The sequence below is a fragment of the Mustelus asterias genome, chromosome 25 (genome assembly GCF_964213995.1).
Source record: "Mustelus asterias chromosome 25, sMusAst1.hap1.1, whole genome shotgun sequence".
Lineage (NCBI taxonomy): Eukaryota > Metazoa > Chordata > Chondrichthyes > Carcharhiniformes > Triakidae > Mustelus > Mustelus asterias.
In genome coordinates this window covers 19,942,709-20,204,706 of record NC_135825.1, presented here as the reverse complement: position 1 = coordinate 20,204,706, position 261,998 = coordinate 19,942,709, and the positions used below count along the sequence as shown (strand labels likewise).

Genomic DNA, 261,998 nt, shown 5'->3' with positions numbered 1-261,998 from the left:
AAAAGACTCTGACCATCTATTCTATCCATGACTCTCATAATTCTGTAAACTTCTGTCAGGTCGCCCCTCAGCCTCCGACATTCATGTGAAAATAAACCAGGTTTATCCAATCTCTCCTCAAAGCTAATACTCTCCAAACCAACCAACATCCTGGTAAATCTTTTCTGTATCCTCTCCAAAGCCTCCGCATTCTTCTGGTAGTGTGGCAACCAGAACTGTACAAAATATTCTAAATGTGGTCTAACCGAAGTTCTATACAACTGCAACATGACTTGCCAATTTTTATACTCTATGCCCCAACCGATGAAGGTTAGCATGCCATATGCCTTCTTGACCACCTTATTCACTAGTATTGCCACTTTCAGGAAACTGTGGACCTGTACGCCTAGATCCCTCTGTATGTTAATGCTTCTAAGTGTTCTGCCAATTACTGTATACTTCCCTCCTGCATTGGACCTTCCAAAATGCTTCAACTCGCACTTGTCCACAATAAATTCCATCTGCCATTTCTCTCTCCAGCCTATCTATATCCTGCTATATCCTTTGGCAATCCTCCTCACTATCCGCAACTCCCTCAAACTTGTGTCATCTGCAAACTTACTAATCAGACCACCCTACGTTCTCCTCCAATTCATTTATATATACTACAAACAATGGGTCCCAGCCCTGATCCCTGTGGAACACCACTGGTCACAGATCTCCAGTCAGAAAAACATCTTCCCTCCGCTACTCTCTGTCCTCTATGCCCAAGCTAGTTCTGTATATATCTTAACAGCTCACTGTGAATTCCATGTAACTTCACCTTCTGTATCAGCCTGCCATGAGGGACATTGTCAAAGGCCTTGCTAAAGTCCGTGTAGACAACATTCACTGCCCTGCCTTCATCAATCATCTTGGTCACTTCCTCAAAAAGCTCAATCAAGTTTATGAGACATGACCTCCCCCACACAAAGCCATGTTGCCTATCACGAATAGGTCCATATTTTTCCAAATGTGAGTAATTCCTGTCCCTAAGAATATTCTCCAATAATTTTCCTACCACTAATGTAAGGCTCATTGGCTATAATTTCCTGAATTATCCCTGTTGCCCTTCTTAAACAAAGGAACAACACTGGCTATTCTCCAGGCCTCTGAGATCTCTCCTGTGATTAAAGAGGATACAAAGATATTGTCCAAGGTCCAGCAATTTCCTCCCTCACCTCCCTCAGTATTCTAGGATAGATCCATCAGGTCCTGGGGATTTGTCTACCTTAATGCTTTTCAAAACACTTAACACCTTTTTTATATTGACATGCCCTAGAATGTCAGCATACCCTTCTCTAGACTAACCATCCACCATGTCCTTCTCCTTTGATTGTCGAGTCCAATGATTCCCAATCATTGTCCAGGTGGAATTTGCATTGAAGTCTTGTTTGGGAGGCTTTATCCAGATGGGCCTTCCTGATGGGAGTTGGGGTGGGCTAAATCGATCAACATGAGTTGGCAGAGGGCATTGCAACCTTTTTTTAAATCATTTAGTGGGTTGTTGCAAGTCAGTGGATATGTGGAGGAGTGACGTTTGCCAGGACACAGAGCGAAGGGAGCGGTGTTGGGCATTGTGTTCCAGTAGCGCTATGCATATTAGCATTCAGCTGGGTGTCAACTCTGTGTGTGCGCATGTGTGATTATCTTGACCAAACCAGGGTGCAGTATTCTGCTACTGAATATGAGAGTGCTGAGATCTGGAGGGTGGTGTTAGCAGCACCCCATGTTGAGTCGGCTAGTTTAGCAATCAAGTTGTTTCTGGACTTTACTTCGGCTGCAGTTGTTTTTAGCTGTTTCCGGATGGGCAATAAATGCTGGCCAGCCAGTGACACCCATGTCCCACCAATGAATTTTTGGGTCACTGCGAGGTACGTTGGAGTTGGGTGGTGCTTAACTTGTAGCCATTCATTTGGATGTTGAGCTCTTCATTGGCTTTTGCATTGTAAAGATGGAATAAGCTGGATAATGTTTTTGCAGGGCTTGGCTTGTGTCACCACATGTTACAGTATTGTTCAAGGTTTGACAAGTCTTCATTTAGGCTCTGGTCCAAGATGTCAAAGTTGGGGGCTTGAGCTGCAAGGCAGATGTGGTTGGTATATATGAATCTTCGGGAGGTAGGTTTTGGAAGATCATGTTGTATAATTTGAACAGGGTTAGAGCCAGGACTGAGACTTGGCAGAGTCCATTGGTTTGTCTTTTCCATGTACTTTTTGCCTGTCCAAGGTGAACTCTGAACCTTCAATTGTTCAACAATGTTCTGATGCACTTGTGCCCATGTGTTGCGGTTCTTGTGGAAACAAGTTTAATTGTGCTAGTGACTTCTCCTATGGTTGGCGATATGCACTGAATGATGAAGTGTTCAAGGATTTTGTATGGGACTGACAAGAGAGAGTGGATGGTAGCTCACTGCAAGTATGAGGTCTTTTCTGCAATTTGGTATGGTGATAATTTTTGCTGTCCGCTATTCCTTTAGAATGGTGTTGGAATTTATGACCATAGTTAATTGAATACTTTTGAATGGTTATAAAATAGAAATCACAGCAACCAATTTGCACACAGAAAGGTAACGCAACATGAGCAATGAGATAATTGGGAAGGCGATGGCTTCGTGGTATTATCACTGGACTATTAATCCAGAAACTCAGCCAATGTTCTGGGGACCCGGGTTCAAATCCCACCACAGCAGGTGGTAGAATTTGAATTCAATAAAAAATATCTGGAATTAAGAATCTACTGATGACTATGAAACCATTATTGACTGTTGGAAAAACCCATCTGGTTCACTAATGTCCTTTAGGGAAGGAAATCTGCTGTCCTTACCTGGTCTGGCCCACATGTGACTCCAGAGCCACAGCAATGTGTTTGACTCGTAACTGTCCTTGGGCAACTAGGGATGGGCAATAAATGCTGGCCAGCCAGTGACACCCATGTCCCACAAATGAATTTTTAAAAATGTTTCAATGATGCAGAGGGATAACTATTGGCAGGGGGGAGCTTCCCCCACATTTCTCCAAAGTAATGCCATAGGATCTTTTACATCCACTTACGAGAACAGACATCTCATTTGGAAAAGCAAACATTTTGTGCTCAAGGCCCTGGAATGAGATTTGAAGGCACAAACAAGACTAACCATATGTTCCTACAAGAAGCTGAGAACAGGTGTAAAGCCAATTTTCTTTAATGGCCACAGTTGTAGGGCCTGCAATTTTCCTTATTTTATAATTGGACAGTGAGCCCACACCCTGGCCAATAATTGGTCTGCTTGTCAAGAGCTTCACTGGGCATCAGGTGCTTTGTGATGTGGGGTCAGGACTCCAGTGCAGGTGAATTTCTGGGTTCCACTCATCAACTATTCAGCCCCATAATTCAGGAGTGAGGATTTAGCATTAAGAAGTGAGTGAGCCACATGTTCCATAATTATCTTATATCAATATTACAATGTTCACTTCAGTTATAAACATACGGTAAAATATTGTAAGAAATCTCCAGTACCTGTCTGTCTTCTTTTCCATTGAGATATCATAAGAAGTTATGAAGGAATGGGCCTAAAATGTATGGATAAGGACCCGTGTGTCTGACTAAAGAAGGTGGTATTTTACTGAGGTAGTGTGCCCCACAACAGATAAGTGAGCTAAGTGACATGGAAGGGGGAGGGACTGATGTGCCACGGAGGAAATTATACGCATTGACAATCAGTCCCAGAAGAAGTGCAATGACCTGACCACAACACTCAAGGTAACCATTCTCTGCAGTTGAGCTCAGCTTTGTATTAAAAGTAATTTAAAAGCATCATATGTTATTTGGAACAGATTTTTTAAGTCTCTCTGAGGCTGAGCACGCTGTTCTCAACAAAGGCCTCAGCTTTGTACCCTTTGTCCCCACCTCAATGAATTCCGGGCTCGACATGATGTTGAACTCTTCTTCCATCGCCTTAGTCTCCGTGCTCACTTCGTTGGGCAAGAGTACTCCCCTCGTTCCACAGATCCTTTCACGTGCCTCCAACATTCTGCCTCCAATTGGACACTCCCATTGGGACAATTACCTGCCCTTGATCTTTTCATTGGGAATTGTTGACGGGACATTGGCTGTCTTAGTTTTTCTGCCCCCTTCACCCATTCAACCTCTCTGTCCTTCCCAACTTTCCGCTCTTTGTTCCCTCAAGTCCAACCCCGACTTTGACATCAAACCTGCCGACAAAGCGGGTGCTGTTCTCATCTGGCGTACTGACCTCTACCTCGCAGAGGCTGAGCGCCAACCTCCTACCTCCCCCTGGACCATGACTACACCACTGAACATCAAGCCATTATCTCCAACATTGTTACCGACCTCCTTTCCTCTGGATGCCTTCCCCCCCACCCCTCCCCGCCCCCCCACAGTTTCCAACCTCACAGTCTCCCAACCCCAGACAGCCCGCTTCTACCTACTTCCCAAAATCCATAAAAAGGACTATCCTGGTACACCCATTGTTTCAGCATGCTCCACTGAACTTATTTCCTCTTATCCTGATTCCATCCTCACTCCTCTGATCCATTCCCTCCCCACCTACATTTGGAATTTCTCTGATGCCCTGCGTCATATTGGCAGCTTCCAGTTTGTAGGCTCTAACTGCCTCCTATTCACCATGGATGTGCAATCTCTCTACACCTCCATCCCACACCAGGATGGCCTGAGAGTTCTTTGGTTCTTTCTTGAAAAGAGGCCTGAATAATTCCCATCCACCACCACTCTCCTCCGCCTGGCTAACTCGTTCTATCTCTCAACAACTTCTCCTTTAACTCATCCCATTTTCTCCAAATCAAAGGAGTAGCAATGGGTACCCGCATGAGTCCTAGCTACGCTTGTCCTTTTATGGAGTATGTGGAACATTCCTTGTTCCAGGCCTATCCAGGTCCCCTCCCACAATTCCTTTATCGGCACATCGATGACTATTTTAGTGCAGCTTCATGCTCTCATCCTGACCTGGAAAAATTTGTCAACTTTACTTCCAGTTCCCACCTTTCCATCGCCTTCACCTGATCCATCTCAGACACTTCCTTTCCCTTCTTTGACCTTTCTGTCTCCATTTCCGGCAATAGACTATCTACCAATATCCATTACAAGCCCACTTGACTCTCACAGCTATCGGGACCACAACTCTTCGCACCCTACATCCTGCAAGGACTGAGCTTTGGCAAATGGTCATCTGGACTTGAAACATGAGCTCTTTTCTCTCCTCACAGATGCTGCCAGGCCTGCTGAGATTTTCCAGCATTTTCTCTTTTGGTTTCAGATTCCAGCATCCGCAGTAATTTGTGTTTATCCAGATATTTTAAGACAATGATTTGAGGTGTTAAGGGTTGCCTGTTTTAATGCAGTTAAGAAGGGTAGATGATTAGGTGACTTCAGGCTGAGGTGGGTTTTTGTTTATTTAACAAAGAACCAAAAAGCCATTTAAAGTCTGAAAAGTTAATTGCTGTGGAAAACCATCTTTTCAAAGTGTCAAATATCACTGTCAGATTCTGGCCTGTGTGGAGTTTGCACGTTCTCCCAGTGTCTGCATGGGTTTCGTCTGGATGCTCCAGTTTCCTCCCACACTCTAAAGATGTGTAGGTTAGGTGGATAGCCATGGTAAATACATGGGGGGGGGGGGGGGGGGGGGGGGGGGGCGCTGATGAGAGTCAGCGCAGACATGATGGGCCATATGGCCTAAATCTGAACTGTAGGGATTCTATGGTTTCAGAGCTGTGGTTTTGCCAGTAGCACCAACATTCCAAAATTACAAAAAACAAATTGACTGACAAAAAAACTAGCTTTTAAAAAAAATCTATGGCTTTCTCTAACTGCAAGCTTGTCTTGAGTTGAATTTGTGTTATCCGTCCAATTATTTACAAGTGCATTGGTTCAGTATTCAAATGGCTGGTTTAAATTGAGGACAGAATAGTGTACGCAACATAGCCAGGTTTTATGTGGATGAGGTGGAGGGCTGTTGTAGGCTGCAAAGAGACATTGATAGAATGCAGAGCTGGGCCGAAAAGTGGCAGATGGAGTTTAACCCTGATAAGTGTGAGGTGATTCATTTTGGTAGGACAAATTTGAATGCGGATTACAGGGTCAAAGGTAGGGTTCTGAGGAATGTGGAGGAACAGAGAGATCTTGGGGTTCATATCCACAAATCTCCGAAGGTTGCCACTCAAGTGGATAGAGCCGTGAAGGCCTAGAGTGTGTTAGCGTTTATTAACAGGGGGTTTGAGTTTAAGAGCCGTGGGGTTATGCTGCAACTGTACAGGACCTTGGTGAGACCACATTTGGAATATTGTGTGCAGTTCTGGTCACCTCACTGTAAGAAGGATGTGGAAGCACTGGAAAGAGTGCAAAGGAGATTTACCAGGATGTTGCCTGGTTTGGAGGGTAGGTCTTATGAGGAAAGGTTGAGGGAGTTCGGGCTTTTCTCTTTAGAGCGGAGGAGGTTGAGAGGCGACTTAATAGAGGTTTATAAGATGATAAGGGGGATAGATAGAGTGGACGTTCAGAGACTATTTCCTCGGGTGGATGTAGCTGTTACTAGGGGGCATAACTATGAGGTTCATGGTGGAAGATATAGGAGGGATGTATGAGGTAGGTTCTTTACTCAGAGTGGTTGGGGTGTGGAATGGACTGCCTGCTGTGATAGTGGAGTCAGACACTTTAGGAACTTTCAAGCGGTTATTGGATAGGCACATGGAGCACACTAGAATGATAGGGAGTGGGATAACTTGATCTTGGTTTCGGAAAAGGTTCGGCCCAACATCTATGTTCTATGTTCTATTGTTTCTACACTAGAGGTTGCTGTGGTCAGATCATCTATTGTTCTCAAACTGGAGCGGAACCCTTATCTTAAAGAATTTTGATTTTGATTTATTATTGTCACATGTATTGGGATACAGTGAAAAGTATTGTTTCTTATGCACAGCCCTTTGTAGTTTCTTGGTAGCGGTCTTGGGCAGAGCAGGAGCCATACCAAGGTGTGATACATCCAGAGAGGATGTTTTCTATGGTGCATTTGTAATAATTGATGAGAGTGAAAGTATTCAGTATTCATGAAAAAGTACTGAATCATCAGAATTTAGGATGATCTGCACACATGGGGGTGGGGAATGTCTATGTCTGAACAGTTTCTCCTGTGTGGTGTCTCGATGCATTAGTCGGAACAAAGATGAATAAACTCTATCCTTATAACATTCAATATTGGATCGCTGGAGCGAGATCGGAAATTCCCGCCCAAGATTAACAGACATTTCTGTTGTCCCCCCCTCACCCACTCAGATTCCATGGCGAGCGAGACGGTAGAATTCCGGCAAATGTCTCATTTCAACTGTATTGGTGACTAACTTTATATCAGTAAACAGAATTGATTTTCCCACATGTCAACATTTTTTTTTTTATTTCAAAAATATACTTTATTCACACAAAAAAAAACTCTCCAATAAAACATTGCCAAATTACAGATCCAGAAGTCATAAACAGTGTAAAAAAGAATCATTTTTACAGTCCAATACCGTGCTCATTTACAAAAACATTACATTCCGTTACATTTCATTTCTTAAAACTATATACATGCGTCAGAGTTTACTGTGTGCCGTTATTTTTCAGGTTGGCACACAGTTACGCAGGCCGAGGGTATTCTGCAGTTACCCGGCCCTCAGTCTGCCTCGGTTGAGACGCTTGAAATAAATTGGGAATGCATTCCTCCTTTGGGAGATATAGACAATGCGTTTAAAATTCCGCCTCCCTGATATTCCTCGAATGTGAAGGCTGTCTTAATTGATACACGTTTCCCAGGGAAATGTGGAAGTTTGGGATTAGAAATTAAATCCTCCAGTCCTCCACCCCCCCTTGTTTCATGGGAGTAAAATGTTGACATGTGGGATTTTCCCACATGTCAACATTTTACTCCCATGAAACAAGGTGGAGGACTGGAGGATTTAATTTCTAATCCCAAACTTCCACATTTCCCTGGGAAACGTGTATCAATTAAGACAGCCTTCACATTCGAGGAATATCAGGGAGGCGGAATTTTAAACGCATTGTCTATATCTCCCAAAGGAGGAATGCATTCCTAATTTATTTCAAATAATTATACTCTTCCCGTTCACACAATATAACCAGTAAGGTTTCAATTGTATTCAAAATAGTGCTATAACCACTCTGGTTAGAGGCGTTCCTGGAAGTTTTATCATGTGACATTCTGACCAGGATCTCATGTGACATTTTTATCCCACGCCATTTGATAAAATGATTGGTTGCAAATGTTGCATTTACTTCCTAATGTTTGGGTTGTGGATGTGAGCACTCCCAAAAGGAGAGCACCCGGATTTCCATATTTCAAATTTAACACATTTGAACTGAGTGACACCATGACAAAGACTTGCATTTATGTAGCGCCTTTCATTGTCACAGCACCTCCCACAGCCAGGAGTGCGGTGATGTGGAGAAACATACCGAAAGTTATAGGGATAGCGTTGTTGCTATCAAAGCACAAAAAAACTCTGGCACCTGTGCAGGTTTAATTTATTTTTTCCCCTTTCGTTTAACCTTTGAATGAGAGTAATCTAAATGAGTTTAGATTATTGGGATTCTGCTGTTCCCCATGAAGGGGGAGTGACCTGCAGGGACACTAGGGGTGAAGTAGGTAGAATCCGCAGGGTCAAACAGCAAGAGATAATCATATTTGTGTCTGATTTACATTTCACACACAACCCGGTCAATGTTTGTGTCCGCATCTAAAGCTGACAATTGCTTGCTTCAGGGCAGACTGATGTCTGAATTTCAGTGGTTTAATGCAGACATAACAAACGCTCGCCGGGATTCCTAAGCCCCCCTTTCCATACTTCCAGTCAGCCCCTTTCCTGACTGCATTCCCAATATTCCCCCTATTCTGGAGAAACTCCCTGTTGTCCAGGATGTGACAATGTACTGAGTTGAAAACTTTCCCCCGCCCCACAATCGCAATAATGTTCCTCCGTCCGTTCCATTTTCAGCTAACACTTCTCACTTTTCTTTAACTCTGACGCTAACGAGTCCCAAATCGCCTTAGCAGTTATTCAGACTGTAATCGGTGTTTACTGATGACTAATATCTTCCTCCGTGACCTAGATCAACACAGGCCCACTCTGTTACGACTTCCTGCAGTAATATATTGCAGTAAATTAGCAACTGTGTTCCACATATGCATCTTATCTGATGGTGCAACAACATTCCATCTTAAATTCTCCCCCATGCTTGAAGCCTTTGGAAACCAACTCTTGGAGTAGAATCGACTTTCCTACCCCCCATAAACTCAAGGTGACTACATTTGCCATCACGTGGTGCTTAAATCAGCATAACTGGTCAGAATTTCTGCTTGTTGTTTGCCTGGAATGTGTTTTGCAGGGCACTATGGCATCATATTGACCAAGTTACTATGGTGATCTTCAACATCACAAGGCAACTTCATTGCAGTGTTAATGTAAGCCTACTTGTGACACAAATAAAGAAACTTCTGTAAAAGTGTAATGTGATTCTAATATGTAGGAGTGGCACAGTGGTTAGCACTTCTGGCTCACAGCGCCAGGGACCTGGGTTGGGTCACTGTGTGTGTGGAGTTTGCACATTCTCCCCACGTCTGTGTGGGTTTCCTCCGGGTGCTCCGATTTCCTCCCACAGTCCAAAGATGTGCAGGTTAGGTGGATTGGCCATGCTAAATTGCCCCTTAGTGTCAGGGGGGCTAGCTAGAGTAAATGCATGGGGTTATGGGGATAGGGGCTGGGTGGGATTATGGTCGGTGCAGACTCATAAACATAATTTCCTGAGTTACCTGAGCTTGTCTAAGTGTCCAGCTATAACTTCTTTAATGATTGATTTTAACATCATCCCCATGACAGACGTCAAGCTAACTGGCCTATAATGTTTACTGCCTCTCTCCCTTCTTTAATAGAGGGGTTATATTTACCACTTTTCAGTCTGATGGAACCCTTCCAGAAGCTAATGAATTTTGGAAAATTAACACCAATGCATCTATCTCATTAGCCATCTCTTTAAAGACATTGGATGAAGTCCATCAGGACCTGGAGACTTGTCAGCCCACAGTTCCATCAGTTTACTCAGTACTGCTTCCCTAGTGATTGTAAATTCACCAAGTTCCTTTCTCCCCTCCACCTCCCAATTTGCATCTAGTATTGGAATGTTTCTTGAATCCCCTATAATGCATACAGAAGCAAAATATCTGTCTATTTTATCCACCATTTCCTTATTATCTACTACTAATCAACTATTACCTTGCTATTAACCAACACTCACTCACCCTTTTCTTTTTTAAATGCCTGTAGAAACTCTCACTTTCTGCTTTTACATTCCTTGCTAGCTTCCTGTTGTACACTAATTCCTTTCTCCTAATTAACCTTTTAGTCATTCTTTGCTGTTCTTTATGTTCTGACCAATCATCTGACCTCCCACTCATCTTTGCGCAGCTAGATGTTTTTTCCTTAAGTTTGATGCTTCCCTTAACTTCTTTAGTTATCCATGGACGGTGGCTCCTCCTTTTAGAATTTTCCTTTAGAACAGGAATATACTTACTCTGAGTATTCTGAAATATATATCCCTTTAAATGTCTGCCACTGCTTCTCTATTGATCTGTCCTCATAGCCTGTTCATCCCAGTTCATTTCAGCTAGCTCAGCTTTCATGCTCACCTCGTTGCCCTTATTTAAGTTTAAAATACTAGTCTTAGATCCACTCCTCTCCCTTTCAAACCTGATGTAAAATTCTCCTGCTGTTCCAGTAATCCTGGAATCCTGCATTCTCCAAAACGCTTGTTCAACTGTGGCTCAATGTGTTAACATGTGTTGCATGCCAGGAATATTCAAAGCCATCTTTAACCAAAGCCAATTATTTCCTGGTCATAACTTCATCAGCTTTTTCCCAGATGTATTACCACAGGCTAAAGCAACAGGGCTGGAGCTGCTGTTACTAAATGCAGCTTCCTTCTCCATACCTCATCTCTGACAAAGTCCTTTTAATTCCATGTCTGAAACATCATATAGCTTTGCCTTTATCTCTTCCCTCTCGTGCCTCTAGGTTACAGATCTCTTGAATGTATATTTATCAACCAAAGGTTTAATTTCTCCTTCAGCCACTCTGTTTGCACCCTCCATAAATTATAACTCATTCAGAATGTCAATACCCATGTTGCCACCAAGATTAAGCTTCAAAATCCCATTACCTTGTTCTTGCCCATCCTTATAGTCTCCCCATGCCCCAACAAATTAATTTGAGTATCTTCAATGTCCCCATCTACTTTAGTCTCTTTCTTTCCTTTCATCCTCCCACTTGCAGACCTGCTCTAATATCAGAACGCACCTTGTTTTCAAATTCACCATCCTTCCTGTTGTTATTCAAATGCTGTCTAGAAATTCTCCCCAAACACTTATGTTTTCAAAAGTCTATCTGTTCCCTCTATCCAACTGTTTCCATTTTTATTCTGTGATCTGTATAATGTTTTGAAAGTTCCTGTGCCAGAAGGACTCTTGTTGTGAGAAAAAGTGACCTACCCAAATCTATTGTTGGAAAAGGTAGGATAAGGGGTTGTTATATCTAATCTCCAGCCAATTAATTCTGAAGCATGTTATACAATACAAATATGAATAACAATGTAGCCCATGTGCCTTTCTGTAATTATTGTTAATATATATCATCAGCAGGGCATTTCGTTTATTTATCAGTAAAATAATGTTTATACCTGAACTGTTAACTGTTATGTGTTTGGCCACATTCCAGTTTCATTTTGCCACCTTTCTATTTATAATGACCGACTTAGTAACATAAAGCGCATAAGAAGAACATGCTGTTGAAGATTGTAATAATTATAATTACACTGTAAGCGTTAATATGTTCTTTCCTTATAACGATCAGCAATTAAGCTATCCCATTGGGAAACACTTTAATGATCAATGTATTCAAGTTCCTATGTTTCATAGTAAGAGTTATTTCAACTACTTGACTGTGCTTATTCATCACTTAAAAGAATTGCAATGTGTCCACGAGTATTTTCTGTAACAGGACCATTGCAAATTCAATATTTAAAAGGTTCTATTAAGTTGGACATTTGACAGACCAATACTGTTAGGTTTTAGTTTCCTGCCTTTCCAAATTGAATAACTATTCATGCAATTGCTAAAGCACTTTTGTTTTGATTTATGATTTTTTCCATTGCTCCATTTTTGTAATATAATTATCTAAAAGATAATGGGGAATTGAATTATGAAGAAGACCTGGACTGATCCTTCAAGTGCCTGTTTTCATATTTGTCAAATCTTATTATTTGTTTTGGGGGGAAAAAAATATTTTTTAAAAATCAGGTGTAGTTATTTCTAGCACAACCATCACCAGCTGCTTCATCAATGGCCTTCCTTCCATTATAAGGTCAGAAGTGAGGATGTTGGCTGATGATTGCACAATGTTCAGCACCATTCCTCAGAAGCTGAAGCAGTCCGTGCCCATATGCAGTAAAACGTGGACAATGTTCAGGCTTGGGACGATAGGGGAAAGTAACATTCACCTCACACAAGTTTCAGACATTGACTATCCCAGCAAATGAGAATCCAATCATCTCTCCTTGATGTTCAATGGCATTACTGTCACTATCAAAATCCTGGGAGTTACCATTGACCAGAAAATGAACTGGAATAGCCATATAAAGAGTGTGGCTACAAGAGCAGTCAGAGGCTGGGAATTATGCAGAGAGTAACTCACCTCCTGATGCCACAAAGTCTCTCCACCATCTACAATGCACAAGTTAGGGGTTTGATGGAATACTCTACTTGTCTGCAGTTCCAACATCACTCAAGAAGCTTGACACCATCCAGGACAAAGCAGCCTGTTTGATTGGCACCCCATCCACAAACATCCATTGACACACAGTGGCAGTAGTGTGTACCATCTACAAGGTGCCCTGCGGCAACCGAAGACTCCTGCGACAGCACCTTTCAAATCCCCGACCTCTACCACCTAGGAGGACAAGGACAATGGGAACACCACTACTTGCAAGTTCCCCTACAAGTCACACACCATCCTGATTTGGAATCATATTGTCATTCCTTCACTGTCACTGGCTCAAAAACCTGGAACCCCTTTGCTATTGGCATTGTGGGTGTACCTACACCACATGGACTATAGTGGTCCAAGAAGGAAGCTCACCACCACCTTCTCAAGGGCAACTAGAGATGAGCAATAAATACTGGCCTAGCCAGCGACACCCACATACCCTGAAGGAATAAAAAATGCACTCAATAATGTATAGTTAGAAGATAAAGTTCCTCCACGTAGTATAAATGTATCAATCTTTTCCAGTCATTTTTTAAAAAACACACCCCAGAGCTCAATATTTTTTGTGATTAACTGTTCTGTTAAAACTATTACAGTTGTTATCCTATTTCATTTATTCAAACAGCATCATCTCTACATTCTACCCTGCTATTGACCCATTCAGTCGAGTAAGGATTTTGCACTAACTTTAAACAGAAATTGCCTCCATCTAATCAATAGATCTAGCCATTGAAGCATGTAACTTTCCCTTCATAAAAACATTGAACCACATTGCAGGAATTCCCTTTATAAAGCCAAGGTAAATAATCCCGGGTTGTCCAATTCTTAATTTTCATTATTAGAAGAATTAATGTGACCAGTGCAATCTCATGGGAAACTTTCCTACTTTATCACTCAGTTGGATCTTAAATTAGCAACTGCCTGAGAAAGACTCCATAAATGTGTTGGGCTGACCCTGGTTTTGGTTCTAAGGTGAATGAAGGTCACTAAATCTTAAAGAATGCACACTGGAAAGCTCATAATAAACTTAGCGCTCTTTAAGTAGGTATTGCCCTGCTTGTATTAATAAGAAAAATAGCTTTCATTTCCAATAATAGCACAACACTGGAGAAGTAACGAGAGGTGGCAGGACAAAGCAGACCTCCCAGACAGTTTCTAGTGAAGTTTGACATTGTTTAGGAAGGTGTCTCTACTCCAGAAGACCAAAGTTGCTGTTGAAGTGAGGTTTGATAAAGATTCTGTGCTCTAGGATACTGGCTAATTCCTTATTTTAAAGGTTGAAGTGACCGTGGTGACATGAACCCAACTGTAGAAGAGTAATTGGCCCTCGTTGATAATCAAGGAATTTATCGAACACAACTTGACTTTAGAGGGCAAAGAAGCCCTTGTTTGTGCACTTGAGGTTTGACTGAGAACAGAAGTTTGGGATTTGAGAAGATTGTTCACTCTCTGTTAAGGTGACCAGGGTCTGAGGGTTCTCACCCTGGGAGGCAGATCAATTCTGCTGAGGTCTTTGGCAGATTATTCCAGTTCTGCAGTTATGGGGCAAGCGGCGAGTGAAGAAAATAAAAGTGAAATCGGTGTTGCTGAGCTCCAAGACTTGTACAAGAAGTTTGTGACTGAATGTCCTAGTGGAACCCTTTTTTTTCACGAATTTAAGCGCTTTTTTGGAGTTTTGGACAATGAAGAAGCAGCTGAATACATAGAGAACATGTTTCGGGCATTTGATAAGAATGGGGTGAGTGTGAGCTTGCTTTTGTTTCCCTTTATTCCCAACTGCAACCGATTAGTAATACATAATTTCAAACCTGGCTTATGGTGAGACATTAAATCGAGGTCTTTTCCATTTGCTCATAGAATTATAGAATGGTTATAGCACAGAAGGAGGCTGTTCAGCCCATCGTGTCTGTTCCATCCTGTAGATGTTAAATCTGTAATGTAAAGGTGAAGTAGTTAGAAAGATGAGATTAATGGGCACAGCGATTTTGTTTCTCAAACTAATCTTGTCTTTGATATAATGTCCCCTCACTTCTAGTTGAATCAGCTGAGAGGGCGAATTGAGGGTGGGGGCAGAGGGAGGTTGTAGAATCACAGAGTTGTTACATTGAAGAAGGAGACCATTTGGCCCATTTTCTCTGTACTGGCTCTCCGAGTGAGCAGTTCAATTAGTGCCATTCCCCCGCCTTATTCCCGTAACCCTACACATTCTTCTTTTTCAGATAACAGTCTAATTCCCTATTAAATGCTTCAATTGAAACTGCCCGCACCACACTCCTCAGGCAGTGCATTCCAGACCTTAACCCTAACCACTCGCTGCGCGTCAAAGGTTTTTCTCAAATCGTTTTTGCTTCTTTTGCCAATTACTTTCAATCTGTGCCTTCTCGATCTCGATCCTCAAATGAGTAGGAACAGTTTCTCCCTATCCACTCTGTCCAGCTCCCTCATGATTTTGAATATCCCTATCAAACCTCCTCTCAGCCGTCTTTTGGGTGACATGGTGGTGCAGTGGTTAGCGCTCCTGCCTCACAGTGCCAGGGACCTGGGTTTGATTCCCGGGTTGGATCACCGTGCGGAGTCTGTACGTTCTCCCCGTGTCTGCATGGGTTTCCTCCAGTTGCTCTGGTTTCTTCCCACAGTCTGAAAGAGGTGCTGGTTAGGTGCACTGGCACCTAACTGAGAAATTCTTCCTCAGTGTAGCCAAACAGGCGCTGGAGTTTGACGGCTAGGGGATTTTCACAGTAACTTCATTGCAATGTTAATGTAAGCCTACTTGTGACACTAATAAATAAATTTAAAACTTTCTTCAAGGAAACCAGTTCCACCTTCTTCATTTTTTCTTCATAATTGGATCCAGAGATGAGGAATTTAATTCTCATGAATCTTTCCGGCCCTATCTCCAATGCCTTCACATCCTTCCTAAAGTGCAGGGGGTCAGGGACAGCAGTTAAACATCTCTTATTGAAAGTGCACTTTCAATCACAACATTGGCTTTTAGTGGATATTTGGTCACTCCTAAAATGGGACTTTCTTGCTCACACTACCTGAATTTAACCCAAAATACTGTATATCATTCTATTAGGAGTTGAAAGAAATTCAGAACTGAAGAAATTAACGAGAAGAGATTGCAAATTTAGAATCAATTCACGTTTCAATTTTGTTTTAAAAAATGGCCAGTTGGATAATAGACAAATGCAATAAGAATTCCTCTGATTTGCATTCCATTCTAATTGTTCCCCTGTGGGAAATATTTGGTCCTCGCGACAGAAATGTAGTCAGTGGTCAAGGATGCAACATATGAAACCGGATTCATTGTAATCTTATTGCAGGATTAAATGAGGGACGGGCAAGAGATGCTGGCCTAGCCAGCGATGCCCACAACACATGAATTAATCAAAGAGTGATGATATTTAATTTAGTCAGTAACAGGCAGCAGTTTGTTTCTCTTCCAGGATAACACCATCGATTTCTTGGAATATGTTGCAGCACTCAATCTGGTTCTGAGGGGCAATCTGGAGCACAAACTGAAATGGACTTTCAAAGTTTATGATAAAGATGGAAACGGGTGTATTGATAAAACAGAGCTGCTGGAGATCGTGGAGGTCAGTGACTATTTTATCTCTTTTCTTTGAGTCGGCATGTTCCTTATACCAGGATTTTAACATTTTCTCTCGCTTTACAGTCTATTTACAGATTAAAGAAGGCTTGCCATCAAGAATCAGAAGATGGAGTTCCCCTCTTGACTCCAGAAGAAGTTGTAGATAGAATATTTCAGTTAGTGGATGAAAATGGAGATGGTAAGTGTAACATTTGCCAGGATTCTGCCATTGAATTTACATCCATCCCTAGTCACTGTCTCGGGCTGAACCAGACTGGAGCATAGGAGTGGTTGGATAGATAAAGATTAAGGTCAATCTATACAAGAACGTAATAAACAGAAGCAGGAATAGGCCCACAGAGCTCGCTCTGCCGTTTGATTAGATCATAGCTGAATGACATCAGCTCCACTTTCCAAATCTTCCATATCACTTGCTTCCCTTAATGGCCCAAAATCTAGATCTCAATCTTGAATAGCAAAGTTTATTTATTAGTCACAGCTCGGCTTACGTCAACACTGCAATGAAGTTACTGTGAAAATCCCCAAGCCGCCACACTCCAATGCCAGTTGGGTACACTGAGGGAGAACTTAGCATGGCCAATGCACCTAAGCAGCACATCTTTGGACTGTGGGAGGAAACCAGACCACTCGGAGGAAACCCACACAGGCACGGGGAGAACGTGCAGACTCCACACAGACAGTAACCCAAGGCGAGAATTGAACCCGGGTCCCTGGTGCTATGAGCCAGCGGTGCTAACCACTGTGCCACCGTGCGCCTGAATAAAATCACTGGCTTAGTATTCACAGAGTTCCACAGCTTCACTTCTATCTGACGGAATAAATTTTTCCTCAACTCAGTCCTCAATATTCAATCTTTACCCTGAGGCTGGCTTCTTGTCCTCAACTCTTCAACCGGGGAAACAGCTGCTTAGCATCAACCCTGTCATGTCAAGAGATAGTTATATAATTTCGATTAGACTTGTCTCATTCTTCTAAATTCCATAGAATATAAATACACTTGACTCAATCTCTCCTCATTGGGCAACACACTCATCCGAGGAATCAGCTTTGTGAACCTTTGTTGCATTCCCTTAAAGGCAATTTAGAAACATAGAACATAGAAACATAGAAAAACTACAGCAGAAAACAGGCCCTTCGGCCCCACAAGTTGTGCCAAACATATCCCTACCTTTTAGGCCTACCTATAACCCTCCATCCTATTAAGTCCCATGTACTCATCCAGGAGTCTTTTAAAAGACCCTATTGAGTTTGCCTCCACCACCACTGACGGCAGCCGATTCCACTCGCCCACCACCCTCTGTGTGAAAAACTTCCCCCGAACATTTCCCCTGTACCTACCCCCCAGCACCTTAAACCTGTGTCCTCTCATAGCAGCCATTTCCACCCTGGGAAAAAGCCTCTGAGAGTCCACCCGATCTATGCCTCTCAACATCTTATATACCTCTATTAGGTCCCCTCTCATCCTACGTCTCTCCAAGGAGAAAAGACCGAGCTCCCTCAGCCTATCCTCATAAGGCATGCCACTCAATCCAGGCAACGTCCTTGCAAATCTCCTCTGCACCCTTTCAATCTTTTCCACATCCTTCCTGTAATGAGGCGACCAGAACTGAGCACAGTACTCCAAGTGGGGTCTGACGATAATAAGAAGACTAAAACTGTATAACAGTACTCCAAATGTGGTTCTCCAACCCCCTCTACAATAAAGAATAACACCACATGCCTTCCTAATTACTTGCTATACCTGCATGTTAAATGTTCTATGAAACGTGCCTGAGGATCTCAAATCCCCACATTAGACTCTATTTGTCTCATTATTTAACCAGTCTATATCCCTTCATAAAATCTTGCAGTTTAATTTCCCACTTGTATCATCAACAAACCTGAATTTGTCACATTTGGACCCCTCATCAAACACATTGGGCCTAATTTTACCAAAACGGGCGCAAAATCGTGGTAAAGTTGGGCGTCGGGCCTTTAACGCGATCTGCACCCGAATCCGAGCAGATCGCGCCTTTACCGACACCCGATTCGGACCGCGCCTAAATCGGGTGGCCCAACGATTTAAATGCATTTTCATGCATTTAAATCGACTTAATGAACCGCACGCCCAACTCTACCGCCAAATCCCACTTTACCGTCTTCTGGCCCGATCTGCGTCTGCGCTGTAACCGACCTGCAAAATAAAAGTCTGAAGTCGCCGCTGCAGCCTCCGAAGAGCGGGGTCAGAGACTGCAACGGCTCTCTGACCCAGGTCATCCTCTGGTCGGGGCGGGAGGGGGGTGGGAGGAGGAGGGGGGGTGTGACGTCTCATCCCCTTGGGGGGGGGGGTGGTGGGAAGTGGGAGGGGAGGGGGTGTGATGTCTCATCCCCTGGGGGGGGGGGGGTGGCGGGAGGAGAGGGGGTGAGACGTCTCATCCTCTGGTCGGGGGGGGGGGTCGGCTGCCAGTCTGTGGCCGATGCCTCCTGGCACCTCCTGGTACACTACCAGCCACAGATCACTCTTCCCTGCAGGGGCAAGAGAGCGGGAGAGATGACTGTGGCTGGTAGTGTACCAGTGATGGTGTATCTGGAATCGGCCGGTTCTGCTTCATCTTCTTAGCGAGGAATCGCTTCATCCTGAAGGTTTCGTGGGATGGCATGGCCGCACGTCCACTCCGGCAGGAGAGATCGGCCGCAGACTGGCAGCCGACCCCCCCCACCCCCAACCAGAGGGTGAGACGTCAGACCCCCTCCCACCCCCTCAAGGGGATGATCGGTCACACCCCCTCCCTCCCACCTCCCCAACGACCAGAGGATGAACGTCAGAGAGCCGCTCTCTCCGCGTTCAGCTTTTTCTTTCGCGCCCGGGCGCACTCTGTCAGATTTTTTTCGAACTGCGCATGCGCAGTTCAGAGATCCGATCGGTCCGCCAGCGCTAAGCCCCGGCCACAGCGCGGATCGGGCAAAACGTGTATGGGCGCGCTGCAAAGAGGATTCCAGGCACGGATCTATTTGACGCCCAAATCCGGCATTTAGGCTCAAAATGGTAAAATTCCCCCCATTGATATGGATTGCAAGTAACTGAAGACCAATTACTGATACTGGCGATTCTCCACTATCTATCATTCTGAAAATGATCCATTTATTCCTACACTCTAATTTCTCTTCGTTAACCAATCCTCAATCCGCGCCAATATATCAACCCCATTCCCATGAGCCCTAATCTGGATGACTATTTATTGTCTGGATGACTATTTATCGAATGCTTTCTGAAAAGCCAAATATACTGCATCCACTGGTTCCCCTTCCCTGCCTTGTTAGTTACATGCTCAAGAACTTGAAAAGGTTTGTCAAAGAAAGTTTTGCTTTCACAAAATCATGTTGACTTTGTCGGATCATACTGTGATTCCCAAGCACCCTGTTACCATGGCCCCTAACTTCCCAGCTCCTCAACATCGGATTTGGTAGGCGTGGTACCCAAAGATCCCGCTCAGGTGTTCCCAGGAAGGATTTAGGTGGCAATTATCTAGAAGCGCTAACTTCCCCTGGGCAATTGCGCTGCACTGGGGACCATCCGACAAAGCAATTTAAATTGCTAACTTCCAATGGTTCTGTCAGTTTTACACTGTTACTTACTCTGAAAGAGTTAGAAGAAAAAAAATCTACTTCTAATTTCAGCGTAACTATTTTAAACACCCAAACTGAGCCCTGCATGGGACACCTTTCCCCCTCCATACCCCAAGTAAACAAACCCAGTGAATTCCTAACCCCACTGCCCCCAAACACCTCCATGAGATCCCTTTAAATTCCAGGTTGCATTGGACTATAACCCATTGTCCACCTGCCTGACACCTCTGACCCCGACCTAAATCCCCCCCCAATGTGACTCCACACCCCCTGCCGACCCAACCCAACCCCCCACCCTGAATCACCTCCCATGCAGGCCTGACCACCCCGCCCCGACACCCACAAAAGCAGAGACCTAAGAGACTCCATCCGCATATCCCACCAGAGACCAGAGCAAACCTCTTGGAGCAGACCCAAGCTGACACCTCTTGCACCATTCTTCTGAGGACCGGTCGCACAGTGGTTAGCACTGCTGCTTCACAGCTCCAGGGACTTGCGTTCGATCCCCGGCTTGGGTCACTGTCTGTGTGGAGTTTGCACATTTTCCTCGTGTCTGCATGGGTTTCCTCCGGGTGCTCCGGTTTCCTCCCACAGTCCAAAGACGTGCGGGTTAGGTTGATTGGCCATGCTAACAATTGCCCGTAGTGTCCGGAGATGTGTAGGTTAAAGGGATTAGTGGGTAAATATGTCGGGATATGGGGTAGGGCCTGGGTGGGATTGTGGTCGGTGCAGACTCGATGGGCCGAATGGCCTCTTTCTGTACTGTAGGGTTTCTATGCTTCTATGACCCTACCCAAACTGCCCCCCCCCCCCCCACCCCACACCCCAGCAGGAGGAATGAACCTGACAAACCCCCGCACCCTCCTAGAGAAGAACAAACCCAACATTCACACCTCCCCCCCCCCCCCCCCCCGCCCCCAGAGTGGAACAAACCCCACCCACCCCCTCTGTATAACCCATAGACTGGAACAAACCCAACAAACCCCACCCGCCCGCTCTGTATACCCCATAGACTGGAACAAGCCGAACATCCCCCCTGCATCACTGGAAAGGAATGAACCCGACACCCACCCTCCCTGGAGAGGAACAAACCCATCCCCACCCGTTTCACCCCTTTTCCCTCCATTCCCCCCTCCTCTGGAGAGGAATGAACCAGGCACACACCCTCCCTGGAGAGGAACAAACCCAATCCCCTTTCCCCTTTCCCTTTCCCCTCCAAAGCCCCCTCCCGGGAGAGGAACAAACCTGACACCCCCTCCCGCATCCTCTGGAGAGAAACGAACCCTACACCACCCTCCCTGCTCCCCACCCTTGGAGCTAACCAGAGCTCCCCAACGTCCCGCACCTCCCCAGAATAGACCCAGCTCAACCCTGGAGCCGACCTGACCTGAACCCCACCCTGCACCTCTCTGACAGACCCCGCCCAACACTTGCCCAGGTACACCCCCGTCTCCCCAGACAGCCCACCCTGAAGCGGACCCAACCCAACCCCAACCCCGCCATCCCCAGGTGGACCCAACCTGAAAACCCTGCCCCATACCTCCCCCAACAGACCCAGCTCAACACCTCCCTCCACATTGGAGTGAACCCAATCCAGCGTCCTCCGCCCCCCAGAGCGGACCCAACCTGACCCCCCTGTCCTTTGCAGGGTCAGTTTGCCCCCCCTTGGGTTCAGCATCTTTCTTACTCGACTAAATATCTTGGTGTGTTTTCTATGTTAAAGTTCTGTATAAAGGTTTTTCCAAAGCATGCACGTACCAAATTATTTTATCAATGTCATCAATACCAAGTAGATGTTGACATCCACAGCCCACTAGAATTCATTGGCACCCTTCAATAACCAAAGAATATCAGAAAGCAATATTGGTAGAAAATGGTTAAGATCGTAAGAAATAGGAGCAGCAGGCCATTTGGCCCCTCTAGCCTGCTTCTCCATACAATAAAATGAAGCTTGATCTGATTGTGGCTTTAATTCCACTTTCCTGCCTGTCCCTCATAATTCTTGACACTCTTGTAGATCAAAAATTGAGGGCGGCATGTGGCACAGTGGTTAGCAATCAACAATCTTTATGTGGTCACTATTACTGAGGCTAGTTTTTACTTCCAGATGTTATTAACTGAATTTAAATTCCACCAGCTATCATGGTGGATTCACATCCGTGTCCCTGAGCATTAGCCTGGGCCTCTGGGTTACTAGTCCAGTGACATTAGCATTGTGCCAGTGCCTCCCTGGAGGGTTGGATTTGCTGAAGGGGTAGTCAAGGAGTGGGTTTGTCAGGGTGGAAGGTTAGTTGGGGACGTGGGGGTTGACAGATAGAAGATGGGGACAATGTCGGCATTGGGGTCTAGTCAGAAGGGGCGGAATCCAGTGGGGGATTGGGGAGAATCAGTACCATGGTTAGAAGTGGTTTTAATCCTTCTGGATAACTCATTTGCTAAGAGAGGCAGAGCCATCCAAACTCTCCTATTATAACAGGCTCTTACCACCTGTTTTTATAATTCTTGCTAGTTTACTCTCGTATTCCAATTTCTCCCTTTTTTTGATAGTCGTCCTTTGCTGGTTTCTAAAGTTATACCAATCTTCTTGTCTACCACTTGCACTGTATGCATTTTCTTTCAATTTGATACCATCCGTAACTTCCTTAGTTAGCCATGGATGCTCTATCCTTCTGGTAGCGTCATTCTTTCTCAAGGAATATATATTAGTTGAGAGTTATTAAATAGTTCCTTAAATGTCTGCTGCTGTCTATCTGCCTTCTCATCTTTTAACCTATTTTCCCAGTCCACTGTAACCAACTCTGTCGTAATAACTTTGTAATTATCTTTATTTAAGTTTGAAACAGTTTCAAATCCAAGGTTTTCTCTTCAAACTGAATGTGAATTCTACCATGTTATGATCATTCTTGCCTAGAGGATCCGTTGCAATGAGATCATTCAATAATCCTGTCTGATCACACATTATCAGGTCGAAAATAGCCTGTTTCCTTGTTGTTTCTACAACTTACTCTTTTTAGAAACTTTCCCAAATCTTCGAAACCAAAGGGGTGGGATGAGAATGGCTGGAAGACAAATATTTTTAAATATTATACAATTAAGAATATGAATATGGAAAAGCGATATCTTGACATCTCAGGTGAAGAGGAGGCTGCCTGAAGGAAGTAGAGGACGGATTGTATTTTGAATGTTAGAGGGGGAAGGAGGTCTAAAGATGACAAATCTTAAAAATGAGGGAAAAAAATAAAATTAGTGTAAAGAGAAAAGTAAATGTTGGAGCTAACTTATCTTAAAATAGTACACGGTTACTAAAAGAATTCCCAAAATCTGCAGAACTGAAGCTTTTTGAAGCTCTATCTAGTGGACGAAGTGTGTCGCTGCAGTGTGATTGTGTGAGAGATGACAGGGAAATTCTTGTATGGTGCAAGTTTAAGGACTGTAAGAATACTGGTGCCAAAATAAGGGATGGACATGCATAGAAAAAATAAGATGATATAGATAAATAGTCACTTGATAGTACAGAGTTTGAATATTGCTGATAAAAGAGACATTTGCCAGAATTTTACCACCTCGCCCACCCGAGGCTTGTGAGATCTCGCCCGAGGCCAAAGGAGAATTCCGTTCTGTGAGTCTCGCCCGCCCAGGAATCGGGGCAGGCGTGTCAGTAAAATTCCAAGTTTTCCATCTTACAATCATCAGAACATTTGCAAGAATACAATGTAAGGGATATCGGCATATTTATACTGTGTGAGAAAAGAGTACTGATTGGTTGGCAAGTGGACTCTGATTGGTTGACAATCAATAATCTTTTCTCATTCAGTATAAATTTATTGATTTCTCTCACATTGCATTCTTGCAAATTTTCTGATGAGTGCAAGATGAAAAACTTCAACGAAAAATCTTTTTTTCCAGCTATGATAGAGGGTTGGTGCAGACTCGATGGACCGAATGGCCTCCTTCTGCACTGTAAGGGCTCTTTGATAGGTAAATAAATGTGACAGCGCATAATCCACAAATCAATATCACTTTTTAAAATGTAATCATTTAAGTATCTTCTGTGTTTGCCTGTATTGTTTGTCGATTCAATGATACTTTTCATTTTTACAGGGCACTTGTCCTTGGATGAATTTATTGATGGAGCACGAAGGGACAAGTGGGTGATGAAAATGCTGCAGATGGATGTGAATCCAGGCAGCTGGATGACTGACCAGAGACGCAAAAGCGCTTTATTTTAAACGTGCGATACAATCTCCATAATTGAATACATTTGTAAATAATAACATGCAAGAGACTAAAAGGTACAGACAAATGTATAACATTACATCCTCATATCTACTGTACTCTTAAAACACAAAAAATATATCATTACCATTTCCCCATAGAAAATGTTGTGATTAGGAGGGCCAAGCCAAAAAAAGTTAACAAGTTTTATTCTGCAAACACTTCCAGTTCGTTTGTATATCTTTCATGTATGTGGCCTTTTTACAAGGATTTGGTCCCTTAACTCTATCACATATGTTCAGTCATCCAAATTTGGTCCAGTTAACTGCTGATTATTATCTTCATACCATACTGATTGGTTTTATTTGACTTTTTGGGAGTTTAAAAAAATTTAGTATCTTAAAACTTGAAAAATCCTGAACTGAACCAAGATACTGGAACGGTTAAAGGAAAGAGGCTTCTGATCAATCCCTTGATGTACTTTTGAAGAGTATATTTTGCATCTGAAATGGAAATGAAGAGAAATTAACCTATATTCAATATGAATGGTAAGGAAATAAATTAACATTCTTTTTCAACCTTCCTGAGAGACTACATCAGTTGCAGTTGTGGTTCCACAATATTGAATTGGATGGAGTTGTGAAGGTTTTGTGAATAAGTATGTACATTTGTTTACAAAATAAATACATATAACACTTTGTATTGATAAATGAACAATATCTTTAGTACAATATTAGAATTTACAGTTGATGTGTGTGACTTCAGGAGCACATAGGGACAGGAGAAGTCAGTCAGCCTATTCCAGCATTCAAATCTTAAAATCAGTATCTTAACTCCAAGACCTTTTGTTCCATATCCCTTGATATCCTTACCTAACAAAAATTTATCAACCATCTCAACAGATTCAATTGACCCAGTACCCACAGTTTTTTGGGAAAGTTGGTTCTTAATTTCTGTTATTCATTTGTGTGAAAAAAACTATTTTCTGATTTCTCTCCTAAATGGCCTGGCTATAAAATTATGATACCTTCTTGTTTTGGCTTGTACCACCAGAAGAAATAGTTTATCCATACAACCATATTGAATTCCTTTACCATCTTAAACACCTTATTCTTCAAAACTCAAGGGAATACAAAGGAAGATTATGCAACCTGACCTCATAATTTGATCCTCGTTCTTTTTAAAGTTTATTTCTTAATGTCACAAGTAGGTTTACATTAACACTGCAATGAAGTTACTGTGAAAATCCCCTCGTCGCCACACTCCGGCGCCTGTTCGGGGACACTGAGGGAGAATTTAGCATGGCCTATGCGCCTAACCAGCCCGTCTTTCAGACTGTTGGAGGAAACCTGAGCACCTGGAGGAAACGCATGCAGACATGAGGAGAATGTGTGGACTCTGCACAGGCAGTGACCCAAGCTGGGAATCGAATCTGGTCTCTGACTCTGTGCTGTATTTCTCGCAAAGCCTATATATATTTCCTGGTGGAGATGATTAAAATTGATTGACTGCAGTTCTCTAGGTGGGGGCTGTCCAAGGCTTTGTCTACCTGAAGTGTCCCTTCTCACTTTTGAATTCGGCTTGAGATGGTATTGTGTAACTTTTCCTGATTATGTTTCATACATATGCACACTCATGAGCTCAAATCTCTTTGCCCTTCCATTTCGCAAGTCAATGCCTGCTCATCTTTTTTCTTTGTCCTTTTCTTGAGATGTGGGCATTGCTGGCGAGGCCAGCATTTGTTGCCCATCCCCAACCATCCTTGAGAAGGTGGTGATGAGCCCATTCACAACTGAATGACAAGGCCATTTCAGAGGGGAACTCATTGCTGTGGGTCTGGGTTTACATGTAGGCCAGACCAGGCAAGGATGGCAGATTTCCTTTGTGTTTTTATGACAGTTTCCTGGTTACCATCACTGAGACTGGTTTTTGTTTCCAGATTTATTAATTGAACTTAAATTCCACCAGCTGCTGTAATGGGATTTGAATCTGTGTTCCCCAGTGCATTAGCCTGGGCCTTTGGATCGCTAGTTTAGTAACATTGATACAGCATCACCATCTCCTCCCATATTGATCATTGTTCATTGTTGGGAGTTTTTTTCAGAGACTGAGTACTGCCAAAACTCAGCTAATACAAAGACTCATGAGGACAGTATCCTTGTTAAAGACATATCTTTATTTGACCAATGATTACTGGGAGAGATCGCATTGGGCAGTCCAACACCTCTCTGAAGAGAAGGCTCTGAGCATTCCAATACCACTCAAGTTACAATACATCAGACAGGACAATTGTACATTTTCCTATTTGCTTTTCCCGTCTTCCCGTTAGTTATGAACCAGTCATCATTAGTACAAATCAATCACTGTTAACAGTTGTCATATACCTTAGCCAATTACATTCTACTGTCTGGCATCATGGGACTTCATTGGTCCATAGAATCCAAATGCTTCTTCCCCCTGTCGCTTAGCAACACCTGACACTTAGCTATAGAGTTCAAAGGTAGTATTCTCACCAAATCTCAATTACGTCAATGGTTGAGCCAGACAATTGATATTTTCATGTCTGAGATGTACTGTCTTATCAGTACAAATTGAACAGCTCTATTCATACTATGGCTTTGGGCACCCATACTGTCCATAAATTATGCTGATAAGAATATACACATTCTGTGGTTTCATTGTTCCAAAGAATGTGGCTTGTCCCATCATGCTCTGGAGCAGCCTGCCTTTGGCTCAAGTGTACAGATTACTTAAAAATACCTCTTAAAATCCAAAATATATGTTTAAATCAGAACTTTTTGTTCAAATCTCTTACCTGTTTAAATATCTTACTGTGATTATATGTGTCTCTATGCAGACAATACCCCTGTTGATCTGTAAGTCTGATCTGGAGTCATTTCGTTCCACGTGAATAGTTTTATCAGTGTCTTAAATCCCTGATTATTTGAAATTTCTCTAACATTCATCCATCCACTTTGTTGTATCCCATGGAAATTAAGACTAAATTGGAGTCACAAATCACTTATTCTGGATTAAAATAAGTACCAAGAAGTTCAAGGTACAAGCAAAACATTTTATATACCTGATTTTACAATCACAATGGATTTACACTTCATTCGGTGTCAAGCACAGATGATGTTAGACTCCATCCATCAGCTTTTGGAGGCAAGGCAATAGTGGGTGTACATCAATGTAGAAACAGCAGAATAATTGCTAAATTATATAAATAATACTAAATTGGCCCTTAGTGTCAGGGGACTGGCTAGGGTAAATGCATGGGTTTATGGGGATAGGGCCTGGGTGGGATTGTGGTCGATGCAGACTTGATGGGCTGTATAGCCTCCTTCTGCACTGTAGGATTCTATGAATTCCAGGCTCAGATCTCTACTTGACTCTGAAGCAGAGTGAAGCAGAGGGTAAGTAAGCACTGTGAAACTACTTCCCCAGACAGCTGTCCCACTTGAGCTTCACACTGAGAGGGCCATGTGGAGCTGGAATCTTTGGGCACTTTATAAACTTAACGTCCAGTCTTCTTAATGTTATGAGCAAATGGACACTCACATTAACATTTTAAAAAAATTGGCAAGGGAGCGAAGGTTTGTGGAAAAGCAAGCACGGTATTTGAATGTATAACTCGCTGGGACAATACAATACAAGATATGAACAACATAAGGAATGAATATCAATTCTGGCAGGGGCAATAAAATGGCTGGTAGAAATGGGCCACCCATTTTTCTTTCCACTATCACTTGTCATATGGCCCCCACTGACATTGAATTTTATCCTCATACAAGACCTCAGTTAGTGTTATGAGACCCATTCATTCTGTGTACTATGTAAGTTCACCATCTGTCGAAATTGTTAGAATTTAAGGTACAGCATTGGGAAATGCTGGCACTGTGCTTCCTGCCGAGTGGCAAGGGATTGACCTGCTGTGAGTGCGTTGATTAGTTCCCCAGTTCAGTTCCGGCTCAATGACGAGCAGTTTAGGAGGCAATCAGTTTTAATCTGAAGAGGGGGAACAGGTAAAGGTCCCAGGGTAAGGGACAAAGATGGGGACAGAAACAAGTTTCAGCTAAGTTAAGAAAAAATGATTCAGAGATAATTCCAAGAAGCAAGTGTACTGTGAGCTGGCTCTGTAACTAGGACTCAGGAGAAGGCCCAAAAATTGTTTGGTGGTTCCTTGTTGTGGAAAAGGTTAGGGTTAGAAGAAACCCTGAGAGCCACGAACAGTTCGCGTCCACATACCAGAAAATGGAGGGAGAAGGTCTGATCTTCCAAATAAGAAATCTTTTGAAAACTTGATGAGGAATTGAGTTTAAGGAACATTCATTGTATCCCAATACATATGACAATACTAAATCAGATCAAATCATATACTTGTTCTGCAGATAAAGCAATGGTGCGCTTAGATTTCAGATTTTTGGATGTCTCAGGGAGATCCCAGCTGAATGTAATATCTATTGAATGCTCAAGAGCTTGCCAGGTGAAAACTGTTTGAATCTGTTTGAATGGGGCGGCATGATGTGGAGACTGGGGTTGGACTGGGGTGAACACGGTAAGAAGTCTCACAACACCAGGTTAAAGTCCAACAGGTTTATTTGGTAGCAAATACCATAAGCTTTCGGGGCCGGCACAGTGGTTAGTTAGCACTGCTACCTCACAGCACCAGGGACCTAGGTTCAAATCCGGTCTTGAGTTGCTGTCTGTGTGGAGTTTGCACATTCTCCCCGTGTCTGTGGGGGTTTTCTCCAGGTGCTTTGGTTTCCTCCCACAGTCCAAAGATGTGCGGGTTATGTTGATTGGCCATGCTAAATTGCCCCTTATTGTCAGGGGATTAGCAGGGTAAATATGTGCGGTTACGGGAATAGGAGTAACGTGGGATTGTGGTCAGTGCAGACTTGATGGGCTGAATGCCTCCTTCTGCACTGTACGGATGCTATGAATCTGAGTTAACCCAAGGTGTTGTTAAATTGGTAAATCTTCACCGGGGTTTAGTGTCTGTAAGGATTACTGGGATAAAAGCAATAGTTTCAGTTTGAATAATGTATTGCTATTTTTAATGATATCTTTCCAACCTTTTTGTTTACTGTAAGCAGTCCATTTTGTTTAATAAATCATAGAATCCCTACAGTGCAGAAGGAGGCCATTCAGCCCATCAAGCTGCACAGATAGCATTCCCACTCAGGCCCTATTCTCTTAACCCATATATTTATCCTGCTAGTCCCCTGACACTAGAGGGCAATTTAGCATAGCCAATTCACCTAACCCACACATCTTTGGACTGCAGGAGGTAACCAGAGTACCCAGGGAAACCCACACAGACATGGGGAGAATGTGCAAACTCCACAAATACAGTGACCAGAGGCCAGAATCGAACCCGGGTCCCTGGCACTGTGAGGCAGCAGTGCTAACCACTGCACCATGTGCAGCCCACATAAATGTTTAATTCTTCTGTTAACAGTTCTTTAGCAGACTCCCGTGAATCAGTGCAGTAACTTCTCTCCACAGTTTAAAAAAATGATCTACCAAATCAGGTTCAACTTTGCGATCTGACTTGTCCAGTATTAACATCAGCTGGGATTAGGCCTCCTTCTAGAACGCCATGTCCAATTCTGGTCCCCTCACACAGAGGTGATGTAGTGACCCTGGAAAGGTTTCAGGGCAAGTCACTAAATAAATGGGTGTCGAAAAACCCATGGCTCTCAGGATGGGTTCAGGGGCTGAATCTCGAAACCTAGAAAAGCATAAAAGTTCCTAAAATGATGAAGGAAGTAGATGGAGTAGATGTGGATAGTTTATTTGAATTGCACAAATTAGGGGAAAACAGGAATGCAAGTGGCATCAACAAAGAACAAGGTTAGATGTCGAGGGACCTCTCTTTGTGCAGGTAATTATTGACCGTACAAATGGATATAGATAGGTTAGGAAAGTGGACCAAAATGTGGCAGATGGAGTTTAACATGAATAAGTGTGAGGTCATGCATTTGGTTGGAAAAATAGGAAAATGAGACGGCAACTTATTATCTAAATGAGGAGAGACTTCGGGGTGCTCCAGTGCAGAGGGATCTGGGTATCCTCACTCATGAGTCACAGAAAACTAGCATGAAAGTACAGCAGATAATAAAGAAAGTGAATGGAATGTTGGCATTTATAGCTAAAGGAATAGAATATAAAGGTGGTGGAGGCAAACTCAATAGGGTCTTTTAAGAGACTCCTGGATGAGTACATGGGACTTAATAGGATGGCGGGTTATAGGTAGGCCTAAAAGGTAGGGATATGTTCGGCACAACTTGTGGGGCCGAAGGGCCTGTTTTGTGCTGTAGTTTTCTATGTTTCTATGTTTCTAAGTATTGTTGCAACTATACAAGGCATTGGTGAGGCCACACCTGGAGTATTGCGCACAGTTTTGGTCCCCTTATTTGTGGAAAGATGTAGTGGCATTGGAAGCAGGAGGTTCACTAGATTGATTCCAGAGATGAGGGGTTTGTCGTATGAAGGGAGACTGAACAGTTTAGGCTGATACTCTCTGGATTTTAGAAGAATGAGGGGAGATCAAATTGAGGTGTACAAGATGTTAAAAGGTATGGATAAAGTAGATGTGGAGCGGATGCTTCCGCTGGTGGGACATTATCGGACGAGAGGTCATAGCCTTAGGATAAGGGATAGCAAGTTTAAAACAGAGTTGAGGAGAAACTACTCCCCAAGGGTTGTGAATCTGTGGAATTTGCTACCCCAAAGTGCGGTGGATGCTGAGTAAATTTAAGGAGGAGTTAGACAGATTTTTAATTGGTAATGGGTTGAAGGGTTATGGGGAGAAGGCAGGAAAATGGGGATGAGGAACATATCAGCCATGATTGAATGGCTGAGTGCACTCGATGGGCTGAATGGCCTAATTCTGCTCCTATGTCTTATGAACTTATGACCTTCACAATTGGTTGCTGGTTTGTGCAATTGGTGCAGCTTTATTGGAAACATTCTAAAGACATTTTGACGATAAGACACTGATGTCACTATGTATGAAAACTGGTGGGATTTTGAGTAATATTTCTCCGAGTCGTTATTATCGTCTAGAACTTAATTTGATTGTTTACCCATGGGTAGAAATTTCCAAAATTCTTTGCTCCAATTAGCTACAGATTCTTTGCCTTTTGTTTGGTCTGGTTCAGAAAATTACCTGGCTGTTTGTGGATGGGGAATGCGTTGCTAAGCTGCCACAAAGTTAAATGGGTCGGACTCAATGCATCAGCGTATTTCTTTTATCTGTCTTTTTGTATGTATTTTGGTATTTTTAGCACAGTGAACAAAGTGAAATAAAATCTTGTACAAAGGCCTTTCATAGTTTACCGGAGCTTTCTCAACTCCAGGCTTCTTCACTTGAGAATACACTGATCCCATTGTGTGACTTTTGAACCTTCTTCAATCTTATTCAGATGAATTATTTATGGGACAATATTCAATATACAGTTACCAAAAATACACTGAAATTTGTCTTTTATAGTGTCGATTCAGAGACACTTGTCTGCCTTAGCCAACTGGTAACAGATTCTAAATTTGAAACTCTATGCATTCAAAGCCACTGTAATCATTATTTAAGGAATGATTGTCACCACAAATTTCTATTCAGTAAATCCCACCATTAGTCATTGAGTTTATGCTATTAACTGCATAATGGCAGTATCAATGCAGGAAATGAAACACTTTCTAAATTTGATGCCATTGTGTTTAGCATTTGTCACTTACATGTAAAATGTTGGCGCAATTGTGTATGTGGTGCCTGTCTCTTTAAGACAGTACAGCAATAGAGGGTCACCTTGCTTGAGGGATCAATGGAAGCTGAGAGTGAGTGCTCACACCAAGAGGGTGGAGTCCTGTCTCAGCAGAATCTTCTGGAAGCATGGAGTAAGCATGTAGAACTGTGGCTCTGCCCCAGAGCAGCCTTCATGCTGCATAAATCTGTACCTAAGTTTTTCAATTCGATAAAATACTTTCCTTGCTCCAACAAGGTCTGAAGTCTCTCTTAACAATTGGAGACACCGATCACACAAAATGTATAATAGGTGCAGTCAGATCAAAAACAGGATTCATCCTACACCCAAATTCATAGAGAATCATTGCACTAAGGTAGGAGTTTGCTGCTCCTTATTGGTTTCATGTTGAATACATTGAACATTTGCTCATCATTCTTGTTCACTTGGAGGCCTCAACTGTCTTAGCCCAATGATATAAATTCATAAACAATGGAAGACGGTGAACCTGACATAAACCTTATGTATGGACATACACATTAGAACAAAGAACAAAGAACAGTACAGCACAGGAAACAGACCCTTCGGCCCTCCAAGCCTTGGTCCAACTAGACCAATCATTTGTATCCCTCCATTCCCAGGCTGCTCATGTGACTATCCAGGTAAGTCTTAAACGATGTCAGCGTGTCTGCCTCCACCACCCTACTTGGCAGCGCATTCCAGGCCCCCACCACCCTCTGTGTAAAAAACATCCCTCTAATATCTGAGTTATACTTCGCCCCTCTCACCTTGAGCCCGTGACCCCTCGTGATCGTCACTTCTGATCTGGGAAAAAGCTTCCCACCGTTCACCTTATCTGTCCCCTTTATAATCTTGCACACCTCTATTAGGTCTCCCTCATTCTCCATCTTTCCCGGCAGAACAAGCCCAGTTTACCCAATCTCTCCTCATAGCTAAGACCCTCCATACCAGCCAACATCCTGGTAAACCTTCTCTGCACTCTCTCTAACGCGTCCACGTCCTTCTGGTAGTGCGGCGACCAGAACTGGACGCAGTACTCCAAATGTGGCCTAACCAGCGTTCTATACAGCTGCATCATCAGACTCCAGCTTTTATGCTCTATACCCCGTCCTATAAAGGCAAGCGTACCATATGCCTTCTTCACCACCATTAGGAATAGGAATGTACAAGAATTGTACATTATTATGTACAATAAATTATGGATATAATAAATTACGTACAAAAATTATTGCTTGACTTAATCTTGAGTGTTCCTACTCCGCACTACGAGCCTGATTCCCCCATCCAATAAGATCATGGCTAATCTGATTGTAACCTCAATCCTGCCTCCCCCGGTAACCTCTCACCCTCTTGTTAATCAATAATCTATCTAGCTCCACCTTAAAAATGTGCAAAGATTCTGCTTCTACTACCTTTTGAGGAAAAGAGTTCCAAAGATTCTTGACTCACTGAGAGAAAAAAAATTCTCAACTCTGTCTTAATTGAGCAACTCCTTATTTTAAACAGTGATCCCTAGTTCTAGGTTCTCCCACAAGAGGAAACATCCACATCAATGCTGTCAAGACTCCTCAGGATTTTAAAGGTTTCAATCCAGTCGCCTCTTACTCTTCTGTCCAACCTTTCCTCATAAGACAATCCACCCATTCCTGGTATTAGTCCAGTAAAGCTTCCCTGAACTACTTGAAATGCATTTTCATCTTTCCTTAAATAACATGACCAATACAGTACACAGCAGTTCAGATGTGATCCTACCAATGTTAAGCTGCCAGATCATGAAGCCAGACTAGGCCCCAACAATTATTCCATTTTGGCCTAAACATGAGGAAAGGCTGCTTTACTCCAGGAGTAATTCCACTGACAAATTTGGGATTTTATTAACAAATCAAGCTTTATTCATAACACAGTTTAAGTATAATTCGAACAAAATGAAACAGTTTAATTCTTAACCATTGAACAATCTTTAAATGTGAAACAAAACAACTCTTCTAACATATTAATACTCAGTTCCAATTAGCAATATTTCTCTCATAGACTCAAACCCCACTTTAAAAATAGTTAGCAAATCCATGCATACTTATTTTAACATTTATTAACAGCTTTGGAGTTTCCAGGGAGATTTTGTAGAGCGACAGCCCTCTCAAGCACAAAGCTGTTGTTCTCAACTACAAACCTAGTTCCTCCCATTTCAAGTATCACATGACTATCTGATCCTGTTTACCTAACTCATCTTTCCATTACTTTAATCAAGAAAACACCCCAAGGGTCCTTTTCTTTGAGTAAACAAAAGCTCATTAAGCCTTCTAGTAAATAAACACTTACACGGCAAAAATGAATACTTATTTTGTTTTCCAGCATCTGCTGATTTCCTTCAAGATAAACTGACTGTTGGTAACAAAACACTGAATCTTAAAGCAATCCCCCTTAAACGTAAAATATATTAATAGCACAGTATCTGCGCACAAGTAATTGAAGCATAGCCTTTCTATTTTTTAATTCAATTCACCTCGCGATAAACAATAACATTCTATTAGCTTTCTTAATTACTTGCTGCACCAACATACAAGACTTTTGTGATTCATGCACTAGGACACCCAGATCTTTCTGATTCTCAGAGCACTGCTAATTCTCACCATTTTGATAATAGCTTACTTTTTTATTCTTTCTGCCAAAATGGACCATTTCACATTTTCCCACATTACACTCCATTTGCCAGATCTTTGCCCACTCACTTAATCTATCCATGTTCCTCTATAGCCTCCTTATGTCCTCTTCACAATTTACTTTCCTGATTATCTTTGTGTCATCAGCAAATTTCACAACCAATCCTTTGGTCCCTTCATCAAAGTCATTTATATAGATTGTAAGAAGTTGCGTCCCCAGCACTGATCCCTGAGGCACACCATTGTCACATCCTGCCAACCAGGAAAAGGCCTATTTATGCCAACTCTCTATTTCCTATTAGCTAACCAATCTTCTATCCATGCCAATACATTATCCCCTACACCATGAGCTTTTATTTTCCACAATAACCTTTGATGTGGCACCTTATCAAATGCCTTCTGGAAATCCAAGTCCAGTACATCCAGTGGTCCCCCTTTATTCACAGAACATGTAACTCCTTCAAGAACTCTAATAAATTGGTTAAACATAATTTCCCTTTCACAAAACCACGTTGACTCTTCCTGACTGCATTGATTTTTTTCTAGGTGCTCTGTTCATCCTTAATGATGACTTCTAATATTTTCCCTCCAACAGGTGTTAGGCTAACAGGCCTGTAGTTTCTTGCTTGTTATCTACCCTCCTTTTTGAATAAATGAGTTACATTTGCTATCTTCCAATCTAATAATATAATTGATTTTACATTCAGTTTGAGGCAAAGAAAAGTGCGTCGAAGATGAATGTTTTAAACTTAAATAAATGCAATTATGAGAGTAGAGCGAGCTAAAGTGAACTGGGAAATGAAGTTAAGGAATAGGTTAGCAGAGAGGCAGTGGCAGACATTTAAAGGGATATTTCAGAATATACAGTATCGATGCATTCCAATGAGGGAGAAGGCCCACCATCTGTAGCTAAATAAAAAAGTTAAGGACAATATTAAACTTAAGGAAAAAACATTTTCCTTTCCTGAAATGGCATGCCTCTTCCAGGTCACCTAGCCCTCTTTTTGCACTGTTTCATTTTCTGGTTTTATTTCAGGTCATGTGCAAAGGGCCAGCTCCCAGCCTAAATGAATGAATTGCACCAACTGCACATTTTCAGCCATTCCCCAGCCAGTGCACGCATAGGTATTTCTGAGGCACCGGTCTCCGATTTGAAGTTTTTTAAAAAACTTTTCTGTGGGGTAACAGTATAAATTGTTGTTCCTCTATTACGGTTGAAAAATTCTTGTCAGCTATCTTGATGGGTGCAAGACAAAAAGCTTTGATAGCATGTCCCTTTTTTTTGGCAAAGAAGCTCTGAAGCTCTGTATTATCAAACGACTATTTGTCTAATACTATTTGTACCTTTTTCTAATACTATCACTGAAATCTTGCTGCTGTTAAAGTCAGCAGGATCTTACAGTCCCGCTGACAGCGCATCTCTGCCACGGGATTTCCCGACAGTGAGGGGTGCGTTTAACGGGAAACCTATTGAGAACAGCAGGACCATAAGTTCTTTCCACCAGCGAGTTGTGCGCTGCCATGAAACATGCCATGGAGAGGGAGGAATATCCCGCCCGATGTATATTATTTGTAACAGTAGCCTGAAAGCAAGGAGAAATTCCTGAGGAATGAATCCATGGAAGTTTATTTTACACAGACAGGAAGAAAGATAAACAAATAATACAGATCAGGACAAAGTGGAATTATTATTAAGTAAAGAGATTTGCTGCTGTATTAACAAATGAGTTAACAAATAGCAAAGCTCCAACTGGAATTAGTTAGCTCTTGACTTTAACTTTATTATAAAAAAGATCACAAATTATTAATGTCAAAACTGCAAAATGGATTGAGTTCACCTGAGCCCCAAGTTTCCAGCCTAGTGCCAGTTTGCAGCACAACATGTGCCTGAAAATACCTTAACGTTTTTTAATACGCAAGTATTGTTGGCTGATGGAGGAATTAGTGACCAGGGCGTATGGAGAACTCCCTTTTCTTCTCCGAGCAGCGCAGTGGAATCTTTAATGTATAATTGGATAGTCCGACTTTGGGCTAACTTGTTTAAAAACCAGTGTCTTCATGAAAATGTGTTTAACAAAAGCGTCTTTAATTTGTTGAGAAGCGCACAGTACAACAACCACTAATAGCGTTTCAAAATACAACCCTCTCTCGAAATGATGTTAACATGGTATCTGTTTATCTGTGTGACCCAGTAACAGTGCGATTCCACCCTGCACGTTTTCATTCTTGTCACATATAATTCACTCCACCTTCACCAGACAACAGCAGTACCGAGTTCCTGATTTCGGAATGAGTATAAAGATTGGTGTGATAGGCTCAGACAGCTGCATGATGGACTATGTTCATGTTCTCCAGGTGGCAATTGGATTGAATATCTAGGTTTTCTACAATTTCAAGGTGAGTGCAACATGAGACAGGGACACCTGTGTTGTTGTCCTTACAACCCTGAGTTTTATTACTGCAGTGAGCTGAAACACACAATATTTACAGGAGGTCTGCTCACACTTTCTGCCTTGTGAGCTGTACTCTGAAAGGGACTAGTCCTGCGGTCATATTTTCTTTATGTTTTTAATGGAAACATATTGGAAATGTTCATTCTTCCACGCTTCCGACTGGGTAAAACCATTGAATGAGATACCATTTTTCTTTTATATGTTTGTTTTGGTGAAAAGTACTGTGAGAGGGTAGGATTTCTTTTCAATAATGGCGGCAATAATGTTGGGGATTTTTTGAAAGAACTGGTTCAGTGGTTAATGGTGATACTATTCAGATTTTTGTCCTCTATTGAGTTGGTGTAAGTCGCCCTTGGGTGAGGAGTAGCCATCTGAAAATGATCAGAAATAATTTTTTAAAACATTGCCAATTAAACAACTATCTCACAACATTCTTTCTATTTTTCATCATATAACATCTGGTTCCCTGTGACAGGATTGATACCCTTTAGAGTCATAGAGTCATAGAGGTTTACAGCACGGAAACAGGCCCTTTGGCCCAACTTGTCCATGCCCCCCTTTTTTTTAAAACCCTAAGCTAATCCCAATTGCCCGCATTTGGCCCATATCCCTCTATACCCATCGTACCCATGTAATTGTCTAAATGCTTTTTAAAAGATAAAATTGTACCCGCCTCTACCACTACCTCTGGCAGCTTGTTCCAGACACTCACCACCCTCTGTGTGAAAAAAATTGCCCCTCTGGACACTTTTGTATCTCTCCCCTCTCACCTTAAACCTATGCCCTCTAGTTTTAGACTCCCCTCCCTTTGGGAAAAGATATTGACTATCTACCTTGTCTATGCCCCTCATTATTTTATAGACCTCTATAAGTTCACCCCTCAGCCTCCTACGCTCCAGAGAAAAAAGTCCCAGTCTATCCAGCCTCTCCTTATAACTCAATCCATCAAGTCCTGGTAGCATCCTAGTAAATCTTTTCTGCACTCTTTCTAGTTTAATATTATCCTTTCTATAATAGGGTTTCTTCTTTGCTGATTTTCCCTCCACCAGTTTCTTCCTTGGTTCCTCTTAAGAGCCTGTTGTCTCCTGTGTTGGTATGGTTCACTCTCCACTATGTCATCCAAGTAGCCATTATTCATGTGTCAGTACAGGCAGTAACTGTTACCATGCTATTCCACATTATCACCCAGCCTGAGTCTGCCATTCATTGATGCGTGGAACTGGGGTCATTGGATATTTGACAGGAGTGATAAATCTGGCTGATTTCCCTCTCCCTAATTCAGGAACACTGAGGCCAATTAGAACCCACTACTGCTTTCCTGCTTGACATTAATTACTTAAGGCCTCATGTGGGATGAAACGGCAATAAAGGGCAGCATGGTGGCACAGTGGTTAGCACTGCTGCCTCACAGCGCCAGGGACCCGGGTTCGATTCCCAGGTTGGGTCACTGTCTGTGTGGAGTTTGCACATTCTCCCCGTGTTTGCGTGGGTTTCCCCTGGGTGCTCCGGTTTCCTCCCACAGTCCAAAGATGTGCAGTTAGGTGGATTGGCCATGTTAAATTGCCCTTTAGTGTCAGGGGAACTGACTAGGGTAAATGCATGGGATTTTGGGGATAGGGCCTGGGTGGTCAGTGCAGACTCGATGGGCTGAGTGGCCTCCTTCTGCACTGTAGGATTCTATGATTCTATGTTCTTTCCCAATCTGCACAGCTCAGCAACTCACCAAATATATTTGGTGAACTACTGGAGGAGATATTTTGAATCAAAATACTGAATGGCACTTAATGCTGTTTAGTAAATACTGCTTTGTAATTGATACTTTTTCTTATCTATAAGAATTGTTTTTTTTTGGTTTTGAAATACCAGTATTAGTAAAGCAATTATTCATCAATTTTATCCTATGATTTTTTTGTAGATTATAAGGTTTCTATCCAATCAGCATTTCAATAATAATGAATTAATACAAATAACATTAAATCATTTATTGTTTCCTTTGGAGGACAATTATGTGATCATCTCTGTCAAAGGTTGCAGTAAAGTAGAAGTGTGACGGTACTGTGCCTTTAAGAAATGTATTTGTGTCATGTTTCTTGTGCAGAATTTTTGAGCAGCCAGTTCTATTCACTGGGTGCTGCTTTGTTTGTAACCGGCAGGCCCTGTTGATACTACGGCAGTATCATTGATCTTAATTGTTGAGGCGTTTGTTTTGATCTGGACTAATGCAATTCTGTATTTTTGTGTTTCCCATGGGGGTTTTCAGAGTAGGGCTTGATTAGGATGATTGACAGGCGAAATCATGCGACTAGGTAGGATCCGGCTTATACAGAGAAATCAAGTCAGTTGCTGCTTGGGATCTTTAGAGGAAAATAGCTCTCCCTGTACCTCTGTCTCTTTCTGGATTTGGAGACTGGGATCTGCCAGGAAATAAGTCTCTTTCTCTGAGGTTTTGTTGTTTGGGGATGGATTTTTCTCTGGAGGCTGCTGTCTGAGAGTCAGGAATCCAGTGTCTTTCTGCATCTGTCCAGATGGGATAAAAGGCTGAAAACATAGCACCCACGTGAGCATATCTGTTTTGTGCTAACTGAGTCTGAAGAAAGATGAATGTTTTGGGGGGTATTGCGTACATTGGAACTATAGAGATAGCTAGCTGTTAAGAATTATACCTTGTCATGTCTGAGTATTCCAAAGTTATGCTCATTCTTTCTGTTTTATTTTGATTGTGTTGTCAAATAAAGTTTGTTTGAATAAAAGCTTCCTAGTGGGTCAATTGAACCACATCTGGAGCGAAACACTTATGCTCACCCTAATGCCAAACGCAAAAATGTTGGGGTCTAGGCTAACTTCATAATGTACCTTGGAGTTTCTGATCTGGTCCCTAACAGAGGAGAACAATGGGATAGTACAAGAAGGGCAGAGTCACAGACAGTATCATTTGTGGATTTGGTTCAGGTTCTCCCATCTTTGAAAGAGAGAAATTAAATAGTCTTTTAAATAAACCACAGTGTTAATACATAGCAAATACACTTTTAAGAAGTAAAATGGCAAAAAGGGGCAGTAAGGTGGCACAGTGGTTAGCCCTGCTGCCCCACAGCGCCAGGGACCTGGTTTCAATTCCGGTCTTGGGTAACTGTCTGTGCAGAGTTTGCACATTCTCCCTGTGTCTGAGTGGGTTTCCTCCAAGTGCTCCAGTTTCCTACAAAGATGTGCAGGTTAGGTGGATTGGCCATAGTAAAAAAATTGCCCCTTAGTGTCCCAAGATGTGTAAGTCAGATGGACTAGCCATGGTAAATGTGTGGGGTTACGGGGATAGGGTGGGGGAGAGGACATGGGTAGGATATTCTGTCAGGGACTTGGTACGGACTCAATGGGCTGAATGGCCTCCCTCTGCACTGGAGAGATTTTATGATTCAATGAAGGAATTATGAGGAATCAATTTGAAAGAAATACTGTGCAGAGTCATGACAGAGAAAGCTATGCAGTTCATTTAAATGTTGCTGATAAATATATTTTCACTTGTCAAAAAGGTTTTGATCACAATCCAATTTCTGGATTTCCCTCCACAACCTATTACTACTTCCCATGTAGTACAACCTCCCCCTTTTCATTCATGTTCCTTCTCAAATAATGGAATTTTGGCCCTTTTGTATTAGGTTCACTGGTATATTACAGCACATAGAATATAACACTGACACAGCTCATGCTCCAAATGACCGCATTATAATGAAGCAATGGAAATAACACCTTAGGGCAGAATTTGCGATTGTTGTACAGCTCGCCACCCCTGCCAGCGAGAATGGAGAATTTGGCATTCACCCAAACCTCCATTCACTGCAGCGGGACTGGAGAATCCCAGCCATGGGTGAGGTCGGAGAATTTTGGCTTTAATACAATGTCATGGTACACACAGCAATTTAAATTATAAAGCCGTTGGAACATAAAAATAGTCAACTGACAGCTCATTGTTAAGATAGTAATAGGTATGAAGTTAATAAATACTTGTTTCTATTTTAGTATGTAATTTTACAAGGTGCTGAATTTTATTTAAAAGGAATTTCCTGTACGTTTTCTCCGACTGGACTTGTGTAGGCTTAACTCAGCCATTGCACAAATTCCAGCTCTCTGCTTTGTTTTCTCCAGGTGGTGTTACACCAGTGCAATTTGTCGTCATGCCACATGCTTCAAGAATGCTATTAATAGAGTTTGATGGAATGCAATGCAACAGGTAAGCCAGTTAGACTAGTTTCAGGTGGGTCCAACAGTATGCACACCCCAAATCAACTAAGCAATAGTCTCCAGATCGTACATCTCAAAATATTCCCTTACTTCCATAAGAAACTACACAATCAGTTGGTACAAACAATACCAATTTTGAATAGAGATCATGGAACATATTTCTAAAATATGGAACTTTGATGTAAAGGTGGCTTTAAGATGATGGATGTATTCTTCCTGTTGCCAGAGGCATATTTTTCTCACTAGTTCATACCATGAACAGTTGACATCAGTCTCACTTCTTTGGTCTGCCCGAAACTTGTTGATCTTCCAGCACAAAGAATTGTCCTCGACCAAGCGTTACAGACTAGCACATTCCAATGTCTAGGACGGCATGCTGAGGGACGTACTAAACCTTGGGGAAGCCGCCGCAGAGGCATAGGGGAGAAGGTCGCTGTCACTATGGGCAGCACGGTGGCACAGTGGTTAGCACTGCTGCCTCACAGCACCAGGGCCAGGGCTCAATTCCGGCCTTGGGTGACTGTGCGGAGTCTGCACATTCTCCCTGTATCTGCGTGGGTTTCCTCCGGGTGCTCTGGTTTCCTTCCACAATCCAAAGATGTGCAGGTTGGGTGGATTGGCCATGCTAATTGCCCCTTGGTGTTCCAAGATGTGTAGGTTAGATGGATGGTGAATGTGTGGGGTTACAGGAATAAGGCGGGGGGGAGGGGGGAAAGGGCCAGGGTAAGATACTCTGTCAGAGAGTTGGTGCAGACTTGAAAGGCTGAATCCCTCTTATGCGCTGTCGGGATTCTATGATGATTATAAACATTTTCAGCTATAATAAACTGAAGGGAGGGGAATCGTAAAGAACCCCCTCGGGATGTATGACTCACATTGAATTAATACAGTGAATATTACATGTATCACAACTGCATGGAAGCATCTCATAGTGCAACCTGCTCTAGTTCGGCAACTTAAACACCTTTGCACCATTTGTAATGACCATTTTCAAATATCTAACATTCCTTTGACTGTACTTTTGTACTCAAAAATGCAACATGATGTATATAGAGAACCTGAATCTTAGTGCAGTGTGTGATGACCATGATGAAATGTTTGCAATATTCCCTCAAATATTTTATAACTAAAGTATATTTTTACAAAATAAAATAAGTCTTGCTTTTTGGCCTTTTGGCTAAGATCAAGCGTCAGATCAAGCCCAAGATGAGGTGCAATGTCTTTTCTTGTCAGCTTGGATCTTGTATGTCTCTCTTGTGGGAACCATGAATTGGATCCAATTTGAATTGGTTTTTGGAGCAAGCAAGGAGATGGATTAAGGGTTTGCCTTGTCCACCCTTGCTACAGAACCATATTATCAGTTTGATATGCACAAAATGCAGCTTGCAAGACTCTAATTTCTAACTGAACAGTATCTCAAATGTTGATTGCTGAGAGAAAGTTAAATATGTCAGTTGTTGTCAAATATATTAATTCTGATCCCTTTAAAAGTTAAGAGGAGAAGAGTTAAGAATGGAAATACAAATAAAAGTGCTGGGAATATTCAGCAGGGCAGCATGCATGGAGATAGAAAGACCAGATTTGTCCCAAAAAATTCTAAGTCCCCAATTTGTGGGAAAATAGGATTACATCCCACTGGTTTTTTCAGCGTGATTTCCAGAATGAATCTCCGACACACTGTGCATCACAGAATGCCCTAGTGAGAGTCACTCTGAAAATCAGGGGCGGGGGTTTTCCCACCCACGAGGCCAGCAGCATTGCGCTGAGCAGGCCACTGCGCATATGCCAATCTGACAGATGGGCACATGCGCAATGACCCTGCATTGTCAACCTCCAGATCGCTGGCCAGCTCTGCAACCCCCATCACTGGCCTTCCGCCCCCCCCCCCCTCCCCCCGATCGCTGGCCTCCCGGACCTCCCTGGGCCAGCCCCGATATACCCCCCCCCCATGGATCAGCCCAATCTCACCAGCCCCCCACCTAGCCAACCCCAATCTCCTGATCCTCCTCCAACCCGGCAATCATGACCCCCCCGACAGTCACGACTCCACATGCCCAGACAGCCCCGACACCCCCCGGTAGCCTCGACCCTCCCCCCCATGCCCCTCTCCCACCTGGGTGCCCAGCCCCGATCACCTCTTCCCTCCCTCTGCCTGTGATCCCAATTGCAGAGTGGCAGCAGGGCACCTCCCACCTCCACTGATCGTCCCACCCAATAGGCCCCACCCCCCAATAGGCCCTGCACCCTCTGGCCCCACCCCCTTGGCTTGCATGATGCCTGGTGGGCAGTGCCAAGTGCCCCTTGGGCATTGCCAGTTTGCCCTTTGGGCAGTGCCAGGGGCCAGGCTGGCATTGTCCAAGGCCTTCCAGACTCCCCATCTGCTGTGGACAGTGCAAAGGTGTCCGGTGGACAATGCCAGTTTGCCCCTCGGACAATGCCAGAGTGCCAGGCTGGCACTGCCCAAGTGGCACCCCCCCTGTTCCTGCTCTTCTGAGGGGGCCTCAATGGCCTTTGTCCCAACAAGCGGGGTCAGGACGTCTGTTTTGGGGTGGGGGGGGAGATGTTAGCGGGCCTGGAGAATACCATCCCAGGCCCATTAATCATATGGAAATGAGTTGAAGAACAATCGAGATCAAATGCTGAGAATTATTTGTAATTCAAAATAGTGTAGATTTCAGAATGATCATAGATTCATAGAATTATACAGTGCAGAAGAGGCCCTTCGACCCATTGAGCAGCGCAGCGGGCCAGGAGACATCAGCGGGAGGCATTTCACAAGGTTCACAACCAGTGTTATGCTGATTGCGAGTCTCCCAAGTGCTTCTTTTAGCGCAATCAGCTCTGCACCGAGCTGGTTATCATATGGAAATTAACATTTCCATATGATAACCAGCTCGGTGCAGAGCTGATTGCGCTAAAAGAAGCACTTGGGAGACTCGCAATCAGCATAACACTGGTTGTGAACCTTGTGAAATGCCTCCCGCTGATGTCTCCTGGCCCGCTGCGCTGCTCAATGGGTCGAAGGGCCTCTTCTGCACTGTATAATTCTATGAATCTATGATCATTCTGAAATCTACACTATTTTGAATTACAAATAATTCTCAGCATTTGATCTCGATTGTTCTTCAACTCATGGCTGAATTGAAATCAGGATGTACTTCAAACTAAAACTAAGAATATTTTATTTACATCAGTGGTTGCTGACATGGACTGAGTGTTGGGGAGAGTTCTAGAACAAAGAGATCTTGGGGTACAAGTTCATAACTCCTTGAAAGTGGAGTCACAGGTGTAAGGAGTATTCCATGGGCCTGAATTACCAGTGGGGCACCCACCTCAGTGATGAGAACTGTCTACAATTTTGGAACCCTGTTTTTGTACTAATGTGATGTGAGAAAAAACCTTTTCACACTGGTGGGTTGGGTCTGGAATGCCTGGAACTGTTCAATCGAGATTCAATTGAGGCACTCGAGGGCATGGGATGATTATTTGAATAGAAATCATGTGCAGGGATACCAGGAAAAGGCAGAAGAGTGGCACTCAGCCATAAAGCTCATTTGGAAGGCAAGTGCAGACATAATGGACCAAATAGTCTCCTTATGAACCACAACAATACTGTGATTATGTGATGATGCTTCTACCAGCGCGACTTTCAAATAAATAAAGGTAAGTGTTGGCTGGTCCACCAGATGGCTCTGCTATAAGACTATACAACTTGTCCAAAACATTCCTTGTGGCCATATAGAATCATAGATAAAACCATATAATCTACAGCACGGAGACAGGTCCTTCGGCCAAACTGGTCCATGCCGACCAAAATACCCATCGAAGCTAACCCCATTTGGCCCATATCCCTCTAATTCTTTCCCATCCATGTATCTGTCCAAACGCCTTTTAAATGTTGTAAATGTCTCTGCCTCAACCACTTCCTCCGGCAGCTCATTCCACGTACCTCCCTCTGTGCAAAGAAGCTGCTCCTCAGATTCTTATTAATTCTTTCCCCTCTTAACTTAAACCTATGCCCTCTAGTTCCCGATTCCCAACCCTGTAAAAGGGACTGAGTGCATTCCCCCTATCCATGTCAAGCTCAAGTACTTATTCTTTAATCCGTCATTTTAGCAGAACCATTAGATAATTTCAAAAGCTTGGTGCAAGAAACTTGGACTAAGATAAAGACAGAGGGGGGAATGTTACCATTTTGAGTCTAAGTGCCGAATCCGGGCGTCAAATAGATCCGTGCCTGGAATCCTCTTTCCAGCGCGCCCATACGCGTTTTGCCAGCTCCAGTCCGATTCGCACTGTGGGCGGGGCTTAGCGCTGCCGGAACGATCGGAGCTCTGAACTGCGCATTTGAAAAAAATCTGACAGAGCGCGCCCGGGCGCGAAAGAAAAAAAAAGCAGAAAGTGGAGAGAGCGGCTCTCTGACGGTCATCCTCTGGTCTGGAGGAGGAGGGGGGGGGTTGGGAGGAGGAGAGAGGGTGTGACGTATCATCCTCTGGGAGGGGTAGGAGAAGGGGGGTGGTGTAACGTATCATCCCCTGGGCGGGGAGGGGGGGGAGGGGGGGTTCTGCTGCCAGTCTGCGGCCGATCTCTCCTCCCCACCGGAGGAACGATTCCCTCCGCCGGAGTGGCCGCATACTTCAAACACCAACACTGTCATCATTCACCTCAGCGTTCCGCTGGTCAACTGAGTGAACTTGAACAAGCAGTGGGAATTATCAATGTAAAGCTGCTTCAGCAGTGCAAAAAAAACACACCATCCTCGCCGGGGTACCAAGAGACAACTCAGATCCAAATGAATAACTCAAGATTATTTATCCTTCTATTTACTCCTTTGGGACGAGCATGGCTCATATCACAAATCTCCTTGGTCTTTGGCATTTACCTTGGTCGTTTCATTCTGCATCAGTGCCCTGAACAGATGGTGCAAAGAAAGTGTGGCACTGTTGCGTTGCGGTGGGGAGGAGGGATCGGCCGCAGACTGGCAGCGGAACCCCCCCCCCCAGAGGATGAAACGTCACAGCCCCCCTTTCTCCCACCCCTCCCGAGAGGATGATACGTCACACCCCCCCCTTCTCCCATCCCCCACCAGAGGATGATATGTCACACCCCCCCCCCCCCCTTCTCCCACCCTCCCCAGAGGATGATACATCACACCCCCCCTTCTCCCTCCCCCCCCAGAGGATGAAACGTCACACCCCCCCTCTCCTTCCCCCCCCCCCCCCCCCCCCCCCCCCGCAACCAGAGGATGATCTGGGCCGTTGCAGGCTCTGAGCCCGCTCTTCGGAAGCTGCAGCGACGAGTTCAGACTTTTATTTACCGGGTCATTAAAAGTGAGGATCCGGATCGGGCCAGAAGACGGTAAAGTAGGATTTGGCGGTAGAGTTGGGCGCACGGTTCATTAAGTCGATTTAAATGCATGCTAATGCATTTAAATCGTCGGGCCGCCCGATTCAGGCGTGAGCCGGACCCGCGCCCGAATCGGGTGTTGGTAAAGCCGTGATCTGCTTGGAATCGGGTGCAGATCACGTTAAAGGCCCGACCCCCAACTTTACCGCGATTTCGCACCCGAAAACGGGCGCGAAGTTTTGGTAAAATCGGGCCCAGAGAGATAACAGTACATTAAATGCTCCTTCACTCACAGTAATTTCAAGGCTCAACACTAAGCATGCTGACTCCAGCAGAACAATTGCTTCCTTCAGTTTATTTCTGCTGTAGGCTCGTCCAGATCTGCACATGGCTACTGATGTCAATTGTCCAAACGCATACATCAACAGCAATACGATATAATGAAGCTCACCTTGCATTGCAATCTGTGATGAAGTATACGCTTGTCCATTTGGGTTAGTCTACAGGGAGGTTTACTCTACAGAATGGCGAAGGGTTCAATGCGTCCTTATTGTGGAGATAAGCCTGAAACAAAATGATAACAGGTGGTGATACAGAAAAACAGAACTCCAAATGTGTGGATCCAGACCCATACAAATTTAACATCCATGGCAGATAACGGTCAGATTAAACATGGTCCTGGCATTTTCCTCTGCTCCAGCAGCAGTTGGTAACGTCATTACTAATTGGATCTTAGAGAACAGGACAACAGAAGGTTCTTTTTATTCATTCGTGGGACATGACTGTCGCTGGCTGGCCAGCATTTATAACCCATCCCTCATTGCTCGAGGGCAGTTGAGAGTCAACCACATTACTGTGGATCTGGAGTCATTTGTAGGCCAGACCAGGTAAGGGCAGCAGATTTCCTTCCCTTAAGGACATTAGTGAACCAAATGGGTTTTACTGACAATCGACAATGGTTTCACAGTCATCAGTGGATTCTTAATTCCAGATTTTTTTTTACTGAATTCAAATTCCACCATCTGCCATGGTAGGATTTGAACCCAGGTCCCCAGAACATTAGCTGAGTTTCTGGATTAATAGTCTAGTGATAATACCACTAGGCCATCACCTCCCCTGGTACTTGCTCCCCCATACAATTGCAGATTAATTGTCCATTTATAGGAGAAGTTTAGCAGTGGTCCATTGCTTTTTGGCTTCTAGTTCAGGCTAAATTTGCACAATCTGAGTGGGACAAGAGAAGCTGACCTCTTCTTAAAATGTTACAGAGGAATTCCATCTTCTCTTCTGCAAATCTTGGTTGTTTACCCTGCTGTTTACTTACACGGATGCACCTGCTGTTTTCTTATACCGTCTAAAATTTCTGTTAATAACTATTTTCTAAAATAGTGAAGCCACTATTTTCCTGTAAATTTGTTTACTAATGTCTTATAGTCAATTTGCCTTATAGTGTAGAGTAATAGTTTAAAACAATCTGTAGCACAGGAACTCACCAAGGTTCCATAGTCAACACCTTCCAAACCCACCTCGGAGGACAAGCCCTTCACCATCCTGACTTGGAAATATATTGCCGTTCCCTCACTGTCACCGGATCAAAATCCTGGAATTCACTCCCAAATAGCATTGTTGGCGTACCTAAACTACATGGGCGGCTCACCGCCAACTTCTCAAGGGCAACTAGGCATGGGCAATGAATGCTGGCCTGGCCAGTGATGCCCACATCCTGTAAATGAATTTTAAAAATGTATAATGTGAGTTTACAGGCACCTGCCATATAATGAGGAAAATTAGGAATTTGGAGATAACAGGCAGGATTTTCCCAGCTCTCTGCGCTGCTCAAGTTGTGATGTGGAGATGCCGGCGTTGGACTGGGGTAAACACAGTAAGGAGTCTAACAACACCAGGTTAAAGTCCAACAGGTTTATTCGGTAGCAAATGCCACTAGCTTTCGGAGCGCTGCTCCTTCGTCAGGTGAGTTGGAGATCTGCTCAGAACACACATTGTCTGTACCTTTAAGACTTGATTAGCTGTAAAGACTCGCATTCCAATCATTATTCATTATTCTGTAAATTGAGTTTGTGCCTTTATATGCCCTGTTTGCTGTTTATGAGCAGATCTCCCACTCACCTGACGAAGGAGCAGCGCTCCGAAAACTAGTGGCGTTTGCTACCAAATAAACCTGTTGGACTTTAACCTGGTGTTGTTAGACTCCTTACTCTGCTCAAGTTGCGCAGCGGGCTAGGAAATGTCAGCGGGGCAGCGGGGGCGGAGGGGTTGTGGGGGGATTCGCGACCAGTGTCCAGCCGATCGTGACTTTTCTAGGCCATTTTTTGTGGGGTAATCAGCCTCGTGCTGGAAATCAGTGTGAGGGTGATTACCATATTCGAATTTCCATTTCAATATCATTAGTGAGCCCAGGATGGTATTTTCCGAGCTTGCTAATGTTCCCCCCCGTCCCACCCACTGGGAAAGGTTCCCACCAGTGGATGGGAGGGGGTGTCTGGGAAGACATCGGGAGGGCAGCGATCGTGGCGGGGGGGGGGGGGGGGGGAGCGGTGTGAGTTGATCTAATTGAAACATATAAGATCCTGAGCATTTGCGGAGAGAGAATAGAGCCAATGTTTCGAATCAGGATGATCCTTCTCCACAGATAGGGGATTCACTAGTTAGAAGCACAGACAGACGTTTCTGTGGCCGCAATCGAGACTTCAGAATGGTGTGTTGCCTCCCTGGTGCCAGGGTCAAGGACATCTCTGAGCGATTGCAGGATATTCTTAAGGGGAAGGGTGAGCAGCCAGAGGTCGTTGTACATATTGGTACCAACGACGTAGCGAGGAAAAGGGATGAGGTCCTGAAGTGTGAATATAGAGAGTTAGGCAGAAGGCTAAATTGCAGGATCTCGAAGGTAGTAATTTCAGGACTACTACCAGTGCCACGTGCTAGTGAAAGTAGGAATAGGAAGATTAGGCAGATGAATGCGTGGCTTGAGAGCTGGTGCAGGGGGCAGGGATTTAGATTTTTGGATCATTGGGATCTTTTCTGGGGAAGGGGTGATCTGTTCAAGAGGGACAAGTTACACCTGAACTGGAGGGGGATTAATATCCTGGCAGGGAGATTTGCTAGAGCCACTCAGGAGGGTTTAAACTAGTTTGGCAGGAGAGTGGGACCCAAAGCAATAGGGAGACAGAAGAGAAGTTGGAGGACAGCACAGAAGTTAAAAAGAGCACTTTGAGTAGTAAAGGTAGTGTCAGTAATCCTAGTACTAGACAGATCAGGCAAAAGCAAGACATAGAGCAAGAGAGGTCCAGATTAAACTGCATTTATTTCAATGCAAGAGGCCTGACGGGCAAGGCAGATGAACTCAGGGCATGGATGGGTACGTGGGACTGGGATATTATAGCAATGACTGAAACATGGCTAAGCGAGGGACAGGACTGGCAGCTCAATGTTCCAGGGTATAGATGCTATAGGAAGGATAGAACAAGAGGTAAGAGAGGAGGGGGAATTGCACTTTTGATTAGGGAAAACATCACGGCCGTACTGAGAGGGGATATATCTGAGGGTTCGGCCACTGAGTCTATATGGGTAGAACTGAGAAATAAGAAAGGGGAAATCAGTTTGATAGGGTTGTACTATAGGCCCCCAAATAGTCGGCGGGAAATTGAGGAGCAAATATGTAAGGAGATTACAGATAGCTCCAAGAAAAATAGGGTGGTAATAGTCGGAGATTTTAACTTTCCCAACATTGACTGGGACAGCCATAGTATTAGAGGGTTGGATGGAGAGAAATTTGTTGAGTGTATTCAGGAGGAATTTCTCATTCAGTATGTGGATGGCCCGACTAGAGAGAGGGCAAAACTTGACCTCTTCTTGGGAAATAAGGAAGGGCAGGTGACAGAAGTGTTAGTGAGGGACCATTTTGGGACCAGTGGCCATAATTCTATTAGTTTTAAGATAGCTATGGAGAATGATAGGTCTGGCCCAAAAGTTAAAATTCTAAATTGGGGCAAGGCCAATTTCGATGATATCAGGCAGGAACTTTCAAAAGTTAATTGGGGGAGTCTATGGGAAGGCAAAGGGATGTCTGGTAAGTGGCAGGCTTTCAAAAGTATGTGAACCAGAGTTCAGGGTAAGCACATTCCTCTGAGAGTGAAAGGCAAGGCTGGTAGAAGTAGGGAACCCTGGATGACTCGGGATATTGAGGCTCTGGTCAAGAAGAAGAAAGAGGCACAAGATGCATAGGCAGCTGGGATCAAGTGAATCCCTTGAAGAGTATAGGGGGTGTAGGAGTAGATTAAGGAGGGCAAAAAGGGGACACGAGATTGTTTTGGCAGATAAGACAAAGGAGAATCCAAAGAGCTTCTACAAACTGTCTGTGTGGAGTTTGCACATTCTCATCGTGTCTGCATGGGTTTCCTCCGGGTGCTCCGGTTTCCTCCCACAGTCCAAAGATGTGCGGGTTAGGTTGATTGGCCAGGTTAAAAAAAAATTGCCCCTTAGAGTCCTGGGATGCGTAGGTTAGAGGGATTAGCGGGTAAAATATGTGGGGGTAGGGCCTGGGTGGGATTGTGGTCGGTGCAGACTCGATGGGCCGAATGGCCTCCTTCTGCATTGTAGGGTTTCTATGATTCTATGAACACATAAAGGGCAAAAGAGTAACAAGAGAGTAGGGCCTCTTAAGGATCAACAAGGGATGTGTGAGATCCTAAATGAACATTTCTCATCCGTATTTACTGTTGAGAAAAGCATGGATGTTAGGGAACTTGGGGAAATAGATAGTGATGTCTTGAGGAGTATACATATTTCAGAGAAAGAGGTGCTGGAAGTCTTAAAGTGCATCAAAGTAGATAAATCCCCGGGACCTGATGAAGTGTATCCCAGGACATTGTGGGAGGCTAGGGAGGAAATTGCAGGTCCCCTAGCCGAGATATTTGAATCATCGATAGTCATGGGTGAGGTGCCTGAAGATTGGAGAGTGGCAAATGTTGTGCTTTTGTTTAAAAAGGGCTGCAGGGAAAAGCCTGGGAACTGCAGGCCAGTGAGCCTCATATCTGTGGTGGGTAAGTTGTTGGAAGGTATTTTGAGAGACAGGATCTACAAGCATTTAGAGATGCAAGGACTGATTAGGGACAGTCAGCATGGCTTTGTGAGTGGAAAATCATGTCTCACAAATTTGATTGAGTTTTTTGAAGGGGTAACCAAGAAGGTAGATGAGGGCAGTGCAGTGATGTTGTCTACCTGGATTTTAGCAAGGCCTTTGACAAGGTACCGCATGGTAGGTTGTTACATAAGATTAAATCTCACGAGATCTAGGATGAGGTATCCAAATGGATACAAAATTGGCTTCTTGCCAGAAGCCAGAGGGTGGTTGTAGAGGGTTGTTTTTCAAACTGGAGGCCTGTGACCAGTGGTATGTCTCAGGGATCGGTGCTGGGTCCACTGTTATTTGTCATTTATATTAATGATTTGGACGAGAATATAGGAGGCATGGTTAGTAAGTTTGCAGATGATACCAAGATTGGTGGCATAGTGGACAGTGAAGAAGGTTATCTCCGATTGCAACAGGATCTTGATCAATTGGGCCAGTGGGCTGACGAATGACAGATGGAGTTTAATTTAGATAAATGCGAGGTGATGCTTTTTGGTAGATTGAACCAGGGCAGAACTTACTCAGTTAATGGTAGGGCATTGGGGAAAGTTACAGAACAAAAAGATCTAAGGCTACACGTTCATAACTCCTTGAAAGTGGAGTCACAGGTGGACAGAGTGGTGAAGAAGGCATTCAGCATGCTTGGTTTCATCAGTCAGAACATTGAATACAGGAGTTGGGATGTCTTGTTGAAGTTGTATAAGACATTGGTAAGGCCACACTTGGAATACTGTGTACAGTTCTGGTCACCCTATTATAGAAAGGATATTATTAAACTAGAAAGAGTGCAGAAAAGATTCACTAGGATGCTACCGGGACTTGATGGTTTGAGTTATAAGGAGAGGCTGGATAGACTGGGACTTTTTTCTCTGGAGCGTAGAAGGCTGAGGGGTGATCTTATAGAGGTCTATAAAATAATGAGGGGCACAGATCAGCTTGATAGTCAATATATTTTCCCAAAGGCAGGGGAGTCTAAAACTAGAGGGCATAGATTTAAGGTGAGAGGGGAGAGATACAAAAGTGTCTGGAAGTGCAATTTTTTCATATAGAGGATGGTGAGTGTCTGGAACAAGCTGCCAGAGGTAGTAGTAGAGGCGGGTACAATTTTGTCTTTTAAAAAGCATTTAGACAGTTACATGGGTAAGATGGTATAGAGGGATATGGGCCAAATGCGGGCAATTGGGATTAGTTTAGGGGTTTAAAAAAAAAGGCGGCATGGACAAATTGGGCCGAAGGGCCTGTTTCCATGCTGTAAACCTCTATGACTTTATGATTCTATGAGATGCTGCTGAGGTTTTCCAGCATTTTTTGTTTTTGTTTCAGATTCCAACATCCACAGTATTTTGCTTTTATTTAAGATCCTGGGGGGATTTGTCAGGGTGGACCCTCCTGAGAAGTGTTTCCTCTTGTGGGACAGAACAGAACTCGAAGGCACTGTTTAAAAATAAGGGGACTCCCATTGAAGAGAGAGATGAGGAGTCTTTTTGTTCTCACAGAGGGTTGTTAGTCTGTGGGATTATCTTCCCCAGGGAGAAGTGGAGGCTGGATCATTGAATATTGTAAGGCCAATTTTGATATATTCTTGAGGTGGTTAGCACTGCTGCCTCATAGCATCAGGGACCCAGGTTCAATTCCAGCCTTGGGTGACTGTGTGGAGCTTGCATGTTCTCCCTGTGTCTGCGTGGCTTTCCTTCAGATTCTCCAATTTCCTCCCACAGTCCAAAGGTGTTCAGATTAGGTGGATTGGCCATGCTAAATTGCCCCAAAGATGTGTAGGTTAGATGGATTAGCCATGGGAAATGTGTGGGGTTACGGGGATAGGGGAGGGGAGATGGCCTGGGTAAGATGCTCTGTCAGAGAGTCAGTGCAAACCCGATGGGCTGAATGGCCTCTTCTGCACTGTAGGGATTCTATGATTCTATGAAATGGGATGCCGGATGCTTCAACACTGAGACAGAAGGAAGTACAAAGTGGGTAAAGGCCTCCTTCATCCATAAACCAGTATAGCAGGTTCCATGTAACCTAATCACCAGACAGCAGAAGATTGACAAGCAAATTAAAGGGTGTAGGTGGATAGATTGAAAAGTAGAGTTGAAACCACAATCAGATCAGCCATGGTCTTATCAAATAGAGGAGCAGGCTCCAAGAGCTGAATGGCCTACTCTTGCATTTAATTTGCATTTGGTATTTATGTATATGGTGTGCTTATCAATATAACCTGCTCTAATTTTCACTCTAACTCATCTATTATACAATAAATACATACAATAAGATATAATAGCTAATCTGCTGATTTATGCAGGTTTAATTCAGTGTGCAATAACGAAAACAGGGCATCCTACTCACCTCTACTTCATGACTTAATGTACTGGCATATTCTGCATAATTAATTAATCAATTAAAAATTTGTGAAAATTGGAAAGTTTCTGAGCGCCTCCTGCAGCCCCGGAATCCGCAGCGATACCCTGGCCTTCAGTACTCGGATTGGGCTGGGTAGAGAGGCAAGTTGCGGTCATAGCAAAGGGCTCTCCCAAGAGATTGTCTCCGGTGACCCTGTTGGTCATCAGTCAGACTCCCAGCTTCACTTCCAAACTATCCCAGCTGCTTCCCGAACTTGCCATACGCTTCCCACCAACGAAAGAATAGATTCCGTGATGCCGAAGCTCAAAGAGATATTAGTTTCCGGGCAGAACAAAAAATCAGAAATTGCTTGCTCTGCTGATTGCAGTTAATACACAGACTATGAAGTCAACATGACGTGGGCAAATGTTCCCGCCTGGCGGTAAAAAGGGGCGATTTTAACCGGGGCTCATCTCAAAATACATCCAAGTGTGCGAAGAATAAAAATCTGAGTAAGAAATCCCCAAACTAACAGGAATGGAAAACAGCAGCAGGTAAGTTGACCCCGTGGGCGATTATTTGAGATTGAGAATGTGATATTGGGAATTTAATATTGAGAATGTAATATTTAATATTGAGAATTCAGACAGGTTTGTCAGCGAGCTAATTTCTATCTAGATTATCACATCTTTTTAAAAATACCTGGAAGAAAATTCCTGAGGACCCTGGTTCAGGTTTTTAATTATTCCCAATTCCTAATTCTTGCTCACCTTGTATGGAGTTCTAAGTCAGCACATTTTAATCCGAATACCAATACTGTATGTTTCTCTAAATGGCCAGACACTTTTTAAAATGTCCAAGATGTTTTTACATAGAAACACAGAAGACAGGAGCAGGAGGAGGCCATTTGGCCCTTCCAGTCTGCTCCGCCATTCATTACGATCATGGCTGATCGTCCAACTCAATAGCCGAATCCTGCTTTCTCCCCATAACCTTTGATCCCATTCGCCCCAAGTGCTATATCTAGCCGCCTCTTGAATACATTCAATGTTTTGGCATCAACTACTTTGGGTGGTAATGAATTCCACAGGCTCACCACTCTTTGGGTGAAGAAATGTCTCCTCATCTCCATCCTAAATGGCCTACCCTGTATCCTCAGACTGTGACCCTGGTTCTGGACTCCCCCACCATTGGGAACATCCTTCCTGCATCTACCCTGTCTCGTCCCTGTTAGAATTTTATAAGTCTCTATGAGATCCCACCTTATTCATCTGAACTCCAGTGAAAACATTCTGTTCTAAGTATATACATTAGGAACGCATTAATCTGATTTCCACAATGCTGCCATTTTAAAATCACATCTACCTTGGAACATTGACAATGAGTTTGAACAGAATGGTCTTTACTTCCAGCAATTTAAATGTCAGTTCAATGTTTAATCCCTGTTCCCTGATAAATTTTGCATTTGCATTTTAATTGCAGAATTAAGGTAAACTGAAATGGCCTCCTTCTGCACTGTAGAGACTCTATGATTCTATGAAATGGGCTGCCGGATGCTTCAACACTGAGACAGGAGGAAGTACAAAGTGGGTAACGGCCTCATTCATCCATAAACCAGTACAGCAGGTTCCATGTAACCTAATCATCAGACAGCACATACTAATCTATTTATCTACTTTTGTGCCATCAGAGTTTTCCATTATGGCTTTTAAAATAACTGAAATGTATTTCTTTTCACTGGTAGAATGGATTTAGTGTATGTGATCGTACAAATGCATTGCATGAAGAGTTTAACTGCTATATGTCTGGAAATAATTGATTTATGTGCGAGGCAGAAAGGGGAAATACTTTGTCAGCAATGGCAAAGTGATGTTAACCTGTTTTTCGTGATGATTTCTAATTACAGTGCCCCACCCTTTTTACGAACAATGGGATTGACATTAACCTGTTAAAATTGGCATTAAGCAGGATGTACAAGTCTCAGGGTTGATTTGTCTGGAGCTCAGAAACAAATGAAGTTCGATTGCATTGCTCATTGTAGCCTACTGACCACTAACTATTGGGAAGGATGTAGAGGAACAAATTTGCAAGGAAATTACAGGGAGGAACAAAAATTATAGAGTGGTTATGGTGGGGGACAATAATTGTCTGAGCACTGATTGGGATAGTAGTAGTGTAAAAGGAAGAGCGAGGCAAGGTTTCCTAGGGTGTGTTCAGGAAACTTTTCTATGTTTCAAGTCCAACAAGAAAGCAGGCATTCTTGGGAATCAGGCGGGCCAAGTGGATCAAGTGTCAGGCAGAGAATATTTAGGGCAGTGTCAGTGCCGGATTTAGGCATAAGCTAAACAAGCTACAGCTTAGGGCCTCACAATTCGCAGGGGCCTCACAAAATTTCAGAAGGTTTACAATGAAGAGAACGTTTAAGAGCGGGTACCAGAAAAGAAAAAGAAAGCACCAGCTTGAAGAGCAACTCAAAAAATTACCAAACGTTGACAGTTACTTTACTCCAGAAACAAATCAGGACCCACAAACCCAAGGTGATCAGCAAAGTCCAAAACAACCATAGCCTAGTGCCTCTGCTACTGAGACAACAGAGTCTGGAATCTCAGCTGAGGAAAACACTGGAACAGATGCAAATAGGAGTGTTGCAGACCCGACATCCACAGTTGAAACAACAAAATTCAAAAATTTAAAAAATTACATTTAAATATTGTTTCCAGGGTATACTATATTATAATCTATGAGAGAGATCAAACCAGCCAAATGATAAATATGTAATCAGTAAATGCATTCATTTGAAAATAAGTTGTATTTTTCACTTTAAATACCTTGCTATTAAATAATTAAAAGGCATAATTATGTTTTCAATTTTTTTGTGGCGACCCAAGGTCCTGTTTTGGTACGCACCTTTGTGAGACCTTTTGGTGTAACTTTTTAACAAGGGGCCTCCAAGCTTTGTATAGCTTAGGGCCTCACCAAGTCTGAATCCGGCACTGGCAATGATCATTGTATCATGATGTTTAAGTTGGCTATGGAAAAGGACAAGAACAATCCAGAGAAAAAATAATTAACCGGGGTGGCCTGGCTAGTGATGTCTACGTACTGTAAGGACATTTTAAAAAGCTATCTCCCATTTCTCGCCCTATCACCAACCTCCCCTGTTGTTTTTTGTTACATACTCCCCCATTTCACCTCCTTAAAACCAACTATTATGTTTATAACTTTTCCCAGTTTGAGGAAAGATCACAACCTAAAGCATTAACCCTGCCTCTCTCTCCTCAGCTAGTGACCGACTTGCTGAGTATTTCCAAAACGTTCTGTTTTTATTTCAGTTTTTTTATTCGAGTATCTATTTGATAGACAGTTTACAGGACTTTTGTGCACATACCTGAGTTTGCCTGAAGTTAAGGGTGTGGAGATGAAGGCGTTGGACTGGGGTGAAGTTAAGGGCCAGAGCAAAGGGGCGGAAGACAGCTGAAGTTTCAATGACACCAAGTAACTAATAACTTTTATTTTGTCTCAACTGGCAAGCAGATTTTGCAGACAGATATTTCAGTTACTCATTTTGAAGGGCAGAAGCGAGGAGCAGTACTGTAACTCTCAGTTTGGTGTTAGTTTTAACCGCCATCTTCGCAATTGTCTCTAAAACAATAGAAGAAAGAAGGACACTGGTAGCATGTTACTGCTGGAGCGCAAGCCTTGAGTGTCGGTCAGTGCGGCACCAACTGGGCGGGGGGTGGTGAGCAATATGCTGTCCATCTCCCATAAAATTCAGCCCACATAATTTTAGCTTTGAAAGATATTTGAAAGTACTTCATGGGGAATTATGAAATAAAAACACTGAGGCGCCATCCGCCTTATATGGATGGAAAAGATTCTATGGCACTGTTTGAACAAGTGCAGGGACGTTCACCCTGGGGTCCTGGCCAATATTTATGCCTCACCCAACATCACCGTAGCTAATTATGTAGTCATTATTCCAGAGCTGTGTGTAAACAAACTGCTGTATTTCCTTCATTACAACATTGAGTCCATTTCAAAGGATCATTGACTCGGAAGTGCTTTGGGACATCCTGCGTTTGTGAAAGGTATTATAGAAATGGACACTCTTGCTTTGTTTTCTTCCTTCCTTTATGTTCTTGAGTTATATTCCTGTAAAATGTTTTTTTTTTATTGAGACAATAGACCCCTGTCTAAGTTTGAAGCTCCGATGCGGAAACACCCATTACTTTATTATACCTGTTAGGGAACATACCATTCTCCTTTCTCAAGTAGATCACAATAACCTCTTCATTCGTGCAGTCACCTCACCCTGACATATCTAAAAATGTTCATACCAGCAAGGAGAGAACAAGGTTGTGTTCCAGAAGTACCAGTTGAACAATAAATGAATTATAGAAGTACAGGGGGTCCTTTATAGAATTTGGGGCTTGAATTTGTCAGAATACGCAACAGTTAGTGGTGTTGTGGTGTTGCTCAGTGACAGCACTCTCTCCTCTGTGTCAGAAGGTTGTGTATGCAAGTTCCAATCAATAAAACTGAGCACATAATAAGGCTAATACTGGAGTGCAGTACCAAAGGAACATTGCACTGGAGGAGGTGCAGTTTTTCAGATGACATACTAAACCAAGACTCAGTCTACCTCCTAGGTGGATAGAAAAGGTTCAACAGAAAGATTCTGAAGAAAAACGGGAGTTCTTCCAGGCCACTATTTAACCCCCAAATCACATCACTAAAATAGATCATCCCATTGTTGTTTAAATTGATTTTGATTTATTATTGTCACGTGTATTACGCCCTGCCTGCAGCAGTAATGGACTCGCCAACATTAAGGGCATTTAAATGGTCATTGGATAAACATATGGATGATACTAGAATAGTGTAAGTTAGATGGGCTTTAGTTTGGTTTCACTGGTCGGCACAACATCGAGGGCCGAAGGGCCTGTACTGCGCTGTAGTGTTCTATGTTCTATGTTCTATTAGTATACAGTGAAAAGTATTGTTTCTTGCGCGCTATAAAGACAAAACATACCGTTCATAGAGAAGGAAAGGAGAAAGTACAGGCCCTTCGGCCCTCGATGTTGTGCCGACCAGTGAAACCAAACTAAAGCCCATCTAACTTACACTATTCTAGTATCATCCATATGTTTATCCAATGACCATTTAAATGCCCTTAATGTTGGCGAGTCCATTACTGCTGCAGGCAGGGCGTAATGGTGGGATCCAGAGTTTTACAGTCATAGCTAGGGTGTAGAGAAAGATCAACTTAGTGCGAGGTAGGTCCATTCAAAAGTCTGATGGCAGCAGAGAAGAAGCTGTTCTTGAGTCGATTGGTACATGTCCTCAGACTTTTGTATCTTATTCCCGACAGAAGAAGGTGGAAGAGAGAATGTCCGGGGTGCATGGGGTCGTTAATTATGCTGGCTGCTTTTCCGAGGCAGCGGGAAGTGTAGACAGAGTCAATGGGTGGGAGGCTGGTTGCGTGATGGATTGGGCTACATTCATGACCTTTCGTAGTTTCTTGTGGCCTTGGGCAGAGCAGGAGCCATACCAAGCTGTGATACAACCAGAAAGAATGCTTTCTATGGTGCATCTGTAAACGTTGGTGAGAGCCGTAGCTGACATGCCAAACTTCCTTAGTCTTCTGAGAAAGTAGAAGTGTTGGTGGGCTTTCTTAACTATAGTGTCGGCATGGGGGGACCAGGACAGATTGTTGGTGATCTGGACACCTAAAAACCTGAAGCTCTCGTCATTGCTGTGTGCAATATTGGTTGCTGTGGTTTGGTTCTACATTCAGGTGACTTTGCTAAGTGCTCAGAGGAAGCAAGTGTAATGACAGCAGCTAGTCACTGAGTGCAGCTCGTTACAGAGTGTGAACCTGGAAACTTGGTGAGTGAGGAAGTTCAGTGAGGGAGGAAGGAAGCAGGTAAGGGATTGGTTAGTGCTCATTCATCTTTCAAAACTCCTGTAATTTATTAGTAACGGTAAGGTTTTATTAATGTTAATAAGGCTCGCTAGCAGCAGTAAGGCTCATTGGGAGTAGTAGGGTTTGTTAATTATTAATCAGTTTTAAAATGATAAATTAATTAACATACAAAAATGATAGCAGGGTAGGAGATGTGCTGCAACTGCAGAACGAGGGTGTTCCTGGACATCTGTATGATCCAGGGCAAACAAGTCTGCATTACGAGCAACTTGAGAAGCTTCAACTCAGTCATTGAGTTGGAGACAGAGCTGGTGACAGTGCGATGTAACAAGGAGGCAAAAGTTACTTAAACACTTAGTTTCAGGAGACAGGTCAAAGGCCTTAGGTTAGGATTTTCTGGTTTGGTCAGTGCTCATGGACAGAGGGGTTTGATGGCGAGTGAAGCAGGGAAGGGGACCGAGAAGGTAGAAGTGAAAGGAGCTTCAGCCCATGCAATTGTTCAATAGGTTTGATGTTCCTGCCGCTCGGGTGGACAAAAACAGGGGCTGCAATGTGGGAGAGAAATAGTCTATGATTGGAGGAGCAGAGAGCAGTGGAAAGGAAGTAGTGGCACTCAGCCTGAGCCCTGAGGACTGGGGCAGCAATGGTGAGAGCAGCTACAGAAGGGCAGGAGGTGGCAGTGGAGTGGCCACAGTGGGGCTGCAGGTGACAATGGAGGAATCACAGTGGGGCAGGAGGTGGCAATGAAGTGGTCATAGTGGGACATAAGTGGCAATGGAGTGGCCATAGTGGGACAGGAAGCAGCAATGGAGTGGCCATAGTGGGACAGAAAATGGCAATGGAGTGGTCATAGTGGGACAGGAAGTGGCAATGGAGTGGCCATAGTGGGACAGGAAGTGGCAATGGAGTGGCCATAGTGGGACAGGAAGTGGCAATGGGTGGCCATAGTGGGACAGGAAATGTCAATGGAGTGGTCATAGTGGGACAGGAAGTGGCAATGGAGTGGCCATAGTGGGACGGGAAGTGGTAATGGAGTGGCTACAGTGTGAAAAAGAGAGTTGTATCGCTTGTGACTTTGTCAGTTAAACAATTTCCTTCAATTACAAATTAATCATTTAATTCAGTAATTTCTGTTCCATGTGTAACATCTTGGGTTATATTGCTGAATTAAAGTTTAACAAAGCTTCAGTGGAAACAGTTTAATCTGATTTATAGAGTACTGTTCAAGGAGACTAGCAACATTTGATTGGATAATGTAGGTTGCAAATATATAATTGCAAATTTTTTGAAAGGGTTTGATGGGGTAGGGAAGCTATTTTCTCTGGTGGTGGGATCCAGAGAATGGGGGCATGGTTTTAAAATTAGCGCTAGGCTGTTCAGGAGTGAGATCAGAAAGCACAAAGGGGAGTGAGACTCTGGAACTCACTTCCTCAAAAGTTTGTGAATGTTTTGGGGATCAGTGGGAGTTTTCAAGACCGAGATTATGTCATTTTTTTCTTATTAGGGAGGTGCATTGTGGTTACAGATCTGCGAACAGAATCTAATCCAATAGAATGATAGAACAGGTTTGAGAGGCTGAATGACCAACTGGTGTTCCTTGTAGTGCTAAATTTCTAATGTCTTCTTTCTGAAATTTGCTCACTGCCCCTTTGAATGAGAAAAGTAAATAAATGCCACCTTTACCAGAAAGGGCTGGGCATCCCTTTTGTAGGTTAACTAGGTTTTAAGTTGTGGAAGAAATAATTTTTTGAAGTTACAATGATGACTCAGGTACTTTAACAAGTCAAGTAGTATTAGGCAGTGGCTTCACACTCTGGGAGTGGCAGCCATAACAGAGGGTGACACGATGAATTGTAACGCTGTGAGGGAGGAAAAGGGTGAGAAGTGTGGGAAATGGTGCAGACACAGCCAAGGCCTGTATTAACCTTGGTGAAAGGGAATTCTTTGTTGAAGAACAAGGAAGATATATTGAAACCACTGTTGTAGCAGGTGTCATAATCAGAATGGAAGCAAAGAAACCGAGAGAATGGAACAGAATCCTGACAGGATGTGATGTGATGAAGGTAGCTATGTGTGTTGGCTTTATGGTAGATATTAGTTGGCTTCCTTTCCCAGAAATGGAGATAAGAAAACCAAGGAAGTAAAGATAAACCTCGGAAATGGATCAAGTGTAAAGGAAGGAAGGGTGGATCGTCCCACTCCATTTCTTGTCTATTCTATTTGTCCACCAAACACATCTTACCCTCTTCTCCACTTTCAGCATTCTGCAGGGACCCTGGCTTTCCATCACCCCACAACAATTGCCACCTCCCTTCCCAGGGTACCTTCACACACATGCACAAGAGATGCAGCATCTGCCCTTTTACCTGCTCCCTTCCAACTCATCAGGATCCCAAACGTTCCTCAGTGAGACAGTGATTTACTTTCTTTCTGTTTAATACTCTGTATTTGCATATAATGGGCCCTATTTTACCATTTTGATTCTAAGTGCTGGGCAGACCTGAAACTGGGAGTGTTTCAGATCTGACTTTTAGACCCGTTCTCAGGCACCCCCCATACACACTCTGCCTGCAGAAATATCAGCGATTCCGAATCGTGCTGCACAAGCCTGTGGGTGGGGCTTAGTGCACCCGAAAACCCTGCAGCTCTGATCGGCGCCTCCAACTGTGCAAGCGCAGGAAAAAATTGATAAAATGCTGCTCCCCTGCCACATCCTTCCCGGGCCGGATAATGCCTCCCCTTGGCCCCCACAGACATTGCCCCACCCCCACAACATTACTGACCCCTTAAATGCATGCAAATGCATTTAAATGGCCTTCGCGCCCGTTTTGGGCACGATCCCAATTGTGGCCATTTTCAGGCCTTGGTAAAGGGGGAGACAGGCGCAGATTATGCTACTCGCCTCATACCCGACTTTACCAAGTTTTCGTGCCCAAAAACGGGTGCAACACGATGGCAAAATCAGGCCCAATGTGTCCTTTTCTACACCAGGGTGATGAAATGCAGAATGGGTGATTGCTCTGCTGAACACCTCCATTCATTCTGTGAACCCTATGATTTGAGTCATTTGCCATTTTTACTCCCCAACCTGAACTCTCTGTTCTTGACTGCCTACACCCTTCCAATTAAGCACTTACTCTTTCAGTAGGGACTTTATACCTTCTGAACTGAACATTGATTTCAATAACTTCAAACCATAACCATTTTTCCCAGGTGTGAAGAAGAAAATATTATTTTCTTAATATTTCTGTGGTATTCTGTGAAGCAGGATTGTTTGCGTGTGTGTGCGTGTGTGTGCATGTGTGTGCGCATGTGATCTAATTAAACTGAAAACAGTTGGGTTGCAAAATTTAAAACATCAAAGGGGATCGGTGTAAAAGCAAGTATTTGAAGTGAAGATGACCAAGCTAAGATGTGCGACAAATGGGTAGAAATTTGCATAAGGGAATAAGGAAGGTTTGTTTGTGTTTCGCTGTTAACTTTCAAAGAGAACAAAAACGTTTTACAACTTAAGGAAAGCATAAATAAACTTGGGAATAGTTATTAAACTCTATTTGACCAATGAGTGGAGACCATAGAACAATAGAACATTACAGCCCAGAAACAGGCCTTTTGGCCCTTCTTGCCTGTGCTGAACCATTTTTGTGCCTAGTCCCACTGACCTGCACCTGGACCATATCCCTCCACACCCCTCTCATCCATGTACCTGTCCAAGTTTTTCTTAAATGTTAAAAGTGAGCCCGCATTCACCACCTCATCTGGCAGCTCATTCCAAACTCCCACCACTCTCTGTGTGAAGAAGCCCCCCCTAATATTCCCTTTAAACTTTTCCCCCCTCACCCTTAACCCATGTCCTCTCGTTATTTTCTCCCCTAGCCTCAGTGGAAAAAGCCTGCTTGCATTCACTCTATCTATACCCATCATAATTTTATACATTTCTATCAAATCTCCCCTCATTCTTCTACGCTCCAGGGAATAAAGTCCTAACCTATTTCAACCTTTCTCTGTAACTCAGTTTCTCAAGTCCCGGCAACATCCTTGTGAACCTTCTCTGCACTCTTTCAACCTTATTAATATCCTTCCTGTAATTAGGTGACCAAAACTGCACACAATACTCTAAATTCGGCCTCACCAATGTCTTATACAACCTCACCATAACATTCCAACTCCTGTACTCAATACTTTGATTTATAAAGACCAATGTACCAAAAGCACTCTTTGCGACCCTATCTACCTGTGATGCCACTTTTAGGGAATTATGTATCTGTATTCCCAGATCCCTCTGTTCTACTGCACTCTTCAGTGTCCTACCATTTACCTTGTATGTTCTACCTTGGTTTGGCCTTCCAAAGTGCAATACCTTACACTTGTCTGCATTAAACTCCATCTGCCATTTTTCAGCCCATTTTTCTAGCTGGTCCAAATTCCTCTGCAAGCTTTGAAAACCTTCCTCACTGTCCACTACACCTCCAATCTTTGTATCATCAGCAAACTTGCTGATCCAATTTACCACATTATCATCCAGATCATTGATATAGATGACAAACAACAATGGACCCAGCACTGATCCCTGTGGCACACCACTAGTCACAGGCCTCCACTCAGAGAAGCAATCCTCTACTACCACTCTCTGGCTTCTTCCATTGAGCCAATGTCTAATCCAATTTACTACCTCTCCATGTATATCTAGCGACTGAACCTTCCTGACTAACCTCCCATGCGGGACCTTGCCTTACTGAAGTCCATGTAGACAACATCCACTGCCTTCTCTTCATCCACTTTCCTGGTAACCTCCTCGAAAAACTCTAATAGATTAGTTAAACATGACCTACCACACACAAAGCCATGTTGACTCTCCCTAATAATTCCCTGTCTATTCAAATATTTGTAGATCCTATCTCTTAATACTCCTTCCAATAATTTACCTACTACTGACGTCAAACTTACTGGCCTATAATTTCCCGTATTACTTTTTGAGCCTTTTTTAAACAACGGAACAACATGAGCTATCCTCCAATCATCCGGTACCTCACCCGTGGATACTGCCATTTTAAATGTATCTGCCAGGGCCCCTGCAATTTCAACACTAGTCTCCTTCAAGGTCCGAGGGAATACCCTGTCCGGTCCTGGGGATTTATCTACTCTGATTTGCCTCAAGACAGCAAGCACCTCCTCCCCTTTAATCTGTATAGGTTCCATGACCTCCCTACTTGTTTGCCTTATTTCCATAGACTCCATGCCAGTTTCCTTAATAAATACGGATGCTAAAAACCCATTTAATATCTCCCCCAGTTCTTTTGGTTCCATACATAGCCGACCTCTCTGATCTTCAAGAGGACCAATTTTATTCCTTACTATCCTTTTGCTCTTAATATACCTGTAGAAGCACTTAGGATTATCTTTCACCTTGACTGCCAAAGCAACCTCATGTCTTCTTTTAGCCCTCCTGATTTCTTTCTTAAGTAGTTTCTTGCACTTTTTATGCTCCTCAAGCATCTTATTTGCTCCCTGTGGCCTATATATGTCATACATCTCTCAACAGAGACAACAGAGAACTAGAAAAATCTTTATATTTTGAAGGCGCTTAAGTTCAGAGGGATGTTGAGAATAATGGTTTCAATGATGAAAGAGAAAAAATGTATTCAAAGAGATGTTGGAGCTGTGTTGAGAGCAGTGGCCATGTAAGATTCTGCAGCGTGCTATGCTGGACAGAACTGTCAAAGAAGCAAAGTGATGTCGTCTTCAGCCACCTTGGAAAAGTATCTTTTTTTAAAATTCATTCATCGGATGTGTGCATCACGGGCTAGGCCAGCATTTAATGTCCATCCTTGAGGGCAGTTAAGAGTCTACCACATTGCTGTGGATCTGGAGTCGCATGTAGGCCGGACAGGGTAAGGATGGCAGCTTGCCTTCCCTAAAGGACATTAGTGAACCAGATGGGTTTTTAATGAAAATCAAAAATTGGTCATCATTAAACTTTTAATTCCAGTTTTTTAAATTGAATTTAATTCTGTCATCTGTCATGGTGGGATTCGAACCCAGGTCCTCAGATCATTACCCTAGGCCATCTGGATTAGTTGTCCACAGGGCGGCACGGCGACACAGTGGCTAGCACTGTTGCCTCACAGTGCCAGAGATCCGGGTTTGATTCCCGGCTTGGGTCATTGTCTTTGCAGAGTTTGCACGTTCTGCGTTTCCACCGCGTGGGTTTCCTCCGGGTGCTCCAGTTTCCTCCCGTATTCTGAAAGACGTGCTGGGTAGATGTTTTGGCCATGCTAAATTCTCCCTCAGTGTACCCGAACAAGTGCCCGAGTGTGGTGACTGGGGGATTTTCACAGTATCTTCGTTGCAGTGCTAATGTAAGCCTACTTCACACTAATAAATAAATACGTTAATAAACGTTTAAAAAATCCAGGGGCCGAAGGGTCTTTTTCTGTGCTGTATACCTCTGTGACTCTATGCTGAAAAAACTGATATTCCCCAAGCCATTTGAGGGCATCTGGCTTTTCAGAAGATGTAGCATGTCTCATTCTTAGCCGAGCCAGCAGCAGTTCAGACACTGGCACCATTGGCAGTTTAGAAGGTAGATCAGAGGGGTGGACATCACGTCATAAATCGCCATCGACAAATGTACAGGAGCTCGGGAATAAAAATAAGATGCCACAGGTATCAGCTGGGCAGAGGATGAGATCACATACTAGCTTTGCTGTTGGGGACCTGGTATCAGACTTCAAGGCCCCTTGATACCTAAAAAAGATTGACAAGCACATACCACAAAATCCTAATTGCGCTATACAACCTGCCAGTGTGTGCTGGCGGAAATCCAGCTCCAACTCATGCAGAACATGGAGACATTCTGTCTAACATGGAGCAAGTGGTCAGCCCCATGATTGCCACAGTGGTGACCAGCATGATGAAGCTTCTTTTAACAGTGCATGGGACAACTTCTATGAGGTGTCACACTGCTCCTACAGAAGCTCTGGTGGCTAGCATCTTTACTCTGACAGATATTCATAGAATCCCTACAGTATGGAAGGAGGCCATTTGGCCCATCGAGTCTGTACGGACCACAATTGCACCCAGGCCCTACTCCCATAACCCCACGCATTTATCCTGCTAATCCCCCTGACACTAGGGTCAATTTACCATGGCTAATCAACCTAACCTACACATCTTTCGAGGAAACTGGAGCGCCTGGAGGAAACCCATGCAGACATGGGGAGAAAGTGCAAATTCCATGCAGGCAGTGACCCGAGGCAAGAATTGAACCTGGGACCCTGGCGCTGTGAGGCAGCAGTGCTAACCACTGTGCCGCCCTTCAGCTTCCAGAGTGTCACATCACTCCTGCAATCTGTTCTCACACAGTGCCATAGAGATTGCTGAAGTATCATCCTGTGGGAGAAGTTTTTGAATCCTTGGAGGAGGCACTTGTTGTCCTCTCTCTCTCAGGGTGATATCCTGCCAACTCCCCCAATACACACTGCCAATGTCCTTGCTAGTGCAACTCTAGGCTGGACTAGAATTCCTCATCTGACAATCCACAATCAAATCCCTGTGTAACTTAAGACAACCCGCCAAAGTCATCTGACCTTTTCTCAAAGGAAGCTCAGCACCGTTATGTTTACACTTTATAGGAGCATTAGGATAGGTCAACAAACATAGAAGATGAGCATGAAGCGTGATTGTCCAAGAGTGATTCTTAATTATTTCTGTTAAGTATTATGCACAGATTGAATTGAGTTTTTGGATTCATTTAAGTTTTGAATTTGGTGTTAACATTGGTAATGATGTGACAGCAAGTCCCATAAGGCTGGATTGAAGGAAGGCAATTGGATGGACATAATAAGGATGGCGAGAAGGATTGCAAGACAGTTCATTGAGGCTAGAAAGGAAGATTCATTTGTAGCTGTCATGGATGAGTTGCTCTCTCAAAATTCTGGCAGCTAAAGTCTGATGATCGATACTGTTGTTGATCCTTCTTGCCCTCCTGCACTTCTTGCTGCAAAGGTGGTGGTAAGGACTAGTCTATCAGTATTCCAGATTTGGGATGATGTGCTATATGCTTCCTCATGTAGTACCGCAATCTCCTCCCATATTGTGGGTGGCACGATAGCACTGCTGCCTCACAGCGCCAGAGACCCGGCTTCGATTCCTGGCTTGGATCACTATCTGTGTGGAGTTTGCATATTCTCCCCGTGTCTGCACAGGTTTCCTCTGGGTGCTCCGGTTTCCTCCCACATTCTGAAAGACGTGCTGGTTAGATGCATTGACCCGAACAGGCGCCGGAGTGTGGCGACTAGGGAAATTTCACAGCAACTTCATTACAGCGTTAATGTAAGCCTTACTTGTGACTAATAAATAAACTTTAACTTTATTGTCCATGTAATGGATGTTTGAGCACATTGACAGTCTGTTTGATGCTACTTCTGGTGGGGGCATACTTCTTGCATGCCAACTCTGCAGCTATGCGCAAGTCCCTGACCGGAGTTACGAGTCATGTCTGAAAAGATTTTCCCTTATCATCCAGTAGCCAGCCTGTGACCTGATTGCTTGTTTGGAATAAAGGTGGCCCAGGGGACTAGCACAGGATGAATGAATTATAATTGCTGTCACAATGTCAACCAGGCATATTGGATTGATAGACACCCATTACATGCTTGTAAAACGTGCAATAGGCAATTCAATTTCTAAGCTAAGGTGCTCCATCACAAGGAGAAAGAAACTTATAATGCTCAGAGCTGTTTTTCAGTTTAGTAACAACACAGTAGGAAAGCTAAAGGAAATCTGGATTCTTCCCCATCCCCCCCCAACATGGGTTATAAGATTGACCTTTCCAAATCCTGTTTCGTGATAAAACCAAAAAAAACTATTTAATTAATTCAAAAGTTGTCTTGTATTTATTTATCGTATTTATATCGAAGGCATACAATTAACAAATGTTCGCGATGATGCACAAACTGTACAGTTTTAGTAGAGGCACTATGTCCTGAATATTAAAAGCAACATGTAATCTATAATAAAGAGTTTTCACTTTATTTACGAGAACAGTTACAAAGACATGCTCGATCTTATACTGAAGTAGTTGTTTCCATTTCTGAATGGTGGTCGAAGGCTATGTATCCCCCAAAGGTTTGAAGGATTTCTTGCAATCCAATGGAATGTTATCATTAGTCGGCGATGGGACAACAAATAAGTAGAAACTAGAAGTTATCAAGATTGAACTACACATAAAATGGTTCCCATGGAAATGAAGTGCTGAGAACTCAGGTCAGAGTATTTAATTAGAGCACGATGGATAGATTTAAGTTTTCAATAGCATTACCTGGCATTTTTTGGAATGAAATAAACATTATCTATCCTATATGCAATTGATATGCAGGGACAAATATTCCCATTGCACTATTTTTCAGTGCAGGTTTGCATTTTTTGTCTGTTGTTGTTCAGAAGAACATTTGTGCAATTACATTTCTTTCTCCACCCACCTTTTACAGAGTGAACTTTTGTATTTATCAAGGTAAGTAATGTCCTCAGGGAGGTACAGCTTATTCAATTCTGGCATTGAGCTCCCTGGGATTAGACTTTTTTTTACAAGTTAGGTGAGGACTAAGGATGGTTTCCAAATTCACCAAACAAAACATCACAATTCCAGCCAAATACACTCCCACCATTGACTAATTTTGAACTTCACTCAGTGCCAAGAGCAATCATCCTTGCAGCTTCAGATTCCAATCCTGCTAACATTCTAGCAGGAAATTGGCATCGAGTATTTACATTTTGTTGATGTAGCTCCAACAATTGCAGCATTCCCATATTTGAATTGAAATATTTCTAGCTACAATTTTTGTATCAACATTTGTGAATGATACTGAAATTTCATAATACCTTACATCCTGTGCATGTATCTGGAACAGCGATAGTGTTAAGATTTGACAGAAATTGAAGTCGCTGCACTTACAGCATTAAGCTGCACGCGGCTAACATTTACCTAACAGAACTCTGACAAGAGTTAACCTGAGGATTCGTAGGTGCCAGCACCAGTATGCATAAGGCCAAGGATTGATACATTGTCAGTCTCTACTCACGTAGAGTTAATCCACCACAAGATACTTGTGGTGAACCATTGTTGGTTCCCACCAGGTAGTGCTGAGCCATGGTCTGGCTAGTACTATGAGTCTGTATATATGTTACTGTTGGGGTTAGGGTTGGGCTGTTCTACCTGTTAATATAGTTGTTATGGTACACCCCAGTCGGCTCCGCCTCCTGGGAGAGGTATAAAGGTCACTGCTCTGCCTGGTGACCCTTTAGTCTGGGATCGTGTACTGTATATGGTAGCTCTGTTATTGTTGGCAATAAAAGCCTTTATTTCCCGAGTACATCACGCCTCTCATGTGTTATATCGCGCATCAGTACTATACTGACATTTCCCCACTTGCCAGCATGATGTAAAATGACACATATTTACAAACATAGTGATGCATAACCTGTACCAAACTGCAGTGAACAAGATACAAACCCAGAAACTGCTGAGCAAGCCAGGGAGCATCCGTAAAGAAAGGAAAATTCTATTTCTCTCATCATATCTCCTTTTGTTTCATCCTACAGTTTTGGTCAGTTAACTATTTTTGTCCTCTACCTATGTCACATTTCAGCTTGTTCTTTTTCATTTCTTGTGCAACTTTTCCCATATAAACTGTTCATCTCTGACCCCTTGAGTTCCAATGATGGGTTATGCATGCAATGGTATCTTTTTCATCTCTTCGCAGACACTGTGTGACCGGCTGTGTGTTTCTAGCTTTCTGATTTTTACTTCACTTTTCGACCAGTTGTATCAGTGAAATTAGATTGCAAGTTACCATTAATTTGTGCTAAAATGTGCTTTTTTCTCCTTTTTGACTGGAGCTGTCCAATCTTTACGGGGGCCACGTTTCAATTTTTTTCTTACCCACTGGGCCAGTGAGCAGATTTCAGAAAGATAAGAAATTTGTGAATAAGTTTATAAGTTTATTTATTAGTGTCACAAGTGGAATTAATTTAATACTGCAAAGAAGTTACTGTGAAAATCCCCTAGTCGCCTGTTTGAGTACACTAAGAATTTGGCATGGCCAATGCACCTAACCAGCACTACTTTTGGACAGTGGGAGGAAACTGGAGCATCTGGAGGAAACACGGACAGACACGGGGAGAACTTGCAGACTCCGCACGGACAGTGACCCAAGCCGGGAATCAAACCCGGGTGCCTGGTGCTGTGAGGCAGCAATGCTAACCACTTTGCCGCCCTCAGGAATGCCAGTTGGCCATTCAGCCCTTCAAGTCTGTTCTATCATCCTATTAGATCTTAGCAGATCTGTACAATTACTCTCTTTTCCTGTCTCTAATTCATTTACCCTGATGCTCTCCCTAATAAAAAAGGAATGACAATCTCAGGATGGGATTTTCCCATTCCATCGTGGCAGGTTCCCCATGATGGATGAGGCAAGCAATTCAAATGTCCATTGACTTTGGCAGGACCGGAAGATCCTGCCGGCGGAAGGGGTCAGAAAATCCTGACCTCAGTCTTGATGGTTCCAGCTATTCCCCAAACTTTTGGGGGACTGAGTTCCAGAGTCCCACTACCCTTTTTTGTGAACAACTGCTTTCACTCCTGAACACCTTAGCATTAATTTTAAAACCATGCCCCTATGCTCTGGATCTCCCACCAGAGAAAATAACTTCTCTGCCCCCTCAAGCCCTTTTATTTTAAAATCTCTGCAATTATATATTTGTGACCTACATAATCCAATCAATTGTTGTTCGTCTCCTGGAACAGTACTCGATAAATCAGATTGAACTATTTCCACTGAAGCTTTGTTAAACTGTAATTCATCAGAGCAGCGGCATAACTCAACTTGTTACACATGGCGGATAAAACAGCAGAAATTACTGAATTAAATGTTTAATTTGCAATTGAAGGACATTGTTCACCTGCCATAGTCACAAGTAAGCGATACAGGTCTCTTTTTCACATAGTTTGGTCTGTTTGCTTTTTCTCTCTCCTATGATCTCTCCACTTGAATACCGAGCATTTACCCCCACTTATCAGTCCAGTTTATTCCTTGTGCTGCATAGTGACTCTTTCAGAGTTTTTTAGTCCTCCAGTGCCATCATGCCAATCAAACGTCTGATCCACAGTTGATGTTGTTCTGAAGCCTCTTCCTGAGAGTGCTGGAGGGAAGTCTAGACTAACCGTCCGATTTCCCTGTCATTTTCTAACAATGGCAGTTATTAGAAAAGCCCCATGACTCCGTTCCATGAGGTGGAGATGCTGGCATTGGACTGGGGTCAGCACAGTAAGAAGTCTCACAACACCAGGTTAAAACCCAACAGATTTATTTGGAATCATGAGCTTTCGGAGCGCTGCTCCTTTATCAGGTGAGTTAACCACTCACCTGATGAAGTGGTCATCTCATCTGATGAAGAAGCAGCGCTCCGAAAGCTTGTGATACCAAATAAACCTGTTGGACTTTAACCTGGTACTGTGAGACTTCTTACTGTGCTGACTCCAGTTCAGACATTGAAAGCATTTTGATTTTAGAACAGAAACAAAACCCATCACCTGTCTTCATGGAGATCAGAGAGAGAAATGGTGAGGATGCTGTCAATTACCTGTCCATCCAGTGTCACATCATCAAACTCCTTGCCGTCACTGGCATTTTGACTGTGGGCATATTCTTACCCATGAACTTCTTAGATGAACTCCTTGCTCCTCAGAGATATCGAACCTCACTGACTATTGACAGAAGAGAGCCGTTCCCTCTGTAGCCCTGACACAACTGCTCTCTTGCCACCACCTGCCCCACTGTAACCAATCCCTTGCCATCTCCTGACCCTCTGTAAGGGGAGGCAGTGGCGTAATGGTATTATCATTGGATTACTAATCCAGAGACCCAGGCAAATGCTCTGGGGGCCTGGGTTTGAGTCCCACTATCGGATGGTGAAATTTGAATTCAGTAAAAAATCTGGAATTAAAGTCTAATGATGACCATGAAACCATTGTCGATTGTCGTAAAAATCCATCTGGTTCACTAATGAGGGGTGGAGATCTGTCGTCCTTACCTAGTCTGGCCTACATGTGACTCCAGATCATAAGAACATAAGAACTAGGAGCAGGAGTAGGCCATCTGGTCCCTCAAATCATTCAATAAGATCATGGCTGATCTTTTTGTGGACTCAGCTCCACTTACCTGCCCGCTCACCATAACCCTTAATTCCTTTACTGTTCAAAAAATTATCTATCCTTGCCTTAAAAACATTCAATGAGGTAGCCTCAATTGCTTCACTGGGCAGGGAATTCCACAGATTCACAACCCTTTGTGTGAAGAAGTTCCTTCTCAACTCAGTCCGAAATCTGCTTCCTTTATTAACCTAGCAATGTGGTTGACTTTTAAATATCGTCAGGGATAAATGATGGCACAGCCCATGAACGAATTTAAAAAATGTTCCCTTGCCACCTCCTGCCCCTTTGTAACTGTTCCCTTGCTACCCCTGCTCCTCTATAACTGTTGCCTTGCCATCTCCCACCCCACCAAAATTGCTGTCGGCCCTATGCAACTGATTGCTCGTTGCTTCCCGCCCCCTTTTAGCCATTCAATTATCACCTCCTGTCCCTCTGCAACTGCTCCCTTGCCACTTCCCATCTCACTGTAACTTCTTTCTTGCCACATCCCATCCCACTTGCCACCTCCTGCCCTGCCCTCACTGCCACTGCTCTATTGCACAGGGCTCTGGCTGAGCAATGTTATTTATCTTCTCCTCCAATCAAAAATAGTTTCTTGCCCATGTTTGGCACTGATAGGCTCACTACATGTACTTTGATCACTGGTTGGTGGACCAGATGGAAAACTTTGATAGGCTGGACTCTGGCCCCTTAACCGTATGTTGGATCTGATGAGCATCCACCAGAAACTTGATTGTGTTTTCCCAAATCTAAATCATGTAAGCCCCTGACAATTGGCAAAGTAAGAAAAGATATGCATGACATTTAACTGGGTGATACATAGGTAAACTGAAAATACTAATTAAAATATATAAATGGGTCAAGCTAGCCTCTTGTACTTGGTGATTGACAGACTTTTGATTAGGTGGTCACAGTTTAGACATTGAGAACATACCCCAAAACTGTACATCCAAGATTTTGCCTGAATATGTTAAATTTTGAACATTTTTGACAAAATGGACTCTACTTTGTACCTAGACTAAGAGAAAAGAAAAACTGCATTAAATCTGCACTGAACTCATAAATACTTACTATGAGCAATGCAAATCACCCCTGAACTATAGCTATCCAGGGAAATATACCAAAGTGTGTTAATGCCTCAATTATATAATTACAACTTCAGAGATGAAATTGTTTTCATATTAAGTGACTTGCCAAAGCATCACGAAGCTCCCTTGGTGGTACTTTAATGCATCAAATGGAACATGAGTGGTTAGAAAAATACATAGAAATATCACAAAAGAATACTCATTCCATGTCCATTGAATGCACCAATATATCATGTAACATGTTTTTAAAAAAACACTGTCAGAATAGGGATGCCACGCAAGGCAGCAATTATTGCTCTTCCATTGTTGGCCCAAGATAATATTGACGATGGCTGTCCTTTGACCATGACTGTCCTTGTAGTGATGGTGCTCCCACAATGGCAATAGGGAGGGAATTCCAGGTTATTGACCCAGCATCAAAGAAGCAGGTCTAAGTCAGAATGGAAAATGACTCGAGAGGTGTTCCCATGAGATTTTGGTTAGGGTGGATGGTAGAGCTTGCAGGGGAGAGAGTTGCTCTTATAGTAATCTCGGTGTTTTTCTACACTTCATCCTGCAGATTAAACATACAGCAGTTGGAGATTTGATTGGATTTATTACTGTCACATGTATTATACAGCGAAAAGTATTGTTTCTTGCGCGATATACAGACAAACCATACCGTTCATAGAGAAGGAAAGGAGAGATTGTAGAATGTAGTGTCACAGTCATAACTAGGGTGTAGAGAAAGATCAACTTAATACGAGGTAGGTCCATTCAAAAGTCTGATGGCAACAGGGAAGAAGCTGTTTTTGAGTCAGTTGGTACGTTCTTCAGACTTTTGTATCTTCTTCCCGACAGACAAATGTCCAGAGTGCGTGGGGTCGTTAATTATGCTGGCTGCTTTTCTGAGGCAATAGGAAGTGTAGCATGTCAATGGGTGGGAGGCTGGTTTGAGTGATGGACTGGGTGTCGTGCACGACCCTTTGTAGTTTCTTGCGGGGTTGGTCAGAGCAGGAGCCATACCAAGCTGTGATACAATCAGAAAGAATGCTTTCTATGGTTCATCTGTAAACGTTGGTGAGAGTCATAGTGGACATGCCAAATTTCCATAGTCTTCTGAGAAAATAGAGGCATTGATGGGCGTTCTTAACTATAGTTTTGATATGGGGGGACCAAGACAGGTTGTTGGTGATCTGGACACCTAAAAACCTGAAGCTCTTGACCATTTCTACTTTGTCCCTATTGATGTAGACAGGGGCATGTTCTCCACAACGCTTCCTGAAGTCGATGACAATCTCCTTCATTTTGTTGACATTGAGGGAGAGATTATTGTCGTCGCACCAGTTCACCAGATTCTCTATCTCATTCCTGTACTCCGTCTCGTCATTGTTTGAGATCCGACCCACTATGGTGATGTCATCAACAAACTTGAAAATTGAGTTGGAGGGGAATTTGGCCACATAGTCATAGGTGTATAAGGAGTATAGTAAGGGGCTGAGGACACAGCCTTGTGGGTCACCGGTGTTGAGGATGATCGTGGAGGAGGGAGATGTCGTTGCCTATCCTTACTGATTGCGGTCTGTGGGTTAGGAAATTCAGTATTCATATGCAGAGGGAGGAGCTGAGCCCCAGGCCACAGAGATTGGAGATGAGTTTCATTTGGAGGTGGAGAAGATAGATACTGATGATAATGGTGCCAATCAAACAAATTGCTCTGTTCTGCTGTTGAACTTTGTGATTCTGCTATTCCAGCTTCACCCATGTGAGTGGAGTTTTCTATCACACTTTTGACTTCAGCCTTGTAAATGTTGCAGATTTTGAGAGGTCAGGAGATGAGCCAATCATCACAGACTACCTCACCTCTGTCTTGCATTTGTAGACACAATGGTTGATCCAGTTAAGTCGCCGCTCAGTAATCCACAGGATGATTGTTTACAGGGGAAAATTGCACAATTGTGATACCGTCAAAGGCCAATGGGAAATGGTTGGCTTTTTTCCTGTACAAGGTAATCATTACCTGACATTTATGTGGTACAATTTGTTCCTTTTGAGCGCAAGTCTAGATCCTTTTGTAGGTGGAGAAGTTGTGAATGGGGCTCAACACTGAAACCGTCAGAAAATACTCCCTCTCCTGACATCATGAAGAAGAAGGTCCTTTGGTGCAGCAACAACAACGGTTCATCCAGGGGATGTTCTGACCTGTGTCGTCTGATCTCCAACAACCACAACCATTTTCCTTTTTTTCAGGTACAACTCCAACAACTGGAGAATTTGCCCTTTGACCACTGCTACCCACCCCCCCCCCCCCACCACCCCCCTCCCCTCCCCCTGCCACCTCCCCCCTCCCCTCCCCCTCCCCCATATGGTCCTCAGCTTTTACCAGTGGCCTTTAGTACCATACTTGAATCAAATGATCCATGGATGACATAGACGGTTGCATTTATCTCTCCTCTGCAAGTTAACACTTGTGTTCATGCCTGGAACATGTCAATGATGGCTAGAGCACATATGTTATGACAAAACCTTAGTAGCAGGTGTCATTTGATTCTGCTACTGATGACTCCTTTGATCACTTTACTGATGATTGATAGGAAGCGCAATGTTGAGTGGGTCAGATTTATCTTGATTTTTTTGTAGGGTAATCTTCCACATTGTCAAGTAGATACCTGTGTCATAGCTATCCTGGAACAGTTTAGCTATGGGCCTTCAGCACTGTAGCCAGGATGTCACTGAAGTCCACTGCCTTGATTCACTGTATCTCGTACACTTAATGTCACATGAAGTAAGCCAACTGGCTGAGCGCTGATATGTGTGATACTGGGGCCCTTGGGAGGAGGTAGACTGAGATCATGACTTTAAATGAAAATACTTCCAAACATTTCACCCTCTGGTTGAGGATGGTTCTGAGAGATTTATTCCTTTGCCTGATCTGTCCATGTTGGATTGATTTGCAACTGGGGCATTAAGAGTCAACCCCATGGTGTGGAATTGAAGTGACTTCTAATACAGACTGGGCCTAAACATTGCCAGTTAATGACACCAATTGCCAGCTGTAACAGGACATAGGTAGGTTAGAAAAATAGCTCAGCAATGATAGATGGAATTCAATATGGAGAAGTTTGAGGTGATGTATTTTGAGAAAGGGATAGAGAGAGGCAATGTAGACTTATTGGCACATCAGTCACAAAGCACATGCATCAATCTTTGAAGGTGGCAGGACATATTGAGAAAGTGGTTCACAAAGCGCATGAGATCTTGGGCTTTATAAATAGAGGCATTGAATACAAATGCAGGGTAGCTATGATGAACCTGTATAAAGCTATGGTGCTACCTCTAGTTCTGGTCACCACACCTTAGGAAACATGTGAACGTCCTTGAGGGGATGTGGAGGAGATTTAGCAGAATGGTTTCATAGATGAGGGAAGTAGGGGGTAGGGTTTAGCTACAAGGTTAGGTTGGAATGGCTGAGGTTGTTCTCATTGGGGCAAAGGAGACTGTGGAGACATTGTACATGATTGAGAGAGGTTTGGAGAAGGAAGACAAAGAAAAACCATTGCTATTATCTGATGGCACAAAAGTCAAGAGACACAGTTTTAAGTGCGTCTTGGTTGGCACCCCATCCACAACATTAATTCCCTCCACCACCAACAAACAGTGGCAGCAGTGTGTGCCAGCTACAAGAGCACTGAACAACTCAGCAAGGCTCCTTAGACAGCACCTTCCAAACCCACGACCACTACCATCTAGAAGGACAAGGGCAGCAGACACATTGGAACACTACCAACTGGAAGTTCCCCTCCAAGTCATTCACCATCCTGACTTTGAAATATATTGCCTTTCCTTCACTGTTGCTGGGTCAAAATCCTGGAAACCCTTCCCTAACAGCACTGTAAATGTACCTACACCACATTGACTGCAGTGGTTCCAGAAGGCAGCTAACCACCACCTTCTCAAGGGCAGTTAGGGATGGGCAATAAATGCAGACCTAGCCAGTGACGCCCACTTCCCATGAATGAATAAAAAAATAGTAAAAGCAAAATACTGCAGATGCTGAAAATCTGAAATAAAAACAGAAAATACTGGAAAAGCTCAGCAGATGACAAACCAGAGGGAATGTGGGGAAGGACTATTTACCCAGTGAGTGGTAATAACCTGGAACTCACTGCCTGCAAGGGTGGTGGAAACAGAAATAATCAATGATTTCAAAAGGAAATTGGATGGGCACTTGAAGGAAATAAACATGTGGCGTTAACGTGATCGAGCAGGGGAAGGGATTGCTCTATGGGCCGAATGTCCTCTTTCTGTGCTGTGAATGAGTCCATGGCTAATGCTTAAATTTGACTTCACCATTTGCAGAGTGGGCTTTTAAGTCACTATTGGCTCTGGGTTGTTAGTCCCACTCCCTCCAACCCAATGTCAATAAAGTGGAGAAAGGAATCATTTTAATGTATTCATTCAAATGTTGTATCATAGAATCTCTACAGTGCAGAAGGAGGCCATTCAGCCCATCGAGTCAGCACCTGTCTCTCTGACAGGGTACCTGAACCAAGCCCTTGCCCCCACCCTATCCCTGTAACCCCACGCATTTACGATGGCTAATCCATCTTTGGATACTAAGGGGCAATTTAGCTTGGCCAATCCACCTAACCTGCATGTGTTTGGACTGTGGGAGGAAACTGGAGCACTCAAAGGAAACCCAGACAGACATGGGGAGAACGTGCAAACTCTGCACAGACAGTCACCCAAGGCCGAAATTGAACCTGGGTCCCTGGCGCTGTGAAGCAGCAGTGCTAACCACTGTCCCACTCCACTGAGTTTGGAATAAACGGGTCTTGGGATAAATATTGAGCTGGGTTGAGATCCTTAATATTGTAAATAGCCGAGAAGTATAGTGCAAAGATGTGGGGTTGGGTTGATTGGCAATGGTAAATTGCTCCTTAAGGCGGAATTTTCCCATCCTGCTCACCACGGGAATGGTAGAAGGCGGGATACAGACCATGCAAAAGTCCATTGACTCTGGCAGGATTTTCCAGTCGTGGGGTGAGCGTGGCTGGAAAATCCCACCCTAGTGTCATTAGCAGGGCAAATAGATGGGGGGATAGCGGGATAGGTGGGGATTCATAGAATCCCTACAGTGCAGAAAGAGGCCAGTTGACCCATCGAGCCTGCACCGACAACAACTCCCCCAGGTCCTATCCCTGCAACCCCGCTAATCTCCCTGCCACTGAGGGGCAATTTAGCGTGGTCAATCAACCTAACCTGCACATCTTTGGACTGTGGGAGGAAACCCATGCAGACACGGAGAGAACGTACAGGCTCCACACAGACAGTCACCTGAGGCCAGAATTGAACCCGGGTCCTCGGCGCTGTGAGGTAGCTCTGTGCCACCCATGCAAAGGGTCATCCGGACTCGAAACCTCCGCTTTTTTCTCTCCCTACAGATGCTGCCGGATCTGCTGAGATTTTCTCTTTTGGTGCCACCCAAATGTGGGTGCAGGCTGAATGGGCTGAATGGCCTCTTTCTGCACTGTGGGGGATTCCAGGTAATAATGCAAAATAAAACATATAAATCTGGTGGAGGAAAGCAGTTGTTGTTGGGAAGATGCAGGCACCGAGAGTAAATTCGGGCTTGGCTCCCACCTGTTGAAGCTGCCGCTCCGGAATGCGGATGGTGTGCGCTGTTGCCGTGGTGACTGCGGGTTGTGAGGGCTGGGCTGGAGAAGGAAGGAGAGAGCGACAGCGAGCGCGAGCGAGAGAGGCAGACAGCCGGAGCCCGGCTCCGCATTGAGGCCATGAGGAGCTGAGCAGCCCCCCTCCTGTTCCATCCTCACCTTCGGCGATGAGGAAGTCGGGGCCCGGGGAGACCATCAGTAAACTTCTGAGAAGGAAAAGTTCTCCGTCGCTCTATGCGGTGACCCCTCCGCCAGGCCAGGCCATTCCTGCCGCCGCTGAACTGCAGCAACTGGGTGAGTGTTTACTGTCAGGGTGTGAGGGCTGGGGAAACTGCACCCTGAGCCATAGAAACCAGAGCAAATGTGATCATAGAAAGTCCCTGTATTTCCCCCTCTCATCTTAGCCAAGCTGCTTGCATAGAGATGGAGGGTAAATTCTGACTGGAAGCTGGTCAGATGTGTGAAAAAGGGCATGAATAAATGATTTTCATTTCACTGTTGCAAGTTTAAAGAGAAAAGGGCTTTTAAAAAAATGAAATGGTGGAGTGGGTGCAGCCACTGGTTTCTTCATCACTGTTTTTTTTTAAATTGAGTTCAAATCCAGTTTATCCAATGGATGCAAATCTCACTCCCAATAAACTCCCAGGGAAAATGCCTTTGGCCAGTGTCTGGTTCCCAATGGATGGGATGCCACAGCAGACTTACCCATGATTTGGAACCGATTTGGCCATGAGGAACATACCCCTTTTCAGTGTACAAAATGGATGACATAATCTCAGTTTGATATTAGATACACCGTCTCTCTTTTATTTTGGTATGTACATGAAATGCTTATACTGTGAATACAGCGAGGCAACGGTCAAGGGTAGGGAGGATCTGAGATCCAGCCGTCCTGCCAATTAAAAATATGATGTGGAGATGCCGGCGTTGGACTGGGGTAAACACAGTAAGAAGTTTAACAACACCAGGTTAAAGTCCAACAGGTTTATTTGGTAGCTACCAAATAAACCTGTTGGACTTTAACCTGGTGTTGTTAAACTTCTTACTGAATTAAAAATATCCCATAGTGCTGTTTCGAAGAAGAGCAGGGGGGTTATCCACGGTGTCCTGACCAATATTTATCCTTCAATCAACCTCACAAAAACAGATAATCTGGTTGTTAACACATTGCTGTTTTGTGAGAGTTTGTAGTGTGCAAATTGGCTGCCACATTTCCCACATTACAATCGTGAATACATTTCAGAAGTATTTAGGCTATAAGGTGCTTTTGGTATGTCAGAGGTTGTGAAAAGTGCTATTTAAATGCAAGTTTTTCTTTCCTTTAACCACAATAGATTTTTAAAAAATGTTCTGCTTTGTTTAATTTTAAGTTTTGCACCAATACCATACATAGTGGAAGAAATACATTGTTAATGAAATACTTTTTTTAGAGAAATACTTTGTTAGTGACTATTTTCTTGGCAGTGGCCTGTGGGGGTGAATGGTCTGTTTCTAATCTGTAAATGCCATGTATGTGGTGTGTGGACAGAAGTAGTCAGTGACTATTTTAAGTGTGGAATTTAGCAATACCCTGACCTTTTACTCAATGTATTGCCAAATTGACTTGGGTGTTCAGATTGAGAAGGTAGTTGAGTTTGATCCGTTTCAGAATTTGAAGAGTTCAGTGGATTTAACGTGGCAATAGATTTGAATTAAACACACAACTTACATGAGAATTTGGATTGTAAGGAAAGGCAGAGACTCACAAAGATGTTCTACATGGAAAATTCATATTAACACAGTAGAGGTGTCAGGCATTTTGGGGGGTAGGTGGTGAGCGTGTTATGCTGCTTCTAACCTATATTAACAATCAACAGAAACCGAGCTCGACCATAAATGGTCTCGGATCACTTATGTAATTGGGCTCACTGATGGGATATTCTGGGTGGTGCCATCGGCTTCAATTTGTGGAGTCCTTGCCGACAAGGGAATTCTGTAATCAAAATCAAAAGACAGCTTAATAAAAAAAAAATTCACCAGAGGCCGGGGAAATTGTTTCCTGATTGTACATAATCAGAGATCCCCTTCAGTTTCATTTAATGCACAGCAAGGACTTGGGTTCCTTGAAGCAACATTTATGAAACTTAATTAGAAAATGCAACATGACTGTTCTAAAGAATGTAAAGTGTTTAATATAATTGCCCAATGTAATGAATGTTAAGCTGCTGCCTGGAAATTTGTAGGTCGTAAACAAATCTGAAACTTCACATATAAATTAGTAAGACCATAAGAAACAGAGCAGGAATGGGCCATTTGGCCCTTCGAGCCTGTTCCGCCATTCAGTAGGGTCATGGCTGATCCAACATTCCTCACGTCCACTTTCCTGCCCTTTCCCTATTAATCCTTGCTACTTTTACTGATCTAAAATGTATCTATCTTAGCCTTAAATATATACAATAACTCAGCTCCCACAGTTCTCTGTGGCAAGGAGTTCCAAAGACTCTCAACCCCCTGAAAAGGAATTCCTCACCTCAATTGGCGCCCCTTAATTCTGAGACTATGCCCTAGGGGAAACATCCTCTCTGCATTTACCCTATCAAAATCCTTAAGAATCCAATAAGTTCAAATGAAATCACCTCTCATTCTTCTAAATTCCAATAAGTGCAGTTGTAGCAAGACTTCCCTACTCTTATACTCCAACCCTGTTGAAATAAGGGCCTTTCTGATTACTTGCTGTACCTACGTGCTAGCTTTCTGTGTTTCGTGCATAAGTATCCTCAAGTCCCTTTGTGTTGCAGCTTTCTGCAGTTTTCCCCATTTAAATAATATTCCATTATGTTGTTCTCCTGTCCAAAATGAACAACTTCACATTTTCCCACATTATACTCCATTTGCCAACTTTTTGCCCACTTACTTAATCTATCAACATCTCTTCGTAAACTGTTTGTATCTCCCTTGCAATTTGCCTTTGCATTGTTTTTCTGTCGTCTGTAAATTTGGCTACAGTACATTCACTTCCTTTCTCCAAGCCATTAATATAGCACTGATCCCTGTGTAACCCCACTGGTTAGAAGTCGCCAACCTGAAAATGAACCCCTTATCCCCACTCGCTGTTTCTTGCCCATTAACCGATTCTCTATACATGCCAATATACTACCTCCAACACCATGGGCTCTTATTTTATGACTTAACTTTTTGTGAAGTACCTTGTGAAACACCTACTGAAAGTCCAAATACATCTACTGGTTCCCCTCTGAATGTAAAAAGGAAAGACATCTGGGTGGCACATTGGCACAGTGGTTAGCAGTGCTGCCTCACAGTGCCAGGGACCTGGGTTCAATGCCGGCCTTGCGTGGAGTTTGCATGTTCTCCCCATGTCTGCTTGGGTTTCCTCTGGGTGCTCTGGTTTCCTTCCACAGTCCAAAGATGTGCAGGTTAGGTGGATTGGCTATGCTAAATTGCCCCTGGGTGTCCCAAATGTGTAGGTTAGGGGGATTAGCAGGGTAAACTTGTGGGTTTATGGGAAAGGGCTTTTTCTGTCAGATTTAGTGTAGACTCAATGGGTCGAATGGCCTCCTTCTGCATTGTAGGGATCCTATGATTTTATGAAGTTTGAAATGTAACCACTCTTCAGATGCACCGTATCAGAGCTCAAAGGTTGACAGACAAGACCTCATTCTTGATTCAGCAAAAGATAACCATCGGCTAAAGCAGCAATGTACTTCCAACAATGCAGGATTTAAATATAATGTCACAATCCAGACAGTAAATTTCAAAATATTCAGGTGGTCATATATCTCACTAGGTTACATTGAGCATTATAATTATTTGGGTACTTCTTTTTGATCGAACTCTTAATGCGTCCATTTTTTAAAACTCATTTAGAAAATCTGCTTATACAACCTTCACTCTTCCTTTATATTAGCCGTACAAAGATTATCTTCTCTCTGTCCTTCATTCACATTTCTAATTTAATTATTTTAAAATAATGTTCCCTGTATATGAAACTTCTACTGTAGCCAAAAAACTCACCTGGTTCAGCTTTGCCAATTCTTCTCCAGAAGAAGACAGGGGAGGCGATGGCCTAGTGGTATTATCACTAGATTATTAATCCAGAAACTCAGCTAATGTTCTGGGGACCCGGGTTCGAATCTCACCACGACCAATGGTGGAATTTGAATTCAAATAAAAAAAGAATATCTGGAATTTAGAATCTGCCGATACCATGAAACCATTATCAATTGCCAGAAAAACCCATCTGGTTCTTAATGTCCTTTGGGAAGGAAATCTGTCATCCTTACCTTGTCTGGTCGACATGTGACTCCAGAGCCACAGCAATGTGATTGACTCTCACCTGCCCTCCATCGGCAACTTGGGATGGGCAAAAAATGCACGCCAGCCAACGACACCCATGTCCCATGAATGAATAAAAATAAACTAACGTCCAGAACTCCTTTTCCTGCCACCCAGCACAATTCAATTTGCTCACATCAGGAGAATGTTCTTTATCCAAAGAGTGTGAAGAATGTGGAATGCAGTTTCACAGGGTGTGTTTGAGGCAAATTACACTTAAGAGGGGGTTAGATAAGCACATGAGGGAGAAAGGAACAGAAAAGTATTTGGATAAGGATAAATGGAGAGGGATAGGAGGAGGCTTGTGTGAGGCATAAATGCTGATATAGACCAGTAATGTTGAATAGCCTGTGTGTGTACTGTCGGCTCAATGTATCTCTTGGTCACATTGAAATCCAATAATATCTTTCCTACAATTTGCTGACCAGAACTACACCCAGTACTCAAGATGTAGTATGGTCAGTGTGTTATGCAACAACATAACAGCTTCTTCATTTGTACTTTATACCTCTGCCAAAGCAACCTAATAATTTATTTCCCTCTTTTCCTATAGTCAAGTGGGTATATTACATCTGTCTTTGCTATTCAGGTTGCCTAGGAAACTTACATTACAACATGCAAGCTGTGCTCCAAGCCACATGAGATTTTAAAATATTAAATATCAACTCCAATGCTCAACTTATTTATATTTTTGCTTCCTCCACATCTATATTTGCCATAAAATAGTGCATCCAATGCACATCAATGTCTGTTAACACTTTTTTGAAAACAGAAGTGTGAAGCAGCCAAATCATTTATTTTGAACGTACAGGGAAAACTCCCACAGCAACTGAAAATACCTCGGTGATGCAGGAATCAAAATGTTTGTAGCTTTCGATGGTGGGGAGAGAAAGCCAGGCATTTATCGTGGACTGTCACTTGCACAACCTGAAGAGTAATTAGATTCTAATTGACCTAATCCAGTATTTATTTGATAATAAGACGTTGTAGCCTTAAAGGATTGAGTGATTCACTTTAACAACAGGATAATAGTGTGCATCGCAAGATATCTGGGAGTTGCCGTTTATTAGTTCAGCCATGTTGTATACAGCTGCCATTGTAGTGTTACTGTCATTAATTGTAATGGTAGTTGGATCACAGGGTGTGATTGGTTCTAATAATTGGCGAGAAGGTGCATATGAGGTTGAGGAGACTCATGAGATGGGTTGGGATGGGCGGGATGTAAATGGGACAGTTAAGTTTGAGTATATTTGTGTTTTTAAATTTATTTTCAACATCTATTCCCTTGTCAAATCTAAGCTTGACTGTTGTAATATACTAGACCATTCTGATGAAAGGTCATCGACCTGAACTCTGAATTTCTCTCCTCAAATGCTCCCTGGCCAGCGTTCCAGTCATCCTTTGATCTCCATTGGCTTCCCATCCTCCAGCACATTGATTTCAAAATGATCCTTATTGTCTAGAGATTCCTCAGTGGCTTTACCGCACTTTAGTTCGGCAATTTCCTCCAGTCCTCTGCCCCAGGTTGTACCCTTGAGGCCCTACATACATATCCTCACCAGACATCCCACTATTCCATCAAAGTCAAAACCTCAACATTCAGGAATCCCATTTCACATCTTCTTCCCACATTTTTTAAAAGCTAATGAAAATCAATCCACTCAATTGTGCCTTTGGGTATTTCCTCTAAGGCCAGGTGTTTGGTTTCCTCTTTGTGCTTTGTGATAATTTATTGCATTAAAAGCGGGTAGCATGTTATAAATGTTATTTTTAAAGGTATGTAGTGCAATAAAGGCAGAACTGCAGTGGTAGCTGTAACTTAGAGAGACTATTATTCTGCAGAATGTAATTGGGCAGATTTTTTTTAATAGAGTGGATGTGGGAGGAAAGATTTTGTAACGCTGAATAATAAAACGTGAAAGAAAGTAAATGGAATGGAGCAAGACAGACTTAACCAGTTGGTGTAAACAATAATAAAAATGTACATTATTTAATTCAGAATGTTATTTGCAGTAAAGCAGTCTCGAATCTTGCCCAGAGCATGCTGTTTCTCTAAGCATGTGTCTTGAGTACAACACTATAATCTGTAAGGAAAATATTCTGTGATGTTGCAGCAGTTCATTGTCTCTTTTGTGTCACTTCTTCTTTGATATGAGGCTGCAAATTGTGAACTTGCAGAGCAAAGCTCAACATTCATAAACTAAAATAGGGTCGTTATAACACTTTCAATAAATTAATGTATATAAAATATATATATGCAAAATTTAGTTCCTGATCTGTCATTAAAGACCAAGGATTGAATGCTTCCTCATGATGCCATGGCTTTGGAGTGAATACTGTACACCCTTCAAGGCAGGTGGTTGTGTTGTGGTATTGTCACTGGACTATAATCTAGGTCTATAATGAGGATCTGTGTTCAAACCCCACCACGGCAGATGGTGAAATTTGAATTCAATAAAAATGTGGAATTAAAAGTCTAATGATGACCACGGACAATTGTCGGAAAAACCCATTTGGTTCACTAGTGTCCTTTAGGGAAGGAAATCTGTCGTCCTTATCTGGTCGAGCCTACATGTGACTCTTAATTGCCCTCTTGTCCTAGCAAGCCACTCAGTTCCAGGGGAAATGCGACACCTACATCCCATGAAAGAATTTTTAAAAATGCTGTTTCTGAAACCTAACCTGGGAAATATAGTAACCCAGCGTTTTGACAAAAAGGTGACTGAACTGGTTCTCAATTGGGAATGCTTTTATAGTATTTTGAATAAAAATGTTCTTTGGTATATAACCCATGTTAATCATTTTCTGTAATATTTTCTGATAGAATTTGTCAATTTACTAAATTATTTTGTTGTCTTTCCATTGAACTCCATAAAAAGCTATTCTCTTGTTGTTCTTATGCGACACAAACACATTTGTAAAAAGTGGGATGGTTGGGTGGAAGTTCAAAAGGCAGAAACCTGTTCTTAAATCAATGGCACAGTGGTTAATACTGCAGCCTCTCAGCATCAGGGGTTCGATTCCAGCCTTGCTGACTGTCTGTTTGCACATTCTCCCAGTGTCTGCATGAGTTTCTTCCGAGTGCTCCAGTTTCCTCCCACAATCCAAAAGATGTGCAGGTTAGGTAGATTGGCCATGCCAAATTGCCCCTTAGTGTCTAAAGGTGTGTAGGTTAGGTGGATTAGCCATGCATGGTAGGTGCGCAAGATTACAGGGACAGGGCAGGGGTGGCGTAGGCCTGAGTAAGATGCTCTTTTGGAGAGTTGGTGCAGACCCAATGGGCTGAATGGCCTCCTTCTGCACTGTAGGGATAAAAAAAACTAATGTGCCACAATGTCTCACTCCATTTTATGCCATTTATGAAAGAGGAACAACAATCTTTGACAATGAATGTTCAACTATAGAAAGGGCAGAAGAGATGATGTGTAAATAGAATTTTAAAATGGCCTGGTGCCAACTTCAGTACTCGTTAAGCTGACTAAAATCTCTCTTCAGTTTAATTAAAAAGTAAATTAAAAGCCAAAGAGAATTCATGAAAAATGCATTTTTCTCACTGGCTTCACAGCTCATAAATCCAATTCACTAATGAATGATTATTATGTAAGATCTTGTACTACCTAACTTGTCCTTAATGTCATCATATATCTTAATGAAATAATAAAGGTGCTGAGTTGATATTGAATGGTGTGCTACCATGCTATATTAGGTATAGCAGCATGCAGAGGTATGAAAGAAGAATAAAATACATAAAGGAGTGTGAGTGTTGGATAGTGTTTAGAATACTTAGTTCATGGTTCATGTTAATATTTTAGAGTTAATGCTTAGTTCTTAATGTTGTGAAGGTAAGGTAATAAAAATGCTACATTTCAGTGGTTGCCAGAAACAGCTGTCCAGGGGATGTTTTTGTTTTGGGTGGTAGAACAACATTAGTTTAAAACATTCAGTAGACTATGAAAAGTTGTAAGACCCATTTACTTCATCAGATAAAAGAAGAAATTGAAATAATTATCCTGAAAGTAAGTTTGAGGGCAGCCAGGAGCAGGCTGTGTTGTTATGGAGATGGGCGGACCTTAGAAAGGTGCTTTTGTTTAAATTTTATCTGGATGTTTTCTGGGAGAGATTTTTTAGTTGCAGTTTGAACCTCCTGTGATTTGCAGCTCAGTGAATGAAGTTAGCCAAAGTAAATGACAGACAGAGCTGCACTGTAAACAGCGTAAAAGACTTTAAGCAGAATTCTTCCATCCTGGTACTAAGTGCTGTGGTGCGGACGCGAACATTGCGTGTTTCCCACTGTGAAGACATGCCAAATCCTCCTGTGCCGACTGTATACAATGGCGGGGCATGCCTGATGGCATATAATCGACCATCGCATCTGGGTGCCATATTGAAAATGTGCCTATCATCACTGACCTATTATTAAGGAAAAAAGATGGACTGCGAGAAAGTGGAGATGGATTTCCTGAGAATGCAGATGGATTTGCAGGAACAATCTGAGACTTGAAGATGGACCTTCTCCAGATGCTAAATCTGCAAATTTCACCTGTAGATGTCCCCCGCCCCACCCCCACCCCGACGTCTGGGTCCAGGGTTGCTGGCAGCCTCCATTCCGAAGTCCAGAAGCAGCCCAGCCATTGTTCAGGTGAGTCTCGATATCAGCACACCACGTTCCAGACATGTTGTGAATCCATTTCAAGCTGCCCTCCAGCAGGTTTCCCGATCCGCAATATCCTATGGGGAAATTCACGCTGGTGTAATCCCAATTTCAAGGCCTTCTGCTGAATTCTTCCCCACCCATCGTTGAACCTGTAGTAGCTAAAGTAAACAATGGTCCCTTAGGAGCCAAGGCAGGAGAAATGAGGTTGTGCCGGAGGCATTGAGCAAATATTTTGTATTTGTTTTCATAGTGGAAGGGACAGGTTTCATACCAGAAATTGACAGTAACCTCAAGGCAAAAAAGATGAATAAATTAAGGATCTTGGTTTCATTGGTCAGAACATTGAATACAGGAGTTGGGACGTCTTGTTAAAGTTGCACATGACATTGGTAAGGCCACACTTGGAATACTGTGTGCAATTCTGGTCACCCTATTATAGAAAGGATATTATTAAACTAGAAAGAGTGCAGAAAAAATTTACTAGGATGTTACCGGGACTTGATGTATTGAGTTATAAGGAGAGGCTGAATAGATTGGGACTTTTCTCTGGAGCGTAGAAGGTTGAGGGGTGATCTTATAGAGGTCTATAAAATAATGAGGGGCATAGACAAGATAGATAGTCAATATCTTTTCCCAAAGGTAGGGGAGTCTAAAACTAGAGGGCATAGGTTTAAGGTGAGAGGGGAGAGATACAAAAGTGTCCAGAGGGGCAATTTTTTCACACAGAGGGTGGTGAGTGTCTGGAACAAGCTGCCAGAGGTGGTAGTAGAGGTGAGTACAATTTTATCTTTTAAAAGACATTTAGATAGTTACATGGGTACGATGGGTATAGAGGGATATGGGCCAAATGCGGGCAATTGGGATTAGTTTAGGGGTTTTTTAAAAAAAGGGCGGCATGGACAAGTTGGGCCGAAGGGCCTGTTTCCATGCTGTAAACCTCTGACTCTATAAATTTGTATTAACAGAAAAAAGTACTTGAGAAACTAAAATCCGACAAATCCCTGGAACCTGATTGCCTACACCCTTGGGTTCCAAAAGAGATAGCTGCAGTGATAGTGGATGTGTTCGCTATTTTTCCAAAATTCTTCAGATTGGGCAACAGCCCCATCAGATTGGGAGTTGGCAAATGTTCCGCCATTTTCCAAGAAAAGAGGCAGAGAAAAAACCGTGAACTATCGGCAGATTAGTCCAAAGATGTGCAGGTTAGGTGGATTGGCCATGCTAAATTGCCCCTTAGTGTCGGGGGACTAGCAGAGTAACTACGTGGGGTTACGGGGATAGGGTCTGGGTGGAATTGTTGTTGGTGCAGACTCAATGGGCCAAATGGCCTCCTTCTGCACTGTAGGGATTCTATGATAGACTAACATCAGTCATTTGAAAAATGTTGGAATGTATCAATAAAGAAATGTTAACAGTGCACTGAGAAAATTATTGTATGAATAGAACAAGCCAACGTGGTTTCACTAAAGGGAAATGCTGTTTGACTAATTGAGGATGTGACTAGTAGGGTAGATAAGGGGGAATCAGTAGATGTAATATACCTGGATTTCCAAAAGGCATTTGATAAAGTGCCACACAAAAGATTAAGAAGCAGGATAAGGGCTCCTGGAGTTGAGGCTAATATATTAGCATGGATGGAGGATTGATTAATGGATAGAAAGTGGGGATAAACTGAGCATTTTCGGATTGGCAGGTAGTGTATTACGGAGTGCCACAAGGATCAGTGGTGGAGCCTCAGATATTAGCTGACTTAATGACTTAGATGAAGAGGCAGAATCTAAGTTTGCTGATGATACAAAGCTAGGTGGAAAGGTAAGCTGTGGGGAGGACACAGAGGCTGCAAAGAATTATAGGCCGATTAAGTAAGTGGGGAACAAGATGGCAGATGGATTAAAACATAGGTAAGCATGAAGTTATTTACTTTGGTCATAAGAGTAAAAAAACAGATTTGTTTTTAAAAGGTGAGAAACTTGTTAAGTGTTAATATGCAAAGAGACTTGGGTGAGTTCATACAAGGAATGCAGAAAGTCAGCATGCAAACAATTAGGAAGGCAAATGGCATGTGCACCTTTATTGCAAGAGAAATGGAGTATAAGGATAAGGAAATCCTGCTACAATTGTTCAAGGTTTTGAGGAGACCATATTTGGGGCACTGTGTGTAGTTTTGGTCTCTACATTTAAAAAAAGATGTATTTGGATTGGAGACGGTACATTAAAGACTCACCAATTGGTCCCTGGGTTGAGAGGGTTGGTGCAAAGTCAATTGGGCTTATATTCTCTGAAGTTTATAAGAATGAGAGGCGATCGCATTGAAATCCACAAAATTCTGAATTAACTTGATAGGGTAGACGCTGAGAGATTGAGTCAAACACGATGGCACAGTCTCAGAATAAGAGGCCAATAATTTAGGACTGAGGTGAGGAGAAATTACTTAGAGTTCTGAATAGCCCATCTGGTTCACTAATGTCCTTTGGGGAAGGAAATCTGTCGTCCTTACCTGCCTGGCCTATGTGTGACTCCAGAGCCACAGCAATGTGGTTGACTCTCAACTGCCCTCGGGCAACTAGGGATTGGCAATAAATACTGGCCAGCCAGTGACGCCCATATCCCACAAATGAATTTTAAAAATCTTTGGAATTCTCCATCATCGAACACATTTAAGGCTGGGATAGACAGATTTTTGATGTTTCAGGGAATCGAGGGATATGGAGAGCAGGCAGGAGAGTGAAGATGAAGCCTGTGATCACCCTTGGCTGTATTGAATGACATAGCAGGCTCGATAGGCCAGCTGCTTTATTCCTACTGCTATGTCTTGTGTTCTTTGGATGATGAGATAGATAGAGACTATGATTAAACAAGTAAATGGGGGTAAATGAAGCATGCCAGATGAATTCTTCAAGTGATGACCAAGCCATATACAGTAAAGATGTGGAGATGCCGGCGTTGGGCTGGGGTGGACACAGTAAGAAGTCTCACAACACCAGGTTAAAGTCCAACAGGTTTATTTTGAATCACGAGCTTTCGGAGCACTGCTCCTTCATCAGGTGAAGGAATACCTGATGAAGGAACAGTGCTCCGAAAGCTTGTGATTCTTAATATACAGTAAATTGAGAGGGGAGGTGAAGAGGAAAATAAAGCTGACAGAGAGACTATGAGAGTAGAATGGAAGTTAAAAATAACATGTAATCCAAAATCGTCTTCTGACCTGTAAGTAGTAAACAGATAGTAAGAGGTGCAGTGGGTCCTATTAGGGGCAAAGGGAGTGATATACACTTTGAGCCAACGGGCAAGAATACTTGATGAGTACTTTGCACTAGTGTTTACTAAGGAAGAAGATGCTTACAAAATATCAGTATAAGTGGGGATGTCAGAGGAAATGAATAGGGTGAGAGATACTGGAAAGGCTTGGAGTAGCTATGTCACCTGATCTGGATGGCGTGCATCTGAGGTTGCTGAGGGAAGTGGGGCTGAAGGTAGTGGAAGGGCTTGTCATAATCTTCCAATCAGCCCAAGATATGAAAAGATGCTGGAGAATCGCAAAGTGGCAAATGTAACATCCTTGTTGAAGAAAATTACAGTTGAACATCTGGGTAAAGTTTTAGATGGTAGCCATGATGTGGAGATGCCGGCGTTGGACTGGGTTAGGCACAGTAAGAAGTCTCACAACACCATGATGGGGACACACAAGTGATGGGCATACTCACAACACACATGAGGATGGCCTCAACCGGGATCTTGGGTTCATGTCACACGATCTGTAACCCCCATGACTTGCCTGGGCTTGCAAAATCTCACTAACTGCCCTGGCTGGAGACAATACACATCTCTTTAACCTGTGCTTAACCCTCTCTCCACTCACATTGTCTGCACCTGTAAAGACTCGCATTCCAAACATTATCTTGTAAATTGAGTCTGTGTCTATGTATGCCCTGTTTGTGAAACACAACTCCTCACTCACCTGAAGAAGGAGCAACGCTCTGAAAGCTTGTGCTACTAAATAAACCTGTTAGACTTTAACCTGGTGTTGTGAGACTTCTTACTAAAGTTTTAGAAACAATAACCGGGGAAATAATTGACAGGCAGTTGGAGAGGTTTGAGTTAATTAAAGAGAGTGATTGTCCACGTGGATTTGACAAAGTTCCACACAAAAGGCTGGTTAATAAAATTAAAGCTGTTGAAATAGGAGTGTTAGCAGTAAGTTGGATAAAAAATTGAGTTAAGGATAGGAAACAATGAGTCATGATAAATTGTTTTTCAGACTGGAGGATGATAGACAGTGGTGTTCTTAGTGCTAGGACCACTGCTTTTTTGATATAGATTAATGAATTCTGTATTGGAATGTAAAATTTGCTGCTTATACTAAATTTGGAAGTGTGGCTGACATGACTCTGCCATTCCATGAACTTCCAGTTCCAGTATGGACTAAAAGAAACAAAGGCATTTTGCTAGATACTTTAAATTTTGTTGCTTGAAGTCATTCATGGCAAGAGGCCTAACATTGAGTAAGACTGGCACAAGTAATCAAAGAATCTCCTCTGCATCCTTCATACCCATAAAGACAAATAAACCATGTGATTGCGGACTCCTCTGCATAGGGGAAACAGGCTGCAGTTTACACACTAGACTCAAGGAACATAAATTATGTCCATAACACAAGTTTCATGTATTTCCTTGCTGCCCACGATCAGTGTGTTTTATATGTGAGGGGTGCGTGTCTTCTTACCCACAGTCCCAACTTAAATAAATTGCAATAGGAAACGTTTTGTGAATTTTAAAATAAGGAAGGTTATTTATCATCACACACTTGTGGGATTCTCGGATGCCCCGGCAGCACACACCCGCCCTCGGTGTGGCATGGGGTGGCATCAATGGGGAAATCCCATTGACAGTGGCAGGACCAGAAGATTCCGTCGGTAGCGAATGGCATGTCGCCTCCTGCCACCAAGAAACATGCAGCTGGCAGGCCACAGAATCCCACCTAACATCTCATTTCGCTTGACTCACCCACATTATCAATCACATAAAAACTTGGATACAGATGAAGAAAAAACACTACAATTACAAATTATGACTGTTTGGGTCTCTTTCATAGCAGATGACCTGGTTTTTTGATTGAAGTGAAAGTTTTGCAAAGCAGATTTTTTTTCAGTAAGATGTGAAGCTTCTTGTAGTTGATTTACCAGGAAGTTAGTTCTCAAGTGAACTTGAAGTTGAAACAGGTTGGGGAGAGTCCTTCTCCCACTTTCAAGGTATGATGGCTGTTTATTACCTTGGTTGTTTATTTGATATGTACCAAGTTCAGTGGTTGTCCGATGGAATTCTGTCCAGAATAGCTTCTTGCTGTTTTCAAATCAGGCAGTAAACATGGCTTTCTTACCTTGTGACTGGTTACAAGTCCAATGCGCTTTTCTAAGTAAGGTGGGTGTCCAGGTCGATTATATATCCTGTTTGATGACTTTCACACCTTGAGAGTTTGAGACAACTAGTGTCTTAGTATCTGACCGACCCATTCAATTTGAAATTACCCTTTTGAATTAGTTTCGGGAAAAGGCATTGAGTCAGCGTTCATCTGTAAAATTCCTTCCCTTTTGAGATGGGGAGCGTTTCAATCCACAAGAAACATCAGACGGTCCTAGGGCAGCCATCATTTTGAAACCTTCTGTGGTCTTTAAAACTATGAAGTATTGATCGAAAATTCATAACATACTGAACATGACACGTGCTTCATACACGGTGAACGGGACATGTTAGCTATCGTCAAATGCGCCCAACCTAATAATCATCACACCCAATGGTCCAACTCTTGATTATCTCATCCATCACTCAATGGTATACAAGACGTGTTCACAAGGACATAGAGATCAACCAATGGGGGCGGCACGGTAGCACAGTGGTTAGCATTGCTGCTTCACAGCTCCAGGGACCTGGGTTCGATTCCCGGCTTGGGTCACTGTCTGTGTGGAGTTTGCACATTCTCCTCGTGTCTGCGTGGGTTTCCTCCGGGTGCTCCAGTTTCCTCCCACAGTCCAAAGATGTGCGGGTTAGGTTGATTGGCCATGCTAAAATTGCCCCTTAGTGTCTTGGGATGAGTAGATCAGAGGGATTAGTGGGTAAAATATGTAGGGATAAGGTGGTAGGGCCTGGGTGGGATTGTGGTCGGTGCAGACTCAATGGGCCGAATGGCCTCTTTCTGTACTGTAGGGTTTCTATGATTTCTATGACTTCTATGATATGGATCGAGATATCTTTGCTTCCATTCACTATGATCTCTATCTCTTAAATACATAATTTAAATAAATACATATTTTCCTGCTGACTTCAAGTTCTTCTTCATTCTTGGCTACACTTCAGATGAGATAAATAATTCCAGTCAGACCAGACTAAAATCTTGTTCTGAAACATTTTAACGATGCATCCATTATCTGCAATAAAAACATAGAATTCTTAAAACACTCAACAGGTCAGGAAGTATCTCTGGAGAGAGAAATAATGAACATCTCGGGTCAATAACCTTTCATCAGAACAGGGACTATCTGTAGCTTAGCAACTCTTTCATGTTTATAAAACTTACATGGTCCTGAAAACTTAAGATGGCTCCTATTTCAGCATAATGGACCACGTATCCAAAGTGTGGTCTAAACTCTAAACTTCAGTGCGGTACTGAATAATAGTGCCTTTTAAAAAATGCAATCTTTCAGATGCAATGATTAAAGCATTGCTCATTTTGTTAATTCAGGTGGATGTAAAGTGGTTGTTCTCACTAACCATGAGGTGGATATATAACTTTTCCCCCTGAACATGAAGCAGATTAGGAGTGTTGCTTTTTACAAGAGCTCCTAACCATTGATGATCATTCTCTTTTCTCACTGAGATAAGTTGAGGAAACATAGAAGATAGGAGCAGGAGGAGACCTTTTGGCCCTTCGAGCCTGCTCCACCATTCATTACGATCATGGCTGATCGTCCAACTCAAAAGCCTAATCCTGCTTTTCCCCATAACCTTTGATCCCATTTATTCCAAGTGCTATATCTAGCCGCTTCTTGAATACGTTTAATGTTTTGGCAGGAAGGAAAGGATTCCTGAGTGGTTTTTAAAAATAAATCCCGTGGTACTATCCAAAAAAGGGCAGAGAGTTCTAATATCCTAACTGGCATTCATCTCTTAACCAAGGCCAAATTATGGTAAATTATCAAATTTGCTGATTATGGGACCTTGATCTGAGCTGATTGGGTGCTGGTTTACCTACTAAACAAGATTGTTTTGCAAAACAACTGTTAAGTTTCTGTGGGTTGGATGATGAAATTACCGGTAAGTTCTGTGACATCTGTATTTTATTCCTCTTGCAAACTATACTCTGGCAACTTCCTGCTTTTTTGGTTGCCAAGTTAAGATACCTGAACTTGTGCAACTTAATACAAAGCCTGATGTGACTGAAATGAATCTGAGCCCTGGCTAACAGCATGTCTGAAAGGTGCTTGCACTCAATAAGCATCGGTTGTTTAAAATCTGTTTGTATTGCAAATTTTTCATAAAATGTCCTGTTAAATTTAGAATGCTATTGACCTGGACAGGAATGAGGGTTTATGGCTTTGAAATAAAACAAATGCTTTATTAATGCGGCTCTAACGCCCATGTCAAAAATGTTTGATTGACCATTTAGCTGCCATGGGTGATAGTTTACAAGCCTTGTATACTGTATTTGAACAACTAGTTTACCATTGCCAAGGGATCATATCTAGAATCTTGCTATTCCCGAATGGTTTAGTTCCTCATTAGGCAGTGCACTTACCAACAAACTATCAAGTGGCATCATTGCTTAGAACAAACATACAAATTAGGAACAGGACTAGACCCCTCAAACCTGCTTCACCTTAAGTAACACTGCTGATCTATTAACTTTAATGATTTTCCCAAATTGCCATTAAGGATTTAGGATTGCTGAGTATGACTGCCAGTCCCCAGAAAATAGTGGTCTTGATAGGGATTTGTTATACAAAAAAATTATATTTTCCAAGTTGCACTTGCTCAGGAGTATCATAACGTAGTAAATCTTGATTGTTTTTTGTGACCTCAGGTCATCCTAGGGGTGCTTCACAGCCAATGGAATATTTTTGAGGTGTAGTTATAGTTAATTGTAGGGAAATCTGGCAGACAGTTTGCATGTAGCGGAAACCCACAAATGCCAATGGAATAATGACCAGTTCATCTGTTTTAGTAATAAGAGATTGGCTGAACAATAGGAGACATTTTGAATTTGAATTCTCCGAGATGAAGACTAGGTGGTGTTCAAATGGTGCACTGGAATCTTTCAACAACCGCCTGAGAGGCCCCGTCAATTAAAACCTCAACTAAAAGGCAGCACCTTGAACAATGCAGCACTTTCTCAGCACTGCAGTAAAGTGTCAACCCATGATGGGCTTGAGGAGTCTCTGGGGTGAGACTTGAACCCTTGATCTTGACACTCTTGAAGTAAGAGTGCCCCAACTGAGTCCGGTTAAGATCGACTCGTAGTCATAGAATCTCTACAGTGCAGAAGGAGTCCATTTGGCCCATGAAGTCTGCACTGACCACAAACCCACCCAGGCCCTATTCCCTTAAACCCTCTATGCCCTTGCTAGTCCCCCTGACACTAAGAGGCAATTTAGCATGGCCATTCAACTTAACCCGCACATTTTTGGATCATGGGAGGAAACCGGAGTGCCCAGAGAAAACCCACGCAAACACGGGGAGAATGTGCAAACTCCACCCAGACAGTCATCCAAGGTCGGAACTGAACCCGGGTCCCTGGCGCTGTGAGGCAGCAGAGCTAACCACTGTGCTACCATGCCGCCCATCATTATGCATGTTGAAGGTGCACTAGAAATATTAAAGCTTGGGATGAAGCACATTGATTAGGGAGCTGTGGGAAAAGTATTCTGATGCATTAAAGTGAAATACTTTTGATGAAAAAAACGATCTTCCAAAATTTAATAGTTTCTCTTGTCAATCATCTCTTTTCTCTGAAGTATATGCAAATTAGGTCTTTTCTGAATTGTGTCAAGGTAAATGAGTTTCATCAATTGGCCCATATATTAAGGGCAAAAGTTTTGTTCTTTTTTCAAAGATATATGTATTGAGCTTGGAAGAGCAGATGAACATTTAATTCTAAATTTTGCCGAGTGCATGTTTAGTTGTCTGGACTATGTTCTGTGGAGTAGCTGATCACGGTTAGTTTAGTAAAATGGAGGTGAAGTTTCTGCATATTGAAGCATGATAAGCTTGCTGCTGAGGTGTGGATGATCAGGATTTTAGTTCTGTTGAGCATGATGCTACAGAGGCATCTAACTATGCAAGCAATCATGATCAACATTAGGCAAAGTCTGTGCCTGGTTTAAATGAAATAAATCTTAGCGCCTTGGCTAGCAGCATGTTGTCAGATTGGAACTTAGAAGGAGGCAAAGTGTCAGAAAGGAAAGGCAGCCCCATATAATGAGTTGGTGCCAGATGACCCCGAACAACTGATGAGGGCTGGAGGAAAATGGATGGGAAAGCCAAACTATGTTTATAAATTTTATAAATTTTGGTTATTCTACCCTCTTGGTTAGTTTCTTCACAACAATTTATTGTTGTTCAAGAGGCTCTTAATTTCTATCAAGATCTGAACACCAAAAGATCGGGGCTTTCCTCTTTGAAGCAGAACAGTCAAAGGAGTGGCTGCTTTCCAAGTCTAAATGTTTACCAGCGCTTTGATATCAGGCTGGCTTTAGAGTAAATCAAACATCTCTGGGGTCAGTTTATAATCTTGCTTCATTGGGAGACAACACCCATCCTTTAAACAGAGAAGTTGAAAGGTTGCCCATGCCTAGTTCCTGTGCCAAGCTGAGCAAAGCGCTTAATTGCAGAATGTTCTGAGGTTTGTTTCCATTTCAATTATTGTCACGCTCTATCTATAAGGTTCAAAATCAAAACTTACAACAATTAGAGGGCTGGGGAGTGTCCCATTTCCACCCCTCCCTCCCCAGCACAAGGAGCAGAATTTTCCATTTTTTTTCTTCGAAGTGCTCGACCAGATGAGCAAAGTCAGCTGGGCAGCTGATTCTTCTCATCACATTGTCCAGCACTTAAGAAAAGAATTCTGGGGGCGTGTCCCACACCGTCATGTTAGTGGGACGGGGCCTGAAAGAGCCAGCAACATTGGTTTTAGGGCACCCTAATCTCTGGTTTAAAAAAAAAGACAAGACCCCTCCCCCCAATATGGACACAGAGACCCCCAGAGGGGACAAGACCTCTACGTGGCTCACATGAAGTAAATCTTCGCATCTTGGCTAACATTTTTGGAACTTGGAAGGAGGGACGGAGTTCTGAAGTCATACGGACTCAAAGTGTTAATTCTGTTTCTCTCCACAGATGCTGCCAGGCCTGCTGAGTTCATCCAGCATTTTCCATTTTTATTTCTGATTTCCAGCAGCTACAGTATTTTGCTTCCATCTTGCTGAGGGCCTGGCTCTTTACATTGCCTCCTCAGTTTTGGTTCTCTGCCTTGCACTGTCAACCATCTGGACCTGAGGAAAGAGAGGGAGAGAATTAGTAAATGGCATTTGAAAGGGGACCCGGAAATGTAAGGGGTTCCTTTGCAGAGTATGCAGAGGAAGAAGCAGCAAGGTTGCAGCCAGGGTGGGATCATTTGAAGGCCGTAACTGGCTGGAATTTGAAATGAGAGGGCAGTCAGCAAAGGAATGGAATATTTAACAATTGCTGTTATGTAATATTGTTTGATTTTCTAATGTAAATAAGAAGCAGAGTCGGAACAGGGCAGCATGGTGGCACAGTGGTTAGTACTGCTGTCTCACAGAGTCAGGGATCCAGGTTCAATTCCGACCTTGGGTGACTGTCTGTGTGGAGTTTGCACGTTCTCCCCATGTCTGTGTGGGTTTCCTCTGGGTGCTCCAGTTTCCTCCCACAATACGAGTATGTACGGGTTAGGTTAATTGGCCACTCTAAATTGCCCCTTAGAGTCAGGGGGATTAGTAGGGTAAATACATGGGATTATGGGGATAGAGTTAAGGGGATAGGACCTGGGTAAGAATCGGTGCAGACTCGATGGGCTGAATGGCCTCCTTCTGTACTGTAGGGTTTTTATGATTCTAACAACGTCCCTTTTTGTGAATGGAGGCACAGCATGTGTTTTGTGGGAGAGAATTGTTCAGATTTCTAGTGAGATCAGTGGTTGGAGGAACTGCTGTAAAATGGAAATAGAAAGACACTATGGTCAAATTGTTGAAGTGCGCCCGGCGCTGAATCCAGATCCTGAGGTTTTGGTTCTGAGCCCCCCGCCCTCTGTTCCTATGCCAGCAACTACTTCCACCTATTTCATAGTGGGAAGTGGACTGGAACCATGTCAACAAAGCCCGGCCCTTATTTCAATAGCAGAAGGCATTTCCGACTCGCCTTGCTACCTGCTTGGAGTTAAAGTTAGTGTCAATGAGCCTGATTTTAACCCATTCAAAACCCACCCACTTGCATAGAATTAAAATTGGATCCAGTGTGATTGAATCCCAACATAGTCTTGGTGAAATTTGTATCTGTGTTGTGAAAACTGTGTTTCTGCTTTGTTCCTTTGTCGTAATGGGTGCTGCTAGTCACTAGTGTGGACATGGATATATCGAAGATTGTGATTACAGCCCGCTATGCTTTTTATGCTCCAGTCCTGCTGAAAGGTCATCTCGACCTGAAATGTTCAGTCTCTTTCTCTCTCTACACAGAGGTTGCCTAGCCTGCTGAGTACTTCCAGCAATTCGTTTTTTAATCCAAAAAAATTGTTGATTGGCTGAAAAGTGCTTGGAGACATACTGGGCCGGATTCTCCGACTCACCCATGGCTGGGATTTCCCGGTTTCGCTGTATTGAATGGACATTTGACTGAGTGCCAAATTCTCCTTTCTCGCTGGCAGCGGCAGCAGGGTGTGAACAGCCAGAGAATTCCAGCCCCTGAAGTTGTGACTCCATCCATTTTAGTTCTTTCTCAGCCTGCTGTTCACTGTACAGAAAATGAAATTTTGGTGACTCAGTCCCTCTCAAGTGTCACAACAATGCAATAAATGAACCAGTATAGTAATGAATGACTTGTCTTTACACATTTATCTGGCATAGCGATCTGCAGGAGAGAGAGTGGGGATAATTGGCAGGTATGCTAATTGGCAGGATGTGACTGGTGTTCCACAAGGCTTTGTGTTGGGCCACATCCATTCAAGGTATTTATTGATGATTTGGATAAGAGGATATTATCCGGTACACCAGGTAGCAAAGTATATGATGACACGAAGAAACACATTGAAAACTGTATAAACGGAAGCATAAAATTATTCAGAGATATTGATAGATTAAGCAAATTTGCAAAACTGTGGCAAAGGAATTTCAATGTAGACAAATATGAGGTCATCCATTTTGGACCAGAAAAGGAAGGAACCGAATAGTCACTATGAGGGAAAAAGCTAGGAGCAGTGGGGATCTAAAGAGATAGGTTATTAAAGAGGCATGATCAGGCACAGAAAGTAATCAAAAATGCTAATGGAATGTCAACCTTTAGGACTAGAATACAAGTGGGTACAAATAGAGTCATAGAGGTTTACAACGTGGAAACAGGCCCTTCGGCCCAACTTGTCCATGCTGCCCAGTTTTTACCATTAAGCTATTCCCAATGGCCTGCTTTTGGATCATATCACTCTATACCCATCTTACCCATGTAACTGTCTAAATGCTTTTTAAAAGACAAAATTGTACCCGCCTCTACTACTAACTCTGGCAGCTCATTCCAAACACTCACCACCCTCTGTGTGAAAAAATTGCCCCTCTGAACCTTTTGTATTTCTCCCCTCACGCCTTAAACCTATGCCCTCTAATTTTAGACTCCCCTACCTTTTGAGAAAAGATGTTGACTATCTACCTTATCTATTCCCCACATTATTTTATAGACCTCGATAAGATTACCCCTAAGCCTCCTACACTTCAGGGAAAAAAGTTCCAGCCTATCCAGCCTCTTATAACTCAAACCATCAAGTCCTGGTAGCATCCTAGTAAATCTTTTCTACACTCTTTTCAGTTTAATAATATCCTTTCTATAACAGGGTGACCAGAACTGTACACAGTATTACAAGTGTGGCCTTACCAATGTTTTGTAAAACTTCAACAAGATGTCCCAACTCCTGTATTCAATGTTTTGACCAATGAAACCAAGCATGCTGAATGCCTTCTTCGTCACCCTGTGACTCCACTTTCAAGGAGCTATGAACCTTAGATCTCTTTGTTCTATGACTCTCCCCAACACCCTACCATTAACTGAATAAATCCTGCTCTGGTTCAATCTACCAAAATATATCACCTCGCATTTACCTAATTAAACTCCATCTGTCACTCATCAGCCCACTAGCCCATTTGATCAAGATCCCATTGCAATTCTAGATAACCTCTTCACTGTCCACTCTGCCTGGAAAATGCCTGGGACACCAATCTTGGTGTCATCTGCAAACTTACTAACCATGCCTCCTAAAATCTCATCCAAATCATTACTATAAATAATAAACAACAGTGGACCCAGCACCAATCCCTGAGGCACACAGATGGTCACAGGCCTCCAGTTTGAAAAACAACCCTCTACAACCACCCACTGTCTTCTGTCATCAAGCCAACTTTGTATGCATTTGGCTACCCCACCATGGATCCCGTGAGATTTAACCTTATGCAACAACCTACCATGCAGTACCTTGTCAAAGGTCTTGCTAAGGTCCATGTAGACAACGTTGATTGCACTGCCCTCATCTACCTTCTTGGTTACTCCTTCAAAAAACTCAATTAAATTCATGAGATATGATTTGCAACTCACAAAGCCATGCTGACCATCCCTAATCAGTCCTTGCCTCTCTAAATGCCAGTAGATCCTGTCTCTCAGAATATGATCAAGATCCCATTGCAATTCTAGATAACCTCTTCACTGTCCACTCTGCCTGGAAAATGCCTGGGACACCAATCTTGGTGTCATCTGCAAACTTACTAACCATGCCTCCTAAAATCTCATCCAAATCATTACTATAAATAATAAACAACAGTGGACCCAGCACCAATCCCTGAGGCACACAGATGGTCACAGGCCTCCAGTTTGAAAAACAACCCTCTACAACCACCCACTGTCTTCTGTCATCAAGCCAACTTTGTATGCATTTGGCTACCCCACCATGGATCCCGTGAGATTTAACCTTATGCAACAACCTACCATGCAGTACCTTGTCAAAGGTCTTGCTAAGGTCCATGTAGACAACGTTGATTGCACTGCCCTCATCTACCTTCTTGGTTACTCCTTCAAAAAACTCAATTAAATTCATGAGATATGATTTGCAACTCACAAAGCCATGCTGACCATCCCTAATCAGTCCTTGCCTCTCTAAATGCCAGTAGATCCTGTCTCTCAGAATATTTTCTAACAACTACAGACATTAGGCTCACCTTCTACCAGCCTTACCCTTCACTCTAAACCCTGTAGTTCCGAGGCTTTTCTCTGCAGCCTTTCTTAAACAAAGGCACAACATTTGCCACTCTCCAATCTTCAGGTATCCCACCTGTGGCTCTTGGTGATTCAAGTATCTCTGCCAGGGGACCTGCAATTTCCTCCCTAGCTTCTCACAACATCCTGGGATACATTTCATCAGGTCCCAGGGATTTATCTACCTTGATGCGCTTTAAGACTTCCAGCACCACCTTCTCTTTGATATGTACATTCCTTGAGGCATCACTATTTATTTCCCCAAGTTCCCTAACATCCATGCCTTTCTCAACAGTAAATACTGATGAGTAATATTCATTTAGGATCTCACTCATCTCTTGAGGAAGACCTTGTTGATCCTTAAGAGGCCCTACTCTCTCTGTAGTTACTCTTTTGCCCATTTTGTATTCTCTTTGGGTTCTCCTTTGCCTTATCTGCCAAAGCAATCTCGTGTCCCCTTTTTGTCCTTCTGGTTTCTCTCAACTCTACTCCAACGCTCCCTATACTCTTCAAGGGATCCACTTGATCCCAGCCGTCTATGCATGTCATTTTCTTGACCAGGGCCTCAATATCCCGAGTCATCCAGGTTCCCTACTTCTACCAGCCTTGCTCTTCACTCTAAACCCTTACCCTGAACCCTGGTTGAGCACACTTTTAAAAGCCTCCTACTTACTAGACGTCCCTTTGCTTGCCGAATGACTCCCCCAAATAAGTTTTGAAAGTTCCTGTCTAATTCCATCAAAACTGGCCTTGCCCCAATTTAGAATTTTAACTTTTGGGCCAGACCTATCATTCTCCATAGCTATCTTAAAACTAATAGAATTATGGTCACTGGTCCCAAAGTGATCCCTCACTAACACTTCTGTCACCTGCCCTTCCTAATTTCCCAAGAGGAGGTCAAGTTTTGCCCCCTCTCTAGTCGGGCCATCCACATACCGAATGAGAAATTCCTCCTGAATACACTCGAACAAATTTCCATCCAAGCCCCTAATATTATGGCTGTCCCAGTCAATGTTGGCAAGTTAAAGTCCCCTAATTTTACCATCCTGTTTTTCTTGGAGCTATCTGTAATCTCCTTACATTCTGTAATCTCCTTACATATTTGCTCCTCAATTTTCCGCTGACTATTTGGGGGCCTATAGTACAATCCTATCTGCTTCCATTACCGGCCTCCTTTCCCGATTGGACACCCACCCCACATCCCCCACCTCCAACACCCTCCCCCTTTCCCAAATGCTCTTGCCCAAAGTGATCTTGCCACCATGACCCCCATTTCTCCCTCTCCACTCACCCCTCAGGATTCCCCCTCCTGCTCTGGCTCTTTGGCTGGTGGGACTGCTTGTGGCCCCAGCAGTGACCACTGTTCCAAATGGGATTACAGAGCTGCTGGCCAATCAGATCGGCTGGCAGCTCTCTGAGGTGGGACGTCCTCCCAAATGAGGGATGGAAGTCCCACCTCCAACCAACTCGTCGTGCTTGCTGATTCTTCAAGTGCCAGTGCTGGAAACCTGCCATCCAAAATTGCCACTTCAAATGCTGTCCAGAGTTTGTGCACTTGAAGCACTTTCTGTTGGTTAGCCAGTCCTTCATCCAAAATAATAAATGCCCTCTAACCCCGTGTGATCTTACTTTGTGTATTCACCTTTTGTGTGGCACCTTATCAAATGCCTTCTTGAATCATAAAATCCCTACAGTGCTGAAGAAAACCATTTGGCCTATCAGGTCCACACCAACTCTCTGACAAAGCATCGCACCCAGGTCCTATCCCCGTAACCTCACAGATTTACCCGCTAATCTCCCGAACCTACACATCCTTGGATACTAAGGGGCAATTTAGCAAGGCCAGTCAACCTAATCCGCACATTTTTGGACCATGGGAGGAAACTGGAGCACCCAGAGGAAACCCACGCAGACACAGGAAGAACGTGCAAACTCCACACAGTCACCCAAGGCCGGAATTGAACCTGGGTCCCTGCTAACCGCTATATGGTGCAAAACAGTTTCACAGAATTCTCTCTTCAAACCATCTATTCGCATTAACCTCTTGTTTGTTTGAAGCAGAATTAATGCTCACCAAACACTACATTGGAATCTAATTTGCAGCCTTAAACAGTTAGCAATGCAGAGAACTTCTATATAGAAAAACATAGAAGGAATGAATTCTATCATTGTTGCAAGATATGCTAATACAGCCTCCATGTGCATTCATCAAGGTAACATTGGTGCTGTACAAACACTCAACAGTTGTGTCGGGGGGATTGGCAGGGTAAATACATGGAGTTACGGTGATAGGGCCTGGGTGGGATTGCTGTCGGTGCAGGCTTGATGGGCCGAATTGTCTCCTTCTGCACTGTAGGGATTCTATGATTCTATGAAATGCCAGGAATGGCCTAACTATCTAACAAGAAAAAACCCAACAACCTCATGAGCATATCATCTTTGAGATGTACACCAGTTCCTACTACCAACATCTTGAGAGTCACCAGTGACGAGAAACTAAACTGGACCAGCCACATAAATGCCATGGTTACTAGAGCTAGTCTGAGTACTCTGTCAGGTGCTTTACTTCATGACTCTCTAATGCCAATCTACTCTCTACCTCTAAGAGTTTTCTCCCACTCTATCGCTGTAGTCCTGCAAATTTTATTCCCTCAGGAGCCCATCCAACTTCCTTTTTAAAATTGTTAACTTCTTCTGCCGCCCTCGTATGCAGCGAGTTCATTACCACTCGGAGTAAAGAAAGTTCTTCCTCACTTCTTTAAAAGTACCACTTGATACTTCTTAGTTTTTTTTTTAAGATTATGGTTTACAGATTTAATCTTTTTTCTTGAATATATAGATTATAAGAAAATTCTGATTTTTTTTTTTGGATGTGCCTCATCTAAACAGGGTTTAATTAAACCTTCCCCTCTGCTCCCCCACCCCTGTAAACATAGGCGTGTGTGAGTGGTTGACTACAAGCTGTAAATCAGCTTTAATGTAAAATAAGTGATTTATTTTTCTTCATGTGTTATTAATTATTCTGAACGTTGAAAGAGGATATGGGTTGTTTTGAACGGAATCCATTCGCAGAACAGTCCATGTATTATAATTAGTCAACGGCATTTTCACATACTCCTGAGGCACAGCAACATTGAAATGCGAACATTTTCTTTGACTGAAGCAATAATAGTAGGTTGAAAGCATGAAGCTGGATTGTCGAAACATTTTGTTTATCTCGGTCTAAAATAAATTGTGTCTATTGAATTTTTCATGTCTACCTGTTAACTTTCATCACAGGGAGTATGCTTTTTACGATTAGGTCTACATTGCTCAGTTTAGGAATAACCTCCAGAAGATGCATTTTTCATAGTCCTATTTTAGTTCTGCACGTTGGCATAACTGAACAGTCTCCTTGCTTAATCTTGTAACGCATTGTCTTCCCTTGAGCCAAATGCTAGTCAAAATCATGCATTGAACATAAAAAGCTTTTCTCATAATCACCCTGCCATCAAGTAAACAAAATCAGGGAACCAAAAATCTCTGAATAGCTCGGAGGCTGTCTTATCTCACAGTTTGGAGAATTAGTCCCTTACGTGCTTAATTAATTTATTTGCTAATTGAATTTTGCTTTGTGAGGAGCGGGGTACCTTCTGCTCCCTCAATGCCTCTCAGTCATCCCCTAAGGCTTAAGTAGGGAGAGTGATGGAATTTTCACTACTCCTCTAGTTGGCTGCAGCCTCGACAATATGAGCAGCTCACTGCATTAACACCTGATTATTGGACTTAACTAGTGTTTTTAACACAGCTATAGTGCAATATGGTCTTTTTTTACAGTAAATTATGGGACTCCTGTTGGCAGCAGCTCCCCAGACCTGCGTCCTTTACCAAGAATGACAGGAACAGAAATGTTAGGGGAACACCTCTCAAGTTTCCCTCCTACACCATCCTAACTTGGACAACTGTTGCAGTTTAATAATGCTAATGTTCTGGGGTCCCAGGTTCAAATTCCGCCACAGCAGATGGTGGAATTTGAATTCATTAAAAAAAATCTGGAATTAAGAATCCATTGATGACCATGAAACCATTGTCAATTGTCGGAAAAACCCATCTGGTTCACTAATGTCCTTTAGGGAAGGAAATCTGTCGTCCTTACCTGATTTGGCCGACAGCAACGTGGTTGACTTTCAACTGTGCTCAGGCAAGTAGGGATGGGCAATAAATGTTGACCAGCCAGCAATGCTCATGTCCCACGAATGAATAAAAAAACCTAACAGCAGTGTAGGATGATCACCACCACAAGGAATGCAATGAAGCCAAACATCACCTCATTAAAATTAAAGATGGAATATATGCTGCGTCACTCACATTCAACAATAATAACTTGCATTTATAAAGAAGCTTTTAATGTAATAACACATCCCAATTCGTTTGAGAGGAGCAATTAATCAGATGACATCGAGCCACAAAGAGATTAGGACAGATGGTCAAAAACGTAGACAAAAAATAGGGTGTCATGTCATCTATAAAGGAAGAGAGAGGTGGAGTAATTCAGGGAAGGAATTCCTGAGCTTGAGACATAGGCAACTGGGAGTATAGCCAGCCACAGTCGAACAGTTAATACCAGGTATGCACAAGAGACCAGTCTTGAAAGAGTGTAGAGATCTCTCAGATTTTGAGAACAAATGGAACAAAATTAAACTTGTGATATAATTAGAATAGAGGTAATGGTAGAATGCTATTGCCATCTAATTCAAAAGTGAATGACTGAAGTAGTCTTGTGATTTGTACGATATTCCTCAATGATTGGATTAAAAATAGCATTCTGTAGTTCTCCATTAAATATTAGCCATTTCACAGTGGCTATATTTTTCTGCAAATGCAAAACCGGTTTGGTGACTGTCAAAAATAATTATGCTGTTGTGTATTTGTAAAGGTTGTTTCCTATTAACTGACCAACCTTATCACAACAGAAACATGTCAAACGCATCAGCATTGTAAATGAAGTTGGTATTTATGAGCTGTGACACATTAGTTTGTATTGTGCAGTCCTAATTGAAAAGTTGGAACCAACAAATGCAAATCACATATGTAAATTACCTTTGAACTTTTTGGCATGCACCTTTTTTAGATCGCAAACAGTGTTTCCTTAATTCTTCAGAGACTTGCTTGCACCTCTTCATGTTGCCCTATTGTGAGATCCCTCCTGATGAAATTCTCGGAATTCTCCCTGCCCTTCCCGGTTGTGCAGCTGTTGAATCCCATGGTGCAACCTAACCCTAGTCAAATTGAATTTCCCTGAAGACATCTCGCTGATTTTTAAAAACAATTGTGTGGGACTCTGTCAGCATTAAGTCTTCTCTCCAGCAATGGCTATCCTGATGTCTTTTGTTTTGGTTCTCTCCTCCTGCAAAAATGTATTTTTAAACTTTTCACTAAGCTATAAAACTTCTGATCTCAGGACACCCATCCATTTCCTAATTCCTCCAGCAACCAACCATTGCTCGTGAGTGCTTGTGATTGAAGGTGTAGAATATGGAACAGCTGGTTAAGGGCAAATGCTTTCCTGTCAGCATAATCAATGTTTTTTTCAAATTCATTTGTGGGACATGGGGGTCGCTGGCTAGCCAGTCCATCCCTAGTCGCCTTTGAACTGAATGGCTTGCTAGGCCATTTCAGAGGGCAGTTAAGAGTCAGCCACATTGCTGTGGCTCTGGAGTCACATGTAGGCCAGACCGGGTAAGAACAGCAGATTTCCTTCCCTAAAGGACATTAGTGAACCAGATGGGTTTTTCCAACAATCAACAATGTTTTCATGGTCATCAGTCGATTCTTAATTCCAATACCACAAGGCATTGTCAGTGATGCTGTCTTTCAGATGGGATGTTCAGACAGATTCGATTCCCGGCTTGGGTGGCTGTGTGGAGTTTGCACCGGGTGCTCCGGTTTTCTCCCACAATCCAAAGATTGGCCATGCTAAATTGCCTCTTAGTACCAGGGAGTCTAGCAGGGTAAATAAGCGGGGTTACGGGGATAGGGCCTGGATGCGATTGTGATCAGTGCAGACTCAATGTGCCAAATGGCCTCTTTCTGCACTGTAGGGATTCTACGAACAATTCTTTTTGTTCCCCTCCCTAAGCACTTGCACCTACTCACTCATTTCTTTGAGGCTCAATAAATGCTGTAATTCTAAATTACTTGCCACCCCACTGGAGTCATGTTGATTCCTAGACAGGCAGTTGGATGGAGCTAGTTGTAACTGAAAATGCAGCTACTCGGGAGAGATAAGTGAAACATGGATCTTCTAAATGTAAGCTCGCCTCTTATCAGATAATCAGGGAACAATAGCTGACCGGTACTATGACTCAATAAAGCATGTGATCAGCTGGTAGAAGGCAAGCCCCATCCATGCATTTCTGCTATTTAGTGCAGTATTGACCCAAGTGGTGTGAACAATAAAGTGATGCAGAGGGGAGAGTGACCTAATGTCAGCCATGGCTCAGTGGGTCGTGCTATGAACCCTTGAGTCAGAAGGTTATGGGTTCAAGTACCTGCTGAGGACTCTTGAGCACAAAAGTCTTGGCTGATACACCGGTGTAGTAGCGAGTCTGTTGCTGCATCAAGATGTTAAACTGAGGCTGTCTCTGCCTTACCAGGTGGTTGTAAAGATCCTATCGTTAAGAGAAACAAAGGAGTAACCCATTGTGACCTGTTTGATAACTATCCCTCAATCAATGTTAGTAAAACAGATTAGCTGGCCATTATCACGTGTTTGTTGGAGCTTGATATATACAAATTGGCTGCTGCTTTTCCTACACTATAGTGACCACACTTGAAAAGTATGTCATCGGTTGTAATGTGCTTTTAAAGTGACTCCAACCATAACAATACAAGATACACCAATGACATTTTTATTGCTGACTCTTGATTTGATTTATTATTGTCACATTAGTGTACAGTGAAAAGTATTGTTTCTTGCGCGCTGTACAGACAAAGCATACTGTTCATAGAGAAGGAGAGAGTGCAGAATGTAGTGTTACAGTCATACCTAGGGTGTAGAGAAAGATCTACTTAATGCAAGGTAGGTCCATTCAAAAATCTGATGGCAGCAGGGAAGAAGCTGTTCTTGAGTCAGTTGGTATATGTCCTCAGACTTTTGTATCTTTTTCCCAATGGAAGAAGGTGGAAGAGAGTACGTCTGGGGTGCGTGGGGTCCTTGTTTATGCTGGCTGCTTTTCTGAGGCAACGGGAAGTGTAAACCGAGCTACTGGATGGGAGGCTGGTTTGCGTGATGGACTGGGCTTCGTTCACGACTCTTTGTAGTTTTTTGCGGTCTTGGGCAGAGCAGGAAGAGAAACAGCAAAAGATTTTGGATAGAGTAGAGAGTGAAAGTGAAAAGAAAGGGCTGAGCATATATAGGAAAGAAATAAAATGTCCAGTAGTGTCTAAAAAGAAAATCATCCCAGAATGTAAGATCACAGTGAAGAATAAAAAGATCAAACAGGTAGATACATTTTGTTACCTAGGAAGTATGTTAACATCAGACAGAAAGTACAACCAAGAAAGGATTGGAATGGCCAAAGATGTGTTTCATAAAGTGAGGAAGATTACGATCGATGTAAAATTAGCAATGAAAACAAAACTGAGAAACCTAGAATGCCACATCAGACCAATTCTGACAAAGGAAGTGAGTGAAGTAATGCAGAGAAGAATTGAGACTGCAGGGTTGTGGTTTCCGAGGTGAATAATGAAGATATCTTGGGGAAGTCATACTGCCAATGACGATATGTTCGGGGAGAGGGGAGAGGTTTTCCCCGATGCAAGTCGGAACCAAGGAGAGATTGACAAAGATGTCCCAGACATAAGGCAAAGTGGGTGATAATAATGCCATTAAGGGCTGAAGAAGTGCTAAAAGTGGCATTAAGGTAAGAGAGAAGAACAAAGGTCAGTGCTCAGTGGAAGCCTTTATTATGATGACTTATTTGCCTGTCTTTCATTTTCACTTTGCACGTTTATTTCTATTTGCTGTTTTTCTTTCCCACATCCCTCTCCAACCTCAGTAGTTGTCCTGAAGACACTCAAAAAGAAATGCAAAGCAGATCCTAAAAGGACAAATGAAGCAGCAAAATAAATGTTAAAAGATAAAACAGTGATGCCACTGACCTACAGGAATAGTTAATTGCCCTAAAAAGGTTTAAAGCTTAATTATTCTTGACCAGTGCCTGCCTTTGCAAAAATAAATCCCCGAGAGAGAGAGAGTGGCTTGAGATTCACGGAATGGAAATGTGGCTGAATTTCTTAATCGGTCACTGCCTAAATTAAAAAAGGGGCTAAAAGAATATTTCAAAATGAAATGTGAATAGTGACGATGCTAATCTTGTTGAACCGCGAGAAGTTCAAAAAGGGCTCTGTTTTCCAACTGCGATGCAAGTCTGGCAGAAAAGAGTATTTAATAATTAAAGACCATCCGAACAGTGGCCCCAATAGTCACCTGGTTATGAGAAATCAGTGAGCAGGGGTTATGATGGATCAATGATAAATTAAATTTGTTAGTCTTATTATCCCCGAGCACCAAATCAAACTGCTTTTTAAAGAAATAGAAACATAGAAGCTAGAGGCAAGAGTAGGCCATTTGGCCCTTCGAGCCTGCTCCACCATTCATTTTGATCATGGCTGATCATCAAATTCAATATCCTGATTCCCCCCTTCCCCCACATATCCCTTGATCCCTTTAACCCCTAGAGCTATATCTTATTTCTTCTTGAAATCCGACAACGTTTTGGTCTCAGCTACATTCAGTGGTAGTGAATTCCACACATTCACCGCTCTGAGTGAAGAAATTTCTCCTCCCCTCAGTTCTAAAAGGTTTACCCCTTATCCTCAAACTATGACCCCTAGTTCTGGACTCCCCCACCATTCTAACAGGGTTAGACAGGGTAGATTCAGAAAGAACATTCTTTCTGAATCTACCCTGTCTAACCCTGTTAGAATTTTATGTTTCTATGAGATCCCCTCTCACTCTTCTAAACTCCAGTGAATATAATCCTAACCAACTAGGTCTCTCCTCATATGACAGACCTGGTACTCAGGAACTCAGTCAGGTTGACTAGATTTTTTTGTAAGTTCTCATATATTGTTAGGAATATCTAGTTCATGGTTCATGTTAATATTTTAGAGGTAATTTTTAGTTCTGGGAAGGTTAAAATTGTAAAGGTAAGGTCATTAAAATGCCGGACTTTCAAGATTGCCGAAATGACTGGTCAAAGGTAATCCATGTTTGTTTAAAAAAATTAGGATAGAAGAAAAAGTTATAAAAGAGCAGGTGGACTTACTTAGATATAGACATGGAACTAAGTCTAAAAAATGGCAGTGTTAAAGTTTATTTATTAGTCACAAGTAAGGCTTACATTAACATTGCAATGAAGTTACTGTGAAATTCCCCCAGTTGCCACACTCCGGCGCCTGTTCGGGTCAATGCACCTAACCGGCACATCTTTCAGACTGTGGGAGGAAACCGGAGCACCCGGAGGAAACCCAAGCAGACACAGAGAGAATGTGCAAACTCCACACAGACAGTGACCCAAGGCCAGAACTGAACCCGGGTCCCTGGCACTGTGAGGCAGCAGTGCGAACCACTGTGAGGCAGCAGTGCGAACCACTGTGAGGCAGCAGTGCGAACCACTGTGAGGCAGCAGTGCGAACCACTGTGAGGCAGCAGTGCGAACCACTGTGAGGCAGCAGTGCGAACCACTGTGAGGCAGCAGTGCGAACCACTGTGAGGCAGCAGTGCGAACCACTGTGAGGCAGCAGTGCGAACCACTGTGAGGCAGCAGTGCGAACCACTGTGAGGCAGCAGTGCGAACCACTGTGCCACCGGGCTGCCTCAAATGTTGTTTCCAGCGGGGAAAACTGGCATGTTTCTCCAGAGAAATGCACCGGTTTTCTCTCCAGATCTTTCAATACTCTGCCAACAAAAATCAAGGGGGCGTAATTCATGCTGTTAAACAGGGGACAGGACCTCAACACGTCAGCATAACCTGGCTGCACAGAGATCGGGGCACCACTGATCATAACTTGAGTAAACTCACCCCCCCCCCCCTCCCCGCAGCCCACCATGGAGGTCTCAGGGGCTCCCCTCCCCACCACCAATTGAAGTTAACACTTCTCTATCACCCTTCCCCCCCCAACAACCATTTCCTGAATCCCCAGCTCCTCCGTCTGCACCTGGTCACTACCACCCCACCCCCATGAGGCTCCCACTGGGCCCTGCCCCTTGGAACAGTGCCAAACTGTGCCAAGGGGCAGTGCCAGGGACATTGCCAGGTCACTGTCTGGTCATGCCCCTCTCCCCGGGTGCTATACTTACCTTTGAGCCTCCGGGGAGACCCCCCACGATAGGTTCACGCCTGTGTGAACCTGTTGTAAACCGCTTGGACATGACATCACATTGGCACGATGTCAATATACAGCGGGGGGGTGGACTAATAACATTAAATTCATGTAAAGCAGGTTTGTGCCTGTTAAATGCATGAACTTGATGACATCACTGGCAAGGGGCGGGGAAGATCCAAAATCACGAACTCGCTGGTGAGAACTGCAACTTCCAGAACTTGAGCTGCTGCCAGCATTGACACGCAGGGCGATCGTGGGGTCAAGATCGTCCCCATTATGTCTGCAATGCTCGTCAGACAGGGGCAGTCTGGAGAGATGTTTTTGTTTTTTGTGAGGTAGAGCTAAATTAATTTACAAGCATTCAGATAACCCTGCACAGTTGTAAAACCTATTCATGCGATCAGAGAAGAAATTGCAAATTAGGGATAATTAACATAAAGATTGGTTTGAAGACATCTCAGAGTCGACTACCTCAACATGGAAGTGGCTGGAGCATGGAGAGGTTCTCTGGTTTTAATTTCTCTGGGTATTTGCTGAGAGAGTCAGTTGCAGTTTGGACCTGATGTGGTTTGCAGCTCACTGAGAGAAGAGAGCCAAAGTAAATGATAGTTAGCTGGACTTGGGCTGTAAGAGAGTAAAACACTAACTTCATCATTGACCGCATGGAATATAGATGAGGCTAATCTCAGTTTTAATTTTGTGAGAGAACAGAAGCTGGAAGATTGCCTGGTATGAAGCTCGTGGGAGAATCTACAGTGGACCTCACTGTGTCTGATTCCAAAGGGAAGTAATCAGCTGAATTAACTTGGAAGTATTGGAAAAGTAGCCAGAACAAGGGTCTTCTTAGAAATCTTAGAAACCCTACAGCACAGAAAGAGGCCATTCGGCCCATCGAGTCTGCACCGACCACAATCCCACCCAGGCCCTACCCTCATATCCCAACATATTTTACCCACTAATCCCTCTAACCTACGCATCCCAGAACACTAAGGGCAATTTTAGCATGGCCAGTCAACCGAACCCGCACATCTTTGGACTGTGGGAGGAAGCCGGAGCACCCGGAGGAAACCCACGCAGACACGAGGAGAATGTGCAAACTCCACACAGACAGTGACCCAAGCCGGGAATCGAACCCAGGTCCCTGGAGCTGTGAAGCAGCAGTGCTAACCACTGTGCTACCGTGCCGCCCTTCCTTTCCATCCTTTGCAAACTTCAGCTTGCTGAAACACAGTCCCACACCATATCTCGCTCATCCGTGGTGCCTGGCTTCACTGACCTACATTGCTCATAGTCTTGAGACAGCCATAGTAAAGAGTATTAACATTTATTCATTAGTGCCACAATGACTTACATGAACATTGCAATGAAGTTACTGTGAAAATCCCCTAGTTGCCACACTCTGGCGCATGTTTGGGTACACTGAGGGAGAATTTACCAAGGCCAATGCACCTAACCAGCACATCTTCCAGACTGTGGGAAGAATCCGGAGCACCCGGAGGAAACCCATGCAGACATGGGGAGAACGTGCAATCTCCACACAGACAGTGACCCAAGCTGGGAATTGAATGTGGGTCTCCGGCACTGAGACAGCAGTACTAACCACTGTGCCACCTTACCGCCCCATAAGACGATAAATGCTAATTTTACCTCGGTAAGGATAGCTGGAGCAGAGGAGAATTCTTCAGAGGATTGTGGCATACTTATAGGTGATCTCTAGAGAAGTAAATAACTTTAAGATTGATGTGTCTTAGAATTCTTGGGGAAGTAAAAATTAAACCTGAATGCACAACATACATAGTTATAAACCATATTGTTAAGTTAATAGTGATTGTTTGTCTTTCATATACAATAAAGTTTTATTTTCTTCGAAAAAGTGAAATGTTGTGTTGTAATTCTGTTGGTTAAAGCAATGTATTTGAATTTCTTTTCAAATGTTAATGGTCCCTAACCAGATCGTAACAATCTATAATATTGAAATAAATTTTAATTTTTTTTCTTGTACTTTAATAAATCATCTTGTTTTCCACAAACTACACTCATTGTTACCCTACGGAGAGAATGCATTTTTTAAAATTTAAAACCAATTAATTCATATCTTTTGTGTCCTATATTTAATCGCCAGTTCAGTGAAGATTTGGTTTAATTACTTTCACCTTTTGTGTGAGATATTTGTATTCCAAAATTTTTAATTTAGTAGTAGACTAGGATGGCACGGTAGCACAGTGATTAGCACTGCTGCTTCACAGCTCCAGGGACCTGGGTTCGATTCCCGGCTTGGGTCACTGTCTGTGTGGAGTTTGCACATTCTCCTCGTGTCTGCATGGGTTCCCTCCGGGTGCTCCGGTTTCCTCCCACAGTCCAAAGATGTGCAAGTTAGGTTGATTGGCCATGCTAAAATTGCCCCTTAGTGTTCTGAGATGCGTAGGTTAGAGGGATTAGTGGGTAAAATATGTAGGGATGGGGGTAGGGCCTGGGTGGGATTGTGGTCGGTGCAGACTCGATGGGCCGAATGGCCTCTTTCTGTACTGTAGGGTTTCTATGATTTCTATGATGATTAGACTAATTCCGCCCCTGACAAAACCTCACCAATTCACACCTATCTGCATCCATTGTTTCAGGCTGTTCAGAGCCTTTCATCACCTTCAAACCACAATCCCCCTTATCATGTAAATTGCCTACTTTCACTTGGGTATCACCACCCACATTTTGCACTTTAATCAGCTCTTCCGCTATGTCTCCTCCAAATTTGACTATTGCAATGTTGCCGTGACCAGCTTCCCCATCCTTTGCAAACTTCAGCTTGCTGAAACACAGTCCCACACCATATCTCGCTTATCCGTGGTGCCTGGCTTCACTGACCTACATTGCTCATAGTCTCCCCCAACTTCACATTTTGGAAGTTTTCATCCTGTGTTTAAATCGCTCGATGGCCCTACCTCTCCCTATCTCTGTACCTGTACAATCTGTTCAAACTCTCCCTTTGTCTCACTCTGGTCCCTTGCCCAGCCTTAGCAGCCATTTGCTTAAGGCCCATTGTTCTGGGATTCCTTCCGATAATCCCCTTTTAAATTTCTTAAGAAACCATCTCTCGTGCAAGCTTTTGGTCATCCCTCATAATGGGCGCGATTTTTATCCTCGAGGCGGCTGGTAAACGTCGGGAAAATTCCTGGCTTGGCCCTTCTACCTTGGGAGAACGTCGCCGTAAAGACAGGATTTTAATTCCTTGGAGGCTGTAATTGGACCAGCCAACCCAGGAAAAGGTTCTGTAGCAGCCACAGGAATGCTGGGTAGCAAGGTGGATTGTTTAAAAGGCCCACCACACTGCTGTGGGACTTATATAAAATAAAAACAGACATGCTCTACAGCTCTCTCCTCTCACAACCCTTCATCCCAACACACTCCACGTGTCTACTTCATGCCCTCCATTTAGCCATCGTGATGCCCTCATATTCTCCATGCCAAATGCATAATGAGGTATGACCATGAGCCCAGAAATCCATTGGAGGACTGAAATACCCTGAGCCCCAGGGAAAACATGCTTAATTGACAGCTCTGAATCTCTGATCTGTGCTGTCTATTGCACAATGTTTATTTACACAATATAAAAAGTCCAAAGATGTGCCGGTTAGGGGGATTGGCCATGCAAAATTGTCCCTTTGTGTCTGAGATGTGCAGGTTAGGGGGATTAGTGAGATATATTTCTGGGGTTACAGGGATGGGGCAGGGGGCGAGCTTGGGAGGGACACTCTGTCGAAGAGTTGATGCAGACCCGATGGCCCAAGTGGCCTCCTTCCGCACTGTGGTGATTCTGTGATTAAAAAGTTTCAAGTGCTTCCCATTTCTGCTATTGATACTTTAAAGGGTATGGATGATTGACACTTATTAGGCTGTAAAAAAGAGATTTGTTTAAGAAAATGTAAAGTTTTCAACGTGTTTTAAAGAATTTTAAACACATCCTATTGTCACCATAGGGTTCACTGGTTCTACACAATGTATAGTGGGTGAATGGGCATGGAAGTACAATAGCTTGGTATGGAAGCATAAGGACCACAGAATGTGGGAGGGAGAACATCTTGGCATGGGAGCATGGGGAGCCATAGGGGTGTGGGAATAGTTTGACATGAGAGGAATGAGCAGGACCTTTGGTATAAGATCTTTTGAACTTGCCTTTCAAAAGGTTCCCTCAGACAGATTAATGTTCACGACACCTCTGAGGCACTGTGAGCACAACTCTGAAAGGCTGACCTGACTCCATGAAAATTGCAGAATATGAGGATATGCCCATACTTGCAATGGAGCCAGACAAGGTGGGAACGCAGGGTGCAGGCTAATGACCCAAACTAGCCCGCACCCTTAAAAGGCACTGTTTAAAAATTGGATACCCCAGGAATGGGGTCCAGAATCCCAGAGTGGGTCTCGACCACCATTTGTAAAGATCTGTGGAGTCTCCCTGATTCCGAAGATGCAGCTCAGTGTCTCCTTCATTGATTTTGTGCCCAGCTTTGGAAATACATTACTGTGAAACACCTTGGAGCTTTCCTCTGTTAATGGCACTCTGAGCAAAAGCTGTTCTTGTTACCATAATTATCCCCAATTTATCATTCATGAATCACTGAGAATGCAAAGGAGCTTATGTTATTTCTCTCCTGAACAATTAAAATTTGAGTAAATGTTTTGTTCTCTACACTTGCATTAATTGAGTTTCGACACCTGTGTTTGCTTGCAGACAAACTAGATGACATTCTCGCAGCGACTCGATCCAATAAAGGAGCGATGAATATGGTGATGGATTCTGGAACAGCAAAAGTGAAACAACGGCCAACAGTCAAGCTTGCCATTGTAATGTTGGGTTTTAGTTCCTTTTTAAGCAATGCTTCAGAGTCAAAACAACTTCTATTGTTGGCAAAAAAGGCCATCTGTGTCAGCTCATTACTCTGTGGCACAATGATCCTGCAGTAATTGTGGTTTGCGCTAAGGATTTGTGTCAAATTTCCTGTTGCATTGGTCATTAGGTTTTGCATAAATGAAAATGTGGGTGCAGCAATTCCTACGCTGAAGGTTGGCATCTAAAGACGTATTGCAGGACCTGAACAAAGAGATACAAAACGTTTACATTGAACTTTCATCTCAATTTGGGATGCAGAGAAACTTGCCTCCACTGCTTTGGGTTGCTCATATGAGCTGAAATGTTTAATGTGCAAAGGAAAATCCAAACTTATTTTGAGTGGTTGAACTGGAATCGGTCAGGTTAAATTTAAATATTTTTAAATACAGCCTTCACTGCATTAGGATCAACCGGGACAAATTTTGCAGTAAAAAGAAAGAATCGGCCGAACCGTATTCACTCTTACTTGCACGAAGATCAGACCACAACTTCCAGTGATTGCACATGCAGTTAAATGCAACAATCAAGACGTTATTACTTGACATGCCCTGTTCACCCAAAGGTTGCATGGAAGTGATACTTTGCTGGCTGACTGACCATTCAAATACATTGAATACCATAAAACTGCTGTGCTTAACCGACAGATATGAACTACATTCACCAAACAACATAGCCTGCACTGAAAATTAACTTTTACAAATGTGGAGTCTCGTTCCTTCAGATTTTAATTATTGTTGGAGGGGGTAAAAAGATATACAAACACTTTTTAATGTTTTTTTTTCTGTTTATTTTCATCTCTTTCTTAATCTCATCCTTTCTTTCTCTAATACACTTTCCATACCTGATTTGACATTGAATTCGATAGTCTACCTAACTGACACTTCCTGACTTAGACTCTGCGCTGCACATTAATAGTTCTTTAATGTGATTGGTCAAGGCAATACACAGTTGTTTATCCTGTTTGCATTGGTATTAGCTGCTCTGTGGAAGGCATTACAGTTTTTGGCAATCTAATTTACAGTACCTTGCAGTGGGAGATCCCCAAAAGAGGTCTATGTGCAAGTTTGACAACATCCAGCAATTCCATTGCATCTCATCATGGTAAATGAGGTTTCACAGAACATATTTGGTTGATTGGAAAAATAAATTGCAATCCAGAGTTTATCCAGAGGATATAAGAAAAATGAGTAGTGTAAAGTATCTGAATGCGTAAAGATGTTCAGAATAATTAAGGGCTCTGATAGGTAAATAGGGAAAAACTATTTCTGTGATGAGTTGGTGATGAGAGCATTAATTCCAGTTAATCGTGAAAAGAATGAAAGAGAAGTTTAGGAAATTTCATTAATACTGAAAGGATCATGGAACTAAAATGCATAATAGGAAAGTGGATAAATATTTGAAAAATCAATATGTGAGGCAGTGTGGGGAAAGCCGAGAGTCTAATTTGATAATCCTTTCCAGAAAACTGGCAGTGAACCAAATGGCCACTTTTTTGTAGTCACCGCATCAGATTGTGAAAAGGACCAAGGAACTTACTTGATTAATAGGCATACATTTGCCACAAGGATTAATACAACCAGGTGGAGCATTGTAAAAAATAGAAAAAAATTCCAATACATCATTTGCAATTTGCTGGATTTACCGCCGTGATCTCAGTCATGTGATTATCCACAGGAAAGAACAAATAATGTCTCTCATTAAATGTTCCAGTGTGAACATAAACTGGGTATTCAGTGTTTAAGCATGAAGCGTAAATGGTGGAGGGAGCATAAACATTCATTCATGTTGGTACAAATGGATATGTGCACCACTTTGCTGGGGACTCAGACAATATCCCACTGAAATTGAACAGGAACTTGGAAGAACAGCCTAGATTCTTATGCGGTATATCTTCTGACGGGAAGGCAGTGGGCATTGTGGTGTTGTCGCTGGGTTAGAAATTCCGAGACCCAGGGAAATGCTCTGGGGACCCGGGTTCGAATCCCACCGTGGCAGATGGTGAAATTTGAATTAAACAAAAATCTGGAATCTACCGATGACCATGAAACCATTGTCAATTATTCTAAAAACCCATCTGATTCAATAATGTCCTTCAGGGAAGAAAATCTGCTGTCCTTACCTGTTCTGGTCTACATGTGACTCCAGCTCCACAGCTGGACTCTTAAATGCCCCGTAGGGATGGGCAAAAGCGACGCCCATGAATGAATGATCAGTCAACCTCAAACTTCCATTGTTTGAAATATGCCCAGTACAAAACTCATGGGATCAGACTGGCTAGCCGATCTTAATTTACATTGAGGATTTTTCTAAACTAAAAAATGAAAATACATCAAACAAAAATTAATTCCTCCTGTATTTCCATTCACTTTTTAAAGCTATACTCTAATTTATGGTGATTGCTGAAGGAGAACAGAAATTTTTAAGACCTTGAGCAGTTTAATCTATGTCCGATCCATAAGAACAATCGCTCAATATATGACTAGAGAACAAATGAGTGTATTTTTCTTTACAGCCCTTCCAGGGACGCCCAACATTTGCTGTGCCAACTCCAACACTGCCAGACCGAGCATTGTATTCCAAAATTCCAAGAACAGTAATTGCAGGTACGTGTTGGATTGAGATGTTGTGGCATTGCTGACAGTGACTCGACTCACTCCGTCACTGGGGGAAAAAGATTGACGAAAAGACATTTGGAATTTTCTAACCATATTTTTTAAGTCAGTTTAAAGAATACCATGTTATTTTCAATTCGCGTTTTCAGCAGTTATGCTCTGAACTACTATCTGGGATTACTTAGGTAATTTAGTGCATGTTCATACAATTTATATCAGACCTGGTATCAAATTTTTAAAAAGCATAACTTGTTGAGTTGACATTTTAATAATTCTAGATAGGTGACTTGGAATGTAATATAGCCTGTGTAAATTATTTGAGAGGTACCCATCTATTCCCCAATCATCTCTTCTAATATTGTAGACACTTAAGACCATTAGATATGGGAGCAGAATTAGGCCATTTGGCCCATCGTGCCTGCTCAGCCATTTAATCATGGCTGATAGTTTCTCAACCCCATTCTCCCACCTTTTCCCTGTAACTTTTGGTCCACTTACCAATCAAGAACCTATCCATCTCTGTCTTAAATAAGTTCAATGACTGGCCTCCAGGTGTTAGAATGAGGAGACAATGGCCTAGTGGTATTATCGCTGGACTATTAATCCAGAAATTCAGCTGATGTCCTGAGGACCCGGGTTCAAATCCCGCCATGGCAGATGGTGGAATTTGAATTCAATTAGAAAAATTCTGGAATTAAAAGTCTATTGATGACTGTGAAACCATTGTCAATGGTCGTAGAAACCCATCTGGTTCACTAATGTCCTTTAGGGAAGGAAATATGCCGTCCTTACTTGATCTGACCTACAGCAACTAGGGATGGGCAATAAATGCTGGCCAGCCAGTTTTGAGCCCTGTCCCACGAATGAATGAAAAGAAGAGAATACAGGCCTGTGGCATCAACAGTCCATTTGACTGCAGTGTCATTAAAGCAGAGGTCAATCATTTCCAGGAAGAACTAAGTTGAAAGTAACCACAATTTATTAGCAAAGTTTCCTCATGAGCACATTTCAGGAGCCTGAAGAAAAATGTTACTGTAATCTTGGACATTAACAATGGTCTAGATAACATGAAGTTCATGCAATTGTTCCCTTTTTGTTTGAATTAATCTTTTATTCTAACAGCTGGCTTCTCTTTAGTCTTTTTTATATTTTTGGACTTTTTGCATTTTGTTCTTGTTTGCCTCTGTGCAACTTCATGCTTTTACAATTACTTCCCAAAAATATCTCTTGGCCTCAGTGTTGGGGAGGGGAATGGTAGGTGGGAGCTTTACTCTTTCCTGATCACTGTCCGTGTGAAGTGTGTATCTCGGTATTGAGTAAGGGGAGAAAGATTTGAAGATGCTGCAGTCGGCTAGACTGTTGATGCTTACTCCAAGGCTGGAAAATTCATAATGTAGTCACTTAGGGGAGGGAGTAGAAGGCAGCCTATAAAGGAGAAATGAAGGTGAGAGAACTGGCGGCAAAAGTCACCTTTTTTCTGCACACGGTCATTTGTTCTTTTGTGGGTAGAGTTCTGCAAAAGTCGTGTAAAACCAGTGTCCTTGTACTTGAAAACTCCAACAATATCTTTTTTTGCTCAAGCTAAGGAACCATCAAATGACATTTGTGGCTTCAGTAAACATGAGGGGGGGGGGGGGGGGGGGATCTATTGTCATTCTTATGTTGAATTAAGTTAAACATCACCATGTACATGCAATGGGAGCTAGGCGAGATATTTTAATCAGAGCTTTTATTTTCACAAACTGTTCTGTGTGGAACTAATCCATCTAAATTGACTTTTGTGATGCAAATAAATATAATTAAAGTACCTATGATAATAAATAACCTCTTGCTCCATGGGCACTGGGTTTGTTTAATTGAAAAATCTGAGGTGGGTACAAAATGAAATTAGCGCTTAATGTGAGTTTGTTTTCACTTAATAGCATTATAAAAACAATCAAATAATCTGACACTTCAGTTGCAAAGGTCAAGGACTCATTACGAAAGGGCACAGTTCTGTTAAGTGACCATAAACATTGGAACAGCATTGTTGTTCCTGTCAGAGTGTTTCAGTGAAACCAACTCGATTCCTCATCTTGAGAATTCTAATTATTTGGAAGTAGATTTTCAAAATGATGAGACGTTGACTTGATTGTGTCTAACTGTTTAGACTAATCGAGGTTTTAATAACGAGGAGAAATAATTAAAATGTTAAGAAATTGGAAGCAAAAGAGGTGACAGGCCTACACCACCTCCTGACTTTTTGTGCCTGATCTTGTACTTGACAGAAGGAACAACTAGGGATGGGCCTAGTTGGGGGTTGTCCCTGGGAAACTGGAAATGACTCTGGACAGGAAATCTCAGTGCTCCTATACCTGGACAGGAGCAGCTCAGTTTCATTGCTCCTATAGCAGCTGGTGGGAATGGAAGGAACAAAAAGGCCGGAATTCTCCCATCCCGCCCGCCACTGGAATTTTAGCAGGCGGGTTGCGGACAACGTGAAACCCCATTGACAGGAATTTCCGGCTTTTAGACCAGCACGACCGGAGAATTCCAACCAAAGTCTGCCATAGATAATTGTACATATGGAGAGAAAGTAATTTAAATAAATATTATAAATGAATAGAACGGATAACTAGAACCGTGGTGGAAACACTAAACTGGACTTTAGTTTAGCTGGGGAAACTAGAATAGAATCCCTACAGTGTAGGAGACCATTTGGCCCATCGAGCCTGCACTGACAACAATCCCACCCAGGCCCTATCCCCAAAACCCCACGTAGTTACCCTGCTAATCCCCCCCGACACTAAGGGGCAATTTAGCATGGCCAATTAACTGAACCTACATGTCTTTGGATTGTGGGAGGAAACTGGTGCACCCGGAGGAAACCCACACAGACACGGGGAGAATGTGCAAACTCCACACAGACTCAAGATACTGAGTAGTTGTGAGTTTGCCAATAATTGGCATAATTTTATTACAGCAAGCTCAAAATATTGCAGATGTTGGAGAAGGTAAGCAGATCAGGCAGCACCTGATGTTGGAGGGAAGTTGAAATGAACAGTTTGGAACTGGCAGATATTAGAGGTAAAAGCAAGTTACTGCGGATGCTGGAATCTGAAACCAAAAGAGAAAATGCTGGAAAATCTCAGCAGATCTGGCAGCATCTGTGAGGAGAGAAAAGAGCTGAAGTTTCGAGTCCAGACGACCCTTTGTCAAAGCGTCATCTGGACTCGAAACGTCAACTCAGATGTTAGAGGTAAACAGCTTTGGAACAGAGCCAGGAGAATTGGGGCAGGAGATTAATAAAAGGAAAAGGAGGCCTGTGATAGCAGGAGGACAGAGGGTGATTAAATAATACATATGATAATAGGGCAAGACAAAAATGGGTGATGATGGGACAAGTAAGGGAAAGAAAGTTAGATCCATAGGATATGTAAATAGTTACAACAGAACAGCTGATAGGATTGGAAGAAGGCAGATGGGAAGGAGCTAATATCTGGCATTTGGGCTGACTGGCTATTTATGTCTTGTTGATTATATGTAATAATGGAGGAGAGAAAGGTGAAAAATGTAGCAAAAGGGAGAAGATACAATATAAATTATACAATAAATGACAGAGTTTATACAATAAATGGCAGAGTCATCAGGAGTATAGAAACACAGAAGGACCTAGGTGTGCAAGTCCACAAATCCTTGAAGGTGGCAACACAGGTGGAGAAGGTGGTGAAGAAGGCATATGGTATGCTTGCCTTTATAGGACAGGGTATAGAGTATAAAAGCTGGAGTCTGATGATGCAGCTGTATAGAACGCTGGTTAGGCCACATTTGGAGTACTGCGTCAAATTCTGGTCGCCGCACTACCAGAAGGACGTGGAGGCGTTAGAGAGAGTGCAGAGAAGGTTTACCAGGATGTTGCCTGGTATGGAGGGTCTTAGCTATGAGGAGAGATTGGGTAAACTGGGGTTGTTCTCCCTGGAAAGACGGAGAATGAGGGGAGATCTAATAGAGGTGTACAAGATTATGAAGGGGATAGATAGGGTGAATGGTGGGAAGCTTTTTCCCAGATCAGAAGTGACGTTCACGAGGGGTCACGGGCTCAAGGTGAGAGGGGCGAAGTATAACTCAGATATTAGAGGGATGTTTTTTACACAGAGGGTGGTGGGGGCCTGGAATGCGCTGCCAAGTAGGGTGGTGGAGGCAGGCACGCTGACATCGTTTAAGACTTACCTGGATAGTCACATGAGCAGCCTGGGAATGGAGGGATACAAACGATTGGTCTAGTTGGACCAAGGAGCGGCACAGGCTTGGCGGGCCGAAGGGCCTGTTTCCTGTGTTGTACTGTTCTTTGTAAGACATCTATGGACTAAGAAAGCCAAGAAGTTAGGCAAAGTTGATTAAATGTTCCTACTTGGGACAAAAAATGGGGAGTAGCATTAAGAAAAGGCATTAGAAAGGGGACCTGAGAAGGACGGGAACAAAGATTGTTCTGGATAATCTCATATTGCTTAAGTACTTATTACCAAACTTATTACCCTATTACCAGAGATAAATGTGAATAATTATTATGTTTGCATTATGTAGGCAACGATGTAAATGTCAACAACAACAGACCTAATGTTGGAGACCACGGACAGAGTATCAACATGCCAGAGGATGACTGGATTCCACCACCTCCAGCAATGGCCCCTCCACCACCTCCACCAATGGCCCCTCCACCACCTCCAACACAAAATACTTTTCAAAATCCACATACGACCTATTTGCCTTATGAAGTGGCTGTTCCACCACCTCCAAAGATGGCGCCACCGCTGCCACCACCTTTAAGCATGGCATCACAACATAAACCTGCTTCAATCTACCAGCCTCCTGACACCAACTTTTCACCGCCTCCCAATATGATTCCTCCACCGCCTCCATTCATGGCACCTCTAAAATCTCTTCCAAAGGCTGAGCAGTACCCCAAAACATCTGCCCCGTCAACTCCAAAAGTACCACCTCCTCCACCTCCCTTCCTGCTTCCACCTAACGATTATTCTTTTCACTCCCCTTGGCAAGATGGTGTTTCTAAATCGAATGAAATAAAGCATCTGAAAAAATCACCGCCACCTCCTCCACAAAGGGATATTATGCAACACAGTCATTTTCCTCCGAAACCAGAAAGGGATGTGTCGTCTTCTTTCAAATTCTTTCCCAGCACTTCGCAAATATCAGTTCCAAATAATCAATCTTTGTATAAAGCAGAATCTCCTGAAGTGATTCCACAGCCTTTGTTTGCGTCAACTTTCAATCCTAAAGCGCCAGCAAAGCTTTTTGGGTTTCCCGAACCACTCAACAAATCGGAAAGCTCATTAGATTCTGACTGGCAAAATAAAGGCAAATCCATGATAGTCATGAAGGATGCTGACCAGTATCCAATGGACCAGACTGGTGGAATTACCCACACTACCTCCATGCCGAAGAAGGCAGTGTCGAATGAAGGCACTGAATGTGCAGCAATGAGTAAGGTGATCGAAGACTCTGCTCCATATAAACCTCAGAAGCCAGCTCGCAAGAACAACCTGCTCATGCAACAGTCTAAACCAGTCCAGAACAAAGGAGTATATCCCATACATTCTGGTTCTTCCCTCGATCACTCTTTCCCAGATGGAAAAGAGAAGCTCTGGAGCAATAACATGGATCTTCGGCACACCAGTTCGAGGCAAATTCATGATCCAACCAACCATCAGAATTTCTCCAGCAATTTGCCTGTTACAGCCAATTCTGGAATAGAATATGGAAAATCCGTTGCAGGGGAGAAAACAAAACCCACCCTGACGAGGGATTTTGAAAACCAGAGTTCCTCAGAAAATGTTATGTTGGATTTTCAGTCCCCTAAACCAGTGGAGCAGCCAGATACTCCAGATTCTCCCGCAGAGCAGAATACTAATCCACGTTCACCACTGGCTCTTCTCATGGCTGCAAAGCGGCGAGATTCGAGTAAGGGCCAAGGATTTCACAAGGCCGGCTCGGAGGCATCAAGCTTATCCTTGGGCGGTACTCGATACATAAAGTCAACAAATTCAAATACAATCCATATCACACGGGTAGCTGATAACAAGGAATGTTCCTCGATATCACAGACAGAAGAAGATACGACAGCACATCACAAGCACATAGATGACATACTCAGTTCTCTGAAAAGCGCTGAGAAAAGTCATGAATGGTCCAAACCTTCGCTCCACTCAACGGCCCGTGGAATGGCAGAGCCAGAAGACACTCAAAAAGACGTTGACATGTCTTTACTTCTAATCCCACCTCCACCAAGTTTTAGTGATGAAGAGAACGAAGAACCCTCGTTCGGACTTCTGCCACCTCCATTCGAATTTTCCAACCACAATGACAATCAAGATGATTCTTCCCAACCAGAACGAAGAGCGAACAATGAATCTGGACTCAACAATCTGCACCCCACCAATTCAGACAAGAGAGGGCTTTCTCTACAGGGATCCACTCATCAAAGTGCTGACCATTTAACACCTAATCACTATAACAGCCTGAGCAATACAAATTCTTATTCTATTAACAAATCACCATTAACTATGTTGTCAGCTCCTGTCGAAACAAGCTTTGCTCAGAAAAAGCCACCAATAGTGGAAAAGCCCAGGTTCCTGGATAACGGTGTTGTGAATGGAGGTTCTGCAAAATTTCACAATTCCAAGCAAGTTTCAGATTCACACACTTATTCCCAGTTAATGTCTAAAACATATGGAAAAAATGTACCCAAGATGGAACCACAGCAGACAGAAACTGTGCCATCAACAAACAAACTGGTAGCGAGGAATAAAGTTATTGATGAATTGCAGTCCAAGGTACAAGGTTTAAGCACCAAATCTTCTGATGTGGCATTTAAAAGGTGAGTTTAAGTGTGTCCCAATGTAGAAAGTTTGACAGTTCATTTATTAGTATCACAGGTAGGCTTACATTAACACTGCAATGAAGTTTCTGTGAAAATTCCATAGTCGCCACATTCTGGCGCCTGTTTGGGTACACTGAGGGAGAATTTAGCACGGCCAATGCACCAAACCAGCACATCTTTCGGACTGTGGGAGGAAACCAGAGCACCCAGAGAAAAGCCCGGCAGACATGGGGAGAAGGTGCAGACTCCGCACAGACAGTAACCCAAGCTGGGAATTGAACCCGGGTCTCTGGACGCTGTGAGGCAGCAGTGCTAACAATGTAAATAAAAGAGTAACCTTTTGAAGAAAAAAGTTGAAGGAAGCCTACAGTTTATCTAAACCGTTCAATTACATTTCTGTTCTCTTTAGCTTTCTATCAATTGTTCAAGTCTTATTGCAGATGTTTTACTACGGCACCGAGGGTGTGCTGCATCACTGCAGTGCCAAGAGTGCACTGTGCCACAGCAACACTGAGGGCGCACTGCTTCATGGTGGTGCTGTACTTGGTTCAGTGTTTCAAATGAGAGGTTAAACGAAGGCTCTGTCAGGTGTAAAAGCTCCCTTGGCACTTTGTCAAAGAAGAGCAGGGGAGTTGTCCTTTGTGTCTTGGCCAATATTTATTTCTCAATCAACATCACAAAAACATATTATTTGATTATCATCACATTGCTGTTTGTGGGAGCTTTCTGCTGTATTTTCTACATTAAGTATTTCATTGGCAGAAAGGTGTATTGGGATGCCCTCTGGCTGTGATTTGAATGCAAGCCTTTTTTAAATAGTTCATTTCCGATTATGTTGAAAGGAACGCAGGAACACGAGTAAGTCATTTATTACCTCGAGTCTGTTCCGCATTCAGTGACATCATGGCTGACCTGTGACTCCATCTTCTCATCTTTGCCCCAATTCCCTTAATTCTTGTGGATAACAAAAATCTCAAATTTGAATTTAACAATTGATTTAGCATCAATTGTCATTTGTGGCAGTGTATGTCGAAGCGTTTCCTAATTTCACTCCTGAAATATGTGGCATTAATGTTTCAGCAATGCCCTTCCTGATCCTAACTTAAATAAAAGCAAAATACCGCAGATGCTGAAAACTGAAACAAAAACAGAACATACTGGAAAATCTCTGCAGGTCTGACAGCATCTGTGGAGAGAGAATAAAGCTTAAGTTTCGAGTCAGGATGACTCTTCTTGTAGGTGGGGAGATGAAGCAGTAGGGTCCCCTTAATAACTTGAAAACTGATCAAATTGCCTCTTAACTTGCTCAATTCAAGGAAATAAGACCCTAATGTGTGTAATCTCTCCATGTAATTTAAGCCTTGGAGTACAGATATTTTTCTGGTAAACCTTTCCTGCACTCTCTCCAAGACCAGTATAATATCCTGCTCAACGTCTGGTGCCCAGGACTGCTTATGGTGTGGTTTAACCACAACATGCTGAAGCATGACTTGTAACCCTCATCTTCTGGTCCGTTTGAAGTAAAAACCAGCATTCCAAAAGTTTTTTTGATTATTTTCTGTGTACAACTGTACTGTCATATATAATCAATAAATGATAAGTTCTACCGTAGACCTACAATGGTATTTGTTTGGGAAATATTATCTAAAAATCCAATGATTTTTAAAAGTTAAGTAAATTAACACAAGTAGTAAATAAAATGAAATGTTTACTTCCAAGTTCTTTGTGTCTGTGCAATGAGGATCAGTCAAATTTTTGTTGTAGACTTGAATGCAGCAAAGCAATAGCATCACCAACAGCCAGTGAGATTGCTAGCAAGTGATCTAATCAGAACAGTCATAGCTACAACCACTAATTTAGGTTGCTCAGAAACACCACTCAGCAATTATTACGTATAATGGTTAAATATTGTGAGGTATGTTTAATCGATTGATGTTAAAGATCTTTAGTGACTTCTTTCAGGGCGGCACAGTGGTTAGCACTGCTGCCTCACAGCCCCAGGGACCTGGGTTCAATTCCCGGCTTTCCCCGTGTCTGCGTGGGTTTCCTCCAGGTGCTCCAGTTTCCTCCCACAGTCCAAAGATGTGCGGATTAGGTGGATTGGCCATGCCAAATTGCCCCTTAGTGTCAGGGGGACTAGCTAGGGTAAATGCATGGGGTTATGGGGGTAGGGCCTGGGTGGGATTGTGGTTGGTGCAGACCCGATGGGCTGAATGGCCTTGTTCTGCACTGTAGGGATTCTATGATTCTTGGTAATAAAGGGAACATTGAAGTTACTGCGCACAAATTATGCAGTAGTAAAAACATTACTAGTAACTGATGCATCCGATCTTTTTGATTGTACTATTATCTTGTGGTTTTATATTGTTACATTTGCAAATTCAAGGCTTTTATGAATCTTCCATTCTTTTCTAGCTCACAGAATGCACAAAGTTACGGTCGGACCTTTACTATCCGGCCAGGTACAAAGCAACCAATAACCGTGGTGTACCCCTCAAATACAAAATGAGAATCTGTTGTTTCTAAACCAGGATGATTTCCTACTCACTCCGAATAGTGCGAGTGTCACCCACTTAATGTCTGAAGATCTTCACGGTGACTTCATTCACGTTCTGAGGACAACATTCCTAGCATCCAAAATTCACTCAATATATTTGAGCACATCAGCACTTGGTGCGCACGCACACTTTATATTTGTGACATATTCTGAAGAGGCCTTTTACCAGTGATAGATGGCATGTTGCAGCTTGTTTATAATGTATGTATTCTGACGTAAAACATGCTTTCAACGGGTTTTGCCTTATTGAAGTACCTCTGCGCATTGTATAATACACACAGCCTTTAATTTATGTAATCCTGTAGCATGGTCCCAGCACACTCTCCTATAACACGCAGATTCAATGTTGATCTTACACTGTCACAATTGCAATCAGGGGAGTATTAGGAATATTCTTTTTTTTACTGTACCGTTTTATAAACTTGTCAAAATCAAATAAATATCCTGTAAAAATTTTAATTATTTTTAATGTTGAATTATTTTCCCAATAGATGAGAGTTACCTCGTATGATGTATCCGATCCCTAGAGGCAAACATTTAAAGTATTTTATACCTTTTAATGAAGTGCTGACATTTATGACACAAAGTAATGGTCTGTGTTATAAGATGGGAGGTTTATTGAATGACGCTTATGCAAACTGAATTTGCCAGAACCATCTACTTATAAATCTCCAAATTGTATAAGTTTAAAGATCACATTGAAAATGTATTTACCAAATGGGGGAGAGGGAAGGATTGCCCTGTATCTAATCTGTACTTTGACTTGTATAGTGAGTTTGACATGAAATTAAACATTTTTATTTAAGTGGTCTATTTTGGATAAAAATCAAAATATAATCTAGTGTGAATTTAGGTAGGATTGATGTATTGTAGAAGTATCTATGTACAATATTCATAGTCTCAATGCTGCATATTTCCTTTCTGTAATATTTACACCAAAATCTATAATAAAGATGGTTTATGTTTGGTTTCTGAACAGGAAAGCTAATTCTATACTTCTAGAAATCAATAAACGTTAATCTTATAAAATCAATGTCATCTGTCACCTTGATTCCACACTAAATCAATTGCCTGTTTCTATAAATATTTACAAATGTAATCTCCCATTTTCAGTTGAAGAATACATATCAATTTTTACTATCAATTACAATCTATGTAAATGCATACTGCTTTAATAATTAAAATCACAATGCAAGACATTGAAAGGTTCCCTCTCAGGAATTTATGAATATTGGAGTCCTGTGATGTACACAGTACAATAATGGCATTTTATTGGCCAACTGGGGGGAGAATCCATTCTGGAGCCAAGTGCTTCGTTTTTTTGGGACAAGGAGGAATGGAGGTATTCCACCAATTGTGCTTCCTTGGTTCTTTGTCCACTTCTAAACCATCCTATATTGTGCCAGAGTAAACGCTAAATGCTTGTTCATGTTGAGCGTAGCTTCCTTAATGAGGTACAGCAAATGAAATGAATCACAGAATCATTATGGCACAGGAGGCCATTTAGCCCATCATGTCTACTGTCTCTCCAAATAAGCCTCATGACTTAGTGCCATTTCCCTACCTTTTCCCAATACCCTTGCACCTTATTTCTATTCAAATAATCGTCTGATGCCCTCTTGAATGCCTTGATTGAACCTGCCTCCACTTCCAGGCAGTGCATTTCAGACCCGAACCACTCGCTGCGTGAAAAAGTTTTTTCTCGCATCACATTTGCTTCTTTTGCAAATCATTTTAAATCTGTGCTCTCTCATTCTTGATCTTTTAATGAGCAGGAACAGTTTCTACCTATCTAGTCTGTCCAGCCGATTGCCAAACAATCCCCAATGATCACACTTCTCTCAAGTTGTTTAATCGTTTTTGAACTATAATTTAGCAATGCACTACAATTTCTTACATGCCATCTCTCAATTTCAAAATTGGTTATGACTCAAGTGTCTACAGAGATTTACATGTAGTGGAAGCAATTTTATTGGATATTTGCCCTTGAAAGTTGGAATTGCATTCTATGCTGGAGATTACATCATTGCTACTGGCACTCCTGTAAAACTATAAAAGGGTCAAAAAGATGACTAACCCCCAAGTTAGTGTTCTGTGTTTCTACAGACAGCTGTGAGATCCAATTTGTGAAGCACAAGGGTCCCTATTACAATGTTTTTTTAGCTGTTACAGCAGCTGTTTTTGTGTTATGTCTCACTAGCTCTATTTCAAAGTTCTTCATTTTGCTGGTCTTTTTGTCAGATCAAAACTGTGTTTTAACACTGCACCACTTTATGCTGTGTTCGTAATGACTTAAATATTGCGTTTACCCACCCAATTAATACTTGGCATGCTTCAGCTTACTGCCCAGAGAGACACTTTGGAAGTCTGCAATTATCTAAGCCAACAGTACATCATGTACAGCCCAAATGCATTTTTATTATATAAATGCAATCTGATTTCCATAATTTAACATGCAATTGTTAATTTGTTCTTTCTGTGTGACATTCAAGATGGATCTCCAGCAATACTGATGCAACTGGTTGATCAAGTTAATAATGTGCAGCTGAAATCTTTCATTTGCATTTTAACCGTGTGTAAAGTCCCTGAATCGCCCAGCTGCTGCCAACTCCCTTCTCAACTTTATCTTCAAATACAACAGTCTCTGCTCGAGCATTGCTCTCCATGGTCTCCAAAACAACCTTACTCATCTCCCGCTTTAAAAAGGACTGAGTAATCTCCCTGTTAATGATTCATGTCTAACCTTGTAAGGTCATTGAATGTGTCACCACCATCTTTCAGTTCAAATACCTCCAATTTGATTTCCATCCAGCCAACACCAGTCCTCACCTTACATGGTCAAGGCCAATGACATCCTGTGTAGCTTCAATCATGTCATCTCTCCTACTCTGTGACCTTTAGACACAATCAACTATTCTAACTCCTTCACAGTAACTCATGTGAGCCCACCTTTTCATGGTTTCATTCTTACCTGTCCCAATGGTGTCTACACATTGCTTGCAGCGGAATTTTCTCCCGTGTTTGAAATGTTACCTCTTCCCAAGTCCTCATATACACACACTGCCTTTGAGGAACAGGACTATTAACATGTGTATTGACACTATTTTACATTGTCCACACAACTGCTACCATGATGCTATTTGACATTTTGTGGATGACTCATTGCTTCCAACTAAACTTGGCAAGACCAAAGCCAGCCTATTTCTTACAAGAAACTGGCCTGCCCTTCCTACTCGTTCAGATCCAATCAGATGAAGACAACACCTTTAATAAAAAAAATAACCAAAAGCTTGGCCCAAAGAGGACAGCTTTAATTAATATTTATTAGAGTCACAAGTAGGCTTACATTAACACTGTAGTGAAGTTACTTTGAAAATCCCCTAGTCGCTACACTCTGGCGCCTGTTCAGGTACAATGAGGGGGCATTTAGCGTAGACAATGCACCTAACAACATGTTTAAGGGGAGTCTTAAAAGGTGGAGGCAGAGAGATTCAGTGAGGAATTTAACGAACCTGAGCCTGAAGGGGGTGAGGGACGGATGCACAAATGGGAGCAATCTGGGAGAAAGATTGGGAAGAGAGAAAGTTGTAGCACTGTAGGAAACAACAGATTTGGGGGGGGGGGGGAGAGGATGTAAACAGGGGGGTTGAAACTCTACAGGTAAGATTTTTAAATTGGGGACTGTGAACAAATGGCAGATTGTGAATGTTTCGCATGCATATCCTTCAGAACAGTTCTGCTAAAGCAAATACATCCAAGGTGTCAAAACCTGGCTTTGCTCTACAAATAGAGAGGGATTCAAAGGTCTATTTTCAAATAAAATACAATAACTCTTCCCATATAAAAAAAATGCATTGAACTTGCTTTAGAATTAAATTGTTTCATGTGGTTACTTTGTTTAAAGAAGATGACGTTAAAATAATAGAACCACAACGTTCCTATGCTCTAAGCAATTTATGGAAAGCACTTTTGCTCAAGCTTGTGCATTCATAGCCAAGTCTGTACCGCATTTAATTGCCACATCAAATGAACTGTTTAAAATACCTTTCAATAGGAAATGAGTTTAGCACCCCCTGTTGTTCATTTGCCATAATCTTGTATCAAAATTATCATTAGTGTCAAAAGTTCATTCAAGGGTTCCATCTGATGCTACAACATCATTTTTGCCAAGACTCTAAATATGTTTATCACCAAAGAATCTCTGCTGGTTCAAATTTCCTGAAAGCAACGTAGGCGTTAGTTCTCTTCTACTGGCTTGCTGCACCACAATGTTGAAAAACAGCACTCTAGAATCTAGGGTACTCTGGAAAAGGAAAAACAATGAAACATTGAAACTAGAAGCAGGAGTAGGCCTTCAAACCTGCTCCGCCATTCATTTTGATCATGGCAAGTTTAAAACTATTAATTGTAATTACGATTCATTTACTGGAGGGGATGCAGTGGAGATTCACCAGGATGCTCCCTGGGATGGAATATTTAAGTTATGAAGAATGGTTGCGTAGGCTTGGGTGGAGCAGAGAAGACTGAGGGGCAACCTGATTGAGGTGTACAAGATTATGAGAGACATGGACAGAGTGGATAAGGAGCAGTTGTTCCCCTTAGTTGAAGGGTCAGTCACAAAGGAACATGAGTTCAATATGAGGGGGCAGGAGGTTTAGGGGGGATGTGAGGAAAAATGTATTTACCTAATGGGTGGTGATGATCTGGAATGCACTACCTGGGAGGGTGGTAGAGGCGGGTTGCCTCACATCCTTTAAAAAGTATCTGGATGAGCACTTGGCCAATCATGACATTCAAAGCAATGGGCCAAGTGCTGGCGGATGGGATTAGGTGGGAGTTCAGGTGTTTCTAATGTGTCGGTGCAGACCCGATGGGCCAAAGGGCCTCTTCTGTGCCGTATGGTTCTATGACTTAGTGCATATGCATCCCAAACAAAAATATTGTGAGTTTCATACCATTCAATCCTTACCTTTGTGTATCATCCTAAGCCCTTGCTTATATCAACCCTATTTTGAAGCTTCATCACACACATATATAATCACCTAAATTATCATTTACAGAATATCACTATCATTGACTTCCACTTCGATAACAGTCTAAACTGAGGGGTCAGTTTTACTGTACAGAATGAAGCCAAAACAAGGTAGTCATGGGGGCATTTCTTTTTGGCCAATCAAATAAGCTAAATTAAACAAACTCAAGGACAAAAAGAAGGGCATCTCCCAAAAGGAAAGGAACCACCTGAACCAAAAGACAAAGCAGAAAGGAAACTTAAAACATTAAATCAAAATGTGACTAAGGGGGTCGATAATACACCCCAGTCCCTGTGGTGCCCAATGGGCACAGAATAGTCAACAGGGGCAATGAGCAAGGACTATTCCAATTAAAGGTTGCAGGCATCTTATTACCTGCGGGGTCAGCTGTTATAAGTTAGTGGAGGAACTTCCAGGTATTAATGTTACAATGTCTGTTCTGGTTTACCATGAGCTAATCAAGTTTTCCTTCGTGGAGCTGGTCTGCTGCAGTAGATGCTGCTGCTCCTCCACAACACTTATGGTCAGGCTGTTGCCATGGTTACAGATGGCATTCAGTACCTGATGGGGAGACAGAGCGTACAGCTGCTGGGTTTATTTTTAAACATCAGGTCACTTGGAGTTGGAACACTGCCACGTGAAATAAATGGATTTTACACTCCACACACACGATGTAAACATCCAATAATGTGTTTCGGGCCACATATATTGTGCATAATAAATTTATTTACCCTTTAAGTTACCAGCTCTGTCGACGCAACAGATTTTCCGATATCATTGTGAGGAAGCTAACAGCCTTTACTTATTCATGACTTAAACACAGCTAACGGACTCAAATAATTTTACCACTAAGCTGGTCTATACGTGGCCTTCTTCATATTCAACTGTTCCCATGTTAATAGTCAACTTCAGAGTTAGTCTCATTTTCGATTGCAGCACAACCATATCATATTTTGTACAATTAATAATTCAGAAATGTCAATATGCCTTTTAAAATTTTTACGAGCAACAAACTCATTCTCAACTTTCAGTGACATGATTTACATCAACATCAACATTTCTCAAAGTTGTCAGTTTTGTCTTGACAATAGCAATCAATGCCAGTTCGTCATTCATTAAACTTAGTTTCAAATCCCTTGATGGAAACAGAACCACTCTTTAACAAATTACCAGCCACTGCAAAGTTTATTTAAAGTTTATTTATTAGTGTCACAAGTAAGGCTTACATTAACACTGCAATGAGGTTACTGTGAAAATCCCCTAGTAGCCACACTCTGGCACCTGTTTGGGTACACTGAGGGTGAATTTAGCATGGCTAATGCACCTAACCAGCACATCTTTTGGACTGTGGGAGGAAACCCACACAGGGAGAACATGCAGACTCCGCACGGACTGGGACCGGAGCCAGGAATCGAACTTGGGTCCCTGATGCTATGAGGCAGCAGTGCTAACCATTGTGCCACCCTTACCACATGAGTCACGTGAATTATGAATTCAGATGGCCATTCGCTGAATTTCATTACAACACTTTGTACCACATTGTTTCAGTGTGGGAGATAATTACCAACACTGCAATCAAGATAATTATCGGTGACATATACATATATTCTAATTATCTCAATTACTTTCTTTTCTCTGCTAACCCACCTGTTGCATAAACAGCTCAACGAACCAATATGGAGGTCATGATCAAATATAGACAGTATTTGTGTGTGTTGGTTATTAGACCGGTTTCTGGGACCAGAAGAGAGGAGCAGGGATGTGTTGTTGCAATTATACAGGGCCTTGGTGAGGCCACACCTAGAATATTGTGTGCAGTTTTGGCCTCCTTTTCTGAGGAAGGATGTTCTTGTTCTCGGGGGAGTGCAGCGAAGGTTTACCAGCCTAATTCCGGGGATGGTGGGACTGATGTATGAGAAGAGATTGACTAGGTTCAGATTGTTTTTACTGGAGTTCAGATGAATGGGTAGCGGGGGGGGATCTCATAGAGACTTATAAAATTCTAACAGGACTAGGACAGGGTAGATGCAGGGAGGATGTTCCCAATGGTGGGGGAGTCCAGAGCCAAGGATCACAGTCTGAGGATTCTGGGTAGACCATTTAGGACGGAGATGAGGAGACATTTCTTCACCCAAAGAGTGGTGAGCCTGTGGAATTCATTACCCCAGGAAGCAGTTGATGCCAAAACATTGAATGTATTCAAGAGGCGGATGGATATAGCACTTGGGGCGAATGGGATCAAAGGTTATGGGGAGAAAGCAGGATAAGGCTATTGAGTTGGATGATCAGCCATGATCACAATGAATGGCGGAGCAGGCTGGAAGGGCCAAATGGCCTCCTCCTGCTCCTGTTTCTATATCATGCACTGGAAATGTTCACTATTATTGGGCTGGGTGAAGAGCCACACAACAGCACTATCTTCAGGTTTCTGCAGTCTTACTCAACAGCAATATTCAAATAAAAGCATATCAGCTTCTCCATACACAGCATGCATCACGTCAAAGGAAAAGGAATCAGCACCTGAGGTTCTTGCATAACTCCAGGATTTAAAACTCCATCGTCAGATGTGGTAACGCAGCAATCTCACCTCTCGAGTCAGAAGATTAAGTTTGCACACTACTCCAGAGACTTAAACAAATCAGTTAGATGGACTGATCTGTGTACTGAAGAAATGCTGTAATGTTGAGTGAAGCAAGGGGAGTAGAATCTGGTTTAACATCTTATCTAAAAGGCACTTAAAATTAGTGCACTTAAAATTAAGTGGAGAGGTGATGGAGCAGTGATATTGTCACTGGACTAGTAATCTAGGGACCCAGGGTAAATCTCAGGGGACCTGGGTTTGAATCCCAGAGGGTGAAAATTGAATTCAGTAAAAAATCTGGAATTAAAAGTTTAATGATGACCATAATGGTCGATGGTCATAAAAATCCACCTGGTTCACTAATGCCCTTTAGGGAAGGAAATCTGCCATCCCTACCTGGCATGTGATTCCAGAGCCACAGCAATGTGGTTGACTCTTAAATGCCCTCAGTTCAAGGATAATTAGGGATGGGCAACAAATGCTGGCACAGCCAGCAATGCCCACACCCCTGAACGAATAACAAAAAAACCCCTCACTTTTCGACTTTTTTGGCTAAGATCAAGCCCTAGGGTGCAATGCTTCATCTTGTCAGCTTGGATCCTGTTTGTCTCTCTTGTAGGGATCATGAACTGGATTCAATTGAATTTTGAATTGGGTTTTTGGAGCAAGGAATGGATTCGGATTTATCTGAGCATTGGCGTTGTAACTTTAAGAATGGAGTAAAAAAAAAAGACTCGCACTGAATGCATACAGTGAACATTATAGGTATCCAACTTATATTGAGTAACCTCAGAGTGAAAATTGATCTATGTAGACAATTTAAATATAGTACCATTTGTAACAACCATTTTAAAATGTCTAAGGTTTCTTTTGATTGTATTGTTGCACCTCAGTGCAAAATTATCTATGTAGAAAACTTGAATATTATTGCACTTTGTAATATTCTTGCAGATATTTTACAAATAAAGTATACTTTTGCAGAAAAAAGTGCACATAAAATAACTCAGTATCATTCATAAAGGGAGTTCTGCTGTCCTCGGCCACATTCTATCCCTCATCCAATAAAGCAGATTAACTACGTTTCTCATTGCTCTTCCTGTGATCTTACTGTTTGCAAAATTGGCTAAGATACATCAAATATATTTATTTGACAAAGCATTTTGCAATGTCCCAAAGATGTGAAAGCTGGGATATAAAATCATATTTTTGTCCCTCTCACCAAGAGAACAGTGCTTTGGTGGGATAACTCTTCACAAGTAAAAGGAAAGGCTAGATGAAATATTTGGCTTTTAAATTCAATGATTCCATTTTAATGTATTTGGAGATTTTTTTGTGTTACAGCTGCAGTATGCCCTTAAGACTAATCCAGATAATTATTTCCTAGCTTATCAATGCTCGGAACAAATCACTTTCCTATTTTAGCCGGTATCAGAATCACCCATTAGATGAGGAATTAAGTTCCCTCTGCTCTGCTTTAACGATGTTTTTGCTCCATACTATATTTATAAACCTCTCTGCATTGTCAACACTGGACATCCCAATGATTGTGTCTGCGTGGGATTGACACTTCGCAGGGAAGACCCTTGAAGATGGCAGAGAGATTAGTTACTCTATCAATCTAGGCTGATCATAATGATGGAGGAACAGTGTGCTTGTTCATTTAAACAATTTAGCTGTCAACTCATGTCACTCCACTGAAAGGTGAAACCTTGACCAATTTCAAAGAACAGTACAGCACAGGAACAGGTCCTTTGGCCCACCAGGCCTGTGCCGACACATGACATCTTGCTAAAGACCTTTTGCTCTATGCAGTCTGTATCGCTCTATTCCCTGCCTATTCATGTATCTGTCAAGATGCCTCTTAAAAGTTGCTATTGTACCGGCTTCTACCACCTCCTCTAGCAGCACATTCCAGGCACCTACCACTGTGTAAAAAACGTGCCTTTCATATCTCCTTTAAACTTTCCCCCTTTTACCTTAAACCTATGTCCCCTAGTAATTGACATTTCTACCATGGGAAAAAGACTCAATCCATGCCTCTCATAATTTTTAAAACTTCTATCATGTTGCCCCTCAGACTCCGATGTTCAAGTAAAAACAAACCAAGTTTGTCCAAACTCTCCTGATAGCCAACACCCTCTAAACCAGGCAACATCCTGGTAAACCTTTTCTGTACCCTCTCCAAAGCCTCCACATCCTTCTGGTAGTGTGGCGTCCAGAACTGTACGCAATATTCCAAATGTGGCCGAACTAATGTTCTCTACACCGGCAACATGACTTGCCAATTTTTATACTCTATGCCCTGACCAATGAAGGCAAACACAGTAAGAAGTTTAACAACACCAGGTTAAAGTCCAACAGGTTTATTTGGTAGCAAAAGCCACACAAGCTTTCGGAGCTCCAAGCCCCTTCTTCAGGTGAGTGGGAATTCTGTTCACAAACAGAGCATATAAAGACACAAACTCAATTTACATGAATAATGGTTGGAATGCGAATACTTACAACTAATCAAGTCTTTAAGAAACAAAACAACGTGAGTGGAGAGAGCATCAAGACAGGCTAAAAAGATGTGTATTGTCTCCAGACAAGACAGCCAGTGAAACTCTGTGGGGGTTACAAATAGTGTGACAACCCAATATCCCGATTGAGGCCGTCCTCGTGTGTGCGGAACTTGGCTATCAGTTTCTGCTCAGCGACTCTGCGCCGTCGTGTGTCGCGAAGGCCGCCTTGGAGAACGCTTACCCGAATATCAGAGGCCGAATGCCCGTGACTGCTGAAGTGCTCCCCAACAGGAAGAGAACAGTCTTGCCTGGTGATTGTCGAGCGGTGTTCATTCATCCGTTGTTGCAGCGTCTGCATAGTTTCCCCAATGTACCATGCCTCGGGACATCCTTTCTTGCAGCGTATCAGGTAGACAACGTTGGCCGAGTTGCAAGAGTATGTACCGTGTACCTCGTGGATGGTGTTCTCACGTGAGATGATGGCATCTGTGTCGATGATCCGGCACGTCTTGCAGAGGTTGCTGTGGCAGGGTTGTGTGGTGTCATGGTCACTGTTCTCCTGAAGGCTGGGTAGTTTGCTGCGGACAATGGTCTGTTTGAGGTTGTGCGGTTGTTTGAAGGCAAGAAGTGGGGGTGTGGGGATGGCCTTGGCGAGATGTTCGTCTTCATCAATGACACGTTGAAGGCTCCGGAGGAGATGCCGTAGCTTCTCCGCTCCGGGGAAGTACTGGACAATGAAGGGTACTCTGTCCACTGTGTCCCGTGTTTGTCTTCTGAGGAGGTCGGTGCGGTTTTTCGCTGTGGCGCGTTGGAACTGTTGATCAATGAGTCGAGCGCCATATCCTGTTCTTATGAGGGCATCTTTCAGCGTCTGGAGGTGTCTGTTGCGATCCTCCTCATCCGAGCAGATCCTGTGTATACGGAGGGCTTGTCCGTAGGGGATGGCTTCTTTAACGTGTTTAGGGTGGAAGCTGGAGAAGTGGAGCATTGTGAGGTTATCCGTGGGCTTGCGGTACAGTGAGGTGCTGAGGTGACCGTCCTTAATGGAGATGCGTGTGTCCAAGAATGCAACCGATTCCAGAGAGTAGTCTATGGTGAGTCTGATGGTGGGATGGAACTTGTTTGTTTGTCTGATGGTGGGATGGAACTGGGATGGACCTTCGTTGTCCAGTACTTCCCCGGAGCGGAGTAGCTACGGCATCTCCTCCGGAGCCTTCAACATGTCATTGATGAAGACGAACATCTCGCCAAGGCCATCCCCACACCCCCACTTCTTGCCTTCAAACAACCGCACAACCTCAAACAGACCATTGTCCGCAGCAAACTACCCAGCCTTCAGGAGAACAGTGACCATGACACCACACAACCCTGCCACAGCAACCTCTGCAAGACGTGCCGGATCATCGACACAGATGCCATCATCTCACGTGAGAACACCATCCACCAGGTACACGGTACATACTCTTGCAACTCGGCCAACGTTGTCTACCTGATACGCTGCAAGAAAGGATGTCCCGAGGCATGGTACATTGGGGAAACTATGCAGACGCTGCAACAACGGATGAATGAACACCGCTCGACAATCACCAGGCAAGACTGTTCTCTTCCTGTTGGGGAGCACTTCAGCAGTCACGAGCACTCGGCCTCTGATATTCGGGTAAGCGTTCTCCAAGGCAGCCTTCGCGACACACGACGGCGCAGAGTCGCTGAGCAGAAACTGATAGCCAAGTTCCACACACACGAGGACGGCCTCAACCGGGATATTGGGTTCATGTCACACTATTTGTAACCCCCACAGAGTTTCACTGGCTGTCTTGTCTGGAGACAATACACATTTTTTAGCCTGTCTTGATGCTCTCTCCACTCACGTTGTTTTGTTTCTTAAAGACTTGATTAGTTGTAAGTATTCGCATTCCAACCATTATTCATGTAAATTGAGTTTGTGTCTTATATGCTTCGTTTGTGAACAGAATTCCCACTCACCTGAAGAAGGGGCTTGGAGCTCCGAAAGCTTGTGTGGCTTTTGCTACCAAATAAACCTGTTGGACTTTAACCTGGTGTTGTTAAACTTCTGTGTTTACCCCAGTCCAACGCCGGCATCTCCACACAATGAAGGCAAGCCATACACCTTCTTGACCACCTTACCCACTAGTGTTGCCACTTTCAGTGAAGTGTGGGCCTGTATGCCTAGATCCTTTTGTATGTTAATGCTTCTAGGGGTTCTGCCATTTACTGTACTTTCCAAAATGCATCACTTCGCCGGATTTGTCCGGATTAAATTCCATCATCCATTTCTCTGCCCAAGTCTCCAACCTATCAAAATCTGCTGTATCCCCAGGTAATCCTTCTCTTTATCCATAGTTCCCACAATCTTTGTGTCATCCACAAACTTACTAATCAGACTACCTACATTATATTACAAACAGGACACCCAGCACAGATCGCTGCAGAACACTGTTGATCACAGATCTCCAGTCAGAAAAACACCCTTCCATCGTTACACTCTTGACTTCTGTGACCAAGCCAATTCTGTATCCATCTTACCAGCTCATTGCGAATCCCATGTGACTTTACCTTCTATCAGCCTACCGTGACATTGTCAAGACCTTGCTAAAGTCCATGTAGGCAACATCTACCACCCTGTCCTCATCAATCATCTTTATCACTTTCTTAAAAATCTCAATCAAGTTTGTGAGACACGACCTTTCCTGCACAAATTCATGCACAAATCCATGCTGCCTCTCGTTAATAAGTCCATTTTTCCAAATATGAGTAAATCCTGTCCCTAAGAATCTTCTCCAATAATTTCCCTACCACTGACGTATGGCTCACCAGCCTGTAATTTCCCGGATTATCCCTGTTGCCCTTCTCCAGTCCTCTGGGACCTCTCCTGCAACTTCTTGAAAAACACTCGAAAATATAACAGCTTTGTAGGATCACCAAGGCAGCTCAGGAAGAAAGGACTTCCAATGTGGTCTATCATGAAATATTTAATGTTTCAACGAACACTGAAAATGTAGAGTCATGCTACAGACATTGAATATTTCATCTTCAGCGTCAAGGCAGAGTATTAACAAACATTGAGGAAACCAAGGTATAGATGCAATTTTGATTGAGGAATTTAAGTGTGACACTAAGGATGAGAATGTTTAGTAGAAATCAAAGTAAATATTGTAAACCTAATTAGAGTGAGCCAAGTAATATAAATGAAAGTAAATGTGAAGGGAAATGTTGTTAAATAATGTTTTTGAATATAATTGCACAAACTTGTTTCAAATTTGTGGGATTAAGATTGCTCATTAAGATGCATGAAAGGTAATTAAGGGAATTATGAATTAAATCTGTTGGATTTAAGAAATGCTTCAAATTCTTCATGGAAACATTTTCATGGTCTGGTCAGCTTTACTATCTATCCCATTCAGTCCATATGCCTGTAGGGTGAATATCTTAAACTTATTTCAAAAAAACATTTAATCTTATTTTTAAAACCTTATTTTAACTGTCATCCTTTTATTTCCTGGACATAGAAGTAAGTTTAAAACCAATGAATGTAATGTGTCCAAACAGCTCCAACTTGATCACTGCCTGTTAGCCCTGGCTCAATGGCAACATTGACCTTTGAGGCACAAGGTTGTGGATTCAAGCATCACTCCAGAAGCCTAAGCAGATAATTGAAGCCGATAGGTAATCATTAATATCGAAAGTATCATTCACTAAACCAAAGCTACATCTGCACCCTGAAGTGACGGTAAACATCTTGAAGAGGAGATCTTGCCAGTATGCTGATCAATATTTATTCCTCAACCAGCATCAGTAAGAGATTATCTGATCATTGTGGGACTGCTGCTATGCACAAAACTGGCTGCTACATTTTCTGCATTAAAAGTGACTAAAAACTTCAAAAGTACTTTTTTGGCCATCAAGTACTTTTGGAATGTTCTGATGTCACGAAAGGTGATCTTTCTCTTCAATTTCACTCACTCTCCTCTTTCTACTGTTCTCCATTTTATAGACACTATGGATGGTGATCAATCTAAACATACCATCAGTCTTTGTAGCATGATTTTTATTAACCCACATTTCTGTATAAAAAGGACAGTTTTCATGTATGTCCAGTGTTAACAAAATCTCAGATAGTGACAACGGAGTAAATTTGTGAAATTCCCTGGACCTGTGGTATCTTTGTATATACATGTTCAGTTTCTCAAACAAACCTTTTAAATCAGCAATTAGCTCTGTGCACCGTCACACGAATATCTAGTTGCTAAATGCATCTCAATTTAATGGTCAATAAAAATAAAACAAATGAGATTGTATACTTTGACATACACCTTGGGAACGAGGGTTATACCAGGGTTCCTAAAGTAAAACTGTTTGCAGTGCATTAATACAAGTCCCAGGGAGTGACTTTTTAGTGATTCAGAGAGTCACTCTAATAGCGGAAAACCTTCCATTCAGTTTTTCTTTTACAAAGTGCATTCATTCTTGCTTATGTATAACATGGAAGTTTATTTTTGGATTTTGTCACATTTGTGGTCAGCATTGCTGAATTTTACTAATTATATTCGATCTTCTCCTTTGAGCCTTGTAATATATACTCTTGCAGTGGGATAGTTCCTCTAACAATGTGAGTATGCACAAAATATGTAAAAACAGACAAACTTATATCACTTTTAAAAGTTTCTTTTAATCCTTTTCTTCCTCATTCTAAACAATGTGAAACACAGTAGCAGGGATCAAAATTCACAGTAATCCAGTAGCTCCAGGCTACCAAAATATCTCTCAAGCCACTGAATTATGAATATCAGAGGTCCAGTTGGCTACCCATTTCTAATACATGACATTCTACAAGCCCACAACAAAAGATAAAACATCGTTATCTTACTCGCACTCTGCTCTCACAGAGCAAAACTAGGTGGGTGCACATGTTCTTTAGAGCTTGATGGGACAGGGGTACAGAATTTGGTGAGGTTAGTAACTTTTACAAACAGAAATTTGGAGTGTTAATAAGAATGACTCCCTCACACCTCCTCCCCCCTCCCCCCCCCACCACCCGCCGCCACACTTCTTTTCTCTATCACTACTTTGGCGTTTGGGTTTCCCGATGATACACCCGTGTGATTACTTTTCCTCAGAACACAGTTTGAAAGATGTAATATGGTTATAGAAAAGGTACAAAAGAAGCACTTTGAATACTACGTCATCTTCTCATGCCGTATCTACATCCTTATCTAAGCTGATCGTGTGATGTAGAACCTGATGGTCCCATCCTGCTGTACTGAGCAGATCAGAATTCAGAGGTGACCAGCACACGCTTCGAACAAAGTCCTTGTGTGATTTATTCCTAAACCTAAAAATAAAATTTGAAAAAAGATCAGTTTACGGACAAACAAGATTTTTTTTGCTACTAGTTAAAGTAATGTATTTCTGCACAGACTGCAGAACCTTCAGTCACTTACACTTCTGAGAGGTTGATGTCAACAACAGCCAGCGAACAGTCCTCACTGACTGAAGCCAAAAGGGGAGAGCTGCAAAATAAATGGCGAAACATCACTCACTGCAAGATGAAAGGGTTCTACTTATACCTTTCCTACTCTTGTCAGACATTAGCTGAAGAGTAACCCAACATACACTGAATGGCCTCTGCAACTCTTAATGCATGTTTTTGCCAGAGTTCTGGAACAATAATGTGTGTGTCCTGGTATGAAATATTGAATGCACCTCGTAGGGCATTATTTTTCAGCAAAACAAAATCGCAGGATTAAGTGATCTAACTGCTTTGATATAGTCTTAGCTTTAACTTGGCTGATGAAAAAGAATTTCCACTCCATCTGACGAAGGAGCAGCGCTCCGAAAGCTTATGGTATTTGCTACCAAATAAACCTGTTGGACTTTAACCTGGTGTTGTTAAAACTCTTACTGTGATGAAAAACAAAGCCAGGGCAATTTCACCGTAACTGGTAGCATAGCAAAACACGGCAGTATTTTTTCATATCGAAAATTAAAAAAAACACATCTCACTACTAATCAGTACCAGCCGTCCCTTTGTTAACACAAAACAGCAAAAGTCACTGGCGTAGGACTATTCAATCAGTATGAATTTTTAATAAGCTATCCAATGTTCCTGAAAGTAGCCATCAAATTACCTGTGTGAGGAAAACTGCAGCCCAGAAACAGTCCGCGAATGTACCGCTGATGTCTGAATGGAATCAGCTTGTTTCTGTAAGCTTTTTACACCAACAATTCCATTTTCAGTGCCTGTTAAGTTAAAATAATGTAGCTTTAGAAAAGCAATTAACATAACTACAATGCTATTTTCTAAATAGATCCCATACAGATGGTTCAGTGAAAAAAACAATCTTCTAAATATGCAGCTTATAACTAAAAGCAGCATTAAAACATGTCAACATATAGCCTTTAAGTTGTAGAAAAAAAGCATTATCTTTTATGATAACAAAAGTAGCATGCACAAACTATTAAAACTCAAAAAAGCCTATTACCAGAATTTAATATGTAAAGGAAATTTTGTTCTATTAATTATAGAAGCAAACTGTTTTCTAACATGTATAAAATGGCCTAGCTTCAAATGCAAATCAGATCATTTAAGTACAAAATAATGTAGATTTAAAACATCTCTAAAACCATGAGTCAGAAATTTGATAGTGGCTAATTATTACAGAAAAAATATTTTACCCAACCTAAACACTTTACAAGCTATTAATTCCCCAATTCAAGTTTTAAATGTCGTTTTCAAGTGTGTCAGGAAATGCAAATTCTGAAAAGTCTTTAGACACTACAGGCTTGATTAGTCTGAGTGGCCATTTTTTGGTCATTATTTTCTCATCCTCAAAATTAATTCTTGACAGTTCCGAAAAGGATTTCTTTTTTCCCCACAAATGCAACAAGTATGCTTAAATGTGAATTAACACAGTAAAACAAATTGGATAGCTGTTATGTTATAAATGACAGCAATGGAAAATTTAAATATAATAATTTAAACAGAAACACACATATTCATAAGTGAATAGCAATTATATTCACCTCGAGTCTGGCACACCTGGATTAGTTTACCTGTCATCTTTCCCTTTTATCAGATCTCACACCAAAAACTTACTTTTCTAATTGCTTAACAGTGCTTCTATTAATAAAGGTTGATATTGAAAAGAAATAAACAAGCACAAACTGTTGATTTGGAATCACGTTACCAAAAGCAATGACTTGTTCTTTCTGTGGATGCCATGTAACACTGGTTGGAGAAGATCGCAATGATCCCATTTCTGAAATCAGATTTAACATTTAGAAAAACTTGTCATGAACTGGATCAACAGCTAGACACAGAATACAACAGAATTCTGCAAATTAAAATGAGTCTATCTGATTCATTACTTCCAAGGACATTAGAACCATGAAAATCCTGTACCTTTCACTCTTCCTTTCAACTTAAAACCGAAGTTTGGCATTGGTTAATCAATACTTCCCAAATTATCCTTCTGCTCCCTCCATTTGCAACATGAACAATGGCCTAGCTTCTAGGATCCTCAATAATAAAGTAACAAACTGTGAATCCAAGAACTGTTTATATTGGTTTCTCTCTATTGTGTTTACACCCAAGTCTAGAGTCAATCTATTCATGATGAAAGATGTATGAATATTTCTCACATAGCTCTAAATAGTGTAATAAAGTCTGTTATAGTCAATCTCCACTTTAGCTGATCCAACTATGGAACTTTGCAATATTTTGCTGCCAGTTTGCATTAATGGATTTTCTAAATGCAAAAACTTATTAATCAGGGATGGAGAGGACACATTCAGGTTTCACATATATGACCTAGACATTAAAACATCCCAACCTGTCTTTTGGACAGCACAAACTAACAAGAAATGTAGATAACAAGCCTGGAAGTTGAAATCACTATTGATCAAACACAGACATCACTAAATGGAGGCAAAATACACACCAATCCGCAATGCTGGTTTGGAATTTCTTCTGTCCCATAGTAAAAGTCTCCTGTCCTGAAAGAGGAAAAATCAATCGAAAAAGAGGGGTTGTTTTTATTTAAAATATTTGCTGAGTTATATCTCTGTTGGCAGACAGGGTTCAACTAAGGTGGGGTACACAAATAGCAGACCAGAATCCAAACCTACATTGTCATGGGGTTTAACAGCTGGACATGCAAAAGTTTCAATTCATACCTTTTATAGACTAATTTTAATAACCCGTTCATTCACATTTAAATTTTAAAGTTATTTTACTTTCTAAGCATAGTTTCAAGGGCTAAGAAACATGAACTCTTTGTTTGGTGGAGTGTTATTAGACCGCATTACTATGTGATTCTAACATGCACCATGGAGCTCAAATTAAATCTCTTAGTATGTAATCAGTTTGATTCTTAATCCAAACAGACAGGAATTGACTTGCAAACTTAAATCTGATATTAAATCAGAATTCAATTATTGCTCCTCACTCTGTTAGAGAAGAACATGCTTTTCTGTCCAACACTTATATATTGTCTGTTACCTCTCATGAGATGTCAGCGTGTATCACCAAAATGCCAATTAAATAATTATTGCCTGATTATAATTTCTACCCAGGTTCTCAGTGCATGCTCATATTTGTTTTAAGTACCAAAAGATTTCATGCAGAATTAAAAATGCACATGAAAGCACAAAAATAACTTACAACCTTTGTTGAGGTTTACAGGATTATTATACTCTGGACTGTTTTTAAATTTAGGTTAAAATAAAGGGGCCATATAATCTGTTCTAAAGTTTGCCTAACATTTAGCATGAGTGGTTTGAGATCAAAGGAAGTCTTAGATTGTTTTACTGGGAAGGAGGTGTATTTACACTTAGAGACAATGGCAGCAGACCCTGAGTTCACATTAGGTAAACTCAGTGTCTCCCAAAGTACAAGAAAGGTATTGAAAGTATCAGTTTGCAAATAGCTATGACATAAACTGTCCGTTTACTGCTTAGATGGAGTTAAGATTAGTTAATCAGTATTTCTATCTGGGTGCAAGGTTAATGTATTGCATATTGTCGTGGGAAAGAGGGCAGAGGAAATCATTTTTGAGATCAGGTTACTGGCTTCTCTATAAATCAATGAATATCACAGACTGACATCAGATGTTTGTGGCCAGAGAGAAGAGGCTGTTTGGTTTTGTGAGCTACCACAGCTGAATGCAGGAGAGAGACTATTTCTAGTTGAAAAAACACATCCCATATCCATCTAAGGATTCTGTGAGATTTATCCTGGTGTAAGAATCATTGCAACAGGCTTTGCTGCTGATTATGGATTTAGGAAACTCTGAAAATTGTGTAAAGCGCCTCTCGACAGTCAAAGTCACTACTTGGCAAAGTGGCGATTCAGAAGGGGAGAATTCATTTCTGTAGTTTAAAGTATAATTCGCCTACAAAAACAGTGTTCAGTCAGTGGTGTTTTAGTCATTTGTTATAGTAAAGGTTTTAAAGCACAAAATCCTGCCAGGTCATCCTTATCAGCTATTAACTGCAAGTTCAAAGTTATTTTTCAACATTATTGTTTCTATAGAGATCATAACAAAACGTTCCTCCCTACCTGGAATTTTAAAACCCTGTTTTATGAATTTCCTTAATATAAAATGTCATTTTCTTTACCACGATACAACTGGAAACTAAGCTTATTATTTAGCTTCACAATTTGACTCGCTGAGTAAATACACAAATGATGTATATAGTACAGTGCTTAGCCATATTGACCAATCACATTGGAAGGTCCCAAATCTATGCTAAGTTATGGATGCCAACGAAGGTAGCAGCTAGATAACTAAAATTGGTCGCAGCTGAGGAGAGACTGGAGGACGGGGGAGGAATTAATCCAGGATATTCACTTCCCTTTACTACTGAACATTTCCCGCCAGTGAGAATAAACTGATCTGAGTATGTCTATGAGGAGACAGGAATGTTGGGCAAGGACAGATTTCAGGCTCAGCTCACACACAAGGAATGGTCATGCGTTTGGAGTACCTGAACACTCAGTGCCACTAAAACCATACAATTACATGAATTACAGCTGGAGGGGAGGAAAAAAAAGAACAGGTTTTGGCTGTCAGCCCTTGGCGTCTGTTTCGCCTTTCTATTAGGTCATGGTTGATCTGTACAACAAATCCACTTACCTACCTTTGCTCCCTGGCCCTTTTATGCCCTTACTAACAAAAGTCAATTAATTTTTGTCTTCAAAGTTTCAAGAGATCCACCATTCATATGGTTTTGGGTGGAAGTGGGATTGTGCCAATGGGGGAAGGGCAAGGAATCAGTGTTCCACAGTTCCACTACTGTTCATTTCCTGTAGGAAAAACTGTCACCTGAAAAACCCAATTCTAATTTTAAGATTATATCCTCTTATTCTGGATTCTTCCACCAGAGGAAATGTTATCCATGTATCTACTTTATTAAATCCTTTTATCATTTTAAAGAACCCGATGAATCACCCTTGGCTCCCGAGGCTGAAGGAAATACAAACCCAAGGTTATACAATCTGTTTGAAGAATTTAACTCTTTCAGCCCCTCCAACGCCAGAATATCCTTTCCGAGATGCGGTGTCCAAAACTGAAAGCAACACCCCGGATCAAAACTGACAAAGGTTCTGGACAACTGAGAAACATAACTTCCTCACTTCATGTTGCAATCAATTGGAGTTTGACTGAACCTTTCCCTTTGGCTGGACACTGTCCCTTACCTTATTTGGTGACCATGATTGTTCAACTACACAAATGATGTTTTTTCCCCTTGTGGGATAGGTACTGATTTTGTACAGTATTAAATAGTTCTTTGAATGTTTCCCACTGTTTGTCTGTAGTTATACCTTTCAATAGTTAAGCCCACTTTATCGTAAGTCACTTCATTTCTTCAAGGTTTGACTTCCTTAAATTTAAGATGTGGAGATGCCGGCATTGGACTGGGGTGGACACAGTAAGACGTCTCACAATACCAGATTAAAGTCTAACAGGTTTATTTGGAATCATGAGCTTCAAGAGCGCTGCTCCTTCATCAGGTGTGTCACACTGAGTTACGACTCACTTGATGAAGGAGCAACACTCTGAAAGCTTGCGCTTCCAAATAAACCTGTTGGACTTTAACCTGGTGTTGTGAGATGTCTTACTGTATCCTTAAATTTGTGGCTTTCTCTTCGCCCTCAATGTTGGTGTCAAATTATATATTTTGTCACTACTCGCAATGGAGGCGGATGGTCGAGTTGGTGAATACAATAACTTGACATTCTTTGCAACGAGCACATTGCTAGCCGCAATTACTTCTAAGCAATGTATAAAAGATATGGGCCCAGATTTTGAGGCCATTGGCGAAGTTGCAGCATTAACCATTGACCCTGATGATCTGTGTGGCGTGGTTTTCCCTTTCCCAGCTGACCATAATCGGACACAATATCAAGGGGGTGGCTTGGCATACAGCAGCAGAGAGGTCAGTAAGCAGGCAACTAGCCAATTACGTTCAAGTAGTCACACAGAAAAACAGGAAGTTAAAAGCATTAATATCCATCACTTTTAATTTTCAGATAGTGAAATGAATTGATTTGATTAAGAAAACCATTTTTAAAAATGAGGAATTCTTTTATTAGGGAGAAATTTGGCATTTCATAATGACAATTTTCAGAGCCAGTGAAGGCATTTGGTATTTTATTAAAAACTCAGTTACACCTCATTCAACAAGGTCTAACTTTGTCCACAGATTTTCACAGCGTAAGAGTTCTTATAGGAAGTTCATACCAATTCAATTGATTTCTATCCAATGCAGGGGTTGTGACATTGTGTGGGAGGCGGGTGGAAAGGGTAGGGGCACCTCAACAGTGCATGCTCTGGAGAAGTGTACCATCATTGACTTCAACTTTAGGATTCCGCATTATTTGTGCACGGGTGGCCCCCAAGAGTCGCAAACATTAGTGGAGTGAATATTGAGTTTCATATTATTACTCCTACCACAGATGGTAGTCTTCAACAGTTCAATATCAAGAAATGACTGAAGGCACTGGAAACCGCAAAGGTTATGGGTCCTGACAACATAGGGGAATTCCACAGTAACTTCATAGCAGTGTTAATGTAAGCCTACTTGTGACTAATAAATAAACTTTAAACATCATGCTGTGGTGCCAAAGACTTGTGCTCTTGAACCAGCTGTGCTCATAACCATGTGGTTTCAGTACAGCTGCAAAACTGGCATCTACTTGACAATACGTAAAATTACCCAAGTATGTTCTGGCTACAAAACGAAACCCAGCCAATTATTGCCCCATCAGTCTGCTCTCAATAATCAAAGTGAGGAAAGGTGTCATTCAGTGTAGTCAAGTTGCTAATATTCAGTAACAGCATGCTTTCTGATGCTTTTCCACTAGGACACTTGGCTCCGGACCTCATTAGTCTTGTTCCACATGTGGACAAAAGAGCCAAATTCCAGAAGTGAGTGACTGCCCTGAACATCAAGGCAGCATTTGGCTGAGTGTAACATCATGACATTCCTCAGATGGTAAAACAGTTCATGCCAGTCTGCAGGAAAACCTGAGTAACATTCAGGCCCGGGCTGCTAAGTGGCAAGTAACATCAGAGCCACACAAGTGCTAAGCAATGACCCTCTCCAGCAAAGGAGAATCTAATCTGCTTCCCCTTTGATGTTCAACTGCTTTAATATCACCTACCGCAAGCATCCTGAGGGATACCATTGACCAAAAACATAACTGGAACAGCCATATAAATATAAGTAGGTCAGAGGCTGGGAATTCAGCAACAGGTAATTCACCACATTTCTCCCAATGTCTATCCACCATCTACAAGGCACAAGTCAGGAATGTGAAGGAATACTCTCCACTTTCCTGGTAGAGTGCAGCTCCAACAACATTCAAGCTCAATACCATCTAGGACAAAGCAACCCTCAAGTGACATAATATCTATCATATTAAACATATTCCCTCTAGCACCAAGCTAGGGGGTACCAAATACAAGATGCACTTCAGTAACTCGCTAATGCTCCTTCAACAGCATCCTCCGAACCCACAACCTCGGCCACCTAGAAGAACTCAAGACACATGACAACATCGCCACTAGCAAGTTCTATTCCAAGCCACATACCATCCTGACTTGGAACTATATTGCTGTTCTGGTGTCACTGGGTCAATATCCTGGGACACCCTTTCAACGATGTAGCTACACCATTTCACTGCAACAGTTCAAGGCGGCAGCTCAACACCACTTTGCAAGGGCAATTAGAGATTGATAACAAACCTTGCCAACATCACCCTCACTCTACGAAAGAAAGAAATCCAGGCAATAGTTAAATTTGCCCACATCCACAGTGAAAAAAAGTCAAATTCTCTACACAACTGGACAGTACATGGACATTTACATGACTAAATGTGCACTTGCAATTGCATTAGAGATAGATCAGGTCCAATGAGTTATGAAGTTTGTTGGTTTTCTCAGATTTATATAACCCAACAAAATTTGAAAGCTCTGAAAGACATTCAATGCTTATTATGTATCCCTCATTTTAAGGGAATGTTTCTACTTGACCAGTAGACAGGTTAACTTTAAATATTTAAAATATTATTCACTTTACCTGAGCACAAGAGAGGAAGAGATTCTCATTGCTTGGGCAGGCGGATACACAAGTCACAGGCCCTGAATGCGCTGTATTTAGAAATCAGAATAGAATCAATTAACGGACAATTCTTGACACATGTAGGTATCTTTATATATAAAAGCAATCCCCCCCCCCGACCATTCTGATCATAACGAAACTATTTCTGCCACAAATTTTGAATTTAACATTTACACTACCATTTATTTTTCTCAAACATTCCTGTCAATATGATACTCACCACAAATAATGTCAATGAAGATCTGTTTGTTTAACTATTAAAATAGAAAAGTTGATTGCAGATGATAGCTGCATCAATAAAACTGCTGACTACAAAGCTTTTAAAACTGCCCATTGCTTTAAAGCCCAAGTACTCAATACCTTTTAATCTAGTGCAAGTGTATACCTGAGTATAATACCTTTCTAGCCCATTGAAATTAAACTGATCGTTCTCACTTCCAAACATCAGAAATGTGTTCTGTAAATCTCAACTCCCCTATGTCAATTAATGATGGAAAACAAGTTATCTGGTGGGAGTTCATACTCAAAGTGCAACATTACATACCTGTAAGTATCATTCCTGCAACTCAAATACCAGGAAATGAGTATTTCCAACAGAGAGCATCTAACGACTAATGTAAGCCTACTTGTGACACTAATAAACTTTAACTTTCCCTTTAACATTCAGCAGCATTACTACTGATGAACTACCAAACTACCAAATGTCTGGGGATAGCAGTTGCCGAGAAGTATAACTGGGTCAGTTACTTAAAAACCTTGGCTACAAGACAATAAGAGGCTGTGTCTTCTGCAGTGAGTAACTCACCTTCTGACTCCCCAAAGTTCATCCACCATCTACATGGCACAAGTCAGGAGTGAGACATAATAATCCCGATTTGCAGGGATGAGTGCAGCTCCAACAACACTCAAGAAGCTCGGCACCATCCAGAACAGAGTAGCCCGCTTGACTGGCACCCCATTAACCACCTGAAAGATTCACTCCCTCCAGCACCGGTGCTCATTGGTCACAATGTACACCACCTTCGAGCTTCACTATAGCAGTTAACCGAGACTTCCTTAAAAGCACCTACCAATCTACAACCACTACCGCAGAACAGGGATGGGAAAACTATAGTCCACAGGCCGCATCTGGGCTTTGGGAGTTTTTTCTTTGAATCTGGTCCTCAAGCTGTTTGCGTAATAACAATTATTTAAATACTTGAGCTCAGAGATGCAGAGTTTGAGGGGAAAAGGAAATAAAATTATTTGCTCTTATCGGAATAGGGTGGCCACATGAAATGGTCCAAAGTAAGTCAATTAGCAGTAGCTGTAGATGTTTTTTTGCGAGCTAGAAACATAGTCAATTGCCAGGTGAGAGGGGCAGAGCACACAGATGGAGAATTGATAACAGCACAGATTTACAATGCAAGTAACCCATCGATTCCTGCTGACCTTATATTATGCAATGAAACAGATCCAACTGAAGAGCTTGAAGTGCCAGTGAGCAAGGCATTGTTGGGTTATTTCCAGTTACCATTTACTTCATTAATCTGGCAAAGCATTTATGATGCTCTATTAAAATATTTCATAGATGTTCGATTGTTACAATGTTTGTTTCTTACCAATAATTTTTAAAACTGTATTTCCTCAAAGTCTTTAACACTGTAAAAGTTTTCTTTGGTTTCCAAAAGTTTTACGTTAGTTGTCAGGTTGCACAGCTCTTATAACGGAATATCAATGGCTAAGTTAAGCTTTGGGTTCGCTTATATCATGTTCATTAGTATGTTAATAAGTCATTTTTAGTAAGTGTGGAAATGACATGATGGGTTCTTCATACAAAAATGCTATAAGATATTTTAATGGTTGCAGCTAACACAACTAAGTTTACACATGCAACTCTCAAAATCTCAAAGGTTTAGCGGCTCTCTAGCCCAATTCACCCTTTGCCTGGAAGGTCAAGGGCAGCAGGCACATGGGAACACCATCGCCTCCAAGTTTCCCTCGGAGTCACCTGGGAATAAATCACCATTCCTTCATTACGATTGGGTCAAGTTCCTGAAACCTCCTCCCTCACAAGGAGACAGTGGACAACAACTCCTGGCATATTTTGGCATTTCCTGTGTGAGGGTACAGTGTAGTAGAAGATAGGCCGCGCAGCTCAGTTTCTGGTGTTCTGTTGTAAATCCAGTGGGACACTGTCTCGTGAGAAGAGATTGTGAAAATGGGAAGTGAGAGTCGCTAGGGCCTGTTGTTGAGGAAAATCCGAAGCTATATCCTTGACAGAGGAGCTGAAATCCCCCCGAAGGAAGACAGAGTTTAAAGGATCTTTATAACTCAGTGATCACTGATATCTGATCATGTTGCTGAGAGGTTTGTAGGACTTGTCTTGGGTGTGTCTGTTAGTTAATGTTTGTGGTGTGTTCAACTGCAGTATATATGTTAATTCATGTTCACCTCATATTAATTCTGAATGTCAGAGTGTAAGAAATTTATTGACTCATATTAAAACTCTGCTTGTTTAAAACTGTGGAAGCTTGCGTCTTTGTTCTCTTAATAAGTAACTGGGATTTCAAATTTCATTCTTTACAACAAAAGTCACTGATCCCTAACCGGACCCTAACAATATTGCAGGACTCGTCTGAGATTATAACTGAGTTTGACCAAGCAAATCTCTACTGACAGTTGTGCATGGTTAACAAGTTTTTTCACTAATGGGTTTCTCAAAGTTAGCGAATATTTTGAACATTTGTTTCATATATTTCAGTAACCCAAAGAAATAGCAATCATCAGTGAGATGTCAGCAAAACATAGGAGTTATACCTATCAAAATCAACTGCTTAATGGGTCTGAGCAATGCGCGGGAGTGACAAAATTGCTAGTCATATTTGTTGCTTCTTACCTTGATAAGAGATCAACACGGTTTTCTGTCCTAGGTCCCAAATCTTCACACTAATAAATGAAAGTGCATGGTCATTATAGGTTAAGCTAAACCTTACACAGTATGCCCCAATTATTTTTTGGAGTTCAATTTCAGTTATGTGCAAATTGCCATGCTTAACTGGTAGGAATAAAAGCTAGTGATAGAAAATTATACAATACCTTTTTAAAAACTTACTAGTTTGCCGATTATATTCTTATTGTATACTGTGAAATAAAGACTTTAAAATATTGGTGGTTTTAACTCCTGCAGATTTCAGAATCTAAAAATTGATTTGTTATGCATGCATAGTGCTGGGAAACCACTCATTACCACCAATGCTTATATTTATATAAAATCTGATTTCACAGAAGTAATGTAATATCCAAGGCCTCTGCACCATCACTTGCTCAAAAAAAAAACCTGATGAGCATTAATGAAGTTAAGCATTAAAAAAAATTGGAAAGGAGCTTGGATCAGAACAGCTCAAGCTCCAAGGCTCCTTTGCTCATTCAAAACCCACAAACAACGGGTGACAGTTATAGCTGACTGTACAAGCAAGACATGTTCAGATAAGCACGGTTAGATGGTGCAAGAACGATGCTGTTACCAACCTGCAATCTAGACTGCTGCTAACCGCCTGTGTTGCACCAGAGAGCACACTCACTTTAGTAACAATGTCATCGTGTTCGTATTTACAGAACTTGCTCACCATCACAGTTTCACTCTCAGCCACCTCCCACAATTCTACAGCACCTGCAGAAAGAGTAAAACACAACGGGAATTAAGTGAAGACTTGTTCCAACAAAAGGTTCAAACTGCACAATGTTTTTCGGGATGGGCAATAAATGCTGGTCCTGTCAGTAATGTCTGTAAGCACATGAATGAATTTAAAAATTGCTTGAGGGTATTAAACATCATGTAGCTCATCGCATTTGCTTTCTGTTAAATACAGTGGTGTATAATACTTAGTATAGTAAGATAACTCTCTGGGCTGGAAAACTAATCAAGAAGGTAAGACCCCATGGGATCCAGGACAATTTGGCAAATTGGATCCAAGATAGGCTTAGTGGCCAGAGGCAGAGATTGATGGTTAACAGCTACTTGTGTGACTGGAAGTCTGTGTCCAGTGGTGTACCGCAGGGATCGATGCTGGGACCCTTGCTGTTTGTAGTGTATACTAATGATCTAGTCATAAATTTGGGGGTTATGATCATTAAGTTCGCAGATGACACGAAAATTGGTGATATGGTAAATAGCAAGGAAGAAATCCTTAGATTACAGGGCAATATGGATGGGCTGGTCAGATGGGCAAAAGAATGGCAAATGGAAAGTGTGAAGTTATGCATTTTGAGAGGACTAACAAGGCAAGGGAATACATAATGCACGGTAGGAGGAAAGGAATGACAGAGGACCAGAGGGACGCTGGGGTGCATGTCCAAAGATTCCTGAACGCAGGATAGGTAGATAAGGTGGTTATGAAGGCATATGGGAATCTTGTCTTCATGATAGAATGTAAGAGCAGGGAGATTATGACGGAGCTATATAAATGCTTGTTAGGCCACAGCCAAAGTACTGTGTGCAGTTCTGGTCACCACACCATAGGAAAGATGCAATGCACTAGAAAAGGTGGAGAGGAAATTCACCAGAATGTTGCCTGGACTGGAGCATTTCAGCCATGAAGACAGGCTGGTTAGACTGTGGTTACTGGGAGGAGGGAGGGGGGGGGGGGGGAGAGAGAGAAAGTGAGGGAGGGGAGGGGGGTGGGGGGGGAAAGAAGAAGAAGAAGAAACTTTTCCACTTAGTAAAGTGATCAATAATCAGGGGACAGATTTAGGGATTTGAGGAAATACCTTTTTCACTCAAAGAATGATGGGAATCTGGAACTCTGCCTGAAAGGGTGGTAGATGCAGGAACCTTCACAACAAGTATTTAGATGAGCACTTAAAAGGCCTTAGTAGACAAGGTTATGAATTAAGTGCTGAAAATAGGATTAGATTGGTGCTTGTTAGCCTTCGCAGACACAATGGGCCGAAGGGACTCTCTATGCTGTAAAACTCTATGACTCCAAGCATGATATCAAACACTCAAGCTTGATCAGTTGTATGCACATCCCAAAAGACATTGTTCTAGTTTACCAGTTTATAAATTTCCCAGCATTTCTCTGCCCAAAAACTAAATCAAGTTAGAACCATTTTAGAAAGTATACAAATACTTATGGTCCAACTGCTCATTTGAACAGGAAGATAAAATGGTAGAGGGAAAAACAAAGAAAAGCATCATTGATAATCTAGCACTAGTGGAACCCCTGCAAGCTAAATGGTCTCCTAGGCAGTAATTTTTATCACTCAGAGAAGTACTTAAAACACAGCCTTACCAGAATCAGATGCGACAAGAATTTCTCTGTCAGAAACCCAGCACGTATCCACCACCCCTGCCTGCGTCTGGACACCAACCGTGCAGAATCCTTCATTTGGGGCTTTGAGGGGGTCTTTGAACAACCAAATAGAACCCAACCAACTGCGCCCAGATAACGTAGATGCTCCAAGTAACAGTGCTCCATCTATAATGAATAACAGATACAGCAACTTCATTTAGGCCTGAGCAGGAAAAATATATCTGTTAATTACTGTGCTGCAACAACCAAATGAATGAATAATGAAATAAAATGATTAAGTGCTGCATGTACACATACGCAAAATGAAAAGGAAAAATTCATGTTTGATGTACAGCACTTATTCCTAACTGAAAATGGAGAAGCAGGGAGAGGGATCGTGTGTACAGATGCTACAATCACAGTAAGAAAACAATGACCAACCACTTTAATGGAGAATGGGCTAATGGAATAAAGAGAAAATAGATTAAACGGAATAAACAGTCAGCTTAATGGGGCTATGGAAAGGCATCAAAAGATCATGCAAATAGCAAAGTTGTTAAAAAGACATCAGAGACTAACACAAATAAAAATGCCTAGAGCAAGCATAGAAAGAAAAAAGAAAATGCAGTAAGTTGGAAATTAAAATAAAATTGTTGAAAGTATGCAGTAGGCCAGAGGAACAAAACTTAAACTCATGCTGATCTTTATTTTCTCGAATCCTGATTTACTCCAATGTTCACCTGGCCACATTCACCTTCCACTTTATAGAACTTGGTGCCCATCAAAAGCTCCACTGCCTGTGCTCTAATGTATACCAAGCCCAATTCACCCATCACCACTGTGTTTGCTGACCAAAACTGACTTCCAGTCTTCCATCACCACAATTTTAAAACCCTCAACCTGGTTTCCAAATACGCCTTTGATCTCACCTTTCCTCAATCGCGGTAACTTTCTCCAGATCTGTGGTATGTTGATGCACCATCGATTTTCATAGCTCCACTGCTGTTGGCCCTGTTTTCAGAGCCCAAAGCTCTGGAATTACCTCAGTAACCATTCCTGCCTCATTTTCCTACTTTAAGATATGCCTTAAAACCTATTCCTTTGACCAAGCCATTGGTCATTTCCACAGATTATCTCCTCCTGTGGCTCGGTGTCTTTTCTCACAAGTTCTCACTTGTGCCTTGGGATGATTACATAGGGACTATGTAAATGAAAGTTGTAGTTAACTTCCAGCATACATATCCCTCACAAGAATTACAATTGCCAGTGTTCACAAGACAGATAAGATTCAACCCTCAAAACTCCATTTTCCTCGCACCCTTTAATTCCTTTAGAACCCCAAAAATCAACCTCTGCCTTGCATATACTCAACAAGCAAGCATTCACAGCTCTGTGCTGCAGATTTCCGAAGATTCACAACAATTTGAATGAAGATATTTCTCATCACAGTCCTAAACAGACAATTATTTATTTTGAGACTGTGCCTCCATGTTTTAAATTCTCACCAGGGGAAACACACTCAATCTCATTCTAGTATGGTCTGATGAAGTCAGCACCACACTTAAAATCAGCTTCAGCAGCCCCCTACTGATGCTAACGTTGTATAACTTAGCAAAGAATCAAACATGAGACTTTTCTCACTGATATCACTTAATATGACAGAGCATATTTAATCAATAACCCAAGAGCTTTATAACAATTGCACATGTAATAGCAAAAAATAAAAACAGCCCGCTGGATTTGTGTGTGGTCCCTGAATGTTCACTAGCTCTCCTGCATTCAAAAATGAGGGCTCAGTCCAACATTAAAACTCATAACAAAATGCATAAAAACTATATTATTGATTCAGATCACCCTAAATAATGAGCATGCCAAAAAAATCCCGCTATTTTCTCAACACTGGAATGACACATTTCCATCTGAAATTTGGCAGCACAATCCCTGAAATAAGAACTGAGACCGAGCGTGTGCCAAGGAACAAAAGGAATCAGAAGAGGCTGAATGATCGCTTCTCATTCCAAGCAGCTGTTGATTTAGTGCAACTTCAGAGTGAACTACTTTTTAATGACTGAAAAATAATTTGTGCACTTAAGTCAAAGAGCTTCACAACACAAGTAAAACTTTAAATTCAACAAACGGTGAAAAAATACTTCATGCAAAATGCTTGACATTTGAAGTTTTAGCTCGATGCAGATGACACTTAGGGTCTCAAAATTATCTGACAATATCTCAGTCAGTGTTAGCCCCCCTCATCACCACACTACCCCTTACTCATTCCCCCACCCAAACCTCCTTGTCCAAACCCACCCTCCCAAGTGCCGCTCTCCCACCCACTCTTTTACCAGTTCCCATATTCTCGCCCATTCCTATCTCCGTTGCCTCACATTCCACCCCAATCCCATTTGCCCAATGCCCCAACCACATTTCTCCCCCCTTTCCACACCATTCCCCTCTTCCATTCCCACTCCCCTGCCATTCAGCATTGCGCCAAACCCATTTCCACCTCCCCTCATTCCCTCTCCCAATTTGTCACCTCGCTGCATTCTGCCCCCGCCCCAAATATTCCAACCTCATTCTCCATCTCGAATTTTCCCCTTCTCCCATTTGCCTCTCCCCATCATTCCTCATCTCATAAGCCCCACTCTCTCATTCGTCCTCCCCATCTCTCCCTCGTGTTCCCCTCACATATCCTCTCATCTCTCTTGCCGCCCCCACACCTCTTACCCCTCACACTGCACCTCACCCAGTTTCCCCATCACAATCCCCCCCACCACCCCCACTCTCAGTTCCCCTTCCCTCACGATCCCCCTCCCACAGTTCCCTCACCTTTCCAACCTCACATACCCCCTCCCCACCAATGATTCCCCTCACGTTTCCCCCACCTCAGCCCCTCTCACAATCCTCCCAAATCTCTGCCCCTCACTATTCTCTCCTCACCTGATCCCCCCCAACTCGCCAGTCCCCTCGCCACAGACCCGCTCATAATTACTCACTCCCCTTCCACCCCCATTCCCCTCCCCCTTCCACCCCCATTCCCCTCCCCCTTCCACCCCCATTCCCCTCCCCCTTCCACCCCCATTCCCCTCCCCCTTCCACCCCCATTCCCCTCCCCCTTCCACCCCCATTCCCCTCCCCCTTCCACCCCCATTCCCCTCCCCCTTCCACCCCCATTCCCCTCCCCCTTCCACCCCCATTCCCCTCCCCCTTCCACCCCCATTCCCCTCCCCCTTCCACCCCCATTCCCCTCCCCCTTCCACCCCCATTCCCCTCCCCCTTCCACCCCCATTCCCCTCCCCCTTCCACCCCCATTCCCCTCCCCCTTCCACCCCCATTCCCCTCCCCCTTCCACCCCCATTCCCCTCCCCCTTCCACCCCCATTCCCCTCCCCCTTCCACCCCCATTCCCCTCCCCCTTCCACCCCCATTCCCCTCCCCCTTCCCCTCAGGGTTCATCGGCCGGCACCGCGGCGACAATGACAATAACTTTCAATGAAATGTGAATTTCCAGCAGAGTGGGGGGAGACCAGCCGCGGAGAGATCCTCCTCCTGCCGCGTTACCTTTCCGGTAGTGAAGCGAGTCCAGGTGCCTCTCCATGCAGGCGGGCGCGTTGGGCGGGATTCCCCAGCGGTTCTCCATCACTGGCGGCGGCTCTCGGTCTCTCTGCCAGTCCGAGTAGCGCCCGCGTGCTTCCGCTCGACACCTGACCCCGCGCGCGCCCCGCCTGCCGTTACCCGGCCTGCCCCGCGCCCTGCGGCCGCCATTTTGGGGAGAGGTTAACGGCGGCGGCGGCTGACGAGGAGGGAGACGGAGCCTGGGAATCTCTACTTCCCCTCGAACCGCTTCATAGGAGCCGGGGGCATCATTCACAGGAGAGGGGCGTCGCAGGATTCGAGGAGCCGTAATCATGTTGTCCCGCGTCGTCCTGGCTTCGGGTAAGGGCGTCGGAGGTGCCGGTTCGGTCAGACAAGGACACGGAGAGAGGGTGCAACCCGCTCCCGGGACCTTGAGATACCCGGTGGCAGGCCCCTTGGTGCTCCTTCTGGAGTGGCATCGCGGGGGTAATGCTGCCCCTTAACAGCGCTGCTGTCGAGTCCATATTGCTGGGCCCTGCATGTCCGTGTCCTCCAGGAAAAGTCAGACACCATAGTCAATACAGCAGCCAGCTTAAAGGTCACAAGGTGACCGGCCGCCTTCTGCACCCCAGCAAACTTATCCCCACCAGCTAGGTGAATATTGCTGTCCCAAGTACATATCAGGTTGACACATTTGAAACACCTTATACAATACAACCACAACAGAGGAGATACCCCCTCGGGCCATACTGGCTAATTTTTTTCTCTTAACTCTTTTTCAACCCCCTTTTAAGGTTATTGTGCATTATAATTAATCCCATTGTTTTCTGGCCAGGCAGTCTCTGCTACAGTAAGAAGTCTCACAACACCAGGTTAAAGTAACAAGTGGAGCGTGCTACATGGATCAGATTGGAGTTTGAAGGCAGGAACGAACTGGGGCAGTGGTAAATGCAGCACAGACATCAACACCAGAAGATTGTACTCTGGATACTGTACAGCTTTGTACCGAAACAAGATTTTGAGTCCCATAGGAGAGAGTTGGATCAGGATTATAATAGGAAAATATTAGTTAAAGAACACCCGATCCCAACCAGAGGTACCTAGATTTAAGATCCCAGAATTAGAATAGGAATCCAGAAGCAAATCCAGTATCAGACTCGGATGTATTTTACAGAAAATTCCAGTTTGCTAAAATAAATGGTAGTCAAAAGTAAAAGCTTAATTATTTTACTATATTTAGATATGCTAACCCATAAATGGCAGCAAGAGCACACTAGAGACTTGGAATCCTGTGCCAAGTAAGTTCAAGTTTTAAGTTTAAAACTTAAACTTGGCACAAGATTCCTCACCCCAAATAACTCATCTTCCCACTCCCCAAGGCCTGTCCGCCATCTGCAAGGCACAAGTCAGGTGTGTGATGAAATGCTCTCCACTTGCCTAGATGAGTGCAGCTCCAAAAACACTCAAGAAGCTTGACACCATCAAGGCAAAGCAGCCCATTTGAGGGGCACCCCTTACACAAACATTCACTCCCTCCGTCACCGATGCACAGTGGGTAGGTGTGTGTACCATCTACAAGACACACCAAGGCTCCTTAGGTAGCACCTTCCAAATCCATGGCCACTACCATCTAGAAGGACATGGTCAGCAGACACATGGGAACTCCACCACCTGAAAGTTTCCCTTCAAGTCGCTCACCATCCTGACTTGGAAATACATTGCTGTTCCTTTACTGTTGCTGGATCAAAATCCTGGAACTGTGTAACAGCGGTTCAAGAAGGCAGCCCACCACCATCTTCTTGAGGACAATAGGGAAGGGCAATAATTGCTAGCCTAGCCAGCAGCGCCCACATCCCATAAATGAAAAACAACATAATGGTATTTTTTCAGAAAAAGGTAGTTCTGTTCCAGAAAAACAAACAGGATGACCAAGTATCTTATGTGGTCCAGAGTTATTTGTGTTTTCATTGCTAAGTGTCTTGTATTCTTCATAACTGCCCTGAATATGGCAGAATATTTGTATCTTTGCACTCACTTTTTTTTCCTTTTTGAGGAATAGTGGGAGGTATTGGATGCATTCACAACCTTTTGCATCATATCAAAAATGTTTCTTCCATAGCAAACGAGTTCTGAAGTAGGACTTGAACTTCTGGCTCAGAGGTGCTTTGGATGACAATTTCAATAGTTTTTGCTTCTGAATGCTGAACTTGCCTTTAATCCATTCAGTAGTGGATGTATTTTGATTTAGTTGTATCATTTTATGGTGAAAATAGTGTAGAACACACGTACCAAATTAAGTCTGGTAGCATTTTGGCACTTTTTGGTAGTGTCAAATAGGAGACTGTATTTTCGAAAGTTCTTCTCTTTGTATAAAAACCCAAGTCAAAATTAGCTGCTAAGACTCCATTTAAAATGAGGGGTCAAATTAGACTCCATTTAAAATGAAAGGTCAAATAGACCTAATATTTGTTTCTGCTACTCTTCCTGTGCAGTACATTTAACCAACAACAAACAGAAATACTAAAGAACAGTTTATCAATTTTTAAAAAACTTTCATGAGCATTCTCTCTCCATCTCTAGGACATGATGTTTAATCCAGTACTGAGGTTAGCATCTGTTGACGCTCAGGGTCCCATGTGAAATGTGATAGGTTGGTACTGATTCTAGCGAGTGAAAGATTGCCAAAAAAATTATCTTTGCTTGAATTTGAATTGGCAGTCTTGCTGACTCTACAAGGATGGTTGATGTGGAAGATAGAAATGGCAGACCGAATCTGTTCTGACAGTAGAGGATACTGCCACTGTGTGAAATGTAGTAGTTGCATTTTTTTGTGTTGATGTCTATCACATTGAACCATAACAAATGTAACTTTTTTAAAAGTATGTTTTATTTACAAAGGCATTTACAGACTGATTTGTTCTAGTCTTAAGCATTTATGTATAATTCTTTTTCAGCTTCTACTCTGAAGACATCAGCACCCATAAGCGCCAGGTTAGTAACAGGAGTTTCTTATATTGATTGAGTTTATCAATATGGACAACAAGTTATGAGACAATTTGACATGACCAAAAAATTGTAAATTATTGAATTTCTTAGTGCAGCAATTTTCACCCATCTTATTTTAACATGAAAATCCATATTCCATTATCTTGATTTGGGAAAGAAGTGAAATATTGAGGGTGTTTTTTGTGAAGGTGGATTGGAATAATGATGTGTCATTGAATCCAGGGAATATACTCAAGAAATAGAAAAGTATAAAGATGTCCTTTGCTGTGATAATTTGATAATATCTGTCTGAAATCTGCAAGCTATGCAATGTTGTTGATTGCTTCTATTTTGCAGTTTATTGCCAGTATCCAGGACTTTTCATACAAGCCGCCAGTCTCGGAGACCAGTGCCACCTCTTCCTGAGGAAGGAGGCAAAGTACGCCTTGGTCTGATTCCAGAAGAATTTTTCCAGTTCTTGTATCCCAAAACTGGGGTCACTGGTCAGTACATAATATCTTTACAAATTCAGTGGATTGTATATTAAGTTCCTTGACTGGCTGAGCCAAATGACCTGTCTTGTCTGCTGTGCATCCTGTATAATCCTCTGTTTTCAAAATTGCTTTATTTATCCTTTGTATATTGAATTAAGAGACTCTTACACATTTGTAAGAACTCTTTTGTGAATATTTTATTCTTGGATCTGAACTATAAAGTTAACAGTCCAACTTTACCTTTGGAAAAAGTTTTAGCACAGTGGTTAGCACTACTGCCTCACCAGAGACCTGGATTCGATTTCCACCTTGGGTCAATGTCTGTGCGGATTCTGCATGTTCTCTCCATGTCTGTATGGGTTTCCTCTGGGTGCTCCGGTTTCCCCCATCAATCCGAAAGACGTGCTGGTTAGGTGCGTTGTCCATGCTAAATTCTCCCTCGGTGTACCCGAACAGGCGCTGGAGTGTGGCGACAAGGGGATTTTCACAGTAACTTCATTGCAGTGTTAATGTAAGTCTACTTGTGGCATTAGTAAATAAAATTTAACTTTAACATAAATGGGCAGTGGAGGTCCCCTTTCAAGTTCAGTAATCACCTGCAGGTTGACAGAACTTTATTCAAAGTGTAATTAACACTAAAGCATGAGCTGTGAAATTCATATTTAATGCTGTGGAGTTGAAGGTGTTTAGCTATTACTGTAGGCTAACACTGGATTGTGTTTTCTACTTTATGTTCACTGTGCAACGTTGTATAGAAACAGAAATTTAAGTTCTTGTTGAACTTTAAATCTACGCTGCCTTCTACAAATCAATTATATTCAAGTTATTCTAAAATTTTAATGACAGAGGAAAGGTTCTAACTTTGGTCGTAAAACTATTGTTAAAAGTGACCAATCTTTGTATCTATTTATTTGTTTTTCCTCTGTAGGTCCTTATATGTTTGGCACTGGGCTGGTGACTTACCTTCTATCAAAGGAAATTTATGTCATTAACCATGAAACATTTTCAGCGATATCAGTTGGCATTGTTATTCTGTATGGTATCAAAAAGTTTGGAAAGGACGTTGCAAAATTTGCTGACAAATTGAATGAGGTAAGTGTATTGAGATTCGGCGGCTGGGCTTGATACACAGCTAGATGTCGATGTCAGGAATCGAAGCAGGTATAAACTATTTGGCCCATAGAGCCTGTTCAGCAGTTCGATACGATCATGACTGATTATCTATCTTAACTCGATTTCTACCACCCCCCCCAATTCCCTCAGTTCCTTGATTCCCTGAAAGATTAAAAATTGATCTTGCCAAGGTTGAATTCTATTCAGTTATGATGCTTTAATCTAGCAAAGCCCATGAAATACATTGTGAGTCGTGTAAAAATGAGACTTTTTTGTTTTCTGCAATTATATAAACGCACTTAGGCAAATGGTTAAAGGAAAGCTGGTGACCTTGCTTGTCATTGGTTTAAATGGTGCCTTCAAAAGATTTTTTTTGAACATATCCCTTTTCTAAAGTTCTCTAAGAAATAATCTTTGTGAATTCTCACTAAATGCTTCACAAAATACTCTGCATTAATATAATCTATTTTGTTTGACGTTAACAGACCAAAGTTGAAAAAGCACAAGAAGTGAAAGACGTAGCCATAAGCAGCTTGAAGGAAGCTATCGAACAGGAAAAGAAAGAACAGTGGAGAATAGAAGGACGCCATCACCTTTTTGATGCAAAGCGGGTATGGTGGCATTCTATTTCATTGGTTAATTTGGTCCAATTTTAATTCTTGATATTAATTGCCTTAATAGTTTAGTCACTTGCAACGGCATTGAAGTTGGTAATGAAATCCTATTCAACTGTGATGCAGCCAATATTTAGCTTATCTCCAACATTGAAAACATGCTTTCTGATCATGTTTGTCAGACCTCAGTTTGTGTATGTTATAACTGTGGCTATACTTATAAAATGCTATATGTATATGCAAGTTCTTGCTTTAAAATGAACAGCACAACCTAAATTAAGAGGTAGCAACAATTTTGTGGAACACCTGGGTCCATGCAGTTCAGATCAGTTCCAGCATCGTCAGAGTTCTCCCTATCGTTGAACTTGAGATCCTGAGAGCAATTTGACAAACTTCCTGCTGCAAAGGAATTAAGGGTTATGGTGAAGAGGCATGTAACTGGAGCTGAGTCCATGAAAAGATCAGCTATGATCTTATTGAATGGCAGAGCAGGCTCGAGGGGCCAGATGGCCTACTCCTGCTCCTAGTTCTTATTCATCTAATATAAGTTCATGCACCTCTGAAACTCACCTGTTTGTCTGATAGATGCAGAATGAATCCAGATAAGTACAACTTAAATCCCTGATACAAACCAGAGGTACAACGTGAAATATGGATAGTTTATATTAATGAGTTGTAATTAGCTTTTGAGTTATAAGGAGGTGATGACTACTGCAGCTAGCTTGTGGTATTTTTGATGGAGGAAATACAAAAAGTTTTTCTTGGTTCTTCGACGTAAATGTAGTAAATGGCTGCATGTTGTTTTGTCATAGTCTGTTAATATCAGACCTCCCAAGACTTTTACAGCAGCTCAAAGCCAGTTTCTATAGCTGGCAGAAGTAACACAATACAAACTCTGTGGCAAATCTATTGCCATATTATACAAGTGTATTGGTAAAAGCCAAGTAGTTTCCATTTGTTTACACTGAGCATTTTAAACTGTTTCTAAAAGTAGCATATTAACAACCCTAAAATTATTCCTGCATTCTAAAACTTGCAAATAACTTTCATTTCTTTGACTGCTCACCTAATGTCTTGTGCTAATTCTGCCACTTAACCATCTCATGAGTTCTACTCAAGCAATTTACAAGTTTCTTACCTTTTCTTTCCTTTCTGCTCCCTTCCTTTTTTGTTCTGTAATGTCTTCCAGTTCTGACGAAAGGGTTCACAGCCAAAATGTTCTCATCTGATGCTGTCAAACCTGCTAAGCATTCATAATCTCTTTTTTTTTGTACATAATATGAACAAAATAGGGTCAGGGGAAAAGCTCAACATGAAAAATGGAGCATTAAATATCATGGCTAAGAACTATGAATTGCTAACATTGACTACAGCATTGCATTGCAAGTGTGCTCAGAAGGAACATATCTGCAGGCATTTGAACAGTTCTTGTCTGTTTGTAGAATAATGTTGCAATGATGCTAGAAACGAACTACCGTGAACGACTGTACATGGTGTACGATGGAGTGAAGAAACGCCTGGATTACCAAGTCGGTCTCCAGCACCTAGAGCGAAGGCTTGCCCAAGAACATATGGCTAACTGGGTGGAAAAAAGTGTAATCCAGAGCATCACGCCACAGCAGGTAGGTAGAGAAAAGTGAAGAAAGATGCTGGTTTTCATACAGATCATCACGATAATACATGTGCAAATACAATATTACCAATTTCATTCTTAATGTGCGAAAACATGCACTGATGCGCACATCTATCAGAGATGTACAAAACAGCTATAGAATCTATAGGAGTTGTACATCAATTGTAGTGCTATTAAATCTTTCTGAGATGCAAGAATGTATCTGGTTTACAGCATGTAAGTGCATAAATCTTAGTACCTAACACAACTGAAACAGGCAGCTTTTATGTAATGCTTAATAAATGCATCTGTTGATTATCCCCAAGTTAACTAGTAGTTTCATTACAATATTTTGCTAATTTTTAATTTTATATATTTCAAAAAGAATGTACTGTTTATATTCCTTGAATCTTCCTTCTGATTTTTCCTCCCTGGCCCAGCTCTTTTGAAGAGGAGGAGCCTTGTGTCAGTCTATAGTTTGAAAGCATCTTTTGTACCTGCACAGTTTTTTACATGGGGAATTGAACCATGTGCTTCAGATAAAACATGGGAGCTGTTTTTGTGTTCTTCTGGAATTAAGGTGTCCAGAATTTGTTAATGGATTAGTGGGAGCTCTGACATTTCCCATTCCTAGACCGGCATCCACCTGGCTGGGACTGGCTGACTGACTTGGGACTTCTTTGGATGACCGTTGCCACATGTTTTGCCTTTGCATTGTGGATTCCTCAGTTGATGTTTTAAAAATGTTTTTTCATATAATGGCTTTAAAGAACATGATTCTGCTAATATTTTGCTTTTCTCTTTATAGGAGAAAGAGAGCATTGCCAAATGTATCTCCGACCTCAAAGTACTGGCCAAGACAGCACAAGCAAGGGCTTAGTCGTGATGCAAAACTACTATTGACATAAAACCCATCTGGAGATATGTTAATGTAGATGTAACTTTGAAATGTGTAATCTAGATTCCTAATAAACAAATATTCTTGTAAACTGGAGAAAAAACATTAAATCCAGTGCTGATAAATCTACAGGTGATACTGCTCCTTTCACTTACTTTTCATAACTGTTGCATATAAATTCAAAAATGCTATCTGCAAAATATAATTTTTGTCTAATTTTCCTTTTTTTCATACTAAGAGCATTTATTGACTACAATGTCATTCTCAACTACCAGGAGTAGTAGTTGATTTATTTTATTCTGTCATGGGATGTGGCCATCACTGACAAGGCCAGTGTTTATTGACCATCTCTAATTGCCCTTGAGAGATTGGTACAAGAATGTATCTGGTTTACAGCACGTAAGTGTATAAGTCACAGTACCCAACAAAATTGAAAGAAGCATCTATTATGTAAGGCTTAACAGATGAATCACTTTCATGAACTGCTGCAGTCCAGCTGGTGTGGGCACTGTGTGTTGTTAGGAAGAAAGTTGAAGAATTTTGATTCAAGGAGATGAAGAACAATGCTACAGTTCTAGTCAGGATGGTGTGTGTGGAGTTAAGGGAAATTTGCTGAGTGGTATATTCCCATGCATCTGGTCTTGACAAAGGAGCCTTAGGAAATTACTGCAGTGCTTCTTTCATGAAGGGGTGGCATGGTGGTACAGTGGTTAGCACTGCTGCCCCACAGCGCCAGGGACCTGGGTTCGATTCCTGGCTTGAGTCACTGCAGAGTTTGCATGTTCTCCCTGTGTCTGCATGGGTTTCCTCTGGGTGCTCTGGTTTCCTCCCACAGTCTGAAAAATGGTTAGGTGCATTGGCATGGTAAATTGGTCCTCAGTGTACCCGAACAGGTGCTGGAGTGTGGCGACTAGGGGATTTTCACAGCAACTCCAATGCAGTGTTAATGCAAGCTTACTTGTGACACTAGTAAATGAACTTTAAAAATCTTCACACCAGTGTACGTCAAAAGTAGACAGAGTGAATGTTTAAGGTAGTGGATGGTGTATAGATGAGGCAGACTGGATGTTTTTGAGCTTCTGTTGGAGCCATACTCATCCAGGCAAGCAGAGTATTCCATCAGACTTCAGGCTTGTGCCTTGTAGAAGATGAACAAGCTTTGGGGAGTCATGAGGTGAGTTATTCACTGCAGGATTCCTAGCCCCTGATCTGATTTTGTAGCCCCAAGTATTTGTTTGGCTGGTTCAGTTCATTTTCTGGTTAATGGTAACTGCTCAGGATGTTGATAATAGGAAATTCAGCAATGCAAATTCCATTAAATATCATGGGAAGATTTTCTCCTGTTGGTGATGGTCATTACGTAGCACTTGTGTGGCACAAATATTGCTTGCCACTTAGCCCAAATCTGTATCTTGTCCAGGTCTTGCTACATATTGATACAGCCTGCTCAATATCTGAGGAGCTGCAAATGCAACTATCAATAATGCTACATAAATCCTGGTTTTTGACATCAACTGCTCTGTTGATCCAAAATCCTTCCACCTGTATATACATGATTTGTTACTGAGCCCCAGTATGGCAGTAGTAGAAGAAATCAAAATGGTGGCAAGACTCAACTGACAGGAGACATTGGAAAAAAAGATCAAAGCCTGTGGTTCGCTGAAATTCCATAGTGATTGATTCAATTTAGCTGAAATTCTTTGCAAAAGAAGTGTTTCTGTTAAGCCAGCCTTTTCTGCTGGCAGCATGTAACCACACCAATCTGAGCAGATGCAAAACTTTGGACAAGCTGCCATTTTAATGATTTTTCTGAGTGGTGAAACCTGTGAGAAAGTTAAGTGCCAATCACAGAGAAGGTAAACTTGATGGTGCAAGTGGAAAATGATGGCATAAAGATGGACATCATGAAAGGTTTTGCCTTCAAGTTTGTCAACCATTCTAAAAACCAAGGCAAACATCTTGGAACAGTTCAACAAACAGGCATTCTCTCCAGCAAGGAAGAAGATAGGAACAGCTGCCTATCCTAGCAGTTATCAGAAGCTTCTCTTAGTCCAAATTTCAGGACAATTCCCCTGGGATTTGACTGATCGAGAGTTTACTGTGCTTACAATATTGTGCTCTGGTATTGTTGGAGATACTGCCTGCTTTCAGCTGAGCCCTATGTCAGTTCCAAATGGTCATGAAGAATACATCCAAGACTTTGGGTGTTGGTTGAGAGATAAATGTTAACCAAACAAGTTAACTAATGTTTTATCACATTATGCAGTGTCAGGGAGGGGGACATCTGCTCAAGACTGGACAGGAACTTGGGGTTGAAGGGGGGAGGATGCAGTTGTAATGGTACTTGTAGGTATGAATGACATAGGAGTAGGGAAAAAGGTTCTGCTTAAGACAATATGAGGAGCAAGACACCCAACTGAACAACAGAACCTCGAAGGTAATCTGGCTGATTACCTGAGCCACGTGCGAATTGGCAGAGGATAAGATTAGTGGAATGAATAGGTGGCACAGTGGGTTTCAGTTCATGGGGCATTGGCATCAGTGCTGGGGAAAGTGGGGACTGTACAGTTGAGGCAGTCTGCGACTGAAACATGCTGGGACTAGAAAACCGTATAACCAGGGACAAAGGGGGCTTTAAAATAAACCAGCAGGCTAAGGGATCGAGCTTGGGTAGATGGTAGCAAATCGAAGGGTAGAGTCAAGACAGGAGAATAAAATAATGCAGGAAATGAAAGTTAGAGAATGGCAGGAAGGGACAGAGAAAAAAACCCTAAGAATGCACCAACCGTCAAAGTTAGATGTTACAAAGGCACATTGACACAGTGGTCAGCACTGCTGCCTCACAGCACCAGGGATCTGGGTTCAATTCCTGGCTTGGGTCACTGTCTGTGCGGAGTCTGCACATTCTCCCTGTGCCTGTGTGGGTTTCCACCCATACTCCAAGGGATATGCTGTTTAGGTGCAAAGATCATGCTAAATTCTCCCTCGGTGTACCCGAACAGGCACCAGAATGTGGTGGCTAGTGGATTTTCACAGTAACTTCATTGCAGTGTTAATGTAAGTCTATCTGTGACAATGAATAAACTTTAAGAGGCACTACTGAAGATTAGATGCTGAATTTTCCTGCCCGCCTGCCATGGGAATCATAGCGGACGGGGCATGGACCATGCAAAGGTCCATTGACCTCAGGTGAGATTTTCCGGTCTCGGGGCAAGTGCGACTGGAAAATCCCACCCTCAGTGTCTGAAACCATGCAGGATGCATGGCAAAGTAAACAAATTGATAGCACACACTGAAGTAAACAAATATAGAGGTAGATAGATTCTTCTCAGGCAAGGGAATCGAAGGTTACTGGTGGTAAATGGGAGCAATGCAGAATTTGAAACACAAACGGGTCAGCCATGATCATATTAAATGGCAGATCGGACTGGAGGGGCCGAATGGCTTACTTCTGCTAATTCATGCGTTTGTATGTAAGGTGGACTCACTATCATCTTAAAGGCAATTAGCGATGGGCAATAAAAATACTGGCCTAGCCAACGATGCCCACATCCTGTGAAAGAGTTTAAAAAGTAATTTGCATTCTTGCTAATTTGTTCTGATTTATACCACTTCTCCACTGAAATCAGCAAAGCCATGACCCAAACTATTTGTCCCAATCTACATCACATCCAAATTTCAAAGGGAAGAACAAGTTACATAAGGAAAAAGTGTTGCCTGGTTCAGGTGTTGCCATAGAGAACACCCAAGGGAATAGTTATCTCCCAAGCTTTTGTTTAAATTCAGAAGAGGCAAGGCACGTTAACTCTGGTCGAGGAATTAACATGAATTTCAGTGCTGGTGAGATGCTAGATATATAAGCGGTACATCTAAATGACTGTTGGTCATACCAAAAAGCATATCCCTTTGGGTGTTTGCAACAGGCAGAATACTGATCATACTCAGCCAGCCTCTGATTGCAAAACCCAGAACTTACTGTCCAACATTAGATATGATTCTGCTATTGGACAACACTTACTGAACGATCACGAGTGTGCTGAGGATTACACTAATAACCAATTTAAGATTACCAGTCAAGCTCACTTAGGCTTGCTATAAACTACGTATATTCATTTGCTGGGCTTTGTCCCTTGCATGTCCAGGCACTGTGCCTTTTTCAATTAAATAAAAGCACAGGCAACACTTCCCTGGTGCATTTCCCTATGGCAAAGTCAAGATCAATGGGGTCAACTTGCCTTTTTTGAATTTAAACTAAAGCTTGGGAGATAACTTCCCTGGTGCATTCTCCATGTTGGCATATAGCACAGTGGTTAGCACTGCTGCCTCACAGCAGCAGGGACCTGGGTTTGATTCCAGCCTTGGGTGACTGTGTGATGTTTGCACATTTTCTCTGTGCCTGTGTGGGTTTCCTCCAGGTATTCCTGTTTCTTCCCATAGTCCAAAGATGTGCAGTTAGGTGGATTAGCCATGCTAATTTGCTCCTTAGTGTCCCAAAATGTGTGGGTTAGTGGGGTAAATGCGCAGGGTTACAGGAATAGGTGGGGTGGGGGGGGGGGGGGCTGTGTAACGTGCTCTGTCAGAGAGTCAGTGCGGATATGATGGGCCAAATGGCCTCCTTCTGCACTATAGGGATTCTATGACGATGAACACCTCAGAATCCACCTGCCAACCAATCAGCATGTTTTTCTCATGCAGTATAAATTGATGTTCCCTTTGAAATTTGGTATTATTCTGTCCTGATGAGTGCAAGATGAAAAATTTTGACAGCATGAGTCTTTTTTCAGCAACAATTTATTGCTTTATTCTTTCTGGCGGGACTATGTATATCTCAAGTGCAGATTCTTCAACCTGATTGGTGGAAGAGCCTGTCTGTGTACAGACATCATAGATCACCTGTAGAGGGCACTGTGCTGGAAAAGACTCAAGATTAGATGAAATAATGCTGGTGACACATAAACGTGGTGAATGCATTGTGCTATTGACTCACTATGCACTTAGCAGTGTCCTGTAATTTCCCAAAGTATGTTGCAGACTGGTTACGCGCCTCACATTAACTATGTTTACTCCTAAATTCCTTATATTAGTGTCAACTACAAGACGGACCACACACACATTTGTCATTGTATCCCACATTCTTGAGAACAGAAAAATAAACAGAATTATGGCAGTATTTTTTTTAAAAAAAACAGACCCAGAAAGGAAGACATTTTAGTTTTTGAATACTTGTTTAACTTTGCATGAAATGCTTGTTAATGTACTGAAGTACAGCCATAACATTTTTAAAATGATTGACGCTGCTTAGAGATGCAACGGTTTTTAAACCAGACAGGGAGGAAAGGGAAGGTCTGTGAGATTGTAGAAGGCATGATAGTGAAAGACAAAAAAGGGACAGTAATGGAACAAATAACTTGCCAAAAATTGATGACAATGAGGCTACGGCAGGTGAGGACCCAGAAACAGTCATTATCACCAAAGAAACAGTGTTAGGCAAGCTAGTTGGGCTAAAGGTAGACAAGTCTCTTGGCCCTGATGGAATACATCCCAGGGTACTAAAAGAGATGGCGGGGGCAATAGCAAATGCACTTGTGGTAATTTACCAAAATTCGCTGGACTCTGGGGTCATTCTGGAAGATTGGAAAACAGCAAATGTGACTCCACTATTTAAAAAGGAGGTAGACAAGAGGCTGGTTAGCTTAACTTCTGTAGTGGGGAAAATGCTTGAATCTATCATCAAGGAAGAAATAGCGAGGCATCTAGATAGAAATTGTCTCATTGGGAAGACACAGCATGGGTTCATGAAAGGCAGGTCATGTTTAACTAATTTAGTGGAATTCTTTGAGAACATTATGAGTGCAGTGGACAATGGGGAACTGGTGGATGTGGTGTATCTGGATTTCCAGAAGGCATTCAACAAGGTGCCACACAAAAGGCTGCTGCATAAGATAAAGGTGCATGGCATTATGGGGAATGTATTAACATGGATTGAGTTGGCTAACTAAAAGAAAGCAAAGAGTGGGGGTAAATGGGTGTTTTTCTGGTTGGCGATCAGTGACTAGTGGTGTGCCTCAGGGATCAGTATTAGGACCACAGTTGTTTACAATTTACATAGATGATTTGGAGTTGGGAACCAAGTGTAGTGTGTCAAAGTACACGAAGATGAGTGGCAGAGCAAAGTGTGCAGAGGACACTGAACATCTGCAAATGGATATAGATAGTTTAAGTGAGCGGGCAAGGTTCTGGCAGATGGAGTACAGATGGAGTTAAGGTCTGGCAGATGGAGTTAAGGAAACATAGGATTCTAATGATCCCCATTCCTGCATCCAGTTATTTCTTCAAAGGTTCCAATGTATTTGACACCAGTATTCTTCCTGGAAGTCTAATCAATAGATCGATCACTCTGGAAGGAATAATTTCTTCAAATCAGCCATCACATTACCTTTTACTGGTTTGAATCAGAGTTGTTTTGTCCTTCTCTCACACTTCAATCGAATCATACTTAACTTTTCTACCCCCTAACAATCTCTAAGGTTTATGTTCCTGATATCATAATTGCAATATTGAAAGCCGAAGTATATTCAGATCTTTCTCAAACCTCACATTTGATTTTAATCGACCTACATTTCCTATTGTTTGAATCTTTTCCTGTGGTTTTGCAACCAGAACCAGACACTACTGAAGGTACAATTTCACCAGGACATAATACAGTTTCAATAGGACTTTCCTTGACTTGGATTCGAGTGCTTTGGCTGGGAGGCACGGTGGCACAGTGGTTAGCAGGGACCCAGGTTCGATTCTGGCCTCGGGTGACTGTGTGGAGTTTGCACATTCTCCCCGTGTCCGCGTGGGCTTCCTCCAGGTGCTCCAGTTTCCTCCCACAGTCCAAAGATGTGTGGGTTAGGTGGATTGGCTGTGTTAGTGTCCGGGGGATTAGCTAAGGAAATTTGGCATGTCAGTTATGACTCTCGCCAACTTTTACAGATCACCATAGACAGCATTCTTTCTGGTTGTATCACAGCTGGTCATGGCTCCTGCTTTGCCCAAGACTGCAAGAAACTACAAAAGGTCGTGAATGTAGCCCAATCCATCACGCAAACCTGCCGCCCATCCATTTACTCTGTCTACACTTCCCGCTGCCTCAGAAAAGTGGCCAGCATAATTAAGGACCCCACGCACCCTGGACTCTCTTCCACCTTCTTCTGTCGGGAAAAAGATACAAAAGTCTGAGGTCACATACCAACTGACTCAAGATCAGCTTCTCCCCTGCTGCCATCAGGCTTCTGAATGACTTTCCTCTCATTAAGTTGATCTTTCTCTGCACCCTGGCTATGACTGTAACGCTACATTCTGCAATCTCTCCTTTCCTTCGCTTTGTCTGTATAGCGCTTAGGAAACAATACTTTTCACTGTATACTAATACATGTATACTAATACTAATAAATCAAATCAAATACTTGGGGTTATAGGGACAGGGCCTGGGTGGGATTGCTGTCGGTGCAGGCTCGATGGGCCAAATAGTCTCCTTCTGCACTGTAGGGATTCTATGATAATGCAACATATTATTGTCTTTTACTATTTAGAAATCTTCAAGAGATGGATGGCATCTAAAACATACATATGTGCCAACATCTGGCAGTTGCAACATAGTGCGCAATAACTCAGAAACTGGTAAAATTTCTCATTCCGGGAAATTGCAAAATGCAAATATTAGAAATCAAATTCACAATCCAAAACTGGGATCTTAGTGAAGGCTGTTTGTTACTTTTGGGCAGAATATGGACTTTAAAGCTATATTGCTATTCATGTTCATATCAGGTAAGGAAATAAAGATTCTGGTTTTCTATGTAAATATAAGTAAGTATCAAAGCAGAGAAAGACAAGCTGCCTTCAGCGTTTTGCACTTTAACTTTTTAGAACTTCCTCATTATTCAGCTTTGAGTGTGCTTGTACATTTAGGTGATCAATGAGAAAACCAGGAGTTATTTTTTTCCAATTTCACCTCGTTTGTGTTTATAACTCAATATGAGCTCAGGTGGCAAAACAAACTCGGATGTTCCCAGTAAGCCTACGATCCATGCTTTGCCTAAACATAAGGGATTGGTGCCTCAGAAAATGTGACAAAAACTACCGAGTCTCACTGTTTCGGAAAGTAATCTTTGTATTTAAATTTTTCTGTAGTCTAGAAGGCTGAAATGATGTTGGATTGGCATTGTTTAAAGTTTATTTATTAGTCACAAGTAGGTTTACATGAACACTGCAATGAAGTTACTGTGAAAATCCCCTAGTTGCCACACACCAGCACCTGTTTGGGTACACTGAGGGAGAACTTAGCATGGCCAATTCATCCAACCAGCATGTCTTTTGGACTGTGGGGGAAAACCGGAGCAACCGGAGGAAACCCACGCAGACACAGGGAGAATGTGCAGACTCCACACAGAGAGTGACCCAAGCCGGGAATCGAACCCTAGTCCCTTGCACTGTGAGGCTTTATCGTACGAAGTAACACTTGTGAAAAGTTAACTGACACGTCTTTCTCTTCCCACTGTTGTATGTTGTAAACCTGTTCCCATATTTACATACTAGCAGGTTCCTGTAAATTAAGAGGACCGATGGTGATCTATGGAACTCTGGCAGGAAGGGTAACTGTACACTTGGAATACGACCAAGAAGATGAAGCTTTTACAAAGAGTTGGTGTAAAGTGAGAGACGGCATGTGCATTGACTTTGTGGATACGAATGGATACGTGAACGAACTGTATTTGGGAAGAGTATCCATCACCGAAGATAGAAGTAGTAGAATAATTTCTCTAACCCTGCAGCAACTGAAAAAGGAAGATGCAGGACAATACAGCTGTGGAATACGTTTGTCTCAGTATAAATATGAATCATTCTGGATGGAATTAAAAGTCTTGGAAGGTAAAGCACAAATGACAGCGGCATTATAAGCAAAAAGATCAGACACTAACACGTGGTAAAAAATAATATAGTAACACGGGTTTATCTATTCACCATATAAATGTTTCATGCTGGCATGTAAATCTGGAGTGAGCAAACTATTGATCTTGGTTAGTTCCACAAATATCTCGATACCGATATTGTTATGACCAGGATGAAAGGAGTATGTTTATTATCCAGCCCCACTAGTCCGCAGGTCATGCCACTAATTTAGAAACCCAATTTACTCACCAAAATAGCCAATTGTATACTTGTCTTCTGACCCCCAAAAAAGAAATGTCTTTAACCAGGTTTCTTTCAATAAACTCAGAATGAGTATTGATTAACACACAGTTAAAATAAAGGATAAAATTTGTAGGGTCTCATTAGTGTCGACCTGGAACTCCTCATGTAAAGACAAGCCACTGGTCCTGCTGGACATCTGGACATCTAGGGTGGCACAGTGGTTAGCACTGCTGCCTCACAGTTCCAGGGACCTGGGTTCGATTCCCAGCTTGGGTCACTGTCTGTGTGAAGTTTGCACATTCTCCCCGTGTCTGTGTGACTTTCCTCTGGGTGCTCCAGTTTCCTCCCACAGGCCAAAGATGTGCGGGTTAGGTACATTGGCCACGCTAAATTGCCCCTTAGTGTCCCGGGATGCGTAGGTTCGAGGGATTAGTGAGGTAAATATGTGGGGTTGCGGGGATAAGGCCTAGGTGGGATTGTTGTTGGTGCAGTCTCAATGGGCCAAATGGCCTCCTTCTGCACTGTCGGGTTTCGAATTCTCACCAACTGGTCTCAGTTTTGCAGCTCCAAATGCAGCCAGTTACACTCAGATGAGGATTTTTTGGCTACAAGTTAATAGTCACACATAACTTTTAGCAAGGTAGAGAACGAGAGAGCCAGTTAGGTTAGCTTTCATTCCTCAGCTTGTTCCCCAACAAATCTGACTTCAAAACCAAAAGGTTCACAACTAAAGTCTTTATTCTCTCTCGTGTGATTTCCAGCAAGTGTACTTTTCAGTTTTGTTCCTCTCCCACCAATTAAACTGATTGCATTTCCAAAACAACCAACCAGATCTTCCTCAAGTACCATAAAGGTCAGGTGATTACTCGGAAGAGACCTGCTTGTTGACAGTTCCAAAGTGAACTTATGACCGTCTTAAAATAAGAACCAAATGCGCAAATCATGCCATGCCATGTCCTGCATTTTGTAATCAAAAAGTTCTGTCTTGAAATATATGATTCTAACAATTTCCAGATTCAGCTGACATCTTTATGCAATTTAAAATAGTTAGAAATACACTGATATGGCCAGTATCTTAAATCTGGACTACCACACAAAATTTGATATTGCTATTAATGTTCACCTAGACCTTGTGTTTCCTTTGTAATGTGCCATAAAAATCACTAAAAATCCACAATGACAGTGTCAAAAATAGTTCAATCTTCTTACATTTGAAATGGAAATCTGGTTAAATCCAATAGCTTGAGTAGGAACGACATTTTGAATGGAGCGGTATTCATCAAAGATCACATTATGTAATACTACTCCAACACTGACCTATATTTAAAGTACAATAGAATTGCACTGAAGCATTCCAAGATGCGTAGAAACTCCAGCCAGGAAAGAAGAGAGAGAGTGCCCAAAAGCTTGGTGTTTGCAGAGAGTTTACAGAAGGATAAAATGGCAAAGGGGCCTAAGAATGGAATTTCAGAGGGAGAGTGACTCAGTGCTTTGACAATTTTTGCCCATGATGGGATGAAGGGAAGAGGAATGCAAAGGAAGTAGGCATCAGAGGAGCAGACATTTTAGATCACAGGAGCAGGAGTAGGCTATTCGGTCCTTTGAACCTCTACCCCCGTTTAATAAGATCATGCTTGATCCCATTCTCCTGCCTGCCCCCCAACCCACCCCTCCTCCCACAACCTGGAACAGTTGAGGATGCTGGGTCTGTACTTGTTGGAGTTTAGAAGGATGAGGGGGGATCTTATTCAAACTTACAGGATACTGCGAGGCCTGAATAGAATGGATGTGGAGAGGATGTTTCCACAGGTAGGAAAAACTGGAACCAGAGGGCACAATCTCAGGCTAAAGGAACGATCCTTTAAAACAGAGATGAGGAGGAATTCCCTCAGCCAGAGTGTGGTGAATCTGTGGAACTCTTTGCCGCAGAAGGCTGTGGAGGCCAGATCATTGAGTGTCTTTAAGACAGAGATAGATAGGTTCTTGATTAATAAGGGGGTCAGGGGTTATGGGGAAAAGACAGGAGAATGGGGATGAGAAAAATATCAGCTATGTTTGAATGGCGGAGCAGACTTCATGGGCCGAGTGGCCTAATTCTGCTCCTATGTCTTATGGTCTAGCCCTTGACTCTCCATGGACTAATGACCCAATGATAGAAAAATAAATCTCCTAATCTCTGTCTAAAAAGAAGGACCTGTTCTTAAGCCATGTTCCCTGGTTCCAGTCTCCCCGTCAAGATGTTTCCAACCCATCAAGTCCCCTCAGAATCTTACATCTTTCAAATTGTTTACCTCCTCATTTGTCTAAAATCTAATGGGCAGATGCTTAACCTGTTCGTAAAGGGATGTAAGGCTCAAGAAGACTGTGGCCTTGGGGTGCTGTGAGACTGCGGTGGGCTTCAACTTTGGGAATGAGCAACTTTAGTCATTGAGCATTGAGGTGTTGAATGAACTGGATTCTATGTGAGACAGGAAACGTGTCACATAATTTTTACAATTCATGGAAGATGGAGATTGGTGACCAGTAAGGAGTGACTTGGATTAGTTGAGTCTTGAATGTATAAGAATTTCAATGTTTAAGGAGCTGAGGTTGAGGTGGAGTTAGGTGACAGTGGGGAGGTGAAAGGAGATCTCTGTGGATAGTGATGACCTGATATCTGAAGCGGAATTGGGTTGAACAGTTCACCTAGGCTGCAGTCTGGTTCAGCCTGGGAGAGCATTAGAATTTAAGGATGATAAAGGAACAACGTTGAAACCATTTAGCTAAACCTGAGTAATAAGAAGGGAACTACTTCGCTATTGGGCATCCATTAATGTGAACAGTAGAAATGGAGGTAGAAGGAAAGGTGTGTGGATAAATTTAAGGAAATTGCAAGAAATAACCAAGTCATATGAATGGTTCTGTGTCCATCTTATTAAAGCTCCTCTTGAAACAGCACAAGGCAAAATGACAAATTATATTCTCTGGGACTGTTATTATGGTGCACACTCACTCCTTTGACCTCTTTGACACAGCCAATTCCAGAAGATTTCATTCATTATCCCTTTCCTCTCTTCATCCACATGCTTCCCTTTGGCAACTTCATATAAAGAACCAGAAATTGCCAGTATGATGATATTATACTATTCCTCACTATCACCTCTTGCAACTCCCTCACAGAGTGGAATTTAATACCCTCCCTGAGACAAGAAAGCATTTAATTGGGTGGGAGGGTATTGGTTGGCGACCCTTCCTGCCTCTGCTGCCAATTGAGGCCCTCAAATTCAATTAATGTCCATTTAAGTGCCTCTTCCCACCACTTCTGATATTCAGCCAGCAGCAGGCAGGGTAGGGCAGGGCAGTCACCACACAGGAAGCCCAAAAAGCAAACACAACATGGGTTCCTTGGAGAGGTTGTTCCTCACTCAAGGGAACTCAGTGCTTGATCACAGGACTCAGCATCAAGAAGTTGGTTGGCGGGGAGACGCTGAGAGCCACCTGATGCTAGGCCCCTCCCATGACCCCCACCTTACACTCATTCACCTCAGGTCTGGGGTTCCTTGCTGCTCCTGGGCCCTGGGTGGGTGCATTACTGGCAGCTACCAGTGCTTACCTCGTGGCACTGCTTACAATGGACAACTACCAACCTCTGTTTGGTTGGCAACTCTTGGGGGCAGGATTTCTGCCCCAGGTGATCTTTGATCATGGGGATGCTCACCGCTGGCCACCTCAGTGCCTGGGAGGCAATGAATGTGGTGGACCTTCGCCAAAGGAGGCATCAAAGATCTTTCACCAGTTCTCCAGCTGACAGGTGAAACCCCTGGATTATATAACGCCCGCTGTCTCTGTCTGCTTATCTGACACTTGGGCCTGGACTTTTATCACCGAGGTGAGTAGGGGAGTCAGGAACATTCTTTGCTTGGCCTGCTCATCTGGGGAGAAAGTGTCCATAAAGGTGGAATCTTCACTGCCAGTAGGTGGATGGGGGATGTAGGCTGGGGTCGGGCCAGCTGACCTGGGTGCAGAGGCAAGCTGTTTTAAAAGGGGCTTCATCCCAGTTAAAATAAAAAGAGAAAGGCTCCTCAGCCCCCTCACCCCATCACTCCCCCATTCCCATGTATTCCCCATGCGCCATCCATAACATTTCATGCCCCCAGCCACCCTCTGTGGTCCCTCATAATGCCCATGTCAAGCGATGACATTTCCATACCCATTTACTCACTATACATTAATTAACCCAATGGTGACAATAGGATGTATAAAGAAAAACCTTTCATCAATGAATGACTGTTTATTTTTTCAATTTCCACACATGGCAATAAAAATGTCAGTCATTGAGACCCTTTAAAGTTTCAATAGCTGAAACTGCAAGCATCTTGGACTTCTTAATCCTGTGTAAATATCATTGTGAAATTGACAGTAGAGGTCAGAGAACCAGAGCTGTCAATCAAGCAATGTTTTCCTCAGGGTTCAGGTGTTTTAGAACTCTAAAGGATGTCCAGCCAAGAGCCCAAAAATCCTTTCGCAATCTATAACTGAGTTTCAGTACCCATGATTTCAGCTATATCATCAGTAACATGGCAATCAATATTAATATCTCTGTTTACTTCAACAGCCTCTCAGATATCATCACCAAGTCCAACAACAACAAACCTTAAATCTGCATTAAGGTAGGATTTATGTCAATTTAGGTCGGTGAGTAAATCAACAACAAAGATAATACTAAACATGATATATTATAATACAATTAGACTTGTCTCCACAATGTGAGTGAACAGAGTTCCTTGAATCATGTACAGTGACATATCATTGAATCATAGAATCCCTACAGTGCAGAAGGTGGCCATTCAGCCCATCGAGTCTACACCGACCACAATCTCACCCAGGCCCTATTTCCATAACCCCACATATTTACCCTACGAATCCCCTGATACTAGGGTCAATGTACCTTGGCCAATCAATCTAACCCGCACACCTTTGGAGTGTGGAAGGAAACTGGAGCGCCCAGAGGAAACCCACGCAGACACGGGAAGAATGTGCAAACTCCACACAGTGACCCGAGGCCGGAATTGAACCCGGGTCCATGGCGCTGTGAGGCAGCAGTGCTAACCATTGTGCCACCGTACCGCCCATATAGATCTGCCATTGCTTATTTGGCAAATGCTTACAGTTTATCTAACCTCTCTCTCCCCCTGTTTGTGGCTACTCCTACCGAGAGATCTGCTGCCATGGTATGTCACACTCTTGTCTTGCACTATCCTCTTGTATCCACTGTAGCTCATCTGCAATCACCCTGTGACATCCGTCATCCCACAACACCTAGCTCGACCCCTTGCTCTGCTGCGCTCCACTTTATCCTCTCAAAGAGATCTCTGTACCTTTTCAGCTCTGAGCAAATGGCTGAAACACTGAGGTTTTCTTAACTGGATGTCACTTTATAGAATTCTTTTCCTTACAATTTCAGGTGTGTGACTAAAATGTTTGCGATACCACTTGGCATCTATATTTCAAAACCTATGTTCTCTTGCACCGATATTTATTTATTGTTCAGGTTTCTGAGGCAGCCAGGCAAGTGGGTTAAACATAGCATCTTACAAGTTTTTTCCTTGTTATAAGCTTGCATTTTCTTATTGTTAACACATGGCTATCTCTAACCTCCTTCTAACTTTGGCATTGTATCTTCCATCTCCTGTTATCATTTGTCTAAGTAAACAAACTGATCTACTTGTTCCAGTGTGACATCACCCACTTCAATCTTCACTCTAGTTTCTTCTAATACGTTCCTTCTGACGACTGCTGTTTTGTTTGTCTTTTTGGTGTTCTCAATCCATGTTCTAAACTTCTATGATATTTTGTAGGATTTCTTCTGATTCTGCATGTATCTAACAGGAGTATAGTAAACTGCACTGTTAATTACATCATGATGATTAGGCATTAATTGATATCAGTGAGCTGCAATGTAAAGGCCATTTTTGGTGAAATGTAAGTTTAAGTTTATTTATTAGTGTCATAAGTAGTGTCACATTAACACTGCAATAAAGTTACTGTAAAAATCCCCTAGTCGCCACTCTCCCGTGCCTGTTCGGGTACACTGAGGGAGAATTTAGCATGGCCAATGCGCCTAACCAGCACATCTTTCGGACTGTGGGCGGAAACCGGAGCACCTGGAGAAAACCCATGCAGACACGGGGAGAATGTGCAGACTCAGCACAGACAGTGACCCAAACCGGCAATACAGAAAATGAGCAAAAATCATTTAAAAACTTCAGATATTGGATATCTAAAACGAAAGTAGAAGGTGCAGAAATAGCATTGTGGTCAAGCAGAATCAGCTGGGAGAATAAATAAGTTGAGGGACTGTTAAGTATATATAAAATCTTGCTTAATAAATTATGCTCGATTTATAAATGCTAATTATTCGTACCTTGTTAGGTCAAGCACAACTGAGGACCCTAGTGTTAGAAATTAAAGATTCAAAATGTAGAAATCTTAATTCGAAATTTCGACACCTTGGAGCCCTAAATTTTACATGTCATTAACTAACCACTTTCCCTGTCAGGAAGTACTGACAATGCAGTGTTTCTGGAGATTGGTCATGAGTATGCTTGATGTGCGAGCCCTCCATCAAGGGTAGATGGTGGTGTAATGGTATTGTCAGTGGACTAGTAATCCAGAAACACAGGGGACCCGAGTTCGAATCCTCCCATGGCAGATGGTGAAATTTGAACTCAATAAAAATCTGGAATTAAGAATCTACTGATGACTATGACACCACTGTCAATTGTTGTAAAAGCTTATTAATGCCCTTTAGGGAAGAAAATCTGTCGTCCTTACCTGGTCTGGCCTAAATGTGACTTAATGTTACCAGGGATGGGCACTAAATGTCAGGTCAGCCAGCAAGGCCCACATCCCATGAATGAATAAAAAATAAGTCACTGTTTAATCTTCTGTATACATCTGCTGGGCTACTGAGGTCAGTTCCACTTTGTTTTCTGTTCTTCCATTTCTACCTGTCTCACCTCCATCTCGTCAGTAATTCACATGTTCTCTGTGTCTTGTAAATATGTGTGGTTTGGATTTTCTGGCCCCACTCTGCCGGCAATTGCAGCAGCCCAGTCAAAAGTCCATTCACTTTTGGTAAGACTGGTAAATGCCGGCAGTGGGAGGGGGGCTGTAGAACCCTAACCAATAAATTTATGATTTATCTCTCTAAGACTCTGTTGTCTCATTCTCATGTTATTCCAGCTTTATGACTATCTTCTGTCTTGTACGTAAACACGTGTCATCCACATGTATGTGTGTGTATTTCTTTCCACTCCTTTTTGTTGGGTTTTCCTTTAAATGCCATTCATTTGTAACATCCGCTAGTGCTGCTGTAGGGTCTACACCTGAAATAGAGCAGGAAAATAAATGTTCACTGCCTAATAGATAGATGTAGAGAAAACCTCTCAATGATAGTGAAAATCTTGACTGCAACATTTGCCATGTGGTCTGGCAGTATCATAAGGACATTTCAGCACAATGACCCATGTTATTAACTGGCAAGATAGTTTTATCTAACCATACTTTGCAAGGCCATCCTATTAAATGCAGATTGTCCTCATCTTCAGAGGTACTTTTTTGAAACATTTTCAAAAATATAATTGTGATTTCGAAACATTGTCTGAGAATTGTCTGAATATTGTGTGTAATTCAACCAAATTCCACATTCTTCAAAGAAGACATTGTCCTTACACCAATTTGTAGAATGTACAACATCGCTTGCTGTCGCACTGCAGTTTCAGGTTTGATATGGAGTGAAATAGACTTGTGTATATTTCTACACTACGCTTTGGTAATGCCTTTTACAAAGAAACTCTAAATCTTACTTTTTAATTTGCAGTCCTCCTATGAAATGGAACTTTGTTTTCTTAGCTGTGGTCCTTTATTTGACCTTGAAACTTCTTGTTGCTGTCACTATTTTGGTGCTGCTACTGAAAAAACACAGAGGCAATGGTGAGTTATAGTCACTGGATATCAAGCATGCAATCCTTCATTGACTTTGAAATGTGCAATAGAAATATGTTAACAAACGGTTGAACAAAGGGCTTCTACATTGAGCAAGCTGAAGTATAACAGACTATCCAGTAGTGTGAAATTTCAGAGTGCAATTTTTTTTCAGATGTCTTTCCTCTTTTCTGAGAGGCACTGGTATTTGCTGTATAGACGTAAGCTTGAATGTAAATTTTGGGCGGGGAAATGGAAAACGGGAGCCACTGTATATATGACTGTGCACGTTTGTGTAGTAATGGTCAGCTGTAATTGTCAGAACCTCAAGTTGATGGAACCTGTATAGTTTGTTTGTTTATGAATTGCAATATATCCTCAGCAAAATGTCCTACATTCTGAGAAATTAATTCTGTTTGGCAGCAGAGTTGGTATCGGTTGCACCTTCAGAGTTTTGATAGTTACGTTGCATATTTGATATCAACACATCGTTCACCATCTTTACCAAATGGCCAATTTTAGCATTCCTTCTTTCAAGCGACCAACTCAACACAGACTTAGAATTTCTTCAGTCCTTATGACTTAATTCTACATTGGTCAGTGCCTTTACCTAGCATCAGAGTAAATTAGTCTAAAATTGCCTACATTAATACAGTGGATTTACTTTCACTTTGTAACTCATTTAATTGTTTAATTACCTTAAGGTCAAACTGCAAAAAGTAATTGAAGAAAGGACATAAGTTAATTGATTATCTCCTGCAAGTAAGTAACCATTTATCTTGTTTGAAATCTTACATTTCAAATTTTTCTCACAAGCGTTATTAAATTGTGTGTGGCAAACTGTTACTTAAGTATTGTTCTACACTAGTTTTCCAGCATTCCTGATTTTAAAAATGATCCTGGATTCTATAATAATTTTAAGTTTTGAGTTTAGAAACTTGGAATCAATTGTTAAATGAAATCCTGGTCCCCTTAAAATACTCTGCATTGTCTCTGTACAGAAATTGCAATTAATTGTGGTTCAAGGCTTGATGAATCTTTTGTTTGGCTGATGTTTTTACAACGGCTTGCTACCCAGGATAGTTCAAAACCAATCCAAAGACAAATACCATATTCCAGCATTGTTTGTGGCAATGAGTGTGGGAGGCAGTGGTGTAATGGTATTGTCGCTTTACTAGTAATCCAGGGACCCCAGGGTTATGTTTTGGAGACCTGGGTTCAAATCCCACTGCAGCAGATGGTGGATATTGAATTTAATATGAAACAAATCTGGAATTAGAAGTCTAATGAATAACATGAAACCATTGTCGATTGCTGTAAAAACCCATTTGGTTCACTAATGTCCATTAGGGAAGGAAATCGGCCATCCTTATCTGGCCTGGCTTTAATGTGACTCCAGATCCACAGCAATTCCCTCAGGGGTGGGCAATAAATCCTGGCCCAAACAGTGATGTCCACATTCCATGAACAAATAAATAAAAGGTTAATTTTGCAGCCCAATATTTCAGTTGTTTGTAATGTAAGGATCCCTCATTTGGGACATGAGACGATAGAATCCCTACAGTACAGAAGGAGGCCATTTGGCCCATTGCGTCTGCACCAACAACAATCCCACTCAGCCCTATTCGTGTAACCCCACACATTTACCCTGCTAATCCCCCTGACACTAGGGTCAATTTAGCATGGGCAATCAACCTAACCCACACATCTTTGGAGTGTGGGAGGAAACTGGAACACCTGGAGGAAACCCACACAGATACGGGGAGAATGTACAAACTGCACACAGACAGTCACCTGAGGCCGGAATTGAACCTGGGTCCCTGGCGCTGTGAGGCAGCAGTGCTAACCACTGTGCCGCCGTGCTGCCCCATATTACATATCATTACATCACATATTAAAGTTTCTTGAATGTTTAATGATTTGAATTGGATGTTGGGACATTTAACGTGAATCTGCTTTGTGAAATTAACTTGGCCGTACAGGAAAATCTTGGGTTGGAAACCTCCTTAAAAACGTTTAGTCCGAAAGCAATTGAAGTTTAACCTAAAACGCTGTCTTACCAGATGGGAATGGTATATTTAAAATTAATACTGATATGAATCATTTCTGCTGTTGTAATTAGATTTTTAGGATTAAAAAGCATTGTGCATCTTTTAAAGATTACCAAGACTTGGGTGGGGGGGGGGGGAGAAAGTAAAATATAACTTGATTCTGTTTTGATCAGGGAGGTTTAAAAAAAAAGAAATACGACGATATTTTAGCCTAACAAAGGAGTTAACACTATCCACTGACAGCTTTTTAAAAAAGGTTCACCACACAATCATCTTTACATCACTGAATGGAAAGTATTATATTAGGCATTATTGCATTTTAAGTTTCTAAATTGATGGAAGGAAATTTTGAATTGTCCATTTGATCTTTGGAATCCTAAGCATTGCAATAATGGATTCTCTGTTTTCCTCTTCTTTAAGGAAAGGACCGTGGTTTTTCAGACCGCTTGAATATTGATGGCACATCAAGTGATCCGCCAGTTTTAAGAATTTAGGACCCTACCTGCAAATGTCGGCAGACATCAAATGTCACAGCTTGGTGAAGATTTTGGATTAAAACCTTTACCTTTCAAAGACCATTCATTGTCACTTGTTAGATTCATGACAGAGTGGTCGAGAAGAGTAGATGCAGAAGTTATATCACATAATGTAATATTCTGACAAGAGTAGGGAAAGGGAGGGAAATGTAGGTGAGAGTAAGTGAAAAGTTTTAAGAAATATGCTTTGCCTAATATTCAAAGGATAATAGCAAGAAAATAATTCTGTATTGTACATTGTAAACTGCTGCTTGAGTAAATATATTAAGTTTTACTTATGCTTAAATTAAAAATCTTAAGCTATTATCAAAATGGAGTTAGCCTCAAACTATTGAACAGACAAGTCCAAAGGGACCTCAAATTGGTTACACCTCAACATCTTGGCTTCAGGGGCCACAGGTCCACGACTGTAAAGCAGATGGAAACGGTGAATAATTACTGAGGACACAAGAATTGGAGAGGATGAAAGATTGCAGCCGGAATTCTCTGGCCGTTCACACCCCGCTACCACTGCCAGTGAGAATGGAGAATTCAGCGCTCAACCAAATCTCTGTTCACTGCAGCAGAACCGGAGACTCCCAGCTGTGAGCAAGATCGGAGAACCAGGCCCTGCATTTATATAAAACCTTTCAAAAATCTCAGAAAACAGGGAGGCGATCGCATAGTGGTATTATCACTAGACTATTAATTCAGAGACTCAGCTAATGTTCTAGGGACCCGGGTTTGAATCCTGCCATGGCAGATGGTGGAATTTGAATTCAATAAAAAAAAATCTGGAATTAAGAATCTACTGATGACCATGAAACCATTGTCGATTGTCGGAAAAACTCATCTCTCATGTCCTTTAGGGAAGGAAGTCTGCCGTCCTTACCTAGTCTGGCCTACCTGTGACTCCAAAGCCACAGCAATGTGGTTGACTCTCAACTGCCCTTGGGCAACTAGGGATGGGCAATAAATGCTGGCCAGCCAGTAACACCCATGTCCCACGAATGAATTTTTTAAAAAAGTCCCGTAGTACTTTGCAGTCTATGTCGTCACGGTTGCGATTTAAGAAACGTGGCAGTCAATTTGCACAAAACACGGTTCCACAAATGGCAACAATCAGAGTCTGTGCAGGTGTACACCAACTGGTGTAGGCCTGTGTTTACGCAACACTCACCCTTTCATCTGACCCAGTCAGTAAATCCTACTATTCCTTTCCCCCTCATGTACCTAGAATGATAAAATTCCAAAGCAGGCCTATTGTGCTTGTGCTGCACTTGGCTAGTTGTTAAAATGATGCCGCCAGCACTGGCAAGGTTAGATTTATAATCCATCCTTAGGTGTGATGTCAGGTCTTTTCTTTAACCCACTGTGCTCCCTGTGATGAGATGAATACATTGAGCAAAAAACAAAACAATTCCTACACTGTGCGTAATCCCACTTCTGTTCATTATGAATCTCCTTTCGTTCCTCCTAATAATCATTTCCTATACTGAAATGTAAGCAGAGGCAGTAAAAGTTCAGTAAAAGCAGACTGCTATTGGGCACTGATTTAAATGTAAGTTCTCCTCTAGTGATTTTGTATCAGACTTCAATCTAATCAATGAAAACTTCACTTACATGTTATAATATAAATTGTCAGTAGATGGGGCTATAGTGTAAGCAATCAAACACAACTCCTATCATCAGACACATATATCTGAGGAATTGTTTGATGTAACAAGTAGGTTACACTGAACTACACTGAATGAGCCAACTAGAAACACAACTCAGTCTCACTCTGGAACACTGGTTAAACTATGTAGAGCACTAGCCAATTTAGATGATTATTATAATTTAGACTTACATAAAGAGATCATTGACAAGTAAACAGAAGATACACAATAATACTTGAAAGTTTAGGTACAATATTTTCTGTCCATTGGTTATGAAAGGATGAAAAATAATAATAAGACTGTAACCTTAACAGAAACAAATGCAATGGCCACTTAGACCAAGGTTTTCGTCATCAAGTCGAGTATCTCGTTTTCTGGCTTGGTGTCTTTCATTTAATGTCTCTATGAAGCACTTTGGGATATTTTACCATGTTAAATTTGCTATATTGTCTCAAGTTCTTGTAGAATACAGGGAACCTAGAGCCATTACTTGTTGCTATCATGTTACAGATATTGATGATAAGCTCTTAGAAGAATGGATGCTTTGGAGAGGGTGCAAAGAAGGTTTACCAGGATGTTGCCTGGTCTGGAGGGTTTTAGGTATGAGGAGAGGTTGGATAAACTTGATTATTTACACTGGAAAGAAGGAGGCTGAGGGGGCTTCCTGATAGAAATCTTCAAAATTAAGAGAGCATAGGTAGAGTGGATAGTCAGAGGCTTTTTCCCAGGGTGGAAAAGTCAACTACAAGAGGGCATAGGTTTAAGGTGAGAGGTGGTAAGTTTAGGGGAGACGTGAGGGGAAAGTGTTTCACACAAAGGGTGGTGGGTGCCTGGAATGCACTGTCAGTGGAGATGATGGAAACAGGCACATTAGCAACGTTCAAGGTGTATACTGATAGACACATGAATGGGAGGTGAACAGAGGGATAGAAACAACGTATCGGCACAGGCTAGGTGAGCCGAGGGCCTGTTTCTGTGCTGCATTTTGCCTTGTTCTTTGAATGTAACTCAGAAATTCCTCCAACTGTAGGGGTGGAATTTGATTCCTGAGGGACATAAATATGTTCCATCAACTTTCCCATTCTGCCCAACCCCAGTGACGTTTCACAAAGCAGATTTTGAGGGGGTTTTTCAATTCCAATCCTAAAATTCCAAAATGAAAATTCCCTGTCCCAGATAAGGGAGGCAGTGGCGTAACGGTATTGTCACTGGATCGACTAACTAGCAGGGAGCACAGAGTCGGGATATATGGGTCATTTTCAGGTGGGTGAACTGTGTTGAGTGCAGTGCACCATGGATCAGTACTGGGGTTCCACTAGTTGTGATCTACATTAATGACTTGGATGAAGGGATCGATTGTATTGTAGCCACATTTTCTGATGATACAAATTTAGGTAGAAAATCAAGTTGTGTGGAGGATACAGGGTCAGCAAAGGGATACCGATAGGTTAAGTGAGTGGCAGAAAATTTGGCAGATGGAGTAGAATGTAGAAAAATATGAGGTTGTCCAATTTGGCAGGAAGACTGGAAAAGCAGAATATTATTTAAATTGAAAGAGATTGAAGAATGCTATGGTTCAAAGGGCTCTAGATGTCCTTAGAAATGAATCACAAAAGGTTACCCGACAGGTCCTGCAGATAATTAAGAAGGTAATGGTATATAGACCTTTGCTGCAGGGGAGGTGGTGGTGGAGTATATGAGTAGGGAAGTCTTGAAACAACTGTACAGCATATTGATGAGACCACATCTAAAGTACTGTGCATGGTTATAGACTCCTTACCGGAAGGATATACTTGCATCACCCCCTCCCCGCCATTGTCGATAATATAGAGGACAGGTTGGGGTTGGACAGCAGGTGGTGACCCTCCTCTGTCATCTTCTAATACTTGATGTGGAGATGCCGGCGTTGGACTGGGGTGAACACAGTAAGAGTTTTAACAACACCAGGTTAAAGTCCAACAGGTTTATTTGGTAGCAAATACCATAAGCTTTCGGAGCGCTGCTCCTTCGTCAGATGGAGTGGAAACGTGCTCTCAAACAGTGCACAGAGACACAAAATCAAGTTACAGAATACTGATTAGAATGCGAATCCCTACAGCCAGCCAGGTCTTAAAGATACAGACAATGTGGGTGGAGGGAGCATTAAGCACAGGTTAAAGAGATGTGTATTGTCTCCAGACAAGACAGCCTGCAAGTCCAGGAGGCAAGCTGTGGGGGTTACTGGTAATGTGACATAAATCCAACATCCCGGTTTAGGCTGTCCTCATGTGTGCGGAACTTGGCTATCAGTTTCTGCTCAGCGACTTTGTGCTGTCGTGTGTCGTGAAGGCCACCTTGGAGAACGCTTACCTGAAGATTAGAGGCCGAATGCCCGTGACTGCTGAAGTGCTCCCCCACAGGAAGAGAACAGTCTTGCCTGGTGATTGTCGAGCGGTGTTCATTCATCCGTTGTCGCAGCGTCTGCATGGTTTCCCCAATGTACCATGCCTCGGGACATCCTTTCCTGCAGCGTATCAGGTAGACAACGTTGGCCGAGTTGCAAGAGTAGGTACCGTGTACCTGGTAGATGGTGTTCTCACGTGAGATGATGGCATCCGTGTCGATGATCCGGCACGTCTTGCAGAGGTTGCTGTGGCAGGGTTGTGTGGTTTCATGGTCACTGTTCTCCTGAAGGCTGGGTAGTTTGCTGCGGACAATAGTCTGTTTGAGGTTGTGCGGTTGTTTGAAGGCAGAAAGTGGGGGTGTGGGGATGGCCTTGGCGAGATGTTCGTCTTCATCAATGACATGTTGAAGGCTCCGGAGGAGATGCCATAGCTTCTCCGCTCCGGGGAAGTACTGGACGATGAAGGGTACTCTGTCCACCGTGTCCCGTGTTTGTCTTCTGAGGAGGTCGGTGCGGTTTTTCGCTGTGGCACGTCGGAACTGTTGATTGATGAGTCGAGCGCCATATCCTGTTCTTATGAGGGCATCTTTCAGCGTCTGGAGGTGTCTGTTGCGATCCTCCTCATCCGAGCAGATCCTGTGTATACGGAGGGCTTGTCCGTAGGGGATGGCTTCTTTAACGTGTTTAGGGTGGAAGCTGGAGAAGTGGAGCATCGTGAGGTTATCCGTGGGCTTGCGGTACAGTGAGGTGCTGAGGTGACCGTCCTTAATGGAGATGCGTGTGTCCAAGAATGCAACCGATTCCGGAGAGTAGTCCATGGTGAGTCTGATGGTGGGATAGAACTTGTTGATGTCATCATATAGTTGTTTCAGTGATTGCTCACCATGACTCCAAAGGAAGAAAATATCATCGATGTATCATCGATGCAGCAAACTACCCAGCCTTCAGGAGAACAGTGACCACGACACCACACAACCCTGCCACAGCAACCTCTGCAAGACGTGCCGGATCATCGACACGGATGCCATCATCTCACGTGAGAACACCATCTACCAGGTACACGGTACCTACTCTTACAACTCGGCCAACGTTGTCTACCTGATACGCTGCAGGAAAGGATGTCCTGAGGCATGGTACATTGGGGAAACCATGCAGACGCTACGACAACGGATGAATGAACACCGCTCGACAATCACCAGGCAAGACTGTTCTCTTCCTGTGGGGGAGTACTTCAGCAGTCACGGACATTCAGCCTCTGATCTTCAGGTAAGCGTTCTCCAAGGTGGCCTTCACGACACACGACAGCGCAGAGTTGCTGAGCAGAAACTGATAGCCAAGTTCCGCACACATGAGGACAGCCTAAACCGGGATGTTGGATTTATGTCACATTATCAGTAACCCCCACAGCTTGCCTCCTGGACTTGCAGGCTGTCCTGTCTGGAGACAATACACATCTCTTTAACCTGTGCTTAATGCTCCCTCCACCCACATTGTCTGTATCTTTAAGACCTGGCTGGCTGTAGGGATTCGCATTCTAATCAGTATTCTGTAACTTGATTTTGTGTCTCTGTGCACTGTTTGAGAGCACGTTTCCACTCCATCTGACGAAGGAGCAGCGCTCCGAAAGCTTATGGTATTTGCTACCAAATAAACCTGTTGGACTTTAACCTGGTGTTGTTAAAACTCTTACTATCTTCTAACACACCCAAGGTGGGGCTGTAAAATTCATCCCTGTGTTTCCAAAACCCATCAAGTTGATGAAAGTGTATCGCAGATAATGACTGCTGAATGCAAGTTAGATGTTGGAAATAATTAAGACTCTCCTCAGCATAATTTGATATATAAAGATGATCAAAGGGATCAGGCAGATTTAATAATGTAGGCCAACTTGATTCAATTGCCTGATGTCTATAGTCAAGACCAGTGACCAGGAAACACCCGGAAGCAATTCCCTCCATCCAGCCTCTGCACTGTGCCTCCCCGATCAATAACTGGGAACTCCATGGAAGAAAACTGGAATTGTCGAATAACACAGGACCAGACATGAAATCGTAATAAAAAGATACCCATCAGTCTCGAATCAATGTGGTAAAACGAAACCCACGCCATTCTTCCTGTTTCAACATGAGACAGCAATGTGTATCAAGACTCGATGGGCGGAATGGCCTCCGTCTGCATTGTAGAGATTCTATGATTCTAGCACAACAGGTGGTGGAATTTGAATTCAATAAAAAACTCTGGGATGAAAAGTCTAATGACGACCATGAAACCATTGCTCCCATATGGGCTTTAAGGAAAGAAATCTACTGTCTCCTCAGGGTCTGGCCTACATGTGACTCCAGACCTGCAGCAATATGGTTGACTCATAAATGGCTTCTGAAATAGCCTAAAAAAAACCCTCAATAGTAACAAACTACCATGAGGTCTGCAAAAAGGAATGAAACCGGATGGTCCACCTGACATCGACCAAGGCACCGGAAAAGAGAAACCCAACCCTTGCTAACATCTGGGGACTTGTGCCAAAACTGGGAGAGCTGGCTCACAGACTAGTCAAGCAACAGCCTGACATAATCATACTGACAGAATCACACCTTACAGGTACTGTCCCAGACACCACCATCACCATCCCTGGACAGAGGCATTCAGAGGGGGAGCCAGAAGGGCCATTTAGCTTGGGCCTCAAGCTCAAAGGGGGCCTCACATTTTGGTACATGCCAATTCTTTGGCATTTGATAAGTTTTACAACTTGTTCTGATGCTCATAAGGAAACAATACAGCAACACAGAAACATTGAATAGGAAAGCAGGAGGAGGCCATTCGGCCCTTTGAGCCTGCTCTGTCATTCATTGCGATCATAGCCTTGATCATCAATAGCCTGATCCCACCTTCCCCCCAACATCCTTTAATCCCCTTTGCCCCAAGTGCTATATCCAGCTGCTTCTTGAAAACATTCAATGTTTTGGCCTCCACGACTTTCTGTGGCAGCAAAATCCATAGGCTGACCACTGTCCGGGTGAAGAAATTTCTCTTCATCTCTGTCATGGGGGGTGGGGGTGTCCCTCAGACTGTGACCCCTGGTTCTGGACACACCCACCATCAGGAACATAGGAAAAGAAAGTAAGTTTTGCTATTCTGTATTGTACACCAGGCATCGTCCGAGCAGCAGATCCTACTGGAGTGTGAAGGAGGGCATAAGCATGTGCATATGCGAAGGCAGCACCGCTAACATGTGGTTAAAGTTGTTGTACTCTTCGTTCACTCTTTATTAGGATAGCTTTTCAATATAAAGTCCTAAGAATGAAAACGCTCCTCTCTGGACTGCAAGCCAAAGGAATTGCTTCAAGAAATACTCAAGTATTTCTCAGTATTTCGCAACATCAAAATTGCATTGCGTATTTTTGTCAGTTTGCACACATCGCTTCAGGTGAACGCACTTCCAACATGTTGAAGCAGGTAAAGAACTATCATCATTCAACTATGGATGAGTTTGAATGATCTCACCATGCTTACTATCAACTATGACATTGCACAAAATCTCGGTTATTCTCCATAATTAGTGCAATGGCAAGTAAAAGGCTAGAAAAGCATTTGTTAAATTTTTAAAAAATCAAATTATGGTTCACTTTTTTGGGTGCCCTTTTTTTCAAATATCTTCATTTTTTTTATCATGGCTAGGGACCTCAAAAGCTTCACATATCCTAGAACTTCAACGTTCATCACCAAGAGTGGCTCAGTAGCACCACCAGAGACCAGGCTGTTCGACCCAAGAACGGAAAATCCTGCCCGAGGTCAACGGACATTTCCATTGTCCGCCCCTCGCCCGCTCCGATTCTGTGGCGGGCGGAGCGGTAGAATTCTGGCTAGATTGGGTCTGCGGCAGGGGTGAGGGAACCAACAAGTGGGAAAAACGGCCCACTTATCACCTCATCCTCACCAATTTTTGCCTGCCGCTGATATATCTGTCCATGACGCGATTGCTAAGAGTGACCACCGTACAGTTCCGGTGGAGATGAAGTCCCATTTTCACATTGAGAACACCCTCTATCATGTTGTGCGGCCCTATCACCGTGCTAAATGGGAAAGGTTTTGAACAAATCTAGCAACTCAAGACTGGACAATCTTGAGAGATTGTGGGCCATAAGCAGCAGGAGAAGTATACTCAACCACAAACTGTAACCTCATGGCCCAGTATATCCCCCACCATGTCAAGAGACCAACCCTGGTTCAAGGAAAAGTACAGGAGGGCAAGCCAAGAGCAACACCAGGCATACCTAAAAATGAGGTGTCAACCTGGGTGAAGCTACAACACAGGATTACTTGTGTGCCAAACAGCATAAACAGCAAGTCAATTCCCACTGATGTCATACCACACTGGTGGGAAACCCGAGGTGGGGGTGCCGTGCCGGTGGGACTGAAGAATCCCACCGGCGTGAACGGCCGGAGAATTCAGGCCCATATCCCTCAAATGAATAAAAAAAGAATTCACGGTGGCACAGTGATTAGCACTGCTGTCTTACAGCTCCAGGGAACTGGGTTCGATTCCCGGCTTGGGTCACTGTCTGTGTGGAGTTTGCACATTCTCCTCGGGTCTGCGTGGGTTTCCTCCGGGTGCTCCGGTTTCCTCCCACAGTCCAAAGATGTGCGGGTGAGGTGGCCCTTAGTGTCCCGGGATGCGTAGGTTAGAGGAATCAGTGAGGTAAATATGTGGGGTGACAGGGATAGGGCCTGGGTGGGATTGTGGCCGGTGCAGACTCGATGGGCCGAATGGCCTCCTTCTGCACTGTAGGGTTTCTATGTATATGAAGCTGTTGGACTCTTGTGTGATGTGACTTACTTTAAGGCATAAATTTAGTTTCTCATTCATGCTCAGTCTTCTATACTCAAGACAGGCATGGCTGCTTTGGGTAGTTTTGAAGAAGGGTTGATGGAGAAACAGGTGGTGGAGGAGGAGTGGGCTTCACTGTCTCCCATTACACTATTTGCAGCTTTGAGTTACACTCTATTCACTAAATGCTCCCGAACCGGATTCTAATATATATTATATACATAAATAAAATATATATATGCACATAGATTGCAGGCATTGCTGAGAAACTGGGAAATCTATTTTTAACCTGCAACAATGTTCAATACTGATAGGAGATTCATTCTGAGATTCATCCTGGTGGGAGATTGAATCCATCTGTAGAGTTATCAATGATCCCAAATCCCTTCTGTATTTGCTGAAGAATCCATAGGGATATTTGGAGTATTGTGAGCAGTTTAGGGTCCCATATCTAAGGAAGGTTGTGCTGGCCTTGGAAAGGGTCCAGAGGACGTTCACAAGAATGATCCCTGGAATGAAGAGCTTGTCGTATGAGGAACGGTTGAGGACTCTGGGTCTGTACTCGTTGGAGTTTAGAAGAATGAGGGGGGATCTTATTGAAACTTACAGGATACTGCGAGGCATGGATAGAGTGGACGTGGAGTGGATGTTTCCCCTGGTAGGAAAAACTAGAACCAGAGGGCACAACCTCAGACTAAAGGGACAATCCTTTAAAATGGAGATGAGGAGGAATTTCTTCAGCCAGAGAGTGGTGAATCTGTGGAACTCTTTGCCACAGAAGGCTGTAGAGGCCAGGTCATTGAGTGTCTTTAAGACAGAGATAGATAGGTTCTTGATTAATAAGGGGACCAGGGGTTTTGGGGAAAAGGCAGGAGAATGGGGATGAGAAAAATGTCAGCCATGATTGAATGGCGGAGCAGACTCGATGGACCGAGTGATCTAGTTCTGCTCCCATGTCTTATGGTCTTATGGTTAAACGATTGGACCTGTGGACACAGCAGTTTGTGAATTTTGCTTGTATAAGGATGTTTGAAAAGTCAGAGATGAAAGTAGTCTGTATGTTTGGTATATAGAGGCTCATCTCCCTGGTATCTTGATCATAATTTGGAAAATTTCAACCAGATTTCCCTTAACCAACTGTCTACGTTTTCCAACTTGACTGCATTCCTTTAATCCAACGTTGACCTATTTCTTTTGTATTGAAGTTAGAAAATTCACCAAACATTTGGGGCCGGATTCTCCAGCCCCACGCACAGCTGGGATTTTCCAGTCCCACTGCAGTGAATGGAGATTTGGCTAAGCGCCAAATTCGCCATTCTCGCTGGCACCGGCGACAGTGTGTGAATGGCTGGTGAATTCCAGGCTGGTTTTCTTTTCCTTACTAGGGCACTGTACTTCTGTTCATTGGGGATAACGTGACCTTAACTGTGCCTGATTTGGAGAAGCTTATGTTATCATATCAGAAAAGAGCTAAACATTGGGTGACAAGATTCTGATCTGGATAGATGGCAATGTGGATGGGCTTAGCACAGAATGCTAAGAAACATTCCACATGCGATCTGATTGACAACTTGGACCTGAAAATGGCAGCGTCAAAGAAGTTAGGAAATGAGGTTAACTGTAAAAAGGAAAAAGGGAAGCACCACACCTCTGTTCCAGCAAGGAACGCCCATTAGGAGACGTCATACTGGAAATTACACAATAAAAGGAGGTCAGCACATCTCAATAGATGAAGTAATTGTGAAACTACATCAGAGGTGATAGGAATGCTGAGGAACAAATTGAATTATTTACCCTCTGGCAAAATGTAAAACACTTTTTAAAAACTCCATCAACGTCCATAAGAAATATTGACCAATCAATTACTGCAGGAAACAAAGGGACAATATCGCAGTTACCTGTCGTATGACCAAAATCCTTTTCCTTCAGGGTTAATGCCATCACAACGGATTCTACCATCTTCTATTGTTTTGGTTTCCAGTAACACCGATAAACAGCCAACTTAACCTCCAGTTCCTTTCAGAATTTCCTGTCCCCTTTCAGTAGACTATGAGCTCACATCCTTCTTGGGGCAAGTCACTTGGAGTGAGTTGTTTTCCTTGACAATCTCACGAATTGCAGGATCATCCTAAAATGCAAGGCTCAACCCCTGGCTTCTTTTTCTCAATCGCAAACTATTTTCTTAAACCTCTCTGCCCTATCTCCTCCACCCTCACCAACAATAGGTGGGAGGAGCTCTTGGGTTTCTTTGCCACTAAGATTGAGACCATCCATCCAACTGGCTCCTTCTGCTGTGTCCCTTCCACTAGACCATAAAGCCAATACTATTATGAAGCTATCCCCACCACCACCCCCACCCACAACCCCCCCACCCCGCCCACAACCCTGGCCCAGCCATTCCCCCCCCCCCCCATGCCCAACAGAAGCACAAAGCAGTGCAAACCGGTCAGCCAGAATAAGACATCTCTCTGCCCTTCAAATCTATCTTCTTACCCCCACCCCACCCAACGCTGGGACATCCCTGTCTGGCCCCTGGCTAACCCACCCAATCACCTGTTTCCTGGCGCTCCTGCTGCCAACTTGCCAGCTTCTGATTAGCTATCAGTCCTCAGAGGTTGGACATTTGCCTCACATATGTTTTATGGGGGGGATGTTCCCCTCACAGGGGTCAGGATACCCCTGGTGGGGGTTGTTATACGTTTTCCAGGCATTTTTCCAGGCATTCCGCCTTCTCTGTTTGTCAATAACTGGGCTAGCCTGCTGTCTATGGGTACCTTTATTTCTGAGCGCAAAGTTGAGTAGAGTGGTTTAGGGATCTCGAGGGTATTTCAGATTCCTAAAACTGCTGTTCAAAACAGCTTAAACCCATTTGCATTGAACAGGGGCGGATTTATGATGAAACACAACGTGCCTAGGCGCAGAGTCTCGAGCGATGAGGGGACCCCAAAATGCAGGATGATCCCAGAACATTGCCGGCCTGGCTAACCTTTGAAAGATGCGGCAAAGTTTAGCCAATCACAGGCTGGTTCCTCCCTGCTAGTGAGCCTATCAGCAGCAACTGCAGAGTGAAACAAACCAGTGATTGGATGAGAAGCAAAGTGTGGGGAGGGAAGGTAGGTTACAGTCACCAAGAAGGAAAGTTCGAATAGCAGATGATGAACAGCAGACGAGACCCCGAGGGAGAGGCAGCGGGCACAAGGTGTGGCTGAGGCAACAGACCCCAGCATCAGGCAAGCGAAAGGCAATGAGCTTCTGGCAACCAAGGCATTGGATGGACCCCAGGTGAGGCAGTGAATGGACCCCAGGTGAGGCAGTGAATGGACCCCAGGTGAGGCTGTGAATAGACCCCAGGTAAGGCAGTGGATGGACCCCAGATGAGGCCGTGAATAGACCCCAGGCAAGGCAGTGGATGGACCCCAGGTGAGGCTGTGAATAGACCCCAGGCAAGGCAGTGGATGGACCCCAGGTGAGGCTGTGAATAGACCCCAGGCAAGGCAGTGGATGGACCCCAGGGAAGGCAGTGGACGGACCCCAGGTGAGGCTGTGAATAGACCCCAGGCAAGGCCGTGGATGGACCCCAGGCGAGGCAGTGGATGGACCCCAGGTGAGGCAGTGGATGGACCCCAGACGAGGCAGTGAATGGACCCCAGGTGAGCTGTGGATGGACCCCAGGTGAGGTTGTGGATGGACTCAAGGCAAGGCAGTGGATGGACCCCAGGTGAGGCTGTGGATGGACCACAGGCGAGGCAGTGGATGGACCCCAGGCGAGGCAGTGAATGGACCCGAGACAAGGCAGTGATGGACCCCAGAAAAGGCAGTGGACGGACCCCAGGCGATGCAGTGGATGGAACCCAGGCGAGGCAGTGGACGGACCCCAGGCGAGGCAGTGAAGGACCCAGGCGAGGCAGTGGATAGAGGTGAGCAGCTGAGCGGATGGAGGACCCCGGGAGGGTGCCCAGAAATGCATCATATTCCAACAAATTTATTCTTGTTTTCAGCCATTTTCTAAAATGGCCACTAGTAGTTTTCCGTCTCAAATGAAGATGCTCACAGGGCCCACTAACTGTAAATCCAGCTCCTCCTTTAACAAAAGGAAACCTGTAGGCCTCAAGATCACAATATTACACATTCTCTTGGCCTGGCATCACATCTAAATATGTCTAAATTCTCACATTGTATTGCACTGGTGTGTTATATTGTTCATAGCGGTTTGTGACATTCCTGCTCCATTCAGACTCTGATTCAATTGTGTAGAGTTGTGTTCAGTCGGGCAAACATTCTAAGACAGTGTCAATTCCTGCAACAAACAAGCACCGCCAACTATTCATCCCAATATTGGCTACCTCGCAACCTTAATCTGTGGTCAAACAAACCTTTGCCTTTGGGTGTTAAAATTTGTACCTGGGCTTTCAGTAAACGCCCTAGAAACAATTCAATGGCATTGCAGAATCCGACACAGTTAATACTCCTCAAAACCCAATGAGTGATAATAAAATATGACTTGTTCAGTAACCATAGACCAATAGTTCTAATTACAAACAGAAAAAAATCAAGGATTTCATTCATTTTATTCAATCAAGATACTAAAAGCAACAACAGTGCTTGAGCAGCCAAGTCTCTGGAGGACAGCCCAAGTTGGCAAACACAGAAATCCTGCAGCAGATTCGATTTGAAATTAAAACCGAAAATGCTGGTGGAGTAGCCAAACAACTGTGGCCAAATTCCCCTGCAACTCTATTTTCAAGTTTGCTAACGACATCACTGTAGTGGGTCAGATCTCAAACAATGACGAGACAGAGTACAGGAATGAGATGGAGAATCTGGTGAACTGGTGCGGCAACAATAATCTCTCCCTCAATGTCAACAAAATGAAGGAGATTGTCATCAACTTCAGGAAGCACAGAGGAGAACATGCCCCTGTCTATCAACAGAGACGAACTAGAAATGGTTGAGAGCTTCAAATTTTTAGGTGTCCAGATCACCACAACCTGTCCTGGTGCCCCCATGTCGACACTATCATTAAGAAAGCCCACCAACGCCTCTACTTTCTCAGAAAACTAAGGAACTTTGGCATGTCAACTACAACTCTCACCAACTTTTACAGATGCACCATAGAAAGCATTCTTTCTGGTTGTATCACAGCTTGGTATGGCTCCTGCTCTGTCCAAGACCACAAAAGGCCGTGAATGTATCACGCAATCCAATCCATCACGCAAACCAGCCTCCCATCCATTGACTCTGTCTACACTTCCCGCTGCCTCGGTAAAGCAGCCCACATGATCAAGGACCCCACGCACCCTGGACATCCTCTCTTCCACCTTCTTCTGTCAGGGAAAAGTCTGAGGTCATTTACCAACCAACTCAAGAACAGCTCCTTCCCTGCTGCCATCAGACTTTTGAATGGACCTACCTCACACTAAGCTGATCTTTCTCTACACTCTAGCTATGACTGTAACACTACATTCTGCACTCTTGTTTCCTTCTCAATGAATGGTATGTTTTGTCTGTATAGCAAGAAACAATACTTTTCACTGTGTGTTAATACATGTGGTAATAATAAATCAAATCAAATCAAGGAGACAGAGCACTACAGGCACAGCTTCTTCTCTCATCAGCTCTCTGCCCTAACAAATGCCTACTATGGGTACTGCCCATAGTACCAACCTGTCCTCTTTCACCTGAATACACACACAGCCCAGGTGGTAAAGAAACTGGAGCACATGGCTAAAGTTTAAACTTACTTTATTCGTTGTTCAGACCAAAGAGCAGCACAACACCCAGGAAATACTGAGTAAGATTTTCAACTTGTGTTTCAATGCAGACACAAAGTGAGCAGGGGGAATATGTCACCCACAGATGATGTCAATGTCATAGAGCCATGAAATTTTATAGCAGAGAAAGAGGCCCTTTAGCCCATTGTGTCTGCACCAGCCATCAAGCACCTATCTATTCTAATCCCATTTTCCAGCATCTGGTCCTTCGCCTTGTATACTGTGGTGTTTCAAATGCTCAACTAAATATTTCTTAAATGTTGTGAGTGTCCCCACCTCTACCAACCTTTCAGGCAGTGGGTTCTAGATTCCCACCACCCTCTGGGTGAAAAAGTTCTCCTCGGGCTCCCTCTAACTCTCCTGCCCATTACCTTAAATCCCCTTGTTGTTACCCCTTGGTTATTGACCCCGCTCATAAGGGGGAAAGTTCCGTCCCATCTACCCTATCTATATCTTCATTATTTTGAACACATCATTAGGTGTCCCATCAGCCCTCTCTGCTTTAAGGAGAACCCCAGTCTAACCAGCTTCTTTTCATAGCTGAAACACTCCAGTCCAGGCAATATCCTGGTGAACCTCCTCTGCACCCTTTCTAGTGCAATCCCATCCTTCCTATAGTGTGGCGACCAGAACTGCACACTGTGGCCTAACAAGCATTTTATACCTCCATGATAACCTCCCTGCTCTTAAATTCTATCCATTGGCCAATAAAGGTAAGTATCTCATATGCCTTCTTAACCAGCTTATTTACCTGCCCTGCTGTCTTTTTGTTTTGGTTTGTAGATTGTTTGAATTTGATGGGGAATCTGTCTGCCAAACAGGACCGAAAATTGAACATCTGGCCCACTGTGAGGAGAGATTTTAAATGGGTCTGATGTCAGTTACTGATGCCTACAACTTGGAAAGAGGTGGTAGGGTCCTCGCTGTGAAGCTTAACTGAAGGTTGCTTGTGTATAGGAAGGCAAAAAGATAATTATGAGAATACTCGCATTCTCCATAAATGTCATGGAGGTTCTAGTGAAGGAAGAAAGGAGAAGCAAGAAATGTTCTCCATCAGATAGGAGAAGGTTGCTGCACCACACTGTTTGGGTAGGATGGTCTGAGATGGAAAATTATTAGAAATCTAAATAGCCAACTGGACCTGAAAGCAGTGCAAAAAGTTTAACGACCTGCCTTAGGCTAAAAGGTAAGACTTCCATCCATTGTCTTATTATTATTATCAGTATAGCCCTGCATCACGTTACTGTAACAACATCAAAGAAAATGTTGACCTACCGCCATTCATATACCTCTTATATTATCATTGTAACATCATTCAATGGCCCTCCTGCTGCCCCTACCAAACTCTGTCACTACTCCCATAATTAATGCCCTTTCTTGTACATATCTGTGACTTCTGCTTCATAACTGGACTTTCAAAAAGTGTGAAATCATTTCCTATTCATGTTGTCTCCAGGTTATTCCACACGTAAGGTTATGTGTGCAGAGTTAATCATATTCTGCACCTGGAAGAAGGCTGCAATCTAGGCAGAGCCCAGGTATTTCTCTCTCCTGTGATATCCAGGGTAAAGGGTACTTCAAACAGCGTATCCATCACCATCACAGCTGATTATCTGATGTTACAGATGTTACCTGCTGCGCTCTGGATAACCCGGAGGCATAGACGTTCAGGGCACAGTGGTGTTGACAACCATGAGCATGGATGTACATCATCATCATGTTCTGGGTTGCAGTAAATGACAGAGCTTTAGGAAGGACTCCCTGGATAAACTGAACCCCCACACACTGCTTCTTGGTGACGTAGTTCTCGGCACTGCACTTCAGGAAGGATCTGAAGACATTAGAGTGGGTGCAGGAAAAATTCATGAGAATGGTTCCAGGGATGACGAACTTCATAGATAGATCGAAGAAGCTGGGACTTTTTTTTATTCATTTGTGGGTCATGAGCGTCGCTGGCTGGCCAGTATTTATTGCCCTTGGAGGGCAGTTGAGAGTCAACCACATTGCTGTGGCTCTGGAGTCACATGTAGGCCAGACCGGGTAAGGACCACAGATTTCCCTCCCTAAAGGGCATTAGTGAACCAGATGGGTTTTACTGACAATCGACAATGGTTTCAAGGTCATCAGTAGATTCCTAATTCCAGATATTTTTTATTGAATTCAAATTCCACCAGCTGCCGTGGAGGGATTTGAACCTGGGTCGCCAGAACACTAGCTGAGTTTCTGGATTAATAGTCCAGTGATAATACCACTAGGCCGTCACCTCAGTTCTGCTTGGAGCTGAGAAGGATGATAGATTTGATGCAGGCATTCAAAATCATGAGGTGACTGGACAGAGTATATGGAGAGAAGCTGTTCTCATTGGTGGAAGAATCAAGAATGAGAGGGCACAGATTTAGGTAATTGACAAAAGAAGTAATGGCAACATGGGGAAAGCCTTCTTTTATCCAGCAAGTCGTTAGGCTCTGGAATGTACTGCCACTGAATGGTCGAAGCAGATTTAACCATGGCATTCAAAAGGAAATTAGGAAATAAAAAGGAAAAAAATGCATGGCTACAGGGAGAAGGCAAAGGAGGGCACTAGGTAAATTGTTCTCGCAGAGAGCTGGTGCAGACATGACGGGCTGAATGGCCTCCTTTTGTGCTGTAATCATTTTGTGATTCGATGAAGAGGTCTGGGTCTGTTCCCTTGTGAAATAAGGCTTTCTGTTTCCTCTCTCTCTCATCTCTCGGAAGTATTTGCTCCTTCCCCTATTAAAATCGTAATGGCAGTGCTAGCAACAGCACCATTAAAACCCATCAGAAGTTCAGAAAAAGTCCCTGGTCAAAGACCCTCTACTGATTCAACAAATAATTTTCACAGCAAATTACTGTCAGTTCCATAAGCCAAAACTTCCCATCAACTCAAAATACAGGATACTAGCAATCAAATAAAATAACCAGCTGTTTCCTGTGAAAAGCAGATGTCACCTGCTGAAGGCCACACGTTTGAGATGGCACGGTGGCACAGTGGTTAGCACTGCTGCCTCACAGCTCCAGGGACCCAGGTTCAATCCCCGACTTGGGTGACGATCTGTGTGATGTTTGCACGTTCTCCCCGTGTCTGCGTGGGCTTCCTCCGGGTGCTCTGGTTTCCTCCCACAGTCCAAAGATGTGCTGGTTAGATGCATTGGCCATGCTAAATTGCCCCTTAGTGTCCTGGGATATGTAGGTTAGAGGGATTCAGCAGAGTAAATATATGGGGTTACAGGGATCAGGCCTAGGTGGGATTGTTGTCAGTGCAGACTCGATGGGCCGAATGGCCTCATTCTGCACTGTAGGGTTTCTATGATTCTAAGTTGAAGATACTTTCAATTATTGCTAGAAATAGTGTGACTGTGAACCAACTTTCAATGCCTTTTTTGAAGGTAAAGTGAGCATTCTCAAAATTAAAGTGTCCCCCACCAATATTGTTCCTGAAGTTTGCATTAAGTTTCATTCAAACAGTTTAAGAGGCTGAAAACGCAAAGGTCAGAATGGGAATAGAACAGAGTTAGAGAGCCTCGTATCTCTGGTGTGGAGGTGTTAGATGCACACATATGGAACTGATGGACACAGAAATACCTATTGGTCCATTCAGCCTGTTGCCCACAATTATTATGCTGTCATTCATTCCCCACCCACCTCGACTCATAATCTGGGAGAGGCACAAAACCAGAAAAAGATCCAAACCAATTAGTGGATAAAATGGAAACGTTTTCTTCAACCATCTTAGGCAATTGAAATTATCCCAGGAGATAACATTGGTCCTGTCCCATGTCGCTTTCCAGAATGTTTGTTCTCTCCTAACTCACTCTCTTCTGCTCTTCCACCCATCAAAACATTTGTCACAGCTGCATAAGCTCAACTTCAATGTTATTCTTTGATGTTCCTATTCCGATCAAATCATTCTCAGTTCAGTCTTGGGCATACCTGGCAAATGAGTTGGTCTTGTCTAGCCAGATCTGGCTTGGCCATATTTAGCACAACAATGTGTAACTCTTTTTAGCCATATTGTTCTACAGGAAGATGAGAATGACCCCCAGCCTTATTTTCTTGACAACAAACCATTTACTCATACCATCACCACCCTGCTCCCGACCGCCCCGCTATTTCCTGAATTTCTTTATTTCTAAGATTGAATTGCTTCTGTTTCCTCACATCTACTCAACCGGACTTGCTCAACATTTCCAGCATTCTCTGTTCATATTTGCGATTTACAACACCCACAGTGTTTTACTTTTATTTATATTTCTACTTTCTCCTCCTCTCCCTGCTGTTCTTGACTTCCCTTCAGCCTCCCATCCTGCTCCTGTATCACTTTGCCATTTCTCTCCTGCTATTACCATCTGCCCACAAAGCCTGTAGTCATTCTATCCTTTTACTCTGGCTGCTCACCCAGCTGCCTTTTCTCTCTGAGGTTCTCAAACATGTTGTGGTCTTCTAGGTTCATGCTTAAGAACATAAGAAACATAAGAAATAGGAGCAGGAGTAGGCCATCTGGCCCTTCGAGCCTGCCCCGCCATTCAACAAGATCATGGCTGATTGTCTCTCTGGTTACGTTTGTTTAGTCCCACTTCTCCCCTGTTCACAGTGCTATGACTACCAAATTAATTTTTCTATAACTGTGACTATAAAACTTATCCCTCCTGGTTCTCCACAACCTCTTTGTAGTTTATCTTCCATTCACCATTCTCCATCTGGCTGCCGAGACTATTATGTTATGGTTTCACTTTAACCTGTCAGAATGCAATATCTGTCAAGGCATTATCTCCCCACCTCACAAAATAACTTATAGACTCCCTGATCTTCCTCATTTCTGTGCTTCCTCTTGCTAGAATCATTTGTAAACATCAGCCCAGCTTCCAAAGGCATACCTTATTGGTCTATGCATTCATCTGATCACATGATCAACTTCATGCTGAGATAGGTCTGAAGTCAAGATATGGATAATTAAACTTTCATCCAACTAAATATTGGGAATACTGAAACCACAATTTTTGATCCAATTGCCACTGGCTTGATTCCTTGTTCCAATTATTTGCTTAGACTGGTCTAAACATTGAAAAATGTTGATGTTTTGTTCGACCCAGTATTGAGCTTCCAGCTCACCCTGCACCCATAAACAAAAATGCTTAAGCTACATATATGAGATTACATGCCTCAGTTATACTGATACCAGAGAGTTCTCCCAGTTCAGTCCAAAGAAAGACTCAGATGCTTGAGACAAGTCAATTTTAAAGATTTTATTGAACATATATCCAATTACAAGCAAATTCATATATCCATTATTTTAACAAACTTGAGGCAAGAGCATCACCAATTCAGGTCAGGTCTTGAACAGAAGTAACAAAGGTGCATTTGCATTTCACATTTATACTTTAAGTTACTTTGCTCACAGGATATGTTATTATCATATATTTTCTCTGAAACTACCATAAACTGTTGGACGTGAGGCTATAGCTCTTATCTCTTCTCAAGATAGCTAAATTGTCTTTTCCTGGTATTAGACCAGTGCTTTTACATTATATATGGACTTATTTATTCCATAAAAAACTCCCCTTCCCACTTGACTATTTTGAAGTAGAATACTATTAAATTCATGTAATATACAAGTTCCATCCAAGTTAAGCACTCCAGTTATCTATACTGTAACTAATTTTAGCCAACACTACAGTTGGTTACTTTCAATGACAGTTGCCTTTAATTCTGTATCCATTTCATTAGCAATCTGTTTTATGTATTCCGAAGAATTCAGCCATTCTCTGTTACTCATCTGCTCATTCTATGTGCTTTTCCAGCTGCTCCCTGTCTTTTAACTGTTGTTAACTGTTAACGTTGCACATAGCCTCCACGTCTTTACATCACCCATTGCTGCTGAAACTTTATTCTATACTACTACTCTATACTACTACAATTGTTAGATGCCATTTATTACTGTCCAGTGCCTACACACCAGAGCAATTGCACATCTGTGAATTAATGGTTGATGGTGTTTGCACTATTTGTTATATCCCTTCGATGACATACTGTCATAAAAATACAGGGCTTTTATAACTCCATAGCATGTTATTTCAAAAGCACACCACAAAGAATGATAAAGCAGTATTCAGAAACAATATGTTTATACTATTATCCATTGACCTCAATAAGCATAGCTAACAATAACAGTACAATATGCACTCACAATATCTCTTTCATGAATAAGCTTGAAATGCAGCATCTTAAACCAATTCTAACAAAATGACTTAAATGCATCTTCAGAAATAGAAAGGCATTCAGAATCTATCCACATTAAAAATATACCATATTAAGAATTTGACAAGTACAAGTTTATCCAATAACTGAAGTTAGATGTACATACATCTTTGATAATATTCAATATTTAGAGGCAATTACTCAGTGTTATATCACTGTGCGTACTATTGGTAATGTACCAAAAACTCAACTTAAAGTAACATACAAAAATATTAAACCACTTAGTGTTCTCATGATGCTGGAATGTCAAGGATTTTACACAAGACAATTTAACATTAAAAAAGTTCTGCGGTGTTCACCATCAAGGCATTTCTTGGTGTTCAATCTTTACTATTCCTCCATTCTGTATGCTGCGAGGCAGTGCCTAGTTCTGGTGAGACTGTTCCATCCATTCTATGAGAATATCAATTTCACCAATGGCTTTAACAGCAGCTGCCCTTAGAGTCAACTGAAAAAGGATAGAGATTTATTAAGTAATATGTGGCACAAACTCTAGTTATCACAACAACTCGAGGAGGAGGACCTGTCCACTGTTTCTCTTTCTCTGTCATTGTGGAATTATTGGCCATGCATTCTCCCTGTCCGTGGCTGACTTACAGTCAGCCTGACTATGGTTGCTCACCAGAAGCTGTAATCTGGTACTATGGCTCCTGGTAGTTCTCCAATTTCCCAAAGTGGCCCTTTTATCCTAATGCGGAGTGTTTGTTTGTGTGGGCATTGAGAGAAGGACAAACATGAACATTGGGTTCTGTTTAAGGCTCTATGTTTGGAATTCAATATCAGCATTCAGCATCACTTAAGTCAAAGTCAGATCCATGCCTGAACTTTGTCCAATGCTATACTAATTTTAAGGAGTTACGTAGGATTTATGGTAAGTGTACTTTGCATGAATTTTCCAGTCTTTTTAAGTCTTACAGCAATCAGTGCTACAATATGGGAACCAAATATTCTTTTAATTAATTAAATGAAAGTGATGCCAACATACATTTTCAAAGGTATCTTGTATCTTCTGCATCTTAACTCTGGATTCTTCTCCACAATGGCACTTCATCTCAGCATGCTGTCCAAGAAAGAAAGGTATAATAGTGTTTAAAGTTTATTTATTATTGTCACAGGTAGGCTTACATTAACACTGCAACTGTGAGAATGCCCTAAATGCCATACTCCAGCACCTGTTTGGGTACACTGAGGGAGAATTTAGCACGGCCAATGCACCTAATCAGACTGTGCGAGGAAACCGAAGCACCCGGAGGAAACCCACGCAGACACGGGGAGAACATGCAGACTCCGCACAGACAGTGACCCGAGCCAGGAATCGAATCTGGGTCCCTGGTGCTATGCGGCAGAAGTGCTAACCACTGTGCCATCGTGCCACCCCATATAATTAGTGTCCAGTTAAAGAACCATTTGGAACACTGTTTCAATATTGGAAATAATCTTGAAAGTACTTTCAAAATGGTCACAATGTACAATAAACAGATAAAAGCATTTCTTCTGGCCTTGTAACTTACGCATTGCCGTAGATCTCGCTTGATGCTGAGGAAGGAGTTGGCCAGGAGGTTAGTCCTCTTCTCGATAAGAGAGCTGGATGGAGTGTGATGTTTGAAGACGGTCTCCACATAGAATCTCAACATGTGGCGCAGAAAGCAGCAGCTCTCCTCTGCCTGGGAACGAGAGAAGGGACAGTGGGGTGAGAGGGATGTGGGGGGAGGCAGCCCACCTTGGCCTCTCTAACTCTATAGGCCACACACCAATGAGTCACAGAGGTTTTTTTTTATTTGTCCATGCAATGTGGGCATCGCTGTCTGGGCCAGCATTTATTGCCCTTCCCTGAGGGCATTTAAGAGCCATTGCTGTCAATCAGGAGTCACATGTAGGCCAGACCAGCTAAGGATGACAGATTTCCTTCCTTAAAGGATATTCGTGAACCGGATGGATTTTTACAACAATCGACAATGGCATCATGAGCACCATTAGACTTTTAATTCCAATTTTTTTATTGAATTCAAATTTCACCATCTGCCATGCTGGGATTCGAACCCAAGTGCCCAGAGCATTACCCAGGGTCTCTGGATTACTCCAATGACAATGACAATACTACTATGCCTCCTCTGTATACAGCGCAGAAAATGACCCTTCGGCCCATCACATCTGTGCCGGTCAAAGACAAACCACTTAACTATTCTAATCCCATTTTTCAGCACTTGGTCCATAGCCTTGTGTGCCTTAACATCGCAAGTAGGCAGCTAAATACTTCTTAAATGTTTCGAGGGTCTCTGCTTCCACGACCCTGACATAATTAATGGCAGATGCCACACAACAGACTGATTAATAAACCACAATGCCCCTATCTGCTATATAACAAATGTGTCTATTGTGATTGAGTGACATTATTAAGCAACAGCATACATTAGATTCGCAGGGATAACATGATTGGAGTCAGAGGTGGAACCAGTACCTGGATGCCATGTAAGGTGGATTTGGTAAGGAGCCTCACATCATCAGTTGTATCCTCTGCTTGCTGTAGGGAAAGAAATGGAGAAAGGATGCTTTATTGTAACACCTTGATTTTCAATTCGCAGCTGCGAGTCACACAATACAGGATCCGCATAGGGCGATGGAGTTATGGCAAATATTTACTCACTATCGCCTGTCTGATGTCTGAGAATGCCTGTTGGATTTCGGGCATGTTGACAGCCACTGTGCATTGTCCAAAATGCAGTCTCTTGCCCTGAGTGAGAATAAACTGATAGAGGAAAGCAGTGGCCAGGGGAAGGAGAGTTCTGAGACCTTTCATCCTTAATGGAAACCTACAACATAAGCCATAAAGAAGAGAAATGATTGGATTGTAAAGATACCATAAGGTGTGTAAAAAAGCAGAATCTAACGGGAATGAATATACTGTTCATTAAATAGTAAATGATTTGAAACAGGGAAAAAAAACTTTTCAATGGGTTAGTTCAAAATTTCATTCCCACAACTTTATGTATTATGATTATAATGATTTTACATCGTTATCTATACCCTAACTATGACTGTAACACTACATTCTGCACTCTCTCCTTTTCTTCCCTAAGAACAGTACGCTTTGTCTGTATAGCGCGCAAGAAACAATACTTTTCACTGTATACCAATACATGTGACAATAATAAATCAAATCAAATTAATCTGGAATTGAATATTCTAACTTTATTTCATGAGTTTTAATTGTTGTCACTCAATATCAAAAACCCATCAGTTAATCCAACCAGCCGTTACAAAAAAATGGGAAAATTCCACCCATGAATTTCAATCACTAAATTTGTTTATTTCTTGCGTTGACAATGAAGGACTGATGGTTATAATTAGGGAACTCAATCCTAGAGTCAATTTGGTTTACACCCTCCAGTAACCCTGTATCCTACTGTACAATAAACAAAGTGGTAAGATGGAATTATGAAGCATTGTATTTAAATATAATTGCATTTCTTACATTATCTAATTTCTTATATTATCTCGGCATCTCAAATCACTTTGCAACCCAAGGGCTACTTCCGGCACTCTTATTAAGACAAATCAGCCAATCATTTCATTGCTCTTTCCAGCCTGAAGCCCATGTACTGGTGATTTTCTTGCATGTTTTGGTTGTATTCCATTGAAACATTCTTTCTATCACTGCATATCTCATCAGTTAAACACACAACACGTTATTTAGCTGACATAGTGTGTTGTCTTCTACTTGGAAATAATTCTGTAAGAGAGACTGAGATTGATCCTGTAACAGTTTGAGGAACGTTTCTCAGGAGAGACACAGAACGTGGATAGACTGGAGCTTACCTGAGTGTGTCGGAGCTGGCTGCTTTCTCCCCTGGTTCAGGTGTGCTGATCTCACTACCATTTGTCTCCTATAAATACCTGTACACAGAGTGGGAAATTTTGGAAGTCCATTCTACACAGGTAGGAACCTCCTGGGGCGGAACAATTTCATTTCCTAAGTCATTTGCATAACATAATGCTTGATTTCACTTGCTGTGATTTACCGATGGTATGAAACTGAAATCACTTTCTTGAATTTACAGCAACCCGGTTTTATTTTTCAAACATTTTCACTTCCCCCTTGACAGGAAAAGAATTCTCTTCCAAATGTGTCACCATGGTTAGGAATGAAACAAATAGAAACTGGGAGAGGCTTGGGCATTTTCTGTAAACCCCCAACAATTACAGCAAGTTTACATCGAAAAACATGAGACTCCCAAAGATTTTATTTTGTCTGCCTAATTCCAAAAGTATATCTTTCTCAATCACCCACTCTCTCAAAAAAAATTTTTCATTCATTCGTGGGACATGGGCATCGCTGGCTGGCCAGCATTTATTGCCCATCCCTAGTTGCCCTTGGAGGGCAGTTGAGAGTCAACCACATTGCTGTGGCTCTGGAATCACATGTAGGCCAGACCAGGTAAGGACAGCAGATTTCCTTTCCTAAAGGGCATTAGTGAACCGGATGGCTGATCCACTACTGTTCGCCTATTGCCGCAACAGGTCCACTGCAGGTACCATCTCCCTGGTCCTACACGTAGCCCTGGGAACACCTAGATAATAAAGACACATATGTCAGACTCCTATTTATTGACTACAGCTCAGCCTTCAACACCATTATTCCCACAAAACATATCTCCAAACTTCGTGGCCTGGGGCTTGGTTCCTCCCTCTGTGACTGGATCCTAGACTTCCTAATCCATATTCCGCAATCAGTAAGGATAGGCAACAACACCTCCTCCATGATCATCCTCAACACCAGTGCCCCACAAGGCTGTGTCCTCAGCCCCTTATTATACTCCTTATACACCTTTGACTGTGTGGCCAAATTCCCCTCCAACTCGATTTTCAGGTTTGCTGATAACACCACCATAGTGGGATGGATCTCAAACAATGATGACATGGAGTACAGGAAAGAGATAGAGAATCTGGTGAACTGCTGTGATGACAATAATCTCTCCCTCAATGTCAACAAAAAGAAGGAAGTAAGTCATTGACTTCAGGAAGCGTAGTGGAGGACATGCCCCTGTCTACATCAATGGGGATGAAAGTGGAAGTGGTTTCAAGTTTCTAGGTGTTCAGATCACAAATAACCTGCCCTGATCCCCTCATGCCAACACTATAGTTAAGAAAGCCCTCCAACGCATCTATGTCCTCAGAAGACTTAAGAAATTTAGCATGTCTGCTACGACTCTCACCAAACTCTACAGATGCACCATAGAATGCGTTCTTTCTGGTTGTATCACAGCTTGGTATGTCTCCTGCTCTGTCCAAGGCTGCAAGAAACTATAAAGAGTTGTGAATGAAGCTCACTCCATCACGCAAACCAACCTCTCATCTATTGACTCTGTCTGCACTTCCCGTTGCCTCGGAAAAGCAGCCAGCATAATCAAGGACCCCATGCATCCCGGACATACTCTCTTCCACCTTCTTCCGTCAGGAAAAAGATACAAAAGTCTGAGGACATGTACCAACTGACTCAAGAACAGCTTCTTCCCTGCTACCACCAGACTTTTGAATGGGCCTACCCTCGTATTAAGTTGATCTTTCTCTACACCCCAGCTATGACTGTAACACTACATTCTACACCCTCTCCTTTTCTTCTTTAAGTACGGTATGCTTTGTCTGTATTGCGCGCAAGAAACAATAATTTTCACTGTATACTAATACATGTGACAATACTAAATCAAATCAAGATTTTCTGGACAATGGCTTCACGGTCATCAGTATATTCTTAATTCCAGGTATTTTTTATTGAATTCGAATTCCACCAACTGCCATGGCGGGATTCGAACCCAGGTCCCCAGAACATTAGCTGAGTGTCTGGATTAATAGTCTCGCAATTATACCACTAATCTATACATATTCCCGCTTTGACTTTCTCTGCACCAACTCCCTTCACTGGCTGCCCAGTGAAGCTGTTCAGTGCTGTCACAATAACATGAGGAGTAGGTTAGGGACAAGGAAACATCAGAACCTTTTATGATCCACAGTGGGGTTAAACAGGTTTGCGTTCTGACACCAGCACTATCTGGCATCCTTTTCTCTTTGTTACCATCATAGTGCCTTCATTTCAGGCATCTACACGGGGTGTGTACTTATGTACCAGAACCAATGGACAACTGTTCAGCCTTGCTCATCTGAAACCCAAGACTAAGGTGTGCCAAATTCCCATCAGAGAGTTGCTGCACACTGAAGATGTTACATCAGCACTCCATACAGAAGGACGCCTTCAGCAGCAAAGGGACAGATTTTTGCATGTCTGTAAAGTGTTAGGCTTGTTCATCAGAATAAGGAAGACAAAGGTCATGGTTGAAGATGTCGCCATATGACCAGCTATCAGTGATAGTGACACTGGAGGTTGTTGATAGCATCACATGTATGGGCCCCACAATCACCAGCAATCTGTCACATGATGCTGAAGTCAACACACACTGACTGAAAAAGCTGCTGTCATTATGTCCAAGCTGAGTGAAAGAGTTAGAAACAATTTGACTAAGAACAACAAACTATGAGCTTACCAAGCCTGTGTTCTCAGCACACTTGTCTACAGTAGTAAGACCTGGATAACTAATGCTAGGCAGGAGGGAAGGCTGAACAGCTTCCACCTTCTCTGCCTCAGATATATCCTTGGCACCTCTGAGTGGGATAAAGTCACCAACGCAGGGGTACTGGAGTGTACTAATTGTCTCAGCATACACTTACTACTAAGGCAATGATGCCTGTGGTTGTTTGGTCATGGTTATCAGATAGATGGTAGCTGTATACCTGAAGACCTTTTATGTTATGAACTGGCCACTGGTCACAACCTCCTGAAGACCTCCGCTATAAGGACACCTACAAATGTGATTTGAACATGGAGGGCATCGACATAGACAACTGGCAGACAGCCACCTAGAGCTGGGACTTCCTGAGGCTGCCTGTTCAGGGGTATTGGGGGAGGTGCACCTACGTAAGGCAATGTCTTTATCTGCAGCAGTGTGGCAGAGACTGCCTTGTCAGACTGGGGGGTCCTAACACAAAATTGACAACCAAGGTGCAAACCATCATCTCACAAGATGAAAAGTTGCCAGGAGGATGGCCTTTGTTCCATCTCTGATAGTTTATTACACACTATAATCCCTCTCAGTGAAAGGGATGATAGTTTGTAATAAACTAGCAGAGGTGGAACGAAGGAGTTGTTGGCCTAGTGATATTATCGCTACACCATTAATCCAGAAACTCAGCTAATGTTCTGGGGACCTGGGTTCAAGTCCCACCACGTCAGATGGTGGAATTTGAATTCAATAAAATAAATCTGGAATTAAGAATCTACTGATGACCATGAAACCATTGACAATTGTTGGAAAAATTCATCTGGTTCACTAACATCCTTTCGGGAAGGAAATCTGCCATCCTTACCTGGTCTGGCCTACACGTGACTCCAGAGTCGCAGCAATGTGGTTGACCCTCAACTGCCCTCTGAAATGGCCTAGCAAGCCACTCAGCTTCAAGGGATGGGCAATAAATGCTGGCCAGCCAGTGATGCTTGTGTCCCATGAATTTAAAAATAGCTGTTGGGATGATGCATCCCACGGGAGTGATATTAATTGGACTTTTAACCACACTCTTCAGATCATGCTACATTTGTGTAACAAAGTGCTGGAAATGCAATGCCGCATGATAATAAAAATGCTGCATGTAGGACCTCATGAACACCCTGACCAATGGTCTACTTAATGAATGGCACAAAAGGGCAGAGGAAGTAACAGATTTTTAAAAATTAATCCCTGAGATGTGAGCATCACATGATGTGAGCCAGCATTTATTGCCCATCCTAATTGCCCCTGAGAAGGTGGTGGTGAGCTGTCTTCTTGAATCGCTGCAGACCAGGTGGTGTAGGTTCCTCCACAGTGCTGTTATGAAGAGATTCCAGGATTTTGACCCAGTGACAGTGAAGGAACAGTGATAAATTTCCAAGTCAGGATAGTGAGTGGTTTGGAGGGGAACTTCCAGCTGGTGGTGTTCCATGTATCTGCTGCCCTTGTCGTTAGTGGTTGTGAGTTTCAAGGGTGCTGTCTAAGGAGCCTTGGCGAGTTCCTGTGGTGCATCTTGTAGATAGTACATGGCTGCTACTGTGTCGGTTGTGAAGGAAGTGAATGTTTGTGGATGAGGTACCAATCCAGCTGGCTGCTTTGTCCTGGATGGTGTTGAGCTTCTTGAATGTTGTTGGAGCTGCACTCATCCAAATAAGTAGAGTATTCCATCACACTTTTGACTTGAGCCTTGTTGATGGTGGGCGGTCTTTGGGGAGTCAGGAGGTGAGTTTCTCGCTGCAGGATTCCTCACGTCTGACCAGCTCTTGTAGCCACAGTACACGATGGAGAAGAAAATTGGAATCAAATTCGAAACGGAAATAAAGAGAGGGTCAAACGACATTGATTAAGAGAGCAAGAAAAGAGACAGAAAGACAAGGTAGGGGACGATGAGATAAACTCAAATTCTTTGTTTGTCTATATATTTTATACACATCAAATTGAGTGAGGGAATGGAACATTTTTCCTTTTCCCTCTCATTTTCATTATTTAAAATTTAGTTATTAGGCTGTTCTGGTGCAAAGTGAATCCCCATCCAAGAAGGAAATAAGAGGGGATGCTGGTAAAATAGACTTGCAGGAGGTTCTTGTGAAGCATAAACATAGACATATGCCTGATTAGCTAAGTGGAATGTTTCAGTGCCATAAATTCTGTGTGATCGATAGAAACCATTAAAAAAGTCAAAAGAATGAAGGACATTGTAACCAAGTTATTTTTGGGAATTGCTGCATTGATTTTGAGAAGTTATGAGTGGATGAAAGGGTAGCTGTGAGAAATATATGTGGGCATTCTTGAGCCCTAAATTATTGAATGAGCGTGATCATGATTAAAAGTGACTTAAACCCTTTTGTAGGAACATAGTAACAATCAGTTAGACCAAATGGCATGTTTCTGTATTGAAAATACATTATAATAGGAATTTCTAGATATTAAAATGAAACAAGGATTCATGTCACATAACTACAACCTAATTAGTTACATGATACATCTAAGAGGAGTGTAGACAGTAAACAAGAATTCAAGTTGACTGCGATCGGAGTCGATACGTGAGAAGCCATTGCTGTTGACCGAGTACCTGGAGACAAGCAGTCAGGGCATGGAAAAAACAGAGCATAAAAGAAATGACCAAGTAGTGGAAAAGTGAGCCGGCACAGAGACTCACGGAGGCCGTGGCGCCCAGTGGGAAGCCCGCTAAACGGCCTCCGCTTGAGTCTCCCGGCCCAGCGGACTGGGAGAATCGTTCCCATAATCTTCCAAAGTTTCCTAGATTCTGGAAAGCTTCCAGTGAATTGGAAATTTGTGAATAAAGTGCCCCTATTCATGAAAGGAAGGAGATAGAAAACAGGAAACTACAGGCCAGTTAGAATAAAATCTGTCAAATGAAAAATGTTGGAATCTATTATTAAGGAAGTGATAGCAGAATATTTAGAAAACCACAATGCAGTCAAGCAGAGTCAACATGATTTTCTGAAAGGGAAATTGTGTTTGACAAATTTATTGGAGTTCTCTGCAAACATAATGAGCAAGGTGAATAAAGGGAACGAGTAGATATAGTGGATTTGGTTTCCAAAAGGCCATTGTGCCACATTAAAAGTTACTGTACAAGATAAGAGCCTGTGATGTTGAAGATAAATAATAACATGGAGGGAGAATTGGCCAGCCAACACAAAACTGAGAATCAGGATAAATGGATGATTTTCAAGTTGACAAATTATAATTAGTGGAGTGCACAGGGATCGATATTGTGCTCTTTCCTATTTGCAAGCTATATTAATGACTTGACCTAATCAACCTTAGCTAACTTTCTCTCACATCTTTGTAAAAACTTAAACTTTGTTTAAGTTTAATATTCTTGTTTGTGACTGAAGTATATCATTTTCATACCAAATGTGGAATTCAATTGTATTATGATCACAATTACCAAATGGATTGTTTACTGCAGTATTGTGAATTAACCATGCATCTTTGCACAATATTGGATCTAACATAGCTTTCTCCTGTTTGATTCCACAGCATGAAGCTCCAGGGACGAAAAAGAGAAAATGCTGGAAAATCTCAGCAGGCCTGACAGCATCTGTGGAGAGAGAATAGAGCCAATGTTTCGAGTCAAGATGACCCTTCGTCAGAGCGAATAATGTTCCAGGCAACTGTTACAAAAGCATTTTACAGACTCATCTTCCAGACCACTTTTGCAAAGTTGATAGGTTCAGCCTGATTAGTTCAGTATGGAGATTGAAGTCCCCCACAAATATTGCATTGCCTTTGTTGAAGCTCCAATATTGTTTTTGTTGAATGCTCTGAACAATTACATAGCGAATGTTAGGTGGCCTACAAATTAATCCCACCAACATTTTCTGATTCTTGCTATTCCTGGGAGATTGGCGCAATGGCACCCTAGAAGCTCAGCAGCCAGCTTTACAGGCAAGCTGAGGGTCACCCCCACCCGTTATTGGCAAGAATCACATGACAGCTCCTGTTTGCAGAGAGTGCCATAAATTCGCGTTAACTTACACCGCTGAAAGAAATGACAGGAAAACTTACCATTTTCTCTCCCGTCCGACACTTAGAATCTTTTTGAGGAAATTCCACCCATAACCTCTAGGTTACTTACTGAGCCAGGAGCAAATTGGCATAGGGTAAATTAGATCAGAGGGTTGAACGTGTGGTTAAAAGATTGCTGTGGGAGAAATGGGTTTCAATTCATTGGGCACTGGTAAAGCTCTGACGAAGGATCATCCGGACTCGAAACGTTGGCTCTATTCGGCCTCCAAAGATGCTGTCAGACCTGCTGAGATTTTCCCGCATTTGCTGTTTTTGTTTCAGATTCCAGCATCTGCAGTATTTTGCTTTTATCTTAGTGTTCATTCCTACTTCAGATTGACACATTTCCTACCTGTTTGTTCCTAATTTGTTCCAATTTTATGAATATTAAATTTGAGGCATTAAGTAGGGTTGCCAACTCTCCAGGATTGTCTTGGAGTGTCAAGGAAACATGAATCACCTAAGCACCACTGAAAGCAACTCAAGATAAAATCACAGGTACTTTGATCATTGCCCATTCTACATATCAAGGGAGATACCTGTTTTCTGCTGACCTTGGTAATTCATACTTAAAACTACCCACTATCTCTACATTTCTGTTTTGTTACTATATATTTTTTGATAAAACAGTCTAGAGCTCCAGTATGATTTCCACCCAGGTAACAACTTCATTTTGGAGGAATTAAATCTAGAGCATGAACAGGTCAGAGGCTAGGAATCCTGTGGGGAATAACTCATCCCCTGACTCCCAAAAGCCTGTCCATCATCTATAACCACAAATCAAGGGTGTGATGGAGTGCAGCTCCAACGCACCCAAGAGGTTTGACACCATCTAGCACAAAGCAGCCCACTTGATCAGCGCCTCATCCAACTCATCCAGCATTCACTCCCTCCACCACTGGCATTCAATGACAGTAGTGTGTGCTATCCTGCAGCAACTCCCCAAGGCTGCATCAATGGCACGGTGGCACAATGGTTAGCACTGCAGCCTCACAGCACCAGGGACCCGGGTTCAATTACCGGCTTGGGTCACTGTCTGTGTGGAGTCTGCACGGTCTCCCTGTGTCTGCGTGGGTTCCCTCTGGGTACTCCGGTTCCCGCCCATAGTCTGAAAGATGTGCTGGTTAGGTGCATTGGCCATCATAAATTCTCCCTCAGTGTATCCAAACAGGCGCCGGAGTGTGGTGACTAGGGGATTTTCACAGTGGCTTCGTTGTAGTGCTGATGTAGGCCTACTTGTGACACTAAAGAACTTATGAACTCATGAACTTATGAACCTCGATACCATTGCCTATACAAATCATTTCTACATGCCTATCACATTGTGGAAGTCACTTCTACTGGATAGGTGCATTATCCAGCATTGGTTTTCAACCTACCAACATCTGTGAAGGAACACACCATTAGACTTTGATCCTGGACTCTGGATTCTTGTGAAACAATAATCCTTTACCCCGTGGTCTTTGCCCTATAAATCTTTCTTTCTCACTTCCCCTCTTTTAATGTACGAGTGAAAAGGAGCTTACGTCACAACCCACCACCCGCATTTGACTGTGTATGAATAAACTAACACTCTGAGTTCTTGAGTTTGGGGATAATAATAGAAATTGGATCACTCCAAAACTGAATGAAGAAACAAACCACCGCTTATGAAGGGGGAAATCAGAATCAAAACACTTTTCTGTTTATGAAAGGGTGTGAGAGGAGAAATCATGGCTGTTTAAATGCCCCTCCTGTCCAGAACAATATGTTGCCCCCACAATTATTTGATACTCAAACGTCTGTGATCTTTTATAATATCTCATCCATCCCTGTGCCTAAAACTGGGAATGCTTCAAGCTGGAAAAGTTGGTTTCTGCAGATTGCACTTTTTTAGGAGTTGTATCACATTGTGCCCAGTTTCTCAGACTCTTAGGTACCAGTGGTCACATTAATCACCTGACCAGCAGTGACCGGTTGAAGCCGGTTCAACAGGAAGACCAAAGAGCGCTCCACGGATCCACAGCCAGACCAATCAGTTAGTTTAAAAGGCTGGTGAATGGCTTATTGCCTGGCAATCCCCCTTTGTGTGATGATGCAGGATGTCATTCCAGTCGAGTATGACCAATGATGTTGATTGCCCTGAGTTGTGGGCGATTTTCCATTCATTCTTATGTTGTTGAGTTGCCGCTGAAGCTTGAGTATGATTCCATCGCAACAAAATGAACGCAGGGTCAGACACGGACTGGGCACAGTTTTCCTATTTGCGCGCCTGACGGAAACTCCAGGCCTATGTGCCAAGGACAATATCATGAAAATAAAGTGTAAAATACAAATTGATTTCAAGAGGTTGGGTAATTTCCCCTTTGACATCACTGCACATGTATATTTCCAGTAATGTTGCCATAGTGTCACACAATACAGGTACAAAATCTTTAATTGAATATGAATCAATAAGAATATGTAAATATGGGAAGCACCTGGCAACTTCCTTCATTAAGAAGCTGCCGCCCTGAATTTCATTGGACTTCCTTCCTCTTTCTTGTCAAGCATGCCTTTACATCACCTTTATTGCATAATCTCTTGACAGTTCCCCTTGTTTCCACTTCAGAGCTGCCTCCAACATCTCTCACAAGACCTGTTACACTTTCTCTCAAGCCTCTTTACTTTGTTTCAGCTTTCCCCTCATCAGAATCTGTTAAGGCCACTTTAGCCCAGTTCTTGGGCTCGTGGAACGTGAGTACACATTTCCGCCATGGCAGTTTTGAGAATTTGAACTACATTTGGAATTTGAAACTCAAATCTCAATTCGTTTCAAGGCTATACTTCCTCACCACTTTCAGTTTGTTGCAAAAGTCCTTCTAGCTCACTAACATTTTTTTGGGGAAAGAAACTGCCATACTTAACTGGCCTGACTTATATGTGACCAAGTTCTACAGTGATGTGGTTGGCGCTTAAGTGACCTCCAAAATTGCCTCGCAACTCATTCAATATCTATCACATCCTTAGGCCAATGATCCTGACATCCCAGGAATAATCTAAAAATAAGTCATTTAACCATTAACTGTCTTCCTTGTAAGCACTTAGAATCATAGAATCTCTACAGTGAAGAATGAGGTCATTCAACCCACAGAGTCTGCACAATCCCACCCAGGCCCTATCCCTGTAGCCCCACGTATTTACCCCGCTAATCCCCCTGACACTAAGGCGCAATTTTGCATGGCCACTTGACCTAACCTGCACATCTTTGCAGAGTGGGAGGAAACCGGAGCACCCGGAGGAAACCCACGCAGACACGGGGAGAATGTGCAAACTCCACACAGACAGTCACCCAAGGCCAGAATTGAACCCGGGTCCCTGGCACTGTGAGGCAGCAGTGCTAACCACTGTGCCGCCCATCAAACATACCCCATTTCACAAAACATTTTAGTCTTTTTTTTCTCCTATTTGTGATGTTTTAATCAAATCCCTTTCCTTTGTTCTGCTCTTTTTTAAATGGTTCTCAGCTGCAGTTTATCCTGTTGGAGGGCTGTTTGAAACGTTAACCTTGTTCTCTTTCTAGTTGCTGACAATCCTGCTGGGCATTCTCAACATGGTCTATTTTTGCTTTGGGTTTTACTGTTTTATGACTTTTTACATTGTGATGCTTCTCACCTTATGGCGGGTTTCATGCACCATAATTTACATGTGCACATAAAGTTTAGCCTCAAGGCAGAAATATATTAACATAGGCAGAATGAAGGAAACTTTTATTTAAATTTAATTGCGCAGTTAAGAATCATGAAAATAATGATTGGTTTACATTAATATTCTCACAGAATAAATATCCTAATAGAATATATATATATATATATATAGCAACATGACATAATGTAAAGATAACCTCAAATGACACTAAAATGGTTCAAAGTTAAAGGGGCGTTTTCACTGTAAGTTGTAAGAGGCTAATTTCCAGGAACAGCCGGGATAACCTGTTTTGAGAATCCTGTTCAAGTTATATCATGCTCTTCATTAATAAAAGTGCTGGACTGAGGACTATTTTACTTGTACTGTGAATTTATGTAGTCCTGCTGTTACTAGTTTTTAATTGAAGTTCATTACATTATTAAGGAAGATCTGTATTAACCATTAAATTAATTGTCTAGTGGCGTAGTGGGTTTCTGAGCCAGAAATTCTGAATGTGAGTCCCACCTCAAGACCTGACCAATGCAAGAGGTGCTCACTGCACAGCCAGCATGTTGTATATCAACCTGCAAAATTCTCCCAATATGGTAGGCGGTAAGAGTAGGGGAGACTCCTGGCCAACCATGATCGGTGTGGAGTTGTGCCAGTCAAGCTATAAGCCTCTGGTGACAGGCTGGTGACCTGCTCCAGGAATAACTAGCTATGGGAACAGCTGAAAGTCTGCCTTGTGCACCTTTAGGTGTGGGAAGAGAAACAACATTAACCAGGACTCATGGAGCAAAAGCAAGCATTATTTATTTCACAAATATTTTATTTCAATAAATAGACCACAACGGATAATTTAGTAATATCAAATAAATACTTCACAAATTATGTATTTATGCTGGTATTTACTGGTCTTAATAGTCATGACTACCAAGCAGTGAACTGTATAAAATATATTTCAATAGAGACACATAAAATTCAGGTTTTAAATGCTGTCTAGCAAAATTAATTACAACCGTTTTCAGGAAGAAACTTATATAGCACCTTTCATCATCTATGGATGTGTAAAAAGACTTCACAGCCAAAAAGTACTTGAAGCATAACCACTGGCTTCATGGGAAATATGATGTGGAGTTGCCAGTGTTGGACTGGGGTGGGCAGAGTAAAAAGTCTCACAACACCAGGTTAAAGTCCAACATCTTTATTTGCAACATGCAAATCACGAGCTTTCGGAGCGCTACTCCTTCATCAGGTGAGTGGGCCACCTGATGAAGGAGAAGCGCTCTGAAAGCTCGTGATTCCAAATAAACCTGTTGGACTTTAACCTGGTGTTGTGAGACTTCTTACTCATGGGAAATATAGCAACCAAATTGCAACAGCACAGTCCCACAAACAGCAACAAGACAATTAATCAGATAAGCTGATTTTTTCAACCATAATGGTTGAGGAGAAATTGTTGGCTTGGTCACCAGAAGAACTCTTCTCATATAATGTCATGAAATCTTTTATGTCCACTTAAGACAGTAAAGAAAGCACCTGCAACCATGCAGTACTCCCTCAGTTCTGCATTGAAATGCAATCCTAGATTATCTCTTTAAATCCCTGGGGTAAAGCTTGGACTCACAATTTTCTGAGTCAGAGGCAAGACATTGATGCATTCCCGAGGGAGATGGTGGCGCAATGATAATATCATTGGATTAGTAATCTGGAGGCCCAACCTCTGGGGATATGGGTACAAGTCTCTTCATGGCAGCTCATGGAATTTAAATTCAGTTCATTCAAAAAAGTCTGGAATTGAAAGATTCTCAGTAAAGGTGACCATAACACAATTACCATAAAACCCATCTGTTCACTAATTTCCTCTAGGGAGAAGAAAATCTACGATCCTTACCTGGTGTGACCCATGTGAGACCCGAGATCCACAGTAATGTGGTTGACTCTGAAATAGCTGAATGAGCCTTGCAGTTCAAGGGCAATTAGGGGTGGGCGACAAATGTTGGCCTTGCCAGCGTAGCCCACATCTTCTAACATAATACATTTTAAAAAGGGGCCAAGGCTGACACTTATATTCTTTATGTTGCGCACTGCAAGACAGTGCTCAATTCATCAAATAATAAATGAATCTATGACAAAGATTCATTCATTAATAATACTTGGTAAGCACCTCAGAGATAAGAATGGTTAGGATGGAATAACTATTTACTCCATAAGTAACGTGTAATAAGAAGTTGAAAATACAAATTCGGTTATTACATAAAAGTAAACTCCAGCCTCATTATAATCAGTTCTCAGAAGTCAACCAATCCTTGTTCTACAGCCAAGTGCACAATATACAGGAACTCAGCACAATATCTAACAGGATCATGTAAAATGGTATAGTAGGTAAAGTGCTATAGCTGAGAAATTTAAAGTGAGGGAAGAGTTTGAAATGCTCAATAAATGCATTAATTTAATACGTAAATACAATAATTAAATATTAAATGCTCATTCCTTATCCAAGCATTGCCTGATATTTAACATCTTCTATTGTCACATTCTGTACACTGCAGTGGTTCTCAGTTGTGGTGAGATTGGGCCATCCAGTGGATGAGGAAATTCACTTCGCCAATGGCTTTGCAAGCAGCTGCATTAAGATCCAACTGAAGAAGAGCAGAAATGTATTCATTCATAACAATTTGTAAGAAGCCAGTGATAACAATAGTTGGAGGAGATCAAGACTTTCATAGAATGATAGAATCCCTACCTCATAGAAAAGGCGACCATTTAGCCCATCGAGTCTGCACTGACAACAATCCCACCCAGGCCCTATCCCTGTAACCACACATGTTTACCCTGCAAATCTCTCTGACACTAAGGGGCAATTTTTTATGTTGGCCAATCCACCTAACCTGTACATCTTTGGACCGTGGGAAGAAAGGAGAACACCTGGAAGAAACTCATGGGGACACGGTGGGAATGTGCAAACTCCACACAAACAGTCACCCAAGGCCAGAATTGAACCCATGTCCCTGGTACTGTAAGGCAGCAGTGCTAACCATTGTGACACCATGCCACCTTTGATGTCTTCTTTGATGACTTTATTTGATGTCTTCCCTTCTTTCAATACCTATCTTTGCTTCACCACCACATAACAGCAGGTAACATTGGCCATGGTTCAAAATATGTTGCTCTCAGATTGGTTGCAGGTTAGTGCCTATTCTTAAAGCCCTTGTTTGCGAAATGTATACACATACAAGTGTCCATCTAGTGGCTCAAAGGAGAACAGATGCACCATGCCAAGCGAGGGAAATTAACATTCATTTTGGATTTATTATTCACAAGTTGTCCTTACCCACATATTCTCTATTGAAGTTACAGCTGACTTAAACTTCAGGTTTTGGTGGCTTGAAGAATGCTAGATGCAATTATAGGTGTAACTATGAAGGGGAATGTTTTCACTCTTACAGAAGTGAAGTGAAAAGTATGTGAACTTACCTTCTCAAAAGCATTGTGAATCTGCGCTATCCTGGCTTTGGATTCTTCTCCACAAGGGCATTTTAACAGTGCACTCTGTCAAAGAGAGAGAAAAAAATAGATGAGAATAAAAACACCTCATAGTGCCAAAAGAACCATTCTGAACACAAAGGTAACAAGTGTTAAATCAACACATATGCTTCTCTCTCATCTAGTGACACATGAGCCTGACAAAACAGGCGGCACGGTGGGACAGTGGTTAGCACTGCTGCCTCATAGTGTCAGGGACCCAGGTTCAATTCTGGCCTCGGGTTACCGTTTGTGTGGAGTCTGCACATCCTCCCTGTGTCTGAGTGGATTTCCTCCGGGTGTTCCGGTTTCCTCCCACAGTCCAAAGATGTGCAGGTTAGGTTGATTGGCCATGGTAAATTGACCCTAGTGCCAGGGGATTAGCAGGGTAAATATGTGGGGTTATGGGAATGGGGTGGGATTGTGATCAGTGCAGACTCGATGGGCTGAATGGCCTCCTTCTGCGCTGTAGGGATTCTAAAGCATGTCCTTATGCCTGTTTTCACAACTATTCTTTCTCTGGGATTGGTCACCAGCCTGTTGCCAGAGATTGCATGGTTGACTACGAGACTCTCCTATTCTTACTGCATGCCAGAGGCACATTGGAAGTTGATTTACAAGTTGATGGTCAACCTGCTTGGCCACATTAAGAATGCTCATTCTACAGAGGTGGAACCTGAACCCAGAGCTTCTGTCTCAGAATAGGGACACTGTTACTGCAGCACAAGACCTCCAACAGCTGTAGGGATCACTTCTAATTCTGGCTTGTGACTGATAAATGGTTAACCACTTATTTGCTATTTATTTCAAAACATATTGCAAAACGGCAATTTAAATTTAAAAATACAACAGATCGCAAGCATGACAAGCATATAGATACATTTTTACAATTTTAACTGTAATTGTTAAAAAGTATTTCTGAGCTGCCTAGTGCATCAAAGAGTTTCTTGTATATAGGATCTTTTCAACTCTCTCGGAAGGGCAGCATGGTGGCACAGTGCTTAGCTCTGCTGCCTTACAACAACAGAGACCCGGGTTTGATTCAAGCCTTGATTGACCATGGCCAATCAACCTAACCTGCACATCTTTGGACTGTGGGAGGAAACCGGAGCACCCGGAGGAAACCCATGCAGACACAGGGAGAATGTGCAGACTCCACACAGGGTCTGCGTGGGCTTCCTCTGGGTGCTCCGGTTTCCTCCCACAGTCCAAAGATGTGCAGGTTAAGTGGATCGACCATGCTAAATTGCCCCTTAGTATCAGGATGTTGAGCAGGATAAAAATGTGCGTTATGGGGATAGCGCCTCGGAGGGATAGTTGTTGGTGCAGACTCGATGGGCCAAATGGCCTCCTTCCGCACTGTACAGATTTTATAATTCCATGAAATGTTTCACAGCATTATCTGTATAATGAATTTGATTGTTGAATGTAGGCAAATGAAAGTGACCACTCTAATCGTTATATTTGCTATATTGTTTTATAAGTGATATTGTTAATTCATGAATTGATATGGTGCATGCTACCACCCTGTAATAAAATTATCCTATATTTACTGCCCTCATGCCTGTGCAATGCTGTGCGTTGTCAGTGGACTGAATTATACTTCTTGTTGTACTTCACAGTAGCTTACACTAAACTTCCTGTTTGTATGTGTCCAGTGAACTCTGATCCCCGACAGCTGAAGCTATGAAGAAGCAGCCAAGGCTGACAAGTGTCCATTAACATTCAAAAGATCCCATATGATACCAGTGCACTGGCTGGTAATTTAAACATGTTGAGGGGGGGGAATGGTGATTCTCCCATCTCGCTGCGCTAAAAAGTTACTGCAGCGGGCCGGGAGATGCCAGTGGCATCCGATCCGCAGAGAATGCGCTGGGCGCCCCGACCCAATAACATCTCCTAGCGCCGGATTTCCAGCAGAGTCAGCTTCACGCAGGAAATCAGCGGAAAGGCTGATGAGCATCTCCAAATATTTTAAATACAATTAGCGGGCCCGGGACTGAAGTCTCCAGGCTCGCTAGCATTTCCCCCATCCCCGCCAGAGTGTTTCACTTCAACAGGATTTATTATAGCTCCCCACTTTCGGGGCGCTGGTGGCCTGACCCCACTGGAGTGAAGGGGGAGCAATTGAGGCCCCCAGAGGGTCAGGCAGCAGGGAGATGGTGCCCCTGGGCATTAGCACCTTGCCAGTGCCAGCTGTGCCCCTGGCACTGCCCAAGGGGCAAAGTGCCAATGGCCAGTGGGCACCTTGGCACTGCCCACCAGACATGGGACAGTGGCAAGGGGGCAAAGCCTAATAGGGGCAGAGCCTGATGGGGCAGGGCCTAATAGTGGGATTGGTGGGGGCTGCCACTACACTTTGGGATCGAGGAGAGGGAGAGAGGCCAGTGACTGGGGCTGGGCATCAGGGTGAGGGGGCAGCCTGCTGGGGATTGGAACTGCGGGGGGAGTTGGGACTGTAGGGGGAGCGAGAGATTGGGGGTGCGGGGAGGTTTGAGGCTGAGCCCGGGAATGCTTGGGGGCCTGCGATTGGGCCCGAGGGGGGGCGGGGAGGGGGGGTGAGGGGGGTTAGATGGCCGGCATTGTGGGGGTTGCGGGGCTGGCCAATGATTGATCAAGCTGTCCAGCAACCAGGAGGCTGGCAGACAGGGGCCACTGCGCATGCGCTGATCTCAGTGCTGACAGACCGGTTCATGCACAATGGCCCGCTCAGCGTTATGCTGCCGACCTCCCGGGCGAGAATAGGACCCGGCCCCAACATTTTAAAGTGAATCGCACTAGTGCACTCTGCAGTGCACAGAGTGTGGGAGATTATTTTTTATTTTCATTGAAAAAACCAACATGGTTTACTCCCACTCCACCTGACGAAGGAGCAACTCGCTCTGAAAGCTCGTGGCATTTGCTACCAAATAAACCTGTTAGACTTTAACCTGCTGTTGTTAGACTTCTTACTGTGATTACCCCAGTCCAACACCGGCATCTCCACATCATTACTCCAGTTTTCCCATGAATTGTGCCCTTAGAATGTTTTTGGGAGATTCAACCCCGTTGTTTGCACTGGGCTGGATTTGAGCTGGAGGGGATTGAGCTTTGAGCTTCAGTGTACTCAGAGTACAAGACTTGAGTTAAAGTATGTCTTTTGCATCATGTGTACCCGACAGTACTTTGGATTGACACAAAAATAAGGTGACAAAATGAGGCAAAACTGAAGCTGTAGTCAACCAGCACAGTGTTAATGCACTGACATGCCCCGGTGAAAGGATCCAGCAACACAAGCAATGTGGGTATTAATGGGTCATGGAATCGAGTGGAATTCTAGGTATATCTGGGCCACACTCAGTCACAACGACATTATCTCCAACACTTGGAAGCTGAAATTTTTGCCACTTACACATTGCCGTAGGTCTCGCTTGATGCTGAGGAAGGAGTTGGCCAGACTACTGGTCCTCCTTTCGATAAGGGAGCTGGATGGATTGTGATGTTTGAAGACGGTCTCCACATAGAATCTCAACATGTGGCGCAGGAAGCAGCAGCTCTCCTCTGCCTGGGGACGAGAAAAGGGACAGTCTGGTGAGAGGGAATTGGTGAGTAAGACCATAAGACATATGAGCAGAACTAGGCCACTCGGCCCATCGAGTCTGCTCCGCCATTCAATCATGGCTGGTATTTTTCTCATACCCATCCTTCTGCCTTTTCCCAATAACCCCAATCCCCTTATTAATCAAGAACATATCTATCTCTGTCTTAAAGACACTCAGTGTCCTGGCTCCACAACCTTCAGCAGCAGAGAGTTCCACAGATTCACCACTCTCTGGCTGAAGAAATTCCTCTTCATCTCTGTTTTAAAGGATCATCCCTTTAGCCTGAGGTTGTGCCCACTGGTTCTAGGTTTTCCTACTAGTGGAAACATCCTCTCCATGTCCATTCTATCCAAGCCTCACAGTATTCTGTAAGTTTCAATAAGATCCCGCCTCATCCTTCTAAACTCCAACGAGTACAGACCCAGAGTCCTCAACCGTTCCTCATACGACAAGCTCTTCATTCTAGGGATCGTTCTTGTGAATGTCCTCTGGACCCTTTCCAAGGCCAGCACATCCTTCCTTTGATATGGGGCCGAAAACTGCTCACAATACTCCAAATGGGATCTGACCAGGGTCTTATGCAGCCTCAGAAGTACATCCCTGCTCTTGTATTCTAGCCCTCTCGACATGAATGCTAACATTGCATTTGCCTTCCTAACTGCCGACTGAACCTGTACGTTAATCTTAAGAGAATCTTGAACAAAATGTGTCAGTTTACAGCTTTGCCTAACAAGAAACCACATAATATTTATTTTTCCTTCGCCCTACTATCATAAGAACAGCCACTTCTTGTTTTATTAGCCAAATTATTCAATAAACAAATAGAAAATCTATTTGGCTACAGAAGTATTTAATAATACAGTAACAGCCATGGTAATATTGATACCATAAACTATAACCAATATGATTTCTTTTCAAAATTATCAACTAAATTAAATTTATAACACAACTACAGTAAGTTTATAAAGTGGAAATATTTAACTATGCATCAAACATCAGATAATAAAGCCTTTGTCATAATGAGTACCTGAATGCCATGAAATATAGATTCAGTCAGGAGCCTCATGTCAGTGATGGTATCTTCTGCTTGCTGTCAAAACAAAACATTGTTTTATTTCACCCACGCGGCAAATAAGTTTCATTCAAAAGCCAAAGTGCTCCTGAGAGGTTTTTTTTTTACTTACGATAACGTTCCTGATCTCCGAGAAGTAATCTCTGATTTCTTGTAAATTTACCATCAGTGAACATTGCCCAAAATGCAGCCTCTGGGTCTGAGCGTCAAGAGGCTGTTGGATGCTCACGGAAAGAACCAGGCAGAAGATTGTAGCCAAACTTTTCATCCTGGTGGTCAGCAGTTTCGATAATGCAGCTGGAATGGACAAAAAAATACTGTGGCATCTTCAGCTGTTAAACAATTCATCACACCTCTAAAATGATTGTTATTGAAATTTATAGAATATACATTCAACTCAATTAGAGTATATGATTGGGCCCATTTAGTCTACAATTCACAATCTCCCATCAGTTCCCTTATTCGGATTCTGGAACTAATTGCCCCTTGTTACTTTTCTAGAAAGGGATCACCCTATTCTTTGCAACAACAAAAACAATCCTGCCATGCTTTCCCTCATTCTGATGCAATCTGCTGCCCCCATTCTAATAAACCGTGGTCTAAATTTCCAATTTTATTTTGCCATGGTCAACTTTTAAGCGGCTAGTACTCAAATCCCACTCCCTGTTCCTAATTCTAGTTGGGTGCACATCTTAAAACATCTCCATCAAATCTCTTCTTGCCCTTTGGGAAGTTGCTCCCAACTCAACTCCCTAAATTCAGGAATCAGCTGTTGAATCAGGTGTGGTTCCCCACCTCTGAACTCCATCGGTCATTTCAAAGAGGAACCTTGATTTATTTGCTAACACTTAGGTGCAATTGAATCTGTTCGTACAGACAGTGGCGGAGATTTTAAAAGCCCTTATTTTAATAAGAGCCTTACAACTATATTGTTATTCGATTTCATTATGCAGCCAGCTTAATGTTCTGAGTCCCGTTCAGCAAGTGTTGCCGCAGAGACGATTCATTTGCCAGACAGCAAGAATGAACAGGAATTAAATATTCGTTCCCAGTACATTCCCTCCAGCCATTCGTTTATTCAAAAAAAAGGTTTTATTTCAATGTATCTCCCATAACTAAACATATCTGGACAAGGGTCACACCTTAAAGTTAGCCAGCCGATTTCACTTGGAGGAAAAAAAGTCCGATTTGTAATTTATAATAGTTAAGACAAGCGAACCTAGGCTAACACCTGGATGGAGTGCAGCTTACCTGAGAGTCTTCGTTCTGGTTGCTTATCCCTTAAGTCCAGATGTGCTATCTCTCCACTGTTTGCCCCCTTTATATACCCCTGCTCAGTAGAGTGGGGATTTTTGCCGATCATTTCACCTGAAGGAGTGGGGGGGAAGATCACATTTAATTAATAATTTACGCAAGTCGGATGCTGCAATGTAAAACGGTTTTCCAGCTGTGTTGAAACTTTTTTTCCAATGAGCCAACTATGATCTCTTAGGAAAAGAAAATTAGGTTCCTTAAAATCATCTTAGCATAAAGAATTATTTTAAATTGCCCCAGCTATATCTAAAAGCAAACCATTGAAAAGGGAAAGCAAACCACTCCATTATGGGCAGCACAGTGGTGATGGGCAGCACGGTGGCACAGTGGCACAGATCCAGGCACCTGGGTTCAATTCTGCCCATGGTTGACTGTCCAGGTGGAGTTTGCACATTCTCCCCGTGTCTGCATGGGTTTCCTCTGGGTGCCCCGGTTTCCTCCCACAGTCAGGAAGCGTAAGGGAGAACACGCCCCTGTCTACATTAACGGGGACCAAGTAGAGAGGATCGAGAGCTTCACGTTTTTAGGCATCCAGATCACCAACAACCTGTCCTGGTCCCCCCATGCCGACACTATAGTTAATAAAGCCCACCAACGCTTCTACTTTCTCAGAAGACTGAGGAAATTTGACACGTCAGCTACGACTCTCACCAACTTTTACAGATGCACTATAGTAAGCATTCTTTCTGCTTGTATCACAGCTTGGTATGGCTCCTGCTCTGCGCAAGACCGCAAGGAACTACAAAAGGTCGTGAATGTAGCCCAATCCATCACACAAACCAGCCTCCCATCCATTGACTCTGTCTACACTTCCCACTGCCTCGGCAAAGCAGCCAACATAATTAAGGATGCCATGCATCCCAGGCATTCTCTCTTCCACCTTCTTCCGTCGGGAAAAGGTACAAAAGTTTGAGGTCACGTACCAACCGACTCAAGTACAGCTTCTTCCCTGCTGCCATCAGACTTTTAAATGGACCTACCTTGCATTAAGTTGATCTTTCTCTACATCCTAGCTATGACTGTAACACTACATTCTTCACTGTCTCATTTCCTTCTCTATGAACGGTATGCTTTGTCTGTATAGCGCGCAAGAAATAATACTTTTCACTGTATGCTAATACATGTGACAATAATAAATCAAATCAAATGAAATCAAAATCAGTCCAAAGATGTGCAGCTTAGGTGGATTGGCCATGCTAAATTACCCCTTAATGTGAAAAGATGTGTAGGTTAGATGGATTAGCCATGTGTGGGGTTACTGGGATAGGGCGGGGGAGAGGGCCTAAGTAATATATTCTGTCAGAGAGTTGGTGCAGATTTGATGGCCCGAATGGCCTCTTCCGCACTGTCAGGATTTTATGATTCTATGATTGGAGTAGAGCATATTCGCTGTTGCTTTGGGCATTTGTAAGGAGGCCTGGATTCAAATGGAATCCTCGCGCCTTGAATTAGTGATTGGTCAGTGGCACAAAGACTAGTAAAAGACAAAAATGACTATATCGTGTTATTAAAACAAAGATGTTTTTACATAACACCTTATCAGATCAGCCAGAATCATTACAGTCATGCTCCATCCCACATCCCCATAATACAGTTTCTCAACCTCAAGAACCTGTCCAAATCCCTTTCCAAGTATTGATGGAATCAGCCTGCACCACAGTTTCAGATAGAGCATTCCAGATCCCAACAACTCTGAATGAAAACATTTCTCTTCACCACTCCCCAGATCTTTATCCAATGTTTTCCAATCCAGGACCTCTTGTCAGTGACTCATTGGTCAGAGGGATCGAAGTTTCTCTATCCAATCAAAAACCTCGCATCTACTTCAAAACCTCAATCTGGTTACTTTTTAACCTTCTCTGTTCGAAGGAGAGCAGCCTTAACTTATCCAATTTCTCCAAATAACTGAAGTTCCTCAGCTCTGGAAACACGTTGGTGATCCTCTGCAGCCTTTCTAAGGCCTTTAACATCTTTCCTGAAGTGTTATGTCCAGGATTGTTTACAATGCTCCAGCTGAGGTCTAACTAGTAATGTATAAAATGTCTGTTTTTATATTTGATTCCCTAATGCAGCCCTCCAGGATAGAGAATTCCTAAAATGTGTTACTAAACCCCTGTAACCCACATGACTTTTTAACTAACAAATGCGTTGCCATCTTAAAGATTTTTGTACATGGGCATTGAGGTACTTCTGCTTACTCAAACTTTTCAAAATTGTGACACTTCTGGTGTACTACATCATTGCACATTTTTTCCACATTGAACTCCATTTGTCATGCTTAATTCCATTTCACCATCCCATATATTCATGTCATTCTTAAGCCTGTAACAACTTGGCCAAGTTTACGACTGCAACGTTGGGAATGCTGCTCCCTACATCTGATTTTAGGTCTCCTGTGCTGCTGGGGTAGTTTGGGCTGCTGTCTTTGGGTTAGTTTAAGGTTCTGGATTAGTTTGGAATGTTGTATTGGAATGGGAGCTGTATTAGGTGTGTCAGTGGATTCTGATGCTGGGAGGATTTGGGTGCTGGGCTGGTAATGTTGGATGCATTTGAAGGCATTGGTGTTTCACCTTTAGGAGAGGAAGGGAAATACTGATGGTGAGATATTCAGTTTAACATCACATGGAGTCTCAGTAAGTGTGGCGTTAAATCTAGTTTTAAAAATGCTTACAACTTGTTGGATACACTCTTTTAGAAACTTAAATACTTCCTAAATGTTTGAATGTCTAATTGAGACCATAAAGGGGACAGTTAAAATTCCAGATTTTTTTAACTTTCATTCATGGGATGTAGGAGTTGCTTTTATTGTCCACCTCTTACGGGCAGCATGGTGGCACAGTGGTTAGCACTGCTGCCTCACAGTGCCAGGGACCTGGCTTTGATTCCCGGCTTGGGTCACTGTTTGTGTGGAGTTTGCACGTTCTCCCCGTGTCTGCGTGGGTTTTCTCCGGATGCTCCAGTTTCCTCCCACATTCTGAAAGACACACTGGTTAGGTGAATTGACCTGAATAGGAGTGTGGCGACTAGGGGAATTTCACAGTAACTTCATTGCAGTATTAATGTAAGCCTTACTTGTGACTAATAAATAAACTTTAACTTTATTGCCCTTAAACTGAGTTTCCTGGAGTCAAGAGTCAACGACATTGCTGTGGATCTGGAGTCACATGTAGGCCAGACCAGATACAGATAGCAGATTTCCTTCCCTGAAGGACAAGATGGGGTTTGAAAGCAATGGTTTCATGGTCATCATTAGACTTTTAATTCCAGATTTCTATTGAATTCAAATGTCACCTGCCATAATAGGATTCAAACCCTGGTCCCCAGAGCATTACCCTGAGTCGCTGGATTACTCATCCAGTGACAATATCACTAAGTCACTAACTCTCACCATTCTGCTTGGATGCTACTCAAAACTGACTTAAGGCTAATAGTGGTAGTGTAAAGGTGCTCAATGATATAAACTAGCTGCCACGTTTCCCTTCATTACAGAAGGACATTAGTGCCATAAGAAATAGGAGTATAAGTTGTGCATAAAGCACCTTGTGCCTGCTCCACCATTCAATAGGCTCATGGCCAATCTTTCACTTCAACTCCACTTTCCTACCCAGTCCCAATACACCTCGATTCCCTTACCGTTCAAAAATATATTGATCCCCCACCTTCAATACACTCAATGATTCAACTTGCACAGCACTCTAGGATAGAGAATTCCTAAAATGTACTAATCTCTAAGAGAAGAGACAATTCCTTGTTCTCCATTCTGAATTGTTGACCTTTATTCTAAGATTAGGTCCTTTAGTTCTAAACTCTGCAGCAAGATTAAATGCACTCTCCACATCTACCCTATCAAAGCATCTCAGAATATTAAATGTTTCAATGAGATCACCTCTCATTCTTCTGAACACCAGAGAGTATAGGCACATTTTACTTAATCCTTTCTTGGTGGGGCAATCAGCTCATTCAATGAATCAATCTAGTTATCCTTCATTACACTGTCTTTATGTATATTCTTCCTTAAGTACAGAGACTAGATCTGCTCTCAGTTCTCCTGGTGTGATTTCACTAATGCCCCGTAGAATCACAAGACTCTTATATTCTTGCTATGCCTGTGTGATAAAGGTCAACAGCCCAAGGAGGCAAATGGGTAGCACGTGATATATTATCAAGATGAGTCAGTTTAGCTCAGTTGACTGGATGGCTGGTACGTGATGGAGAGCAACGCCAACAGTGTGGGTTCAATTCCTGTAACAGCTAAGGTTATTCATGAAGACCCTGACTTCTCAACCTTGCCCCTCGCCTGAGGTGTGGTGATCCTCAGGTTAAATCACCACCAGTCAGCTATCCCCCTCAAAGACAGAGCAGCCTATGCTCATCTGGGACAATGGTGACTTTACCTTGGTGGGGAGGGGTCGGTTAGCTCAGTTGGCTAGACAGCTGGTTAGTGATCCAGAACAACGCACCAGCACAGGTTGAATTCCTGTACCGTCTGAGGTTATTCCTCAACCTTGCCCCTTACCTGAGGTGTGGTGATCCTCAGGTTAAATCGCCCCCTTTGAGGGGCAGAGCAGCCTATGGTTATCTGGAACTAGGGCGACTTTACCTTTATAAAGGTGAGTAAATGGCATGGGAGGGGTTAAATGGAGATCAGCTACCCTGTAGCTCTGGAAAATAAAAATGATAAGAGTGAGGTGAGCTCATTTATATTCATGTCTCATGGTGCCAGCCCTCTCCTGCACTTCATCACCAGCTCAATTGAATTCTTGGAGCAGTTGCAGTGCTCAAGATGCAGTTCATTGGCAGTGCAATACAACAAAGAACAAAGAAAATTACAGCACAGGAACAGGCCCTTCGGCCCTCCAAGTCTGTACTGACCATGCTGCCTGACTTAACTAAAACCCCCTACCCTTCCAGGGACCATATCCCTCTATTCCCGTCCTATTCATGTACTTGTCAAGACGCCCCTTAAAAGTCACTACCGTATCCACTTCCACTACCTCCCCCGGCAACAAGTTCCAGGCACCCACTACTCTCTGTGTAAAATAAGGTGAGCTCCTAACCATAAGACAAAAGATGACCTATTCAGATGCAAACCGTAAGGAGGACATAAGGTATCTACAAAGGGATATAGTTAGATTGAATAGATAGGCAGATAGTGGCAGACAGCGTATTTATTCACTTTGGAAGGAGCAATAGAAAAAAATATAATATTTAAATGGTAAGAAACAATTAAATATTCATGTTTAAAGAAATTTGGGTGTCCTTATACATGAAACACAGAAACATGTAACTAATACTGGTGTCTATTGATCGACTAAGGGTCTGGAACTGTAAAGGAAACTCAATTCTGTAAGCTTCTCTCAAAATTTGCTACCACATTAAATACTGAATTAGATCGTCTTCCATTTATTATCAATATTGCAATGCTTTTGTGTCCACTTTCCTCCTTTATGTTTTTGCTTTCCATTTCTTGATTTCTTTATGGCTAAAACAGTCAGTGAGGAAGGACACTTGCACAGAAGTTCTGGACAGGATACCACAGCCTACGGGTGTTAGCCATGTCTCAGTTACAGAGGAACATATGAAGTAGGAGCAGGAGTAGGCCATTTGGCCCCTCGAGTCTGCTCTGTCATTCAGTATGATCATGGCTGATCTAACTGTAACCTCAATCCCACATTCATGCCGACTCCTGACAACCTTTCACCCCCTTGTTATTCAAGAATCTATCTAGCTTGACCTTAACATTTTCTAAGTTTCTGCTTCCATTGCCTTTTGAGGAACAGAGTTCCAAAGGCTCACAAAGCTTTGAGAGAAGTAAATTCTCCTCATTACTGTCTTAAATAAGCAACCCCTAATTTTAAACAGAGACTCCTACTTCTAGATTCTCTGACAAGAGAAAACATCCTCTCCACATCCACTCTGACAATACGTAGGATCTTAAAGGTTTCAATTAAGTCTTCCAAACTCTAGTTGATACAAACTTAACCTGTCCAACCTTTCCTCATAAGTCAACTTGCCCATTTCTGGTATTAGTCTAGTAAACCTTCTTTGAACTGTCTCTCACATACTTACATCTTTCCTTAAATAGGGAGACCAATACTGTGCACAATAATCAAGATGTGGTCTCACCAATACCCTGTATAATTGTACAACCTCCCTACTTTTGGAGTCAATTTCACTCACGACTTACGATGACATTGCATTAGCTTTCCTATTTACTTGTCATACTTGTATCTTAGCTTTTTGTAATTCATGCACTAGGACACCCAGATCCCTCTGCACCTCAGAGCTCTACAATTTCTCATGACTTCCTGCCAAAATGGACAAAATGGACATTTGCCCACATTATACTCCATTTGCCACACCTTTGCCGAAACACTTAACCTATCTATGCCCCTTTGTAGCTTCCTTATGTTCTCTTCAGAATTTACTTTCCTACCTATCTTTGTGTTGTCAGCAAATGGAGTAACTAGACCATCAGTCCCTTCATTGGAGCCATTTATATAAATTGTAAAAAGTTGAGGTCCCAGCACTGAGCCCTGTGGCACACCACTCACCACATCGTGCCAACCAGAGAAAGACCCATTTGTGCCAACTCTCTGCTTCTTGTTCGCCAGTCAATCTTCAATGCATGCCAGTATGTTTCCTCCAAAACCAGTCTAAAGTTTATTTATTAGTGTCACAAGCAGGCTTGCATTAACATTACAATGAAGTTATAGTGAAAATCCCCTAGTCGTCACACTCTGGCACCTATTCGGGTATACTGAGGGAGAATTTAGCATGGCCAATGCACCTAACCGGCACGTCATAGAAATCATAGAAATCATACAGTACAGAAAGAGGCCATTCGGCCCATCGAGTCTGCACCAACCACAATCCCACCCAGGCCCTACCCCCATATCCCTACATATTTACCCACTAATCCCTTTAACCTCCGCATCTCAGGACACTAAGGGCAATTTTTTTTTAGCACGGCTAATCAACCTAACCCGCACATCTTTGGACTGTGGGAGGAAACCCACGCAGACACGAGGAGAATGTGCAAACTCCACACAGACAGTGACCCAAGCCAGGAATTGAACCCTGGTCCCTGGAGCTGTGAAGCAGCAGTGCTAACTACTGTGCTACCGTGCCGCCCCCGTGCCGTCTTTTGGACCGTGGGAGGAAATTAGAGCTCCTGGAGGAAACCCACGCAGACACGGGGAGAATATGCAAATACCACACAGGCAGTGACCCAAGGCTGGAATTGAACCCAGCCCCCTGGCGCTGTGAGGCATCAGTGCTAGCCAATGGGCGACCGTGCCACCTATGAACTTTTACTTTCCACAACAAGCTTTGATGTGGTACCTTATCAAATACCTTCTGGAAATCTAAGTATAGTACACCCACAGGTTCCCCTCTATCTACAACATATGTGACTCCTTCAAAGCAATAATTGGTTAAACATGATTTTTCGTTCACAAAACTATGTTGACACTGCCTAATTGCCTTGAATTTTCCAATTGCCCTATAGCATCTTTAATAATGGTATCTAAAATTTCCCCTCTGATAGATATTGGGCTAAATGGTCCATAGTTTCCTGCTTTCTGTCCCTCTCCCTTTTTTGAATAGATGAATTACATTTGCTATCTTCCAATCTAATGGAATCGAGGGAATATTTGGAAAATTAAAAGCAATACATCAATTACCTCACTGACCACTATTTCACTAACAGGGCGGCACAGTAGCACAGTGGTTAGCACTGCTGCCTCACAGCGCCAGGGACCTGGGTTCAATTCCGGACTCGAGTCACTGTCTGTGTGGAGTTTGCGCGTTCTCCCCGTGTCTGCGTGGGATTCCCCCGGGTGCTCCGGTTTCCTGCCACAATCCAAAGATGTGTGGGTTAGGCTGATTGGCCATGCAAAGTTGACTGTTAGTGTCAGGGGGACTTGCAGGGTAAATATGTGGGATGATGAGAATAGGGCCTGGGTGGGATTGTGGTCGGTGCAGACTCGATGGCCGAATGGCCTCTTTCTGCACTGTGAGGATTCTATGAACAACTTCTTTCAAGAATTTAGGGTGAACTCCATGTGGGCCTCAGGATTTGACAGCACACAGCCGCAACAATTTGTTCAATCCCACTTCCTTGCCGATTGTAATGTTTGTGAGCTCCTCCTTTCCTTCCATTCCCTGATTTATAGCTATTTCTGGGAAGCAACATGTGTCCGCTATAGTGAAGACTGATGCAAAAGACCTGTTTAATTCATCCGCCATCACCCTACTTTCAATTATCACTTCCCCAGGCACACACTTTATGCTCACTCTTTTCTTATTTAAATATCTTTCGCATCTGAGTCACAAGGTTATGAGTCTAAGTCCCAGTCCAAGGACCTGAGAGCAGAATCTAGGCAGGCAGAGCAGTTCCCAGGAATGCAGCTCTGGTGGCAGTGCTGTCTTTAAACTAAGGCATTAAACCGAAGCATTGGCCTTCCCAGGTGAATACAAAACCGCATTGTTTGGAAGAGGAGAAGGGCATTTCTCCTTGGTGCCCTTGCCAATATTTATTGCTCTACAGACATAACCAAAGCAGTTTCTCTGGTCATGATCAAATTTCTTTCTGTGGGAGCCTGCTGTGCACCAATTGGCCTGTCAGAGACAAATCAACTATAATATTGACCACTCTGTGTGAGATTATCAATTAGGTCCAAGTTAGGTGCAGTAGGTCCTGTCCACTAGGCATCAGATGAACACCACCCATGCTGATTTTGTATAGAAAGGCAACATTTTAATTGCTGACCTTGGCTGGATTTGACCCCATGTTACAGCAATTAAAGTTAAAGTTTATTTATTTGATTTGATTTATCATTGTCACATGGATTATATACAGTGAAAAGTATTGTTTCTTGCGCGCTATACAGACAAAACACACTGTACATGGTATGATCTAATTGAATGGCGGAGAAAGCTCGAGGGTCTGAATGGTCCACTCCTGTTTTGACTTATCGACGGAAAAATGTTTCTTTGGCCGACATTGAGAGAAGAACTGACCAACATTTTAAAGATTAATTTTATGGGATATGGGCATCGCTGGCTAGACCAGAATTTTCATTATTTATCCCTGGTTGCCTTAAGAAGGTGGTGGTAAGCTGCCTTCTTGAATCGCTGCAGCCCCTGAGGTGTAAATGCATCCACAGTGCTGTTAGGGTGAGAGTTCCAGGATTTTGAGCCATCGACAATGAAGGAACGGTGATAAGTTTCCAAGTCAGGATGGTGAGTGACCTGGAGGGGGATCTCCAGGTGCTGGTGTTCCCAGATATCTGTGACTCTTGTCCTTCTAGATGTAGTGGTCATGGGTTTGGAAGGTGCTGCCTAAAGGACAGTGAGTTCCTGCAGTGCATCTGGTAGATGGGACACAGTTGCCACTGGTCGCCAATGGTGGAAGGAGTGGATGTTTGTGGAAGGGATAGCAATCAAGTGGGTTGCTTTGTCCTGGATGATGTCGAGCTTCTTGAGTGTTGGAGCTGCACTCATCCAGGCAAGTGGAGAATATCCAATTACATTCCTGACTTGTGCCTTGTAGATGGTGGACAGGTTTGGGGAGTCAGGAGGTGAGTTACTCACTGCAGGGCTCCTACTCTGTGACCTGCTCTGGTAGCCACAGTATTTATATGGCTAGTCCAGGTCAGTTCCTGGTCAATGGTAACCCCCTGGATTCAGCAATGGTAATGCCATTGAATGTCAAGTCATGGTGGTTAGATCCTCTCTTGTTGGAGATGGTCATTGCCTGGCACTTGTGTGGTGTGAATATTACTTGCCGCTTGTCAGCCCAAGCCTGGATATTGTCCAGATCTAGCTGCATTTGGACATGGACTGCTTCAGTATCTAAGGAGTAGCAAATGGCACTGAACATTGCAAAGTCATCTGTAAATATCCCCACTTCTGACCTTATGGTGGGAGGAAGTTCATTGATGAAGCAGCTGAAGATTCTTGGGCCAAGGGCACTACTCTGAGGAGCTCCTGCAGAGATGTCCTAGAGCTAAGATGACTGATCCTCCACAACCGCAACCATCTTCCTTTGTGCCAAGTTTCACTCCAACCAACGGAGAGTTTCCCCCCTGATTCCCATTGATTCCAGTTTTGATAGGGCTCCTTGATACTACAATTGGTCAAATGCTGCCTTGATATCAAGGGTAGTCACTCTCACCTCATCTCTGGCAATCAGTTCTTTTGTGCATTTTTGAACCAAGGCTGCAATGAGGTCAGGAGCTGAGTGACATATGCGGAACCCAAACTGAGCATCAGTGATCATTGATTAAGGTTATCATTGATTAAGAGCCACATGATAGCACTGTTGATGACCCCTTCCATCGCTTTACTGATGATCGAGAGTAGACTGATTGGGCAGTAATTGGCTGGGTTGGATTTGTCCTGTTTCTTGTGTACAGGGCACACCTGGACAATTTTCCACATTGTTGGGTAGATACCAGTGCTGTAACCCAAACTGGAAATGCTTGACTAGGGGCAACGCAAGTTCTGGAACACAAGTCTTCAGAATAATTGCTGGAATATTATCAGGGCTGATAGCCTTTTCAGTATCCAGTGCCTTCAGTTGTTTCTTGATATCACATGGAGTGAATCGAATTGACTGAATTCTGACATTTGTGATGCTGGGGAACTCCTGAGGAGACTGAGATAGATCATCCACTCGACACTGCTGGCTGAAGATCGTTTTAACATTCAGCCTTATCCTCTGCACTGCACCAGGGCAGCACGGTGGCACAATGGTTAGCACTGCTGCCTCACAGTGCCAAGGACCCAGGTTCGATTCCCGGCTTGGGTCACTGTCTGGGTGGAGTTTGCATGTTCTCCCCGTGTCTGCATCCGGGTACTCCGGTTTCCTCCCACAGTTCGAAAGACGTGCTGATTAGATGCATTGACCATGCTAAATTCTCCCCCAGTGTACCCGAACAGGTGCCGGAGTGTGGGGATTTTCACAGTAACTTCATTGCAGTGTTAATGTATGCCTACTTGTGACTAATAAATAAACTTTTACTTTGATGTGCTGAGCTCCTCCATCATTTTGGATGAGGATATTTGTGGAGATTCCTTCTCCAGTGAGATGTTTAATTGTCCACCACCATTCACGGCTGAATGTGGCAGGACTGCAGAGCTTAGACCTGATCCGTTCGTTGTGCGATCTCTTAGTTCTGTCAATTGCTTGCTTTTATGCTGTTTGGCATACGAGTAGTCCTTTGTTTTTGCTTCACCAGATTGGCACCTCATTTTTAGGTGTGCCTGGTGTTGCTCCTGGCATCCCCTCCTGTACTCGCCATTGAACTAGGATTGATCCCCTGTCTTGGTGGTAATGGTACAATGGGGAATATGCCCAGACATGAGGTTACAGATTGTGGTTGAGTACGATATTGCTGCTGCTTATGGCCCACAACACCTCATGGATGACCAGTCTTGAGTTGCTAGACCTGGTCAAAGCACAGTGGTAGTGCCACACAATGCGATAGGAAGCCCAGACGTTGTCTCCACAAGGACTGTGTGGTGGTCACTCCTACCAATACTGTCATGGACAGATGCATCTGCAGCAGGCAGATTCGTGCAGATGAGTTTGAGTATGTTTTTCCCTCTTGTTGGTTCCCTCACCACCTGCCACAGCCCAGTCTAACAGTTATGTTCTGTAGGACCTCACCAGCTTGGTCAGTGGTTGTACTGCTGAGCCACTCTTGTGATAGGCATTGAAACCCCCCAGCCAGAATACATTCTGCAACCTTGCCACCCTCAGTGCTTCCTCAAAGTGTTGGTCAACATGGAGGAGTACTGATTCTCCAGCTGAAGGGGGAAGCAGTAAATGGTAAACAGCAGGAGGTGTACTTGCCCATGTTTGACCTGGTGCCATGAGACTTCATGGGGTCCAGAGTTGATGTTGAGGACTCCCAGGGGAACTCCCTCCCAACCGTATATCACTGTGCCACCACCTCTGCTGGGGACATACGCAGGTATGATGATGGTGGTGTCTTGGACATTATCTGTAGGGTATGATTACGTGAAAGTGACTACTTCAGGCTGTTGCTTGACTAGTCTGTAAGACAGCTCTCCAAATTTTGGCACATATTAGTAAGGAGAATTTTGCAGGGTTGACAAGGCTGCGTTTCCAGTCTCTGGGTCAATGCCAAATGGTCTGTCCTCTTTCATTCCTTTATAGCGGTTGAATACAATGAATAAACTGAGTGGCTTGCTTGACCATTTCAGTTAAGAGTCAACTACATTGCTATGGGTCTGGAGTCACATGTAGGCCAGATCAGGTAAGGACGGCAGATTTCCTTCCCAATTCACAACGGTTTCATCATTAGTCTTTTAATTCCAGTAGTTTTATTGAATTTAGTTCCATCATCTGCCGTCGTGTGATTCGAACCCAGGTCCCCAGAGCACTACCCTGGGCCGCTTGATTACTAGTCAAGTGACAATACCACTGCACCATCACATATCAGCTGTTAACTCAGAAGGTGCAGACAGGGCACAATTCCACTGAACACAGCCACAATATGGTAGGTTTCCATTTTAAATTTGGATCTTAATTTCCAAATGCACTTTCTTACCTGTAACCAAATGTTAATGTAAACAGCAATACCTACAAGAGGCCAGGGATGTGACACAGGTGTCATGGTGATACAAATATTTCCATTAATTGAGATGTGGTTTCGCAATGGGCGTGAATACAAGTGGGGAAATTAAACATTTGTCTCCACTTTACTCATCGGTGAAACTCAGTTTAACTATGAAGGTAAAGTGATAAGAATGGATTCGTTTATCTCTGAACTTGATATTGGAGGAGTTTGGTGAGTGAACTTTTCCCTTAAGAACCATCGTAAATGCCAGAAAATGTATAATTAATGAGAAACATCCGTGATCATTCACCGACTTGAAACTAGCATTCATACCATTTTCTGCCAGACTTAAAGCCATCAGGCTTGACATCAATCGTGTGTCGAAAAGGGGTTCTCCCCTTTTGCTAATCTTTTCAGTGCACCGGGGAAAGAAAAGAGGAAACTTCTGTGAAATTATCTGTCGTTTTACCAGTGTGTGGACGTGAACATTTGTGTGAGAGAGGAGGGGGAGTGGAGCTTAGTGCCGATGGGGAGCACAATATCTGTTTTGTTGCCTTCCTATGGTCGCAGTGAGAACTTTCTCGAAATATTTACTTCTAATGCTCAGATACTTTTTTCAGGTGCTGACAGAGGAAAGAAGATGGATAATATGACCACAGTTAAATTCTTGGCAAGTTGTACTTCAACACATCATAAAGTTAACCAGCCCTCAGTCCATATGCCTTTACCCATTGATAAAGCTCAACCGGGATCTTGGGTTCATGTCACACTATCGGTAACCCCCTCAACTTGCCTGGACTTGCAAAATCTCACTGGCTGTCCTGTCTGGAGACAATACACATCTCTTTAACCTGTGCTTAATGCTCTCTCCACTCACATTGTCTGTACCTTTCAGACTAGATTAGCTGTAAAGACTCGCATTCCAATCATTATTCATTATTCTGTAAATTGAGTTTGTATCTTTATATGCCCTGTTTGCTGTTTGTTAGCAGATCTCCCACTCGCCTGATGAAGGGGCAGTGCTCCGAAAGCTAGTGGCATTTGCTACCAAATAAACCTGTTGGACTTTAGCCTGGTGTTGTTAGACTCCTTACTGTGACATAAGAAGAGACAGAGAATGCCATTGTTCATGTCAAAGTCAATAGGAATATTGACTATCATGGTAAAGCTCTGAGAAACATTCTTTTATTGAAATGGGAGTGACACTGGCAAGGCCAGGACTTATTACCCATCACTAATGGTCCCTGAGAAAGCAGTGGTGAGTTGCTTGAAAGTGTTAGTTTAGAATTTTTATTATTTTTCAGAAAGAGACGTGTTACTGATGTAACATCATTTTCATATCATTTAGGCCTTTCGTTAGAAATTTAAATAAGCTTGAAAACTATAATTGGTACAGCAATTATTTATCTTTACGCATCGGTGAATAGACTTTCTTTGTTATCATCAATTTTAAATATTGTAAAAACACAACAATGACGGACAGCATTTATGATACATTTTACCATATCTTTGGATTTTCCCAATGTTTTAGTTTTGCTAGCATTCAATTTACACCAACAATATGCATCGCAATATCTCAGAAAAGATCATCAATGCAACATCCTCTAGGTACTGACAATTATGTCAGTAATTAGACATAGTCCACATAGGGCCATGGGTATCTCTTTCAGTTACAGAGACAATTGGTTATATATAGCTTGAGGGGCATCACTCTGTGATGCGCGTCAATTGAACACGAGGCACGAAGCTTCGGTAACAGAAGGCTTTTATTGTCTAACAATGGAACTTAATAGAACGTTAACACACTATCCCAGACTGACGAGGTCCCACCCGAGCAGGGGGTCTTATACCTCTCCCAGGAGGCGGAGCCCGACTGGGATGTGCCAAAACAGTAACAACCACAGGTGTATCAAACCCACCCTAGCCCAACAACAACATTAGAACAATCCCACAGTGGGAACCAACGATGGTTCACCACACTCTGCAAGTGTGAATGTCTTAACTATATTTAATCTTTTTTATAATCTGAAAATCTCAACATAATATTGTCTGCACGGTAAAACTATGATAAATCATGTGAGTTTTATTCCTGAGGATGTAGGGATGTTGTTTACTCTGGCTGTGGAGCTTAGACTAAGGGGTGACAATCTCAAGATGTAGCATGGGTCATTTAGGACTGAGATGAGGAGACATTTCTTCACTCAGAGGGTGGTGAACCTATGAATTTCTCTGCCACAGAAAGCTGTGGAAGCCAAATCACTGAATCTATTTAAGAAGGAAGTAGATAGATTTCTAGACTTTAAAGGTGTCAAGAGATGTGGGAGAAGTGGGAATATCGTGTTGCAATAGAGAATTAGCCATGATCATGTTGAATGGTGGAGCAGGCTCAAAGGATTGAAAGGCATACTCCTATTTTCTATATTTCTACAAGCCATTTTATAAATTGTATTTTTAAAATGAAATCACGTTTGTGTTAGTAGGAACAGGAATTATTCTGCAATTTATTTTCCAGTAAAGATTGCTTCTCATTCTGTATCATTTGTATCAGCATTTGCTAATCTTATTCAATCAGTTGTTCATATTTTGTTTCACAATCCAACTGGGCAGCATTCAAAGCAAAAATATTTCAAATGCTGGAAATCTGAGATAATAGAAAATGCAAGCAGGTCTGGCAGCATCTGTGCAGAGAGTACAAGAGTTAAACATGCCGACTCAACGATTTCTCATCAGTACTTGGACAGCATTCATCATTGTCAAAATTGCTTGTGTTGTGTGATGAAAGTATGCAAATGATATTGGGTCTGATTTTTACTGGCACTCCCGGCCCAAAAGCGGAGCGGGCGAGGCTCGCCAAACGGCATTCTCCGTTGGTCTCAGGTGCAATCTTACAAGCCTCTGCCGGCGTGCTGGTAAAATTCTGGCCATTGTGTTTTTCGTTTCAGGTGAATGTTTAAAAATTCAGCTTTATGCTACAGGCAGTCAGTATGTCTGGAGGGAATACAGCTTAGATGCTGGGAGAGCGGGATAATTATTATTTCAACCTTGCAAGTGGTAATGTTAAGTAGAGTTAATGGACTTTTGTTCACTTAAGTTTCCCTAGGATTCTGGATTAGAATGATTGACAGGGCCATGTGATGATGTGGCTTATGTACAGAGAAAGAAACAGTTTCTACAGAAAGAAGTTGGAGTTAGGCTGTTCTCGTTGAAATTGGGGAGAATTTTGCAGGCTTTTGAAAGCTCAATATCTCTCTGAAAATTCTAAAGAGGTGTGAGGCCAGGAATGACCCTGCTCCTCTCCCTAAACCATTCTGACTGGCCCTCCACCTATTCCAGGATAGGTTACATGAATCAGAGGAAGCCCCAAGAAATCTCGGCGAGATGTGACAAAAAGGGGGTTACTCCTTGATGTACAACATAAAGGAGCATCTTCCCTTATAGGGCCTGCCGGCATATTTCAGAGAAACATACAGCACAGAAGGAGGCCATTAAGCCCATCGTGCATGTGCTAATTCTTTATAGAAGCTATCCAATTAATCCCACTCTGCTGCCAAATTTTACCCATTGCGCTGCAGAAGTTTGTTTTTCCCGTATATATCCAATTCCCTTTTGAAAGTTACTGTGAAGTATGTTCCCAGCACCCTTTTATCTACCACAAATCATTGCAACTTCCTGCATTAACAAAACTCCTCTTCTCTGCTTAGATTTATTGTGTCACTATTTCCACTCTGGCACTGTCCCATAGATTATGCTGTCTAGCATTAGGTCTAACAGGAGATTAATACTAGTTTCTGTTGTTTATATTCTCTCTATCCCTGGGTTATTCTGCACATCTCCCACTCCTGAGAAAGCAGAATAACCAATTAGTGCCCTATTTGCAGCAACATTTAGAGTCAAAGAGTCATACATCGGAAACCTCCAACCTCGTCCGCGGCTGGGATTCTCCAGTGCCGCAGCAGTGAAAGGAGTCATGGCTCTCGCTGGCAATGGGGCAGGAAAGAACAAGATCGGAGAATCCTGTCCATAGAGTTTTACAGCACAGAAACAGGCCCTTCGGTCCATCGTGTCTGTGCCAGCCATCAAACACATCTATTCTAATCCCATTTTCCAGCACTTGGTCCGGAGCCTTGTATGCTATGGTGTTTCAAGTGTTCATCTATCTGCTTCTTAAGTATTGTGAGGGTTCACACCTCTTCCACTCTTTCAGGCAGTGAGTTCCAGATTCCCACAACTTCTGGGTGAAAAGTCTTTCCTCAACTCCCTTCTAAATCTCCTGCCCCTTACTTTAAATTCATGATCCCTGGTTATTGACCCGTCTACTAAGGGGAAAGGTTTCTTCCTAACTCTCCTACCTATGTTCCACATAACTTTGTACACCTCAATCAGGTTCCCTCCTCAGCCTTCACTGCTCTAAGGAAAATAACCCCAGCCTATCCAGCCTCTCTTCATAGCTGAAACGCTCCATCTCAGGCAACATTTTGGTGAACCTCCTCTGCACCCTCTCCAGTGCAATCACATCCTTCCTATAGTGTGGTGACCAGAACTAAAAACAATACTCTAGCTGTGGCCTGATGAGCGTTTTATACAGCTCCTTCATAACCTCCCTGCTCTATCTTCGATGCTAAAGACAAGTGTCCCATATGCCTTCTTATCCATCCTATCTGCCTGCCCTGCTGCCTTCAGGGATTTTTGGACATTCACCTCAATGTCCCCCTAGTCCTCTGTACTAGAGCGGCTTTGGGTGAATGTCCTGCTCTCGTTTATTGTGTATTCCCTTGCTTTGTTAATCCTTCCAACATGCATCACCTCACACTTTTCTGCACTTCAGTGTTTTTACTAAAATCAGAGAACCCAAGAAAATATTCACCCAGATAATAAAACGTGTGTTTACCTCAAAGGGACCAATGGACTACTCCATTAAAGGTAAAAGTACTCCAGATATCCTTCCATCAGGAAATGGAGCAGGCAGCCATCTTAAATTATTGTTAAACCGTTTTTTCTGATGCAAGATATACTTCTGTTTTAGAAAATAAACCGAACGCTTTAATGAAATAGTGAATTCTAAAGCAGTCAAGCTTTTTTTGTTCCTTTCGTGTGACATGAACATTGCTGGCAAGGCCAACATCTGTTGCCCATCCCTATTAACCCTTGAGAAGGTGGTGATGAGCCATCTTCTTGGAGCACTGCAGTCCATGTGGTCTAGGCACACAGAGTTCTGTTGGGAAGAGAGTTCCTTCAAGAAGTAGGTGCATCAAGAATGTGCTTTGCTCTTGCCTCAGTGAGTTGAGCATCCGTTTGTTATTTTGAACTTGGGTCATCCCAGAAGGTGAGTTTGCCAGTCTTCCCCAATGAAGGAAGGAAAGGGTTTCCCTCCCATACCACTCAAAGACCTCTTGAAAATGAGTCAGTTAAGAAATAGTATTAAATTGCCCAAGTGCGGGACCATTCCACACTTCACTCTTACTCCCAAGTGGAGAAGAGCATTGGTGTTAGATAGGGAAACATGGGGGCAATGAGAAAATAGAGTCGAAAATTGCCATTAAAACCATAAAAAGCCTTGGAACCCTCCAGTGCAGAAGGAGGCCATTTGGCCCATCGAGTCTGCACTGACAACAATCCCACCTAGGCCTTATCCCCGTAACCTCACATATTTACCCTGCTAATCCCTCTAACCTACACTTCCTGAGACACTAAGGGGCAATTTAGCATGGCCAATGCACCTAACCCACACATCTTTGGAGTACAATACCAACATTTTTTACATTAAAATATTAAATTATTATTAAAAATATTTTAAAGTATTAAAATACTGTACATTAATTTTTATACAGTTATGAAAATGTACAAACATTTCATAACATCAAAGAACTAATCCTATGGATGTAGTGGAAAATGTATGCAAATCTGTATGCAAAGATTGCCTCAATATCCAGCTAATTGGAGTTGCCAGCTTTTCTGGGTTCCACCTTCATTTCCTTTTTCCACCTTATTACATGTGTCATCAGAGAATCCGTGTTTCACAACTTCCGCTGTCAGGATGTTCAAACAGGTAAAGCCAAACTCTGCCAACACCACCAGTCAACATCTTCCAGTTCATTTCTTAATTTCTTTATTGGGAATCAAAATATGAACCATTTTATTGATTGAAACAAGCACTGGGATACCAGTGTACATTCATTCACACACTAAAATTTCAATGTATTAGTTTGGATCTTTATGTTTGTCTTTAAATATCCATGAAAGATTTGAAAGACATAATAGTGGACCACACAGTCCTGCAGAGAGCTTGATTCAATCTCTAATTCAAAATGAGGCCTGGTTTTTAATTCGCAGGCCCCACTTCCCCCTTAAGATCGTCAGTCAGAGTGTTAACTGCAACAGACTCTCAACTGCCCTGAGAAATGGTCAAGCATGCCACTCAGTTCAAGGGCAATTAGGAGTGGGCTACAAATTCTGGCTTTGCCAGTCATGCCCACATCCCATGAAATAATAAATTAAATGAAGCTTAAGTGAGCCAAGTTACAAGCTCTCCTCTTCACTCATTACCCTCCTCCCTAATACTGTTGCCCCCTCACTCAATATTCTCTGAATACACTTTTACCTTTTAAATTGGTCATTGGTGTCACAGTTGACACACTCAGGAGTGTTCAGCAAGAGCTGCCCAATTGCGGAATCACATCTAACAGTAGATGTTCTGATTTGGTTTTGGCAGGTGTGGGTTGGTTGACTAGACTCCACAATATGTTTATTATGACCAGCTGGAGGAACATGCTGTTTGATTTGATCTTCTGAGGCATACAACCTACCTATTTGACATTGTACCAGCATTGAAATTCACACAAGACATTTTTAAAAATTCATTTGTGGGCCATGGATGTCGCTGGCTGGCCAGCATTTATTGTCCATCCTTAGCTGCCCTTGAGAAGGTGGTGGTGAGCTGCCTTCTTGAATCGCTGCAGTCTATGTGCTGTGGGTTGACCCACAATGCCATTAGGGAGGGAATTCCAGGATTTTGACCCAGCGGAATGACGATATTGTGTGGTAGTTTTCGGTATTAGCAAGACTTTTCATATCATGTTTTAAATCACCAATGTGAAAGCAATGAATTACAAATTTATTTACAATTTCGTTTTACATCGCATGTCAGATATTCACAAAATGTGGGATCACTTCCTGTTTCCTTCCACACTGAATATATCCATGGAAATGTATTGGGCTAATTATTTAGATATTTGAATATTCAGAGCTTTTTAATTTTCATGTTTTAAAATAATAGAGGAAATGTGTTTTGCTGTAAGTTCAGGTTCACTTTCTTCCAAAAGCTCAGAGGAAAACAAGCAACAACAACTTGCATTTATATAGCACCGTTAGTGTAGTAAAACGTCCCAAAGAGTGATTATCAAACAGCATTTGCCACCAAGCTACATTGTGAGATATTTAGCACAGGTGACCAAAATCTTGGTCAAAGGAGATTCTGAAACAAGAGAAACGTCTACAAGTAGAGAATGTTCGGATGGGAATTCATGTTGGCGAACATGGACATTTTTGTCACCAGGTGGCGCCAGATGTTGCCAATACAATCCGACTCCAGCTCACAATATTCTCTCTTTCACTGTGCTGGTGCTGTATCATTACTGCTGCCAGAAGGAAGTGTGAAGATACCGTGGCAGCCTAATATTAGCATGTTCTGGAGGACCTGCGCAAGGAAGTCTCACTTCACACAGCACAGTGGCACAGTGGTTAGCATTGCTGCCTCACAGTGCCAGAGACCTGGGTTCGATTCCTGGCTTTGGGCCACTGTCTGTGCGGAGTCTGCATGTTCTCCCTGTGTCTGCGTGGGTTTCCTCTGGGTGCTCCGGTTTCCTCCTGCAATCCGAAAGATGTGCTGGTTAGCATTGGCCATGCTAAATTCTCCCTCAGTGTACCCTGAGAGATGCCAGAGTGTGGCGATGACGGAATTTTCACAGTAACTTTATTACAGTATTAATGTAAGTCTACTTGTGACACTGATAAAAAAGCTTAAGCTTATGTTCTTTAAAAATATTCTTTTATAAACTCATGACACTGGAGCAGATCAGCATTTTTTGCCCAGTGGCAGGGTCCGCATTGTTTATAAATCAATAATAGTTTTGACCTCTCTTCACAGCTTCGTAAACATCCAGTGTAATCCTGGTGTTTATTACGATTAGTGCTGGACCAGTGACTGCTCCAATGTTTCAGCATCTTCATGGACAGAAAACGCAGTGCCAAATGATCGACCATTAGTATGCTAGCAATGAGACCACCTGGAAGAGCTTGATATTGTAAATGATGCAAATCAGCTGCCGCTTCATAAACAGCTAAGCCCCAGCTAAATAATGTTTCTGGAATAAAAAATCTTGCAGCCTGCTGTGCGGCACGGTGGCACAGTGGTTGGCACTGCTACCTCACAGTGCCAGGGACCTGGGTTTGATTCCCGGCTTGGGTCACTATCTGTGTGGAGTCTGCACATTGTCTGCGTGGGTTTCCTCCGGGTGCTCCAGTTTCCTCCCACAGTCCGAAAGATATGCTTGTTAGGGGCATTGGCCATGCTAAATTCTCCCTCAGTGCACCTGAACAGATGCTGGAGTGTGGCGGCGAGGGGATTTTCACAGTATTTTCGTTGCAGTGTTAATGTAAGTCTACTTGTGACTAATAAATAAACTTTAAATCTTTTTTGGTTCCAAGTATTAATGCTAGGTTGGAGCTTCCTGCCAAAGTGCTTGTGTGTGGACAATACAAGTCGGCATGCTCTTCAAGCACTGAGCTAGATCTTGTTCTTGCTCTTCCTCTTGCTGAGAGGAATGCATTCTCTGAGGGTTCTTTTAGTCAGGTACGTATTCTGGCTCACTTCCTCCCTCCTGAAACCCAATTGCCCACCACCATCCCAGTTAAGATCAGTTAATTCGGTACAGGCCAAGAATCGAAATAAGAGATGTCTCTGGCATCCAAGTCATAAATGCATTCTTGATACATTTGTGAATGTATCAGTTTTTAAAAATTCATTCATGGGATGTGGGCATCACTGGCTGGGCCAGCATTTATTGCCCCTGAGGGCAATAAATCACATTGCTGTGGGCTGGGAGTCACATGTAAACCAGACCAGGTAAGGCAGACAAGTTTCCTTCCTTAAAGGACATTTTTCCTGACAATGGTTTCATGGTCATCTTTAGACTTTCAACTCTAGATTTTTTTAAAAATTGAATTCAAGTTTCCACCATCTGCCATGGCAAGATTCGAACCCAGGTCCTCCAGAGCATTGACCATGGGTCTCTGGATTACTACCACCATGCCAGCACCTCCCCTACTGCTAGGAGCAGGAGGAATCTTCCCCTTGTTTGCAGCACACTGGAAGTTCAAATGGACTGAAGGGCCTTGGAGCTCATATACACAGATCACTAACAAGTCATGGACAGGCACAGAAAATAATCAGATTGGCTAATATGGAATGATTGCCTCTATATCTTGTGGAGTAGAATACAAGGAAATAGAAGTCATGACTCAGCTAAAGCCCTGGTTCAACCACACCTTGGAGCACTGCGACCACAGACTTTAGAAATGATATATCAGACTCGGAGGGAGTGCAACGTAGGTTTAACAGAATGACACCCGGATTCTAAGTGTTAAATAACTAGAAGTGATGACATAAACTAGGGTCGTATTCCCTGAAATTGAGAAGGTTAAGAGTTGATTTGATCAAAGTATTAACGGGAACTGATTGGTTGTGAGGTGGGGGTGGGAAGGGTGGGTGGTGGTGAGGGGAAGAGCTTTCTCTCGAAATAGGAGAAATGAACTAAACATCAGAGCCAGATCTTTCAAGAATGAAATTAGGGGGCGTTTGTACAAATTTGGAAGTCTTCCAAAAATTCTTAAACTGATTGAAGGCATCAATGTTGGGAGAACCTTTCCCCTGGCTTGAGAGTCTAGAGTAGAGTCACTGCCTCGGAATAAGGGGCCAGATGTTTAGGACTGTGAGGAGGCACCCAAATAGATGTGTGGATCTTTGGAGTTTTCTACTCAATGCTCTGTCAATGAGTATATTCGAGATAGTGATCGATATATTTTTGGTGATTTCTGAAGCACACAGGAAACTTGAAATCTAGATATCCCCGCTCACACTGCGATGACAGGTATCCCCCCAGAATGTCAGCCTGCTGGCCCGGCTTGGCTTCATACAATCATAGCATCAAAGATCCAGGGGGATAGGGATTTGTTTGCGATCTCCTCTTGGCGAGGGTGGTGGGAGGGGGTGAATTGCAGGGGGAAGGGGTGGTGTTGGGGAAATTGAGGGGGCCTGGAGCGGGTAGTCCTGCTCCTCCTGAGACACAAGGAGGACTTTGGAGATACCTTCCTCCTCCTCAAGATTGTCCTCAACTCGCTGCAGCTGTCGGCTTCTTGATGTCCACTCTGAGGCGTTACATGAACATAATTCAAATGCTTCTTGGGCCTGGGTTTTGCTGGCTGCACTCCAACAGCCAGAGTAAAAGTCAGATCTTGGCAGGTTGGATCCTGCTGTGCGCCTCCTTTTTTGTTCCCCCCCACCACCCCGACTCCCCTCACTCCTCCCACCTCCCTCCACCTCTCCCCAACCCACTGCCCCCCCCCCCCCCCCCCCCCGCCCCACCTCCCTCCCAACAGATGTTGGGTTCTGTAGCTTTGAATCAAATTCAGAGTTAGGGGATTGGGCATGTGTGGGGGTGGGGGTGTGGGTGGGGGTATGGGTGGGGGTGTGGGTGGGGGTATGCAGGGGAAAAGATCCCGAGAAGCCCATGGAGCGCCATGGATAAAGACTGCAGCTGTAGTGCAAATCAAACGGAATAGGTGTTGGGGGGGTTAAGTTGACTAACGTTGCCCACCAACTCCTATGGTTTATTATGAGTAAGTTTTTTCCATATCACAGGGCATGTTTCGGCCTCAAATCTTTCACTATATAACCTAGTGGCAGCTCCTACAATTCAATTTTAAGAAACGTCTACTATCTTAGTGTAAACTGTTAGAGGTTAGATAATTCCATTGAAATGTTTTGGAGACAACAGCAGATCTCGGTTGTGGCAGCATTGTGACGTAGAGTAGGCACAAACAAAATTAAACCATCCTAGAAATTGTTTCCTGAGATGCAGTAACTATATTAAAAGAGCAGCGAGTGACCATGTTCTCTCCCCCCAATGGTGACATTGTAATGCTAAGAAATATAAATTTTGTAAAGGTATATAGAAAGACCAGGGGAACCAGACCAAATTGATTACTGAGATGGATTCTCAATTAGCAAGGGGGTGAAAGATTATTGGGGTTAGACAGGAATGTGGGGTTGGAGTTACATGCAAATCAGCCATGATCTTATTGATTGGCAAAGGAGGGACCGAGTGGCCTACCCCTACTCTCAATTCCTATGCCTGTATAAGAGATGATGTAGAGATGATGGGCCAAATGGTCTTCTTCAGCATTGTGATATTCTGCGTCTATCCTCTTCACTGGAGAGGCTGTTTTACATTCATTGCATGTGAGATTGTGTGGAGGGGGGGTTTGTCAGCTATCTGAGACATTGGGTGTAGCTGCTCTAGTCATTAAGCCTGTGTGTCTACATTGGTAAGAAGTTTAACAACACCAGGTTAAAGTCCAACAGGTTTATTTGGTAGCAAAAGCCACTTGCTACCAAATAAACCTGTTGGACTTTAACCTGGTGTTGTTAAACTTCTTACTGTGTTTACCCCAGTCCAACGCCGACATCTCCACATCATGTTTACATTGGTGACAGTGTGTGACATCCATCCATAATGCAAACATTCACAAGTGGGCGTTAATCTCAGGGTGCCAATCATTTGACATTGTTGCTGCCTGCCGATTATAAGCAGGCACTAACCCAATTCTGAGAGTGTTGCAGTCAGCCAACGAAAGGTGCAAAAGCTAACATTGAAAGGTGACACAATTCGAACCTTCCCAGTGTGTTTAAACCTTAATTATGGTGTTCAGAATGGAATTGGATAATCAGTCGACAGAAAAATGCAGATATATGGGCAAACTCCATGGACTTCTCTTCGAAAGAGCTACTGCAAATTCAATGGGCCGAATGGCCCCCTCCTACACTCTATTGTTCTAAAATAAACATATGAAGGGGTGGCACAATGGCACAGTGGTTAGCACTGCTGCCTCACAGCACCAGGGACCCAGGTTCAATTCCGGCCTTGGGTGACTGTGTGCAGCTTACATGTTGTCTGCGTGGGTTTCCTCCCACACTCCAAAGATGTGCAGATTAGATTGATTGGCCATGCTAAATTGCCCCTTAGTGTCAGAGGGATTAGCAGGGTAAATATGTGGGGTTATAGGATCTGGGTGGGATTGTTGTCAGTGCAGGCCAAATGGCCTCCTTTTTTAAAAAAAAAGTTTATTTATTAGCCACATATAGGCTTGCATTAACACCGCCATGAAGTTACAGTGAAAATCCCCTCATCGCCACACTCCGGCGCCTTTTCGGGTACACTGAGGGAGAATTTTCATAGAATCATAGAATCATAGAAACCCTACAGTGCAGAAGGAGGCCATTCGGCCCATCGAGTCTGCACCGACCACAATCCCACCCAGGCCCTACCCCCACATATTTTTACCCACTAATCCCTCTAACCTACGCATCTCAGGACTCTAAGGGGCAATTTTTAACCTGGCCAATCAACCTAACCCGCACATCTTTGGACTGTGGGAGGAAACCGGAGCACCCGGAGGAAACCCACGCAGACACGAGGAGAATGTGCAAACTCCACACAGACAGTGACCCAAGCCAGGAATCAAACCCAGGTACCTGGCGCTGTGAGGCAGCAGTGCTAACCACTGTGCCACCGTGCCATGCCTGCTGCACTGTAGGAATTCTATGATTCTATAAAAGTTCTGAAGAATTCATTCAACTTCCTTACTGGAGACCCGCAGATCTTCAGTCGAGGGTTTATATTGAATGAGGGATGATAGAGTGAGGCAAGGATGAAGTTCATGGACTGTTTGATGTGGACAGCCTTAATTAACTCCAGTACAGCTTTTGTTCAGACTTTCTATTCTTATTTTAATACCAATGAATATTAATGAAGAAGGAATAACTTCTTTAGCTCAACCACTAGATGTCACTCATGTCAGTTATTCTTGCCTTTGTTAAAATAAAAGTAGAATACTGCGGATGCTGGAATTTGAAACAAAAAAGAAAATGCTGGAAAATCTCAGCAGGTCTGGCAGCATCTGTGGAGAGAGAATGGAGCTAACACTTCGAGTCTCTGCGAAGGGTCATCCAGACTCGAAACGTTGGCTCTATTCTTCTCCACAGATGCTGTCAGTCCTGCTGAGTTTCTCCAGCATTTTCTGTTTTTGATTCTTGCCTTTGTACTAGATGAGACTTATTAAGTGACACTTTGAAACTTCACAAAGGCAGTTCAGACAAACATGTTTCAAAGTGCAGGGGTTGATGTACTGTGAGTAAATGTGACAGCCCACTCCAGACTGGCAGAGACCCATAAAATGAGAACAAAAACAGAAAATGCTGGAAAATCTTGGCAGGTCTGACAGCATCTGTGGAGAGAGAATAGAGCCAACGTTTTGAGTCAGGATGACCCTTCGTCCCTTCTGTTTTTGTTGCAGATTCCCGCATCCACGGTACTTTGGTGGCACAGTGGTTAGTGCTGCTGCCTCACAGCGCCAGGGCCTGGATTTGATTCCTGGCTTGGGTCACTATCTGTGTGGAGTTTGTACATTCTCCCTGTGTCTGCGTGGGTTTCCTCTGGGTGCTCCGGTTTCCTCCC

General features: G+C 42.7%; 5 protein-coding genes across 5 annotated transcripts; 4 read left to right on the top strand and 1 right to left on the bottom strand.

Annotated features, from left to right (window-relative positions):
• Positions 1-14,379: 14,379 nt before the first annotated feature.
• guca1b (guanylate cyclase activator 1B) lies at positions 14,380-24,973 on the top strand. The gene is made up of 4 exons (XM_078242250.1): positions 14,380-14,577; positions 16,289-16,438; positions 16,519-16,633; positions 24,163-24,973. The coding sequence occupies exons 1-4, from the start codon at positions 14,380-14,382 to the stop codon at positions 24,288-24,290; spliced, it is 591 nt and encodes a 196-aa protein (XP_078098376.1). The 3' UTR covers positions 24,291-24,973.
• Positions 24,974-80,164: 55,191 nt separating this feature from the next.
• LOC144511850 (uncharacterized) lies at positions 80,165-131,931 on the top strand. Its single transcript, XM_078242224.1, has 5 exons — positions 80,165-80,401; positions 118,702-118,814; positions 121,373-121,463; positions 126,036-128,346; positions 130,765-131,931. The coding sequence occupies exons 1-5, from the start codon at positions 80,275-80,277 to the stop codon at positions 130,856-130,858; spliced, it is 2,736 nt and encodes a 911-aa protein (XP_078098350.1). The 5' UTR covers positions 80,165-80,274; the 3' UTR covers positions 130,859-131,931.
• Positions 131,932-143,995: 12,064 nt separating this feature from the next.
• On the bottom strand, positions 143,996-163,651 carry wdr77 (WD repeat domain 77). Its single transcript, XM_078242212.1, has 10 exons — positions 163,496-163,651; positions 159,939-160,124; positions 158,176-158,317; positions 157,544-157,593; positions 154,624-154,694; positions 148,980-149,034; positions 148,227-148,298; positions 147,168-147,279; positions 146,481-146,549; positions 143,996-146,371 (listed from the first exon to the last, which is right to left on the bottom strand). The coding sequence occupies exons 1-10, from the start codon at positions 163,572-163,574 to the stop codon at positions 146,230-146,232; spliced, it is 978 nt and encodes a 325-aa protein (XP_078098338.1). The 5' UTR covers positions 163,575-163,651; the 3' UTR covers positions 143,996-146,229.
• Positions 163,652-163,680: 29 nt separating this feature from the next.
• atp5pb (ATP synthase peripheral stalk-membrane subunit b) lies at positions 163,681-171,355 on the top strand. Its single transcript, XM_078242213.1, has 7 exons — positions 163,681-163,870; positions 166,465-166,501; positions 166,853-166,998; positions 167,918-168,081; positions 168,588-168,713; positions 170,159-170,338; positions 171,137-171,355. The coding sequence occupies exons 1-7, from the start codon at positions 163,843-163,845 to the stop codon at positions 171,206-171,208; spliced, it is 753 nt and encodes a 250-aa protein (XP_078098339.1). The 5' UTR covers positions 163,681-163,842; the 3' UTR covers positions 171,209-171,355.
• Positions 171,356-178,990: 7,635 nt separating this feature from the next.
• LOC144479255 (CMRF35-like molecule 8) lies at positions 178,991-190,952 on the top strand. Its single transcript, XM_078197926.1, has 6 exons — positions 178,991-179,038; positions 179,810-180,139; positions 184,998-185,052; positions 188,265-188,377; positions 189,073-189,130; positions 190,840-190,952. Exons 1-5 carry the CDS (start codon positions 178,999-179,001, stop codon positions 189,093-189,095), a joined length of 561 nt encoding a protein of 186 aa, XP_078054052.1. The 5' UTR covers positions 178,991-178,998; the 3' UTR covers positions 189,096-189,130; positions 190,840-190,952.
• Positions 190,953-261,998: the final 71,046 nt, after the last annotated feature.

Coding starts and splice junctions, on each gene's coding strand:
- guca1b (XM_078242250.1), top strand. CDS start 14,380: ATGGGGCAAGCGGCGAGTGAAGAAAATAAAAGTGAAATCGGTGTTGCT. Junction 14,578..16,288: donor GGGCATTTGATAAGAATGGG/GTGAGTGTGAGC, acceptor TTTCTCTTCCAG/GATAACACCATCGATTTCTT. Junction 16,439..16,518: donor AGCTGCTGGAGATCGTGGAG/GTCAGTGACTAT, acceptor CTCGCTTTACAG/TCTATTTACAGATTAAAGAA.
- LOC144511850 (XM_078242224.1), top strand. CDS start 80,275: ATGAGGAAGTCGGGGCCCGGGGAGACCATCAGTAAACTTCTGAGAAGG. Junction 121,464..126,035: donor TCCAAGAACAGTAATTGCAG/GTACGTGTTGGA, acceptor TGCATTATGTAG/GCAACGATGTAAATGTCAAC. Junction 128,347..130,764: donor TCTGATGTGGCATTTAAAAG/GTGAGTTTAAGT, acceptor ATTCTTTTCTAG/CTCACAGAATGCACAAAGTT.
- wdr77 (XM_078242212.1), bottom strand. CDS start 163,574: ATGGAGAACCGCTGGGGAATCCCGCCCAACGCGCCCGCCTGCATGGAG. Junction 160,125..163,495: donor CTCGCTTCACTACCGGAAAG/GTAACGCGGCAG, acceptor TATTCATTATAG/ATGGAGCACTGTTACTTGGA. Junction 146,372..146,480: donor GACATCAACCTCTCAGAAGT/GTAAGTGACTGA, acceptor TTTTATTTTTAG/GTTTAGGAATAAATCACACA.
- atp5pb (XM_078242213.1), top strand. CDS start 163,843: ATGTTGTCCCGCGTCGTCCTGGCTTCGG. Junction 166,502..166,852: donor TCAGCACCCATAAGCGCCAG/GTTAGTAACAGG, acceptor TCTATTTTGCAG/TTTATTGCCAGTATCCAGGA. Junction 168,714..170,158: donor ACCTTTTTGATGCAAAGCGG/GTATGGTGGCAT, acceptor GTCTGTTTGTAG/AATAATGTTGCAATGATGCT.
- LOC144479255 (XM_078197926.1), top strand. CDS start 178,999: ATGGACTTTAAAGCTATATTGCTATTCATGTTCATATCAG. Junction 185,053..188,264: donor AACCTTAAATCTGCATTAAG/GTAGGATTTATG, acceptor TTTAATTTGCAG/TCCTCCTATGAAATGGAACT. Junction 188,378..189,072: donor GAAAAAACACAGAGGCAATG/GTGAGTTATAGT, acceptor AATTACCTTAAG/GTCAAACTGCAAAAAGTAAT.